The following is a 228,209-nucleotide window of genomic DNA, read 5'->3' as shown; positions in this document are numbered from 1 at the left end:
ATCAAAAACCCAAATATAAAAGGAACCTCCACGTCGGTAGGTGCACAGTCTTCCACTCCTGCCAGGAATCCACTGTATATCCAGTGAGACATATCCCGAGACTGGACTCTCCTTCACCCAGTCGAGGAAATTGTATCAATTTGGTGGAAGTTTGCACTCTCTGAGTGCCTCTAGTTTATACTAGTATAAAAGAGACAGATTAAAGAGCCACAGGCCTGTTGCCAAAGATGATAAAATCACAGAAAATTAGAAATAAACTAAGCTTGAAGTCAAATGAAACGCCATACAACATCGTTTTAACTTTCCTAATTTTCTTTCTTTCTTTCTTTGGAATTATTAAAAATGCTCACTCACTTTAATGGCAGTAAAAGGTTTAGGTTTGGAAATCAGTCACTTCCAGGTTTTAAATGATACTACTCCACTTTATGAGAAAATGTCTTCTCATGAGTATCTCCCATTTGTCTTGCAGCCTATTCTGTTGTTATATAAAGATGATTTATATTATAGAACAAATTGTATGCAACTATTAAACGGAGCGCAAGAGGTTTAATTTATTTGCTCAGAAGAATAAAGTGAACAGTTTGATTACAAAAAATAAATGTATACATTTAAACTGAATAAAATAAACAAGGAGAGCAGAACTCATTGTCAGCTGGAATAAAGTGCAGTCAACCAGAAAATAATGTCATTAGGGTTGAAAACACCACACAGAAATATCATATAATATAGAAAACATCCTCATTGATCAGCCTTTAGGATGCAGTACAATGTTACAGACAACACAATGATGTTGAATCTAATAAAAATTTATTAAAGTAATTTTTCAAATGTTGTTTTAAGCTGTCTAGAGAAATTACATGCTCACAAACCACTAGATGGCAGACTATCAGAAAATCCACCTTGAGAAGTTTTAGGTCACACCAGAGGGCAGCATGTCAGTATAAAAGCCCTTCTTGTGTTACAAGTGTACTTCTGTTAGGGTACTTATGAGCTCTGAGTGTCTTTGAGACATTTTCAGAGCGTGTATTTTAAAGGAATAGATGCATCAGTTTGATTTTTTCTTTTAAACTACCTGAATTTTAGAGTGAAATGAAACACAGAAGCAAGGCAGAAATGCTGAGAATGTGCAAGCAGAGGACGTGGGTCCCACATCTGTTAAAGGGTGCAGAAGGCCTTAAAGGTCTTATCACCGGAGGACAACCTTAAGTGTGCCACTTTACTCTTAAACGCTTCTTCAGATGCGTTTCAGGTGATTGCATGATCAGATCTGACTTCACACAGTCTACTGAGGCATCAAAAAAAAAGTTTTCACTTTTTATTTTATTTTGTTTTTTATTTCTGAAGTAACAACCAAAACTACTTAGTTTTAAAATATCTTGAGGTTTGACACGTCTATCAAGAAAAGTCAAACATACATGCAAGTGAAATAAAACTTGCTGATGAAAACAAGCACATTTCAATAATAATATGAAGCTTCAGGTCAAAGAAAACATCAAGGCAGGTCAGAGACATTACCTCTACAGCAAACATGTTACAATTTAAGACACTTTTTCCTCATTCAGTCAAGTGAAAATAAACCTGGTGATGAGGAATTTTTCTTTTTCAAAATGATAATAAATCTGGCTGCAAAAAAAAAAAAGAAAAACGATTATATTAATGACAAGAAAACTGCATGGATTTTTATTCAAATAAAAAAAAAAACATTTGATTCAGTTCTCCTGATTGAAAACGTTTCTTTCCCAATTCACACTGTCTTAAAAGCCAGATAAGTTACTAAAAAGTACAAATTGTGCTGTTTTTTCTATGTTGATAAGTGGCTTTAATCCCGAATTTTTCTCCTTGTTATTGAAAGCTTCAAATTGGAACATTTTTAAAGAACCTTTTGGAAGTCTGCCTTGTGAAGCAAGAATGTGCAGCTGTTGAATGCTCTAATTTTCTGTCACATTTTCAACATGTTTCAAACTAAAACAGCTTTGTGAAGCACTTCCCCAAGTGCTGATGTCATCTTTTTTTGTTGTTTTTTTTTCTTTTCTTTTGGCCTTCCGTTGTGTAGGAGCATCAAACATAGACACAAAAACAAAAGCTGTAAAATTTCAGTTCTCCAGCAAGAACAAGGGAGGGACCTGAAAGAAAATACAGCTTCCAAAAGCAGCTCCTACGCAGAAATAAACTGTGACAGAGAAGCCGAACAGCTTTTCTGCTCGTTAGGAGCAACCCCAGACTTGTGCCAGCACCCCTCACTGTGACACTGGTTGTGGTATGCAGGGCTCTGGGTAAAATTAACCCTCACAAGACTGCTGGCTCAGATGTACTCCGTCTGATTGCTTCACCAACATTTCCAACTTGCCACACACAGAGACCTGCCCCACTCTGATTTAAAACAACTACCTGCATCCAACTCTGGTAGCCCATGGTGTGACTACAGATGAGATCATGTTGCTGCAGGAGACTTCCCAACACAATGATGCTGAAACTTATCAAAAACAAGAAGAAGGAAGCAGAGCATCTGAGGAGAGGGAGCCAACAGCACCACCAGTGCGATGCTTTGAGCTGCTGGTTGTGCATTGAGGGCATCAAAGCTGAAAGTCTAGAGATAGCTGCCATTCCCACCAGTAACGCATGCAAACTAACTGTTGACGCCTGCAGGTAGGCGGTGTTATCACAGTCTCTGCAGGACGTCTACGGTCAAGGGGCTTTTTTTTGGGGGGGGGGTTCACACATCTCCAGCACCGACTCCTCACACTCCTCCTGTTTGGAAAAAGCTTCATTCTGTAAGTGTGAAAAGCAGCAGCACACGGTTTCATCAAACATTTTCTGCCTCCAAGCCCATTAACACGTTCCACCTCAGCAGCATCAAGAATGTAATGAAGCCAAATTACACATAAAAAGCTTTTAGCACATTTTTTGGAACACAGTCTGCCTCTCTTTGTGTAATTAAGTACGAGCTTCTTTTTATGTAGTATTTGTGTCAAAAGGTTTTTGTATACTGTTTATGAGAATGAAGGAGGTAAATACAATAATAACGGGTTTTACATCTAAATTTGAGAAAATTAGGAATATATTTTTATTTGTAAAAATGTCACGAGAGGCTTCATGAGCTATAACAAGTTGTTTTTTTAACAAATAGTCACTTTTAGGTTGTGCATTGCAAAAAAATACTTTATAAAAACTTTTACACCTTTACAGAAACACCTAACTCTCATTTGAATGGATGTTATGATTTCACAATTTAAAACTAAAAGCCTAACCATCCTTAAAGGAATGCCTATTGCCCGCTGACTTTCATGTCAGAGTTTTAATGTAGGATTAATTTAAGGTGTTCTGGTCAAACCTTGAAAATAACCCTATGCACAGACTCATGTGATCTCTTTCTTTCGGCTGTTCCCTTTTCCAGGGTTGCCACAGCGAGTCATCCTCCTCCATCATTAGTGACTCTCAGCTGTGTCAGAATTTAGCTCATTATCTTTAAAACTGACTAACTTAAAGCCTTTTTTGTGTTGATGCTTCATCACAACTGATTCAACTGTTTCAACCATTTTGTTCTTTCCAATGTAAATTTGTGAAATCGCAATTTCTTTAATGAAATGCTTTTTTGTTCAACAATAAATGATTTGTTGAGGAGTTAAGCGAATTCAGCTGGTCTTCGTTGAGGCATTTTTTCCTGCAGCCGATCCTGTGATCAGTGCCAGTGGGCAAACAGACAGACGATGAGTAGCTCCTGTGGGGAATTAGAGATTAAAATGTTTGTCTGAGCAGCTACAACAACACACACTTCATCCCACATGACCATTTCAAATTCTCTTTTCTTATGTGGGCAGAAACGCTTGCTCACAGCACTTCCCCTCAGTCAAGAGTGCAGACAAGATGCTCTTTTTACGCTGTTTCATAATCCACTTCAAGGATTGGTTACTTGGCACAGATCTATAATTTCGCTGACACACCACCCTCGGCTCACTTCTGGTCCTTTTTGCCCCAGGGGAGGGATAACTCAGAAAATGTACCCATTAAGGATGATGCTACAGAAGAACTAGAATTTAACCCTTTACTCTAAGGCAGAGAATTAGTACATGGCCAGCGCTGGGACTTCTGTCTACAACATCTTATGGTTGAAACCAGAAGCCCCGAACAAAGGAAGTGTTGACTCATATAGATCCCAGGCTCTGCCCATCCCAGAGGGCAGAACACAGCCTCATGTGACGTCAGTAATTTTCTATGTGTAGCCACAATTGGCTTTAATTCATTCAAACAAGTGATTCTGTGGTTGTAATGCAGCCTTGATGTGTAAGCATGTGGTAACTAATAGAAGAGCTTTTAATATGGCAAAAAATTTTAAGACATTCAAAAAAAGCTGTCAAGTAACCAATTTACCTCTCTTTAACACCCAATTTACTTTAGGACATATCTAACAATATTTTAGTTGTGTACAAAAAATGTGCCGTTTCCATTCCTGCTCATCTTTAAGACCTCTTACTTGTGATTTATTTAAAACTATGAGACTCCTCAGATGCAGATTTTGCTGTAACTTTAATGTTTACAGTAAACTGGTAAACAGGCTAAGAAGGATGATAAACTCAATGGCTTTGTATAATCTAATACCAAAGGGCGGAATATAAAGCTGCTGACAAGAGTCGGTTAGCGGACCCGAAATTTCAGCCCAAACACAGGAGTTGACAGTTAACTTGTCTTTATTGAACAGCGAGGAGAATGCCAAGCGTAGCAGGAGGGCCTCTGATCGCCGCACTGAGAAGAGACAAGATGGTTTTGTTATTCTCGCGTAAACCAGGAAGTAACCACAGACTGAGAAGGTTACACTGACCTGGATGATGGTGTGGGGAGAACCGAGACACGATCCTCGCAGGGTAGCGGCAGAACGAAGCCCAGGAACGGATGTGAGAACTAGCGTCACCGAAAGGTAGGCCGCGGGAGCAGAACGCAACTCTTGGTCAGACGGGCGGGGGGGTCGAAGCCGGGAGATCCAGAGTCAAGCAACGGTACCAGTGGGGCAGGCGAGAAATCCAAATCCAGGTCACAGGCAGGGGTCGATGTCCAGAAATCCAAAAACCAGCAAGTATCCGACAGGGGCAAGGCGAGGGGAAAAAATCCAAAAGGCAAGAGCAGGGTCAAGGCACAAGAAGTCAGTCCATGAATGCTGGAGAATTACTTGCTGTTGGGCTTTCATTATCTGGCACTGGAGGAGAGCAGAGAAGGAGAATATATAGGGCCCAGCCCAGGTGTAGGGGAGGTAATTAGCTGAGGACACAGGTGACGAGAATAATGGTAATTGGCAAGAGACATGGCATGGCAAAACACAGGCAAGGTTATCACAGCTGCAGCACAAATGCTGGGGCTTTCTGCAGCGGGAGAACACATTCACGGAAAAAAAAGGGAGGAGACATTACATTAACAGCATGTGCCCTAAATGTGCCCTAAATGAACCAAATAGATGACATGTTCAAAAAAAAATCTACAATAAGGTGGACACTAAGCCTTAATCCAGTTGAACACTCCCTCATGCTCAGAGCTAATTAAGTTTGGATCCTGTTGGTGATGTTTAGTTAGCAAACACTGTTCACTGTTCAGCTGACTAATCTGCAGGAAGTAACGCTTTCCGCTTCAGTCAGCTGAGGCCAAAAACCATATGAGAGATTTTTCTGTCCTGTTGGGGTCACACAAAATGATTACATTTCAAGTAAACCTCCTACTCACCTAAAAACTGTTGTTATTCAACTAAGATCCAGCAAACAATTTGCTTGAAGTGGAGGAAACACTATATTCCCACCAGGAAGAAGCAAATGATATTAGAATGTCTAACCTGGCAAAATACAGTGAGATATCCTCTCTTATGATTTTGTTTATCTGTGTTAAAGGTTCTTGCTGAAATACATCTGATAAATGCATTTGACTTGCTCCAAAGCTTTTCTTTAAATTGACTTTGGTCTGGTGTGCAAGCTTTGGCTTATTTAAATAGGTAATACATAAATAGACACCGATGTTTTTGTTTGAGCTGCAGAAAAAAAGCTAAATAACTGCCAGACAGAGTGGTGAAAAGAAAAAAAAACATTACCTCCAAAATTCTGCTTCAGAAAATGAGTTTGCTTTAAAAATTTAAAAAAGCTTTGCATGTTGACTTATGCATCTGTGAGCAACTTCCTTTTTTATCAACTGTCATGTTGTGGGCTCAGATTGTGCTGTTAAAACCTGTGTTGCCTTAACTTTCAATGGGGAAAAAAAAGCAATCTTCTTAAAACAAGTCCAAAACAAATTATTATTTTTTTCTTCATAAAACAAAGCCAAAAACTACTTATAGTTCACAGGATTTGAAATAGTTTGAATAACTCTTGAATCAAATTTTATTTAGTCTGAAAATGATCTTGTTTTAAGGTTTATTTGACTTCAAATTTCATTATCTGCATGGAACATTTCTGTGCAGATAAATAAAGCTTGCGTGAGTGCTGATCCCCCAAATTCAACTTGTAGAAGTTTGAGTTTCACATGGAAGCACCTTGTTCACCCAGGGTTAATGTTTTGGCAATTTGTTCAGCTCGATACTTTTGAGTCTTCACTCACACAAGCCTCCATCACACAAATCTTACTTTATCTATTAGACAATTAAATGTCCTCATTCCAGTGTCAAATGGTCTGCAGAGGTCCTGCATGTGCACAGAAGGAAAGTAATGTAATTAGGAAGGAAGGGTCTGATAGACCCAAGGAGCAGATTTCGTTAATCTCCATAGCAACAGACTGAATGATTTGTTGGGGAGCATTCAAGACAAACCAACAGGCGGCCTTTTAAGAAATTACATATTGACGCATACTGAGGGTTGGCGTGGCTTTATGTCTGTACGGCACGCAGACAACAAATAAAAAGGATTACTTTGGTGCTTGCTCCAAGTGATCATGATGCAAAAACTAAAGAGCTTCTGTAGCAGTGTGCAACAATTAGAGCTATATAATAGTAGAAACACAGCGTAGAGTTTATAACTGTGGTGTTTGCTTTGTTATAATAGAATTAAAAAAAGATAAACTAAGCATTATCTCAAGTGAGCCAAAAATGTTTTTTTTTATTTAAATGTGTTTTTCCCCCTTGCATTTTTAAAAGTAGTTTTTCTTCTACACTTTCCCTTATCCGATTCTGCAGTTTTCACCTCCACATTAAAACAATTATCCAGTTTGAATAGCCTATGCTTAAAGCAGTGCATTAGTTGCTGTATTTGTTTCTTTTTGCTCTTCAACACTAAATATTTGTTCTTTTTATTCATCTCATAGATTTGAAAAATACGTTTTTTTATTTTTTATTTAAAAGATAGAGGCTTCAAAAATTTTTATATGTTGAGATTATTCTGCACAGGCCTAATTTTGCTGTTATTTTGCAAACCGTGTCATAATCAAGACATTTTCAGAAAAAAAGCCCTCCTCTGTCAGGTTTGATACTCGTTGCCATGCCAACCAAAGATCAGTCTAATATCTTCATCCTTCAGCGTGAAGGCAGAGGGATCACATGCTTTGTGTCAATTTCATGGAGAAATCGCCTGCATCCTGTCTGAGTTCACCTCATTTCACTGCAGTTTTTCCTTTGTTTTGTTATTTATTTTTTATTTATTTTTTTATATATTTATTTTTTGTTGTAACAAGCTCCGGTGCTCAGCACCCACAGGCCACCTGCTGCAACAGTGCATGCTGGGATCTATCAGCCAGCCAGCCAGACTGACAGATGATTAGCTCCGACTGTGTGCTTATGTGTGCATGCTGACAAGTGGGCTTAAAATGTGGCTGCAAACAAGAAGTCAGAATTTTGGTTGTCCAAGAGAAATCCTGAGCTGTCGTACATTCTGTTCCTGCATCGACAGCACTCTCCTGTGCAGCGTGTGAGCAGCGCAAAGCAGAGAGTGAAAAAAAAATGTAGTTCCTCTTTGCGTTCCCCTCACTCTGCTGTGACCCTGGCTCTAGCAGGATGTGGCTAATGAGAACTATAAATATCTTGGAGCAGACCTGGCTGGTGCTTATAGGACCACTACTCCTGAACAGACACACACACATGAGTGTGTCCTGTTAGTCCTCCATCTCCGCCTACAGAAGAAGAGAGGAGGGGAGGGAGAAATCATTAAATTATGAACAAAGCTCGTCAGCAGTCAGATGCAGACCCCCTGCTTGTACTCCCACACACACACACACACACACACACACACACACACACACACACACACACACACACATGCACTCAGACACCTTTCAGCCCACTTGCCATTATTCTCCAAGCTGCCCTTCAGCTCCAACAGCCCAAGTCGCAGTGTTGTGTGTGGGAGTCCTTTCTGTCAATAACAGTGATTGCATTATCCCCAATGGTTATTCAGAGAGAAGGAGAACAGCTTTGTAGGTGGAGAGGCGAGGAAAAGAAGAAAAAAGGGCTGATGTATTAATCGTTCAGGAGAACAGGACACAGGCTGTTCAGTTACTGTGTATTAAATACACATGCATACTTACAGAAAGGGTCCCTTTAACCTACATTTTGCTCTCCTCATGTGTCTGCAAAGCAGCTGATAAGCTGCCTGCATGATCTCGGAAGCCTATTACTTTAAACAGAATAAATTATCACAGCAAAACCCACATTTTCCAGGATTCCTGAGTTATTTTTTGGGGAGATAAACTGAAGAATTGTGTCTTTCTGGCTTTTCATTCTTCCACATTTTTTCCAATGCTTCACCAAAGTAACCAGCTTGTGGCTGTGTCAGGTTTGCAAACATCTTCCATGTCTATAAACAGGGATGTATGTAAAAACATGCCCAATCTTAAAAAAACCCTTTGGTTTGTGTTGGTGCCTGTTGAGTGTGTTTCTATCAATCACCACTGAAGTGACATGAGGAGAGAATTTTAAAACTATCTGATGGTGATCATGAGGATTATGAGTTTTTTCTTCCAACTTAATGTAAGTCAAACATCTAAGAACAAAAATAAATTCTGCATGGAAAGGGACACTTGAGGAGCAAATTTATATCATATTCTCAGGAGGAGCTGCTCAAACTTAAACAAGGTCATATTTCGAAGAAACTAAGAAGATTTATGCTCTAAAGTTTCACTGCATCCAGCAACTCACAGCGCTGCTGTACAACACATATAGCTCCAGAGTATTCAAGTCTACTCATCATGAATCACTTTTTGCTCACTTTTAAAAAGCGAGTTGCTTTTCTTACTTCGAAACAATCACACAACACTGGCTTAAACACCACCATCAGAACCAAACAGGTTGGCAGAGGGTAAAATGAACGACTCTATGTTGATTGTGTTTTCCTATTACTGACATCTGTGCTTCGATGGATGTGAACAATGATAAGTGTTTGGTCCCGCATAGACACTGTAACAATAAAGAGAAGTCAACAGAGCAATGACTCATGACTCGGACCATGGAAAAAGAAATATAAATAGATGAACATGTATGCAACTTGTGTGAACGACATAATGAGAAGCTCTTCTCATTTAATAGTCAGAATGTTGCAGGGTCTGTAAGCACAATTTCTGAATAAAAGCTAATTGTTTTGCAATCTCAGGCATTAATCACCACTTCTACGCAAAAACACCTCATAATTCTCTAGGAGCAGGTTGGAATAGGCAAAAATAAAATCGTCACAAAATGGGAACTTCAATTCAAAATGACATTCATAATTCAGGACACATCGCCCTGTTATTTGTTATCTGACAACGTTTGAAATAAAGCTGAGAATGATGTCCATCTGTCTTACCTGTAACTTCTTGTTCCCAGTGGGCGGGGCTAAGGCAAAGACATCTAGTAGTGTTGAGGGCCAGACAGTGATCAAACGTGCATTTTGGTGCAGATTATGTGTGAGTTATAGGAATTTTGTGTTTCATGGCGAGAAGCAAATGTTTGAGGTCCAGCCACACTCACATGCTGTGACAAAAACTCAAGCATTTACTAACTTAACCCTCCATGCCTGCCTTAAAAGTAGATTTATCAAGTTTGACAAACATCTTTAGGAGGAGTTTGTTCAAATCCAACGTGGCGTATCTGATCCAAAATGGACAACTTTCAGTTGGGTTTAGGCTATAGGTTCAGGAGACTTTTTTGTGTGCCTTTTTTGAGCCCTACTTGTGCACCAAATTTCAGATCACTCAGTGAAAATACGGGGAACTGTTGATCTATTTTGCCACACCTATTTTAAGAGCTTTGTGAGCTAAACATTTTTTTCTTATTTTTAAAGGTGTTTTTTGGTATGTTAAAGCCCCCCAAACGACAGCTCATCTGGCAAGAGAATAATGACAAAAACCACTGATTTTAACAGGCCTCCACACCACCTTTGATGCTCAGGCCTAATACTACAATCATGAGCTTGATTTTCTACATCTATTTTTGAGTCAGCATGTTTTATCTTTTGCCAAAAAGAAGGGGCTTTTTCACAGTCATTTTGCTGTACATTTTCCCATGCAGAGAATAAAGAAACAGATGTTCTTTATCTCTACATTTAAACATGCAGAAAGTTTTACTCAGTTGATCACATTTTTGTGTGTTTTAATGACTTCAGATGATTCAGTCCGACGTAACAGCTCTGATGCTGAAAAATCTGTGGGCTGGATGGGTTGATTGGACAGAACAATGTGCCAAGTCAGCCCACTTAAACTCCAACCAGCTGAGATTCTGAAGTACACTACAGACTTGAGGTCAAACAGCTTCCTACTAGCTGAATCAGCATTAGCTCACCAGCAGAAAGAGGCACTCACAGCTAAATCAGTGCATCTGCAGCTGTTTTTAATCTCTAGGAAAAAAGTTAAGCTTCCTTGACTGTATCATTCAGTGGTGGGGATCTTCGGCCACCGTAGGGTCAAACTGTTTTAGCTTTATTTAGCTTTATTTAATGCACATCAAGAATAAAAAAGTGTATCCAAATATCAGCATGCCTTGTCAGTCCATTGTTAAAATCTAATGGAAATCTGTTCGAAATTTTTCAGAACCACAGCATCCGTGAGCTCTCCATACTAATATATAATTTCTTTGTTTCACTGGATATAAATAGCACATATAGATGTAACTTTATCTGGTTTAAACGTGGATAGAACAGCAGTGCACCTGTGGGTTTACTCCAGGTTCTCTGGTTTCCTCCCCAGATCAAAAAAACATGCATGTTAAGTTAATTGGTAACTGTAAAATTATCCCTAGGTGTGAGTGAGAGTTCGAATGGTTGTTTGTCTCGTTTGTCTCTATGTGTCCCTGTGATGGACTGGAGACCTGTCCAGGGTGGCACCGGCTCCCTGTGACCTGGAAAGGAGAAGCAGGTAAAGAAAATGGATGGATGGTTGAAATGTGAACTTTGCTCTTCTTTGGTGATAAATCCTAGGTTCAGTTAAATGTCACGCACAATATGGAAACATTTCTGACACATTACTTCAGCCAAGTCACACTTTTAGAGTAACTTGGCTGAAATAATGTGACACAGTAACGTGACACTTTTAGTGTGACTGATGAATGAGCTCAGCCAAATCACAGGAGGATTGTTCTGTATTCAATGTAAGTTTATAATTCATCACAGCAAATCTTTTTTTCCACTCACCACATACAGAAGCAGGTTTTTACATATTTGATTTAGATCTGCACTGTTGTTATAGAATGATTTGAATATATAAACCACAAAATGTGAATGTATAAACAAAGATTATTGTGGTTGTGGGTAAGAAACACTCTTCATGCTCTCCCCAGCTAACCTATCAGCTTGCTACTGTGACACATCAATGATTGGTCATGAGACAGCACAGAGATAAAGAATTTACTGTGAATTAACGTTTTCTTTAAAAACAAAGTGGTTTCTGAGAATGAAATTCTATTAAATTTTAAACATATACTAAAGCTTGGAGTAATTTCCTGCTACTATAAAACTGCCTTAATTATAATCTTTTTCAAGTCATTTAATTTAATGCACATCACATAAAATTAAGTTTTTCAGCAAACACTCATTATCACTTCTTGAGTCAACAGCAATCAACATGGCGGAAAGTTGAGGACTTTTCCAAAGGATAAAGTGACATATGTGAACATTCTCCTGCTGTTATTTCACTACGGCTCTGTCTCAAGCCTCTCTATTGGTGTTTGAGCCTGAATTTGAATCATGATCTGAACGTTTTCTGAGAACAAATCTCCTAAAGCAACGTGGCTTTGTTTGAACCCTGGAAATTTACCAGGCGGACCATGGTTTGACCTTGAAAGATCGCTGCGCTTTGAGCAGATAAGCATGTGAGGAAATCAGTGACAAACTTTGGATTACTGACTGATCCATATATTTAACTCATTATTCAGAACTGTTACTTTTACACATACAATCCGGAGTAGCACTGCTGCACAAAAAGCACACTATCCCTACACTATAACACACTATAACTACTTGTCTCAACAACAACACTTCCCAGTACCAGCACTATCATCTGCACTGCAAAAAAGGATCAGGAACTACTTCAGAAGAGATAAAAAAAACCCTAGTCTTTTAACTTGTGTAAAAAAAAAAGGTACCATTGTCCAACCTAAGTACTGACAGAAACACGTGATTACCTTGTAAACAAGGGAGATAAAGGTGCATATTTCTGACATGAAGCCACACAGATAGTGGCTGATGACTCAGCTGAAAAGTTTCTCTTCCTCACATGACATCATGGTTGAAACAAGTCTGAATTGATTGAAATGCTCATTTTTAGGGGCCAACAACTGTACTTGCATTTGGATGATAGGTGCAAACACATAAGAACAAACAAATATCGGTTTGTGTGTACAGGGCCAACAAAGGCCCCATTAGATTTAAGAAACAACATCCTAGTTTCAATTATCACGTGAAACTGACGGACACATTGCCAAGGTTTTTCCAGCATGTGAACATTCCAACACGGGGAAATAACACACTCGACCATGTTTACACCAACGTGAGAGACGCATACAGAGCATTGAGTACAGATTATTGAGTAAAGATTGCAGATAAGTGAGTGGATGTGTATGCCAGGGGCTGCCTTTTGTCCTCAGTCTCCCAAATGCTTCAATATCATTACTGTTGTATTAGTTTCTCATTGGGAAGAGCCATCTCATAACTCTATGAAATGAACCAATCTTATCTGTCTTACGTCTGTCTGCTGCTAGCACAAAACAAGAATGCTTGCTCACGTATACATCAGATGTGTTGGAATTTTATTGGTCAAAGAAAAGACTGACTGGCTCAGAGGAGATTTCCCTGCTGCCTGGACTCCCTTCTTCTGGGACACTGAGGACAAAGTGTCCACACATCTTCAGCTTCAGAGTTACAAAAAGGAGATGTAGGCAAACTTGCTACATCCAGGAGATATTCTGAATATGTTGAATGTTTTCGTCTTATCTAACATCTAAGACTTGACAGAACTGTTTATCCAAAACCAAAGAAAATGGCATTTCTAAGAACTGATAGTAGGTTTAAACAAATCTGTTTTAGGTCAAGCCTTGATAGGTTCCTACCCAGGCCCAGGTATGTAATGCTGGGTAAATTTATTAGGAGAGGCTCATTTGTTAATGACACACATACACACACAGAGATGCTTTTAGACTCTGCATGTCATACAAAATACACGTCTTGTGACCTCAAAATCCATTTATCTGTCCAATAACAGACATTGTCACCAGCAAATGAGAAATCTGCAATCAACCTACAAAAGAAAAAAAAGAAAGCCATTTTCTGTAATTTTATAAAAAGTGCTCCATTCTGTTAACAGGAACGAGAACAGAATCATCCATATATCCTGGTTCATTTTAGAACTTCTTTTTAAAGCTTGACGCTAACACGTTTGCTCTGTATGGACAAGCATCTGTGTCATGAATTCAAATGTTTTTTTTTTGTTGTTGTTTTTTGGCTTTGTGTCTTGGTGCTTTGTTTTCAGGGGTTATGTTTTCTTTTATGTTTCTGTTTGGGTTTATTGTTTCTTTTATTTTATTATTTAGTCAACTGGATTTTGGTTTAGTTCTTGTTGTCTTTGTTTCTTGTCATTCTCCACTTGTCCCCAGTCAGCACCTGTTTACCTGCCACACCCATCTCCACCTGCCCGCAATTGTTATCACTCACCTGTGCCCACTTCCAATAATTATCCTCTGTTCTTAAAACCTGGTCATGTCCTCCACTTACTCGCTGATTCATTGTTGCTATTTGTCTCTTGTCCTGCAGCTGTTGTTGTCTCGTTCGTTGTCCTGCCTCGCCTCGTCTTGCTTCGCCACGCCTCGCCTTGTCTTGCTTCGCTTCGCTTCGCCACGCCTCGCCTCACCTCGTCTTGCCCTTTTGTATTACTTTGAATTTTGTTACGTTTAATTTTGCTGCCCCGTCAGCTTTTTGTTTTCGTTCTTTTGTTTAAAAAATAAATTTTTCTTTTTTTTTAATCACGAGTCTGTGCTCTGGGTTCATCTCTTTCTCCACTGCCTGTCATGACAATCTGAGGCAATTTCACACATCTTAAAGTTTTTTGTGTTAACTCAGACCCACAAGACTTTCTTGCCAGTAACTCTAACAGGATGTATATATTTTAAATCTAATCAAATCTAAACCCCATGAGACTATGCCTTTCAAGAAGTCCCATTTCAGCTTTGCGATATGCCTCCTTGTTGCTTTGATTTTATAAACTTTTTAAGAAGGTAGTTAAAGACCTTTTTGCTCTAACAAACATTTAGTTAAAAATAACTTTTACATTATTAAGTTATTCTGCTTTTTTATGTTTGTGTTTATATTTTGTTTCAACTAGAATATTCCATAGTGAACTACTTCAACAGGTCAATTTGACAGAAGTGAGAGAAAACCAGGAAGAATTTATACTGAGGAGGGTGATTAGTGAGTGAAAACAGGTGTGCTGATTACTTAGGGGAGACAGATGATTTTGTAACCATGATGTTATGATGATCTTATGAAAGATACCGGTAACTAAAACAGATCTGAAAGCCAGGGTCTGTCCACCTGCACAGAGTCTGTTTTGTTTCCTGACTGATTGACAATTTACCAAAATACCTTTCACTGTTTGGCAACTTCATAAAGTTATTCCCCAGAGAAGTTCCAAAAGACTTGTTTGAGAAAACTCTACCAATTTGTCTTTTCTTGGGTTGCAATCTGTTAGATCAGTGAATTTCCAAAGTGGCTCAAGTTGTACTGCGCCTGTAAATCTTACCTCCTTCTGCTCCATTTCCATGTGCCACATGGGCAGTATCCAAATTACCCTCCGTCAGTTGGACAGCGTCCCAGAACCCCCACCCCCAACCCCCCCTCACTGCCTTGGCAATGTAGTACATTATGGATTGGATGTAGGGGGGGAAATGGCATGCCATCAGGGAAAAAGCTTGAACATAAAAAGAGAAAAATGATAGCTTTTATCTTTTTTCTGTTTAAACTTCTATTTTTGTGACCAGACGTTTCCTTTCTCACACACACACTCCCACTCCCACACACACAAAACTCTCTGCTTGCCATGTAAATGCCCTATTTAGACAGAGATCAGAGATAAGCTATACTGAGGTCAGTCTCTTTTTTCTGTTCTATTCCAGCACCTGTTAACTAATATATTTGCTTAATTATCTGCTGCTTTTTGTATGCTTAATCCAATTTCAGCCACTGCAGACAGCTCTTAAAATGGCTGAATAGTACTTCGGATATTCCAAATTGTTATTGAGGATATGCACACAGATGATTGATAAAATAAATTATATTAATGGAACCTTTAAATATTTTTACCATTCTTAATTTGCATAAGTTTGCATTTTGTGAACTACTTACCTCTTATGTCTCTCTCTCTCTCTCTCTCTCTCTCTCTCTCTCTCTCTCTCTCTCATTGTTCCTGCATAATATCTAGATTGAGGGGGATGTAGGTATTGAAGGTGTTACAAGTGACATATTTATATCTTGGGTCTGTATTATTTGATGTTTGTTTTTTTGTTGTGTACATGTGATCTTTCTGCTGTCCTACCCTTCTGTTGTTGCTGCCTCTTGGCCAGGTTGTTATTGAAAATGAAAATTTGTTCTCAACTGACTAAACTGGTTAAATAAAGGTCAGTCAATCACACCAGTCTTAAGAGTGCAGCCCTTTGTCCTACCTGCCCGTGGGGCCCTGCTGTTGGATGCAATGAGAGCTGATATCAAGCTTCGGTTGGGAAACATTTGCATTTGTAAAATCTCAAAAACCTTTCTTTGGCTTTCTGTTCCCTAACTCTTCTTACTTTAAGCATTTATAAAGAGGGCTCATGCAAAGGCTCTGCACATGTGCAGAGCAGGATATTGACAGAAAAGAATAAATATTAAAGAAGGAGCATAAAAAATGCAAAGATATGTAATTTAAAACTTCTCCCTACTTTACATTTTATGACATGCAAATTTCAGAGGCAAATTAACACATTTCTATTCTGAGGCAATATTTGAAGAAAACATGTTATTTTTGTCTCTTTCCACTTAGTACAAAAACTTAAAATAACTGTAAATAACATGTCACGTGTTATGTCAAAAGCAGTGATGACCTGTCAGAGTCCTCTCTAAAAATTGCTACTAAAGTCAAAACTTCAGTTAAAGAAAAACTGTTGAATTAACTGTATTAAGTACTTAAATGTTTTGGTTTTTTTTGCCTATTTGAGACTATTTTAGTTGAAGCTAAAGCTTTCTTTCAGAGAGAATGACAATAAGTCTGTTAAGACTGAAATAAAAAGTTATATTTTCTTTTTTTTACCTGACATCTGTTGGCATTCATGGTTTTTATCACATTCAAATATCTCAGCTGTCTTGAGTGACACCCTAAATGGGTCTCACTTTTTAAAAAGTAACTAATGGAGCTAAAGATGTGAAGCTATCTGATGGAGTGAAGAGCATCAGATCTGACAGAAGAACTTTAGCCTGTAATAGCCACTGTTCAGTCTTTCATTATTGCTTTAGGGAGGTGATCTGACAATCCAAAATAATGTTTACAGTTCGTGTTTGCTCACAGTGGGGCGTGAGTCCCTGCATGACTCTGAATGGCTACAAATGAATTTTTTTATTCTTTGGTTCTTGATATCTTTTCAGGCCAGGAAGGCAATTTAGGGCCTCGGTCAAAAATTTTGGTACATGTGAAGCTGAAAGGGTCAGGCCTGAGTCACAGCGACAGAAAAAAAAGCATGGTATGCTATTTTGGCACAATTACGGAAAAAAAAGAACTCATCTGATCTGCATGTGTTTCCTGTTTGGCATTCACAGTTTAGCAGGACACATAAATAACATTTTGTACAACTCTGAATGTAAAACAGTTTTTCAAATGGACTCCAGCTCATCTTGTTCGTGTACCTGACTGTTTCCATTCTTTTTTCCTTATTAGCTGCTCACAGATAAATTTAGGTGTTACATACAGTTGACTCAATTCATTTTAAAAAGAAATGATTATTTTACATGCTCAAGCTGGATTGTTCACATTAAATGCCTTGAATAAGAACAGGAGGTGAAATGAATCAGAGTTGCCTTTATTTGTTTCCCCTTTATCATTTTACAGCAATTTTCGTTAGTCATGGCAAGTAAAGACCATTTGCAGGTTTAAAATCTAATAAATCTTTAAAAATGGAGGAGAGTCGAGGCTTTCAGACAGGTGATAAAACTTTAGTGTAATTTTAAATAACTAGGTTTTACAGACATCACAGATTGTAGCTGAATTATTCAAAGTATGGAATAAAAAACAAAACAAAACAAAACACAATACTGCAGCTATGTTGCTGCCATACCTCTTTAAACTTTTACCAGGTTCAAAGTAGTGGACTGAAAGGAATAATTTGTCATTATGAGAATAAAATGTGCATACTTTTAGCCTAAAAGTAAAGCTGCAGCTGCAAAAACACTGAAAACAGCTAGGTTACAGCTAAGCTGTCAATGTGGTTAGCAAAAATCCATGTCTTCATGAAAACAACCAATCAGGACAGGTTCCATTTACTACTCATTTTTAGGGAGGGATCCTTTGCATGGAGGCGTTTTGGATGGCAACCTAATCAAAGCAAATGTAGCCATGATTACTGTGTATTTTATTAAACTATTATCCGTCAGGGATCCAACCTGATGTGATGAATGGATTGTGGCAAATAGATTTAGCAGCCGTGATGTACCTGTATCTTGAATTTTGCTCTTTAGAAATGATGGGAAGTTAAATAAAGTAGCTCGCCCAGCCTGTTTCAAGGAAATTTGCCAAAAAATCTGATGTTTAAAACAAGGTGGAAAAAGCTGCACAAGCATAAAAAAAAGAAAACACAAATGTATTTTTGTTATAATAAATATTTTTGGTCACAACCAAAATAATGTGTAGTTTAGTGGATTCCAATCTATTCCATCTTGTATTGTGGCTGATCTTTTACAAACATTTAAAAAAACAGAGTTGGACGCCTAAATCTTTTGCATTCTACGTAGATCTGGAGCAAACATGGTGTCTGTTTATGTGAAATAAATTATTGACTACTGATGGGAGTGTTTAAAAGCCTAAAACATCTGCCTTGTCAATGTTAATTATTTTACATTTTGTCTTTGACTGTATGCCGATGACATGCTGTTCTTATTGAAACTGGTGAAGACACTGTGTTGTTGTGTTCTTTTAAACTGCATCAATAAAGAATGAGAAAACAAAAACCAGGGATCCTAATCACAATCCTAAATAAATATTACATAAGAAATCACACAGATTATGAGCGTAAACCACGTTTGCAGCAACAGTACCTGCAGTTTATTTGGATTTGAGCTCCTTGATGTAGACTTTTACAATTTTGAACAAAAATCTAAAACTATTACAGTAAGTCGTTTCACCAACAGATCAATATTTACAAATTCACTTCAGCTCCCACAAGACATTTCAGCTTCGCAAGATGTTCTGTTCACTTGCTCTGGGCACTGACAGTATGTTCTGAACGGATTAAAAACCAAAGCGAAACACAAAAAGCACATCTGCATTTAAACATTTTCATGCTTACAAACAGTTTAAATAGTCACAGATCATTCATTCACAATACTGGTCAGTCGAGAAAAGAAAGTGCAAATAAAAACATTGTAATGAAATGACATCAGGGTGACTTTCATGAGCTCCATTCAGCTCAATAAAAGACATATTTTTATACAAATTTGTTTATGCATGTCAGTTTTATTATCCGTGAGGTTTAAGAAGATACTCCCAACTCAAAATGAAGATAAAATAAAAGAACACAGTTTGCTTGAGGTTGTCTTAGACATTTAGGAAACAGCACATTTTGAATACGTGTGCAAAACAACAGTTTTGGAAACTTTTTTTTTTTTTTTTTGCATGATTGATCACAACAATGAGCTGCTGTTTCTGGTTTTAGAAAAACCCCCCAAATCCGAGCAGTAAAATGGGATGCAAGTTAGTAAATGATAGGCTGTGAACTAAATCTAACAAGACTGTATGAGAAGTAGACGGTCTGAATGCGATGCTGTGTATGAAACAGAAAAAACAGACAGTGAGTGAACTCTTGATCCAGACTATGAAGAAGGCTTGTATCTTGTGACTGAAATATCATTAAATTAGTTTTCACCCCAAAAGTCAAACTGTACCTATTAAGAGTTTTCTGCACATTTACTGTTTTTATAATTTACTTTTTTTTTCCAGACTTCATATTTTCAGCCTTTGCAGGCACAGGCCTGGCATAGTTTCTACAGCGTTTTAGATCATTTTCATGTGGATGAAGACAATTCTAGAAACCGCCACGTTTACGAGAGAAGAGAAGAACAACAAATGAAAAGATTGTTTTGGAAAAACACAGGTCCCACATAGACAAGGCCTCAGTCTCAAACATGTAGAGAACAAACTCTGTATACTCAGGACAACGTCAGAATAGAAATACACAGAGCAGATAGCAGTGCGTTTGTTCCAAGCAGCTAAGATTTGTATACAAAGCTGCTGGTGACAAAAGCATTAAATCACATCCACCACATTGTTGGGAAGCAGACAAAACTCTCCTTCAACTTATGCAAAAACAAAGGCACTGGACCTTATTCAGCTTTACAAAACAGAGTGGATAAGAACATAAAGCACTAACCTAGTCTGAGGATCGGGGTGCATTTCGTGCACCATCAACAGTACGGCACAATAACATTTCTCTCACTTAAGCAACAGTTTTAAGAACATAAATCCTTCCCATAAATCACTACAACACTTGTAAGTACGAAAGAAAACCCCATCAGTGTTGCGTTGGCTTTTACATGAGGGAGATTTTTTTCCCATGTGCAAATAATGAAGCAAACAAAAACATCACTATTTACCCAATAAGGTGTTCTACATTTAATGAAAAAAAAAAAAATCCCAGCACTGAGTGAAATGCCACTTTGTGACACGGAGTCCCCTTTGTCTGTTACTTCCTCGTCTTTATATTACTCTGTCCTCATTTCAGAGCAAAAGAAGCACAAGCACTGTGCAGGACCGTATCAAAGACTCCACTGTTCCCTTGGTTTGGCACTTGACAAGTATAGTACAGTTACTAAAAGACGACTTCCAGCAGGCTCTCTGAAGACGTTGCTGTGATATTAACTAGAGTGCCTGCTGGTGTCTGAGTCAGTTAGAAATGAGAAAAAAAAATCTGAGATATGTGTGACTTTTTTTTGTCTTTTCTTTTGGAGTATTTACATGTATATACCAATAACGTTTCGTCCCTTGATGAACAACAACAAAACAGAATTCACAATAAACCTGAAACATCACATTTGGCAATAAAAAAAACAACTTATACAACATCAGAGTGTAGTTTTCCCTTTTCAATAAAGGGTTAGAATGCAACTTGGCTACACATTCTAGGGGATAAAGTTGTTAAGATTCAGTTTCTAATAGCTCCTGCTACGAACTAAAGCTCTATTTGGCACCACAGAGCATGACAATCAATCACAAATGAAAAAAAAAAAAAAGAAAAGAAAAATCACACCCCTGCCAGTTTTTTTCCTCCCTTCATTTAATTCCATTTAACTCCTATTCAAGCCACTACGCACCAGGACACTATAATCTCTCCCTTCTCCTCACAGTTCAGCAGTCTTTCAGTTTGTTTTAATGTTCCTCCTTGGGTCCTTCACTCCTTCTGTCTCTTTTGAACAAAATCCAAGATGGGGGTTGGGTCCCGCTGCCACGTACTGTATGTCAGTCGTACAAAAAAAAAATATCCCCCACACTTTTCACAGCTGATGCTTCCAATAAAAAAAAGCACATACATGCACACACACTATTTCATGAACAAGTGCAGACGCATGGCAAAGTTTTGGGAATGTATGCATACTTTCCATGTGTGTGTCACTGTGTGTTCTGAGGACGACATTCTTATGAAAATCAGAAAATAGTTTAGAGAACAGCAGGATATTGAATCAACAGAGGTACAGAGCAGGGAATCCTCAGATAAAACGCATGCTGCTCTCATTTATCTCAAACAAGCAACTGCTGATGGCTCGCAATCTAATTTTCTTCATCTGCCATCTTGTAACAAAAGACATCATTGAACCTTTATCACATCAATCCTCGGGGCACTCTAACTTCCTCCGCTCTGGGCGGGACAGCGCCCCACCCTCATGCGGAGAGTGCCGCTTTTGTGCAGCTGCCAGAGCTGGACAAACTCCTCAGGCATGGCGTGGAACCATTTATAGGGCAGGATGTTGTCGTAGTAATGATGACTGATGGGCTGCTGGTCCAGGCCAACGGAGAATGGCCAGAAGCCGTAGGTGGTCACTTCGTCGCACAGCCCCAGGGCTAGGCTGACCAGAAACAGCCCCGTGGAGAGGCGCTTCGCGTGAATGCCGTGGGCTTTCCAGAACTTGCCCACCGTGCGCAGGAATTCAGGGTTCGCGAAGAGCATGGTGAGGTTGGACGAGGAGTCCGACAACGCGTAATAGGCTCGCAGTGACGGATCAGTACCAGGCTTCATGGAAAACGCCGGCATGTAGATGTAGCTGGAGCCGTAGACCTTCATACTGTCCACAAAACCTTTTCTGGACCACAGAAGGTTCTGGTATCTGCAAAGAAAAAACACATACAGATAGAAAAAAAGGTGAGTGTTACTTTAAAACAATGTGATGCACAATCAATTTTAGTCAAATGTCCTAAAACTGGTCTTTTAGCCTCATCTGTGGAGCTGTTTGCTTTCACTTTCACTTCCATTGTCTCTCAGTTTGACAAATAGACTTCCTGTCATTTGACTGCTTACTGTAAAGGACAACAGTCACAGTAGCTGTCATTTCCTGTAATGTGACTGCTTACTGGGGAGAGCAACAGTTACATTATCTGCCCACAGAAAAGAGGGTTTCAGAGTAAAGTTTAACCTCAAAACTAAAGACTGAACTTTACATGTTTACACTGGTACAACAAATGCTAACCAAGGCCTGCTATTGCAATGTGTTTTCATAGCTTCAGTCTTAAATACTTTTTTCTGCCTTATGGATTCCTTGTGGTTGTTTTATTCTGGTCTAATGCATCTTTCCCGATCCATTTCTAAACCTCTGGAAACTGTGAGCACTGATTCCACTTACACTGTCTGCACACTGTCAGTGTTTCTGTTCAAGTGCTAGATGAGAATGTTGGTTTTTTTCAGTGCGTATGCTAATCAGATTTAAAGGTCATTACCTCTTTTCTATGATGCTGGGGTTGGCAGTGACCAGATGTGTTTTCGTTCCCACGTCGTCCACGTATTCCTTTGTGAGCGGTGGAAGGTTACATCTAAGACAAGAAAAATGCACGATGTTCACAAACTGATTTATATGAAGCTAATGAAACAATAATGAAAGAAACATTACAAGGGAGATTTGATTATACATGGAACTTTATGTAAAAAAAGTCAGTGATTATTAACTGGTGGCCCCTGGGCCATCAGGGCTCGTAAACTCATCCCATTGGGTCCTTAAGGTATGAAAATATTCATAAATTTTGCACAATATGATGCAGGGGTCAGACATTTGGTTGTTGTTTGGTTGAGAAAACAGCAGCAAATTAAACAATGTCATGCAAAAGCAGAGGTTTAATATTAGGTAATGCACTGTTCTTCACAGCTGTAGTACAAAAGGTGCCTCGGATTGGCTAGCGATTATCCATTTGCATAATCTGGAGGAAGACTTCTGCCCTTTCCTTTTTACTGTGTGCTCTATGACTCTTGTCATGACTCTTGTCATCACTTGTCATCACTAGTGATAATTATTTGACATCACTTCGAAAATGACCAAACTAGCCCTTTAATGGCGGCAGTGCCTTAACCAATAAAGGTGCCTGTTCACAGCACCTGATCAGGCTTATTGGGTGAAAGATGGAACTTACTGTAAATGTCAACAAGAGACCTAAACATCAACAAGCAACCATTCAGAGGAAATCAATCAAGTTCTTCAGGTCGTTTAGGTTTTCTTATATTCAGAGCACTAACATTTCTCCATCAGTGCAGTTGAAGACGTAGGGTTCAGTATGAGCACTCAAGGGTAGATTTTTTTGGGAATGCTTCATCCAAAACAGGACACTTAGATGTGCTATAAAAAACAAAATTATAGAGTGAGCAAAAATCAGTCTCACAAGTGAGTCAGTGGTAGCAATCGTGGTCAACCACACCACCTCTTCCCGCCACCTCAGTGCAATACAGTGTGGAGCATTAAGTATAGAGGGCACAGAGATGATACAGGAAGTCTGGAAAGCTTTACTTGAAAGAGTTTTTCCATTATTGCTGTATTTGAGAGTGAAGCACGCAGAATGTACCTGAGGGCAGACAGTATCTTATTTTTTTCTTTTGTTGCAATCACTTGTGGAGCTTTATGCAACAACACAACCAGTATAAAACAAGAAACTCTTTAAGTCAGACCAAAGGCTTCTTAAGCAAATAAGGGATACTACTAAAGGAAAAAGGTAGTGCATTTAATATGTATACAAACTGGTATACAATGGCAAACAGAAGGCTCAGAGCAGCAGCTTCTCTGAAATGTAACTGCTTTAAAGCTGGGAGCTTTAGGCAGAACTGCATTTGATGCATTTCTTCCTTTTGAAAAAAAAAAAAAAAAAACAGTTCATAATGTACAAGCAACTTTTACAGGTCAGCTTAAAAATGTGTTTTAACAAATGTGAACAATACAACAATTGCACATAACTATAAGATAATGTGAGCAACACTTTATGTTTTTACTAAAGTTGTTGCTCTAAAATTATTCTGAGAGCTGTGCGGGTGTGTGTATAAAAAAACTGACCACATGCAAAGTAAACAGAGAGCATGTTAGCAAAATAATAGACGTGAGTGGTAAGGTATTGTTGTAAGAGTGTATTTCTGCGGCACAAGAGTGCAAGACAAGCCGAAAAGCATGTTCATAAGCTGAAATTAACCATTCCTGTTGAGAGAACTTGTGCATATATAAAAAAAAACAGGAAGTTTGTTACGTGCATCTGCAAACAGTTTTAGTCATCACTGCTGGGAAGGAGAGAATGAAGGAATTTATTAGAATAACCAGCTTCAAAGCAACGTGCATAGTGTTGAACGAAGTCTGGGAAAATGTTGGTGTATTTTGTTTCCTGTTTAATTTAATGGCCTCGGCAAGTTTGACCTGTCAGTCAGGTTTATTTAATAGGTTACAAGGTTTTTTTTTTATTTTTACATGGAAACTAACTGCATCTTCAAATTAGATTTTACCTTTTTTTGTAAACAGTTATCCAGTCTTCTTAAATTAAAGAATTTTGGACCATATGGTTTTGTGCATCATAACCACTCATCCTTTCTTCCTCCCTCTGTTCATATTTTGCTGTTCACTCTTGACATTTTGTTCTCTGGCAACCTCACTTCAGCCCATTTTTCTGTGCCTTCGCCCCTTGGCTACAGTTAACACCAGCTCTCATTATTGAAGATGGAATTTGGCTGCACTCTTGGGGCACGGCCCATTCACTGTTGGAGCGACACGATTCACAGACCCCAGGGGCCTTCGTCTCTCACCGCATGATAAAGTCGGCCTGGTCAATGTCCCGTCCACACTTGCTGTGCCTCAGGATGCCACCGTTGCCCACAACGGCACACTTCTTCAGGGGCAGTTGCAGAGGGTTGCTCTGGGTGAAGAAAAAAAAACACCAAAAAAACCCCCCCCAGCTTTGTTAGAATGCAAACAGATCCAAGCATCTGGTTGCATAGATGCACAAAATACAAGCACACAGTTCCACTTGAGTTATATTCCAACACTGATGCTATCAACACCCTGTATCACCTAGTATGGCGTTAGTTCCCTATCATGAACTATGCTGCTGAACAACAAACCGCTGAAGAGATATGAATCAAATAAGTTTCTGAAAACAAGCTGGAATTGTGCAGCTTATGAACCTGATTGAACTTTTATTGGGGAAAAAAGTCTTAATTATCTATGATGTACTTATCTAAGAAATAAATGCTGACAGGATGTGCTGCTGATAGTAAATTTATTTTCACCATTACAATCATTCACACTAAATTATTACAATCTTCACACTAAATGTGCCATCATTACTCTTCAGAGAAAACAAAAATGGACATTTTTACCAACATAAAATGAATTTTTTCCACTCATCTTTCAATATAATCAAATCAGTGACTGGGCTAATAAAATTTTGTCCTTGTGATACCCATTGAGCATGACAGTAAACCCACTTAGGACAAGTAGATAATAGCATGGCAGTGCATCTAAAATCAGTGCTAAATTTGTTTAGACCACATTTAAAAAAATACATTAACATATTTTAAAGGGATACACACTGTTTAATTCAAGATTACTGCACAACTCCACAATCACAGTGTCCCACAAACCTTAGTTTAGCACATTTTTCAAGTGTTTGCCATCAGTGAGCTGTACGGACACATTTTGAATAGCCAGTGTTTGAAAATCATGACCTGTTAGTTTAACAAAAATGTCAAACTACTTAAGATGCCTTCGGTCTTCAATTTATGTTGTGGCCCAACAAGCTGGGTTGTAAGACCATCAATAGGAGGACACTCCTGTGGTGGCATTGCTTTTTACAATGAGGTCTTTCAAGTCACAAATGATTAGACATGTATGAATTTTATATGGCTGACAATAGGACATGTAAAAGTACAAATATAACTACTGACCTTGTAGTTTGATCACATTTTTTAACCAATTTGTTGACACCATCCAAAATGATCTGATGTTATCCGACTTGACTTTGAAATTCCTGCAATTTGCATTACCTTTTATTCATTGCTTTCAGTCACAACAAGCATTTTGAAAATGTAATTACCACTTATGTTTAAGGGGTTTTGACTTTGAACCATTACAACCAGTTATCCAAGCTGGTACATCCAAACCCCACAAGTGTAACAAATCTGACTGCATAATGTAGGCTGTTGTTCAGTATTTTTCTTCATAGCCCATAACGCTGCCTGACAAACTAGCAGCAGCCTTGTGACCATCTATACTAAAGCTCATTCATAACATTATTAAGGGCTGCTGTGGAAGGACAACACGTCTCATGAGGCAAAGGCCAAAAATGTCCTTTCTCTTTGCCTCGGCATCAATTGAGCCCCAGGCATGGATTAAGGGAGGCGGTGGAAACAGTTGTACTCATTATTCCCCTTGGAGTGAGCACGCATGAGAATACCCCCCCCCACCCCCACATACACACACACACACACATACATATATACACACACACACATCACTTTTGCTTAGGTTTTCCTTTGGACTATTCTTTTAGAGGAGGCTGAGTCAGAGGAGAATACCCTGAGAACAATCATCAGGGAGAGAAGTAGTACAAATTGAAAAAAAACAACAAAACAAATTCTCAGATCTTAACTTGTTATGCTGTGTATTTATTGCAGCTAGTGGCCAAATGCAAATAATATTGTAGTTACCATAGTTAATAAAAAGTAAAAAAAAAAGTAATAATCAGTTCAGTCCACAAAGCCACATGAATACAATCTCTGTTTGCGCCATCCCAGTAACCAGTTATTAACTCTCAAAGCCCTAATTGGCACATTCCCTGGCAGATGCTCGGGTTCTGTAGCTGGTGCCAGCTTGGTGTAGCGTGGCTGGTTGTCTGTGCTCAGACCAGCAATCACAGCAGCAGCGGCTCAGGAGGAGGCAGAGAACTGAACACTGTCTGTCCCACGCAACAACCAGTTACCTTGATCCTGAAAAAACACTTCTATTAGACACCTACGAAGGAAGTGCAGACCCACAACTTAAAATGGAACAAAGAGACACACACCCACAAGTGATAGTAAAAGTACAAAAAAAAGAAAAGAAGCAAGTACATCCTTCTTGAATTTGTAGGTTTTATGTTTCAGGAAACTAATGAGCAAAAAACTTGGATGACATTTGAGCCGCTCTACAGGCATTACTTAGCGTGCTTAATATTAAAATTAAGGGCAGAAGATAAAAAAAACACTTAACTTAATAGGATTTGTTTCAACAGGTCACCAAGAGGACGATTAGGGGTTAGGGTCATCTTATTTTAAGACTTGGTAAAAAGAAGATTTCTTTTGTCACGTGTCTAGTTGTGTAAAATTTAATTATTGAAAGATGACTTGTATATACAAGTGGCACGCAGTGATGTCACTGATATGTAATCAGAAATATCAGGAGCGCTGTGCCAACACTGCAAGAACTATGACAAATAAATCTTGTAAATGGTTTACCATGTAAAAGGTCACTTGTATGAATGACAGCTCAAAGTTAGACAGTTCTAACAAATTGGAGTGTGCCTGCTACTTTTTCTAGCCAGCAGTAGTGCAAAATCAATCGCCAGCGATACACGTTCATTACTAGCATGAATCTATGAAAATGTCAAGCTCTAACTGAAGTACTACCACCGATTCTTTCTTTAAGGCAAAGATTAGTTATGCCACACAGTGATTAAATCGTCTCCAAGTTTTCCCTCATCATTGATCTGAAAACGAAGGACTGTTATTATTGTTGATATATTACACAACATGAAGAGGAGAAGCAAAAAAAGCCCACTGCACTTTAATGCACTTTTACCCACAATGTACATTAATCCCACCAATTATTCCACACAAATGACATTTTGAAATATGGATCTGACAATGTTTGTCTGATCAAAAACTGAACATTTTTTTCTAGATAAGACAAGTTGAATAAATTACCAAAGCTAAATGTGACACCGTAACTGTACAACAAGCAGACAAATTTCACAAATAATTCTAAGAAATTTACACAAATGTCCATGAATATTAAATGATATGAAGGAATCTTTGGAGTCATTGATGAAACAAATGGTTTAACACCAAATCAAGGTGTTAATTCTACAAATAAACAACTAGTTTGAGTTTAAACCCAATGTTGCATTTTCAAACGCTCACACACAAACGTGACGGCGCCGCTTTGCCACTTTCTCCTCACATTCACATTTCTTTTATTTATTCGCCCACACCTCCCCCATCCTGCATGAATGAACATGCACAGCTTTCCCCTTCAAATTAGGGTCAGATATTCGTCGCAGTCACCAACCAGGATGTTAGACTGCAGATTTGCAGCCTCAGAGGCTGAACTCCATCTCAATTATCACGGACTTCTGCTTCTATTGGTTGCACACACACACACATAGACACACACAAAATCACAGCAATGTCTCTCACCCATCAGTTTCTGATTTGGTCTTGTTTCTTGGCACAAAAGCTCTCATCCAGATGCGTCAGCACACACAAACACACACCCACACAGGCAGGCAGTTTATCCAAGTAAATAAAAACCAACAGCTCATATCCGGTATCTGGGTACATATGAGGCATAAATGCAAACACTAAGTTCATTAATAAACTCCTGCTTAGGGTCATTCTAAATATGGTTCAGAAAAGAGGAAATGCATCTTCCTTTGGTGTATATGTATGAAGAATAAACATGGGTCACTCATGTTTGGTTTCAAACTAGTAAATATACAAACTTTTCACAAACACTGGAAATGGGTCCTTATCTGATCCTCAACTGCAACAACCTCAAAGCTTGTGACATCAGGAATAATGCTTTTTTTTGTACATGAGTTACCTTTCTGCAAAAGTGAAAGAAGGCCAAAAAAAAACCCCTAACAAACTGATTTTTGTTGCTTTTAGCAGCATCTTTATGATGTTTCTCGCTCTAATCCGTTCCTCTCCTCAGTATCGACTCCACTTTTAACCTGAGACAATGAAGCAGTAATCTACTCCCCCCTTAGAGGATGACTGTCGGCTCCACTGACCACCCCTGCCTCCATTGTGGATCACCAAAGGAGTCCTGTAAAAGCCCACTCTCCCCACATAAGTCTAGCATTACGCCGAGTGAGACAGAGATGGTTTTACGTCATCTGCTTTCAGCTACTTAGGTGTCAGTCTTGTGGTTCTTTGCAAAGAGTGGGGCTCAAACCATGAACACCAAGAGCAAAGAATAAAACCTTTGGCTTCTTTATATGTAAACATTAAACAAAGCTTAAAAACTATAATGCAAATCTTTTCCATTCCAGTTTTTGTTTTTACCACCAAATAATTGCTTTTATGTCAATGTACCTGTACAAAAAGTGAATGTGTCTCGTTGTTGACGGTGTGCCAGTGGTAAAACTCCCCGTCGTACCACAGGACCTTCCCCATCGGCGAGTTCTCCTTCGTAACTGCAAACATTCGCTTGGGGTCGCAGCATCCTGTCAGCAACTTCCTGTGCAGAGAGAGTGGCACGTGAGATTTGGAGACAGCTGGGTTTAAATACTACTCAACAGAGCAGCAAGATTCACTTGTCTTCATTCATATTTATTAGGCTTCTTTAAATATTTAGAAAATTGCACCATTAACTGTCGTGAGCGCAGGTTATTTACACTGTGATTAAATCACATCAAACCAGAAATGCAAACATTTAAATGTTCACTATTAAGAAACTGACAGACTGAACAGCCATCTTTTTCAGTTTCTTCGGTTATTAATTCCAAAAAGTCAATTTCGCAACCCATGATGACTGCGCACAAAAAGCTCTAAGTGAGAATCCTCCTGCAGGTCTGGCTGCTCCGCAGGTGTAACTTTCTGTGATTATCCTACTCAGCTGGGACAATAATCACCACGGAATGAAGTTTAAACTGGCTCTACAGTGGAACTAAGACGATGACTGAAACAAGTACTGACAGGCGTCGACCAATATAAGTGTTTCTATGAACGGTGCCAATTTGCTAGAACTCAGCGCAACCAATGGGCAATATATAACACCAATGTTCCTGATATGAATCATCCATTTGTGTCTGTTTGCCTACAGAAACAGCCGAGGAGAGTAAAAATAGGTCAACAAAGGTGCTGCCTATGGAAGAGCTGTTTGAGATGGAGAAGTCAGACAATTTGAACGTACCGGTACACTCAGACTTGTTGAGTAAAGCGTGCAGATCATAAGCTTCCACATGGTTTTCGGGAAACACATTCTTTACATTGAGCGCATACCTGCATTTCAGAGCTGCGTACTAGCAGGAACCCACTGGAGCAGACTCATTGAAACTGCACCACTTAATATAGCTCTGGATCACCTGTTTAGGTTTGCAATGAGTTGCTTCAAACTACTTGTGGAGATCCTTTTAACCCTTTCAAAATTTTCCCTTTAAAATTGTAGCTGCTATATGTGATTCCTGTGATTTGAAATTGCATTCTCCTAAAAACAATCTCCTCCATTACCTCCAACGTTTGAATTTATTCTTTTCTTCTAAGATGTTATTTTTTTTGGAGGGTAGCTTCAAATTGACAGACATTTTTAACCTCTAACAGACAGAAATATGAGGCTGCAGTCGAACCTGTACAGATCGATGCTCGTCTGGTTTTTGTGCCACAGTCCCCCCTGCCTCAGCACCTCCTGCACTATTTGCTTGTCGCTCGGGAGTCTGTAGGGGGGAAAAGCGTAAAACCAGCAGAGCACCAGCACGCACAGGGCGGCCCACACCGACAGCTTGACCCGGTAGCATCGCGCCAGCATCTTCCCCTCCGTCCCGTGCGTCCGAACCCTGCGAGGACACGAGGCTGCGGGCTCGGCTCCGGAGCTGCACAGTGGTTGAGTGATCGCGGGGCGGTCGGTTATCCGGTGGTTCGGTTCGCGCATCTGCCTGGAAATCTGGTTTTGGATTCGGCGCGGCGGGTCGGGCTCTGCGGGGATCCGCCGCTCTGCTCCCGGTGCATCACCACCATCATCGCTGCCTGCTTTCTCATGACGGACCGGGCGGGTTCCCTCCAAAACCTGCGCCCCCCTGCATCCCAGTACCACAGAGCTGTCCTTGTAGCTCCGATCCACAGCAACCGGACACCCACCCCCCGCCGTATCTGGAGGGGACTCTCCCCTCGGGCCTCTGCTGTCCTGCAGAAAGATATATGCGGAGCAACCGAACCCGACCGGTCCAATTCGGTGTCCCGACACCTCCCCCTCTTTCTCAGGTCTACACCCCTTCCGCCCAGACAAAGTGCTTCTTGTGGGGGGATGATGCGCGAAGGCAGCCAAAAAAAAAAAAAAAAAAAAAGGAGGTGCAGGACAAAACGGAAAATGGCTTTCAAATTAAAAGCACGCACCCAACACGTTTTCGTTCTTCTCCTGTTTTCGTGCTCCTGTGAGCTGGTGTCGTTGGTAAACCGGTCCAGGGCGTTGCTCCTGCTGGGCACAAGGCTGAACAGGTCAGGGCAACCTGCAATGTCGAAAGAAACAGATGATAAAATCCTAGAAAGCTTGTCTACACACTAAAAACAACCTAATTTGTAACCGAGCGCTGACTGAGCCAATCCTGGGTAGTTTTAACTCAGCACGGTTGGTTTATCTGCAGCACACTGAGTCAAGTTGGGTTTAAAGGAGTAATTTGCTGAAACAGAGCTATTAGAAAGTTGTTTTTTACCATCTTACTTGTATTAATGACATCCTGGATCAAACATCTATCTATCTATCTATCTATCTATCTATCTATCTATCTATCTATCTATCTATCTATCTATCTATCTATCTATCTATCTATCTATCTATCTATCTATCTATCTATCTATCTATCTATCTATCTATCTATCTATCTATCTATCTATCTATCTATCTATCTATCGCAAAACAAGTAAACCAAAAGTTAACCCACCAACAAGTTGAATTCCAAAGAGCTACAAGCTGAAAACCTCCAGTAGACGATAAACTGAAGGATGAAGCATTTCCCAAGTCCTGTGTCAGGTCTTTATTGTTTCTTTCGCTCCCCTTTTCTCAAAGACATGACTTTCGGATAGTGTTCATCCACTATATTTTTTTACTTCTTTGGTCGTCCTTTACTTGCCCCCTTTCTCTTTTCTGTAATCAAACATACTATACTATACTATAACATACTACAAGAACTGGAAAGAACAAGAGCAACAAAGCAGGTAAAATCCAAAGAAAGCTTGGAGAAATGTTGACCAGGATCACTTTCAAAAAAAAAAAAAAATCCAAAAAAAGGCTTTCCACTGGCTGCTGCAGGGTACAAGCATCTGCTTCCTGCTTGGGCCCCATAATGTGAGATGTTGCCTCCCTCTGCTGGACCTTATCTACAACAGTGAAAAACAAGAAGATGTTGGAAACATCACACAATTCACTTTAACTCCCTGCTTTTATCATCTCCCTGTACTTCATGTTTTCTCACAGATGCCTTTGTCTGGTTAACAATTGCTTTGATGCAATAAGAAGTTCTCCAACAGTCACACTACTCCACAACCCCAGTTAATAAATACATAGATATTTATTTATCTGATGAGTTTTGTTGTAAACATGAAAGCCTTCTGTTTAAAGCAAGTTTGTATTGACCTTCTGCAGATAAAGCCAGAGTCCACTTTTTAATTAGCTGCTTTATTCATATAAGAAAAATCTGTGTGAGTGTGTTCTTAGTAATCTGAATCTTTCAATGCCAGCTGTGCTTTCTCCCTGAATGTATCTGACATGGAGAGAATTTGATGCCTTCAGTGTTGTCTTTCACTTGCTTCTAAGGGCACTCGAGGCAAATCAAACCACATATGAATATAACAATATAAAGTGAGAAAAGTTATTATGAGCGAGGGACAAAAAAAAGCTATGCTGTATTAAATTTGGTTAAATATGTCTCAAAGTGAGGGCAACTGCTGAACCCTGCTGGGATTATCGAAGGGCAGAGTCAAGGTTGGTAACAGGGACACCACAGCAGGCTGCTTGGCTGAAGTCATGTGTCAGCTGTTCTTTGTGCCCACTATGCAAACAAAGGTGTCTCTATGTAGGTCTATATGAGATCCAAACTGTGTGAGGAGAGAGGCAGGCAGCAGAGAAGAGGTGAGATAGTAACAAAGTACCTGCAGTGCAGCAAACTTTACCACTAATTGAAGATATAACACCTGTAAACAAAGTTTCCAGATATGGTAATTAAGTAGTAGTGTTTAGTGTTTTGTTTAAAAGGTGCTCTAAATCCGGTTTATTCTGCAAAAAGAATACATGTGAAATCCTAATCTGGACAGTGATTTATAAAGGAGCACAAAGTGCATTGTAAAACCACACAGAAGAATTGGCTTTGGAGGAAGAACAAAACATTCTTGAGACATCAGGAAAAAAAAAAAAAGTTTAAAATGCCCTGAAGTGCAGTGGTTATTTTTTCTCCATCCAAAAGAAAAGCACTATAATCTGAAACAAATCCTTGCTAATAATGTAGGATACAAGGAAGATGAGAACAGAGACCCAACAAATTGCATTCTTTGTGAAAATGTAGTTTTAATGCTGAGTGTTAAAGGACTTGGCTGAAATTTCTCGAAGGAACTGAAGTTGAGTTGTTAAATCTATAAGAAGCAGAACACTAGCTAAAAGTCTCAAAAGACTAGCTAGAAGTATAATTTGAGAAAGAACAACATTTTTGAAGGAACTGAGGAGATCTCAGTGACTTTCTATGGGGAAAATATTTGTAAATTATTTTAATATTTTTTAAAAATATAAAAGATAAAAAGAAAAACATGAGACATAGCAGCCATCTCCTGAATGAGCTGGATGTTTTGAGATATATATGATTATATATGAATGACTAAAATAGCACAAAGACTGCAAAAATACAAAAAAAAAACCCCACTAACAATAAGAAAACAATAGTGTGAAAGCTGAATCAGCATTAACTCTACTAGATTAAGGAAAACTACTGCATTGAACCGAAAGTCCTGCTAAAAAATAGTTTCTAAACCCATAACTAGAACAAAACACTGAACTAAATATGAACCAAATGTTAATATCATAACTGGGACAAGTGGGGGCGTTACCGAGTCAATACAAAGCAGGTGTGTTGATGAGCCAATCAGCAACAACAACAACAACCACAAAAAAGACTCAAATCAAGACACAGAATGATTAAAAGTAACATGAAAACAATTCAAGTTTTGACCAGTTTTGTTTTCCAAAGTAATATTAGTTTTCAACTTCACTGTCACTTGGTTACGTTTAGGTTTAAAAAGTACATGCGTTCTTTTATTCTCATCTCCAAATGTCATTTAAAGCAGCAGTTGATAAAGATGCACTACAAGCAGACCAACAATAATAAAACCTCCCTATCTTTTTTTTCTTTAGGTCTCTGTCTGTGTAGCAACAGAAAGGGAGTTGGGTTGCATCAAGAATAGCACTCCCACCTGTTTAGGATCTTTAAAAAGACAGAACATTTGTTGTTTTCTGCATCTAGCCTTTATTTGTTTTTATTTCTCTTTGCAGTAATATGTTTGTCGCTCCCATCCATTTCCTTCTAAAAGAAGTGGAGTTGATTAAAAGTTTCCGGCCATGGCTAAAGGACATAATGCAAAAAAAAAAATAAATAAATAAAAAATGGGGAAATTTAACTAAATCATAACATCTTAGCTGTCTGTAAAACTGAATAAAAATAACAAGTAGAAGAAGGGATGTTAAAACCTCGTTATGGTTTTTCAAAACACAAAGACAAGTTGTTGTTGTTTTTTTTACCCAAACTGATCACAAGAAAGCCTGACATGACCTGTCACTTCAGCATTTATGTTTTTCTAATCTCAGAAAAGCCTTTGCAACTCCGGAGAGCAGAGGTTCCCAGTTAAGACAGTCCTGGAGCTAATGCTTGGTTTATCAAAAACATCTTAGCACTTGCTTCAGCTTTCTTCTAGCGTAAGCCGCTGGAAAGATTAGAAATTTGATGCATGGTGGGTGAAGCAATTTGCAAGAAGTGTCAGAGCTCAGGTCAAGATTAACACTAATGCTCTGAAGTCTTTATAACATCATGACAAGGAACTGTTGAAAGCACACGAAAATAGAAAAAGGGCTCAAAGACCAAAGAGACTACAGCATCAAAACCTCCGAGTGTACTTCATTGGGCCCTGAATCACACTGCAGCTCTAATTCCACTTCAGAGTTATTACCTCCTAAATCATTTTAGGAGACTTCGCTCCTGACAACATAACATAAATAATGAACCCACCCATTCATAATCAGTAAAAGTCTCAGTGTCATGTTTAATGTTAGCTGCGAATAATAGATGTGTTTGTAAAAGCAGTTAGAGAAGTCTGGATAAATCCATATTTGAACTTTAGGACATTCATCCTCAAGTCTGAGGTTTAAGTTTTGTAACTTTTGCTTTACAAACTGGAGTTAAAGTTAATTAGGCAACAAAACTTGGTTAGAGTACTTTCTGCAGATGTAATGCTCTAGTGGGTTGGTTGTATACTTTTACTTACCTGAACAACATACTCACATCAAATACCTGAGTTTTAAATATATTTTTATAACACTGTCAGTACTTTGGCACAAATGGCACAATTGTTTTATCTTGAACTCTTCATTTTTAACTGTCAAAATAAGCCAGCTTTGCTGCATTAAAGGAATAATATGAGATTTTCAGGTAACTAAATACTTAATACTCCATCACTTTGCTTTTACTGAATAAAGACTGTCCCAAAGTGCTTTCCGTACCTGCACCAGCGCATTCCCTTTGAGGCCGGAGGGCATCATTTTTAACAAACTTTGAGCTATTTTCCTCTGTGTACCTGAAGGAGACTCACCAATCTTTTGAATCCACTGCCATCCATTAACTATTTGAAGAAAGCCAAAGCGTCAGATAATTATTACTTTCAGCATTTAAACAACCAAGCTTACTGAAACCAGATGGCATAATAAGTTTATGGAAATTAAACGTTTAATTTCTTAGGGTATAACCAGCATTTTTCCAAGACATAAATGTGATTTATGATGGGATTTTGACCAAATTCCCTGTAATTCAGTGTTTGTAATGACAGTCAGTTACAGATGCACACTTTGCTTTTGATTAGGCGTCGTCATACTTGACTAATTTAACAAAAATCATAAAAAATACACATGTAAGTGAAATGAATGATTTATGTCAGTCTCAAGTGAGCTGCTGACATTGCTATCAGTTGAAAGCCAGTTATAATAGGAAAAGGGGGGCCTTAACTATTCTTAGAACATGATTGGGAGCTGTTGCCATTCATGAAGTCTTTAGTTGTGCATTGTGCTCATCTACTGTGTATTTATGACATAGACAACTGTCCCTCTTTAGCTTCAGTATATGAATGTAAATGAATAATTCTGCTTGCTGCAGAAGACTCTTTTCTTCTTCCAGTTGAAGCTAAACTAAGCTAAGTTGATTTGGTCTAGTTATGTTAACTAATAGCTTTTTTCCGCTAATAGAAACATAGTATTAATATTCCTGATAGTTATTTTAGCATATATGTTTATATACTTTGAGAGGGAATCTATTTTTTATTTTTTTTGCACCAACGGACAAAATCTACACAATACCATTAACGTAATGCCCATGCAGAATAATTATACGCCACCCTGGTGCTGTCACAGTTTCAAGGAGGTGGGATTCCATATCTGGTCTCCCGCCAGCACATTCTTGAGACCAGACGTGATATATCTGCTGTCCACTCACCACTCCCCTCAAATAAAAAGCCATCCATTGTCTGCGGCAGCTGCTGTTCACTCTTTATGCCTCTGCAGACATCCATTCTCAGGTAAAATTGCCTTGCGGTACTTTTAAAAGTAGTTTTTTCACGCTTAGACTTCCAGCGTTCAGTGCAGTGTTTAAATTTTAAAAGGAGTCTCTTTGTGTCCTGGTTTTGGTAGATGGTGAACTACTCCTACAGATTTTTGTATCTCACAATGTTTTAGATCAAATTATCAAAAAGAACTTCTATTATTATCTGTATTTATTGTTTAACATATACATTTCAGTGTGTTTATTACTTCTTATCAACCTTCTGAGAGGATCTGATCACCTAAATCTGTTTGTATATTGTTTCATCTGTCTGTTTCGAATGATTTTGATGACTTCAGCTGCATCAAAGACTTTGGCAAAGCTCAATATACTAGAGACAATTATTCTTGTCTTGTCCTTGCTTGTCCTGTCAAACAATGTTTGTGCTCAATGGGTCAGATGACAATGTGGATCATTGAAATGTTATTCTAAAATATCATTATTATGCATTCCTGCTTCCCTCAGGTGTTTGATTTTGTCATTTCTGGTTGAGTAAGGTAATACAATTTATTTTATTCATACATTTTCATATTTTCTATAAGTGTTTTCCCATAGTGGTCTCAAATGTCCCCGTTTGCTATTTCAGGAGCTCCACAGACACAGAGCCATGAATCCCAAGGGGGATAAGGTGAGCCCGCCATGTTTCACTGTGTTAATCTCTCATGCAGGGACAGAGGACACATTGTCCTTACAGACATCGCAATAATGTGGCTGTGGTATCTTTCAGAACTGCTATCAGCATTGTTGAGAGCTTTCCACTTGACTTCATCCTATTAATAAAGCAATATCTTTTTATATGTGGCTGCTGGTAGTCGCGACAAGCTGGCCACTTCGTTTATTTTATACATTTTTACTCAACGAAAAGCAACTTTTGGGGTCATGCTTTAACTGACCAAGGAGATATAGGAGTGATTTTTATTTTAAAAACATCAAAATAGTTTTGAAGTCAATATTGTTTGGTTCAAATGAAAACAGTACTTTTGTTTGTTCACGTGGGGTTTTAATGTTTTTTTTTTAATACTTCAACGTCAAAATAATCTGAATAACTTTTCAATTTCTAATTTTTGAAATATAATTAGCACGAAAAGAAAGAAAATATGTCTGGTTGATTATTTCTTTGTGCCATTTACATGGCAGTAAATCTTATACCATGGAGAGCCTGTTCATTTCCCCTTAAATGTCATCACATTTCTTAGGAAAATGCATTTGTGGGTAGAGCAGCAGAACTGAAGTTGGGTTAAGGATCGTGTGGGACCAAGCTGGTGAGCAGCATGAGGAGGAAGTGCCTGGCTGTTGTGGCTGTATATGGTTCTTTCAGATGCTACAGAGGCCCCTGTTAAATTAATAAATTGTTAAATTGACAATATGTTCTGTTTTTTCAGACTTCAATCATCCAATCTAATAAACAACACCAAACAGGAGTAAATAGCAGAATAATCTATATGGCATTGACAGAGATATAGGAAGTTTTTTATGAGCACAACCCACGGACTCAGCTCTGTTGCTCAACCCACAAATGTATTTTACCTCACAAATGTGGCACCATTTAAGAGGAAAGAAACAGGGTTTCCAATGGTATAAGATTTATTGGCCAGAGGCATTGTTACAACAAAGAAATAACCAATCTAAATTAATATTATTCTGTCATGTTCTGCAATTACATTGACAATAACTGTTTTCCACAGCCGAAGTCCAAAATTTCGGCTTCCCGCAAGCTCTCCCTAAAAGTAAGTTACTATATTTTATTATTCTCTTCAGCTGGGGACCTTAAAATGATCCAAACTAACTATATCTGACTGAAAACTGTTGCTTCTAATCAGATGTTGCTCCTCCAACGAGCTTGTGAGGATCTGGACAAGGAGAGGCAGGAGCGGGAGGAGGAGAAAAGGCGCTATCTGGGGGAAAAGCTGCCCCCACTGCAGCTGTCTGGTTTGTCACTGGATGAGCTACAAGTAAGGGTTCTTTTGGATGTTTATTTTTTAAACAACAGAAATGACATTCACAGGATTAACGGTTTAAAATGTGTCTCTTTAGAAACTGTGCAAACAACTTCATGAGAAAATTGACATAGTGGATGAGGAGAGGTATGACTGTGAGCATAAGGTGATCAAGCACAACAAAGATGTAAGTCTCATTTAAGCACATCCTACATGTTTGAAATAATCCTTCTGAAATCTAAAAAAATAAACATTTTATTGAGTTGGATTAAAGTTTCGATCAATTAGAACCACCACACCTAAAAACAGGAAACCACAGTTTCAGAAAAACCTTTATTAGTTTGAAAATGTAATACAATGGCAGAACTTTGACTTATTTTGAATTGGGTTGCTTTAGATTCATGAGCTGAAGTTGAAAGTACAAGACCTTGGAGGGAAGTTCAAAAAGCCTGCGCTGAGGAAGGTGAGGGTATCTGCAGATGAGATGATGAGAGCTCTTCTGGGCTCCAAACACAAGGGCTCGATGGATCTGAGGGCCAATCTTAAATCTGTGAAGAAGGAGGATGTCAAACAGGACAAGGTACCAGATCCAGGAACTCATATGTGTATCATCTGTCAGTCTGGTCATTTAGATCTGTGCAAAAATCCACATTTTTTTTCCATCTTTCAGGTTCTCACCTCTGAAGTGGGCGACTGGCGTAAGAATGTGGAGGCCATGTCGGGCATGGAGGGCCGCAAGAAGATGTTCGATACAGGCGGTGGAGCACAGTGAGACGCTGCTGTTGTAGAAGATGATCATCGAAGAGCTGGAAAATATTCTTTATTTCTAACAATTCAAAAATACAGAACATTTATTTGGAGGATGTTTGACATTTAGCTAACAGGTTATTTTCAGTGCAAAGCACTTAAAGCTTTGGATTAGTGAAGACCCGTGTTTATTTTTTTAATATTTGATTTTGTTATGAGACCTTCAGACACGCAACAAAAGATGAATAAACTGATATTGTTTCCATTTTTGATGTTCCATGTCTGTAACTAACTATCATGTTTCACAACCAAGGATGGCGAGGAGCTTAGCTGGTGATGAATTAAAAAAAAGGAAAACTGAAAAGGCAGGGAGGCTGAGGGAACAACAACAGGTGCTCCACATGAACTGCATCCCATAATGTTTAAATTAATCCATGGGACATGTCTATGAAATCTCCAGTGAAAGACTATAAAGTAAAATAAATTACAAGCAACAACAACAAAAAACAACCCAAAAAACCAATGCAAATAAAAAAGACAAATGAAAAAAATTGGTGTGTGAGAACTGTTGATTAAATAATGAAACTTTGTGCTTTGTGCACAAATAGCTGAAATTGCTACCCTAAATATTCTTATGCTTCATTTATGTGTCACTGCATTCTCTGGCTGCTAACACGGAGCTCTGTCATTTGAAGTGTGACACTAACAATAGCTCAATGTTCTCAGAAAAGTGAACTTCAGAAGGCTTATTGCATGCTTTTATGGGCTGCTCATGGGGGAAAATAAAAATCTGTCTGTGTTGAAGCAGCTGACACAGATTTCTCTAGCACGTCTATTAGCAGATGTGATCACACAATATGTGAGATGGATGAGGAAAAGCCACCTGTTTTTTTTCACAATCCCCTAGAACACATGTTTCAGATGTGATGCAAAGTATTCTGACGCTTGGGATGGAGACTGTGCAGCAAAAAAGGTCATTTAAACCTTCTTGAAATGACAACCTCAATTTTGCTGTGGCTCAAAACTCCCTCATTAGTCACTAATAGGATGCCACAGACCAACCTAGATGTAGTTCAGCATTAGTACCACATGGTGGCAGCAAACAGCTGCAATAAAACAGTCAAGAGTAATCTTGTTCTGGATTTTGTTTTTAATATATACTGTCAAAGGACTACTTTCACCTTGTTCATATAAAGGAATCTAATAAAAAGCATAGAACAGAACTGTGAAACAGTCTTATTTGACAACTGATGTAAAACTAACGACAGCAACATGAGATAAGGTTGGATTTGAACGATCAACGTTTGTATTGTAAATTCCCTCTGCTTCTAAAATTCTATTTTTTTATTTTAAACCACTAGATAGAAAGAAGTAGAAAGTCTCTTTGAAGAACCTTGTGTGTTGGGGGGGTGCTGACAATTATATAACAGATCAGCTCCAGCTCCCAGTCATTCGGAGGTCTGTATAATCACTAGACCACCTACTGAAACACAACACCTCTGCTAATAAATACATCCCTCATTCTGTTTGTCGAAGATTAATAACATCAATCACACTCTCTCATCAGGTCTCACACATACACCCCGCAAACAAAGTAATCTGCTCCAATATTTTTTCGTTGCAGACTAACTCTCATTTTTCTTCTCCTTTCAGGTTATTCAGTGAGGAAAACGAACTGGGATTTCTGGGAGCCGCAGCTGCATTAGTATTTGTCAGGTTCTGCTGCTTAAATCAGTAACCTGTTGCAAAACTGTTTCAAGAGGAAAAGGAGGCTCTTTTGATTTTACTTATGGCAAATTTCTAAAGTTGCACTGTGAATATAAGAAGCAGCCTGAAAATGATTATTAAAATGGTGGTTCTGATATGTTATTATAAACAAAGATTTGAATTTTGAATTTTAAAAATAAAGTGTCATTAGAAAAGTGCACTGAAAGAACTCACTGCAGAGAAATGACTTGTAGGACTGTAAATTATTAGGTACTTACTATTAACATAAAATAAATATTATATTGTTTACATTCCTCAAAGAAAGGCTCAACATTTAAGCATCGCACTGTTGAAAAGCAGAGGCAGAGCGATAATGTTTTTGCTCATATCAGTGACCTGCTGCGCTCCCTTGAAATGATGAGTTCACAGCCTGCAGCCGCATTGTGATAAATAAATAGCTGGAGTCAAATCCTGCTTTGTTTCCGATAGTGATAGTCTATATTTGGGGGTAATGACATAGAAAAAGGAGGTTTGGAATAATATTAGACTCTTAGATTTGAAGGTTTAAGCAGACAGGAAAAAAACAGTCACCCACACACTGTAGAAAATGATCCTCTAACTGTTAATTGGATTTTACCAATGGGGGGATATTTTCATCAAACCAAGGCAGCAAATATAAAAGAGTAAAAGCCTGAAAAAATGTATTTTTTGGTTGGTTGCTGATTAATTTGAACCGGCTGAAAGATTGTAAGTTATATTAGTTGTTTTTTAGGTTAAAATTATGTTTCCCACTGAGCCAGACTCAATTTAGTTTCTTTCTAACTAAATGCAGTAAGTCATTAAAATAATGAATACTAAAAATATTTAGAGAAAAGTAAAAAGGAATTTGGCACACATATTCAAAAGGAAAAGTTTGCTCTTGGCTGATAATTGAGGTTTTTATTACTTGGTTTTACTTTTGAGCTGTGTTTCTGGCCAAATGATAAATGCTAATTAAAATTTCTCTCTTTTTATGGCTTTGCTTGTGTCCTATAAAGTTTGTTTTGTCCATCAAACTCCTCAGGTAATTATCTTAGGTTGTACATAAAAAGTGAACAAAGCTGGCATGATGTTGCCTATTAATTGTCACTAAATCTGCATGTTTAAATGCACTGAAAAAGGACAGCCACCAAATGATACCATAACTTACATCATGAGAGAGCTGTTCAGGTAATAGAATATGAAGTAGCATGATGATGAATTTGTTTAGAGCTGCTCTAATGTGGTGTGTAATGGGGTGAATGCAGCAGCAGGGATTGACTGCATTCCTCGTTGTGTGAATGAGACACCAAAACAGCACGAACCAAATCCCATTTTAAACCTAATTTTTAGCAGTGTTGATTTGGACAAAATTTAAAATCTTCACCTTTGAGCATTCAAGCCCGAAAGAGTGAGAAATTCTTTTAAAGCGTTATTTTATTTATTTTTTGTGTGTTTGAGTTGCCTTTTAAGCTGTTTCATTTCTGTTTCAGAAGGTTCCGAAGTGTTTCACAGCAGGTAGGGCTTCATGCTGCCCCCCTGTGATGTGCTTTGGTCTATCTTTGGTGCTGTTGTAGTCACACACAATAATAAATACAGAAAGGAGCAGCAGAATCTTACCTACCTGGCACATATAGTACTCTTAAATCATTTAACAGACTGCTCAAGCTCCTCTGCATTGCTTCTTCAAGGCTTGTTCACAAAGATACTGATAAAAAGCCCATTTGTTATCAATAACTATTTATTAATGTTTCTACGGTATGCTATAGTTAAGATTTTCATGTTTCACATTTTATCTCCTTGAAAAAAGATTAAGCAGCCTTCGTGTCTACAGCGCTGCCTCATCCACACCTTTTATCTTGGATTGTCTATAATAGCTGCACATAATCTACAATAGTTGCTCATTGCCTTTTATCTCATCTCATTATTGATCTCCCTGGAGCCAGTAGGGAGAGAGAAGAGGCTGATGGGTATTGGCTTTGGACACTAAAGCTCGCCAGAGGTCAACAAGATGCAACCATTAAAGATCCTCGTTGCTTTAATCAGGCGGAGGCTTTTAAAAAGGGCAATGAAAAGAGAGGAGGATGTTTGCTTCTCTGTTCAGCTTTAAGCTTTTTAGTTTTATTTAATAAATGGGTTTTGCTCGGTGTACAGTTTTAGGTTTTTGTTTTTGAAGAAAGTTGGTAAGGTGCGCTAGTGGAATCAAACCCCTCCTCACAGCATGTAGAGAAAGCTGTTCAGCTGATGCTGCGTAACGTCGGGTCTCCCTGGAGCGACAGCATGAACAGCCGAATTAATCTCAGCACCGTCTGAACGGAGAACGTTTGAAAAGTGCAGCCTTGATGGAGCAAGTTGGCCCAAAGTTGCAGCTCTTAGCTTGTTGGCAGCAGCACCAAAGGTCCTGTGAGCTACTGTTCCCCTCTTAAAGTGTTCTTAGTGATTTTCTTTAAAGCTGCTCAGTGTTTCACAAACTTCAGAATATAATGGTACTGAATAAAACTGCTGACCAAACATAATGAACAAAATATGGACTTTCTAGTACCTTCATCTCCCCCGTTACCTGTCTGCTTGTCTTTTGTCTTCATCTTCTCGGCTGTGACGCACTAGAGAGGAATCAATAAAGAATAATTGATTTTACCTAGGCTGAAGTCGGCTGCTCACTTTATGGGAAGAGTCTGCAGTATTTTTCTGTTCTGTTTGCGACTGAACAGAGTAGTCCAAGGACAGAAGAGCTGGCTGCTTGAAACGAAAGTTTGGCCCAAAACAAAAGTGGATAAATTGCCATGAAATGTTTGTGCAGCCGTGCAAATTCTAATCTCAAAGAATGCTATTGTCACAACTTCTGCTGCACTTCCCTGCACTGTTTGCAAGAAAGTCACAAAATAAGAAGCAAAATTCAGTGTTTAAAAAGAAACATTCCACAAGGGTTCTTCTATAACCTTACATCACATGTTACACTATAAACTTAAAACATTTAACCTAACCAAACACTCATGACAGAACGGTTTTCTAAGATGACATCTTCTTTCAAACATTTTATTTCAAACAAAACTTGTGTCCAAACAAACCATCTTTATCGCCCTCTACTAAAAGTCGAAGATGGGCAATGATGTTTTCTTTGTGTATGCACGTGTGTCTTTCTGTTAGCACAATATATCATGAACAAATGGAGGAATAAACTTGCAGAAAGTAATCATTGGATATGCATCTACAACTAATTAACTTCTGGAATCAATTCATTTTTTTTTTAAACTTTATTATATTCTTGAAACTGGACATCAAACCATTGCATACTGTTTAAATATACAGGCTTCAAAATGAGCTTCTTAAGTAAAATGGGCCAAACTATGGTATAACTTGGAAACTATACCTTATAAACATGATTAAATAAACATTTTTTTTCTCATTTGGAATTAAAATATTGTGAACACTGACCACTATTGTTACAACTTGGCTAAATCATCTTAAGTGCTGCTCTTGGATAATGATCATAGTATCAATAAGTTGCTGATTGAACGCATTTAAAGCAAGACTCCTTGAAACAACTATAGATGTTCTAGTTTGTTTCACATTTATAAGAGAAAAGTTTTTGTTTTTCATCTCAGCACTGCACTGCATGTGACTGTAATGCTTCTGAATGAGAATAATAAAAAAACAGGACTCTGGGGAATATGCTCATACTGATAGAACAGGTTTGAAATGAAGTTGTTGAGGAGAATCCAAAGAAGAGGCAAACTTTAGGAAAGCAACTTTTCCAGAACAGAGAAAACTGACGCTGGAGCATGAGCTCCAACTGAAGTTTAACACTTTTAAGGAGGACATTGAACATTTTGTCCTCTGCAGGAGTCACTTGATCATTCATCTCACACAATGAGCCTTCGCCACGTCATTTCAGATCAAAAAAAAAAAAGTGCAACCATCTCAGGTCCCACGTTCACCTGTGAGATAATTGGTGTTAAAGGTGAGCTGCACAGGGTCCAGAATGAATACCTGCTGATGTCAGTGTATAACCCCTAAAGGCCCCGCCTGCACCCGTTTCATTTTTTACACTCCTGCTGCAAAACCCTTTTTTTGGCTCTGTCCAGCCATGTGTTGACAGTCGGGCGCGCAAGTCATTTTTTATTTTATGCAGCTTGTAAAGCAGCCATATGGAGAGAGGGACCTGGCAGCTCTCAAACTGGCTCACTGCTGTAGTTTTAATGTTTCACTGCATTAAGGATGTAGGGCAATAAGAATATCTCTGAGCTGTTTTTTTTTTAATGAAACTTTAAATAATTTTAAGCCAGAAAACATAAAAACCCTTCAGTTACTTTTAAAAGTCACAAAACTGCAGTCCTGTTTGAAAAAAACTATCAGTAGTCTGGTACCAATTACTGGTAATTTAATGAGTGATGGTGTCTTTAAGATCTCAAGAAGAGCAATTATGAACAGACAATTCAGATTCTGAATAGCAAATGTCCCTGTGAACACTTTTGTAGCAAGATCAATGAGGCCTGTTACACGCAAATACAACCAGAGTGCTAATTTCTTCACATTTTGAATGCTAAACTAAACAGTAGCCAAGGACTCCTGCAGGGTAATCACGTCAAATCATCAGTAGGAATAAGGTCTGCAGCCAGAAATGCTTTTTTTGTGCTTTCTGCCCATGCATGCCTTCTGGCCTTCTTGTTTTTTCTCCCCTGTCAGAGAAACCAAGGCAAATTTTTAAAAAGAACCATTTTCTGCTTGATCAAATTAGCTAAAATTCACACTGTTCTCTCCACTGAGGACAGAGAGAGCATCTTAGAACAGAAGTTTTTTTTTTCTTTTTGAATAGAAACTTCTAAAAAAAAACCAAAATAAAACTAAAAAACTAACCAAAAACCAATAACAAAAAAATCAGATTCCTCATTTGCTTTTTTAAACCATTCAGACACATTCAAATGAGCTGCAGGACAGATCTAATGCACAAAATTTGCCAAGCATCAAAAACACCAACCATAAGCAAGCCTTATTACATTTGCAAGGCAAATTTTCAAGGAATCTCCAAACTTTAGCTCATGTACTACTGGATGTTCATGCTGAAAAAATCTTCCCAAGATGTGACAAATTTTTACTGATATTTTTATATAGTGAAAAAGAAAAAAAAGGAATACAATGCCTATGAAGGACACAAAGATAAACCATGAATAGAAAAAAAAATAATATGTTGTTTTACACAATGGCTTTTTTAAAGCTTGGAACCCCTGGATTTCAACAACACTTCTTCCCTTTATTACACCCACCGACTTATCGGTTACTTTGGCTGTCTTCAGTTGATGTTTGCAGGTCTTTTTGCAAATCCCATCTTCAGCAGTTGAGTTAAGATCACCTGAGCTTGAGTTTGACTCACCCTTTGCAGAATATTTCCCATCTTTATCCTCAAAATATGAATCATATTTCTTTATTGTCAAACTCTTCATGTTGTTTGTGCTGCATTTAGCTGCCTAATCTTACATCATTTTTTTTTTTACCCGCTTCTCCATTTTGGGTCATGTGAGCTGGTGCCTATCCCCAGGACACCCTGGACAGGTCGCAAGTCCATCGCAGGGCCACATATAGACAAGCGAGACAAACAACCATTCACACTCTCACTCACACCAAGGGACAATTTTAAAGTCATCAATTAACCTAACCTAGCATGTTTTTGGTCTGTGGGAGGAAACCGGAGTACCCAGAGTAAACCCACGTGTGCACAGGGAGAACGGAAACAATGCAAACCTCTTTAAAGTAATGTTGTCTTTGTTGTGCTTAAGTTCATTAAAAAATCATTCCAATTTCTATTTCGTTTAAATGGATCTCTATTGGATTAAACTGGACAGTCTTACACAACAACAACAACAAACAACAAAAGCTTTAGTCTCTTGTTGTCTGCTGACACCAAACATCAAATCTGATGAGTTGCTCTGACTAGACTGATCACTTCCACCTCTACATGAGAACAAACCAGTCTGCAGCATGCAATATCCTTTGGCATCTATCAATTTGACTAAAACTATTACTACTATGAATAACCAAAATGATGTTTTTATGTTTACAGGTTGTTTGTATGTGTAAAAGGTTGTTAAGTTTATTAAATGCCTAAAAAACAGACACATAATTTAATTACACAGCATCTGTTTTTATCAGCAGCCAAAGGCTTGGTAAAAGTCCAGTAAATAATCAGCACCATGGAGTTTTGTTAGTGGCCCGCTGCCAGCTAAATGTCCACTGTCTGAGAATAAAAGGCACAATGTCCTAAATGCAAAGTGTATCTGACATGTTGCTTCCTTGTTTTTTTAATCATCTGACATCTTCCACGTCTTCACCTGTTCAAATGTTAACTCTCACCTGTCTGTTACATAGGTAATCCAGGTACATCCCACTGGGAGGAGAACCCAAAGTTCCTGGAGAGGTTATGTATACTCTCTGGGCTGGGAACGCCTTGTGATCCCCTCAGGAGGAGCTGGAGAGGGTCGCGGAGGAGGGGGATGTCTGAGTTTCCTTCCTGGACATGCTGCCTCCACAACTCAACCATAAATCAGTAACATACAATTGATGGATTTAAGAATTTTAGGTATGAATATTGTAGCAATTATTCAGTGTAGTGCAAAAGAAAAAAAAAAACTGTAAACAAAGCTGCAGCTTAAAGACAATCAACGTCAGGAGCAAAATGGTTTGATCCAAGATCCACTGCTGCTTGTGTTTGTTTAAAGCCACTTGTATTTTCTGCAAATAATCCACTTCAAGCGGCGGACACTCCTAAATGCGAGCGAAAAAAGATTTTTCCAAATCTGCGAAGTGCCTACCAGGCTTTGTGCATGTGGTCATCTTTGAGGATCTTGACAGGAACTCTCATTTCCCCGAGAAACACATCCTGAGCCAGATTTTCGTTGTTCCACAGATCCACTCTGCAGCAGAAAGAGAAACAGATGACTTGAGCCGATCAGGTATATATGACCGTTTCATGTTCAGCTAGTTCACATTACGTCTGACATATACAGCTGTGGTCACCTTGTGGGCTCCACGCAAACATAAACCGCCCGATTGTAGTTTAAGCAAGAGGGATTTAAAAAACAAAACAAAACAAAACACGTCACTAAGTGGTGCTTACCTGCTTCGTGCAGAAAAAAACAACACAATTCCAGTGCAATATCAACACCTCAAGTCCAAACTTCAAAACCATGCACACGAGTTTACCTTTTAATCTGCCTACTCTTACCAGTGAGTCCACTGTGATGGAAGCCCCAAATATCCTTAACCAGAAAACAAGGCTCTCTATCAGCAGTCAGAACACACCAGATCTAAATTCACTTTGTCCTCCTCCAACGCAGGAGAAACTGATTTCTCTTCCGTCGACTTTAGAGGGAAAGCAGGACTGCGTGCTGCGCAGATAAAATGCAACTCACTTGATCTCGAGCTTTTCAATGTCCTCCTCCTCCACTTTGAAATCTTTTTTAGAGTAGCTGCTTGACCGTGTGACCTGAGGACGAACATGTCAGCGCTCAGTAACGGGGTTGTGCATTTATAGCGTGGTCAATCAACACTGTGGTCTTTTTACGCCTTTGATAAAGAGGACTGTACCTCAAAAAAGAAGGTCTCTTCAAACTGAGGATTGCTGGTTTTCTTCTTTACTTTTGTTTTCTTTTGGTCCGACCTGTAAACATGCAATCCAGAGAACAACAATTAGAACAACTTCGCCAACAATATTCAGGTCTGCAGCTCATGTAAAGCTGCTAACGTTTGACTTAAGAAACTACAAACATTTTAAACCACCGCATATTTCTTGTAACCTTTTCAAGTGGTCTTGAGCAGTGGATTCAGGTTTCTGAACATCTATTTCTAGTTTTTTTTTTTTAAACTCTGGCTGCTTTTCCCACTCATCCTCGGTCCACTCTAATAACGCTTTGGGAATCACCTTGCCGGTGCTAAAATACTATTGTGTGGGATTGTTTTTGGTATTTTTCTACAGATTCAACTTCAGTGAAAACAAATTCTCTCTTTGGGAGGGGCTGCTGGTAACAAAGAGATAAAAATCTAATGTAAAATTAATTCCTTGAGAAACTGTTTTGTGTCGACACAACCCTGGTTCACCCCTTGAGTTTGGGAGCTTATTTATTTTTGAATGGCTCAGAGGTGAAAGTGTTTTAAAAAACAAACAAACCAAAAAACATTTCTTTGAAAATTGTCAGATACTGAACTGAAAATTAGCAAAAAAGCAGCCGAGAATAAGCAAAATAAGGTGACCAAGTCAGGTGATGTTATTACCATTTAACTATCTCGAAAAAAAAATATTTTTATGCATCTTAGTTTAGTTGAGAAGATTTGTTTAGTACTCAGAGAGCAGACGACTACGTCACAGTGGAAAAATAATCGGTTTGTTGCCAGTCAAAAAAACAAATAAGTTAAAAAAAAAAATGCAAATCCTAAGAGCATGCTGTGAGGAGTGCCTTCCTCTCTTTGTGTCCGAGTGTGGCGTTAACCGAGCTACCTGGCAGGTCCAACGAGAGACACGGTGGCGTAGGGGTCACAGTTCTGGCCGCTGATCAAAGGCAGGTCCTTGCACTCGATTATTCTACAGGAGCAAAAATAAAACACGGATACAGTAAAACACCTTCAACACAGCGTTAAATCACTTATTGACTGAAGCGTGAGACAAAGTGTTATTTTTTTATAAATTCAGCTATATGTTTTGACGTGCTTTACAGCGACGCAGACTTTGAGGGAGAAGACCTTCATCGCTGTGTCACGAGAGCATAAAAAGATAAACAGTTTCTTGTTGGCTCAACAGATNACCACCACCACCACAATCTATATTTCTTCAAAGTTCCTGTTTTAGGGACATTGCCCATTTCAGAGAGGTTCATTCCCTCTTTTCTTCCCCTTCAAGCCTGTTTGTTTTGGAGGCTTGGCTGAGGCAGCTGTTTTGCAGGTGCCAGGAGAGAGGAGAAGAGCTTACAAGGTAAACAGAAATCTTAAAACAAGTAAAACTCCTCGAGGCGCACATTTGAAGGCTGATCGTACTTGGTGGAACAACTTTTTCCACGTACAAATGCAGACAGAGATGCCGCCCCTTCCAGTATCTGAGACAGGAAGATGTGAGCAGCTGTTTATGAATCATCTCAAATCATCTTCAGGTGATTGTGCACACACTTCTCTGTTGCAATTACTCCCATTATAGAACCCCCCCCCCCCCCCCCCCCCCAAAAAAAAAAAAAATAGAGCAAATAAAACAACTAGCAAAGAATGTTTTTGAAGAATCATCTCAGTTTCCAAAGCAAAAGGTCAAACACTCTCTGTTTTCAATATATTTCTTGCAATCAGGTGAATTCCGCTATTTTCTTTTCTTTTTCTTGCCCGTAAAAAAGAAGCAAACTTTAACAATATTGACACGGTTTCAATAAAGGCCCAGCATTCCTAGAGAGAATGCCTGTCACCTGCTCCCTTTCATACCAGAGTTTTAGACTAAGATCATCCTTTGCTGAGAAACGAGAGAGTTATAGCTGTTTTGATCAAACCTTGAAAATAACATATTGTGCAATATCAGGAGATGTCATGATTAATGTACATGTTGTGAATCACTCTTAGCTACCACCACACAGAATTTCAGCACAATATCTGTAAAACCGTCTGAATTATAGCAATTTGTGTGTTTTCTAAGTTCAGATGGCTGTGGCAGCCATCTTGTATTGGAGTATATCCAAAAGCTAATCAATGGTAGAAGTCCATCCTATGATTATTTCCTGAAAGTTTTATTCAAATTACACCAATGGTTAATGAGATATTTTGCTAACAGACAAACAGGGTTGACTGGTAGTTAATGCCAAGGTTTTAAGCCAAGATCTTGTGCAATTTGTTCAGGCTCATAACACGTGTTGAGGATCGGTTTTTAGCTACTACCACACCCAATTCAAGCTCACTGTCTGTAAAATTGAGTTTTAGCTATTTTTGTGTTTTTGAAGTTCAGTTGGCTCTGGCGGCCATCTTGAACCAGTTCAAACAAGTTTAGTCAGCATTAGATGTCAGGAGTTAGTAACCCTTTTTAACTTGTAGTATTTCTACAGTGTTAATAAAAAAGCGTATTTTACCACAGTATACAATAGTAACATTTGTTTGTGCTATTTTAATAAAAGTTTCAGTTTAGGTTTGAACAAAAACAGTCCACATTTTAAAGATAGCGTGTTTGTGGAATGTCTGTGATGCTGGATGTTCTTTGCCTCTATCAAGGTCACACACCACACGCACGCACACACACACACACACACACACACACACACACACACACACACGCTGCACTGAGCCCCATCTGCTCCACTTGGCTGCTTTTGCATTGTTTTGGTTAATCCAGACTGATTTATTGTGCTATTAAGTTATAGGTTCTACAAAGTAAGGGTCAGACATAGTTTACATTGGCATGCATATAGGGGAAACAAAAAAGCCAAACTGCAGCTTTTAAAACGATTCTCTTGACGACACAACCTCTCAAAGCGGCGAATCGGACAAAATAAATGTCAGAGGGAGTGTTCGCTAGGTAGGTTCATTTGCTGAACATGCAAGCTGACAGCTCCGCAGAGTGATGAACAACGACACACAGAGATGAAGAGTTTCTCAGGAGAGCATCCACTTCCTTATCCCTAATGTAAATGCAGTGATACATGAAATGCAGGAGACACGAAAAAGCATTTTATTTTCCACTTAGAGAATTGATCCCGGGCTGACAGGATAGTAAGTCACTGCAGGGGAGAAATGGTGCATTTCTGCTCACGAGAGGGTGGAGATGAGGGGTGTGGGCGGGAGCTTCTCCATGACAACAGAATAACTTCTAGGCTTACAGTTACCGCTTCGTTTAAATCTGGAGGTCATAGAAATGCTGAAGTTCTTCCTTTGTGAATGACTTTTTGCGTGATCTCAAGTGAAACTGTGAGATCTTGCGAGATGGGTTGGTGCTCAGAGTATGTGTGATGCACGACTCTCAGCTACTACCACACCAAGTTTGAGCTCAATATCTGTAAATTGAGCTGAGTTATATGGGGCGGTTGCTAGGCTGTGGTGGCCATCTTGAGTTGGGCTGACTCCAAAAGTTAATCATTTGTAGATACTGGTTCAGTGATTACCTTCTGAGACAGTTTGTCAGTGTGGCAGGTGATAATAAATTTTGAGCCTTTATATAAAACATATGTAAAGTAGGGCTTTGGCACAAAAAATTGCAAAGAAAGTATGCAAAAAAGAGGGAAATAAAACAAATTAATCATATAATCTGTGCATGTTTGGATTTATCCGATTTTCATCCTAACCACTGTCTTTCCATCCAATCTCTGTGTTTCTATGTGATTAAAAAGAGAAGAAAATCCATTTCCGAAGCTCTAAATGAGAAATAAAATGCTTCCTAAAAACAAATGAAGGAAGCCTCCAGCTTCCAACGATTGATGGAGCTGAAATGGTGTTAGCGTTTCTGAGCTAAAACTCAGAAAATGGAAAGTGTGAAGTGTTGCAGCTGTGTTATTCTGTCCAAGTAGGATTCTCCAGGGTTCTGTTTAATCTAAAAGAAGCCTTCAGCGGTGCTGTCTGGTCTCCAGTTCATTACTTTATAATTCCCAGGCTTATTTTCTTCATTTTTGACCTCTAGTTCGTCGCCCATAAGTTACTCTTTGCCAACATACCTCATTATTATGGCTCTTATCAAAATATCTCACAAACCACTGGACCAGTTTTAATGAAACTTGCAGAAAGTCAATCACTGGATATACATTAAGAAATAATTAACTTTTGGAGACAACTAGATTTAAGATGGCTGCCACAGACAACTGACCTTATTGACCAGTTTGACAGATATTGAGCTAATATCTGATATGGTAGTAGCTGAGAGTCATTCAAAACACATACTCTAAGCGTGGCTCTAATATTGCATGAGATTGCGCATAGTGTTATTTTTAAGAACAAAATGGCTGCAACTTGTCATTTGTCGATATACGATGATCTTAGTCTAAAACTGTGGGATGAAAGGTGGTGGATGCTGTGAATTCCTCACTTTATTTTCATCCATTATCATCGTTGTTTCTCCTTCAGTTTCTCTCATCCTGTTATCAGTTTTTGCTCCGTAAGCAACCTCTGCTGTCTGAGTCAGGATTTGCAACCATCTTCTTACCATCTTGCTCACCACCTCCTTAGCACATTGGACTGTTTTGGAGTCGGTTCTGTGTCTGGCCTTGGAGCTGCCAAGTGCTAAAATCTGCGTGTGAAAGCTACGCCATGTGTTTGAGAAGAATGTAGAAGAGGTGGAGGCACGAGAGCGGCTGACAGGCAGCAATCTTGTTGCCTGAGGTAGAAATCCCTGCATTCTCATGCAGCTCCGGGTGCCTCTGTTGCTCCTATACCTCCCACACGCTCGCTCACAGATTTGTTAAGCTCTTACACGCTAAACATTCAAAAATACAAGCAAACTTTGACACGGCGCACGCCACCTGTCAGCCGGGTGTATTTTTTCCACCATGCCCTTGTTTTTTCTTCCTGCTGGCCTTGCACCACACTGAAAGCAGAATGTGTGCCATCCCTTCTGATGTTTTCTACATGCAGCTGTTTCCTCCAAACGGACGGTGCAGAGCAGCCATGCAGAAAGCCTACTGAAAGGGGCAACGTCTACAGAAACGCTCTCCGATCAATGAGCCTGGAGCCTTATTAAGACAGCTTCCAGCAGCTAAGCTAACCTTAATCCCCAGCTGCAGAATGCGTACTCAAAAGCAAAACTATAAAGCATATCAACATCTTTGTACAAATAGGCCTTCAAATGACTTATCCGAATTATTTTGATGTTTTGTTGCAGCATCATGTAAATGGAACACTGCTTTTGCATGCTCGCCGTGACTCATTACCTGCTCATTTCCACATATTTGCATTTGCATTAAAATAAATTTGGTAAATCCCAAAGTCTTAAGAACTAAATTTGCCCTAATTACTCTTTGATGACAGATATATAACCGTTTAGTCAAACCTGGAAAATGACGTTAGGCTCATAGTCAGGATCAGAGTATGTAGTATGAATGACTCCCAGCTAATTGCACACAAAACTTTAGCTAAATAAATGCAAAATTCACTGAGGTATAGCCATTTTTGTGTTGGCTAATGTTGATTAACTGTGAAAGCCGTTTTGAATTGGATTTATTGCAAAAGTTAATCAGTCATAGATGTACATCCAATGAAGACTTTCTGAAAGTTTCATTTAAATCCATCAAGTTGTTCATGAGATGTCCTAACTGACAAACAAGGTTGATTCTGAGAATTAATGCTAAAGTTTAAAGCAAAGCATTTGTTCAATGAACAGCACTTGTAGTATGTGTTGTGAAAGACTTTCAATGACTACTGCACTAAATTTTAGCTCAATTTCTGCTAAATTGGCTGAATTATAGCCATTTTTGTATGTTAAAAGGTGGATTTCCAGTGGCAGCTATCTTGAATTGGGTTAGCTCCAAAATGTTAATCCAATGAAGAGTTCCATCCAGTAATTGTTTCCTGAATGCTTCTTTTTAATCTTTCCAATGATTCATGAGATATTTTGCTAACCGACAGACACAAACTCACACAAGCAGATGTGCAAAAGGAATGCTGGAGGCGGCTGTTTGTTTAAATTTAGGCAACATATTAGTGTGGTTAAGGTTTGAAAATTGATTATTAATTATTGATTGTACCCCTTGAAAAGCATAAATTGTGACTTAATTGACTGACAGATACTTGCTAGGGACATGGTTTTAGTAAAACAGTCACCGTCTGTGTTTGGCAGAGGGGGACCTGAACGCAGGACGAGCAGGCAGGAGGCAGACAGGTGAAGAACAAAAGTGAACTTTTATTAACAAAGCACTGCAGGACAGGGTGATAAATATTCATGGCAGATGGCAAATCCCAAAATAAGTGAGCACGCTGAGCGGAGCAGGAACGAGCTGACTCCACGACATAAAGTAATGTGGTGAAGCACAAAAGAACACAGACAGAATATATACTGAGAAGAGAGATAACGAGTGAAAAAAAAAACAAAAAAACAAAAAAAAAACAGGGCAATCAGCAAAGGCCTGGTGTGTGACTAGCAGAAATAAAACCAACTGAAGGGAATAAAGTAACAGGATCAGCTTAATAAAACAAGAAGTAACTAGAATAACAAATAAGGCTGTTAATACCTGGTTATTACAGGGAGTATACAGTCAGTTGCAAATACAGAAAGCTTTGACCACTTAATAGTAATAGAGAACATGTAGAACACATAAAAGTAAAATGACCCATCTCAACAAAACATTAGCTAAAATCACTAAACTATCGGATAAAGCTAAAATTGCAAAATTTCTCATGCTGATTTTTACAAATGGCAAAATCAGCTAATCACATATTAAAATCAAAAGAACATAAAATCAGCAACAAAGTAGCTAAGTTTGCATAGCAGATGATAAAGTCAGAAAGGTGTATGCTAAATTTAGCAAAAAAAAGGTTTAAAAAGAGCAAAACAGATGCTAAAATTAACGAAACAGTAGATAAGCTAAAAGTAGCAAAAGGCTAACTAAAAGCTAAAAGTAGCAGAATGGTAGCTAAAAATGAAAGTTGCAATAAGAAAACAAACTAGAGCAACTACGTTAAAGCAGATTTCAAAGAGAACAAAGTTTTGGGAGGAGATGTTTTGAAGAGATGTCAGTATAGTTTTATGGGGATTTTTTTTTTTAAATAAAGCTAAAAGTTTTCATAAGTATGACATTTACAAAAAACAGAAAAGTCACAGAACAATATTTCTAACCAAGCTGAACATTTTGATATACGACTGATATAAATAGAACAAAGTATGCGGTAGTAGTTTGCAAAAAAACATATGGAAGAAGCTATAAACAGGACAACAGTGTGGATACTGACTCAGCAGGTTTTTTTTTATACCTTTGCCTCTACTTATTCAGCCATGGAAACAGAAGTTTCAGGGACAAAAAAGTAAACTGATGTTTATAGTTTTATGCGATTCTGGAGCAAAAATAAATGTCACATCAGTCGTTTTGTATGAAGGAAATGTTGCCCTGCGGTTCTCCAAAGACAACAGAGGCAGGGATTCAGAACTACATGGGTGGATGATGGATTCAGGAGTTTAAATGGACTCCCAGAGGTGGACTCTTCTGTCCTGCAAGCCCTTGCTGTGTACTCTGTGTTCCCTCCCCTCGGTCCGAACAGGAACGGTGTGTGCTCAGTTACGACCAGATGGCTGCTGCTGGAACCTAAATCATAAATATCCCATTTAATGCTTTTAAATGGCTTCATTTCTCTCAGGACGTGGTCGCTGGGTGATTCCTGACTCCCCGCTAGAGCATGAGCTGCTTTCATGCACATGTTGAGCGGAGAGAAATACAGTCCCAGGTGTCTGTTATACAGCTGTGTGTGTTCATGTGTGTTTATGTGTTTGGTATTGTGTTTATCTCTGTGTCAGGCTTCTAAAAGAGCATAAAACCCCCCTGTCATTGGGATATATGTGGGGGAATTGGGGGGATTTTGGCTCATTGGACTCCTGTTTGTTAGAGGTGTTGGTTGGACCTAATTTAGTTGGGTCTAGTCTTCCTGTAGTGCAAAACACACAACTCTGGCATGAAAGTCTAGTCTGCACTGCTTCATATTCTTACTAGTTGTGTAAATTGTTATTAAACAGAATGAGTTCTTAGAGGAGTATAAACCCCCAAACCTTCAGTTCTGTGCGTGTAGTATTGACTTACATCTCAAAGATTACTCAACTTTTCTGATTTTCTTGGTGGTTCCATTTCAAGCTGATCTATTTCTGATCCTATCGAAATCTGTGGAAACTCAGTCTCCTTTAAAGCTTAAAACAGACTATTGTTCATTTTTGCTCCTCTTTTGCACATTTCAGGTACCTTGCCTTTAAAGGGAGTACGGTAGTATTGTTGCAATAGAGTGCACAAACACATAAAAAAGGAAGACAGAATGAGAGACAAGCTGAATAATTCGACAGATGAAGGAAAAAAAAAAAACCCCGTCACTGACAGAATAACTGCAGAGCGAAGCCCCGTGAGACCGAAGGGCCCAAATGTTGCCCTACTTTCCCCGTGGCTAAACTGCAAACAGCTTCTCTCCAGCATCTTCTGCCTCTATAATTGTCAGTCAATCAAAATGATAAATGGTGTTTTTTCTCAAAAGATGGCTCCAAACTGTCACCTGGGGAACAAACCTGCATGTCATCCTGATTCTCGACAAATGACTCACATGACACTTTTCTTTTTTTTTTTTTTTTTTTTTAATTGCAAACACTTCACCCCGGGTGTTCATCTCTCCACAGAATATTTATGTTTTTGTTGATAGTCTTGTTACACGAGCTGCGCAGCGAGTTGCTCTTTCCCTTCATGGCTGGAGGTACATTATTTTACTCCTTTTCTCATTTCAGTTCTCCTCTGTGCAAATGAGCATCAGACCTAACGAGCAATCAGAGGAGTGTGTCATTCACATGTAATGGGAATATTTCAGGCTTGTGATTGCAAATGGAAATGCCATCGCTGCTTTCATTTGGTGCCACTGATCACGTATTGTAATGCATATTGTAAACAGATGATGTCAGCAGCAGCAACCATCATTGTAGCTCACTGTGATAATACCTATAATGGCACAGTACAGTTTGATTGCCCGCCGCTGAGAGGCGAATGTGGACAATTATGTTTTTGTATGTGTCTTTGTGTGTTTGTTACCAAAAGACCTCTTTAACCACTGGATGAATTTTAATGAAACTTTCAGAAAGCAATCATTGGATGCACCGTACCTCGACAACTTGCCAAAACGCCTACAACTTTGTCATTCCTCATCATTAATTGAGCTTCGTCCAAAACTCTGACATGAAAGACCAGAGTTTTCAGTGTAAAACATGTTGCCGGTTGGAAGCAGATGCTGTTACTGTAAAAGCACTGGGTTTATAAGCTAACACAGAAAAATTGCCTTTAAAGTTAAACTCTGTTCAAAATTGTGTTTCTCCATCGTTCGGCTTGCGGGCAGCGTGTGCCGCTGCATCTCTGTTAGCAGTCGCGGAGCTCCGGAGGTAATGGTTATTGTATGAAGGGAACAGTGTATAGTTATAGGAAAACAGCCACACAGCTGTCGCTGGGATTTCACCTCCTGAGAGCTTAGAGCTGAAAATCCCTCAGCAGACAGTTGTCATTGTTTTGCACTAAGTGTGAGTGCATGTGCGTGTGTGTGTGTGTGTGTCCAAACAGGGTTAAGTTCTTTGGATATGCTGTGAATTAATGCTAAAGCTGATCAGTTTAAACAAAATCTTCAATCATAGCAGGTTTTTTTTTTTGATTAATAATTTTATTTCTCTCAGGAAATTCAACCATTGAAGTCTTGCATTGTAGGAAATAAAGGCAGGGGGACGTAAAGAGGAAGCTATGACAACACAAAGCAGTAGCTGTTGGCTTTTAGCTGCAACTACAATATCCAAGACAATCTGACAGCAAAGCTCTTAAGAGTTTGCATGCGTCCTTATCAGTTTGAATGTTTAAAAAAATGCTTATTAAAGTCCAACAAAAGCTGACACAGAGCTCAGCAGTTGTCAGTGGATATTGACAGACAGACAGCTGATATAAAGAGAGAAGTCTAAATCTTCCAGTCAACTTTTCAAGCAGATCACATTTTAAGCTTTTCATCTGAGCAGCTCGGAGATCACCGAGGCTGAGGCTGTAAATCAGTCTGTTTTGTCAGTCTGCTCCAACTGCAAAAAAAGCACAGATTTGATGGTGTGAATTAGACACATCATAATGATGTCAAAACACTTTGCAGTTTACACTGTGAAAGATGACTCAGCAGCTGGTAGTGGTAGTGTGAGCCAGATTGGCTGAAACTAATGAAAAAATGCTAAATCATTGCAATCTTAGCATTAATTCTGGGTATTACACAAATCTAGCTAATAATGGTTAAAAAATATGAGCCAGGCAGTTTTACTCAGAAAGTCTATGCTTTATTTTTATCAAAATAAAACAGCTACAGCTCAGTCATTTCTCAAGATAAGATGATCTTAGTCTAACACTCAACACACATTCCTTCAAGGCATCCTCGGCCTTTGATTGTTCATGTGTCGAACACTGGTCTTCATCCAGCTCTGGTCTTAAAGCCACTTTGGCATCAAAGAGTCACCCGAACCCAGATCAGCTGTATGCAGAGGCACACTCTTACCTAAGGAGACGTCAGGTATGGTTACCTTCAAGGCTCTGAGTAATGTTCAAAGTCCTCCACCTGAGGCTGCAGGGCTCTGCAGAGCTGATCGGAGCAGGCACTGCATGTCCAATCAGCAGATCACACACACACACACACACACACAATCTCACCAAGGCCAAGTTACACTCACATGTTTACATTCGATTTACATTAGGCCATTTATGGTATAACATTAACACTTTTGTGAACTGTCCTGATAATAACACTAAAGATGAAACACGCTTTCAATCTTCAAAATATGGTAATCATGGAACTGAAGCTTTTTCAAAACATGTCTTTTTTAAACATGTACAATGAGTAAAGAGCCACTCAAAAATGTGAACGAGTCGATTTGTGAATTGTTTGCTCAAATTAAAATAATCTCAAGAACTGTTATGAGCTGTAAGCATATGGATACCATTTGTTTAAACATTGTGTGGGTAAGTCCAGCAGGATGTAGGCGAGCTAGAAGAATTTAAGGGAATAAAATACAGAAGACTGGCCCTTAATAGGGATTTTAATGTAATTGAGGAAAATATATTTGACGATAATCTTGACTAAATCAGCCAGTTTTCAGTTTTGTAATCTGCAATTAGAGGTATCATAAATTGTTTCCAGTTTGGAATCTTTCCAAAATTCCCCACCTTAACTTTGCATTGAAGGTTTCTTGATATTTACCAGGAATTTTTTGCCCTTTTGCGATCTTACTCACCACTGCTGTTTCTATGCTGTGAGCATATCGAAAACAACACAAATACGTTTATGGAAGCAAACATAATAATGTATTTTAATGACTCAGTGTGTTCATCGCTGATTCCTTTCAGTTTTGTAAAATAACTGACCCAGGCTTGGAAGAAATCATTTTATTGCTTTCTACATTGAGCCAAGTCGAGTTGGAGGCAGATCCGCCGACACAGTCAAGTTGAAAGAGGGCCGCATTGACAAACACATTAGACACAAAAAGTTAAAGCAGAATCCGATGAAAGCACTGTGTGCAAATTACGCTCTCCCTCTCACAGACTGCGTGTGTGGAAGAGCTTATAAAAGCTTATAGATTTTTATAGGTGGTATTAGTGAGTTTAGGCCATGAGGGGAACTGAGTCGGTGATGCGGAAGATCAGAAAGCAGGTCATGCGAGTTTAGTTTAATCCTCCATACCGGCATCGATCAAACCATGTACACCGTTCGAGTTTGGTCCGTGTCTACATGTGTGAAACTCAAGGAGAGGATTTGTTCTTCTGCAGATCTTTTAATTCAGATTCATGGAGAAGAAGTGCTGTAGAGGATAATCCAAAACACAGGAATAAGTCAATTGTCTTGATTTGCAGCTTTTTATGTGATACTTACTTCAGGATAGCCTGTGAGCAGCTGCAGCACATCTGTTCCATTAAAGGCCAAAGATCCAAAATGGCTGTGAACAGGTTGCAAATGGTTTCTGGAGAAGAAAGAAGGAGGTGATAGTAATACTGAGCGAAGGGGTGTCAAATGTAACAGAGAGAAAAACGTGAGAAGCAAAAGATCAAAGCAAGACAAGAAAACTGAGATGAATAAATGGGCTTTTAAAAGATAAAAAGAGTTCCCTCTCTTTCTAACTCGCATTACTTCCCTGTGAGGCAGTTTTTCCTAAAATGGGTGAAATCAGATCCTCAGATTTCCTCAAGGTTGGCCAAAGTGAGGATGATTGTGGGATATGATCGCATATGTGCATCACCCACTGTATGTGTGTGTGTGTGTGTGTGTGTGTGTGTGTCATCCTCACAGGCTTCTCACTCCACCGTAAAAAGTACCCACTAATTAAATGCTGCGGCTGATTAAACAGGTTTAAAGATTATATGAATGTGTCAGCAGGCAACATGAAGAGCCAGGAGCTTTAAAGCTACACTGAAATAAACATTACTAAAAGAATATTGCAGCACCAATACTGTGATCATTGCATTCAATTTGTGATTTTTATTAGAACAACTAAAAAATGTTTATTCTGCAAATTGTATGTTTGAATGCAGGCAAGTTGATCTTCTCTCTCTTTGGACTGTATATTTAGCTAACTTGCCTGTGACTGAATCATAAAAATATTATTAAATATATTGTTTAAGTTATTAATTTACACCAGTCCACACTGATTTGTAGATGAGACTCAGCTACTACCACACCAAATCTGAGCCCAGTCTCTATAAAACTGAAGAAGTTATAGCCTAATGAGAAATTTTGCTAACAGAGTGGATTCCAAAAGGTAATGGCCAAGTTTTAAACTTATTTGTTTTGCAATCAGGTAGTGCTCGCAGTACAAGTTCTGGATCAGTTTCAGCTATTGCCACATCAAATTCTAAACTTCACTGAGTTATAGCCATAAAAAAGAAACAAATCTGAAAATATTGATAAATATTTGCACACAAGGGACAGGGGAAAAATTTGTAGCCAAAATAAGGCAGCACTGTGTTTAAAAGAGATATTTTTTTTTAATTATTCATGACTGATAATAAAAAAAATACAAGAATAGTCAATGTTCCAGGTTCATAGATAGGTCATTGCAAAAGTAAAGCTCCTAATCAAAACAGACAGGAAGATTTCATGCTCAGTGAATAGAAACACAAAAACTGAAAGGTTGGAGGAAGTGCTAAAACCAGACCTCGTGTTAATTTGCTGAAAATGCTAAAACTGAGTTATTAAAGAGCAAATAAGCAGAACAGAGGCGAAACTGAGCAAAAACCCAGGCTGAAATGAACAGAACACACTAGAATAGTAGCTAAAAGGAGCAAAATGTTAGCTAAAAGCTAAAATTAGGATAAGAAAACAACAATAGACCGAGTAAGCAGATGTCAGAGAGAACAATGTTTTGAAGGAAATGAAGAGCTGCCATTGAATTTCATTTTAAATAAAGTTAAATATTTTGAAAAGTACAAATGTTACAAAATCCAAAAGTCACAGCACAGTATTCCCTATTGAGTGGAACCTTTTGATACTTGCACAAAGTATGCTAAAGTAGTTTGATTGCAAAGAACATGCAGAAAAAATATCAACGGGGGCACAGCAGTGAGAATGCTGCCTCATCTTTCACACAGTGATAGCTGTCTTTGCCGTTATGCTTCAGCCAAAATGAATCAGTTGCTCCAGTTGCATAAAGTATCTTCAGTTTTCATTGTGGATCATGTAAAATGAAGACTAACTATTTTTACAGATGCCACAGAGCCAACAACGTGTAAGTGATGATCATATATTTAAATGTTTTGTCTGTAAATCTTCTGCAAACAGCAGCATTAATAGAACCCGGCTGATCGGAGTGTTTTCTCACCAATGAGCAGAATGTACGACCTTTATCTGTGTGAACAAGTGTCTCCGCTGCTCCAACACTCTTGCTAATCTGCGTCCCCCCGGAGACCGCCTGTGTTCTGGACCTATTAAAACTGGCCGCAGCTGTGTCACGGCTGTTCAAGCGAATACAATTAGAGGAGCCATTAACAATGAAAATTAATTTGCCGTCATACCCTCCCTGTTCTACCTGCTATTGTTGCTCAAAAACACTCAGCCGCCCCCCTCTCACAGGATCTCCTTCACTTCTTCTGCAAAAGAGAGAAAGAAGGGGGCATTGCTTTAATGAGTGAGTGTGGGTTCGTTTGTCTGTAGCTTTAGCAAAATATTTCATGAAGCACTGGACAAGTTTTTAATGAAACTCTCAGAAAGTAATCTACAACTTATTATTTCTGGAGTCAAAGCCATTTAAGAAGGCCAAAACAGCTAAGCAACCTTATCAAACACAAAAATGGCTATAGCTCAGTCAATTTCACATATAGTGAGATGAAATTTAGTAGTGGTAGCTAGGGGGAGTCTCATAGAGTGATGGAGAATCGGCGTAAGAGGAAGTGAAAGAAAGGAGGACAGTGGGGGTTTGAGTCATACTGGATGTTTGAAATGCAAGAGTGTCCAGTCTGAAATAAACTGTGGATAAAAGGGAAAAGCTTTCTGGCATGCACATTAAAATTTTATATCCATGCTTTTTCCATTTCAGCATCACCTTCCTCCCTTGTGAGCGTAGACCTGACCAGTTCAATAACAGAATCTCTTAAAGATGCTTTGATGCACCAGTGGTGCAGATACAGATACTGTCTTCTCACACCCAATTTATAGATTTCACAAATCAGCTGCAGCACCCACAGATACTTGTTAAGCATTCCACTGAAATGATTAATGTGACAAAGGAAAGAAAGAAATGGCAGAGCCAAAAGCAAAACTTTGTGTCTCTGTTCATGGTGCTGAAACACTCCCGCTCACTCTCAGTGTGGGTGTCTTTTCAAGGAGCTAAAATATGCGTTTTTTAATGATTTTTTGAATTTAAAATAAAATACCTAAACTCTTTGTCTTTTGTTTATTGCCAAGGTCAGTTGCATTTCTCAAATAAATTTCCCAAACACACCAAAAACCAAACATTACCCTTTAAAAGGTGTCTGTTAGCTTCATATCTGTTTTTTATTACAATAGAAGCAAGTATAGATATATATAAGTATATATTTTACCTGCACCCTATAATTTTCCAATCTGATTATTTATGTGTATGTAAAATCAATCCTAATAATCCTAATGAATATGGTGCTAAAAGTTGAACCCTCCTGTCATTCTGCACACAGCAACCCAACAGTGCTCCATCAGTTCTGCTGCCCGGCCCCGGAAGCCCCCGAGGGGGAGACCTCCACGGCCTGTGTCCCCAGGTAAGACAACTCGCTCCTAGTAACATCTTCACAATTTATTTATTTATTGAAAACTTTCTTTTCTGTGAATCTCAATTGCAGCCTCTTTTCATGCATCCTGTTAGTAGCAGCGCTTCTGTAGCAAAGCCTAGCAACAACCCCAGAGGTGGAGTCTAAGTTGAAGTGGTTGTAAACGCTTCAAGGTTTTTAAGGGAAGAAAAATGTTGCCCTCCTGTTGATAAAGAGCAAATGTAGGGGAGATAAATTCCACATAGTTTGATTTGAAACAGTAAAGCCTTTCAGGTCAGAATAAAAGCTCTAAAGTTAATTTGATTTGCACCCAGTGTCCTGAGCAATTTGAAAAATAGAACAACTGAGCTTGCATGACTATTAGCTCACTATAGGTGGTTTTTAAAGAACGTAATAGTGAATATATAGCACTAAAAAGACTGACTACAAGTGAGAACAAAAAGAAGTAATAAATGGCCTTGCCAGCGTATTGTCTTGCCCCTTTTAAGCGCACTCGACCACCAGAGTAGTGCTGAAAATTGCAGCACTCATCCAGCCAAGGCACATCAATGGCAATTAGGCCGTCCACCAGAAAATGGTTTGTTTGTTGTGGGCCACGTGTTTCACAGAATTGCTCCGCTGCATTGTGTTGAGCATGGCAGACAATTGTAGATAAGCAAATTACGCACTGATAGCAAATCATAGGCCCCGCAGAGATGGACACAATAAGTGGCGGAAGACCAACAGCTGCACTTTAAACAACTTGGAGGTCAGCCATGTGAAGGACCGTTTAACCCACATTCAGAAAAAGTTTGGACTATGTGTTAAATAAAAACAGAATGCAATGGTTTGCAAACTTCATAAACCTGTACTTAATTCACAGAGGAATACAGTAAACATATCAAATGTTTACTAATAGGAAATTGTAGCAAGGAAAAATGTAAGTTAATTTTGAATTTGATGAGGAAAGTGGCAATAAAAAGCTGTAAAAGTAAGTGGTACGAATAAAAAACAGTAAGAGGAGCATTTTGCAACTAATGAAGTTAATTGGCAACAGGCCAGTAAAAGTACTGTGTATAAAAAGAGCATTTTAGAGGGGCCAAATCTCTTAAAAGTAGAGATTGGGCAGAGGTTCACCAGTCTGCACAAATCTGAGTCTAAAAATCAGTGGAACAATTTCAGAATAATATTTCTCAGTGAAAAATTGGAAAGACCTTGATTATTCCACCATCCACAGTTCATAATATCATCAAAAGATTTAAAAAATCTGGAGACATGTCTGAGCTCAAAGAACAAGTATGAACTTCAGTATTAGATGCTCGAGATCTTTGGACCTTCAGGGGCTACTGCAATAAAACCAGGTTTGGTTCTGTTTTGGACATCACTGAATGGACTTAGGAACACTTCTACAAATCACTGTCTGTGTAAACACAGTTCACTGCAAATGCTGGTTAAATCTCTATCATGCAAATAAAAAGCCATATAAGAACATTATCCAGAAAATCCACCATTTTCTCCAAGCCAAAGCTTATTTAAAATGGACAAAGGCAAAATGGAAAACTGTTCTGTGGTCAGATGAATTTAAATGTTTAATTCTTTTTGGAAACCACAGACCACTGTAATAAAGAGGAGAGGAACCATCTGGCTAATTATCTGCGCTCAATGCAAAAGCCTTCCTCTCTGACTCTCTGATAGTATATGGGGGCATCAGTTACTGTGACATGGGCAGCTTACACACTTGGAAAAGAACCATCAATGCAGAAAAGTGTATAGTGTATAATGTAAGTGCAAGACAATGTTAAACCTCATACTGCATCCATCACAACAACATGACTTCTTAGGAGAAGAGTCTAGTTGCTGAACTGACCTGCTTGCAGTCCAGACTTCTCACCAACTGAAAACATTTGATGCATCATGAACCAAAAGGTTCTGCAAATAAGAACCAGGACTGTTGAACAGGTAGAATCTTACATCCGACAAGAATGGGACAACATTCCCTCCAAAACATCCATCAGCTGCTCTCCTCAGTTTCTAGATGTTTACAGACTGTTCTTAAAAGAAAAGAGGATGCTTCACAGAGGGAAATATGACCCTGTCACATCTTTTTTTTAGATGTGTTGCTGCCATCAAATTCAAAACTACCTTTTTTTTTTTTTACTAAAAATGGTAAAAATTTGTTTCTTTAAAAGTGATATGTTTACTGTGTTCCATTGTGAATAAATTATGGGTCTCTAAGATATATAAATCAATGCATTCTGTTTTTGTTTATATTTTTTCACAAAGTTTCCATCTCTTTGGAACTGGGTTTGTAGTAAAACATGAAAAATGTCCACGTAAAGCCTGGAACCAGATCACAACCAAACCCCATGTCTTCTCCACTATGCACTGACAAAAAACCTTTTTACGACTTGGTTAAATATAACTTGAAGTGCTACAGGCAGCGCTCACACAAGTGTAACTCTCATAAGAGGAAAAAGGTGAGGTGGACACAGAAGAACAAAAAGAGAAGAATCAATCAGAGTTCAGCAGGGTGGAATTTGCTTGATAGAAGGTGTCTGAGCTTGTTGTGTTTTCAGATTGCTTTGTGCTTAGGGGCCATTAACAAAGGGCACAAACAAAGAGCACAGCATAAAGTCTTTGCTAACTTGTCAAAGCATCGAACTTCTCAAAGTGCCTCCCTAGCCAAACTTCTGAAGCAAACCACTTCAAAGTCAGACCCCCTGGGGTCGAGACAGAAAGCAGCTTGTGTTTTATTTTTTTATTTATATTTTTGGTTCTTTTTTTTTTTCCTGTTGCGTCTTATCTCTTTTAGAAAGCTGTATTCTGTTGAGATTGATTTCTGTATTTCCGCATTGTTGTCAGTGATTTGTTGGTCATCTTTTCATCCTCACGTCCACTCCACACAGCACCTGCACCTCATTGCATCCATCATCGCTCATGCTCACCTCATCCGGGCTTGTCTTCCACAATGTGGTCACACTGATTTCAAATTGTGCAAATATGTGAGTAACGTTGACTTATTTGTGTAAAAAAAACAAACAAACAAAAAAAAACTTCCCATAATGCATCAGTGTATGTAGAGTAGGGTCTTCCCCATGTTGGAAACTGGTGAACCTTCTTGTTGACACATGTAATGCATCTGTGTTCATGTGAAAAAAAAAAAAAAATCTTATGTTGCATGCTTTGGCTTGGCAGTGATCAGACATCCTGTAGCTCCCTGTCTATATGTGTGTTTGTGTGTGTGTCACTGCAGTACACGCGGCATCTTGCAATAAAATTCACACACTGCAGGAAAACACTCAACACTGTGCAGCAGATCTGCAGGGAAATCCTGAATTACAGACTGCTTCACATCCTGTTTTACTCAATCTTGAGATCTTTTGTTTGGGTTTTACTTAATTTGAGGTATTTAGTCTCATTGATTTCACAAAATGTTGTTTTCACATATGTAGCAGCAGATAAAAGGAGAGCTCCTGTCCTCCATCAAAAAATACTAATATTGAAGTCAGAAGTTATGAGCCATAAATGTGAAAGTGTGTCTTTAGCGTTGGCTGAGTTATGACTCAAACACGATGGAATGCAAATATATTTAAAATAGGAGTTTTACTACAAGACCTTAAGATATTTAAATTGAAAGCCTTGCTTTCCTTCAAAAAATACATTTTGTTTGCCAGCTTTTATCCCAGATTGTTAAACTAAAATTATCGTATGATGGGAAAGGATATACTTAAAGCTGATTTGTTCAAACATTGTAAATAATGTTATACACAATGATATTATGATATTTTTTCATCCTCAGAGTATATGTTAGGACTGATTCTCAGCTGATTCTCAGCTACTACCGCAACAAACTGTAGCTCAATATTAAACCCAAAAGTTAATCAGTTGTAGATGAATGTTGAAAGATTAATTACTGAGAATTTATTTACCACACGTTTTAGCTAAATATCTGTAAAACTGACTAAGTTATAGCCATTTCTGTGTTTGCTAAAGTCAATTAACTGTAGCGGCCAGCTCAGTTCAGATTGACTTTAAAAGTTAATCACTTGGAGATGTGCACCCAAAGATTATTTTCTGAGGCTTTCATTAAAATCTGCCAAGTGGTTCATGAGATATTTTGCTAACAGACAGACACGGAAACACATGCATGCACACACACAGACACTGGCAAAAAAAATGACTGCCTTTATCAGTGGTAAGTAATAAAAAAAATAGTTCAACACCCACGGTTTGAGCCTGAAATGACACATTCTGTCTCTTGGTGAACCTATCAAATAAAGTGCAATTATTGATATTTCATTTGAGCTGAGAGTAATTCAGGCCTCTGAGTCAGAGAGGTCTGCGCAGAAAAGGGCACCGACGAGAGCTCTAACAAGAACTCAATGCTCCGATTTGAAGCTGTGGTTTCTCCCGGCCTGCATCGGTCAACACCTGACGGGTTTCGCTGGATTAGTTAGGAGGCAGAAAACAAGCTAACCCGGTGGCGGATGTGCAGTCATTAAAATGTGGGAAAAGTTTGAGCCGGAAACAGAGTTTTTTTTTACTGTCACATATAATGAGGACCCTGAGGAGGCTGGAAACTCATCATGGTCATCCTTGCCAGGTCTTAAAGTGGCACCAGAGGATTTTGAGACTGTGGCGGATTTGTATTCTGAGACACAAAATCACATCTATAATCACAGACTGAGCAGGCTGATTGTGTGAGATGGCTGCAGCCTTTCAATTAGTCATGGGGGCCATCTTCTGCAGCAGTCTACTATGGCTGCGCTGGGGAATTCTGTTGTTACCTTTATAAACCTGGAGGGGACTTTAGCTTTAACTTTTTGCTTGGCTGCAAAACTGAGAAGTGCTTTAGTCAACACACAGGGTCCCAGAATCCCACTATAAGGAAGGGGCGAAGTTATTGGTAGAATATTCAAGTGCAGAAAAGGGACAAGCAGATTACTCAGAGGGATTTCTGGTGGACAATTAAAACTGTTGCTGTTAAATTGCAAACAAACTCCACCTGTAAGAATGATCAATATAATGGGTTAACTTTGCGGTGCATCCGAGCAGCTTGATCTGAACTCAGACCACAACCATAGCAGGAGTAGGCTTCTGCTTACACTTTATAGCTCTTATAGTTCACAGATTGATGTTCACACTTAACAGCACAGGTTGAAGCTCACTTAAGTGGTTAGGATCACATCTGAGTCCTTATTTTTACTGTGTGTTGTTAGTGATCTGTGGTTTGGATACAAAAACTCAAAATGTACAATCAAAACAAAACAAAACCAAAATCATGACCGAACAAAATTATGTTTGCTTGAGAAGCTGACATCGACACTTTGGGAAATCAAGATAAGATATAGACTGGGAGTGGTGACGAGAACGATGGCAGGAGTGATGCTGAACAGGTGAAGCAAGTTCAGCAAAGGAAGCTGAGGGAAAAACTGGTTGAGAAACAAGGAGGCACTAAATTACAAAACATAGAACACTGATATACAGTTTCAAAAGTTAGGCTATTGAAGGGAATGAGCAACAAAGATGCAACGTAACACTAATGATGTTTTATGAACAGGAAATCTGCAGCCTGTCGCTGGTTAGTTTAATCGGATGCTGTATATAAAAATGTTTCTGACTCCATCAGGAAAAAACTACTGTTACTTTACAAACAGTAAAGATCGAACAACTCAAAGCTTCTAATCAAATGCTGGATGATTCTGTTTTAGGCAAGTATCAACATGTATTAAACTCTAGCACTGTCTGGAAAACTGTGCCAGATTTTACAAATTCAAATCTTTTGGGCTGTTCTGTTCTGCTGAACACAAAGTCAAAAAAGTGTCTCGCCATAAAGTAAAAATAGACAAATTGTATTTTCTGTGAAAATGCAGTCTGACTGCTGAGAGCTGAAGAGGTTGATAACAACGACTAAATGCTAAAAGGAGCAAAGCACTAACTAAAAGCTAAAAAATAAATGAAAAATAAAAAAATAAAAGCAGATGTCAAAGAGGACAATGTTTTTGAAGGATTTAAATAGACCTCGGTGTAATTCTATGGGAATATTATTTGAAAATAAAGTTAAATATTTTGAAAAGTATAAAAAATACTAAAACGAAAAGCTATAGCAGCCATCTCCTGAATAAGTAGAACATTTTGATATGCGAACAACTAAAACAACACAATGTATGAAGAAGTCGTTGGAGTGCAAAATCGTACGGAAAACTACAAAACAGGAAAACAACAATTTTGTAAAATGATCCTCATCATTTTGCACCAATGACAAAGGAAATATAGTTGAAGTTAACCTTCCCTTTTGTCAGACACAGAGTTAAATATAAACTGACCAGTCAGCCTTTGGCAGGTGACGGCTCACACTTTTGGCATGTTGCTCCATTCTGTCTGAGGTTCAGCTGCCAAACTGCTCACTTTTCTCCCCCACCAGCCCACAAAAAGACTGACACATTGCTCATCATCTAAAACCCCTTTAAATTAGTCCTCCTGCGGCGCTTCTGACAAATGACTCGCACAACCAGCACTTTAATTAGCTATCTTATGCTAATTAGCCCACACAATCTGACATTTAGCTTGTCAGAGAGGAAATTAGCTAGCAACTTTATGAAGTTTCCGTTTGATGAACACATGACAGTTTTTTTTTTTTTATAGTGTCATAAAAAAATTGGTGATTGATCGCTGCCATAAGCATCCATCCAAAATTTAAAAACATCATTTGCAGGTGAATTTAAAAGTGTATCGTCAGAAAGAAGCAGTTATGTGCTGCATTAAACACTGTATTGTTACGATTTACAACTTTTACCTTTTATGGTAAGCTGTAAAACGGTGCTAAAGTAGAAGGACTGTATGCAGCACTTATTGAAGCATATGACTTCAGAGAAATACAAAGAAAAGGACAACACATTTGGGTCACTGCCAGATCAGGTTTAAGAGGTTCGGGTCGTAACATCTTGGACCATAAATCCAAGTGAAACGTGTTCCAGAAGGCACTTTGATAGAGCTCAGAGGGGAGAATTATGGTGTTTCTGCAGGAAATAATTTCACCTCTAATCAAACATAAACACACAGCTGTGTCACATCTTATTCTCTAATTAACGACTGGACTGAATAAAAATGGCAACAATTAAAAGCCTTACATTCCTTGAAGGAATGCACGTCACTCGCCCCCTTTCGGTCCAGTATTTTAGACTAAATCTAATGATGAGGTGTGGATGTTTTGGTCAAGTGTTAAAAATGAGAAAAAATAATATTATCTCATGCAATATTGTGAGATGTCATGCTCAGAATGTGTTTTGAATGACTCTCAGCTACTAGCACATCAAATTTTAGCTCAATATCTGTAAAATTGGCTGAGTTGTAATCATTTTTTGTGTTTTTCAAGGTCAGTTGGCTGTGGCAGCCATCTTGGATTGGGTTGACTCCAAATGATAATCAGTTGTAGATACCCATCCAGTGATTATATTCTGAGTTTTATTAAAATTTGACCAGTGGTTCACGATATATGTTGGTAACAGATAGACATACACACGGAAAAAAACATAATTGAGGGCGATAATTATCAAAGTCATGCTGTTTGTTGAACAGAAAGGTGAAGTGGGCTGCATTAGAGCATTAGATTAAAAAGATTGATTCATTTTGTTGGAGGACATCCAGGGCGTACGTTAGTGCAGCACCCACACTCACTTGTTAACTTGTTAAAGTACAAAATCACCTTTCCTTTTTGTTTTTGTTTGCTTGTTTGTTTTTCACCCTGTGCAGGTGGAAATTAAATTTCACACGTGGCCTCCTCAGTTGCAGCCTCCTTGAACCCTCTGCGCCACAGTTTAACATTTTGTCTCTCTCTGCGCCGCATGTTGTGGCGCGGTCATCGTGCTGCCTCAGCTGCAGAATGACCTTGGCTGCTCGCTTGTTCTGTCACCATGGGAACAGAGGGCACGGCTCAAACAAAACATCCTGGTCCAGCTCGAGCCAGGAGTGTCGGCGAGTTGGCATGTTCATTTTTTTTTTTTTTTAATTTATTCATTATGTATTCATCTTTCTTATTGTAATAGGTGAAGCTGTGTGTTTCATTTCCGTCCTCCTATTGGCTCAAAGGGTCAGCGACTCGGCCAATCAGAGGAGCCCAGTCAGTGTTATTATCCTCCAGGGTGCCACCATTGAGCTGTTGGTTTTTTGTTCCAGCTTATCCCCATTCTAAACACATCCTTTGGGACATGAGTAGCCTGAAATCTCTTGAAAATTGAAATACAGCGCTGGGACGGAATAAAAGGAGCTTTAAAGAGTGCGAGCGCTTGGAGTAATTTCTAATTAAAATGATGCTCGGACTAATTCGCTTCCACCCGGAGGCCCGCTTCATGCAACCCAGCCAACGCAGAGATCTGCACATGCTCTGCTGCATAATCGCAGACATCATTCACTCGTTTATTTCCTTTAATCCACGAGGCAAGACAGAGTGTGGTGCATCTACACACAAAGAGGGCTCTGCTGCATTCCTGCATGTCAGCTGCTGCTGCAGTTTCCTCGTATTCTGCGGCTTATCTCAGCATTGTGCAGCAAGCAGACGGTGTTATTGCAGAGGAGTTTTTTTTATTTTATTTTTTAAAGGGCAGATTTTGATTAAGCTGCTGCAGCATCTCTCATGTGTAGGGTATTTGTTGTCCGTGCATCCTTTCAGATGTCTGAGTAAATCAGTCTACAATCAGTGGTCCTAAGTTTCATACATCAGAGTGTGACCCCTTTGCTCTTCTTTGACAGATATGGTAATGAATGTAGAAGGAAGAAGTATTTTCAAACAGGACTGTGAAGTCTGTATACATAAAAGATGGTTTATTAGTCACGAGGAGTGTGACTCAGCCAGTTAAAGTTATTATTGTACAAGGTTTTCTGTGGCTGTGAAGAACCTTGAATAAGTAAAAAAAAAACCTACACAATGATGTCATTTTGATGAGTTATTATGGCTTTGGATTAACAGTTTTATTTGTCACCCTGCAGAGTGGAACAAAACAGCTAAATATACAGCTTTAAATCAAACATTTAGCAGTAATTTCAATCTTCTGTAGAAATTATTGGTAAAATAAAATGTCTGTGGGGTTATTAGCTTTATTCTTTTTCATGTTAAATAATGATTGTCTGTGTTTCTATGAATTGGCTCAGTTGCCCTTGCAGGCAAAGCACAAGCAGAATATTTTCTGAAAGATGAAACAATGTGGCCTATTATCCAGTAATAACATTTGCTGCTGACAGAGTCGGCACAACAACTAAACAATATTTCTACATTTTATTTTTCCTCGAGGCTCTCCACTTCTCAGAGATAAATGACGGCATTATGATACTTCTTGTTTCAAGCTTGAATACAAATATCTTAGCACCTCAGAGCCAATCTTAAGTTTTCAGATAATAAAAAGATTTGGAATACAGTGGCAGAATTTGAAAACTCACATACATGGACACACATGCAGTGGGATTGCACTTCTCTTTTCCTCATTTTGTTCTGTTTTCTTCACATTTTTAAAAGCCCACCATAAGGGTCCCTAAATGTCAAACTGCCGTCTAGATATGGACCTTAATGAAGGCTTGTCTGGACCCAGATTGGTTGTTAAATTTCAGTAACATAAAAAGATTTTGTTTTGTTTTTAAATTTTTTTTTTTACTTGCACATTTATTCCTGTATTTATGGCTATATATTTTTGGGCAGTGCTGCTTTTTCCACAATTATGGTCATTTATTTTACACAGAACAACTATTCTAGTATTTACAGGAATTTGTTTAAGGTGGTTCAGCTTTACAACCATTTAGGCAGCACAGCTTTTCTAGCATGTATGGTAATCTCTACGCGAAGCCTGCAGTTTCTGCCTGCTGCTGCCAGCCTACAGAGAGGTACAGGTCTGAGAAGACACTATGGTAGGTGAAAAAAACAAGCATGGCTGTCAATAAAAGAGAAGTAAAATATTGATATTTGTGACCTTTGCAAAAGAAAATTTTATTTAGGCAGGCCTTGCTAAATTTATTTGAAGACCACTGACGTACCCTCCCATTAGTCTCCATCATCTTATAGGGGCCCCTGAGTACCTATAGTTGTCTTCTGCAGAATGCTCAATAGCTCACCTTATGCCTGAATGTGCTGCGATAAAATGTCCCCTGTGTGTCGGTGAATCTTTGTGCATGAAACGGAATATGCCAAGAGAAGCGACTGAGCATAATGTTCAGGGATGGGTTTCCAAGCTCCATCTAAAACGCCTACAGATCCACGTGCATGAAATCTGTCCTCTGTGGACAGCAGGAGGTGCTAATGAGAACCAAAAGCTCTAACAGTTAGAGACATCTGTCTGTCCACATGGCTGCACATGTTGTCCTGACCTTTTTGCTTTTGGCCATCTGCCCGTGTTTTCATCCTCTGTCTTCCATCCACTTAGTCATCTGTAATCTCGCACTTAAGCTGTAACGATGTAAATGATGGAAGTTTTACAATCTGAGTTCTGTACAACATGCAGCCCACATCATCACCTGGCATACCGAGCAACAACAACAACAAAAAAAAGGTAACAAAGGGGGCAGAGCGAGGACATTAAAGCACATGTCAGTTCAGAGACAGAGAGCAAAGTTAACAATCTGCTTCATACAAAAGTGGACTTTAAGTATCAGCTGATCTGATCCAGGAGGTTGAGTCTAATCTGGCTTTGTAAATTAATTGCTGCTGTTGTTGATTTTTTTTGTCTTATATTTTGCAAATGAACACAGACACAGTCAAAAACATAATTGTCCTTTTGCCTTTTGCAGGAGGCAATAAAAGATATAGAAAAGTAAAAATGGGTTGTTTTATATAACCGATCCAAGGGGGTACAGTGTATTCCCAACAGTGTATTCACACTGTTCCCTGTGAAGAGACTTCAGGTGTCCCATGTGTGGGTGATGCTGTCAGGTTCAGCACGGATCGCTGCTTAGAGTCCTTGTCCTTTTGCAACTCGCTGACAACCTCGTGACGGTACATCAACAAGGAAATGGGTGGGGAGGAGGAGCCGGTGGGGGAGGGGGTGGGTGTTCATGCAAAACTGCTGACAAGGCTATCTGCTCTGCTGTCGCCTGGCTCGGTGTAATGAGAGACGAGTGTGACTGGGATGAAAGTAAGTTGGATTGAAAGAGGAAAAGGTGAAGGAGGGTTAGCTACAGAGTAGAAAAAGAAGAAGAGGAGAGATAGAGGGAAAAGTGAGATTTATTGATATATTAAAGAGATGCTTTAATGTCGAACTTTCTAATGCAAGAAAAAAAAAATCTTTTGTCCTATCTCTTTAGAATATAATGAATGTTCGACCTTCACATTACTGAAAGCTGATGAAAGGAAATAAAAGAGGATGAGGGAGGAAAGCATCCTTCTAGCCTCTGTTGTGCCTTTGAGCACTGCACAGCAATGATCATGACTTATACACTATCATGCCAAAAGTATTTGCTCCCCTCCCTTCACAAGCATATGAACTTGAATGACATCACATTCTTAATCTATAGGGTTTAATATGATCTTGGCCCACCCTTTGAAGCTGTAACAGCTTTGACTCTTCTGGGAAAGCTTTCCATAAGGTTTAGGAGTGGGTTTATGGGAATTTTTGCCCGTTCTTCCAGAAGCACGTATGTGAGGTCAGACACTAATGTTGGACAGAAGACCTGGTTCGTAGTCTCTAAATAATCCCAAAGGTGTTCTATCAGGCTGAGGTCTGGACTCTATTCAGGCCAGTCACGTTCTTCCACACCGAACTCACTCATGCATGTCTTTATGGACCTTGCTTTGTGCACTGGTGCACAGTCATGTTGGAACAGGAAGAGTCTGAGAATGTTTAGAGGTCTGCAGTTATTGACTCTTCAGAACGTCGACAACCTCTGTTCACCGTGCCCCTCAGCATCTGATGAGTCCGCTCTGTGATTTTATGTGGCCTAATCCTTAGTGGGATTATAAAAAAGTGGAAGCGATTGGGAATGACAGCAATTTGGCCACGAACAGTTAACTGTGGAATATTTAGTAGCGAGTAAGTTTCACAACTGGACTTGTTACACAGGTAGCATCCTATCACGGCACCACACTGGAATTCACTTAGCTCCTGAGAGTGACCCATTCTTTCACAAATGTTTGTAGAAGCAGTCTGCATGCTTGGGTGCTTGACTTTATACACCTGTGGCCATGAAAGTGATTGGAACACCTGAATTCAGTGGTTTGAATGGGTACTTTTGGCAATATAATATACAGTATATCTATCTTTTGGTTTGAAAAAAGGTAGGTTGAGTCAAATAATTTCTTGTTGGTTCTAGTTTTCTTTTCAAGAGATGATGGGTGCTCTTTTTTGGTGTTAAAAAGAAACATGCAGACAATCAAGGTTGTTCTAGCATCTTTTCTTTTTTCCACTTTTATGTGAAAATCCAAGACGAGGAGCCTTTAAGAAACCTCAAGTAAATAGAAAGTAAACAAAGCTTGGAATAGCTTCAGTGACTCATGCACATAGTTATTCCTTGCAGACTGCAAACTTAACCCTTTAATGTAAAGGATATTTTGATTACAACAAGTCTGACGTGATTACAATCCATTTTCTTTGATTATATAAAAATTTCAGCTTGTTTGCTTCTGAAGGAGCCATTTGGACATTAGCTTCACTGACAAATGTGATCACTTTCTAACATCACTGTCAAGAAGAACCATTGACGATAAACATAACCAGACAGATGGATCGAAAGAAAAATGCTCACATTTTATTGAAATATAATTGCATTTCCTTCAGGTCTTATTAGTATGGTGATATGATAGCAGCTCAACACATTCTGTAGCGTTAATGAAAACACAACACCAGCCATGACTGGACTTTAATATTTTGCCATAAAAAGAATTGTTTGAAACTTTTCTTTGTACCATTCCCTTGAAAGCAATTTCACCGATGAGGGGAGACTGATTTGGAGTATATGAGTGTGTCTGTTTGTCTGAAAACGAGCGGGAGATAATAGAGAACGTGCTACAGAAAGAAAAATGCGCCTGGCGCCGGGCCATGCCTGTCCTGCCTCGGCACCATTGTTACAATAAACATCCTCCTCGCTCCATTTTTCCTTTTGTACCGAGGGATGATGACAAACAAACCGCATAGGAAGGGAAATAAATAACCTGACTGCGAAGGTCTGTGCACATAATCTGGGAACTGTCTTCTTCAGAAAAATAGGCAGTGTTAGGTGTTTGCTGAAACAACCACTGAGGCCCAAGTGGTATAGAAGGATAACATTTATAGAAGGATATAGAAGGATAACAGTTTTGAAAATCCTCTTATTTCCTCTTATTTTCCTAAACTCCAAGAGTTTGATGAAACTGGTACCACACTCACGTCAAAGACTTGATCATGTCAGTAGTTGCTTTGCGTATCTTGGTACAAACATTGAATTGTTGCAGTTTGATCTGTTGAATGTTTGAACTCTCTCATTTTGCTTATCTTTGGTTGATTTGTGAGTTGAATAAGTGGTAGGTCATTTTCTGGGCAAGAGTGTCCAAAATTCCTCCTTGACCTGATTGTTACCTCCAATACTGTGGACCATGAGGTCCTGTACACCCCTTTTATGGTTTGTGTCCTACTTAACCGGTTGGAGTTCACAGTTCAGTTAGGTCAGTGGTGTCCTCAGTGTTCTGATCCTCGAGAGACACAGTCCTGCACGTTTTAGTTGTTTCCCTGCTCCAACACACTGTTCTGTGCTTGAATTACCTCATCAGCAGGTCCTCAAGTTCTTCAGAAGCCTGTTTATCACCTATTCATTCAGATTTGATGTGTTGAAGCAGAGAAACATCTAAAACATGCAGGATTGTGACCCTCAAGGACCAGGATTGGACACCACTGATTTAGGAGAGTTCACCTCTAGTGCCCCCTCCCCTCTCAGATTATTGTCTGACAAGCTCAAAGTTCTTCTTGTCTTTACTTCCATAAAATTTCTGACTTTGTTCAGTGAAATATCTGTGCAAGTGTGTGCTTGAAATGAGTACTGTGCCCATTTATCAGATTGGTTTTATTGAAACAGAAATGTGTCCTGAGTCTCCAAAGGGCCACTGTCTGTACTTTATCAAAGATTTTAGATCTTAAAGTTTGGCTCCTACATTGTAACATTTTGACATTTTGGCTTCAATTATGAATAACGGGAGAAGGAAAAAACACTTTGTCAATCTTTATTAATGCCGATGGGCAGATCACAAAAAAAAAGCTAGAAAGATGTTAACTTATTCCTGGATCTAAAATTTGTCTGAAGTGACTGCTTGTGATGAATTAATTTCCTGTTAAATCCAAAAAAATATTTGCATCGTTTCCATTTGAAAGGTCCAAATGCATTGTTTTAAAACACATCAGTAGGCAGCAAAGTGCTTACGAGTTTCTAAAAGCAGAAAACAACCCACTAGAGATGACATTTGTCTTTTGATAGAGTTTGAGTAATCTGAGATGATCAACAAGCTCTCAGTTTATGTTTCCATAAGCTTAGAAATGAATACTCATGAATACAATACAATCAGAGTAGGATGTCCTAAACATCTACATTAAGACTGCTAAAAGAACCTTTGATTGTTTCCTAAAATCTTTCATGAATCTTCAGTTCTTGGCTGTTTTCCCTTCTACACTTTGAGCCATTTTCCTGGCATTAAATTATGAAAAATGCATACTAAGCAAAGATATTAACCAAGCAACTTATACAAATTATACATTATACATTATTCTGTTGATATTCTGTTGCAATATCAACAAACTACAACAATCTCTAAAAGGTTTTAGGCAGCACACATTTTTAAGTATTATGTGCTCTACCTACATTAGGGGGGCATTTGGAGATATTTTCTTGAACTTTAAGTCCACCCAGTGGAGACATTTGCCCCTTCAGAAACTGTCTGCAGCTCTCATGTGAAAACGTTTTGAATAAGTAACAGAAAACAGTTTTTGTTTACATCTGTAGATACTGCACTGGTTAGAAGAAAAGGGATGTGCAGTGTTAATGTAATATTCTTCTGACTGCCCCCGTAAGAACTAGCCTCTTAACGCCTGTCAAAAATAGGATGACAAACATTTCCTCTCTGACAATTTTCACACTGAAAGTGGTGCATCGAACAAGACAAAACAGATGAATCTGTTCTATAATTTACACTCCAGTTAGTGTGATATGTTTATGTTCATTCTAGGTCTCTTAACATAAAAAAGCTCCAGAGGATTTAAGATCAAGCTGGATGCATGCATGGCTCATCTTCTTACATACGATGCCAGAAATCTCCATGATGCAGATAATGAAATCTTAATTTAGGCTGAACCCTCTTAAGGAAGCAGACTGGCTACTGAAACCATAGTTCATTCCTCATTTCATCTTCTTCCATATCCGCCTGTAATCTGATCTGCTCATACACAACAACAAATGCCTGGAGTCTACATCCGTCTTTAAAATGTTACGCTGTCTTGGCACCGATCCAAAATGTGCTCCTAACTGTTCATGAGGGAGCTGAAATTCCCTTTGTCATCTTGCAGCTGTGGCTTCTGCAGCTCTTTTGTTTAACTTTCCCATCAGCATGCAGACAGCATGAAGCTGGGACTGTCAAAACTGGGGCTGGCAATCTGCACTTTGATCATAACCGCTGTGGAAGGAATGACAAAGATGTGCACCGTGTTATAGCTGAACTATGTGACACTTATAATATCATATTACTGCTTTTGCTTTGTGGAAATTGCCACATGGATCAGCGCCTTATGCTGCAGTTTCTATCAGCTCTGCATTTTTAAAATTACCCATGATTGGACTTTGATAATCTTTCTGATATACATGTCAAATAGGGTGCGATTAGGGGAGAAAATAAAAAGGTTTTCAATTTTTCCATTAAAACTCATGTAGACAAAGCAGTGTACGATCATGTGAATTTATATCATTTCAATAATCTTTAAATCAGATCAAAAGGATTTTCTTTGTTTCTCTCATGTGTTTAGAAATCATTTCTGCAGCAAGCTGCTGCTAAGTTACTATCCATGATAAGTTGAATACTTTGCAGAGGACACACCAATAACTACTGGGTTATTTTGATAACTCTGTAGCTAAGGAAAGGCGTTGACTCATAGGTTGGGTTAATTTGATCAAATATTGGGTCAAAAAGTATGACCCAGTCTTCCGGTCAGAAATGAGCCATGTCATTCTTCAGTCTGCCATTTTAAGCCAGAAGTTAATAAATTGAACCTGACTGGATCTCTGTTTTAATATATAATAAGGAAAGATAAAACAGTAAAAACAAAATGTGTAAGAACAAATTTAACCTGGTTGGCTTTATTAACAACTTTAGTTTACACTAGACAGTATGTCTGGGTTCTTAAGGTAACATTAGTTGGTGCTAGCTAAGTGTCACAAATAGAGGTTAGCAATAGCTAGATAGCCCAAGTTGTACTTAACTAATAACCCAGATTTTGGGGTGTTTTTTAAGTCAACTTTGTAGTAGCTTTAATTCAACAAATTAGTCATTTTAAAAAAATTTCTAGGTACAAAACTTAAACTGGTATGCTGGGTCAAATAACCAACCATGTTGAGTTAAAACTACCCAGGGTTGTCTCAGTCCAGATTTAAACCAAAGCTGGGTTCCAAATTGTGTTGTTTTTAACCCAGTAGTTTTTTTTAGTGTGCAGGTAAACTCTCTTTGATATTTTTCAGCAATCATCAGACTTTCTTCAGACATTGCCATTATTTCAAAGCTCCAGTACCGCAGCATCATGGATCTGCTTTCATGTGATCCTTGAAGTATTGAACTCAAAGTGTTCTGCGTTGCTTTAAAGAACCAAATTCAGACACAAATCAGGAAACCACCTTGGGATATTTTCAAATATGGAAAATAGGAACAAAGTCAAATAAGGAGAAGAAAAAAAATGTTACTTCCCCCTGATGGGGCTCCATAATAGGCAATTAGTTTTCAAAATCATCAGGGTGGGGGAAAGGCTCAATTGTTTGTTCCTCTCACAGCAGCAGCTGAATCTTTTCTCCAGGCATTGTTGTTCTTGAACGCACTCTCTTTTTTTCTGCTTCTCAGCCAGGCATACATAAAAAGCTGACTTTGCCACGATGTAGAAAAACAGATTTGTGATTCTTATGCATCACAAGATGTGAATAAGAAGCAGGGAGAGAAACTTCAGGAAGGACAGGAATAGTTTAAACAAACTTTGGAAATTATTTATATGGCTTACATGGTTCTTGAGTCTTTGTGGTCAGAAAGTCTTGGACTTTAGATTTTGGACTTGAGTTACACAGCTGATCATCTACAACGAACACTTTTCTGCACTGCAGCTGAACTCCACGGAAAGATGATCCCATTTTAACATTTAACAGCTTTCTCTGCATGATGTCTAGAATTATACTCCTTTTTCAAATGAGAGCACTGTTTCAGCTCTTAAGTGGATCGCAGCCCCGCTGCTTAAATAAAAAGTTACAATCTCTGCAAACCACTGATGCATTTTATCAGCTATAATCCCGATATCACTAACCTTTACTGTTTTTTCAAAAGTCAACTTTAAGAGGTTTGAAGTGTGTTGGAAAAGGTTAGTTAAAGCCCGAAGTAAAACCTTTCCCAAGCCTCCGAGTTACAGATGAAGTGGCAGTATAATGAGTTGGAAGTGAGGCATGCTCTTTAAGTTGAGATTTTCAGAGTTTTGAAAAGTTGAGATCATACATATGCATGATTTGAAAAAGGGTAAACTACTTTACTCTTCTTCTGAAGCCTGAGCCATAACATGTATGAAATCTATTCTAAAATCAAAATCTATTCCTATTTTCTAGGTTTGTTTTGTGTTTGTTGTCTAACTAACATGCTAAAATAAAGTGTTATCATCCAGCTTTGAGCAAAACTGTCTTACAGTTTGAACTTTTAGATTCCTAACTGACACTTAGGCCATTTTTAAGTGATGTTTTGTCAAAAGAAGCTTTATGAAATTTTTCATGGTTATAAAACAACTCTTTATCTGAAATGTCATATTGGTGTTAAAGAACACTACATTAGCTAACATTAAACTTAAAGAGTTTCTCTTGACATTTTTTTGCTTATCCCTGTTTTCTTAATCAAACAACATTTATATTGATACGTGAATGCATGTATGCTGAGCATAGACAGTGTTGTTGTTGCTGGGTTGTTGTCTAGTCAGTCAAAAGTTTACTCAACGTAAAACAGCAACAAACTAAACAAACAATGTCATGCAGAAGTGTAGAGGTTTAATATGAGCTAATTTGGCTTTTTACACTGGTATGACATTTTTCAGAAAAGCTGTTTTATTAACCTGAAAAACTATATAAAATGGACACTGGTTTGGCTAATTATCAGCCTAGCCTTAAGGAAGACTTCTGCCCTTTTCTTTATACTGCATCTATGACTATGCCACTGCTCATAAGGTTCTATTTGACTATTTGGCAGAACATCACTTCAAAAATAACCAGACTATTCCTCTAATATTGGTTGGCTAAAACTGGTAGCACTATATATAAAAAAGGCATATTTTCAGAGAATGAGCTGACATGCAACACCAAATTTATAGGTATCTTGTCACTTTGGATGGTGCTACTGTCATTGCTGGTCCTTGAAGTTCTGTCTGTGAGGCCTGCCTGCGTGTTACACCTATCTGTCTGCTGTACTGCAGTGTGCCGACATCTATAGTGCAGTTCCAGCTGCTGCTCTCCCGCTTCCCAATTTACCCACAACCCGGGGCAACGGCTTTTGAAGGGAGTCTATTTGAATCCCTGTGCTGAATATTTTACCAGGCCAACCTGTTTTTATGCCCTGTGCTTCGCTGCTGCTCGAGAGATGCTTTGCTGACACTACGTGGGAATGCCTCTGGTTACACTAGTCTGTGTACATCGTACATATTTTATGGGCAAGCACCTCTCTCCTAAATCAGTTTTGAGATGTTTATGGTCATTCAGTGCACATGTTTACAGCATCTGGCAACAAGTTGAGTAACCTGCAACTGGACCTCTGCAAAAAAAAAATCAAGCATCCATATGGATTTTTAACAAGAAACCAAACCTGATTCTCTGCATTACATCAATCTTAGTCTTTTTTAACATACTCTTGTTCCTCAGAATGTATAAATTACATATGAAAACACAGAAATAGAAATGTTTTCTTTATAGCTCATCCATTTCTAATATTTTTGCCTCTTTCCTGTTAAAACAGAGGTCTTTATGAGCTATGTCCTCCCCTTATAGAGCACAGCATTGATCAGCCTCTCTAATCAATCCATCACTGGAAGATTGAGCACATGAGAGCAGCAGAAAGAACAAGGAGGATGACAGTGGCCGTGCATCACAGCATGCCTACTCAAGGTCAATGTCACAGTATAGATCTGGTGTGCTTGGTTTTTTAGATTTTGGTTTTATCTGCCAGGTTTTGGGGGCAGAAAAAGCTTTGCTACATTTTAGATCATAAACTCTAAGTGAACTTTGCTTTCAAGTAGTCTTTCGTCTTATGCTTTAAGTCTTAGAAAATGCTGAGGCTTTGGGGTTTTCGTCTGTAGAGAAGAAAAAACAGCTAGGCTTGTGATTCACTTCCTGTCTTATGATTTAAACATGTAATAGCTCCATGTGTTAACCCGTTACACTAAAGTGCCGATCGACATGACCATCTTCATCAGTGATCAGACAACAGATGGATCCTCAGACCCTCTGGATACAGTTTGCTTAGAAACAATGAACGGTTTCTGCATCATTTTGATGCAGATGTGTGAGTGTGTGTGTGTGTGTGTGTGTGTGTAGCATAGTTTATATGTTAGTTTGATCTTAGTAATTGAAAACAGATAGCAAACAATGACAGCTTCTTTGTGGGTAAATAAAAAACGTGTTTGACTCATAGTGCCTAGTGTTAAATTTATTTATTTTTACTCTTAGTTTCATTAAAGTATACTCTTTGTTGCTCTTTAGTCCCTGTGAATAATATTCTGGTGTTACCATATTACTTGACTTCAGCTTTTGAAACAGTTTCAAATGTTTCACAAAAAAAAAAAAAAAACTAAAACCAAACATTAAAACTGTCTCATTTATATTACTGAACTTGCATCTTAAAGAATGATGGATTGCCATAAAAGTCTGCATTTATTGATTCTCCATTAGAATAACTTTGGTGGTCTATATCTATATCGATCTTGGACAGTGATAGAGGTCAATGGGAGTGTTTTACTAACAATGCACGAAATACCCATTTTATTATTGGAATAATTTCCTGTTTCTGATTTTTCATGCCTCCTACTTTTTTAAATTTTCATATTATAGGGATTATTTTATAACTTTTTTCACAATCTGACAATAAAAAACAAGAGAATGAAACAATATATAATGATTTTTATACTGACACTATGCTCAAAAGCTTGGTTGATTTAGCAAAAATTAAAAGTAACTAGTTTTCATAATTATATTAATTTTTAATTAAATATACTATATGGTTTTATTTCCATTACCAAAAAAATGTCTATTGGGGAAATACATTTCTAATTAGACAAGACAGACAAGATTAATATTAAAAAATCTAAATTTACATGAAAATGGCAATGAAAGCAGTCATATGATCCCAGGATGGTTAGAAAGATTAGATCTTTGTCTCTTTAAAACCTAAATCACCTGCTGATTCTGGGTATTCCTCATCAGAAATTTCAGTTATGTCATGTTACGGGTCACAGGAAGGTCTGTTTAAAATAGAATAAAAAGTAAATTAAAAAGGGCTGAGAAGTAAGAGAAAAAAGAGACAGGGAGAAAGCTTCAGGGGTTTAGATCAGTGTAAAAGAGAGAAAAGGAGGTTATGTAATCTCTCAGTGAAGAAGAATGACTAGGCTTGACCCACCGATTAGAAACAAACCGGATCTTTTTGCACTAATTTATTCAATTTACAAAGCTGACATCATTTGTTATAATAGCAAGTATTTCTTTATTATGGGGAGGGCTTTACTAAGTGAAGCAGGATGAAAATAATTTGCAGTCTGCAGAGGAATAGCGACGGTGTAAAAATCAAAGGTGACAGTTTCAGAACATTTAGTCATCTTTGTTGGTTACATGTGGTTTTCATTGATGACTGCAGAAGACTGTTTGCATCTGAACAAGAAATCCAACATCTTCCTCTGAGGATTCAGTGAATCTTAGTTTTTTTTCTTGTTGTTGCAAGCTATTGTAATGAATTCACACTTGGGCGATGCATTCAGCAAATGTAGCCCATATATTACCCTCTGCATGCATCAGCAGGAAAAAAAAAAATCGTATATATAAAGAGGCTCTGCTCTCAGTTTGCCCTTGTGTTCTGCCTGATGAACTGATTAATTCTCCCTGAGCAGCGTGAGAAACACTTTGGGGAGGCAGGGAGCAGGGAAGAATTTAGTTTAAGTGACAACTGATTCCTAACATTACAATGACTGCATTTTGTTAGACAAGGAAGAGAAAAACTAAATTTTAAATATTTCATTTAAATAAAAGCAAAAAAAACCAACGTTCATCCACTTTTGTAGGACATTAAATTCTTGTCTTAAACTGAACAAGTTCTGCCTTACCTGGAGATCACAGAGTGAGCAGATTCTTCTGGGATCTCATTTGCTGTGACTTCTGCTGATATGGTTGTTCCTCACGTCGTGCCCTTTTCAGCAGCTTCTTGGCTTTAGTCCACCAGAGGATAGACCTTTTGAACCTCCTCGGTCAAGTGTCCGAGCTCCCATCTCTGCTGCTGCGCATCGCCATGATGATGATGATGATAATGCAGCAAAAAATGATCAAGGTTAATGAAAGTCAGAGTAGCATGCAGTGACTTTGCTCACATTGGATATATAATCAGGATATCTCTGGTAAAAAGACAAGTGCTCTGGTTTACAGGTATCGTCTGCATTCACAGTGCTTTGTTGAAATGAAACTGCAAGCTTAAAGATATTTTGAACAAAATAACAATAACGACATCTGTCTTTTAGTTTTATGCTCTGCAACAGTTGTTTTAATGAAAACTGGAGCTTTTTATGGAAGCTAACTCAAAAATTGTGCTGAGGAGGAAGAACTTCACAGAAGTTCACAATGAGTGGTTTGGCTATCAAACACCAACAATAACCACGAGTGATAAACTAGAGTAGCAGTCCTTAAATGATGCTCCATGGTTTGAATCCGCACCCAAAGGAAGCCTTGTCTGGACTCAGATCAGTTGCTAAATTTCAGTGGAATGAAATCATTATTTTAAAATACAGTATACATTGTTTTTCCCTCTCCATGTTTTCCTGTATTTACAATCACTTATTTTATGCTTTTCTCACATTTATGGTAATTTCCACGTCTGGCCCATAGTTTCCCTTTGCAAAAAAAAAAAAAAGCTGTCAGCCTACAGAAAGGTATAGGCCTGAAATGTATATGCTGTCTGAAGAAAACTGGCATCCCTGTCACTAAAAAAACAATTGAAATGTATAATTTTTTGGACTTTTGTATCAGGTTTGAGGGAAATCAACCCAGAGCGCAGACTCATATTCACAAATTAAAACCTAGTTTATTAAACAAAACAAAAAGGTTAGCATGGCAGTTAAATAAACAACAAAACACTTACACAAAGGGTCGTGAGAAGACAAAGTGCTGACCTGATTGGTGCATAAAACCAACAGTAACCTAACAAACAGGAACCAGAAAACAGAAAGCAATGAACCAGCGAGTAATGGAAGCTGAGAAGCAGATTATAAGGACTGAGGCTAATGAGGAAGTGGACACACAGGTGACTGATTACTAACTATGAACAGGTGCAGATGGGTGAGGCAGGCTGACATGGAAACTACTGAGCTGAGGGCAGGTAGAAAGTGACACAAGGAACACAAGGAAAAAGACAATTCAATAACATCTATAAAGAAACAAAAAACAAACTAAACACAAAGATCACAAAAAAAAATCACCCAAATCCTGACACTTTGCTGGAAAATTATTTCTTGAGGTGGATGTCACTAAATTTTAATTGAAGACTGCTGAAGTAGGGTAACAGCAGCAGATTTTTGTTGTGATTTCTTATGTCTTTGATGCAAAAAAAAGCTATATGATTTTGTGGTAAAATCCCAGGTTGTTGCAGATGGAAATCTTTGTCTGTAATGTTTCCCTAATCAACAGTCTCAGCCATTAGCTTGTTAGAGTTGCTGCTGGTTTCAAAGCGCCTCAGTCAGAATTTTCCTAAACAACTAATTATCTCTTCAAGCTGAATTATATCCTGTCTTCAGCTGAAAGTCTTACATTTGAAAGCAGATAATTTGATCATTTAGTTTGTATACTTTTATTTCAAAAGGAACTGGATTTTATAGTTGTTACACTTTTATGCCAATTTTTTTTTCTTTCGCTGCCATCAGTAGTATTGTAGCCCCCCACCCTCACTTTTTCAGCAAACGATGTATTGTGTTTAAAAGAAAAAGAAGGATTTTTGTTCTTTAACATGTTCCCACAAAGTAAATAATAGATATCAGCGATTTAAATGCTACATCCTCCAAATGCCTCTCTCTAATGTTCCTTAATGCTGTCAGGGCTCAGAAATGTGAACCACTCTGTAGGCTTTTAGAGAAAAGTTACAAAGTCAAAAAGAATATATAAATGGTAAAAAAAAATAGTTAAAAGACTAAAAAACAAGTGCTTTACAATCTTTAACTAACAAGCACAACTACAACAAAAAAATTAGAGTAAAAACATAAACACATACCTCTATGTTTATCTATATTATCAAGTTAAGTTACTGCAAACAAAAGTCCTATCTATATCAAGTATGCATTTCAAAATGTGGGAAAGGAAGTTGTTTTAAAAGACCTCTATTTGTGTATAAAGAATTTACCCTGATATTTTTTGAACATGGTGAGAAAAACCTTTCCATTTTCTCTGTTTCTGTGTGGATGAAAACATTTGTAAAAATGGATCATCATCATGGATATGAGGATATATTTAGAAACCACAAATAAAAAAGTTTTTTTTTTAGAGAAAAAAAAAGTTTTTGTGTGGATAAGGTCGAAGATGAGAGTAACCATGTGATTCAGAGGTGCAGTTGTTATAATAATTTCATTGAATAATGCCTTAAAGCTAACAGATAGTTCAACCTGGAGAGACTCATGACAAAGAGAAGCTGCAATTAAATGGTTTTATTTGACATGAATGACATAAGATATTTGGCGCACGGACCTCAGCGGAAGACGCGAGTGCCGACAATAGCAGTGCGCTTCGACGAGAAGCTCAGGTTGAGCATTAGAGCCGTCTTCCCCGGGCCGGACACTGGTGGTGGAGGTTGAAGAGGGGAAGGAAGCTTGAGGGAGCTGGGAAACTGGGGGTGGAGGTGGGCTGAAGTTCGGCCGATGAACGGATGGGGCCATGATGGAAGTCCTTTTAAACGAAGGCTTGCTCGCTGATTGGATAAGCTGGAGGCACGGTTGGACGCTGATGGGCTGAGATGGAGGCTCGGTCTGATGCTGATAGGCTGGAGTGGAGGTGCTCGACGCAGCGATTAGATGTTCTTTTGGAAACAAAAATCCAGTTTAATCTATTGCTAACTTTTAATTATTAAATCCATAATTCAAATTGAAAAGCACTGTCCTCTTCTCTCTTTGTCCCATTACTGGTTATATATGCTGATACTAGCTCCAATAGCTGCTATGGCATTGTTAGATTGTTAGTTGTTCCACTTATAAACACACACAACAGTGAGGAAATAAAGCAAACTCATGTTTCTGATATATTTCCTGCCTATTGGCAACCATAACAAAGCAGGGGACACCAGAAGACAGTGTAGTTGTATTCGGAATTGAAACTGTAGAAACCACTTTGCTCATCCATCTTAGTACTGACATATGGAAAAATGAATGGAGAAAGCTGCACCATCCAGGGCTTGTCTCCGCTTCGTCAGTCACATTGACACCTGGAACTACTCAATCTCCTTACCTGGTAGAGGACAGAGCATCGGGAAGACTCTATGTGTGTGTGTGTATGTGTGTGTGTATGATTAGAAAGAGAGGAGGAAGCTTGACAAAATGGATGAGAAGGATGAGTATGAGTGACAGATTTGGAGGCTGGAGGAAAGTGATGGAACCCTGAAAGCTGTTTAAGATAACATGAAAGGATGCACACATGATGTGTGTATAAATACACATACATATACAGCACATCGCTATCAGTGACACCAAAATAATCCTCTATAAATACCTTATTTTTGGCAGTATATGTATTTTGTTTGTGCGATTATTAGAATCTAACTTTAAACCAGCTGCATAAAGCCTGTTGGCTGTCATATTATGACCCACAAGAGCATGTGCTCCTGAAAAATGCAAATGGTAAAAAAGGCTCCATCTAAATCTATGACAAAGAAAGCAAACACTGATGGCTACAAAGCACTCTCTTTCCAAAAGAAGCCTTCTGTTTTATCCAGGCAGGTCTATTTTTTGCACAAGAGAAAGCTCACCTGCAATTGAGAGGAAATGCAGCACACTTTATTTTTTGGTTCATTATTCATTACTCCAAGAAACTCTGTTTTTGAAGCAGCAGACACAGCTATATGCTTCCTAAGTATACCATCTCCTCGTGTCTATGTGCTGCCAAGCATGATGAAATAAAGAGAGAGAGAGAGAGAGAGAGAGAGATAGTGAGCAAAATGCATGATCACAGGTAAAAAATAAAATTAAAGACCTAGAATTCTTTGAATGAAGCCATATCACCTGCTGCCTTTCATGCCACAGTTTTAGTTTTACACTAAGACCAACATATGCTGAAGATTTGTTGTTTTGATCTAACCTTAAAAATACCATTATGTGAATGTGACAGAGTATGTGTTGCGGATGACTGTCAGCTACTACCAGAGCAAATTTTAGCTCAAAATCTCTTAAATTGATTGAGTTATTGCCATTTTTGCGTTGGCTGTTGTTGATTAATTGCGGAGGCCATCTTCAATTGAATTGACTCCCAGATGCCCTTAGATGACCTTCTGAAAGTTTAATCAAAATTCATCTAATGGTTCATGGGACATTTTGTTAACAGACAAACAGGGTTGACGCCAACCTCACACAATTAGTAGCCCTCAGGGTATGTGACTGACTTTCAATAACTAGCACTGTGATTTTTGTCATTTCTTAAGTCAATTGCCTGTAGTGGCCATCTGCAGTTGGTTGGACTCCTGAAGTTAATCAGTTGTAGACATACATCTAATAATTACTTTCTGTAGGTTATACAAAGTTTGTCTAGTGGTCCATGAGGTATTTTGGTAACAGACTAGCATACACAGACACAAGCAAAATTATTATCATCCTCCTTCCCCTTTTAGCAATGGGCGATAAAGATTACTGATTAAGACAGAGTATAACATAAAACCTAAGCTTTAACATGGAAAAGACTTACAAATATTTAATTTAGATAAACAGATATGAGGGGTTTAGTGAATGACCTGAGAGACTTTAACATATTTACTAAAGCAGTGACCTAAACCACCGGCCATTTTCAATCTGATTTACCAGGAAGTCTTCTATAGTTTTGCATTTGTTTGCACATAAAAAGAAGATTAAGAGAAGCTAAATTTTAAGAAAGTGAACATCCTGATTTTAAACTATTCAGGGTGTGCTGTCATTTTGGAAAATTTGCAGAACTTTACGACCTTCCCACTCTGAGTGTGTAAAAAGGGTTTTAGAAGATTTTTGACCTTTTGAGCGAAACATGTGATTAAGCATCCCGGCATCTTAAGTGCAGCCTTGCAGATGTGCTGACATAACTTCTGCCTCGTCGTGTTATTCCAGTCATCAGCTGACAAGTGAGAATTAAAACCTCTTTAAAAGCTGCTGCCAGTTAAATCACAAACTGATCAGGTCACCTCAGAAACTGCTGAAAATGTGTCTTTCTTAAAGAGAGAAAAGTTTTCTAAAAGAGAAAAGGCACGTCGAGCTGGTTTCCAGGAACCGATTATACAGATTCCCACCTTGTCTTTCTTGTTACTTCACAGAAAAAAGCTGCCATCTCCCACACAGACACACATAAACAAGCGCAGAACGTCTAAAAAGCATAAAGACATTTGTATAAGCTGCATGACTGTCCCCCGTGTCTCCGTGTGTGTGTGTGGGTGTGTGTCACTATTGGCTGTCAACTACCTTGTTTTTTTTTCACATTTTTCTCCTCTGAAGATTTTGTTGCAATAAATAATCACTTGATGTTTATTTCAGTATTGCACTTTGTGGTTGTAGTAGCTGTTTTGTGCTGTGTATTTTCCTGGTTCTCACTGTCTGCCAGTGTCTAGACAGATGAGAGAAGCTTTCATGAACAGAGCAGCTAGACAGGTGAAATGGTCAAACACACACAAAAATGGGTCAACTTCTTACCACTAACCCAGGCAACCTGGAGAAGAGGTCAGAAGTCACCACGGATGCAGCAGCAACCTCACTCTGCGTTTTCTCCTCCTTTCTGCAGCGATGAACTTTCTCCAGACTCATCTATGGGGAAGGAAGGGATGGGAGGTGAGGGGGAGCTGCAGGGTGAGACCCAGTCACAGCCACAGCCAGAACCAGAACCTGAACCAGAACCACAACTGCAGGCCCACCAGCAGCAGCAGGAAGAGATTCAGCCACAAACTCTGCCGCCACAGCCTCAATCTGAGCCTGAGCCACAGATTCAGCTTCAGCAGGAGCCTGAAGTCAAAGCCTGGTCAGAACCTGAACCTCAGCTGGAGCCCGAGCCTCAGCTGGAGCCCGAGCCTCAGCTGGAGCCCGAGCCTCAGCCTCAGCCTCAGCCCCAAGGGGAGTTCGTGAGCAAGGCAGCAGCGCCGCCGCCGCAGGACGCCCCTGAAGCTCCTTCACCTTGCAGAGAGGAGCAGACGGAAGGGGAGCAAGAGACTCAAAAGTCAGAGGAAGTCGTCGAGACGAAGGCAAAGCAAGAGGGGGATGAGTTGCAAGGTGAGAGCAGCAAGGCCAAGGTGGTGCAGGAGGAAGAGGACGAGGAAGAGGGAGGAGCCAAAGGAGGCGGTACGGGGAGGAGAGCCAGCCTACATCACACGGCCTCGCCCCTGAGGGTGCAGCGCAACGGGGCCGGCTCGCACTCCTCCTCCTCTGACTATGAGCTCTCGCTTGACCTCAAAAACAAGCAGGTAGGGTGATCTCTGGGAATGGGGGGAGGGAGGGGGAGTGTGCTGTCTGTGCGAGGGGAGGGGGACAGCCGAGGATGCAGAAAGTTGTCTGTATTGTACCTTTTTGTCTGTGGTGTGGTTCAGTTTCTGCCTGAGGAAGAGGGGATCTGATCTGTTGGGCACCTGATGGGATTCTGTTAATTGGCTTATTTACCCCTAATGACTCTTGTGGACGATCAAAACTGTATTTATTCCTTGTTTTCATTGTCATAAACCAACATTATCATAACCATGTCATCAACATCCTCACTTCATTTTCCAAATTTAAACTTAAGATTGCTGTAAAAAAGTAATATAAGTAAGATATGATAATATTTTGATATGGGATGCATGCATGCACATACACTGTAGGGTTTGCTTGAATTAAAAGCCCTCTAGTTTGTTTTGTTTCTTGTATTTTTTTATGCTATTCATTGGATGATTCAAAACCTGTGGTTCTATGCAGAACTAAAGCATGCAGCTGGTAAATGTACTTATCTTATTAAAGCAGGTGGGATTTGTTCAAAGCTGGTTATATGTCTGTGAGACGCAAATGTTTTTGTACATGACTTTTCACGTTCACACATCTGTCACTTAAATTGTGCTTTCCATCACTCAGAAATCATCCTCATAACATCTTAATTTCCAGAACCATCAAACATTAACCATCTGTTTCCATCACAATCCATCTAAACGTCATTTTTCAGTCCATGGACCATCACGAAGGTAAGGCAGCACGGTTTGGGCCTAGCTTTCATGGTCCGACAGGTCTAATAAGTTTGATTTTACAGTTGCAGAACGGTGTCTAAATACAGCTTCAGAGAGCTTTCCAAAAGTTTGTGGATCTTCAAATAATTTTTCTTACCAATTCCTCAGCTTTATAAAGCTGCAAAACCAGATTTCTTGACTGCATCTTTTAAAAAGTGTGAATCTGTATCTTTTCTCTTTTCTTCACAAAGTAAAGTGATTATTGTTCAGAAAAGCTTTTTTTGCTGGAAAAATATTAAAATATGAACTTCTAAATTAAAACAGTTTGCTGATGTTTCACACATTTAAACAAGAACTGCATATTGCCCACTGACTTTCACAACAGAGATTTTGACTTAGATGATCTTATGTTGAGAAATGAGCCATTTTGGTCAAACCTTGAAAATAACACGATACAAAAGCTTTTGCAATACTGAAATATCTCATGTGATTTGTTGGATATGTGTTTTGAGTGTCTGTCAGCTACTACCACACCAAACTTTAGCTCCAATGTCTGTAAAATTCACTGAGTTATAGCCAATTTTGTGTTGGCTAAGGTCAGTTAGCTGTGGCAGCCATCTTGAAATTAGGTTGACTCCAGGTCAAGCAGTTGTAGATGTACAGCTAATAATTAATTACCTTCCCCAGTTTTCATTAATATTTCTCCAGTGGTTCAAGAAATATTTATATAAAAGACAGAGACAAGAACGTACACACACACAGAGGTAAAAACGTTATTGCACCTTTTGCCTTAGTGTTCGTAAAAGACTAACACTAATTTAACACAATGCATTTTTTTTTCTTTTTTTGAGTTCTCAGTATTCACAAGGTTCAAAAGTTGCTGATCTCAGTCTCTTAAGTCGTAACTTTCATTACTGTCTCTGTAAGTGTGCTGCGCCACACTTGGCTGCACCTAATCAATACCTCAGAGCAATCAGTAAACATTAGCTTTTGGTCTTTAGGGTTTCTTAGTCTCAAGGTCCAAAACAAAGGAAGATTTTCCGTAGGAGAATAGTTTGTGTCATGTAGATTATGTCCCTTTTTATATATATTCATAAATTCAAGGAATTACAAGAAAAATAAGCTAACAATTATCAACTGACAACTATAAAAATGAGCTAACAGCTAGTTTAATTGACTAGGACTAGGTTTGTTTTATCAACCCTTTATCAGCTCCATTTTTCTTCAGTTTTGACTTATTTCATCACTCCCCTAATCGAGGCTCAGAGTTCTTTTAACCTGTGTCTCGTTCTCTCACCTCCCCTCTCCCACTTTTAATCTCACATCTAAGAGCCCCTATTTTCCACTATCTCCCTGTCAACGAGGCTTGAGATACGCAATCAGCTGGATTGATCTTCTGTCTGTACAGGTGGGGGTTGTAGGGGGTTGATGCATCTCCAGATCAATGTCGGAGTAATTGGATCTGCAGAGAGAGATACTTTATTGCTGAGGAAGGAGCTCACGATGGATTATTTAACTCACTTAAATGTGAGTTTTTAACCTTGAGGAGCACATGCCACCTTTGTAAACTGAATATGCATATTTAAAAAACATTTATTGTTTTTTCCTCAAAGTACAACCTTCTTTGGAGGAAAACAAAATATAGGTTGTAAATTTGCTCAGTTTGCTGTGTTTTATTAAACAATGCCTTCATTAGGATTCAGACCTAAGAACTAAGGTTTCAGATCATCTTATGTTGTAGCACTTTGGGTCAAACCTTGGAAATAACGTTATGCATGATCTCATGCGATATTGCAAGATGTCACTTTCAAAGTATGTGTTGTAAATTACTTTCAGCTACTACTACACCAAATCTTAGCACAATACCTGTGCAATTGACTGAATTATAACCATTTTTGTGTTTTCTAAGGTTAGTTGGCTGTGGCAGCCAACTTGAATTAGGTTTCCTCCAAAAGTGATTGTTGTAGAGGTGAATCCTATGACTGTTTCCTGAAACTTTCAATAAAATCTGCTCAGTGGTTCATGAGATATTTTGCTAACAGACAAACAGGATTGAGTTCAACAGTAAAGTTTTAAACAAACATCTTGCACAATGAGTAGTACTTTGAGTATGTGTTGTGAATGACTCTCAGCCACAACCACACCTAATTTTTGCACAATGTCTGTAAAACAGACAGAATTGTAGCCATTTTTGTGTTTTGTAAGGTTGGTTGGCTGTGGAGGCCATCTTGAACTGACTCCAAATGTTAATAACCTGTAAAGGAAAATCTAATGATAATTTCCTGAAAGTTTCATTAAAATTCCTCGAGTGGTTCATGAGATATTTCAATAAAAGACAGACACACACAAACACAGACAAAAAACATTTTGTCCATCTTTGCCATTTGAAGGCGGATGATAATAAATTGTAGCTTATTCTATGGAAGTACTTCTTCAACCTAGATTTAAATTAAGTTTCCATAAATTCATCAGCAAAACAGCCCTTCAGCCCCGATACCATCTGACCTTTTCCATTGTCATCCTCATTTTGTAACCCAGTCAGCATTAGCAAGATCCCACTTTTGCCGTTATATAATCATCTCATTAATCATGTAAATGTTTCTGGGCTGTAAGACAGCTTGCATGAGCATGGAAGCTGATAATCCTGGCTTTGCATTTTGCGTCTTATTTCTACAGCGTGTGAGTACTAATGATCTGCTGTTTTTATTTACATACATTAGTCTTCTTTCATATATTTAAGGGTGATGTTCTTTAAATCTGATGCCAACTAACTTCAATGCCAACTCACTGCACACAGACTCACTGCACTGTGTTGACAACTCACTATATCTAGCATATGATGTCTCACTACAGTATTTACTATTTACTAGGTTATTGAGAGGGAAAACTTGGTCTTAGACATTTCTCTGTCCCGGTGTTTTGCTGGGAGGATCTTATAAATTTAGCAGTTAATAGATTCCAAACTGCTCATGAACTCATCATGGCTAGTTGATTTCAGATTCACTTACTGATATTAGCTAGCCATTGCAAAGTATGAAAACAAACATAAAAACAGTTATCCAGAACTATATCAAATGATGCAGTTTAAAACAGTTTACTGAAATGCTGAAATGTGGGTCCACACTCCATGAGAGTAAAACACTTTTAATGTATAAAAAGGTTCACTTTTCATAATGTACATCTATGTAATTAGAGATAAAATCGTATGTGAAGCTTCTAATATAAGAGACACAAGCCAAGTTCAAAGTAGACAAAGATTTTAAAACCACCATTTGAATCTGTTACAGAAAAACAAAAATAAAAAACATAGTTTTATGGTGTCCTGATAACCCTTTTGTAATAAAACACAATACTAGTTTAAGCATAAGAATTTTTTGACAAAACGTTTTGTTTCCATCATCCTTGGGTATTACAGAACACTTATCTGAACCACTAAATCTGTTTATGCTTCAAAATATAGGAACTTAGCCTGAGTTCATCTTTAATATACTCAAATTACAGCTTCTGTCTGTGATAGCTTTCCATTTTACTTTAAAAGGCTTAGAGATGATGCCCTTAACTTTCCCTAATTACATTTCCCTTTATGTCATTATGTAAATTTAGGGATCACGACCTGCATTTTCTGATTGCGTTCACATTCAAACCCTAACTTTGGTTAAAATGTTTTATTTCACACTGGAATGTTTGATGTGTTGCACTGCTTTGTGCAACGCCTTTCTTTTCTCCCTCATTCAGAGTGAAACATGAGGTCAGCACGGTGCTGATCTGCCTGTCAAAATCGATTTAGAGATAGTGGAGCAGAGCGCTGTTCTTTCAAACCTCTGAATGATCTTAGAGCTTGGTGAAGTAATCAGAACTACAACTGACAGGGGCTAATGAGGGGAACTTTAAACGTGTCATTCTTGGTGTGGTCATCTGTCTCGCCTTTTTTTATGTCACCTCCTCTTTCACACCCTTGTTTTTGTCTGTCTTCTGCCTGCTTTTCATCCAGTTTTTTGTTTCTTTGACCTTTACTTCTCTACATGCTACAGTGGACATGTGGTCTGTGATGGCATTTTTATACTACGATCATTGTGACCATGCATATCACATGCATCAATACATTACTGATTATAGTTTCCTTGGATATTAGTTCTGCTATTAGTAATTCTAAGACACATTGTGATTTCAAATGCAAGAAACAGACTTTCAGCAGTAGTTTAATCTTTATAGAACTCTACTTTACCAACTTATCTGTTTAAAGGCACAGAATAATGATGTTTTAGTGCCAAGAAGTGTAACATTTAGAAAGTGACAGGACAGATAAAAAACAGTAAAAAGAGAATGAACAGTGCTATTCTTAATGATTTATTTTATTGAATTAATATGATTATGTAACAGTTTTTAATTATTGATGAAAATAACTAGATCTATGCTTCAAATTTTGTTGACTTACACATGTTCATTTTTGCAATTATAGTTTTATTACTTAGTCAGAACAATGTCCTCTGTTTTAGCATGGATTGGACCTAATTGGATTTGTTTACAACTTATAATGTAGCCAGTCTATACTATTGCCAGTTTACTATATTTACTGTACAGTCAGTTATAGAAGACATAAATGATGGGCATCTTTGCATTTATACTGAATAAGACAATAATGGTATTTATTGTCTCGGTACAATATCACCATATTAGGACAGTGAATTACCAGTGCAAAGTAAATGTCCCCATAAAGACCATTTTAAACCTTTATACAGCATCAAACAACAATTTAAAACTATATCAAAGCTAATTATTTTCACTATTTTTTGGTAAAGAATATGAATACATCAAGCTTTCAGTTGTTCTGCTTTAGTCTAAGCTCCAAATAAAAATCTATCACTGTATCACATGCGCAGACACTGGGATATTATGCATCAGGAGCCTTAAATTATCTGTATTGTGCTTCAGGACGTTAACTAAAAGTAGCTTAGCAAGTCAGTGGCAAATTAACCAAGGCAGCTATGCTTCTGTTTTGAACTTCTAGGTTCCTGAATGAAACTAGCGATGACTAAAGATATGTTACACTGACTGGTAATGAGGCTTCAGAGCAGTTTAGCATTATTGCTAAATCTACAAATCACATCCATGTAGTTTAAATTGTATAGCAGCACAATCCTCGTTATTTCCTCAACGCTTCCTTCCTCCATCCATAATGTCTTTGCTCATCCTGCAGGCTCTAATTTTGTCTGAATAGCAAAGTGTCTCAGATACACACTCGAATAAAGAAAGCATCATGACCCAAATACTTTATTCATTTCCCCCCCAACCCGGCTTACAAAGAAGGCAAAGCACAAACAAGCTCAACTGCAACATTTAATCAAACGGCGCCATGCTGATGATCTGCTCTCACAGTCAAGGGCACCTATGTTGTTGACTTTTAGCAGAATGTGTTTAGTTGAGGGGCACCTCTCTGAATGACGTCAATCATATTAAAGCTCTGCATGTATTAAAAAGACTACACAATATCTTTAGAGCACACTCGTGGAGATAAGGTGCGCAGAGCAGGTCAGATTAAAAAAAAAGTGATGAATATTCAGGCTGAATTGGACCAGCCGGACTGCCGCCATCAGCAGATACAGTAGAGCTGGAAACCGGAGTGCTATTCAGAAGCTTCCTTAATATTCTCAGTCCGTTTCACTTTGCTCACAGAGGCACTGCACAGAAATGTAAATGGAGTAGATAAGATGGATTTTCAGTGTCATTTCGCTTTTCTAAAGAGCTTTGTGCATGATTTTGTTCTTCCAATGACAGCGACAGAGGCTGCATCTTGTTGAGCCAGCCACTTATCAGAAATTGCAAACCCTTGAGCCATTATAGCCTATCAGTGTTTACTTTAATAGAAGCTTACGTGAGCTTGTGCGGTGACTTTGTCCAGGACTGAAGTATAAAGAGATTAAAGTCACAATTTGATCTCTTTTTGGTCACTTGGTTGCATTTGAATTGGCAGGAGGATATTTATGCGGACCAAACTAATCCTCATCATCCTGATACAGCCGGCAAACTTGATATCTTAAGAGTAGTGAGAACACAGGACAACAAGGATATCTTGTTCCTAGAATGAAATCCTTTTTAAAATGCACATTTCAATGCAGAACAATTATAATGTTGTGAACTGGCCCTTTCATTCTTTCAAAGCTGAAATCTTCCCTGCACTCTCGTCCTTGATAGACTCAGAAGACAAACAGAATTAAATCCATTGATTTAAGTCTGAATGAAAAGAAATCTCTGAGTGACTTGAAAAGATAAGCGCTCATTCTGGCCCAATTGTTCGGGGAAATTTAAAGAGGTTTCATCGAGTGATGGAGCTGCTGCAAGATGAAAACGGCTATATTACGCCTCTGTTTCCCACAGCTTTTCAGCAAAATTTCACAGGCAGGATTAATAGCTTGTTCAGCTTTATAAAAGTTAGCACTGCATGTCGTGCTTCTCTGTGGAAATGACACAAATTAGGATCTGTTTTGAAATGTTTGTTCAAAGATCACAAGTCAGCCGACACAGAGATCTCACCTGTATGGCCTCACATATAGCTTATAATAAATTACAGCGCAAGATTAATGACCCATCTGAGAGTAATATTAGTAGAATTTGCAGTACTGCAATATCTAAATTTGGCCTGTTTCTTCCCCAGAAATTAAATTTGACAACTTTCAGTGTCTTCTTTTTTTGCTTTTATTGACCTGCTGACTCATTTTACACCCACATGCATTTGTTTATCTTGCTCGGTTGTTTCAGCTCTAATGTGAGAATTATCTTTCATAAAGAATGTACTGAATAATTCTATATGATAAACAGTATTGGTGCCCAGGACAGAAAATCATTATAATGTTGGCAAAATGTGTGTCTTTGTACTGAAATTCATCAATATAATAGCTAGCAGTTATTGTGATGACTAATTGAAAACAGATATTACAACTCCAATTCTAAAAAAATAAATTGTAATGTGTAAATAAAAACACAATTCACTGATTTGCAAATTTCACGAACCAGTATTTTATTTACAATAGAACATAGGAAAAAAAAATCAAATTATTAAACAGAATTAGTGCTAATACATGACAGAAAAAAGTCATTTTGAATTTGATTGCAGCAGCATCTCATAAAAGTAGGGACATCACCATGTTTCCTTCTGTGAAGCATCTCTTGGTAAACAGTTGGTAAACGTCTAGGATCGAAGGAGACCAGCTGTCCCCTCTTTTTTGACATGTGTTGCTGCCAAAAAATTCAAAACTACTTTTTGATTTGTTTACTGCTCCATTAAAAATAAAATATGGGTTTATGAAATTTGCAAATCATTGCATTCTGTCTGAATTGGGGTTCATTTTAACCATATTAGCAGATTGTCTGTGTAGACAGGATTTTTTTTCTTACAATTTTATGAGCATGAAATTAAACTTCAATATTTCCTGTCTGTATCTCTTTTCTTTTTTCTTAGATCGAAATGTTAGAGCACAAATATGGCGGTCACCTCATCTCTCGCCGTGCTGCCTGCAAGATCCAGACCGCCTTCCGCCAGTACCAGCTCAGCAAAAACTTTGAGAAGATCCGCAATTCACTTCTGGAGAGTCGTCTGCCCCGACGCATCTCCCTGCGCAAGGTCCGTGTGCAAAACACTGAGGGTTTCTCTGCTGAACGAGCTCTGGCAGAAGGCTGCAACCTGACAGGCATTCCACTGGTGCGCTCGCCGTCTCTGCCTGCCACAGTTGGTAGCACCCTGACTGACCTGGAAGACTCGTTCTCCGAACAGGTCCAGTCGCTTGCAAAGTCCATAGATGATGCGCTCAGCAACTGGAGCCTCAAGACCATGTGCTCTCTACAAGAAGGCGGCACGTATCAGTTCAGTGCTGATTCTTTCAATGCAGCAGCAGCGGCGGCGGCAGCAGCAGCAGCTGCCGCAGGAGGAGGAGGTGGTGAAGGAGGTGGTGTGGGACAGTCAACAATTCAACAAGGCCCAGTGGACCCAAGTGACCTGTCGAGAAGCGCAAGTAAGCTGATGATGGCCTTTCGGGATGTGACGGTGCAGATTGACAGTCAGAACTTTAGAGTTTCATCCTCAGTCATGGAGTCATCTTCTTCAGTCACACTTGGAAGCTGCATCCAACAAGAAGGAGCCTCCACGACTGCAACAACAAACCCCTCACCGCTGTCTGTCCCACATGGCTCCTCACAAGAACCACCTCCTCTACCTCCAGAGGCCCCAAGTGAACCCATAAATACTCCACCTCCACCACAAGAGCCCCCCCCACCCCCTGAAATTGAGCTACAAGGAGGTGAGGATGAGGAATTCCCCGCCCCACCTCCAAGTGAAGAGGAGCTACTGGAGGAGATTCAGCCTCCTCTGATCTCTCTGGATAAAATGGCTGCCTCTCAAATTCTAGAGGAAGCTTCTCCACCTCCTCCACCTCCACCAACAGAACCTGTCTATGTCCCCCCACCCCAAGAAGCTGTGCAGTTGGGGAGCTCTCCTGTGGTGGAGCCTCTCGATGTCAAGAGATGCGGCTCTGAGACAGCAGACAACAGCTCGGAGCAGATGAGCAGCAGCAGCACATCAACGGAGGCACGCTCGACCTCTGAAGCCTCGTCCAAGGAGGCACTTCAGGCCATGATCCTCAGCCTTCCACGGTACCACTGTGAGAACCCAGCCAGCTGCAAGTCACCCACGCTGTCTACGGACGTCATGAGAAAACGCCTTTACAGGATTGGCCTCAACCTCTTCAACCTGTGAGTGGCTTCACAATTTCTGTATTACATGTTTAGATGACTATACAGAAAAGGAGAAACAGCTAAAGAAAATGGTTGTTTAAATAACTTTCCTTGAAATTCAAATTAGTAATGTTTTTGTGGTTGCATTTATACCGCTCCCTTTTATGCAAGAATTTGAGACTATGATCATCTCATGTTGAGAAACAATGGAATTATATATTTTTTTGCAAATAACCTTGAAAATAACATTATTTGCAATCTCACAAGGTATTGTGATATCTTGCATGATCTGTAAGTGCTGGAGTATGTGTTGGCAATGACTCTCAGCTACTGCCACACCAAATTTCAGCTCAATATCTGTAAAATTATCTGAGTTACAGCCATTTTGGGTTTTCTAAAATAACTTGTCTTGACTCCAAAAGGTAATCAGTTGTAGATGTCAACCCAATGGTTACTTACTGAAAGTTTCATTAAAATACCATTCTGTGATTCATGAAATATTAAATTGAAATATGTAAATCATCACTTGTAAATACATTTTACTAGATCAATATACATAAAACAATTTTTAATTTCCCACTGTTGCAAAGTGAAACAGCAGAACAGATTCATGTCATGTGGATCATGTCATTTGGATGCTTTTTGCCCTTTGGAAATACAGTCATTTTGTAGATGCTGACCTCTTGTTTTTCCTGTAACATCTTACATATGTGCCAACTAATGGTTTTTAAACAATTATTTAGAAATTTAAAAGAGGCTTAAAATAAAGATACCAGCATAAAAAATAAAATGCTGCATGATCAGTGAAGGTGTTCTTGAACTTTGGCCTGGAAAAAAAAGATAAGCATTTTTTTTTTCTCACTGATTACTAATGTTGTGAAAGAACTGACATAAAGAAGTGTCAAACTTTGAAGTGTCTGTATTCCCTGAGCGACGCAAAAGCACAAAGATTAAAAAAGAGAGTTGGTGAATTATTGAGACAGAGAAGTGTGGGAAGATCTGTTTGCCAGGCTGATGTGAGACAGAACTGGAATAATCCAACTTGGGTTTCTACAGATACCCAAACATGAGAGAAGCTGGGAATGAGAGCCACCTAAGTTTAATGTCTCACTCACTGTGAAATTTTATTTCTTGCTCACCACATACAGTATCAACTGCACTAACAGGGACAAAAAAATGCATCTTGAATTCAGACAAAAAACCTTTTAAGACATTAGACAAATTGTTGTATTGTTAAGGTAATGAAGTAAAGGTTTGCATTTTTTCAAACCTGGATGATTTCTTCATCCTCCTATCTTCTTTCAAATCTGATAACTAAAGAAAAAAAAACACTTAAGTGCTGTTTGGAACCCAGTGCACTGAGAGCAGAAAGGCTGTAGGTATTCACCAAATTGCATCCTACTGGCACTTAGCTCCGTCTTCTTCAGGATCACAACATCACTTACATCTCTGAAAGCATGCTTTTAGACTGCCTCCCTGACTCTGCCTCTGGTTAAATATAGAATATAGGCTCCTATTGTTCATTCAACATATGGTTGTAGGAGCAAAACATGACAGAAGGTTTTAGAGAAGGGCTGCAGGGGTTCTTTTGTCATTTGTGTCAAGTACATTGAACAAATTAAAGATTCCAGATGTTTGAGGTAAAACTAATGAACATTAATGCTTTTTTTTCCTTGCTCTTCTTTACTCGTGCTGAATTTGTCTGAGTCCTCAAACAGCAGAAAGAGAGAGAGAGAGAGAGAGAGAAAGCTCTGTATGGAGAGGCTTGTTTAGGTTTGTTGCTTTTTGTGCATTCTGAACCAGGCGTCCTCACTGTCTAGTCGAGAGTGAAGAAGTCAGAACCAGATAAGAACTTCCAAAGTCATGCTCCAGACAGGTGCAAGGTGGTTACATGGCAGCAGCTGCAAGAGATAGGAAGAAAAAATGTTGCCATGGTGACAACCGAACATGAGGCCAGCAATGACTATTCATTGAGAAAAACAAAGGAAGACCACTGAATTCTACAGATGTTTGTCCTCCTATGTTGTACATATCTTCATTTTTAGTCATTTCTTATTTACCACCATCAGGCTGTGACTTTTGTATAAAGCACATTAAATCAATTTTTTCATAGATGTCCAGTTTGATCACTTCAGTTTGCACTGCAGCTAATGTAACAGACAAAACAAATGGGCAATAATCTAGTTTTGAGATTCAAATTTTTTACATATAATTAGAGGTACTTGCTTCATACATTTGTGCATCGATTTCAATGTAATTTAGTTGGATCATGAAGCACTTTGACGCTTTAGAAACATTTATTTTTATATCTTTTTTTTCAAGAATTTATTTGCCGTTTAGTCTATTTGCAAACCTTATTGTCATTCCACTGATCATATACCTTGAAAGATAAGCTGACTGGTAAGAAACTGGCTACGACATAAGAGAGAGATAGAGAAGGAAGTAAGCGAAAAAGAAAAAAGAAAAAGTAAAGCAAGAGAAAGCAATCGGGCTTAAGGCTTATTAGTTCCACCAGTTCATATCCTCCTCCTCATACCTGCGCTGTGATATCCTTTGCATCTTAAACAGGGCTGTTTGCTTTGGGCTAAAAACGCAGGTAATGCTTGATCATGCAGGCAAAAACGCTAACACATGCAGAAAGTCGGGTAATATAAACTACAAATATGTGTGCTTATGACAGCAGGTGTTTTGTGCAGTATCTATGCAGGATGGAGTAAGCAGGATTAGGAAAGTCGGGTGTTTTGGGGTAAATGTCCGGTGAAGGTGTCTACAAGCTTCAAAATTGAACAGGTGAACCATGGATATGAAGTACAGAAGCAAGGAAGAGAAACTGAAGGGAAAAGGCTGAGAGAAAAATCACCTGATAAAGTTTTCACTCTGAGTGTGGCCAGAATGTCGATAACGCCATTATGTGAGGATGGTGAATGTGTCAAGGACACAAACAGAAGCTGCTGTGCCAAAGAATGGACCAACAAAGAAGGGATTATGTGTGACAATAATAGCAGATTCCTGACTAGATTTATCTCTTTGTATGCTTGATTTTTCCATCTAATACAGATCTGTTTGACATGTCCTTAATTCCCTTTTTTGCTTGTGTAGTAAACGCACTGATTAGTCATTAGAGCAGAGTGTGGCAGATCTACATCTATTCCCCATACTGCATGGAAATAGAGCACCATCAGAGCTCCTCTCTGAATTAAAGAAATGTCAGTGTGAAGAGTGAGCGTGTGAAAAGAGATATCTAAATACATATGTCAAGCAGGGCTAATTAACACAGCAAGGCATGCCAAACTTCTCTGGAGAGATCTCGCCCATTAGGAGGGAAGAGCGTCACAAAAAAAGGCTCACTGTATGTGTGTATGTATTCCTAAGTAGTGGGTGTTTGTTTAGGGATACACAATCCTTAGCTGTATTAGTATTCTGCTCTCAGTGCTGAACGACCCAGCACATAATTACAAACTCCAAAATCCAGATGGCAAACAGAGGGAGTATTTCTGATATGTTTTACCCCAGGAAAGCAGCACCATTTTTGTGCTCTTTCACTCTGAATTAAAAAACAGAAAAAAGGTGAATTTCTTTATTTTTATATAGTAAACTTTATGAATTTATATATATGACAAAGACCAGCAAAATGTAAATACACATAGCACAATTTTTTTTTATTTAGGTGATTATCTCTTTGTTGTAACAATAAATTTTGGCAAGAAAAAAAAATTTTACTATTGAAAAGCCTGTTCATTCCCCCTTAAATGGTGCCATGTTTGTTAGGACAAGGCATTTGTGGGCTGAGCAGCAGAGTTGAGCCAGGTTGTGCCCATGAAAATTGGCAATTTTTTTCTGCCAATTCCAAACAACTTATTCTGGCATTTGCTCTTGTTTGTGTTGTCTGTTGGATTAATTGACTGAAATCTGAAGTAATGGGACATATTGGCAATTTAACATTTTATTCATTTAATAAAAGGGGCATCAATTGCATGTGGAAGAACGATATACAGCCACAACGGGATGGCACCTCTTCCTCATGCTGCTCACCGGCTTGGTCACACTTCTGTGGGATAGCATCTAAATTCTTCAACCAACCATTTTTATATTGGCTAATGTTGACTAGTTGTGATGTGCATCTTGAATTGGATTGACTCCAAAAGTTAATCAGTTATGTACTTTGGTTATACAGGGACAGAACCTCAAAAGTGATCCCAGCACCCCATGCTCCCATATACCTCCCCCCACAGAATGCCTTGGGCTACACAGTCATAAGTCTTCTCCACATCCACAAAACGCATGTAAACTGGAATCAAACTCCCATGATCCCCTGAGCAACTCAGCAAGGGTGAAGATCTGGTCCACTGTTCCATAACAAGGACAAAAGACACACTGCTGCTCCTGAACCAGAGAATCAACAATCGGTTGGAGCCTCCCTTCCAACATCTTGATGTAAACTTTCCCAGGGAGGCTGAAAAGTGTGATTCCTCGATAGTTGGAACCCACTCTCCAGTGTCCCTTTTTAAAAATGTAAAGTTAAATTTGCATATGAACTATAATAATGAAAAACAAAGTCTCTTGCAGAGCTCTGTTGTATAAGGTAGACTAAATGTGGCATACAAGCTGAAAATAATTACTTGTTCTTCCCATGTAAACAAGAGATTCAAGAGATTCATTTTATGCAAACTGTCATACCTTTCTGAATCTTTCCATCTCGGATCTCCTTCCAGTTTTCTGATCTTCACCCATTTATTCATCCCTGATTACAAATAATAATCACCATCCATCTGTTGTTGGGCAAACATCACATGAGTGATATCCGCCAAATTTGTTTGGCCAGATATCACCTTCAGCTGAGAGCGTGAGCGAACAGCTGAGAGAGTGCCGGTGCTTTCATGGCGGATGCTTTTAGGCAGCGCCTTCGTTGTCCCTGACTGTGTCATTACTGCACATCTGATTTCCAGCCTCTTCCTTCTATCCTGCCCTTTACCCTTCCTGCATCTTGCTAAACCTCTGTGGTACACACACATGCAGTTTTTTTTATGGAAAAGCTGTGGTTTAAAAACTGCATGAAGGCTAGAGTGGAAAAAAAAAATTGTGTAATGCAGTAGTCTCCCTGGAGCAAATATTATCTACATTTAATATGGCTACAAATAGACAAAAACATATCTTCCAAAATGATCACAAACAGAGGAATATATTTTTAAAACACCAATTTCTGGAAGTCAGTGAGATGTTAAGGCCATTTTCAGAAGGGATGAACACAGAAGGAAACTGAAATGTAAATGAGATGGAGGCTAAGTAAATACTGCTGTTTTCAAAATAACTCAGCAGATGTACTTTTTATTATTTAACGATTTTGTTTGGAAATTGTGAATATTTTTCAGTTAGCTGTTCTTCCCAGATGCTTCTTATACAAGTGGTGCTATGGAACCTGCCACGACCCAACCAGGTTCATGTCTGCTTCATATTAGTCAATTATGGCCCATTTAGTTTTCAAGGACAATGTCTGTACAATCAAATCAGAACATTTTCTTTTATTACCTGCTGCTTGAAAATGTGGGTTTAAACTACATTCTTTCTAAAAGAATTACCTGACTGGGGCTAGAGTGGAGCTTTCATACAGATTAGACTGTGTCTTGTGTGTTTGAACTCTTTTTAGTCTCCACTCTGTGCAGTGGTGCATATCAAGCAGTCAGCATAAAGAATTTCAAATTTTGTCATTTTTATGTTTGTTTTTTTATGCACTGTAATGCACAATATTATGAAATCATCTAGTTGTGATCTTATTGTTGAATATTGCAATAAACCCACATTTTCCTCACTCCTCTCGTTTCCTACAGTCATCATGATGTTTACAACACCCTTTAGTGTTGCTTTAGCATTTAGCTTGACTGATAAACTTCCCTTTTCAATCATTAATTTTTCGTCCTCTTGCTGTTTTGTCCCAGGAACCCTGATAAGGGCCTCCAGTTCCTGATCTCCCGGGGCTTCATTCCAGACACGCCCATTGGTGTAGCCCACTTCCTGCTACAGAGGAAAGGCCTCAGCCGACAGATGATTGGAGAATTTCTCGGAAACAGCAAGAAGCCCTTCAACAGAGATGTCCTAGAGTGAGCAGCGCACATTATTTCCTGATTTTACATAAAAATCTTTGATGACAATCTGTCTTATTTCAAACTGATCAGCTGTAAGCATGATAATGCAACAGGAAAAATCCTCAATTAGTTACAAACAAAGCATACCTTTTACTCTTTTTTTTTTCTTTGCTTAACGATAAATGGATTTTAAAGATTGTCCACAAACCTAAATTCTATCATTTAGTGACCATTTAACATCTTTTTTACTTTTTTTTCTTTTTAGTGAAAACACTGGTGATAAGCTGATTCAGAAGTGCCACCTTTTAATAAACTTAATCAGATTTTCTTTTCTCTTTGGTCAATGCTTCAAAACATTTACATCAGGATGATGCACATTCACAGTGTCTTTGCGGAATCTGTCCCTTGATTTAGTGTTTTAAAAACAACAACAAAAAAGAAAACTGGGCATAAAAAAATGAAATAACATTCTTTGACTCTGCCAGCTATGCATAGAACAAAATAATCAATAGCGATAAAGGAGGGAACTGCGTTTGGTTAATAATTGGAGCATTGGAGGTTTGATAACAAGCAGTGCCGTGAGTTCAAATGTCCTTTGGAAAGACCACAAACTCCCCTGCTGCTCCTGACATGCTCATTGGTGTGTGAATAAAAAATAAAACTGCAAAAATTAAAATTAAAAGGAATACAGTGCATACATAATATGAAATGGAAAACATTGCTTGAGGGTGTTTGTGTGTGAAAGAGAAAGCTACTGTAAAGAACTTTGTAAAATTAGACAAGGTCAAACAGCTTAGTATTCTCTGCTTTAAAAATCAATACCTTACGTTGATAAAGCTAATTGAATCTAGTGTAAAGCAGGAACGTCGGAGTAGACATTACTCTGAGTTAAAGAGCATCTTGCTGCACAACACCAAGAGCTGCAAACGTTGATTAGCCACAACCCTATAGCTTTCCAATTTGTTATAAAGTTGGGCATATACATTTTCTGCACCTTAACTAGTCCAGTAAAGAAAGATTCGACAGCAAAAGGGCGCTGCTAACTTTAGTTTACAGGCCTAATTAGCTGCTTAAGAGCTGTAGCACATTAAACAGCATGTGTGTGAAGATGTCACTTTGGTTCAGTTAGATTCTGCTGTGGTCTTTCCTTTTCAAATTCACTGCAAACGCTGTCTTCCCACGGGATGAAGTGAGACGGAAGGACGTGGACTACAGCATAAGTATGTTTACTTTGTCTTTTGTCCCCACAGTGCATCAGCGCTCTGACAAACGGCCGGCTGCTGTCAGTCAAACACAAACAGCACAGCCCATGAAGATTACATTTATTTAGTTCACATTTATTTTTCAAGGATCTTTTATTATTTTATTATTTATATATATATATAGTAAATCTGGCTTTTAAAGTTTTTTGTTTTTCTTTTATCTTGTGCTTCACTGACAAGTTCAAAATTGTGCCCTAAGAGCTTCTAAATTATCCTGAAAAATACTGAAGTGTCATTAATTTCTAAATATACCGAACATGTCATGCAGAAGACAATCAGGGAAAAAAATGAAATGTTTATATTTATGTAAAAAAAAACATTTTATCAGCTTTTACCTAAAATCTACACATATTAGACCATTTGTTATTTCCTTAAATTGCATTAATAAATTAAATGCCTAGCATTACTGAAAGGCATGCACATAACCCGCCTCCTTTCATGCTGTAGCCATTATTGTAAAACCAGGAAAATAACGTGAGGTGCAATTCCATTCTTTGTAGCAAGATGTCACACTCAGAGTATGTGTTGTGAATGACTCTCAGCTACTACCACATCAATTTTTAGGTCAATAGCTGTAGAACTGAGTTATAGCCTTTTTGTATTGGATAATTTTATTAGCTGTGTTGACTATCTTGAATTGGGTTGATTCCAAAAAGGTAATCATTTGGAGAGGTACATTCAATGATTACTTTTTGAGAGTTTTGTTAAAATCTGGCCAGTGGTTTATGAGATATTTTGGTAAAAGACACACAAACACCTGCAAAAACATCCACTTTGGCCTTTTGGGCTTTTTTTAATTGGTTTTATAGTTTATGGAGTTTGTAGTGGACGAGGACAGATGTCTCTCTGTAGTATTAGTCATCAAATAAATGTGAAGACACTGTAACACATGACTCATATTAGTCTGTGTGTGTGCCGGTGTGTATGTGTGTGTAATTCCAGGTCATTAACCTGATTGGTTCTGTAACTGCCCCCCACCCCCACCTTCCAACCGCCCACTCGTCATTTATCTCTCCACAGTTTTGTCCCTTTTAGTCAACAACATTATCCTTTTAACTAATAACTTTAAATCTGCATATCAGTTGTCTACTAGTGTTTTTGTCGACTTTAATATTCCAATTTTGTTACCAAACTGGGACCAGTGTTCTAGTATTTGTGAGAAAAGACAAACACGACAAAGCACTTTGTCAGCTCAACCTCATCTAACATCCATATTTTCTTAAAGAGATACGGTCAGGGTTCTGAACACGTTTTAATAACAAGATTATGCTTTCAAGTCTTCATTCATCTATTCACAGTGCAGATATTTTCATATCACAGGTGATGTGAGGGCTTTTTTTTACCCCCCCCTAATTTTCGTATAGTCATTCAACAGTGGGGGGGAGAAGTGATGTTGAAGAGGAGCATGATCGGAGAGTGCAAAGTGTTCCTGAGAGCACTTCCTATAAAGTGTAGTCACAGTGAAGCAGGTGACGGATTGCAGTCTAATGTGAAGATCACTCATGGTGATTTACTGAGCAGGAATACGTGTGTGTGTGTGCAGCCCCATAACCGCGTGAATGTGTCAGTTTCGTTCCTTCAAGAATAAACAACGATAGTTAAAACGCCTCAAGACAATTATGTGGAAGTGTAGTTTCAGATTTGGGCGTCATGAAACGTTCCTCAAGGACGATTTAAAAACATTTTGTTTTCGATTTGCATAAAACAACGAAAGCTGCTCGTGTTTGCCATCTCCTTATGGATTCATATAGGCTTCTGTTTCTATTTTTATTGTCATGTACATGTGACTGCTTCCCATTTTCACTTCACACTCTGCAGAAAGATTTTGTCAATTACCCTGCCAGTTACTGCATACAAATCAGTCACCTATGTGACGGTAACAGAGTGTGAGCTCCGAGGGTGTGTGTGCTTGTCCATGTTACTACAACAGAGCAAGCCTTAGGACCGGGAAGGGAAGCAAAAGGCCTGATGTACTCGGGCTAGAGAGCATGTTGTCTGACGTTACATAAACAAGGAGTGACAGGCAGGAGAGAAGGCGGAGAGGAAGTGAGTCGTGAAGAGGCCGATCGGAGTCAAGAGAGGTGATTGATTCCAGCTCAATGTGTACTACTCCTTAACCTTTAAAAATGTCCACATGGTCTTTTTAAATCCAAACACTCATAGACAATTACTCTGATTATCTGAACTTGTAACAGAATGATTTTTAGTTGTAAAAAGTGCAATAAAATGGTTTGTGTGATCTCTTGACTTTAAGGAGGTGAAGAAAAATAAGTTATTCGCTGTCCAAAAAACTGAAAACTTTATACAAGTGAGAGACACACTGAGGGAAAGAAGACAAAAATCACAATGTTTTAATGTATAATTTGTATATGTACTACAAAAAGTTGTAGGAGTAACAAGGGTTTGTTTGCAAAAGTTTTGAAATTTTAAGGCATTTCTAAAGTTAGCGTCACACCCTCAACCCCAACAATGATACAAGCATAAAAAATATGAAAATGCCAGTTCAGACATCTAAAGTCTAACTTTGTGGGACTTGTTTAAACTTTGAATGACATTTCTATTGTAAAGTACACCTCAGTTATAGAGCTCTACGTTGTACAAAAAGTTACAGCACACTACTCCCAATCAAGTAAATAATTTCAAGTTTTTATAGTAATTAATATAGGGCCACACAAAGAAACTGCAGTGTTAACAAATACTACTCTACAGCAAAAATCGGCTCTGCCATTGAGCACAGTTTTTTTGTTGTATCCTTGAATTTAAGACCCAGAAATACTGCTGCTTTCTGAAGTTATATCAGATGGACAGAGATAAATTGGAAAACTGCCAAATGTTATTTTCACATCCTTGTGATCAATGTGCTGTTTAACAGCCAGCATCTGTGATGGTATGGGGGTGCATTAGTGCACATGACATAGTTACTTGTACGTCTGAGAAGGCGCCATTAATTCTGAACAATATTGATGTAGGCTTTGAGGCAACATATGCTGTTGTCATCCAGACAGTGTTGCTTACAGCACAGACTCTGCTTATTCCATCAACGGAACGCCAATCATTCTGTTGTTCTGTGTGTGCATGGATCCTGACTTGTAAAATATGTTAGGTTTTTTTTCTGAGTTCATTGACTTGTTAGCATTTTGGATCATTTGGAGAAAACAATAAATACAGCCAGGAAAGTTCCAGACAGATGATCAACTCTCGAGTACAAATGAAAAGATGTCATGCAACCAGGAATTTCTCTGTTCAGTTTGAAAACATGTGCGGAATGCTGTTAAAAGAGTCTGTGCTATGCAGTGTTAATAAGGCCTCAGTTATAATTTTCCCTTGTATCCAAACTAAACTTATATGTCTCAACAAAATATAAGTGTTCAGTTTCAACTGTTTAAAGCACCGTCTTTAATTAAATAAACTTTGCACAGTTTATAAATCTTCAGCTGGATGATGATGCCTTTTCCTTGTTTTTGCTATATACTTTTTTCTTTTTTTTATTCAAACCAAATCCATTTAAAATATTAATTTGATCTGGGCTTTCTTTTTGGCTAGACTCTTCACTGCTCTAGTTTCATCCACTCTTTGAAGGGGTGAGTTAAGTTATTGGATACAAATACTTTGGAAATCACCTTGTTAATGCAAAAATACTGTTTCATGCTTGTTCAGCTGTCATCATCTATAGATTTAACAAAAAAAATGTGCATCTTTGTAACAGGCTGCTAATGAAAAGTGTTTTAGGATTAGATTATCTGTTCATTACAGTTATTGGTAACCTAGGTCAAGTATTGGGAGATAAAATAATGAGACAGCTGGAGCCATATATATTTTAGAAACTTCCAACCCATCTCAGTGGTTTATTGATGTTATTCAATGATTGCACTACTGGGAATTTTATTTATTTACTTTTTTAGTCAGTTTCAGTAAGCTTGCAAAAATCCAAATTTTATTTCAGCTCTTTTTTTGGTTGATAAAGTACATACAAATCTTCAGAGAACATCTCATTCAACTCTCCACTCTTTGTTCTGATCTGAAAAGAAAGGAAAAAAAAAGAATATTCATTCCAACAAATTTCCATGAATTTGCCAGGATGTTTAGTTATAAATGCAACAACTTTTTGTTTGTTCTGTAAGACTTTTTATTTTTGCTGTTTCAGTTTCTCCAAAATGAAACTGTAAAAAAAAAACCTTCCAAAAGTGGTGATTCTATATGTATATTCTATATGTCCAGCAGTACTGTAACATCAGCTATCTTAGTGTTTTCTGCTGGAGCAGCATGTGTCACACTCAAGTACTCGGCTCATAAACCCTTTGTTCACAGTCATCCATCTTAATGCAGTGTGCACGTGTTTGTGCACATATTGCATATTTTTGCAGTACAACAAACAGCAAGGATCAGAGGCAAAGGCCAGAGTCTTACCACAACTACGTAATATGACTGTGTGACAACGACATCATCTTGTTTGAGCATTGGCAGAGGCAAAGAATCATTTTTATTGAACAGGTTTGAAGTAAACCATATGAAAGCCAAAACAAAAGTTTAATTTCACAGTTTATCATCCCACTTTGTACTCTGACAGAACACGTCGCATCAAACCACAAAAAAACGTCATAATCTCCTGTTCTGTTTCCAAATCCACCTTTAGCTTCAAACCTCTAAACTGTCCATGTTGTGTTTGTTCCATCTGAAGTCTTTCAAATACATATTTAGTTTTTTAACTAAGTTATTACGGTGTTGTAGTGTAATGGGAGGATTTTCTGCTTAAAAGGAATTTTCAGTGAGCAGAAAAGAAAGCTGGGTCTGGTCTTATCCATGGCGTTTGTGTGTGGCTAATACCTGCAGTAAGCAAACTTGCCCTGCGACCTGGAAGTAGATGGGTGAAAACTTGCAGAAGTCCTTGATTTTTAATGAGCAAATCAGTCAAGAGGCAACCACTGTTCTTCTATTTTTGTCCCAGTGCTTGATGTTTGCCTCTTTATGCTTTGCAGTTGTGTGGTGGATGAAATGGACTTCTCAGGGATGGAGCTGGATGAAGCACTGAGGAAGTTTCAGGCCCACATCCGTGTCCAGGGAGAAGCCCAGAAGGTGGAACGTCTTATAGAGGCCTTCAGGTACTGATTATAAAAAAAGGTTAATGTGGCATTTTCACCTTGTGAGTTGCAATTTGCTATGCTAGGATTTCTGTAGTTCAAGTTTTGTGCATCATTGTGGCAAGACAAGTCTCTTATGCCACAAGCTGCAATGAGTATCAAAAAGTAAATCAGCCACAAAGATATGGCAGCAGAATTTACAATGAATTTAATCAAAAATAAAAGGTCACTTTTATTGTGTTAAATCATGTGGCCATGAAAAGGTTTCATCTTGGCTGATTTGATGGTTTGAGTTAAGTTTCTTGACATTTCGTAGTGTAGTAGTTGTGAGGACCCATGATGCAGTCAGGCAGAAAGATAAACTAAGTAAAAACAGAAACTTTAATTAATATTAAAGCTAACAGGGCAACAAAACTAACAATTCAAAAAAAGTATTAAAACAAAAGCCTAAAAAGAATTAGAGGCTTAAACAAAGATGGGCAAGTAAACGGGGAGCAAACAGTAGGATCTGACAATGACTGAGGAAAAAAACAGGAATGCTGGGGGGGCGATTAGTGAATGGAAGACAGGTGAGTTGATTAGTAGATGGAATTCAGCTGTGAGGTGTTGAGAAAATCAGGGGTAGCTGAGGGAAATTAGAAATAGGGGCTGGACTTGAAAAGAAAAGTACAACTAGATACTAAATAATTAAATAAACATCACAAAAAATACTCTGAACACAAATAGTGTTTTCTTTAGTGTGTAGACACTAAAAACATGCTTGCTGGGTCACAGGTTTGGTTGGTTTGACCCAATATTAAATCAAAAAGTTTGACCCAGTGGTTGGGTCATAGATGAGCCGTGTTAGTCTGTCATTTAAAACCAGAAGTTAACCAAATCAGACCTGACTGGACCTCTGGTTTAGTATGTAATAAGTTCATTAAGACAGTAAAAACAACTTGTAAGAAGATGTTTACCTGATTGAGTTTGGCAACAACTTTAGTTTGCATCAGACCAGCAGTGGGCAATCCTGGTCCTGGAGAGCCACTGTCCTGCATGTTTTAGAGATTTGTCTGTTGCAACACACCTGATTTGAATCAGTGGATGATTAACATGATTCTGCAGAACATGAAGAGGCCATCATTAAAGCTGAAAAGTCAGACCTTGTTGCTCACAACACTCTAACAGACTTTCATTCAGTGAAGGTCAGTAAAGTTTGTACATTTTCTGAAGGGCAATATGATCTTGGTATTGATCACTTCAACTAAGTAATTTCTGACTCCAAAAAGGCCAATATGAAAAAATCTGTGATATTATGGAGGTTTTGCTCATTCAGTTACAGAGTTCATGATTAGTCAGTCACCTCTAGTTCAAGATAAAAAAAAGCTAGTCGTGCCTTTAATTGCTGTTCGATTAGAAAATTTAATCTGTTATTCTTTTTAACTCTGGCTGCAATTGTCATTGACCTGTTGGCTCTGTATTCAAACAACTGTGCTTTACTTCAAAGTCTAAATGGTTTTAGTCAGGACACACAGCGATTATGGTAATGAAAATCAATGTGATTAGTTTTCAAATCCTAAAAACCTGTCTTAAAGGGTTCTTGTTTAAATATATTACCAAATTTTGAACCTAATGCTAGCTCAGCTAGCTTTACATGGATACAAAATATTATCTTGGTGATTATGCAAAAAGAATTATGTATTTCTTTTTTGACCTAACTGAATATTTTAATATTTTCATGGCTGTGGGGGAAAAGCAAATGGGTCAAGATGCCTTTTTTTTAAAAAAAAACAAAGAAGCATGCAATTTTTGGTCACAGTTTGCAAAAAGGGACAATCTGCAGTGCAGCTGTGGCGCTGAGAGTTAATGCTGTTTTGTCAAAACCCTTTTGTAATAACAGCCACCTGTCACAGTTGTCAAGGTGCCCAATGAGGAGAAAAACGACTGCATTGTCGTTGTAGGAAGAACGGCTAGCACCGGTAATGTTTGGACATCAGGCTGACTCTGCGTGTTATCAGGAGCAAGGAGAGGGGGAGGGAGGAAAGAGACACAAACTGGGAGAGGAAGGAAAGAAGGGGAGGAAAAAAAAAAGAGAGGGAGGATGGTTTATAAATAACCAGCGTTGCATAACCGTTACTGCCTCTCTGTGCCTGCCTCCCCTGCTCCTGGGCTTTGAAATGCCTCCACACTCACACACACACTGAGAAATGGAGAAACCTCCGAAGTTAGTGAAGGGGATTTGAAGCAGCAAGGGAAAAAAAAAAAAAGAAAAAAAAAAAAAAAAAAAAGGCAGCTAGTAGCCTCAGTATCTGCTGCATCAGTGTACTAATGAATGAGCAAATATGAACCTGCTTCCAATGCTGCAGATATATTCAGTTTCTATTTTTCTTTCTACAGTAGCGTATAATCCAGATAACCTGCAATCACACTCAGAAATGATCATAGATAAAGATCATGCAGCATGAATAATTTTGTCCTTAAATCCACTCAAAGAGCATGTAATGACTTGGGTATTTTTACCAATCTGAAAGAAAAGGAAAAAAAAAAAAAATCGGAGCTAGACACTAATTTGGGGACTAGCAGATCTATTCCATGAAAAGAATTGTCATTTTGTCATCTCTTTTTTCTTTCATGTCAGTCATTGCTAATGTCTTTACAAAAAACTTAAAGAGTAGCACATCGAAAGCAGGAAAAAAGGTTTTCCAATATATGAGTGAAAGAGAAAAAAAGTATAATTGTTGCAGTTAGGTAACAATTTAATTTTAGATCTAAACAAGCAACTGTATGCCATATGATTATCATGTTAAAGCAAAGAATATAGGATATTATTTACATTTAATTTAAGTGTGACTACAAGCTTGTATTTCCTTTGGTTTTATTTTTCAAGTTTGTTAGGTGTTTCAAAGCACATTGATAAGCATGTGGAAAGTTACGAAGTGATGTATGTGTTCAAATGTGTTTATCTTAATTTTAAAAGGTACAATGAAATCATGTGGTTCAGAGTATTCAAAAATAATGACCAATTAAATCCATAATTATATTCCAAATCAGAATAATGCTTTCTTTGGATTCATCTTCTACTTTTTTGCATGGCTTCTATGATTATTCATACACATTAGGTGCTGTAATTTATTCTTTAACCAAGAAATTTCAATGTATGAGATGTTACCAAACAGGTCTACTGAAACAAGGGCCCTAAGAAAAAAGAGGCCCCAATTATGAGTCAAGAAATGTATTATTTCTCCTATAAAGAGACTCAAAATGAGGTGGAAGTATTAAAATTGTTAATGACATGACTACAAAGTACTGCAGTGGTATTAAAATGAGACACAGAATAACTACAAAGACAAACATTTTACAATGATGCATGAAGTCCCCCCCCCAAAAAAAGAGAATCAATAATCACAAAAGATAGAAGAAAATTATAAGGAATGTTAAATAATGATATATATAAACAGAAAAAAAGATCCATTATTGAACAAACAATACAAACAAATTACCTCAAAAATACATAAAGAGATGGAAAATCTGTAAAGCCAACCCAAGTGTTAATAAACAAAAAAGATAAAACTTTTGTGTTTTATTTGAAGATAAATGGCTTTACTTTCAAAAGATCAAGTCCCCTTGTTTTCCAACCCGCACAGTTTCCTGTGTGATGGATGGTCCATATAAGTATTGGATCCAGTGGGAATAAAAGTGTTCACACAGAGAGATGGTGTTACAGCAGAGCATCCCCCAACCTCACCTACTGTGAAATTCATTGCTGCTGAGGGGCAGCTGACAGCTTCAGATGAAGCCAGGGGCCAAATTAAAGACATAACTCTGCTTTCAGTGTGACACACTAATGCTCAGCCTGTGTAATGACTTCCAGGAGCATGTAGTGACTAGACAGAGCTATTTAGATTCTGATAATATATTCTTCTATCTTTCCATCATTCTCCTCCTCCTCCTCTTATCCTTCACGTTTATTTATTCATCTGTGTACTTTATCCTATGCTCTGTAATCATCATCATCTGGTTTACCATTTCTCTTTCTCCCTCTCTACCATCTTTGTAAGTCACATTTCCATTTTACAAACCTACGTTTATTCTCTTCCGTCTTAGATAAAGTGTTGCATTTCTTCTTTTATATCTTTGTTTTCTGTGTCTGGTATTTAAACCCACAGCCAACGCTACTGCATGTGTAACCCAGACGTGGTGCAGCAGTTTCACAATCCAGACACCATCTTCATCCTGGCCTTCGCCATCATTCTACTCAACACTGACATGTACAGCCCCAACATCAAGCCAGACCGCAAGATGCTGTTGGAGGATTTCATACGCAATCTACGAGGTAAGAGACTCAGCATTATGCATAAGCTGCTCGTAAAGAAGCACACCAAGGGAGTTCAATGACAGTAATTAGTTTACATAATCGCCTCAAGCAGGTACGGTAGGTGAATGTTGGTGTGTATGCGTGCCACTTAAAGAGGGTCAATATGCATATGAGCTGGTGATTTTGTTTTCATGGTCTGGGTGAGTTTTGAAGCATCTCGGTGCCAGTAAGTTACTGAAAAATTGACAGCAACCGTATTACACTGTATGCTTTGCTGTTTGACGCATAACCGGTGCTGATAACACTATGCCGCTTTATTTATAACCTCTAGCACCAGTTTGTGGAAGTTTGTCTGATAATAAAAGTTACCTGTACAACAAAATTTCAATGGCTTGCCTCAATTTGCTCCGCAACTGAATCACAGCAGAGATCACTGTGGTGTGGCTGTTAAAAAGCAGAAGTCGCCTTTTAAAGTTGAACCACGATGCTTATGCGCAAACAAAAAAGCATACTCTGAGAGGGAAGATGACCACATTTTAGCACTTTCAGTTTGTCATAAAAGGTCATGGTGAAGGTCAGTTAAATTTATGCAATATTTTCAAATGTTTGCTCAAGTAGACCAAATTTTTGAGTGTATACAAGTGCACTTAAAAGAATAGCTGTGTTTATGGCAAATATTCTAAAATCCTCCACACAGTTTGTCCTCCCTGTTAATTGATTGACTGATACACTGACTCTCTGGGATCAGAACAGAGTTTTGTTAACTTCAGGTTTTTGTTGAACACTTTCCCATTGATGCACTCCGTTTCTCCAACTATGGCTCATTCAGTGGTTTGGTTTAAATTGGCCAAGCATCATTAATCACCATCTACACTTCATATAGTTTATGGCTTCCAATTTTATTTTTTCCGGTTGCTCAAAATGCCAAGAGCTCCTTTTTTATGACTGACTCAAAAGAATTTAAGTCATTAAACCATATTTCTAAGTATACAAACTAACAGATGGATGTTATTGGGGAAAAACAGACAAAAAACTAAAAAAAAAAAATGAACAGACCAGATTATAACTGATTGCCTATCAACACACAGTTGGGAACATTGAGAACAACTACAATGATGGAAGTTGGATAAACAGGATGAAACATATAAGGAAGTAACCTTCAAAGTAAAACAGAAAACCCCAAGAAAGAGTGAAATCCACAAATGTATAAGTTTTAATTGACAATTAGTTTAAAAATATCTGTTGACAAGGCATCATAAATAGTGTTAACTCTTCCCTAAATTTATTTCCTTTCCTTTACTCTTGTTGTGAACTCTTGCTTTGATAGAAAGCAGCAAATCCCCAGATAAATCAAGCACTGTCGATGTCCAACAGTTTTTTTTTCCTTTGTAGCGAATTTAGTTGAACCCATAGGCATAAATTTAATGGCTAAAGATAAGGTAATATTTTTCCGCCCTACACAGCTTGCTTTCTAAATTCCTTCACAGCGACTCAAACCGAAAACACCTGTAAATCTCTCTAGTATGCAGACAAACGCTTGTACACCGAGTGTTGAGGAAAAGACACGGGATTGTAGTTTTGCTCTCCATCTGTGTAATCAATCAGGGACTGCTGAGGTCGATGCAGAACAACTTTAGTACGCTCATCCAATCTGTTCCTCACAATTAAATTAGGTTGGAAAATCAATTTCAGCATCTTATGCAAATTAAAATATGCCACTCTCTTTCTACCTCTCTATTTGTCTTCTCATTTTTTTCCCTTTACATCTAATCATTCTTTTATTGGGTATTTTTAATGTCATGTTGTCTGTTTCTACATGTGTTTTTTTCTTTGTCTGTATTTTCTGTATTTTCACCACACTTGCCTGTATCACACACAGAAAAGAACAGTACACTCAACTAACTGGCAGAGGTGAAACACAATTAAGCACCTGAAATCAACAGTAATGCTGAGCAAAGGCACACAAAGTAACTCAACTAAAACAGACTGATTATGTCAAAACCCTTCATGATATAAAACAGTATATGCAATTAGTTTATCCAGCTCACTCTGCCAACTGTTTTGTTTTATTAAATTCTTTATTTGCTTTTCAGAGAAGATAGTCTCAAAGCAGTTGTAGGGCAACTTTTCATTTAAAGTTCCTATTGACAAACCTGATTTGAGGAGATGAGGGTTTATGTACTGTATTCCCAGATGGTCATATATTCATAAAAGACAAAAATAGGAAGGTAGAAAATTTTGTATAGTGTGCTTATCACCTTTAAAACAATAATTTCAGTCAGAGCAGGTCATCATCTTTTAAGATTTTTAATTACACCAAAACTTTACTATATTAAGACTTTAAAGACCTGCTGTACTTGACAGTAATTTTCTGGTATAAATGGTGTAAGAGCTGATGGCTGTGCCAATTAACTAAAAAGCAGAGCTGAATTACCCTCATATGTGTTTTGGTGCTTTTGTATCTGAAATTGTCCTTATTATTGTTAGATGTGTGGTGAAATACTTGATTATTTTAACAAAAAAAAATTATTACTTGCAACAATAATTACTGGTAACTGATTTTGTATGGTTGAATTTTTTATTTTTTTTTACCAAAAAAAGCACACAGCTTTCTGTGTATGATTTGCTGCCTCCGATCAAACACAGAAATCCATGCACTGATGCACAGTTTGTTGCAATGTTAGTAAACATCTGAGACAAAAAAAGCCTGCCAGTTGATAAAATTAGCATGTCACCATTTATCAGGTTTAACTAATTGCATTAATGGAGTAAAGCTTGTTAATAAATTAAACTGTTGCAAAAGTTGGTAGAATATAAAGTTGGTAGTATGACTTCCATAAAGGAAATTGCCAGTCTTTGCTGACTTTAACCTTTTCTGACACTTGTCACAGCTATAAGCAACGCATAGCTCCAGTCATAGCATGCTGACTGATCGAAAACAACTGTGCCTCCATGCAGCTTGAAAGCAAGCAAGCTGAATTTTGATGTGATTAAAGTCTCATAAATCTTGTAAGAGTCTTTCAAAGTACAGTAAGGCACAGGAACAAGATCCTGAGAGCTTTCTGATGAAGAAAAAGCTAATCCTGAAGATATAAGTATTTTCTGGGGGGGAAAAAAAGAGTATTCCAAATTAAAAACAATAAACAGAAGAAAAAACTCCCAATGATTTCTCAATTTAGGCTTTTATCAAAAGAGATAATTTATCTGGCAGTTATGGAAAATAAGGATTAGTAGGGTTTACTCTCCCTGGACCATGAATGTTTGTGGTAAATTACATTTCAGTAATCTGACTGAACTGTTGGATCATTGACATTGCTATACAAGGAGCACAGCTGCTGTGCCTAAGATGCCTATGAGGAAAAACTGACAGAAAAGGTGAAAATAAGCCTCCATTCAGCAACGGAAATGCTTCTTATTAAACTGACTCATGGCACACGTTTCCCTGTGGTCATCCCCTCTCCTCCCTCGGACTCCATAATGTGCAGTGATGTCTTAGCGGGGTCCCAGGGTGCCTCACTGACATCATCATCACTAGTGGCAGCTTCATTTTCTACACACTCATCCTGCCCCATTGAAAAGCCAATGTACCACACAGTGCAGTACAGCTGTGTTGATATAATGAGGAGCAATCTGAGGGCAACCTTTCAGCCTAATGACATGCAGCTTTACCTGCATCAAACTGTCCAGGCTTTAAGCTGCACTGTATTCTATAGACAGAAAATCTTCCAGGAGCAAGGTGGGATCTTAATCCCTTTGCTTGCCAATTAACCTCCTTTCACTCATCACCCTCAGTTAGTGCTTAATGAAGACAGTGAAAGACAGAAAATCAAAAAAGAGCAGATGCAAGGACGGAAAGGAGGAGCTCTAGTTGTACAGCCTCAATTCCGTCAAAACTGGGACAGTTCAGCACTGTCGTGGAAGAAAATCAATTTCCAGGCACTGTTAGATGAAATCACTTGAGCAGGTTTATTTATGTATGGTGCACAACATAAAGAGAGGTTTTAAGACAATTAACATCAGAGTCCCAGGTACAATTGGGTGGCTCCAAATCAAAGCTCTGCCCTCCAAAATTGTCCTTTGAGCTATATACTACATTCCATTGTATGGAAAATATGGATTTATGAGATTTGCAAATAATTGTATTCAGTTTTTATTGATTTTTTACTCAATGTCTCAACATACTTTTTCAATTTTTTTTCAAAGATGTAAAATTTTTTTGTATATAACTTCTCCTGTGACACTATCAGTTCTGCATTTAGGTCAGTTCAGACAAAGCTGAGCTCCTTTACAGTTCTTAGGACAGCTGTCACTCAAGGCTGTCTGGTAAAATCTTAAGCACTCATCCTGCAATGCTGTCAATACTACCTGTCTGTGTCTCAGGTGTGGATGATGGAGCAGACATACCCAGGGACATGGTGGTGGGCATCTACGAACGAATACAACTGAGAGAGTTGCGCTCCAATGAAGACCATGTCACCTACGTCTCCAAGGTTGAGCAGTCCATCGTAGGCATGAAAACAGTAAGAACACACGTTAAACATTTCTCAAGAAGACATGAGTCTTCAATTTATATTTTTAAAAAAAATTTTAATTTCAAAAATACTTTTAAGTTTGCAAAAATATTTCATTCCACAGAAACTTGTACTTTTGTTAACTTCATGACACGTAACTCGGTCGTTATTCAATTCCTTATCATAATCACTTTGCATATTTATTAGTCATTAAATGTCTCATTGACAGCTCAATCATTACATCAGATCATTACTCCCACAAGATACATCATTAACTACAGCTATCATTAGACTCCTCATCAGTTTAGATGAACTCTATGTAACTTTTACTGAAAAGTTGCAGCAGGGTTGTCTTTGGTTTACAGTTGCATCAAACGTTGTTGGGATTTCTAATTGTATCTGAAGTAGGATTAGAAATTTTAAAACTTAAAAGAAGACTAAGAGAACTTTAAAAACAAGGTAAAAGAGGTACAGAGTGTGGAGTGGAAGTCAGGACTTAAGAAAAGGAGGTGACATATTACTATTGATAAATCCAAGCCTTCCCTCACTTTGTAGTGGTGTTTGGCATGTCATCACAATTTTTTTTTTTTTTTTTTGAAAATCTAGCATCTTTTGATTGTTATTGCCAAGAGGAAAGGTGAAGTGATGTTTATGCCCATGTCTGTGTGTGTTTGAAATCCACCTCATTCAAGATGGCTAACACAATTAGGCCAGCTGTCACATTGGGTGGAAAAGGAGGCGAACCCAGTGCGCAGACTCATCTTTCAAAAAAGAAACTAATTCATGAAAATAAAAGATAATCAAAAACAAAGGCTGACGTGGCAGCAAAACCAAACATAACAAAATCCAAAACGGAGACGCAAGCCGAGAGGGACAACCAAACAGCGCATGGAGCAACAACGGACCAGCGAGTAAGTGGGGGAGATGACCGGGTTTTAAAAACAGGAGGTAATTAGAGGAAGTGGGCACAGGTGAGATGATTACAAAACTTAGGGCAGGTGTAGATGGGCGTGGCAGGCAGGCAAGAGAGTCTGAGGAGAAGTGAATGATGATAGAGGCACAGAGAACAAGACAAAATGTGAAGACAACAATAAATCCAAACCAAAAGAAACCAGACTCAAACACTAAATACAAAAAGAAACACACAGTAAAACCGAATCCTGACACCAATTTCACAAATACACAAATAGCTACAAACAATCGATATCTAATGAACCACTGGATGAATTTTAATTTGATGTAATGTAATGATTTTAATCTAACTGTCAGAAAGTAATCACTGGATGTAAATTGGCAACTGATCAACCTTTGGAGTTACCCAATTTCAACATGGCCACCACAGCAAATCAACCTTAGCCAACACAAAAATGTTCAACTCAGGTTTACAGATATTGAGCTAAAATTTAGAGTGGTAGTAGCTGAGATCATTAACAACACATGCTCTGAACACTAACACATCTTGCAAGATCTTTTAATATTGCCTTAGACTGTGCTTAGTATTATTTAAGAGGTTTGACCAAAATGACTATAACTTTGTCCCTTCTCTTCATATCATGATCTTAGTTTAAAAGTCTGGCATGAAAGGTCACAGGCAATATTCATTTCTTCAAAGAAGGCTAGGTCTTTAATTGTGTTTAGATTATTCCTTTCAGTCTGCGTTTCACATCTGGGGTTTGTTACTGGTCACCCGTTCAGCTGTCATCAACTCCTCCACATATCTTCTACCTGATTTCCATTAATCTGTGTCAGATTATTGCATTACTCCTGTTGTTTAGTTTGCACACAACAGAAAATCTTAACTACATGCCCTGCAGCACTTTTAATTTTGTTTCATTAAGTTGGCAGTAAGACTTTTGATTTATATACCCTGTTGCCTGCAGTCTTACATTTGGGTCCTTGGCCACACTTTTTCACATGCAGAATATAAAGCAACAAGTTTGCTTTTGTAAGCATCACTGAAAGTCTATCTACTTATAGCTATTTTGCTGGTATTTGTGCAAAGTTCCATGCATTTCTGACCAGAAATTTTCAAGGACGGGCATATTTATGAAAGCATTCAGCTTCTTACTTTACAGATTGATGTGGTAACATTCTGTCTGTGCCTACTTACAATACTGAACGACTTTTAAAAGCTTTAACAGGGATGTGAATTTTTTTTTAATCTCATTTATCTGTGGGCATTTTAAAACCTTTTGAATTACACTGTGATAAAAGTTGCAGAGATTTTTTGTTTCACATAACTTTGGTCATTTTAATCTTATAAAGCATTTTATATCCTAATTCATAAACTAATATAATATGTCCAGTTTGACATTTATACTCAAGTTGTTTGAACCTGTGGTTCAGATTTATCTTTAGCTGCTGCCCATAAAAAAAAAAAAATGATAGAGTAAATAAATTGTGGAAATATTGACATGCCACCAACTTCAGCTGCACTTTGTGTCAAGTTTTCCCTCCTTCTTTATCCATTATAGATAGACGAATGTAGCTATGAATTCACATCTTAATTACCTTCAAAAGAATTTATCTCAGTTACATCCTAACTTTCCAAACGACATTGAAACGCTGACATTAAAGGATTGCTCTTGTCTTTTCCTGTTTTTTCTTCCCCTCTCTCTGGCTTGTGCCTTTCAGTGTCGCTCGGTGATAGATGAGTAGCTGTGGGATTACAGAGGGAGTGCTGTCACAGCCAAACAATGATGGATTATTGTGATAGGAAGTGACTATTTTCTGCCAATGGGAACTGTCTTCTATAAAAAGGAAGAGACTTTGATAATCTTTCTTCCCTCTTCAGTAGGTTTACCAGTTCCTATTATCTTCCATAGTAAAAAGAGATTTTAAAGTTGAAATTAATTTTCCTTTTTGGTAAAGATATCACAATATAGAACCATTACTTCAATCTGATGATGAGACATCACATCCATGTGTGATACATTTTAAACAAAGTGTAACATAATTAAATTACTTTGCCTGTATAGTTGTATAATTTGCTTTATTGATGAATACATTGGCAAACAGTAGAAACACTTTATCTCAGTGATCCTTTCAGGACTAATTTTCTCACAGATTAATAGCAAGAGGCGTTTCAGGCTAACGATGTCTTCACATGATTCTTACATTAGTTTAATGAAAAGCTCCCTGAAAGAGGCTGGAGCTAGGGTTTGTGTATCCTGTGGTGATAAGATATGGGAGGAGCAGAAGAAAAACAACAGTGTGAAGAGGGCGAGAACATGATTTGATTGCTCTTTGAAGACATGCAGTAATCTGTTTAAACTTGGAGAGCCACTTAGGGCCCAAGAGGAGAAACAAACCCTGGAAGGACAATCGCAAGGTTTTTTGGGGGGGAAAAAAGTCTCTATGTCAAATCTGCAATCACAATATCTTACTGCATCCACCTTTACTTGTCTTTGTCTTGTGTAGGAGTCCTGATGTGACAACATTTTTTGTTTCACTGACTAATTAAGGGACACTAATTAAGAAAGGCATTACATAACTTAATAAAAATAAAGTACAACCAGATCGCTGTTCAAAACCATTTAAAAATAAAGAGCTAGCATTCCTTGAAGGAATGGATAACACCTGCCACCTTTCATGCTGGTCAGAGATTGTAAAAAAAAACATAATTTGTGATCTTGTGAGATCTTGCAAATTTGTGTTGAGGATGACGAACAGCTACTACCACATCACAATTTAGCTTAGTATATGTAAGTTATCTGAGTTCTTGTCTTTAGGTTTGCCAAGGTCAGTTGATTATGACAGCCATCTTAAATTGGGTTGTCTCCAAAGTTGTATCAGTTGTATATGTGCACCTGATTATTATTTTCTGAAAGTTTCACTTCATTTCTTCCAAGCGTGCATGAGATATTTTAACAGACACATTATGAACTCTGACAGTTAGTTTCAATGTTTTAAAAACAGATCTAGCACGATCAGTTGGTGCTCGGAGTGAAAGTTTGATCTTCATGCTCTTCATGCTTCATCAGGATCACAAAGGACCCACAAATACACCACCCCTGCTTTTACAAGGATAAACAAAAATGTCACATCTGCCTATTTTGGGGTTGATATTACAAGCTCAAATTCTTCCCTCACTTTTCTTCCTTTAGGAAATCCAATTTATTTCATCCACACGCCAGCATAAAATGAGTTATGTTCAATTTTCCACAGATACAGCGACAGCTCACATTGCAAAGGTGTAATGAAATACACAAAATATAATTTTATAATTTCATTAAGCTGCTTATAGTTAGTTATAATCACAAAGTCTCAGTGTAGGTTTTCCACCAGGCTAACAGGCTGCAAGTTGCTTTGTATTCAGGCCGAAGTAGAGCTGGAAGCAGTCAGCGCACAGGTGCAGCTCCTGGACGAGCCTAAACTGTCCAAGTTCCTGTCCTGCCTTGAGGAGATTATGAACTTACACCCGTTTGGCTGTGGCTTGTCTCCACATCATTATTATCAGTAAGAGTATTGCCAGGGCTTACCTATGACAGCTTGACAGATACATCTGGCATCCAAAGGCTGCAGCTGGGCAAACCAGCTCCTTCCTGGATAATTTTGTGGGTGCCGAGCTTGGACAGGACTATTTTGTGCTCTACCCTCGCAGCAAGAACAGAACTCATCAAATTTTATTCCTCACTTTTAAATGTTCCTCTTAATTAGTGTTCACTCCAGATCAGTAGTTATGTCACTGATTGTTGCCAGCTGCCAAAAGGCAACAGCAGATGATAATGTTTTCTTACCTACGTATGTGTTTATGTCTGTTTGTTAGCAAAATACTTCATGTACCACTGGATGTATTTTAATGAAACGTTCAGGAAGTAATGCCTGGATGTAAATTTAAAACTGATTAACTTTGGGCGTCAAGCAGATTCAAAATGGCTGCCACAGCTGATCAACATTGGCTAACACAAAAATGGCTATAACTCAGTCAAACTGACAGATATTGAGCTAAAATTTGGTTTGGTTTTAGCTGAGTCACTAACAATACAGTCTCTTGCAATATCACATAAGAATGTGCATAACATTATATTAAAGTTTTGACCAAAACAGGTACGGCTTTTCTCAATATTTTAGTCTAAAACTCTGGAATAAATTGTGCTGTGGGATACGCAATCCTTCAAATAATGCTAGGCCTTTGATTAATTTTGCAAATACTGTGTTTCTTATTCAAATGCCAGTCCCATATGTTCTGCAGAAGCTTTATCCTGAACATGGAGCATAACAAGATTATTATGGTCTTCAGTTTGGATTTCTTTTTTTTTTTCTTTTTTGGCAGACAACCTGCATCTTCAGTCATTTACTTCTGTCTGCTTTATGTCTCCATGCAGGTTCTCTCTGTCCCTCACAGAAGACTAGTGTGCTGCAGTCGACTTTTCGAGGTGACGGATGTCAACAAGGCCCAAAAACAGGCAGCCCATCAGAGAGAAGTCTTCCTGTTCAATGATCTCCTTGTGGTAAGATTATTTTTTGAATAAAGGTTTGAGCAGAGTTTCGGGTACCTTTGGAAATGATTAAAGGGCAGATATTCAATAATGTTATTTCTTCAACACAAAAGCTGAGGAGGACATTGTTTCTGCTACTTGTGCTGTCATTTAAAATGTTATCTTTCTTACTGAATCTGAACAGACTTAGGTTCCAAAAATACATTTCAACACAACAGCAAGTTCTTTTTTTTCATTCTAAATATGATAAGACATTATATTTTGTATATCAGAAAACCTACCTGGGACTCTCTACCTGTCAGTTTATGTATAATCAATTTTAAGTCCCTTTCAAACAGGATAAACTTGTTGTGATGTAAAAATCATCCAGAATACAGATGGTTTTTGCAGATTCTTGGTGAGGTCTTCAGGCAATGGGCTCCCCATTACACATGATAAAGCGTTCCTCCTGTAGCACAGCACTGGTGGTTTATCAATGCGGCGGTGGCCAGTCAGGGTCCTGGAGGGCAGGTGGACACAGGCGTGGCTTGGTTGTTGAGAAGAAAACTATCTGGCTCAAGGTGGTGTCTCACTGAGAAAATTACACAAAATTTTCATTGCATTAAAACCGAATTCTGAGTGTTTGCAACCAGCAAGCTTTTTGAAAATTACAGCTTATTTTCAGGTGCAAAGCTTGCAAAACTGTATTTTTAGGGTATTATTTTGTTGTTCACCTCTGCCTGCTTTGTACCCACCTCAGCAGCTGCCCTCATATTTAGGATTTGATCCACTGGAGGACACTTCAGAAAGAAAGACAGGCATTTTTTTGACTGGTTTCAAAAATACAGCTTTTGAGATTGGCTGGAGATGCCCGCTACAAAACTGAGACTTGTTTAAAACACCCACAATATGTGTTTGTAACTATTTAAAGAGAAAATTTGTTGTATGTATCTCTGCAGCTCAAGTGAGGAAACTGAGAACCTCGGGAAACGAATGTAGGACATTCTGGAGTGTCTTGTGGAAATGCTGCTCGCCAACAGTTGCAGCCCAGTGAGACACTACCTTGAGAGCATAGCTGAGTCATGATTGCCTTCACACTTCAGGAGGTTTTCCAAATGTGCCTCAATCCAGCCTTGTTCTATTAGGTCATGGAGAGCGTAGTTGGGTCATCATCCAGCATGAAGGGGGTCCTATAAGTTTAGTTTTCATCGTAATTCTAGTTAGGTGCGCTTTAATGTGTTTAGACTTCTAATTTGGGTCGTTAGGTACAATTGTGCTTTTTTATTAAGCTTTATTCTTTATGCATTAAAAATAATGCCACATTAATGCATGCAGAGTTTCACTATGTTTTACTGTCAGTACCTGAAACTATTTCAGCATGTTCATTTGGCTGAAACAAAAGCATTAGTGGAGTGCAGCAGAGTTAATAATAATAATAATAATAATAAAGAACAGCAGACACTCATTGACCCTTCCGATGATTCTTTCTGCTTGGTGTAAATGAGCCTTTTGTTTCATCAGATCAGAAGGTTTTGCTTCTTATAATTTGAAAGTCATTCAGCTGCCTGTTTGAAAATTCACTCAAGTCTCTTGTGTTTTCAGTCAGGAATGCTTCCATCTTTGCCACTCTGCTATAAAGGCCTGGATGTGTGATACTGATGGTGCTCTTTTGTTCAGCTATTATTGGATTAGTTTGACACACACAAACTTTCAGGGTGACTAATCTCTACCACCACCTGCTTTACATTTTGTAAATAACACAGCACCTTTTCTACTTTATATTTGAATATTTAAGTCTTCTTTCATGCACACATGCATAAGATCAACATTTAAAATAATTTTCACGAATAAAAGAATGGAAATGGGAGATTTTAAAGTACCAGTTCTTGTTGTTTTCAAGTTTCTCTCTGTGAAAATCTTTAAAGCTGCTTATTTTGTTGTGACAGCTGCAATGCACCATCTCCTCCTTCCACTGTGAGCCATTTCTGAAAGCTCCTCGTCTTTTATGTTGTTTTATAACTCAGGGCTTTCCAGTGCTTCCTTCTAATAATAGATGGTAGTAAATGCAGTGCAGCGGCAGAGTACCTTTAGGCAAAGGTCTCTCCCCTGCAGAGAAGTCGTAAAGGCTGATGGTAATGAAGCATTTCACTCGATTCAGAGTTTTGTGGAGGGTTGAAATATCAAAAGTTTAAGGCTGGACATATTTAAAGTGCTCATTAAGAGACACAGAGGGGTCATCTATTCAAAATATTTAACTATTCCCATAACTACAGTTGCTGGTGTAGTCCAGCTACACGCATCAAAGCCATTTTGTTTCTGTTCTCCATATAGCATTAAAAGTAGCTTAAAGGCCAATTTGAAATGAAGGAGAAACCAGTTATCTTCTAACATTAAAGGTGATCTTCATTGATTTAGAACCCAGAGTTTCCAGTGTCATATTTTCTTGTGACATTTTAGAAAGATGGGAAAAAATTGCCATAAAAAAATCTGAGAAGTTCCTTTTAATTTGGCCCCTGTTCCAGCAGCTTGAACATGCCAAGAGCTGTTTAAAAGTGCCGCTGTAATCTATTTGTCTGGTACTTCTTGCCTGGAAAATTACACCAAACAGTATCATCACAGAGCAGATCTGCCTCATTTTTCTCCATCTAGAAGGTCATTGGATGAAAAAGCTCTGTAACGTCTCCAAAACATCCTGATATGAGCCCGCCACACTTTCATTTTTCATACAAATGAAAGCACTGGCGCACAATCTGAAACACTTCGAAGGCTACGGTGCACATTAATATCGAGTGTCTGCTCTTTGAATAAATTTTGAATAAATAAATAGTTTGTCTTTCTGAGCCGAGTTTCACTCCCGCAGATCTTGAAGCTTTGTCCAAAGAAGAAGAGTTCTGCTGCCTACACTTTCTGCAAAGCCATGGGCCTGCTCGGCATGCAGTTTCATCTTTTTGAAAACGAATGTAAGTCACCATGACTTTTCTGCTAAGTGAAGTGGGTGCACAAAAATTGTGGACCCTGTGCTGTATTTTTACCATCGCGTTGTCATCCCAAGCTATAAAACGATGGTGTTTTGTACAGACTCCTTGACATCAGTGACAGATCCTAAAGATGTCTTTTTGAGATTGGTGCCATGACACGCTGCCCTAATAATTTTAAACCATTACAGCAGAAACTCAGACATCAGTGAAAATGTTTTTCAAGACGACGCTGGAAAAGGAGCAACAGAAAGTCAGAGGATTTAGAAATAGGAGAGCTAAAACCTCTTATTGTTTTCTTCTTTAATTTGTAGGTTCAATTTCACTTTTTGATGCTTGGTTAGGTTTATTTATTAAACTTGTTTAGATTTAGGAACCTTCTGCTCATCAAGGATGCGACGAGTCAGAATAAAATGCAATTATTGAGAAAATTTTGAGATTAGTATATCTAATAACTGATATATGTCCCTATTTGCATGCCCGAGTCAGTGACATGAATAAAGAGAAATGCAAAGTTTTTATTCAGCAAAATGTTTTTGCAAACATAATGCAGGGGATTCTAGTTCAGTCTGCTTTTTGGAAGCCTAGTTATGGTATTCACAGCTTAAAACAACACCTGTTGCCAGTTTATTTCCTGTGTTTGTTTGTTTTTTCACTTTTTAGACTGCTCAAATCTCCTTTTTTTAAAAAAACTCCTCAGACTATCCTCATGGAATCACAATCCTCTCGCCATATGGCTCAGACAAGAAGCAGGTACTCCACTTCTGTGCCCAAAGTGCAGAGGAGCTGCTCAAGTTTGTAGAGGACCTGAAGGAATCCATCGCAGAGGTGTCAGAGATGGAGCAGATACGCATCGAGTGTGAGTATGGTCATGAGGTGGGGATGTTTTTAATGCAAAACCAAAACAGAATAAGTAGATTAAATACAACCCAGAAGACATTCTTTGCCTTGTATTTAAACTCTAACCTGCTTTGCAGCGTCAACAGTCTGCAGGCAGCTCAGGCTTATGTGCTGCTGAAACTCTCTAGACAATAACACAGTTCACCTCACATGTACAGTACTTTCACATGTGTGAAAAAACTCTGAGCTTTCAAAGCTGAGGTCCTGGCAGTGGGCATTGAGGATAGCATCCCTCCTGAGATTTGAAGCAACTCCTTTAGTTTTCACAGAAAAGGGAAGGCCTGCAGCTTTGGGAGGAAACAAGACGTGAAGAACAAGCAGGTGTTGATAGGAAGGAGAACATTTCTCCCTGAAGACACGTGCAAAGGATAGATTGTGTTGCTTTGCAGCAAATCAGGATAATATGTTGGGACTTATTTAGACGATTTGCTAACACATTTTCATTTCCTCTCATTGAATTATATACATTTTACTAAATAACAAAATACAGCTACAGCCTAATGGGAACTGACATGCAGCTGTCATCATGTGAAGTTTAATCAAAGCAATTATGAGTTGTATTTTGAATTTAAAGATGAAATTGGGAGAAAGGAAGCACAGACAACTCAAATGTTGTTCAGTTTGTATGTATTTATTCTGGTTAAAGTATATGTCTATATTTTTCTAGTCTGTGTCATGGTGATTATGAGGATGATTGTTTGTTTCGTTTATTTATTTGTTTGTTTTCTTTTCTGCAGGGGAGTTGGAAAAGCAGCAGGGAGCCAAGACACACTCAGTTAAGAGCAATGGCACACAGCTAGAGCTGCGCAGCAAACAGGGATCCCTGTCAGGTGTGTGAGAGCAAACTGCTCTTTGTGAAAACACACATGAAGTCAGTGTTTTTTACAAACTAATCAGCCAAAACACAGATAAGGCTGATGTTTAAGGAAATAATACCTGCAGCATTTTATTCTCCGGATTGTCTAAGATTTTTATAGCAGACTACTGATAATGCCTGCTACTCCTGAATATTAGTAATTGTTGTGAAGCAAAGCCTTTTTAATCCTGCAGGGTCTGCATGCATTTTCCTGTGCTAATCATGACAAATCTGTTTATTGAAATGCACTGATATTTACTAAGTAAAATATTCCTGAAGGCCTCTTGTTTCTACCTGCTGTTTATGAATTTTCCAGCATTTTTTAGTTGGCTGATTGATTTTTGACTGGGTACCATGAATAATGGAGCTTCAATACAGAATGCAACTGATTGCTACCAATCTTTACAAATTAGAATATTTAAAATTAAATTAACTCTAAGAACTGCCTACTTTATTGGTCATGCACATTCTTCTAGCGATTCCCTGAAGCAGCTGGATACTTTCTGTGATAACAAGCCTTGATTCACAGCTATCCACATCACTATGAGTCATAACGCTGTTCTCAGAGGTTGGCTGATGTCTGGCATCTAGAGGCTTTCCATTTACATATATAAGGGTTATCAGGGCTGTGGCAAAACAGTGTGTAGCAGAGCAAGGTGAGCAGGTGGATGAAGTATTTGACCTGAAGCATCAAAGAGGCAGAATAAACCACAAAAGTCAGAAAAGACAGGGAGTCATAATAAACATGTGCAAGTTGCTTTAGCTCTACGGGTCTGAAGACAGACCTCACAATGAATAAGCAGAGATCTGGTGATTAAGCATTTTGCTTCATTCTGGATTTTAAACATCAGATAATATCAGTAAACATATTTATCAAGGAGCAGAGTTAGGATCTGTGTATTTTTACAGTTTGTCTTTTCTAAAAGCAGATAAGCAGAGCTACATGGAGAATTTGCCTTTGTGTGCTGAAGGATAACTTCTCTTAGTGCGTGCTGGTAAACAAATAAAAGATCGTATCAGTAGCTAAAATGACACAACAGAGACTTAAAACAGAATAGGGCCACAAATATTTCTAATGGAAAAGATAATAATAGATCAATAACAGTAGGAGATGTTTTATATAAAGACAAGTAGATATACATTGGAGCAAATGAATGCGTGCAAAATAAAGGTAATATGCTTCATCCGCTTCAAAACCTTAATATTTCACGTCTACATATTGCTGCCACCTTTTATTCTCTCTTTTTATGTTTCCCACCTCCAGGAAACCAGGAGATCGATGACAGAAGTGGACAGAACGCAGTAGAGGTAAGTGCTTCCAGATAGGTCCATGTCCCCAACAACAGGTAAGTCAGTAAGTAGGATGAGATAGGGCCAAAACTCCAGGACTAGTCATATCTCCAGGACTAGAGGCGTCAAGCAGGTGTGGGTGAGGAGTGCGTGAGCGAACGAATGTTGCTGGGTAAAGTGCTGCGGGCATGTGTTTAACCCAATAAAACTATTAGATAAAGCAATCTTGTCAAAAAAGAGTGGTTTGGGTATGTTAATACAATCATATCTATCTCATAATGATAATGCAGACCCAAAGGCCTAAATAATATCTGTAAGCTCCAAACAGAGCAAGTTGTAATTAGTTTCACAAGCACAGACAGAAACTGTGACTCCTTTTGGTGGTTTTAAAAAAAAAACAGAAGTTTCAAAAGGTGTTTGTGGTATGCATATCCCGTGTGTGTGTGTGTCCACACTGAGCAGTGAGACCTTAATTAACACAGTAACAACAGTCAGATAAATCTGACACTTATTTGACCCAGAGTTGCCACCATTCACCCCATACCGAAAGCTCCAGGGGGAAAATCTCGTGCGAACAATTTGTGGAAGCAAAAGAGCCAGCCAACTACAGCACTGATGTTGAGGGCTCGCAATTACCATCCTAGAGGCTCCAGATGACCTTTCTGAGTCCTTCATGGGGCTGTGGAGTGTAGGACTGGAGTGAAAAACCAAGTATACAGACTATTTTGATATTCAGTGGCTGTTTACCTCCTCAGAGGTCTTTGGTAATTTGTCAGGCTGTAAATCTTTACTTTAGTGTTACTTTAGAGTCAGCTTTAAATTATTTCCAGCCCAAGAATTCAGAAAATTTTCTCATATATATATATATATATATATATATATATATATATATATATATATATATATATATTTTTTTTTTATTTATTTATTTTTTTTACCTATGTTTGCACCTTAGGACAGTCTTCATGGTTGTCTGAGCTACCTTTGCGAGCCATCTTCACTTCTGCCACGCAGCCAAGAGTAAATGTCAGGGGCTTGTGGGGAGCCGCTAGCTGTCAAGACGCATTTATCTTGGAAAGCAGGACGTTTCACTCACAAAAATCCTTCATACACTGCAGGCTTACATCTAAAGATACTGCATTTTGTGGCAACCTTTCAATTTTAAAAGAATTGATAAGTAAACTGTAGAGATTATGATGCCACCATCTGCCTCGGAGGCAGTGATATTAAGCCAGTATGTGCTAAAATTTCAGAACCACTGCATTAAAAAACACTGCTTACAAAAAAATGCAATGCTTAACAATCAAGGTTGTTTCACAGCTCCAATTCTGGAAATGTTGGACATTGTGTAAAATATGAATACAAACAAAATGCGATGATTTACACATTTCATAAACACATATTTTATTAACAATGGAGTAACCATAATAAATGTTTAAACTAAGAAATTATACTAGTTTTTGGAGGAGAATGTTGTCTCATTCATGATCGAGGATTCTAGCTGTTCAATAATCCTGGGTCTTATTTGCTGGATTTTTTTGTTTCATTATGCAATAAGAAGATTTTAGTTGGTATGAGGTCTGGACTGCAGGCAGGTCAGTTCAGCACCTGGACTCTTCTACTATGAAGTCATGCTGTTGTGACAGATGCAGTATGAGGTTCAACATTGTCTTGTTGAAATATGCAAGGTCTTTCCTGAAAAAATGCATTGTCTGAATGAGAGCATATGTTAAAAAACATATGTCTAAAACCTGTATTTCTGCAATGATGGTGCCTTTCTAGATGTGTAAGTTCCCCATGCTATAGACACTACTGCACCCCTATATCATCAGAGAGGCTGGCTTTTGAACTGTGAGCTGATAACTCCCCTTTTTCATATGAAGAACATGGCATTTGTGGTTTCCAAAAATAATTTGAAGTTTTGATTTTTCTGCCTACAGAACAATTTTCCACTTTGCCACAGTCCGTATAACATGAGCTTCGGTCCAGAGAAGACAGCAGTGTGTCTGTATGGTGTTTACACATGACGTCTTATTTGCCTGATAGAGTTTTAACCAGCATCTGTAGATGGCTCAGTGATCTGTGTTTACAGACAGTGGTTTATGGAAGTGTTCCTGAGTCCATGCAGTGACGTCCTGAACAGAATCAGATCTGGTTTTAATGCAGTGGCCCTGAAGGTTGGAAGATTACAGGCATCTAATATTGACTTTCAGTCTTGTTGTTTGAGCTCCAAGATTATTTCAGATTCATGAAGTCTTTTGATGATATTATGAACTGTAGATGATGGACTATTCAAAGTCTTTTCAATTTTTTGTTTAGGAACATTGTTCTAAAATTGTTCTGCTATTTTTCAGCACAATATTTCAGACTGGTGATCCTCTGCCCATCTTTACTTCTGAGAGATTCAGCCTCTCTAAAATGCTCTTTTTATTCTCACTCCTCTTACTGGCCTGTTGACAGTTGTTGTAAAATGCTCCTCCAGCTGTTTTCGTATCCATACCTTTTTAGATGTGTTTTGCCATATAATTCAAATTTTATCTTATTTTTCCTAAAAAATGGAACAAATTCCTAATTTAAACATTTGATATGTTTTCTATGTTCGATTACAAATAAAATATGGGTTTATGAGATGTGCAGATCATTGCAGTTTGTTTTTATTTAAATTTTAAACAACTTCCCACTTTTTTGGAACTGGGGTTGTGCATGATGCACAGTGCATCAGCTGCTGTATGGATGTGGAAGAACAAATTATAACCCATGTCTGACATAAGATATTAACCACAGTACCCAGCATTATGCAATGTGTAGCACATGAAAAGTTGACTTCAAACCAAAATATTCAGTAGTCTGAGGAACAACTGTTTTTTTTTTTCTGTTTGAGTCAGCAAGTTGGTGACTTCACTGATAATTTCTAGTGTTCAGACTTGAAGATTTGATAGGCACTGTGAAAGGAATTCAAGGAGAGGAACAGCAAAGGAGCAGAAATACTAGAGAGAAATGTGACATTTTAAATGTATGTTGCCTGTGGACATTTGTGGTTGTCAGTCTGCTCACCTCCTTTCCTCTGCCTCCACCTCCCCCTCTTCTTCGTTTGACCCTCCCGTCTCTATGTTCTGGGTGCCTTGACCTTGAAGTCTCCTTGTGTCCACTGTTACCATAGTGCCACACAGTGGTTTGGAAGGGAGACACAGGGGCCCTCAGTGTCCCCTTTGGAACCACGGGGCCCCTTTTCTGTAGCACTGTTTTTTCCCCTCACTGCTATTCCACCTGACCCCAGTCACACACTGTTCCCAGCACCTGTGGGGGGTGGAGGGAGGGGAGTCTGCAGTAGTCACAATGATTCTACACCTCCACTGATCCTTAACACCTAAGCCCCCACGCATGCCCTGTATGGTTGTGTGTGTGTGTGTGTGTGTGCGCACGTTTGTGTGCTGCGTGTTACCACCCCCACAAAAAAAAAAAGGAGGGCTTGACGGATTGTAGAGGAGGAACCAGTTTTATAACATTTGATGCTGTTCTCTTGGCTGTTTTCTAAACTAGGTGTCAATTCACAACAGGCTTCAGACGTACCAGCTCAGCAACAGCAGCACGGCTCGGAGCGCCGAGAGCGTGGGCCTTCTTAACAACCGGGGCGAGCTGCTTTTCCAGCAGGGGCCCCAGGGGTTAACACAAGGGCTGGCACCTCCACCTCAGCACTTGCAGCTGCAGTCGGCTGCGAGCACCCCCTCCCACCATTTCCCCATCCTGCAGCAGCAGCAGCAGCAGCCCCAAACCGCCTCCAGCATGGCCGATCTGCGGCCCGAGGCGCTCATCCAGTGTCAGCAGATCGTCAAAGTCATCATGCTTGACAACAGCAGCCATGGACGCGTGGAGGCCTTCCTCAGCCAGACGCCCACCCACCACCATTACCAGCACCACCACCATCACCACAGCCTCCATCAGCTCAGTCAGTCCGCCATGTCCACCCCTGTCCGCTCTCCAGACGGCTTCCACGACGGCCACCAGCCCCCGCTGCCTCCCCCACCACCACCGTACAACCACCCACACCAGTACATACCTCCAGACCCCCGCCTCACTTTACACCGGACTGCAAGTGGCTCTCGGAGCATGGTGTAAATAAATCTCGCTCCCTCAGATGCAGATCAGACTTCCACATAAACTCCCCTTCTGAATATTTTACGTCATGTAAATATGATATACACAAATGAAAGAGCTATAATAAAAAAATTACTTATATGCATATATTTAAGTAAAAGATAAACTAAAACAAAGGTTTTAAAACAGGTTAGAAGAAACAAAGTGCATATATAATGTTTTACTTGACTCCTCATGTATTTTGAAATATTATGTAGTTTTAACAAATTTCTATAACTTTTTGTCAGTTTCATCTCTTGCTAAAGAGAAAAGAAAAACTACAAGTACAGTGTTCGCTTTGTGGACGGATTTCTTGTAGTTCCAACACTCGACCACAAAGAAACTCCTTAGACTTTTTGAAATTTTCCAGCGATGGATAAACACCTTCTGCTTCTGTTTGCTTTTATTGTCCCAGACCTCATGCCTCTTGTGCTCTATGTGCACCTGCGTGTATAGCTGACAGAAAACATGTGCCAAAAATACATATGCCTCCACTCAACAATGACTTCTTTGCACTTGACTGAATGCTAGGGCTGAAAGAAGAGGAAAAAAAATAACCATTTGCTTTGAGTAGTAGTCTGTTCAAACCTCTTCCTCAAGGGGTTCAAAAAATAAATAGCAAAACAAGCTATCTACCATTTGCACAGTTGCTAATTTATTTATGTGATGGAGGGCCTTTTCTTCCCCTCTGCTCCTCTAAGACTAAAATAAGCAAAATGCCATCCTGCGCAAAAGCTGTGTTTTTAGTCATTTTTCTTTTGTGTTGTCGCTCTGTATCATCTGAGAACAATCGCGCTCCGTTGTCACCACAGATTAATCTACAGGGAACGATAACACAAGTCAAACTAACTCTTCATGTTCGATAACTTATCTGTGGATTGAGAGGAAGCTGTTTTCATATTTTGAAGTTGTTTGAGCGTCTACAACTTGACTGGTTTGGCATTCATGTGTAATATATGTACAACACCCTGTGCTGTCATCTGCACTTTGTCAAGCGCTTTTTTCAGGAAATACCACATGAATTCATGTGATAATGCTTCAGCAACAGCTGTTAAATGTTAAAATCTGTGTTTATTTTAATTTGTCTTTGTGTCACCATTGTGTGTGGTCCCTATACTGTGTGTCCCTACAACTCCCAGGTTTTTGTCTTGGATCCTCGTGACTGTTTTTTTCCTTCGTCATAACCTTTCAGACTGACATTTTCAAAAAGGCAAAAAAATACACGCAGCTTTTATTGCAAATGCTGGCATTCATGGTATTCTTTGTGCTGTTGGCCACCCTGCTATCTTAAGAATGGAACAAAAAAATGAATGCACTATCTGATCTCTTTCTGTTTCACCTCAGCTTAGATTGTAAATACCACATTGAGCGGTGTCAGAAAGGACAAGCAAGCTACCTTCAGCCTTTTCAAATTGTTATCGCCCAGTCACACGTCGTTCACGCTGAAGTAGGTCAGCGGCTGCCCCAACCCGAACGCGTCCATCTTTTAAACACACTACCCACCAGGTACTGTGGAATGGATGTTGGGTTAAATCTGCTCCCATCTGACCTCCATCTGTCTGATTTGTTGGTTTATAATCAAGCAGCCAATGAGGGAAGGTCTCTATCTCTTCTTTCCTGTCCTTTCCACCACTTTGGATTTCACCTTGTGAAAGAAGAAAAACTGAGTTGGCAGTCTCGTGTTCTGGTAGGCAGAGGTGATGAGTACGACCTGTTCGTCCAAATTCCCCACTAAATAAATCATCTCCACTGCGTTCATCTCAATGATTGCTTTTGTCGTTGCATAACGCAATTAGAATTAGTGCTTTCATAATGAATGAACAGCTCTGATGAATAGTTTTTATACATTTTACCAGCTCGAAACAAACTTTTGAAGGTCATGGAATGAGTTTCAGCAGATTAAAACTGATATTATGAATTATACATTCATTGATGATGATTGTATGGTTGCTCATTTGTTTGTTTAAATCAACTTTAGGATATAATGTGATGGATTTGTTTTCATGCATGACATTTGTTTGAAAATGTATTGGAGCCTGATTCCAAAAAGGCTTGAAATTACTGGGCATGAATGATATGTCAGAGGAAAAATTAAGATTTTTTTTTTTTTTTTTTTGGACAAAATTGGGTTTGTGATGGATCTTTTGGCAAGTGTGTTTCAGTGCCTCACGACAAAGCACTCTCCTGTTAAATTAGTTTTTGCCTCTGTATTTTACAACCCTTTTGTTTTTAGTAGCACAGTTTGAACAATAAGCATTTTGGGGAACAGATGGGATATGTGTGTGCAATAAACATGAGCCACACTGAATGTTGGATTTGAGAGAGAACCAATGTAGCATTTTGGAAGTGTAGCAAATGTTAAGGAACCTTTCATGAAGATATTTCCAAAAGGGCTCTGCCGTACCAGCGTCATAATCTTGTTGGGTTTTCCAACACTGTGTTTGCTCATACTCATACAGAAAGATCTAAAAGAATATATACAAGTTGGTCATATTTAAGGATAAACCAGTGGAAACTGAGTCTAACCATCTTTTCCCTCAGTTGGCTTCGAATCCCTCTCTATTTCTCTTTATAGTATATCAACATGCAATTAAAGATGATTTAAGTCAATTCACTTCAATGTTCTGCCTCAGTTATTGGATTCAACATTTTAAAGTTATTCAGAAACTTAACTGGATTTTACACAAAGTTTAGTCGAAATCAAAATCGTGGAATTTGGAAGTCAATTTTGGACTTCATAATTGTTTTTGTCTCCAAAAGACTGTCAAAAATTAATTTCTACTGATCATTGATTTGATGGTTCTTCAAAAATATCCTCTATTTAACAAATGTTATCCTTAAAAAGTCTTTCAGGTAGCATTTTCTAGCTTCATCTTATTGTCCAACTAAATTAATTTTGGGTACCAAAAAGATTGACATTGTGTCAAACCAGATGGTTAAAATTGGTACCTTAAACACCAATAAATAACATGACAGCTTTGGCTATTATGTATTTAATATTAATTAGGTTATTTTTGTTTTTGTTTTTTTTTTAAAAAGGTTTATTAGTAGGTGAAGGAAATGGCTTCACTTCTCTGTTAGTCTCAATCTTAGTTTTGCATCTTGTTTAACAGACCATGATGTTTATTTTGTGAATAATAGTCCCATCAGGAGAAAAAAAAAAAGGGTACACTTTTCAGTATTGCTTGATAGGGCTTCTTTTTTATGCAGTGTTGCTTCCTGAGCTTGAATAAATGCTGAAGAGAAGGATTCAAATGGAGGATGAATGAATCATCATACTGTTTACATCTGGTACAATGCAACTTTTCAGAAAATTATTGAACAATTTTAATTAAGTGAGTAAATTCCTTGTCACAATGCAACTTATTGACAACAGAGCATGGCGTCACGTTGCATAATTTATTTATTTTTATTTACCAACATGAAAACTGAGGTTTCTCTTAGTGCCTATGTACATCTCATAATATAAAACTATGCATCTCCAAGATTTTAAATCCAGCAGAAAAGGTAACCATTGTAAAGTGCCGTAGACTTTACAGCCCGCAAACATGATTAGGTCCGTGACTGCTGTGTAAATAAATTGATGGAGGATTTGTGATTTTGGTCCATTCACAGAAAGTTTTTGCCCAAACTGATGAGGAGAAATGGCTTGCATACTTTATGTGATTGGTGTATTTGTTTAAAGTACAGTATGATTATGCTGATTTGAGCTGCAAAACACACTTTTCAGGTTGAAAAAAGACACAAAACCAACAGTTAAATACTTAGGGACTCAAAAGCAGGTAATTACACATAAAACAAAAAAGCATGGATTAAACACACACAGAAGAACTGTGTGGGGTGTGTGTGTTCTCCATTGAAAATGTCCTTATAATGGTATACCTATATCTTTGCAGACCTATAATTACTTCATGTTACATATATGTTTACAATTCTACATTTAAATCCATTTACTGTGCCATATAACTGGATAACATTTTACATGTTAAGCCAAACAAAATCTTTAAAATGATCTAAATATCACTGCTGAACTTGTTATGAAGTGCTTTAGAGGTGCATAGTTTTGTTTTTATTTTCCAAAATTTACATTTTAGCAATTTTAATACATTAATTTGTACAGTTTTCTAATGTCATAAACATGTTGCCATGAAAATTATTTCATATACATAATTCAGAGCTAAAAGCATGAATCTAAAAAAACACGAATATTATACTAATTTTAACATAAAAGCATTTGGAAATGAAGGCTTAAATCATTTTGATTAATTCTAGTTTCATGCTTCAAATTCACCACATTATTTCACCTGTACAACAATCTTTAGGACATTAATGGGAAGCTCATAAACAAACGCGGTGACTGTGTTCAATTGTCAAGATTTACATGAGTAGTGAAGATTTACAGTTACATTCAGTCTGTGGTCTTTACTGTCAAAGGAAATGTCTCCTACATTTATCAAAAGTTTCTCACCACAATGTGGGCTGGAGTCAAACAAGTGAAGTACTTTTTTCTTTGCAGACTTCAGTTGCTCATTTGTCAGATTTTTCCCCACAGACCACATTAAGTCCTGGCAGTCAGATCATTTTAACCTGAGCAATCTTGGCTAGACAGGCGCTTCCCCCATGCTTCCTGTGTGTGTGAATTCTTCAGACTCCGATGGTTTCTCATCCTCCTGGGAGGTGGTCATCCTTCGCCAGCGCTGGTGATGGCAAAGAGAGAGTGTCAGCCTCTGAACTAAAACTCTAAACAGGTCATTTTGAAGGTCAGTTCAGATTGGATGAACATAAATAGAAAATACTATTACTTGTTTAAACAATGAAGGAAAACCAGAGGGGGAAAAAAATGATAAATTTATTCTTTCAGCCTCAGTTTTTCATAAAAGTTGCATATATTCTACAAAATCTATCAGCAGAATTTTACCTGCAACAATAAGATTTGCAGGAGGATGTACCTGTTTGATGCTGCCCTTGGTAGTGCAGAACATGTAGATGACATAGCCTGGGATAAGTACCATTGAAGCCAAAGCCATAAACCATCCCACGACTTGGCCCCAAAGTGGGTACACGTACTTTCCAAGGGTCAGAGGGGTCATCTCGATGGCACTAAAGGTGAACACCCCCTACAAATAAACATGAGAATTTTTAGAATGCATCGTGGTTGATGAACAATGTAAAAAAACAACCTCTCTGACAATTAACAGCCTTAACCCTCCTGTAGCCTTCGGGTCAAATTGACCCAAAGTGACAAAGGCTTCTAACCGTCCCTCTAGCTTTCTCTCTTTTGAGGGCTTTAGGAGGGTTAAAAGATGGTAGTAGTAGGCCTGTTTGTCCAAAGGTTTCAAATAAAAAACTCTGCTGCATATAAACAGTGAAGCCTGCATAACAGGGAAAGGTGTTGTTTAAGAAATCAATGAGACAATAAAACAAATGCAGGATAATTGAGCTGGAATTTCTAATTGATGACATTATGAAGTATTATGAACCAGTCATACTCTTGTCTTGCATATTTTAGTGATGACTGGATCTTTTGGGGCAGATATGGGTGGTCTTCAAATGATCTATGTGAGGAGAACCTACAGTGTGACTGAATAATCCCTTTTCAGCCAAGTTTGACTGAATTTTATCTTCAAACTCATTCATTTAAATGCATGCAGATCAAGAGAGTATTACTTTCCTTGTGTTCAGACACTTATTTTAATCTTTTGCTATTGATATTCTCTAATAAACTTAAAGATGAGATAGGATAAATCATCTCATGTCGCAAAAGCAACAAATTCAGTTCTTACATCAATCATGTAACGCTTTGCGCCTTCATTTTGATAGAGGTATTGATCTTCTCAAGGGAGAAGGAAACTTTATCAAGAATAACTAAATGTATTCCTGAGATGAATTTGTTACAGAGGTTAAAACAACAATCATTTTCCTCGCACCAGGCAGATCAGAGGTGTGAAGAACAGCCAACAAAGCTTCCACCAGACACATGGCCGATAGCCAATCATGTCCTCAATGTTCTTGTAAAATCTTTCAGCTCCTGTGGACAAACATGAAGATAAGAAAAGTAAAATAAAGACCAAAACCCAAATGGACAAATTCTGGCAATGTCTGAGATGTAATTTCCTGTTGGACAGCTACAACATTCAGGGAAATCTGGTTGCTTAACTTGTTTACTTTCATTTTACAATTTTTGATTTCAATGGGGAAAAATACATCAAAAATAGCTTTCCTACCATAAAACCAGGATATGGAAATTGTTTCAAAGAAGACGAGGAAGAGAAGACACATCCCACTGGCAGAGTAGTAATCAAACAGCTTGAAGACATACAGACCACCCTGAGAGATTTCAACAAACACACAAACCGAGGCTGAATCTTAACACATCGCTTTATTTAAAATGTTTTACAGCATGATTTTACACTGCAGTTGGTAGAGAGGTTGTTTTATCACACACAAAAGAAGGTTCTCGTTTATTGTTGTTAGGTACATGCTCACAAAAACAATAAAAACAGAATATAGACCACCTGAGTGATATTGGAGAATCCAATGATGAAGGAGATGAAGCAAACAATGAGGATGAAGACCTTCTTCCTCTTCCTCAGCACCAGGGGATATTCATCCACGAGGGCTGTGATGAAACCTTCCACTGTGCAAAACTAACAAAAAAAGAGAGTTACAAAGAAAAACGTATCACAATGTAGTATTGTTCTGATTTTGAGAAAACTGCAATTTTCTTCTTCATAATAATATTCACATCAATAAAATAAAGTTAAAAAAAAGGTTTTAAGCAACAAAAAGAAAGTGTAGCAGAAGGATTTTGTCAAATCAAGACTTTGCCGTGATCGGATGACACAGAAAAGAACCCAGAGCGCAGACTCATGGCAAGAGAAATAAACTAATTTATTAAATAAGGAAAAACAAAACAAAAGCTGACGTGGCAGCAAAACAAATAAAGAACAAACTAAAAACTAACATGGACAGGACCGGGAAACAAGCAGGACAGAAACAAACAACCAGTAACTAATGACAACGAGAGACATCAAACAAACCTTAGACAATGGACCAGCGAGGTATGGAGAGAAATGACCGGGTTTTAAAGACTGGGGATAACGAGGTGAGTGGGAACAGGTGGACTGATTGCTGAGTCGGGACAGGTGAAGATGGGCGTGTCTGACAGAGAAGTGAATGACTGGGGGAGAGTGAAAATGAACATGAACATGAACATGAGACAAAAACGAAAAGTACAACCAAACAAAACAAAAACCAAAGAACTAAAATCAAAATAAAACAAAAACAAAACCTAGAAAAAAGCCAAATCACCACAGACTTAATTTGAAAGTTTCTCCTGCTCACGGTTTTAAGTAGCGAGATTTTATCCTCTCAGTATGGTGTTGAAGAGCAGGCTCCACAATCCTGAGTTGTTTCTCATAAGAGCTCCTTTCAAATTTAAACAGCAGCTGACAAGTTTATATTGCTGTAGTCTGTTTTCCCCATTATGCTGAGGTTGTTAGCCTAAGGTAGCACACCTGCCTCATTGTTGTAATCTTTAAATCTAGGGCAACACTATTTTTATGCAGCCTACTGTTATCACATGTAGGACTTAGACTCCAAATCTTTTTGTTTTGAGATATGATCTTCTATATATTAGAGGCAATACTTCAAACTAATAAGAGATGCTGTGCAAATGTTGATACATAATTTTGTTTAATTATGCCATATTCGATTTCATTTTAACCTTGAGGAAGAAGATGAAAAAGTAATGACTGTAACATTGTGGTTGCTATACCTTCCGTTTATGACTGCAATGATTTCAATTCAAGGTTTGTGCATCGGCATGCACAGACAGGCACAGCCCTGTTGTGTTACTGCACGCACGGGTTAGTATTGAAATGGGGAGAGCTTTTGTGCTGGCAAAGCAAGGAAAAGCATCTTAAAGAAGCAGAAGAAGAGATTATCTGTGTGTACTTGCAGACTTATGTTTCAATAATAAATGATAACTGTCGTGGTAATGGTGAACATCTCCCTATACTCTTCTTAAAATGAGACTATGTGCATGGTCATTGAACTGCAGTTACATCTAACAACTTATTGTATCTTCCTGGCTAATGTGCAGTCAGTGTGCCAGGAATACTGTAGTACAGTTGCAGTACTATTAGACACAAGTTTTCATCTGCGTGCAGCTCTCCTTGGATGATCCTAATAGGCCACTGAGTTATTGTTATTTAAGTTTTTTATGTTTAGTTTTAATGCATGTGAAAGCTGTGAATTGGTTGCAGGGTTGTTAAAATCAAATGACAGAAAATCTTGGGAAAAAAGGAGAAAACCTTTTTTCTCCAAGTTTTTCCACCTGTTAACGGTACTACTCAAGACTTACAAACTGACTTTGGTGTATCCATCTTTTGTCAAAGCCACGTAATTGCAAGTATTGCATTCTGATTGTTGGTACCTGACTGTCCAAGCCGAGCATCATGAGCATCGAGAAAAACAGGATGGCCCACAGAGAAGACATGGGGAGCTGGGTGACCGCCTGAGGATAGGCTAAAAAGGCCAAACCTGGACCTATGCACAAAAATTATATCAGAAATGCCTTATCTCGTGACATTGTATGGTAGCAACCTAAACTGTATATGCATAAATAATTTAAAAAAACAAATTAATAATAAAAAAAACTAAAGCTTAATATACCTGAAGCTGCCAGTTCCTGCACAGGTTTCTTTGTGATGTAAGACATGAAGCCTACAATAGAGAAGATGACCAATCCAGCAAACATGCTGGTGCAGGAGTTGATGCAGCACACAATAACAGAGTCCCTGAGGAGATGGCATCAAAAGAGGAAGTTAGAAAAAGGGGGGAAAAAAGGTGTGTTATTAAAGAGGATATCTGTTCCTACTTGTAGACATCATTGTTGTAAGTGTTGTAGCTTCCCAGTGCAATGAGCGAGCCCAGGCCCAACCCGTAAGAGAAGAAGATCTGAGTTGCTGCGTCCAGCCACACCTTTGAAATAGAACATCGCTTTGGTACAGCACGTCCCAGTGTTTGTGGCGAGATGTGGGGAGAGACCGTACCTCAGATCGGACGAGCTTATTGAAGTCTGGAGTGATGTAGAAGAGGATCCCGTCTATGGCTCCGGGAAGCGTGACCCCTCGGCAAAACAGGATGAACAGCATGAAGTACGGATAAGTGGCAGAGAAATAAACTACCTGAAGGAAGAGAGAAAAAAGTGTTTTTGTGCTTAGCAAATATGAAAAATAATTCAAATCACACTCATAACTATAAGCGAGTCATCCTTAATGAAGAACTAAACTCAAAAAGATTCAGTTTTTAAAACAAATCCATGACTTTTTTTTATTTTCCTGAGAAGCTGCTGGATGTAGCTCGGGGTTCTGGAGCATAATGATTATGCCTAATTGGTAATGTCCATCAACACCAGAGCCAAGGGGGGGATCCATTTTTTCCTCACTTCTCTCAGATGCCTCACATTAAAATCCAATTATCCCAAGCAGTAAATGTGTAAATGTGTTTCTGCTCATATACTTTGCTTCAACATGCTGTAATGTGAAATTCCAGGCTGCAGGCAGGGTGATGTGATTCTTCTCTTTATTTTAACTGTTTTATACATGCATTTAAATCACCAAGCTATTTTGAATAAAATGAACAATTAGGGCTGCACGGTATTAGGAAAGCATGCAATTCCAATATTACTGCTGAATATTGCAATAACAATATTGTGATAAACCCACATTTTCTTTTTCTTCTGTCATCATGATGCTCACAACCCTCTTCATGTGCTTCAGCGGTTCAGCCACTATCTAGGGCAATGTTGGTCCATCTGGTTGTCATAAATGTACCATTGTCAGTTTGTCTCTGCAGCCTATTGCAATCCTTTGCAATACTGCTATTGTGCACTCTGATATTGCACTGACAACACATTTCTGACATATTGTGAAGACCTAAAAATAAATTTAGTCATATTTTCACCTGAGCGTATTGTTGAAGGGGAGATTTAATTTTACATATCATATTGGATTAATAAAATCCCCCCTAGTCAAAGAATCTTAAAGGGGTTTGATCTATTTATACAGAGAGACAGTCAAAATTAAACCTGGCATTCTTGATGGTGTTCCCAGCTGAAGGCTGATAAATGATTAATATGAATCCAGTTTTTATAAACCACCCTTTTTCATCTCTTGCTACAGACAAATACAGCAGACCCGAAAGCAAACCTGTCTGAATCAAAAGAAACAATAAAAATACAGAGGAAGAAACCTTTTACAGAGAATCTGACCTTTCCCGTCCACTCCACTCCTTTCCAGATGGAGAAGTAGACAAGGATCCATGACAGAGCCAGGGTGCCCACTAACGGCCAGCGTAGCTCTCCTGGCTCCTCCAGACCACTGGTCAGCTGGTGCATGTTACGTCTGTAGAAACACACCTACACGCTGAATACAAGCAATCTAACCCAGCAGTCATGTTTATTTTAATTATTATTATTTTAAAGCAAACAAAAAATAGGCCTACATTAGTTCTGTAATGTTTTAATTTAACAATCTATGTGAGGGTTAAACTAAGTCTTCCTGAGATTTTATCAGTTTGACAGCTTATTTATAACAAATGGTGCACAATCTGATGCAGGACGTCAATTTTCTCACTCTAAAGGCTGTTTATGTTCATGTGATTCTTCTTTGAATGTAATTAAGTGAAGATAAACTGTTGATTTGTATTTTAATAACACGTTAGAATTATGTTGCTATACATTGTTTTCTAAAGTGTAGAAAAAACAGTTTTCTTCAATTTATCTTTAGTTTCAAGAAAAAGCCTCACTTGTACTGATTGCCAGCAAATGTTGTGTATAAACCCTAATGCTAAAATACATGTTTGATTGATGGGGAGAATTGCATTTTTCCTTAAATATTAACCTCTTAGCTTCAGGTTTGACAGCTGTTATGCTTCACACTATTTTGTGTATTTCTTGCATTAAAGACCAGCTTCCACGTGGTCTGCTCAGAAAAATTCTGGCCCCTGAGCAAACTTTGTCGGTGACCCCTGCTTTAGACAAACAAATGCACCAATAGTTTTACATGTTACAGCACAGGGTGGGCTTGGGTCTTACTGACTTACTCCCAGAACTCAGTGACAGCACTGGTCATGTTGGTGGTGTCTGTCAGGCTGTAGTTGGAGAAACAGTCCTCTGTGTTCCAGTAGTTATCACAGCTCTGCCAAGGAAGCTCCTGCACACAGACCATGATGAAACAGAGTTATTTCTTAAAATAAAAGACAAAACTTACATAAATTTGCTGCTTTTATTTGATTTTTTTTTTCAGTTTACCATGTATGCCCCTGACTTTTCACTCACCAGTTTTATTTGACACAACAGCTGCAAACATTACAGAGACTATTCAGAACGCAGGAGACAGACAAGGGAAGGCAAACCATTCAGCAGAAGAAATGATATTTAAAGGACTACCTGCTTTCGACCTTCAGTTGAAGACGTCAAACAGCAGTGAAACATTTTTCATTCCTGCGATACATATTTAAGATTCATGGCAGTAAACTTTTATGTTCCTGCCGTCTGGCTTTTTTTTGATGCATGTAGTCACTTAAAGATGAATGCAAAGCAAAGACAGAACAGAGCAATAAAACCAGTATCTGCTGAGATAAAACAAACATACCGAACTGAAGGAGTTGAACAAGTAGTAGAGAGCCCAAGCGATGATGATGATGTAGTAGATGTTTAACCAAAAGGAGAGGACGACTGCGGCCAGACCAACACCTGGAGTGAAGGACGAGATGTAGACTGATACATCTGATGTAGGATGATACATTTTGCATGTATATAAAGTGTAAAGTCACGGAGAGAGAATCCAGTGTCAAGTGGGATGATGTCCATGAGAAATCTCATCTTGTTTTTAATTAATTCTGCACAGACTTAAACACTTTATTATTACCTTTCATCATGGGGATGAGTTTCCACACCCCCAGTCCACCCACTGAGGTAAACTGTCCCAGAGCTGTCTCCAGGAAAAAGAGCGGTATCCCAGCAAACACCAGGGTCATGAAGTATGGGATCAGGAAAGCACCTGACATGTGAAAAATTAATATATTCATAGTTATAAGTCCTACAATAATGTAGATAAATTAATGCAGTGGGCTATTGGTCCATTTTTTAATATTTTATACGCCTGAAAATATTTTGGGCTGAAACAAACTCCTTTAGTTTGTTAAACTTCGGCTCCTGGCTAAAGAGTTCTTGGTATTTTCTGATTAAAGCTGGTGGAAGAGTCTTATTCAGTTATTGGATGATTCAAATTCAGCAGACACATCTTCTACTTGTTGATAGGAAGCTTTTACTACTGATGGAAAAAGGCCTCCATTTAAAAAGTAAATGCATTCATACTCACCTTATTTCTATAAAATCCATTCTTAAAGGGTGATTGATCAAATTATCTTTTACACAAGAAAAAAAATAAAATAAAAAAATAAAAACTAAATTATTTTTGGCCTAAAGGGAAAATGTGCATTATTGTAGTGAAATCCATCCTAACTGGTTATCACAATAAATACAAACAACATAATTAGCCAAATACATATTTCTTGTCTCTGTCAGTCTGATTTTACTTACCTCCACCATTCTTGCCACATAGATAAGGAAACCTCCAGACGTTTCCTAACCCGATGGCGTATCCCACACATGACAGCAGGAAATCAAACTTCCCCTTCCAGCTTCCCCTGTCAGGTAGAGCCTCCTTTTTCTTTGTTTCATCCGCAGGGGGTGCCGCAGGATCCAGTTCCTCAGAGGGGACGGCTTGTTTGACCTCTGATGGGGAGTTCAAGTCCACTGTACTCTGCCCAGTCTTCCCCATCGCGGGACCACTTTGGTGGTCCGAAAGCCTGTTTGTCCTCACAACCTGGGATGTCTGTGTTGATGCCTGGCTGAGCGTCCTGCACTGGGCCCCAGATCTTTGACAGAGTCAAAGTAATGTGCTGGCAGTCGATGTAAAAAGAGGGCTGCAAATACAGCCAGATATGAGTAAGTTTTGTACTTTTTGTTCATTTTTTGATTGTTTGTTTACATTTTACAGTTTAATTATTTTTAATGTTTTTTAAAATCTTATTCTTTAAGCTAACATTAAAAGTTACCTTTGAAATCAATGAAATCATCGTAAAATCAGTTTCTGCACAGGAAATATGAATTAGAGAGAAGAAAATGAGATAAAGTCTGACCTATAATATATATATTTTTTCAAAAGATAATATATCTTTTTATCTGAAAGGTCAAACTGACTTCAAGATGAAATGTTGTCCACTCTAAGATTGCACAATAATTTACTGATATAAAACAAGCTAACAGAAAGCTAAAGAGGATTGTGGCTGTGTATGGTTCATCTACACGCTGCTGAGGTCCCTGTTTGTTAAATGAATGTATTGTTAAATTTCCAATATGTCTTGATTCTTTGGACTTCCATTATCCAATCCAATAAACAAAATCAAACAAAAGTCAACAGCGGAATAAGTTGTCCGGCATTGGCAGAGAAGATTCAGCAAATTTTTCACGAGCACAACCCATGTACTCAACTGTACTCAAATTGACATACAGTTAAAAAATAAATCGGGCAAGCACATGCAGGAACATGCAAGAACTTTCTTTCCTTTTTTCTACAGTGCTTTGTGTTGGCGTGGTGTCACAAGCTACAGGATCCCTGATGTCCTGTCGCTCTGATGTGAGCAGGCAGATGGCCGAATCAGAGGCATTCTTGAAACCATCTATATCACCACTAAAACATCTTCTGCTTTACTTTTACATCTGGTCTATGCAGTCAAGTTCATAGAAAGTTCATGCTAAAAGAGATAAAACATATGGAAGAAACATAGTATATCTATTATGTGCTTTTAAATAAATCAGAACCTATAATGTTATCATCACCTGTCTGTCCTGCTTACACATTATAGTCAATGAGTATCTGCTTTTAACCAATAAGGAGTTTAGTTCTGCTATAGGAAATCAGTGCATTTACATTTCCTGTGATATAACAACAGCTCTTACATTACAGCAGTCTGAGCACTGATTTTTTTTTATGTTTGCAAATATTGACTGACCTAAAATTTGTCAGCTTGCTTTTTTAAATCGAGGTTAATTACAGATCGCTTGCTGATTTGTACATCTGCTGGAAGCTATTCTCTGCTGAACCATGATTTAGCTAATGCCATCCCTTATTATTATCCACATTAGACTGGTGTGTTGAATTTATAAACTTCTAAACAACATTATAACTATGTTCAGCTGCAACATGTCGCTCTGAAGAGCCTTTACAACTGCCAAAATTATGCTCACAAGCAACAAAGTATAGGCAAAGTTTGCTGTAAACTTTATGCAATAATTTTTTTAAATGATCAAATTAACTTGTAGGGAAAGTCTTCAACACTGTAAAAAGCTGCAGTTGGGCAGAATACCATGAAATGATCTGAAAAATTGTTCTCTATTGGGGGAAAACAGGTGTTTGCCTCAAAAACAAACACATTGAGGATTCCCTTTGAGCAAAACATCCAATGTGATTCAAAATCAAATTTGCAGCTTTTGACAGAAGAGAGTTTTCAAGCTTTCATTGGCAACAAAAGAAAAGTTCTCTCCAACATTTAAATCAACTTTAAAAAGAGAGAACACCCTCCCCTGACACAGTGTTAACTTGTCATTGCTGTAGCTCAATGACAGACATGATCAAATTAATTATGCAGAAGGTGAAACTCCATTGATCCTACCTGAAAGATTTCCAGGCCCTCTTGTCAAGTCATCAGCCTCCCGTCTTCACACCAGCAGCATGGAACGTTTCAAATGCTCAGTTTAACATCGAAATAAAAACCAGTAAAGCTTCGTGTCAGTCCTTAAGGCCCAGCTGAAGTCACAGTATATCTGATGCCCTGTTAGGGTATTAAAACTCTCTCTCATGTGTGCTGCCTTTCGCAGCTGGCTGATCCTGCAGCTCTTATCGAGTGTTTGATAATAAAGTTCGACTTGTCCACTTTGATTACAGCTCAGATCTGACTGCCGAAGCCCTGCGGCCCTCGGGGGATGCAGAACATCAATTGCCCAGCTCTGGTGGGGGAACTCTTGCAGCAGTAGCTGCGAGTGTGTGTGAATCTGTGCACTGGTGTTTGTTGCGATGGCTGCACTCAGCTCCTGCCAGCCGTGTTACCATGGTATTTCTTTACACAGAAGGGCCCGATCAGTGAAAGAGCTCGTGGAGCTTTTGGAAAATGAAAGCAGCGATGGCTGCTGGCAGAGGCTTTGGAAATGTAGGAGCTCAAATGAGGTCAGGCCTGTATCTGACCATGACAAAATCAACGCATGAAGTGACCCGATGCTCACCTTTTATTAACACTCAGATCAACGCATGGCAAAACAAGATAGATGATAATTTAAGATATCATACTCAAATTGATCAAGCTTCCAAAAAAACTTATTTATGTAACAACCAAATGATTTTTACTGTAGGTAGAATAAAGCAACACGTTTTTTGATGGAGTAGTCAGTTCATGTTTACAACATCTGCAGTCAGAAATGTGTAATGCCAGTAAAGGATAATATTATGCTGTTAGATGATTATTGTCATTCAAACCTTAATGTAAAAGCAAATATTTAAAATATACCAATATAGTGGATGTAGAGATGCTGAGTACTTTAGCTTTTAGTTATTTTAGTCTTTCAAAAAAATTGTCTTGCTAATTTTACCAGAATTAGATACAATACTCTAATTTCTTCAGGTAGGTAACCTTCTAGGCTTCTTTAGCATCATATATTCTATCAAAATCAAATATTCTACCTAAAGCCAATTTTAAAAGTTAATAAATATTACCACATTCCCCATTGTTTTCCTGACGGAAGAGAACCGTTGGTGGGGTTTCAAAAGTGAAAGATTAAATTGATATTATGGACATAATTACACTCGTGGCTATAAATGCTCCTGTCAGAGGAAGATTCATAGTAATCTTTGACAAGGTTTGTTCTCCGTGTGGACCCGAGTGATGATAACTGGGCAGGATTGGAGTTGTCAAAGCTGGTTTTCATCAACTTGTTTACAGCATCCCACAATCTATGCAGCCTAATTATGCTTCCAGAGCGTCCACCGCCAAGAATAATAGGGAGCAATTATGTGGGCGACAGAGGCTAGATGGTGGACAGAATGTCATGAAAACAAGTTTGGTTTGCGCTCGGAGTTACAAAAACTATAAATTTGGTTATATTTTCTCTTAATTCTTTTAATGATTTTTTTTTTAATGACCGAGTTTAACTGGGATTAAAAACAACTGCCTTTAGCAAAGATTAGAGCCCTGCACAGAAGCGCTATTTTCCAGCATTTCAATGCTCGGTCGAGTCTTTTCAAAATAAAATTGCAGTCTAATCTGAAACCAAATAAAAAGAAACGTCCTTCCATAGCACAAACACATCAAGTGAAAAACCTTCTTGTGGCTCTGGTGTAATGAAACACTTTTAGATAACTTATAAGTCATTTAGAAAAATAAAAAAAAATAATATTAATAATATTAACACTGCTGTCTTCGAGGCCTTTTTCCAAGCAGTCTTTAATTCACAGCACACCTTGTGGTCTGTGAATCGATGCGGGGGCTATTATATAGCAAGGAACACCCAGAGGCGATTGGCATGCACAGAGAGGCGGCTAATATTACTAATATTTTCATTCCATATTGCAGTAGGATGGTGCTTACCGCATACATTTCCACAGGTTAAGGACAAACGAGGGGCAAAGTGCACACCAGAGCAGGAATGATTGTGTTAATGAGAGGGAGAGATTGTAAAAAGATGAGCAATCTCTGCAGAAAGCGAGGAGGAAAGATATAGATATTGGTTCGTAGGCAGAATGAAAAGATAGCGAGTTAAAAATGGGAAAAGTCGATGTGCTTCTTGTGAAGATAAGCGGAAAAATGGATAGAAAAAGATATAAAGAAATGGGAAAATGGCTGCAAGACACCAAGAGGAGCAGTTCCAATAAACAAAAAGTAGAAGACAAAGAACATCAGATAAAAGAAATGACAGTGGACATTGAAATGTCTGCATTTACAGTTTCTTTGATGTGTGAATTTAAAGTTTCTCCTTAGCTAAAAAAGTCAAACCCTGGAGATTTACCAGCACCCTGCTTCTGAAGCACAATGTGATCTCCTTCCTTTACCTCTGAGTCACATTTCATTATTGCAAACGCCTCAAATGTTTCAGCTTTACATGAAGTCTTTTTCTTCTGTGTGACCAGAAATGAATGACATCAAGGCACTTTAACAAAACCTGAGTAAAAAAAACGTGAAGCAGCTTTTACCTTTGTGATCAAATGACTGCATTTAAACGTCCTTCACAGATACTGGATGTATTCAGGAGGACATGTTCTGGAAAAAGAAATACCTTATAATAATTCATATTGAACTATATAAAATTTCTGTTTCATAGGCAGTTGTCTCCATGTTGACCTTCTGAAGGTGCTTCATTTGCCAGGGCTGGAACTTCTCATTAATTTGTGATAATCTCATAAAGCTGATTTAAAATGTCTGACTCAGGATGTTTTTTGGCGAGGAGACAAGAAAATGGCTTCAACAAATGTCCTGCATTAACAATATCTACAACAAACTATATGATATTCTGGCTGCTTTAGAGATTATACAAAGTATGATGTTTTCCTGTAACTTATGTCACTTTTTAACTTTTGTTAGAAGTAACCATACTAATAGGAAACTCATTTCACCACAATTCAAGATGGCTGCCACAACCACCTTACCTTAAAAACATAAATAGCCATCAGTCATTCCATTTTATAGTTACTGACCTAAATGTTGGTGTGGAGGTAAATGAAACTAATATTGAACACGTATCCTGAGCTTAAACAGATTGCACAAGATCTTCATTTAAAATTTTGCCAATAACTATTTGGAGTCAACATTGTTTGTCTGTAGGCCAAAATCTCATGAAACACTGGACAGACGAATGAAACTTCTAGGAAATAATCAGTGAACTGCCCTCTACAACTGCCTAACATTTGGAAAAACACAATTCAAAATGGTTGCCACAGCCAACTGACTTTAGAAAGCACAAAACAGCTATAATTTAGTGGGTTTTACAGATATAAAGCTAAAACTTGATGTGTTTGTAGCTGAGAGACAGTCACAACACATACTCCAAGTGCTACTCATTGTGCAAGATGTTTGCCTAAAACTTTAGCATTGACTGTCAGCCTCAACGCTGTTTTTCTGTTAGCAAAATGTCTCATGAACCACAGAACAAGTTTTAAGGAAACTTCCAGGAAGTAATCATCAGATGCACATCTACAACTGATTAGCTTTAACAGCCAATACAGGACAGGATGGCCACCACAGGTAATCCATATTATCAAACATAAAAATGGTTATAACTCAGTCAGTTTTACAGATATTGAGCTAACAGTGGTAGTAGCTGAGACTCATTCACAACACATACTCTGAGTGTAATGTCTCACAATGTGCATAAAATCATAACATCATCACATCATTTACAAGATTTGACTGTCATTTTGTCTACAACTCAATCTCAACACCAGATATTCTTAGTCTAAAACTCTGACAGGAAAGGCAGTAGGAATGATGTCTTAGCTCAATATCTCATACTATCATACTGATTTTAAACTGATGCTCTTTATTTTTTATTTTAGCAGGAAATCTGTGACTTCTTTGGGGTGAAACAAGAAACTACAGCCTGTTTGCTGACTTCAGTTATTGTCCTACTAGCCTTCATTTTCACCGATTGTTGTGTTCTATATTTAGATGACATTTTGACCTTGTTAGTTGTTGGTACCCCTGCCAAGTTTTTGGGATTTCCATTGCAGTGATCATCACTCTCTGCTGCAGCCGACGATGGCTGGTTATGTAAAGGCTCATTAGTAGATATGCTCATTATAAATACCCGACTCGGTAAGCTCTAGTTGAACATGCAGCCCCCCCAACAACCTCAAATCTGAGCATAAATTCATCAATACACAGTGAGGGCATGACCCTATATAATTTCATGTTGTTGGTTTATATTTTGCCATTAATTTAAAATGAACTTTCACATCTCAGCCATTGGCGATTGAGTTCACAAGACTGAAAATCCTTTTGTAAGGTGGTGGGGTCAAAGGTGAAGTGAGGTGGGAGACGAGTGAGCGGAATTGTCTGTTAATTGAACGCTGGTTTAGATCACACAGATGACTGAGCTTACACTGAAACAGACTCTTTTTTTTTCCAATTGTGGAATTTCCTGCTGTGTTTAAAACATNGGGGTGGGGGGGACGTTGTATGTGAGTGTGAAATGGCAGAAACATGTAACAGCACTGGATTCCCTTAACTGAAGAGCAGATCAACCAGTGCTGAATATTTACCCTGTCTAGTCAGAAAAATCAATAAGAACAGAATCAGAGACACGCTGCACCAGGATATTTACCATATTGATTCTTTTTACTGCAACCTATAAAAGCTAATTACTTTTGTCTACATAAAGTACAAACACATAAACACAAATAGTGACATGACAACTTTGTACAAATAAAAAAAAGTTAAACGTTATGACATAAAGTGTGGGTTTTGTATTGCACACATTTGTAACAAATTACTTAATTCTGCAAAGAACAGAATTTACTGACTTTAAAGTAAATTTCACTTTAAATGACATTGCCATTACCAAACAAAGCAGCTTTTGCCTGCATTAACTGTGGCATAAAAGGTGTCATCTCAGGCAGAGAATTGTGGAAGGATGACAAGGACTGGATGGAGGTCCTGACATTCTCAGCCTGAATCTAAGTCAGTTTTGACAACTAAAAAGAATCTTTTATATGACTGGGTCAGTTAATGCATGTGACAAAAAAAAACTCCTACACAAAATATGTAAACATTTGCAAAATGTGGATTTTTTTTTGTGTGTAAAATGAAAACGAAACATCAAATCATGTTTCGTTCTTCCACCATCGCATTCTCATCTGTTTTGTCCATTCTCCTCGTCGGTCGGCCCTGTGATGTCCTGATGACAAGGTTACACAGTGTGAGCACTGGATTGTGGGGGGAAATCTGTCGCAGGTCTTTGGACGGTCTTGTCATGTTGCTGCGATTCTTGTTGTTTGCAGAAAAAAAAAAAAGAAATCAGTTAAAAAACGTTACATACTGACACATCCTTTTAGGATTGCTGTTATCCAACTTAATTGTTTTGAAATCATTATTAATCAACAAGATTCTGAGGGGAAAGAAACAAGTCTACTTACTCTACACAATGAGATGAAAATAAATGCTGGGATGCATAAAAGTGGTGTGGCAATAAGTGAAACAGCCATTATGACGACTCCAGTTCCAGCTACATGATTTTGCAGAATGATAGGTGTTCCTTTTGTCAGGGTATAAATCACTGTAAGCTAAGGGAAGAGAAATAGCCAAATTAGAAAGTTAAACAATAACAAATGTGTGCATATATAGAAATCAATATGCACTTAGAGAAGGTTTCTGGTCAGAGATACTGTATAACTGTTTTAATTTGCATTTTACTAATGTTTTTGGGTTTTTTTTGCATTTGGGGTTGTATATTTTTTATGAAAATATGCAACTATTTTTGGGAATCCATATTTGGACAAAACCTCCAAAACATGAGCAAACATGGGAAGTCCAGAGAGCTGCAGAACAGAAGCAGCCTTGAGGTTGAAAAGGAGTTCTAATATGAATCCAGAAATATTAGTCAGGGGCAAGATTAATAAAAGTCGGAGCGAGGACAAAAAGGAGAGATGAATGGGATGGTGTCGAAGAGTGAAGACTCACCACACAGATGAGCGGAGTGACAAACAGCCAGCAGTACTTCAGCATGGGCAATGGTCTGTACCCAATCATGTCCTCAATGTTGTCATAGAAACGGTCCGCGCCTAAAACGAGGAAAGTCCAAGATGGAAGGTGTTTCAGTTTATATATAATCCCTGGTTTATAGCTGCTGCTTCTCAGATCCAGGTAATTTAACAAAGCAGAAGCTTTCTGTTTTGCACCCACCCTGCCTTTAAGTCTTTTAGTTGCACAACTCTGAAATGTTGGATGTTCCTAACTTTTCTTAATGCTGAACTTTTAGCTTCTAAATAACCAAAGAGTGCAGCAAGGTATTTTATGTGCTTAAACACAATAATTCGAAAATGTAAATGCAATTATATAATATGTCAAAGTCTGCAAACCATTACATATTAGTGTAACTGTTTGATTAGTTGCCTTCCCTGAACAGACAGTGAGAAAGTAACACTTTTGGCACGGTTAGGGAAAATTTTGAACTCAATGTTCAATCATTGAGTGACATCACTTTTTTTATAGTGATGTGTAAATTTCATCTGGAGCAAAAAGAAAATGGATCACCTCTGTCAATAAACAAATATTGGACAACGAGCTATTAATAGCTGCACATCTGAACTAAAGTAAAAATATCGTTTTCATTTAGCCCCATTGCCTTTAACTTAGTAACTTGTTATTTTTAATTTAATTTAGTAACTGCACAAACTGGAATGTCCTTTTTTGGATTGAATATGTGGAAAACTTAACAAAGCATATCCATATGCAGAATATATAAAAGAAAATGTAGCTCTAAATGAAGGGGAGATGAAGAAATGTGTGCAAATGAGGAGAGGAGGTTGAGATAAATTGGAGTATGAGATGAGATGAAAAGCTCACCTTTAGGTGCCACAGAGAGAAAAGACATAAAAACAAGAGGAAACGGATATTATAGACTCGCTGAATGGAACAACGGCCACAAATTGATTTCTGCAAATGCATAATAGCAAATGGAATTGCCATTCAATAGATGAGGCCATAATCAACGCTCAAACTTCTGCACACTTTTAGGAAGGAGGGAAGTAACTGCCTTCCTTTGGTAGTAGTGGGGCTTTTTGAAAGCACATTCCAAATAAAAGTAAAATATATCTGCAAGTGATTCATATGCAGCTTTTTATTACAGAACAGGCTGAACTAAATACAACGCTGCTGCATGAACTGAGAGATGAGAAAAGCACAGCAGAACAACTCTCCACCCACAATATTTCATTAAACCAACAAAGCTGCTGATATCAGAGGAGTAGAAGCGATGAGCGCTCGCAGCCTCGTTCACACCAACACTGGAGGAAAGCTGCAAAATATTTCAAATGCTTCATATTAAGATGATTGCTTTGCTAGTCTGAGAAAATGAAATGTAGCAAAGATTGAAATATTTACTTTTTTTGTTTGTTTTAGTCTAAAAGGCCTCAACTTCACAGCAGAAGATGCTGATTCTAGTTTTGGACCAGTAGGTGGAGCAGCTGTCTCCAATCAGAAATCCTCTCTGCAACGATTCTTCTCAGGTGGCAAAACACCTGACAGATGGTCATTCTCCAAGTCACAAAGGGAATCTACACGGGGCAACTGTGTTTGTTAATCAGGATAAGAACATAAAGGATTCTTAGGATTTTGATAACTAAACAGAAACAGCTCTCATACCTGAAGTTGTAGCCGTTTTGGACAAACCTTAAAAATAACATTATGCTCAATTTTGCAATATCACAAGATGTCATGCTCAGAGTATGAGTTGTGATGAACTCTCAGTAAAACTCACACCAGATTTTAGCTCAATACCTATCAAACTTACTGCCTTATAGCAATTATTCTGTTAGCTAATGTCATATGCCTGTGGCAGACATCTTGAAATAGATTTCCTCCAAAAGCTAATCAGCTGTAGATGCACAGGCAATGAGAATTGCCTGAAAGTTTCATTAAAATCTATCCAGTGGTTCCGGAGTTATTTTGCTAACAAACAAACATTGTTGATTCTAACAGTTGTCACTAAAGTTTTAAGATAAGCTCTTGCACAATGAGTATGTATGTTTTTAGTGTGTATGTTTTAGTAATATGTTTTGTGAAAGACCCTCAGTTACAACCACACCTAATTTCATCACACTATCTGTAAAACTGACTGAATTTTAGCCATTTTAGTGTTTTCTAAGGTCAGCTGAAAATGGTGGCCATCTTGAACGGGGTTGTCTCCAGTAGTTAATGAATCGACCATCCAACGACTGCTTTGTAAAAGCTTCATTAAAATTCATCCACTGGTTCGTGTGATATTTTGCTAACACTACAGAAAACTGAACACATGCACAAAAACACAGAGACATGTTCTGCGGTCAGAATAATCCAAAAACCTTCGGCGGTGAAAATGATAAATAATTATATTGTGATACCTGCACAATACCTGAGTATATCAGACAAAAAAACAAAAAACAAAACAAGAAACACCACAACTGACAGATACAGAGACTAACATCAATCATGTTGTTATAATGGCATCTGTCAAGGGATGGGATTTATTAGCTAGCAAATAGATGCTGCAGCTGAAAGCAGAAAACAATAAGGTTTTTATGTGATGTCTAACTTTGTTTAAGAACTTCTTTGTGTTAACTTTCAAATAAAACAATAAAACAGCTGCACATCGCAAAGTGTCTTGTCAGATCGACAGAGGAGTTTGTAAAAGGCACAGCTGAGTACACTAATGAAACAAAAGCTGCACTTTGAGTTGATAAAAAAACAAACAAAACCTACCTAGTGAGTTATGTAAAGCAATCAGCCAGTGATTTACCATATATCCAGGATACGACGATAGTCTCTGCACAGGCAATCAGAAGAAGGCTGATTCCACTCGGACCAAAGTAATCAACCAGCTGGAAGAAGTAGATACCTCCCTGAAAGATGAAACACCGGCAAGATGGAAAACATAGCTACAGAAGCACACATCATATTACCAGATCTGAGCTCCTATCTTCTTTTTAACTGAACAAACTAATCTAACAGTTAGTGTTAGCACCCAGCTTACCTCAGTGACAAAAGTCAAGCCCAGCAGGAAGCAAACAACAGCAATGAGCAGGACCAGTTTCTCCCTGGCACCCGGTCTCCTCAGACGATTTGGAAACAGGTCTGTGAGGGCTGTGGCCAGGCTCTCCACACACACAAACTGTAAGGACCGGGGGGGTGGGGTGGTAATATATTTAGAACATAAATACTGAAAGTCAATGTCGTGTGGCACGTGTTCCATGTAATACCTGACTGTCGAGGCCCAGGAGGAGGATCATGAAGAAGAAGAGCACAGCCCAGAAAGATGACCCGGGAAGCAACGACAAGGCTCTGGGGTAGGCTATGAAGGCCAGACCGGGACCTGAAGGGGGACATGTGAGCACAGTTTATCAGTGGTGCATCACATTTTAGCACCATGTATTTAAAAAGTAGCAAATCTTTTAAAAACTAAAACGTGAGAAATGCTACAATCACTCAGTAAATAGAACACACTTGATCAAAAACTAAAGTATGAAAATACTTTAAAAAAGAGAGCTAAATGAGAAAAAAAGGCATATTTTTTAATGTCTTCAGTTTAGGTTAGGACTGCATATAAACACAAGATGCCATCTAGTGGACGGTGTTGGTTATTGTCAGCACTTGGGTTTAATGAAGACAAGACTATTTGCTTTTTTTTTTTTTTTTCAATAAAACTAGATGTGGAGGAGGTGGGATTAACTCACCACTGACAGTGACTTCATTCACAGGAACGCCGAGGTTGTGAGCCATGAACCCGAGCACTGAGAAAACGACGAAGCCAGCAAAGATACTGGTGACGCTGTTCAGACAGCACAGGGCCAAACAATCCCTGCAACAGACCAAGAAGCTTAGCCGACATTGTTGGAGGGCAAACCTGATCATCTTTGAGGCGTGAGGACACAAACCTGTAGCAGTTATTGTTGTATTTGTTGTAGCTCCCCAGAGCCGTAAGGACTCCTTGACACACAGCGTAGGAAAAGAACACCTGAGTCCCTGCATCGCGCCAAACCTGGAGAGGACGAGAAAACAACAGATGTAAAACATATTATAGACTTGTTGTGCTGAAGCATATAGCTATTTCTGTGTGTTATCGTGCAAATTATAAAAAGGGAGTCTATTATTTGCTTTTTTTATGTCATTACTCACAACATGGGTGTGCATGTTCAATTTCTTGTCTTGTAGGGGGTCTTGTCTGTAGGCCATGAGAGCGGCTGTTTAACATAAGAGGTACCAAAGCTCCATTTTGCACATTAGCTACACACTTGGCTGGCTTCCAGAGCAATACACAGACCCTTTCTCTGGCCCCATGATGGGCCTGATATTTCCTTCCCTCAGGTCAAAAAACCAAAGTCTAAATCTGTGTCAAAATGTCTTTACATCTTCTGCTGGACAAAGCATAAACTGTTGTGCTCTCAGATGCAGGCCTCTTTTGACACGCTATCTGCTGCCTTGTACACAAGCTCACACAGGCGCTGTGACAGGAGATGCTTTCATACAATAAATAGACACCAGATGTGAGCCAGAACTCAATTGCAATTTCCTGCGCCAATCGAGCAGAAGCAGATGCTCACACGCTAAAACACAACTTGGGAAGAAAATGTGGGTTGGAGAGCCTGTGGGATGGTGTAAAAGTTCCCCGTTTCCACATAACTTTTGCCTGTTTTCTTAATGCACTCAAAGCTAAAGCTAAAAAATAGCAAAAGCCTACCTAAAAGTGTCAGGATGGTTGCTTAAAATGATGTTTTTTGAGAAATCTAAATGTATTTTTATGGGAAAATATGTGTAAATAAATGTAAATAGTTTGAAAAGTATAAAAATTACACAAAAAAATAGCATAGCACCCATTTCCTAAATGAGCTGAGCATTATGATGTTGGCTAAAATACCAAAAAGTATGCAGAAGTAGTTCGTAAAAAAAAAAATGCTTGAAAAAAAACAACAAAATGGAAAACATTTATTAATTTTTCCAGCCTGATTTAGACTTTGATAGGGTACTTCACTGTTTACTGATGCCATCTGTTTTGTCAGGCTGAGATTCAGTCTGTGAAGACAGATGGTAGTCTGAAGGACGTGTACATTTAACCTCAAAATGTCTAAGTATTTCCTCACAGAGAGCAGTGTTTTCTCTTCAGCTGCTGTACACTATAGAAGACATGTTCCTGCAAACTTTTGAATGGTTTGCTTTTCTTGGAAAGACCATGTTTTGGGACCAGAAGTAAAAGTCAACAAGAAGATAAATAAAATAAAGGGAGATAGAAGAATATAAAATGCCAAACTGCTCTGAGGATCTTAACAAAGAGATGTGTGTTTGGAAAAGAATGCTTCTCTGCAGAGCGTGGGCTCAAATTATCTCCCGCAGCAAAATGGCTGCATTTTGTGCCTCGCAAAAAACCCAAACACGGTTACCAAAGCAGTTAGTTTTAATGAGCCCCTCTTACATCTGGATCAGCGAGTCTGCTGAAGTCAGGGCTGAGATAAAACTTCAGGCCTTCTGCAGCTCCAGGCAGCGTCACTCCACGGAAGAAGAGGATGATCAGCATTACGTACGGAAACGTGGCGGTAAAGTACACCACCTACAAACAAACAAACAAGTAAATATATTCATACAGACTGGTTTTTAGGTACATCAGTAAAGTAGTGGGTAATGCATTTTTTGTTTGTTTTCCACATGCACACACCAAGTAGGCATGCATGTCTTTACACATTCATGTAGAACAGGGGTCTGCAATGTAGGTCTAATGTAGGTTAATCCCATAACTCAAGCTTCCGTGTGGCTCTCAGCGAAATCAGCCAAGTGATTTGTTTACACTGAGTGCAAGATCCCAATCTTGATGTTTTGTGATCCCCACCTCGTGAGAAAAAACTGCTGTTTAAAAGAGGGAATGCTCTGAAGTGACAGAAGAAGAAAAAAAAAAGGAGCAAAGAGTGAAAATCATTGAGGCTGCAGGGTGGGAACAGGTTTTTGGAACGGCCACCTGCCTTTCCAGTCGTTTTGATTCCCTTCCAGATGCAGAAGTAACATATCACCCAGGCAAACAGGAGGCACAGAGCCAAGTCCCAGTGCACTTTACCCAGGTGCATATCACTCGACATCCTTAACACTCGATGACTGCGTGGAAAAAAAGAAATGCAATCACTCATTAAACCCCTTCGGAGAATAAAACACTTCTGCAAATGTCTTCACCCTAGTTTTGATTCATGAGAAAAGCACATCAAAAGTCACTTGTCTGTCTGAAGTTTCCAATTATTTATTCTTGACGCCGAGAACAGACTTCTCAACCTAAATGTAGTGGTTCAAACTGTTTGTTTTGGAAGATTTCAGCTTGTGCTGTATAAACTTGCAGGGGGAAGGGAACATGTTTTTTTCATCATTGTTGCAGGATTTCCCAATATCTGTTCCAACCTCGAATCCGGAGAACATCATGTGAAAAGCAGCGGGAACTACTAACATTCAAAACGAAAACAAATGGGAAGAAAAACACGTAGTCTAAGTTACATCTTGAATAAATTACGGTGATCAACATTTTAACATTTTGTGGTTTCTGAGGAATGCATCTCCCTCGATTTCCTTGTTATTTTTGGATGGCTTTCCTTCATCTTTTATTAGCTGACCACGTTAATGCAGCACTCTGGGAAGCTTTAAGAGCCGTTTCTAAGGAATGCTCAACCCCAGACCTGTTCAAAACGGGGAGCATGGCAAACTGTCAGAGTGAATCAGCTGAGGTAGGTCGGAACAAGACAACATAACAACAAACCTAAGAAAACTGTGAGGGTCTGCAGATCCCAAAAAGAAAACTACTTGTGACTTTTGAGGAAAACCATGAGACTAATTTAGCGATAGAATGAAACAAGTTACATTTATTGAAGTAACATAATTAAGTACACAGCAAAAAGACTCCTTTGGTACCTTTACTGTACCATTATTTGTTTAAAGTACTAATCTCTTTACTACATTTGCTTTCATCAGTTTTATTTTATTTATTCTATTTTATTTTTAGCCTGTAAAATCACATGCAAGAATTTGCTCTAACTCCAATTTAAACAAAGTTGGGGCGTTTGGTAAAATGTGAATTAAAACAGAATGCAATGGACTGCAAATCTCATCAACCCATACTTCATTCCAAACAGAACAAAGTAAACATATGAAATGTTGAAACTAAAAATCGTGTACATTTCTTTTAAATAAATAAATAAAAGGTCAATTTCAAATTAATGACAGTAACACATTTCAAAAAGTTGGCATGGCTTCACAGTAGAAGAGTCCAGGTGCTGAACTGACCCGCCTGCAGTCTAGACCTCTCAACAACTGAAAACATTTTGCGGATCATGAAACAAAAATCCGGTAAATAGACCCAGGAATGTTAAGCAGCTCGAATCCTACATCAGACAGGAATGAGACAACATTCCCCTCCAAAATCTCCAGCAGCTGCTCTCTTCAGTTCCTAGATGTTTACAGACTGTAAAAGAAGAGAGGATGCTTGGCAGAGAGAAACATGGCCTTGTCCCAACTGCTTTGAGCTGCGCTGTTGCCATCAAATTCAAACTACCTTATTTTTTCCTGAAATGGTACAATTTCTTAGTTTAATCATTTGATATGTTTACTACGTTCCATTGTTTATAAAATTTTAAAACAATTGCATTCTGTTTTCATTTCCATTTTACACCATGTTCCAACTTTTTCAAAAATGGGGTTTTAGTTCAGGACAAATCCCCTACATCTTGTCCACAATCACTTCTTTTTCCTTTGTTGTGTGTACAGTTGTGAATGATTAGGCTTAGGAATCAAAATACATGGTTAGGGTTAAATATATATACTGTTAACACTACAGCTGTCTGTTACTGGTAAAAACAAATCTGAAAGATTTGAAAAATGATTCAAAACAAAGAAACAGAAAATCTACTGATTAAAAGATGTGCAACGTGTGTATTTCAAGTTTTTATGCATTTTACGTCCATCTGAACCATTTTAAAAACTGAATTGCATTGGAAAGACTGCTTGCAGCAATTACTGTCAGTTTGCCTGAGCAATAAGCATAAACAAGTAATCGATTATAAGAAACACATGCAGGTGGAATCAAAACATCTGGTGTGAGTGTGTGTCTTACTTCCAAAACTCCTCTTCAGCTGAGTCGGACATCAGTATTGTCCCATTGCTGGATGAACAAACGATATGAACATGAAAAGGATTTTATTATTGAAGTAAAAATAAACTTTTTTTGTTCAAGCTGATGCTACAAAGCAGTTGTATTCACAATAGTAAGTTTTTCATTTGATGCTTTTCCACAACTCCCAAACCAAGACCCGACAAGCCCTGTAGATTTATTGTAAATACTTTGAAGACCCCATACTTACAGGGTCACACGACAGTTAGTTTCATAAAAGAAACAGATGTGGGCATGTCCTACGCAGAACACATAAAAGGACTGACGTGGTCCCAAGTTACAGACAAAAGAACAAAAGACGAATCCCATATGTCTTATAATCCTGTTCATATTTCACGTCAACAAAATGAAGCGTTATGTACCTGACATCATATAATTAATTGCAAAAGTTCTCCAAGATTCATCTTACATCCCATTGTAGTATGGCAAGCTGTTACTTGAGGTGATGTTCAGTAAGGACAAGTTGGCATCAGGTAGAGACAGCTCGGGGCTGGCAAAGCTGTCCGTGTGACTATAACAAAATTCTGTTGAGGTTGGACAAATAGTTACACCCTTCAAAAAAGGTTCCCAAGAAAGTGTTCTGTCTGAATAACAAACTACAGATGTGCCTAAAGGCATAGCATTTAATATTCACAAAGGAAGGCTTACCGGTGTTCCACCAGTTGTCACATGTAGACCAGGGCAGAGGGCTCTTGAAGGAGTTTATTAGGTAGAAGATAGCCCATGCCAAAACTATTATGTAATAAATGTTCAAGTAGATCACAATCACTTGAGATGCAATCCCCACTCCTGTGGGAAAGAGATGTTTTCAGAGTTAGTGGATTTTTTCTGGCTATCGTCTTGGATAATACTTAGGTCTGATAGGTGTTTGGTTTCCACAAGATGCAGCTGTTTTCTAGCATTTTAAGTTAGTTGAACATCTACATTTGAAAATTGTGGAGAAAATTCCCATGTCATCATCTTTTTTTTTTCTGCATGCTTTTATGTGAATAATACGGAAAACAAGGTTGGTGATGGGTGCACAAAGCAGCTATTATTGGGCACTGATCGTTTCTATGTCTGAGGCTTGTTTTTTTGTTACCCTCGAACATGGGGCAAATCTTCCTCCAGGCAGTCACCCCGCCTTCACTGGTGTACTGGCCCAACGCAGTCTCCAGGAAAAACAAAGGGATACCACAGAAGAAGAGGAACACACAGTAGGGGATGAGGAAGACACCTAACAACAGAGACACTCATGAAGAAATTTCATCAATTTCCAGGGATTACTTTTTGCTTTTCCAATACAAACATACATTAAGGCTTCAATTCCTACTGGCTATATGCTTATTTTAAAAATGAAAACTACTTTTTTCTTAAGATGGGATGAAAAATGTTCTAAATTCTACAGCCATCAAGTCACAAAATGCAAAAAAAGTCATTTTTCACAACTTTTCACAAGGTCAAAGTAGCCTGCAATACATTCCCCTGTTAAGTCATATGCCAAGTCTCTCAATAATTTTTGTTGATCAGACATGCAAATACGTATATAGAGTGTATGTGAGTGTCAAATGCAGCACCTTACCTCCTCCATTTTTGTAGCACAGATAGGGGAAACGCCAGACATTTCCGAGGCCAATTATTTCTCCTGCCATAGAGAGAATAAACTCCATGTTGTTGGCCCATTTTTCCCTTGTCGGATGCTCCTCTTCTGGATCCACTTTGGTTTCTTCAGTCATGATCAATCTACTGAGGACAAATGAAATGTACCAACCGGTGCGTTCTATCCAGCTGCATTTCTCATGTAAATATATGAAAAGGCTTTACCTTTCAAATGAGGATTTCCGTGCTTATCATACCAAGAAGATGTTCATAATTAAGAAATGCTAAATTTGTCACCCTGTTTCACCTTTAACTTCAGATAGCTCTAGCAGCATTTAACTTATTTTGCAAAGAATTCGTGGAAATTAGTCTGCAAAGGCAAGCCTCCCCCTAAGAATAATACTTACCCGCGTGCTTTACGGTGCCGCCGTCAGCGTGTTTAATTTCTTGATTGTCTGAGAAAAGTCAGAAGAGCAGTCTTTATTCTAAGTAGGGGCGGTTCCTTACCGCAGGACACACTCGGGCTGTCCCATGCAAGACAAACAGTGTTATTTGCAAAATCTAATGCAAAAGTTTTGCAGCACAGTAAAAATATCAAAAGACTAAAAAGCTATAATAAGATAATGTGAAGTTTTAAAATGTCATGTTTTCGAATTATAATGACGTATTGCATGGGTTTTCTAAAATATTTTCTGAGGAGTTGTGTGCCTGACAGGACAAACTCGGGGCGGCAGTGCTCCAACTTTACCAAGACTGACGTTCTCGCTCAGAGCGACGCGATGACGTCAGTTATGTGACGAATCCGGAATTAAAAGTAAACAACGCACTAGAAGAGGAAAGAAAATGCTATTTAGTCACCTGAATACACACAGTTTGAGTGGGTTTTCTTGTGTTTTATTAACAATGTGTAAAAAGTTTATATTCCGTCAAGGAAGACCCAGTTAGAGGCGGGCTAAAAGCCGGTAAGACAGCCGCAGAGCAGGCAGGAAGCGGGGTGCAGCAGCTGCAGTTAATGAGAGCTAGCTCGATATGGCATTGTCTATGTTTGAATTTGTTTACAAAAAGAGATGCCCTTATGAATATACATCTCACAAACGTTATGTTTTTTTCTGACCATTAGAATTAACTGTTAGGCCTCTCGTCGTCCTCTGTTGTGTTTGGGTAATAGTTTACCTTTAACTGTGACTGTGTGTGTTCTCTTGTGTTTACATCAGTTTTAGCAATGTTAGCCATCAGATCGTCAGAGGAGGAGTCCACAGAGAATGAGGAGATGGACACCTCAGAACCAAACTGGTGCTGGTTCTACTTGGCTGAGTGTGGCGTGTGGCACATGTTTGAGGTAGTTCGCATCAAACCACAACTTTTAAAAACCCTTTCATGCAGTACTGCAAGCTTTTCAGTTGATCAGAAAACTTGCAAAATCTGTCACCCAGACTGCAGTGCACTCTAAATCCTAATCTGTGCAGTATTACAGACCTGTATCCCTTTTTGGTTGAGGTCCACGTAGCAGTACTTATATTTTGCCTACAAAATGATCAGTTTCTGTGTAGTAAGTGATAAAGGCACTTGAAATATAAAACTGGAAAAACCTAAAATATTGATTATTTTAAGTAACAATTATTTAATTTATCCATTGCATAATTGATAGTTTGGTGTTTGTACCCCAAAATAAATTAGCTTTTTTTTCCCATTATAGTTTAATCTCATATCTGAGAACCTTTCATGAAGTTTTATGTAAAATTATTTTCTATGTTAATCCTTGAAGTTACGAGTGTATTTGCTGATATGTTTTCTCTCAGTGGATTTTCTGAAGGGTTCAGGTCTGGTCTTCTCTTATGTCTCTGTCAGATCGACCCCAGTGCGGCCTGCTCAGTGACCAGCGCTCAGATTGAGCAGTGCTACAACAGGAACCAGCGTGGGGTCATGGAGTTCTACACAGCCAAGTATACCTACAGACTGGACTTCTCAGGTATATCGGGGCATTAAAAATATAAAGATAATGATTCAGGTGAAAGACAAAATTTATGTGTTTTAAAAAAACTCAATCGCATAATTCTGGTAGAAGTATTTCTTAAAGTCAACTCTGATTTATGTTCTGGAGCTCCTGCAGCTCTAATGTCTATTAACTTTCTCTCCAGCTATGCGACAGATAAATGTAACAACAGGAAAACAACGGCCAATTAAACGCTCCCTGCACTCAGCAACTGGCTTCAGGTATGATTTACTAATTAAAGTATTACATGCTATCAAAGAAGAGGTGCTAGAGAGAAAGTTAGATAAAGTTTTAGGTAAAGCTCCTTGCTGGCCCTGAATTTTTACCTTTCCAAAAAGCAAGGACTGAGAGATGAGGGAATTTCTCAAACAGAATTTGACATTTTTTATTTCCGCAAGCCTTTTTTTTTAACCTACTAAACCCTCTCTATCCTTCACCAGGTTTATTTGTGATAATCTGGCCTTACCTGTTCCCTGTCACTGGGAGAGAATCAACACAGATGAGCCCTATCAGGTAAGAAATACAGGCAGGTCAAAAGGTTGGAGAAGATAGAACACAGATATGATGCTAAGCCAGGGTTGGGCAATCCTGGTCCTTGAGGGCCACTATCCTGTATGTTTTACTTGTCTCCCTGCTCCAACACGCCTGATTTGAATCAATGGGTGATTATCAGGCTTCTGCGGAACAGGAAGAGGTCATTTAACCTTTAAATCAGATATGTCGGAGTAAGGAAAGAAGTAAAGCATGCAGCAAAGTGGCCCTCAAGGACCAGGATTGCCCACCCCTGTGCTAAGCCATTTGGCAAAAATAAACTGGTGCAACAGAAAATAACAGAATATCAGGACTTCCTCCACATGTTTATTCATTTTATTTTTATTAACCATTTTTTTAACCAGGTGAGATAACAAGATCTTTTTTCAAGGGAGCCTTGGCCCTGAAGGCAGCAGCACCAACTTCAAGATCAAATACAGATTGAAGTTCAGGATAAAAAGAAAAAAAGGCAGAAGAAACACACATCATAAAAGCATACAGTTACTGTCCAGTTACATAAGCAAAGTTCAAACAGACCATAGGAAGCAAGTTTTGATTAAGATAGGAAACTAATTAAGTCTGCCTCCCAACCCTTCATCGTTTTGTTTTTTTTTAAGTCCCAACTGAGATCAGTTCTTGACGTTCTAGATGCAGGTGGTTCCAGGCTGCAGGGGCAGAGAACATAAAAGCCTGTTTTCTGAGTTTAATGCAGACCTTAAGGACAGTCAATAAGAGGGAGCCATTTGAGTGCAGACAATACAGTAGTTGCTGGTTTCAAATGGTATGTATTGACAAAAAGTGAGGGGAAGCAGACCAAGAATGGATTTCTAAATAAAAATAAACCATCGAGTGAGTCTGCGCAGGGCCAGGGAAGACCCTTGAGCTCTGGCATACAGGGTGCGATGACGTGTCAGAGCTCTGCAGCCTGTAACAAACCTCAAAGCGCTGTGGTAAATGATGTCCAATCGGTGCAAGCACCGAGCAGGGGCATGCATGTGCAGCAGGTCACCATAGTCCTGTAGAGGAAGGAATACCTTTTTTTTTTTTGTCAGACAGCAATAGGAAAAAAAAACAATATTTGTATTGAAAATAACATTTTTGCTTCAGTTTAAGATTCTTTACAAAGTTTTCAATAAGATATCTAAAAGTTAAACATTTACCAATTAAAATACTATTTCAGTTTGATTATTACTGTGACCTATGAATGGAGTCAAGATGTCAGAATGTACTCTGCATGGCTGTGGTGACCCAGACAAAATCGACAAATAGATGTCCTCATGCCAAAGCAGTGTCTGTTCATTCAGGCTACAAAAGCCTAGTTGGATTTTTTTTTGATTGTCCAGACCTGATGCCTAAATACAATCCCAGAAGAGCTGTCATCTCTCACCCCATGTTCTTGAATTACTCATCAAAGTCAGCCTCATTTTCTTAATTTCTTCCGTGTTTTAAATAAGAGAAGTGTAGGTGTAATCTGTTTTATCGTTTGCTGTTTAACTCACATGATTGTGTTTTTGCAGCTCATCCAGCTCAGCAGAGACACATATGAGTTTAAAGAAGTTGCCAGGCTGTACGAAAGGACAATGGATCATCCGATAAAGACCATCCAGAGGATTCAGAACTTGGACTTATGGGAGTTTTTCTGCAGGTAAGCAGTTGTGTGGGGTATAAATGGGAATCAACTCTGCAGTGTGAGCAGAGGATTCTGCAGTGACTGTAATTTGATTGTAGTGATTTTGTTTTGTTTCATGTAGCGGTTGAATTATTTAAACTTGCCAGTCAGACACTGTGTGGGGAAAAATAAAAACAGTTCTGTATCTTCCAAGCCTTAGTCTAGGTAGATCCTTTCTTCTGTTAGAGTTGCAGCATTTGAACCCACAGTGAGTTTACCTTGGCTGATAAAAATCAGTCATTCTGTAGCTTTTAATATTTGTAAAAAAAACAACAACAAAAAAAAACCGGGATGATACTCTGTGTTGTGTTCTCCCCTAAGGAAGAAAACACAGTTGCGAAAAGTCAAGCGAACACTGGATATTGAGGAGCGAATGCTGTTTCATGGTACAGGACACAGCAACATACAAGCTATATGTACATTTAACTTTGACTGGCGGCTGACAGGAAGTCATGGCGATGTTTATGGCAAAGGTACATCCCTTTGTGTTGTGGTGTAACAGGAAGAAATAATTCACTTCACCTCATCTGTTGAATGTTTAACATCTTGTTGTTTTCCCTACAGGGAGCTATTTTGCCCGGGACGCCAAATACTCAAGTAAATTCTGCCACACAACAGGGAAACACAACACCACCCTACAGAGACATGGACTCGCACCGCCGATATTCGCCAACGAGCCGCCCTATAAGACCATGTTCCTGGCCAGAGTGCTTGTTGGAGAGTACACCATCGGTCATCCTATGTACTGCAGACCCCCTTCAAAGGACGCCAGCTTCACCAACTTTTACGATAGCTGCGTGGACGATATGGCCAATCCAAAGATATACGTCATCTTTGACAGCAATCAGATTTACCCCGAGTATCTGATTGAGTTCTACTGATTCTTTCTGCTTCTTTTTATGAAGTCTCTAACGTGGAAGAGGCAATATTCAGAATCAAATGTGGGATAGTGGCAAAAGAAACATTTTGAAAAATATTTCTTTTCCTATTTTGGTCAGATTCAGTGGCTAACTAAAGCATAATTTGTCCACAGTGCCTTTGGAGACATTTGGAAGGCTTGAGTACAATGGAGACATCATGTACAGCTCGTATACTGCACAGATGCTCGAAGGCGAGACTCTCTGGTTCAAATTAAAATTCAAATACTGACGGTTTTGTTTTGAATTTCACGTCAGTACTTGCTCGTTCCATACGTTTGAACAGTTGATTTAAAATAAAACGTGACACCTGCACCGTGTAGATTTTAGGTTTCTTGTATCCGCAGTGCCATGCAAATGCCTTTTTTATAAAACCAAAAACATGTCCTGGTAACTTCTTTTGTACCATGTGCTGTCAGCGTATGACTTCAGAATCTCTGTAGCTTAAAAAAAAAAAAAAAAAAAAAAAGATGTAAGAAACCTGAAGGCTCATAGTCAGCTGAAACTGTTTTACTGCACCAGTATTTTTTTATACTTTTTACAAGTGGACCCAAGTCATGCATGCAAAAACAGCAGCCACCAGAGCCCTTCTTACTGTCAGGGAAAAGGGTTCAGGTTTTCCTCGGTCACCCATTTTTATGAGCTTATATTTTGTTGTTATTTGTCATAAAATGCTTCTACCTCTGTTTTGGACCACATATCAGTGCACTTTTTGCCCTTTCTGTGAAAGGTTTTAAAACTGTCATGTTGACATAAAAGTGTAACGTCATGTTCAGTGCAAGTATTATTTCCTCACTTCCGTCTGTGAAAGGACTTTTGTCTTCTGAGTTTTTGTTTTTTCTGTCCGTACGTTTCGATGCTTCATCACTTCAGCTGAAAACGGCATCGCATTCGGAACACAATCTTCTCAGTGTGATGTCAACACCACCCCGATGACTGCTTTGAGGAAAAAGCGAGTTGTCTTTGCACCTGGTGTAAAATTACCCCAATAATAAAAGTGTCGCCAGCACATGTATAGTACTGTAAAAAGATAACACAATGTAAAATAGCTTTTCTGTGTGCATTTGTTGAATCAATGTACGACTCTTTTTTTTTTTTTTTTTTTTTGAGATCTTGGAATAAAGATTATTGTGATCAGCGAGTAAAAGGTTATCAGTGTGTGCACTCATGGGAACAATTTATGTATCAGGACAGAAACATTGTTCTAAAATTTATTCAAATCTAACTTCAAGTATACTAAAAAAACAGCAGGTTCCAGCATGTAAACCAAAGCCAAGAGGGACAAGTGTGTGCAAAACTAAGTACACCACGTGCTTTAATAGCTTGTAGAATCAAATGACCTTATCAGTCGCACATCACCGTGGAGGAGTTTTGGCCTGTTTTTCTTTACAACGTTGCTTCAGTTCATTAAGGTTTGAGGGTATTTGTTTCTGCACGGCAGCATTTCAATCAGGTTAAGGTCTGGAATTTGGACCATTAGAGCACCGTAACTGTTCTCTTATTTAGCCATTCTGTTGTAGATTTGCTGCTGTGTTTGGGATCGTTGTCCTGTCGCCACATGACGCAGTTTCATCCGAGCTTTAGCTGGTTCCTCTGGTTTATGGAAGAGTTTCTGGTTGGCCTGGGTCGGGGACTTGTGGCGGCAGAGCAAGCCCAAATTATCAGCACTCCACCACCGTGCTCGACAGTCGTGACGGGGTGTTTGTTCTGACATGCTGTGTTTGGTTGTCAAGGCTAACTTATGGAAATCAGTTTCGTGTCTGAGTCATCGGTATCAGCCAGCCCACACCGGAGGGTGTGTTTATTATCCAGAAAACACACGGCATTTGATTAAAAAGCTACCAGAGCCGAGCAGAAAGGAACTTGGTCATTCTTTAGTAATTTCTTTTTGTGGTGTTATATATTTTTTTGTTTTCCAGGATCATGTGGGCCATTGGAGAAGTAGAATATATGGACACAGATGCCTCGTGGTACTGGTATTACCTGGCAGACTGTGGGACTTGGCACAAGTTTGAGGTAAATCATTTTTGGTTTTGGATCTCAATCAAATCGTGTCATTTATCAGCTGTGAGGCATAGTGTTGTTTATATTTTGTGACATTATTCCTATTCCACAGGATGACCCTGACAGCCCTCTAAGGAGCGAGGACATAGAGCATTATTACCTGAAAAACTCAAAATCGTCATTTGAAATATCCCCAACAAACAAGATTGATTTCTCTGGTATCTTACAATTCAGTTATCTTTTTTTTAATCCTCAAAATGAACTCAGCTGGAATTATTGACAGTTTGTGCTTCTGTGTAGTGATGCTGCATACTGACCTCACCACAGGGAGGCAAAGAAGAATCCAACGCTGCTACGACATTGAAAAAAGGTAAAAATCATTATCACCACATCAAACTCAGTAACTGAGGCCATTCATATCAGTAAAGTCTGTTAAGTAGCGTTTGTCATAAAATGAAAGTGAAACTGTCAGCAGAATAAAGGCTTTACTACTCTCCTCCCACAGCTGTTCTTGTTTCAGTGCACCGCCTGTCTTCTGGGAACATTTTAATCCTACAGTTCCATACCAGGTGATGATGAAGAAAACCTTGTAAACACAAATTCTTTTAGAAAGGAAGTTCCAATTAGAGGTTAAATTGGTGGATTCCACTCGAAGGGAGCTTCACTTCCTGATATTCAACTTTTTCCCTGCTGGAGCGCATCTCTGTTTGCAGCAAAACCAAATAGAGTTGTTTTCTGCTCTCTGTCGTGGTTTTTAGCTTCAGCAAACTGTAATAACAGTACAGTTACACCTGTAGTCCGTGTATTTTTGCACAGCACATTTATTAGATGTTTGCATTTTCTGACAAGAGTTTGTGATCTAATGTAGGTTTATTGATCTAAATGCTCTAATAGCTGCTGCAGAGATTAACAAATGATGAAGTAAATTGTGTTTTTAGTAGATTATTAGTTTTCTGTCTTATATGTTCAATGCAACTACTGCAATTATGACACATTTTAAAGAAATCCTGACTATTCTGGAAAGGAGAATCAACAAAATTTGGAAAATACTCATACTCAGTGTGTTTGACATGTTTTAAAGGTAATCCCACTGAGTAAACTTAGCCCGGAGTATAAGACTGTAGAAGATTACGTGATGCACGAGGGACTCCTGAACAGATCCATTTTATCAATAAGAAGGATACAGAACTTTGATCTGTGGGAATTATATTGCAGGTAAGAAAGGGCTTTTAATTTATCTTTGTGCGCTTTATTGTTTCCCTTTAAATTCATTGTATCCATTATTTGTATCTGTAAGAAAAAAGAAACAACTGATGAGGATTCGAGGCACGAAAGATATTCCAGAGAGGCGACTCTTCCATGGGACTGACCGAATAAATCTGGACTGTATTTGCAAATATAACTTTGATTTACGATTAGCTGGACAACACAGCCACCTCTATGGCAAAGGTAAGTTAACTGATACAATTCATTAAGCATAATTACAAATTAAAATACTTGTTTCATCAGCTGATCTGATTTTTCTTTTTGTTTTCTTTGTGTAGGAATATATTTTGCCCTTCATGCATCATATGCAGGAAAATACAGCAACATTGGCCCCACTCATTCACTGTATTCTGGTTGGAGAGGACAACAGACTAAAATAATTGTTTTAGCTCGAGTAATAACTGGAAAAATAATAGCTGGACAACCTGAGTTTATAAAACCAGATGATAAAAACATTGACAACACTCATGACAGTTGTGTAAATGATATCAATTATCCCACAATATTTGTTATATTTGATCCAAATCAGATATATCCTGAATATTTAATTGAGTTTATTTGAACGCAGCATGTGAGGGGCATTTAGGCCTTCTGGGTTATGACTTTTAAAGTCCAAAGTTGGGATGATATGCACTGTACAAATGTGTTTTTTTCTCATTTTAAAAGGATTAGTCGTTTACAAAAGACTCTCTTGTGGATTATTTTCATTTTAGTTTACAATAACTTACGAACAATTTGTGCAATTTCAGATTTGCGGAAATTCTTCAAAGAACACTGATGGACCCAAATGCAATTCTGCTTATGTTTTTTGATGAGGATGTAGACAGATATTGGAGCCATTAGCTGCACATGCATTTGCCAAAAAAAAGAAAACTAGATGAGTTGCATTTCCTGTGAAAATGTAGCGCGAATGAACAACTGCTGAAGTGTGTTGAAGAAGCTGAAACTGAGTTATTAAAACAACAATATCTAAAAGCTAAAATGACTAAAACCAAAGCTAAAAGTGAAAGTTAGCAAAACTGTAGCTTATTGTAGCAAAACAGAGACTAAAATGAGCAGAATGGTAGCTAACAGCTAAACGCAGCGTAAGAAAACAAAAAATCAGAGCAAGTACGCTGACGCAGATTTCAAAAAGTACAATGTTTTTGAAGGAGTTGAAAAGATTTCCACATATTTCTGCGGAGAAAATATTTACAAATAAAGTTTAATATTCTGGAAAATATAAAAGGTACAAAACTTAAATGTCATAGCACCAATCTCTTGAATGTTTTGATATGTGAAGGTTTAAAATAGAACAACGAATGCAAAAGTAGATTGTAAAAATGTAGGGAAAAAAAGGAAACAGTGATAGGATTGACATAATAGGATCAGATGTGTTGCGTGAACACATCTCAGCCCAGGTCTGCTTGTTCAAACTGATCGTCTCAGCATGTTTTGTGTCTTTATTTTGATAAATATACTAAGTACTGACTGTTTTCTCAAATTTATCAATATCTCAATTTTATTCTTCATGCTTTCTCACCATTAAACACAGGTGGTGAGAGGGTCTCATCTCAGGAGGTTTGTTTATTAAGGGCAAAACTCCTGACGCCAAAGTTGAGGACAAAGCTGCGGTGATGTCCTGATAATTGAACACTTTTGTGTGTTAGCCTCTACTCTTCTACTGCAGACTGACTGGAAGGAAAGCAAAGGTGGAATCAATGATGGCTAAGTTGGAAGTCATGACAGTAAAGCAGCATAAACACCAAAAGCAGGTTAATTGATGACTCTAAAATTGTCCCTAGGTGTAAGTGAGAGTGTGAATGGTTGTTTGTCTTGTTTGTCTATATGTGGCCCTGGGATGGACTTGTGACCTGTCCAAGGTGTCCCCCGTCTCTCACACAGTGACTGCTGGGAATAGGCACCAGCTCCCCCCGACCCGGAATGGAGAAGCGGGTAAAGAAAATGGATGGATGGATGGATGGAAACACCAAAAGCTTCAACCCCACTCTGGACTGTAGCGATCCCTTTTTCATACAGCCTTACACAAGACAAAAGATATACTATGAAAAGAATGTTTTCTATAAGTTATTACTAATAAAGAGTGTCTGTATGCAGAGTTTTTGATCTCTTAGGTTGTTTAGTTTCATATATCTGTTCGATGAACTCACAGGCTGTGGTAGTTCAGTAATATAAACATTAATAAATATATTTTAAGACCTGGCTTTCTTTGGAAGTTTTGTTTATGTCCTGCACCAGGGGTGGGCAACCCTGGTCCTTGAGTGCCACTATCCTGCATGTTTTATTTGTTTCCTTGCTCCAACATGCCTGATTCAGTGGTTAAATTACCTCTTCAGGTTCTGCAGAACCTGTTAATCACCCATTTATTCAAATCAGGTGTGTTGGAGCAGAGAAACAAGTAAAACCTGCAGGACAGTGGCGCTCGAGGACCAGGGTTGCCTACCCCTGTCCTCCGCTAAGAGATAAGGTGTAAACATGACTGAGTTGAACTTTATTCAAACTGTCAGCAGAGGTCGCTGTTGTCACATGCTTGAGTTTAAGATCAACTCATAACTGTGAATAATGCCTACAAACATCTAACATCTCTGAGTAAAGCATTTCAGATGGATTTCGCTCTTCTCACCGGCACAACAGATGGATGTTTCAAAGTGAGCTTCTCTCTGTGCAGGATAAACTCATGTTTCATTCTGTTTGTTTTGATTACATAATTTCCACACAGATTTAACTTGGAGCAGATTTTAAAAAAAAAAAGAGAGAAATGTTTGAATCTGGGTCTGTGCATGTCAATAAGTGAGAGCCAAGTTTGATATCCTCTCAAATATTTACAGCTTGGTTTGCTCCAAGTCTGGTGTTTTATCACAAATCCTTTAATGTCTGCTTGATTGGATGATATGAACATGTTGAGATTCTGAGAACATCAACTACAATTAGTTCATCTGTGTGTGCGTGTGTGTATGTGTGTGTGTGAGACAGAGAAAATAAACTCAGACTGTCACTATACTCCTCTGTTTCTAATCAAATCAAAACTAGGCAAGGACACTGGAAAGAATTTCATCCCTTTTTGTCTGCATTTTTAAACATTTCAACATCCAGTTTAAATTTCTTGTTATTCATGAACACCTCCGATGTTTGACTTACCTAAAGCTTATTTAACATTGTACAGAGTAACATAAATACTTTGAGCATATTTCATTGTTTGTGTGACTTATTGGCAAACAAATCAGGTATGTAACTTTATATCCTATAGATATACGATACACTCCACTGTATGTTTGTTCATGTTGCATATTAAACAAAACATGTCAAGATGTTTAATGTTATATTGGTGCTTTATGGCCTTTTTATGTGTGTGTGAAAGAGTCCAAATGAGGAAACTAGAACAGTTCTGATTTCCTGCTGCAGTTTTTTTGCTTTTTGTATTTACCTATTTCTAACACCAAGAAATGATACCTGCCTAACTCTGTGTTTGCAACTTAACAACGAAAAGACTTAAATCCACTTTGCATGTTTTGTTCCTACCTTTTTGCATGTGCATGTGCTGTTTTGTTGCTTACTTTTGTCTTCTACCTATAGTATGTGTGTCTCTGAGGTTGGTTTTGTGGCGTTTTCATGGCTTTTTGTGTTCATGGTTGTCATGAGAGTTGTGGTTTTGATTTTGGTGTTCACGTTCTCCAAGTTTTGCGGCGTCTCGTCTTGATCTCCTGATACCCGTTTTCCTGTTTTGTTGGCTCTTTTCATGTTTTATTTTGAAAAAAAAAACTTTGGTTTGTAGTCTGACATCCTGTTCACGAGGTCTGATTTTCCTCACAGCTGTTCCTCATTTGTCATTTTACTCTCCCGTTAGATATAAACCCTGCTTTTCAGTGATTGCTTTGACAGCTCCTTGTTGTTGTTTTTTTGTCTGTCTTTGTGTAGTTTCAGTTGATCGCTTGCTCTCATTCAGTATGTTTCGATTGAACTGGTGTTTTATTATTATTTCCAGTTGCCTCCTGTGTGCCTGCGTTTAGGTCCTTCAACCACCGCTCCTCCCTGCCCAACAACTTGCTTCTAAATGAAACTTTGCTCATTTTTTGTTTTGTTTTTCTCGATAATTTGCTCTGACTGTATACAACCTTAGAGACTGAGTGCACTTAAATGTCATTAAAATGCTTACCATATGCAGTTATGCTGTTGATTTATATCAATTGTGTAATATTCCCATGTGTTTGCAATATGTGTTTTTTTGTACAACTAAAAACAACTATGATCAGAGCACAAAGATTTCTATAATATGGAAGGCTCTCTCTCTGCATTGTATTTTTTCAAATATTTAGTTTTTGTCACTGGACTACAGCAAGTATTAAGAAGGCACTGAAGAAAGAGACGCAATCAGCTGGAGTGCTTTATGATGGTTTTGAAGGGGAGTGCCCAGGATTTTGCACAACTTGATGTATGGCTGCAAGGACAGGATGCTGGCAAAACACTGAGGTCATGTATTCACATATATTTCAAACTCCTTATATTGCATAAACCCATCCAGGTGTCGCTGCAGAAGGGTTCAGCTGCTTCCCAGAAACGAATGAGTCAGCAGAAAAATCTTTTTTTTATTATGAAAAAAGGGTTCACTGTTCTTGAACAAATCACCGTTTCAGATACACATTTTCTATACTTCAACCAAACATCACAATTGTCAGAAAACGCCTAGAAGTCTCTCTCTCTGTGGCACAGATCTTCCATTCTGAGACAGGAATCACAACCTGACGTCCCTGAGCCGAGAGGATTAAAAAAAAAAAAAAAGAAAAGACACTCAGGTAAAAAACTGTTTTAAGATAATCGTCATGTTGCCTACTGAAGCCTGTTTAAAGGAAAGAGAAAGGATGACCGCCGTGGCACAGTGTTGGCGTTTTATGTAAAATAGCACATCAATAAATTAAATGTGATCATTTGATCACAACATAATATCATCTGACACAACAGACACAACACAAAAGTGATAACAGTTCTTAGTTGGCACGAGAGGTGTGAGGACTCGGTCCGAACTTTGGCACCACCGAGGGGCTCTCTCGTGAGCTGTTTTCATGTCGTTAATATTCAAAATGCACCAAGTAGAAACAAATGCCAATGACTCAAGAGGATACGGCTGGCTCTGTATTCTTCCTGGAACAGTGTACTTTAAAAAACACTTTTATAGGGTAGCAAAAGATGGCTACGCAATGAAATCCTTGTCCAAACATGGCGTCTATAAGCCATCATGCAATTTAACCAATGATATATTGGCTGGTTTTTATTCTTGTAGCAACAAATAGAGCCTGAAATTGTGAACTTGAAGCAGAAGCACGTTAAATTTGGGCTCAGTTTACTTCTTTGTGACAACACAGTTGCAAAAAATAAATTGCTCCCTTTGGAACAACAAAATGCTTTTGCAGAGTTTTCTTTTTTAATATGTGATTGTTCCCCAAAACTTGCGCTGTTGTACAAAATCATAGCTGTGCTCTTCCTGTTTAAGTCAAACCAGCTGGTGTTACAAAACACTCTGTGATAATTACAAACTCTGTGTTCTCCCCGAAGAACCAGTCTCCTTATAATTGTTTCAAAATGCTCCTAAATCAAATCACTGTGTGTTCTCAACATGCCCCAAAATCAGCGTGTAGTCAAATAACAATCTGTTTATGTGAGTCAAAATGTTTTTGAAGTTCTTTGTTTCCTTTAACAAAAGAACTCTATAAAATAGTCTCCAAAAGATGGATTTGATTTAGTTTGAGTAGTTTGAGCCACTGAATGACACCGGTGGTCACAGGACTTCAAAGTTCCATTTTAAAAAGCATCCCCAGACTGGTAAAAACTGTCACTGACGGGAGTCTTGTTCCTGTCGTGGTCTTTTTTACGTTGTTGCTTTTCATCAGCGAGAAGCTCCACAGCGGCTCGTTGAGTTCAAGGGTCGCCTCTCTGCTTAGTCCTGAGTCCCTGCCTCTCCATGATGTTCCACAGCTTGCGCAGGTTGGACTGGGTGATGACGTCGTCAGGTTTGAGCTGCAGAGCACGCAGGTAGTTGGCCTCCGCCTCGGGAAGTTTCCCATTCAGGTGGAGGATGGCGCCGAGGTTCATCAGAGCAGCCGGGTACTGAGGAGGGAAACGGGAGAGGAGATGAAGACGTCGCAGAAGACGGAAAAGATGAAACAATGAGGGAGAAGTCAGATGATGGGTTACAGGATTACTGTACTTCAGACCTTATTTGGGAAAAGTATTTCAAACCTCCTCTATGTTTGACATGAAGATTTATATACACAAGATATGCGTTTTAGGAATGTTGCCAGATGTTTTGTGGAAGACCAACTTATCCATTATGACCTGATGCAGAACATGTGTTTTTATCGTTTAATCACGAGTCAACAAGTCATATAAACAATTATAAAAAAGCCACACATGTGAGAATTTAAAAAGAAATATCAACAAACACAAATGGTTTACCTTCTCAAATGTCTTTTAACTCATGTTTCTAGCATTTTTTTTAATTACAATTAGGGTCAAACAAGCAAACTACATTGGTGAAATTTACTTAATATTAAGAAAATGAATGGTATTTTAAGTGAATAAATTAGCCACAATGCAGTATCACTGTGTACATGGCTAAAGTGTGTCTGTCCCACCAAATAACAAGACAGCAACACATTTTGAACAGGCCAGTGTTTTAGGTTTGTGTGAATACACAACCCCGTTTTAAGGAGTGTTTTAGAGGTCCCATTCGTCAAAGAACCACATATTTGAAGCTGCAAAGTGAAAGCATCTGGTGGAGGAGTTGTGGGAATCTACAAATCCAAGTAACCAACAAACGCAACAAACAAACACACCCTTCCTAGTCGTCACACCTCACCCACCCCCACACACCTTGGACTTGTTCCCGGCCTCGTGCATTCCCAGCATGACGTATGGCAGCCATAGTTCACAGACTTCTTCAAACACATCTTTGGGACTCTTCTCAAAGACAGTATGTAATTGTTTTACATTCCACTTTTTGCAGTGACTGATTGTAAGAGCTTGTTGGTTCCCACCTAATATAAGCAATAAGTGCTTACAGAGTTGGGGTCAACTGGGAACCTTTGGATTTTCCCAACTTTTGCAAAAAATAAATTGACTGTGAAAGGCCTTTGCTCTGTTTAACCGGTCCATGCACGAACCTTGTACACTGGTGAGACATACTAAATCAAAAGATGATGAACCCCTTTTATTCAAACTAACTTTAAGAATGGAACTCTGTAAAATGGAAGTGTTTGCAGTCAGGAGCTGCACCTAATTCATTACATTCTGCTGCCAAAGAGCCAGACTATCTTTTCAATGTTTAAGTGTTTTTTGAGTGATAGTCACCCAGGATTCCTGAAAGTATTTTGTAGTCTTTCGTTGGATTGTGGCTCTTTTTTTAACACATTTGTATTCCAACCCTAGTTTCCAATTTGCTGCCAAATTTAAGTCATTGTTGATCTTATGTGATGCATGTTTGGTTGCGTTCCGTTGCCGTTAAACTTTGTTGACGAAATACCGAACATCCACTTGTAACTGTTAATCGTGGACGTATGCCGTCTTCATCAACCCAGAATGCATTGCAAACCAAAGTGGCAGTCAGTTTGGTTTAAGAAATGAGGTAAATATCAAGAGTTCAAAAATAAAAAGAGCTCATCTTATCCTTTTTGATTTGCAGGGGAGAAGGTGACAAACTGTAATATCCTGCAGACAGTCAGTAAACATGACCTGTTCTGCACAGGATAGCATCACTTCTGATATGAATCTATGAGAGGGTAAATAGAGCATCGCACTATGAAAAAAAAAGAACTCTCTCACATATTCAGTGGCTTTTCTCAGCATGGAGAGAGACAGTTGAATCTTTCATGACCAAAACCATTTGGATTAAGCTTCTGTTTGAGATTGCCACTCTTTGAGCAGGCGTGTGCAGAGAAAATGTCAAAGACAAGAAGCATTTTCACCATGATAACTGACAAGAGAAGCCTTCAGCAAGTCTGAGCGTGAATGTCAGGAGTTTCAGGCTGCATTATAAAATCCTTAAAGGAACTTTTTCCCCAACACAATATATAATATTAAAATAAATAACCAAAAGTCCTCTTTTTGCTTGAAGTCTGCATAAACAGAGAGGAAGACCTTATCTGAAATAAATCATAGGTTATTTGTTTTTTGTTTTTCAATCAAAAGAGGATCATCTAACCCAAACGTTTGTTTAAATTCTTATATTTTATTGGTATGCTTGAGAAAAAGTAGCCAATAAATGGTCCAAACAGTTAAACATACTGGTAAAAACACAAACGAGTAATTCTGAAATGCAGATAAAATGGTGCAAATATGGCCGGAGTTCTAAATAATGAATTTTATATTAAGTTTAAATGAACACATCTGAGGAAAAACATGCATGCTGCAGATGAAGGGGCGCTTGAACTAATCCGACAGACGAGAAACATTTGAAGACTCTGCTTCAAAGAGCGCTGCAGAATTACACTGGTTAATGCAGTGGAGACATGAAGGTCAAAGCCCTTTTTCATCGTGACGGTGCATAAGTCACAGAGCCGACTATCTCAAAGCAGACCACCATAACAAATCACTGCAGGAAGCCCACCCTCCAGCTCTTTTTTCCTGCCATTTTAAATGAATTCTCCAACGGCGCGCACGTCCACGCAGCCTCAGCCTTTGAAGTGACTGATGCACACAAGGCAGAAACAGGATCTAATAGCTTCAAACTTCCTTAGCCGTGTGTGCTGACATTAAGAGACATGATATCCCCCCAAGGCTCCATCTGTTTGACTCCACTGAGATGATCGAGTGTTTACTCTGGAGCTGAACGTGTGACTTTTAGGATCAGGCAGCAATAACCACGAAACTCATTCCTCTTCATGTGTTTGCTAACACGCATCCAGATCCAATCTCACAGAAACAACCCGAGCCCAGTGTCTATTTTATACTCTGTAACGTTGGAACAATAATGCCACACTGAAGTGCCAGGATGATGGGTAATGCACGGCTTATTGTAAATGGAATTTACACAGCGGCCACGTGAGTGTGCAGTTCTATAATAAGTGCAAACAGGCCCAGGTACTTACATCTGGTCTGAGGCTGGCTGCACGCTCGTACTGCCTCTCTGCTGCCTCATTTAGATTGGCTTGTCTATGAAGAAAGAAGAACAACATTAAAAAATTACCACTACTTACAAAATTACATCAGATATAAAGATGTACTAACATCATTTATCCTTTTGATTGCATTGATTTGTAGTTAAACTGATCACAAACTGCATAATTTGCTGTCATTGTTGTATTTTATTGATTACAAGTAAGACTTTACACTGGTATCACTTGAAAGAGATTGGTAAATAGATTGGTAGATTGAAATTTTTAATAAACCCAAGATCTTCTAACATCTAAAACATCTTGAGAGAACTGTTTCTGGGACAAGTTAGAAAGTAGGTCAAAATGCTGATTCACTAGGTTAAGAATTGTTACTATGTTGTTTCATCTGAAAAAGATAAAGATGCTGTTGATGACAAATCCTTTAAACATATCCGAGCCCTCCCTCACGTGTTACAGATGCATACATAAAGCAGCAACATTTCGTCTGCTCAATACATGAAATATTATTCAAAAAGTACATGAATTGAACTTATCTGTGCCAAAGCTAATAAGGCGTAAGAGTCTTTCCTGACATGTTAATTCATATTTGTAAGGCTGTGACTTAAGTAAATATGGCTTCATGATAGAAGGTTCACTTGGGTTCAGGTTCTAATAGGGGAGTTTACTTCCTTTGTTTTGTTTGGGACAGTTTAGAAAGTTGCTAAACGGCAGATAAAGATCCAGGAAGTCTGGTTTGAAAGGGAGCATCACTATTCTTTTTTAAAAGGAAAAATCCCGGACGAGCAACATTTAAGCAGATCAGGTTATTTTACTTAACATAAAAAAAATCATCTTACTTGAACGATTTAGATGGCATGCAGATGAATTTGGAAGCATGTTGTCATGCTGGGTTCCCTGCGTCTACAGCAGCGCAGAAATCAAACCAGGCTTCATTATCATCGGAACACTTTTAGCTTTAAAATGTGTTTATAACATCTTCAAACCTCAATCTGCTCGGACCGACGGCACTTCAGCCAGAACGCTGCAGAGTAATCTGTCAATTAGATTTACTTTTACATTTTCAAAGCAAACCTCAACCAAGCCCTGAGACATTTAAAGGTTTTACAAATCCTCTGTGGTGGCGCTTTCAGGGGGATGCTTGCTGTAATGACTTTAGCAGATTTGTGAGCACAAAAAAAAAGGTTGTCATTCCAGTGTTCCATTCAGAGGACATTTGCAGTCCCTTTTGACACTTTTTAAAGATTTATAAGCCATCTGTGCATGTGCCTGCCAAACTTTAAAGGAAAATTCTTAAGTGGCTTCTTTACAAGACCTGAACTGAAACCTCATTATGATGGGCCGAAACTTTATTCATGTTTCTGCTGTATAATAACTTTTACTTTTTTAAAAAGATGCCCATTTAAATGCAGTAGTAGAAGAAAGCAAAAAAATGTTGAAGCAGGATGGCATCAAACTATGTAAATACAAGATTTTGACTCATTTTGTCATTCCAAGCCCCACTTGAAAGCCGTTCTCCCGAATTTGAGTGTTTTAGCCAACCTCAACATGTGAGCAGCATTGAAGACCACGTCAAACTCCGAGCTGTCCAGCTCCGCAGCTCGCTCTGCCATCTCCGCCGCCTCACCAAGACGAGACTGCTCCAACAGGAACTGACCTGCACGGGCAGGAAGAGCAAATTTGTTTTAGAAAGGAGTTTAGCTACAAGCTTTCAGGCCACAACTTGGATGCAATGAAATATACTTACAACAAAAGACAATGGACTCTATCTACATTTTTATTGTAACTGTTGAAAAATAAAACAGTAGTAGTATCTGACTGGGCTGCAACTGTTGGTGACTAGTTGGTGAATGGCATTCATGAGGGAGTCTCCAAGATGTCTTGAAATGATTGTGGGGTGGGGGTTCAGTTTTGCTAGTTTCCAAAGGTAAAAGCTGTAGTTTGATTGTCAGGGTTCTTCCTTTCAAAGGGTGTTTTACAAATTGCTTTGGCTACTTTTAACCAACTAACAAGAAGGTAATGTAGCTGAGAAAGTAGCATTGAGTTCTCCTCATTTCTGAGGAAGGGAGCAGTACAGACAGTCCTTCTGTGTAGGTTTTATTTTGTGTTTGTTTGTTTGTTTCCTTGCAGCAGAATTACTCCTTACTGTCAGACCAAACTCAAACTGATGAAAGTTTCATAAGAGTACAGGCAGGCAGGCAAAGCCTGAAGAAGGAAACTAAAATAAGTTGGAGAGGAGTGAGAAATAACCATTGTGTTCGCCATCGACTGAGGGCAAAGACATACGTCCGTTTGCTGTCTTGCTTTTAGGTGGATTTGCATGAGTTCAGCACATGTCGGGTCATGTGAGGGACTGTTTACAACCGAGATGTGTTGCTGAGGACAATGGCCGGAAAGAGAATCTTGTCTAAGCTTTCACCCGCTGTGTCCTCAACACATGCGTGCCTTCGTGTGTTTATAACGTGGACAGATATCATCACTCCTTGCACGCTCAAAGCTCATCCAGTGAACCCAGGATTGCTAAGGCGGACAGATCTGAGATAAGGAAAAGCAACAGCCCAAACAAACATCACCTATAGCGAGAGGATACAAGATAAGATAGGATTTTAAATTAAAGGAGTGTGAGGGCTTCAGAGGAGGAAACAGCTTGGTCCAAAGACAGCAACAGATCTCTTGGTACTGATCAGCCTAAACTAAAAGATATTCAACCAGAGAAAGCACCAAAAGGAACTGAGAGAGATAAGAAATGGAGAATGGAACACTACACAATAGTGCTTTTAGCAGAGTGGGACAGATTTCATTTCCTGTCAATATCCTGGAGAAATTACCACGAAGCAGCAAACTGATATGAGACGCTGCACTAACAGAAGCACATCGGCAGAGGAAACATGGTGTCATGTTTTACTGTCTGTTATGAATAGTAAACATTGTCTATGATATGTCTAAACAGCTCAGCTTCTGGGCGTATTTGAACCATCGGAAGTTCAAACAGCTCCAGCACCTCCAGGATCAAAACTAATGATAACGTAAAAGCCATGATAAAAAGCAAAACAAGGGATTAGATGTATGACTTATTACCTTGCTTTGATTCTTTTTGAAATTCCTATCAGGTTGCATGAGCAGCAAGCCTGGGCATAACTTAGTTTGTAACATAAACCCTGATGGGAAATTGTATTTTTGATTACAACTAAAATTAAATCAATAACATCTCTGCAACTGTTAAAGCCGGCCTGAACAACCGATTTATGGGAAGGGTTGGGAAGGTTTGAAAAACAAAACAAACAAAAAAACAGGCCAAGGGTGTGTGCCATTTAAAAAACGTTTGCTTCGACCTCATTCAAAATCCAAATTTATTAACTTAAACTTTATTTTATTTGAACTCAGTTTTTAAAAATACATTTACATGTGAAAAAACAAGTCGAGAGCAACAGTTTAAACACATGCTGGGAAATAAAGAGAGGAAGTTTACTCTATAGCCTAAAAATATATATAATATAAGTGAGCGATGATACGGGCATTATACTATTAGATTTTGCAAATTTACACACAGATTTACAATGAGTTTGAGTGGTGTTTGATTACTGCAGCCAGATGTCATTACATGCAATCTTTAAATCAGTCTTACTACATTTTTACAATTATTCCTCAAATGCGGTTTCAAATTCTCCTACAGTGTTTTGGTGTTGTTACATGCAGCTCTAATAACTTGAACTCCAACAAGCTTTAGCTAAAAAACTTAAAACCTCTGGTTGACCCTTTTCAGGGCTTTTTAAAAAGCTTTTAAACTCGTTGCAAATAATAATAATAATAATAATAAAGTAACTATCTGCATCACTAGGTGGTCTCTGTATTGTGTTCCAGCTTTTTCAAAAACAACAGCTACGACTTGCCCTCACTACAGACCTTCAGTGTGAGGGAGTTTAGCTCCTTCCTATTCATTAATGTGAACACAACACACTCTGTCTTGATCATTACAGTCAAGAGTTAAAATAACATACTAGAAAGAAAGTGTGGCACTTTTACTGTCAAACTTTATGATATTAAACTGTTATAACACAGCAAGAGCCATCAGAGAACAACAATAACATAACAGTTATGTACTCACTGTGTCTTACACATATTCAGGAAACAAAGTAGCCTACAACCAATAGGTCAAAAACATACCCATAATGCACTGTAGCTCCAGTAAAGACAAACTGTGGTGCTTGAACTAGAAAATTTACAGTATTTAACTATAAATTTACGGAACAGGATAACAGTGTGAGCAGCCTTGCATGTTTCAGTTGAAGAGCTTTTCTAATGAGATTTTCCTTGCTTTTTCAACCATAAACAATTATAAAGATGAAAACAATCTTGGATTTAAAAAAAACATCAAGCATCAAGTGTCTATAGGTAAGTGCTTTCATATATTTTCTCACCATAGTGCATGTAGCAGTTTCCTTTTGTCGGATCCAGTTGAATTGCTCTCAGATAGTATTTTTCTGCTTCAATCTTCTGCCCCTAAAATAAAAAAAAATTAATTAATCAGTAAAAAAAAAAATACAAAGAATCGGTCTGTTTTATATAATCAGAAGTGTAAAAACATCACTAAAAAGGATCTAGTAGTTTGTATACATCAGCTAGGACAGTCATGTTTTTCAACTATATGAATTGTCAACATCTTAAACAATTTTAGGTGAGAAATTAAATTTTGTTTCTCAGATATTTTATATTATCTGATATTTTAAAAATGTGTAAACACTCTGACTGGAAATCTTGCATTCCAAATGTACAATATTGGCTCTGTAAATTATCAACGAGAAATTTATGCTAATGAAGAAGAAGCTCGTCATGCTTAACCTTTCAAGACAAATGTTCAGTATGTTTGTGTGTGTGTGTGTGTGTGTGTGTGTGTGTGTGGAGCAGAAGCCAAACCTCCTGCTTCTGTGAGCACGTGGCTCTGTGTCTCCTATTTCATGCTGCAGCACTGATTGCTTCCACATTGCCAACGGACTTGCCATTCAATAAGAAATGAGCAGGCCGAGCATATTAGCGTTGCCTCATTAGCTCCTTTCCATGTCTGCATTTGGTCTAAATGAATAGAGGAATTTTAGGGCCTGGATAATATATTTCAAAATCACTTCAGCTCTTTCTCCTTGGCATTCAATTAGACCTTGGATTCAACTATTTCTCAAACCTGGGTCGTCATTCGGCATATTTGTGAAAGGTTTCAGTTCTAATGTTAAAGCAACGTTGGTGATTTATTTGTCAGGATAAAGGTTATTACATCCACTTACATGTACTTCTGCATTTGAATCACTGCAAAGCTTTTGATGGCGACAGACAAACCTTATAGACTGTATAGACCTCCGACAGGAACCCTAATAGCTGAAGTATTAGTTTTTCTAACACATTTAGCGGTAATTAGTTCTGTTCATGGTTGTGATTGAATTGTCCACTCAGTTACTATATTGTGAGTCAGCCATTTTTGTATTGGTGTTTGAAATTTTAACTTTAATTGTCCATTTACAATGTAGTGCCTTGGAAACACTACATTGTTTCCAAGTAACAGTAGAGTAACAGTAGAGTAACAGTAGAGTAACAGTAGAGTAACAGTAGAGTAAAGGAGTTGTACACTACATTGGCGGAATTAGACCATAATGCATTGTGGCCTGAGCTGACAGAGCAGGGTAATCGAGGCTAATGCTAACATCTGCAGCTCATTAATGTGATTTTCAGACTTGTTGAAAATGCTTGTCATTATTGAGATGTCTTTAATGTAAAGGGGCCTGTCTCCTCCTCTGTCTGAGCTGTGAGACTCGAGAAATTTGTCAGAAAAATGCAAAGTGATCCTTTATTTAAGACATTTAACTACAGTTGTTCTGTTCCGAAATATTTTGTTGGTGGTAATAATTCATTGTTTTATTATATTGAAGGTTGTGATATACCTACATTTGCCGTGCATGCTTGTGTAAGTAGATTCATCACAACAACAAAAAGATTAACAGACACAAGTAAATACATTTTATGTCAGAATTATGGAAACAAATTATATGAATTGCATTTCTCAGCCATTACCTTAAATTTGGTTGTGTATTTCCTTGCTGGAATTTATTTACGCAACATCGGGCTCCCCTTATCCCCTATATAGTCTATATTGCAGTGACCATGATGTAGTGAGTGAGGGAACATTTTGAACCCAGCCCCACAGACCCCAGCTCACAGACTCTGGTTCCAAAAATGCAACATGGCAGCGCCCAAAAACTGGGTTCTTCTGGCTTCATATCCCAGCAACAAGGGATGGAGACATTTTGCTTATAATGTATACAGTCTATGGGTTGTGATCATTTACAAGTCTAACTTTATGATTCTGGGGAAGAAATGAGGAGGTCAGTTTAAAAGTATATTTGTACTCAAGGCAATGTAATCCAGATCTCACAGCATGGCAGCACATGTAGGGGTGAACCAAAGTACAAGAATTCAGTTTGACCTTTTCTTCCCTTGTCTGTGTTGTTGATTGACTGAGGCGAGACAGTAAAAAAAATGAAGTGATTCAATAAGGAAGCAGAGTAATTGCATTAGAAGCCTGTCCACTGGCCTATTGTCCAGGGCCCGTCCAATCTATGGTCTCTTAAAGCCTGCTGTAGCAGAGGTGGCTGTGTGTCGGAGTATTGTAATAATCTGAAGCCCTGAGCCTGAGGGAGAAGAGAAGTGTATATAGGTGTATGTATGTGTGTGTGTGTGTGTGTGTGTGTGTGTGTGTGTGTGTGTGTGTGTGTGTGCATGTGTGTGTACTATTTGTTTAATATCCTCAAATCTCTCAAGTAAGAGGGGAGCTGTGGTTTCAGGTCCTGAAAGATTACAGCTGCAGTTTGTGCACAGTCATACAGGCTGGTTGTGTCTTCCATAAGCACCCGAGGCAGAGGAAGGAAAGGGGTCAAACATCTTCAGGAGGGTTGCAAAGGGCCCATGGTTCTACTCCCCAATCTAGACTTGACTCAGCTGTGAATACATCTGTCATCCTGTGTATTTTTGTTGTGGAACGGGGGAGATATTGGAATCAGAGGAAGTAGGAGCCCTTTTTGTGAAGGAATAGCACATTTAGAATGCAAGCAGTTATTTAGGGGAGGTTTCAATTTGTGTGGTCTTGGGTATCTTTTACTCACATGTTATGAGAAATATGGCTCATTACCACTTTAAATGTTTTAAAGAAAGCCTAGCTCCTTGGAAGAAAAATATGTAGCATGAACCTTCCTCACTCAAGGGCTTGCAGAAAATAACAACTTAATTAAACTTCCAAATTAACAACAATAATCATTACTGTAATAGGGTCTAGTTTGTTTTTTTTATGTCTTTTGGCATGAGTTTGTCTAATGATACATACATTGATGGACAGGAGTTTGCCATAGGTGAGGTGGGCCGGAATATGGTCAGGTTTGGCTTTAAGGGACTCCCTGTACCAATGTTCAGCTTCCCCCAGCCTGTTCAGCCGCATGTAGGCCTCTCCTGAAACAAATCACACAGCAGGAATCAAGATTAGGCTCATATTGCTTAAACAATAACAAACATAAACTGCTTAAAAGAGAGATTATAAGAAAAGCAAAACAAATTACATAATATAACATAGAATAGACTAATTAGGCAATTAGGACCTACTTTTGTCAAAGAGTGTGACAAATGAAAGTTGGAGTCTCACTATGTTTACATAATGATATAGTTTCTCTCACAAGTTTTTTTTTAATATACATCCACTCCTCAAGTGTACAAGGGTACTGTTGCATTATACACTATGCATTGTTTTAGGTCACATTAAAACTCAATAACAGGTGAGAATCTTGATAAAGAGAAGAGAAATATAAAAGATTCTGTATAATGATGACACTCGGTTACTCCGGTATGTATCTTGAATCAGTTTGCATGCCCTTCATAGCAGATCATATTGTTTGTTTTTATTTTTATACTCTACGAGTTGAAATAGATTTACACAGAGCTTGCATAGATGAATTATTTATTTTTATTTTTAATGGACGTGCATTATACCTCATTGTTCATGTATGCATTGAAGTGAACTATTATTCTGAAAGGCTGCGATATGCTGCAGCAAGTAGTCGTATCTTCCAGACTCGCAAAATACTTAAAGACTTTTCCTATTTTAACCCCTTTCCAAACCCTCCTGTGAGAGGAACCGACCACTGCTTTCCTGCTCCTCATTAGGTGGAAGGTTCAAGCCTTTTTTTTCCTGCACTTCTGAGCTCTGAAGATCATTTATGTGGCTAATAGTCTTCACTGTTTATAGCTGGAGCAGATCTTGTCAATACATTTTAGCTATTTTTAATGGATAAGCATGGACTCAAATTTCAGATAAGCTACCAAAGTGAAGTCCAGTGTAGATTGAACTGAAAACAGTTTTTCAGACTTAACTTCTATTGGATTAGATGGCATGGCCTTGGCCCCCAGGAGTAACAGGATAGTCAGATGACATCAGTTTCAAAAGTATCCTTTAACCATCATCACACTAATGCAAACACTGCATTCCTTAACCCTACCCAGCCACCTGACAAAACACACTCCTTATTATCATTCAGGAATTCATGCTGACATCCCCCTGCTATGTCATCAGGATGAGCTTCCAGTAATGTAATTGGTCTTAGAATAACAAAATGTGAGAAGTGATGTATGACGTGGATTAACTTTAATTCTCTTCTAACAGACACAAAGTCTCTGCACATAATTAACTTCCACAGTGGTGAAATCCGACAGGTGGCTCAAGTCCTGCCTTTGGCTAAAAAGTTAGAGTCCATTTGTTTCACTCAATTTAAAGCTCATAAAAACTGAAAGGCCAAAGCTTGAAATGGTAACAAAGATGTGAAATTCATCACCTGGGCCAAACGAGTCCCATGACTGCTCTGTTTTTACACACATCATCATTGCTTTTGAACAGTTATTGCTAAGCGAATAACAATAAATCCATCTAATGGTTATGTTGCATCAACAAAACCACTAATTAATGTTTAAAAGCAGCTGTCACCAACGTGGTGAAATTCTAATCCTACCCTTTCATCTGCTGCACTTTAAGCAAAGTTTAAAACATTAACTCACCCATCATGTTGAAAAGGCTGTGTGGTGCAAACTGTCTCGGCATTTTCTGCAACGCTTCTTTATAAACAGACAAGGCCTCCTGTAGCAGCAGAAGAACGTTATTTAAGCAGTTTTAATCAAAGTTTATAGTAAATTATATTGAACTATATATATTTTTAATACAAAACGACCGGAGTGCAAGTCTTTAATCATCACTAAGCATTAGATTACGAACGGTAATAAAAAAAGAGAAACTTTATTCTGGCATTCTGGTCTTCTCATTGGAAAAAGTGGGTCACAAAGCAAATAATTTAACAAACACTTTTAAAAAAGTATTTTTTTTCATAAATTGGACACACTAACCTCCTGCTGGCCCTGTTCATGGAGCAGTTTCCCAAGGTTATACAGGCAGCTGGTCACAGAACTCTTATGGGCGTGTGGATCCTTTAGATTTTCATCGGGAATCTCGGCACATGTAAGGAAGGTGCGTTTGGCCTCTTCCAGGTTGCCCTGGTTCATTAGGACTATTCCTGTGTTCAAGTAGGCCGCTGTGTGTCACAGTTAACAGAACAAAAGGCACAGATTAACAGAACCAACAATCCAAAAGTAAAAAGAATCAAACACATGTTAGAGACCTTAGTTAAATGTTTAGACTGTTTGACTTTTCAACAGACTGGATCATCTGTGTTTCCCTGTGTGCTTTTTAATTAGACATTAAGATAAACATCAAACTCTAATTTATAAAAACATAAAACAAAAAATAAAAAATATTGAGGGAAATAAAGGATATGGAGAAATAATCAAAAGGAGGCTATAAATTAAGAAGTCAAAAGACAGAAAAATAACTGAAAAAAGGAGGAATGGAAATAAATTCAGCCTAAAAAAATGCTAAAGCTCAAAGATTTAGAGGTGTTTTATCACAGGAAAAGCAGTAGAGGCTTTGTCCTCTTCCACAAAGTCATCCTTGATAGTAAAACATGGAGTCTTATCTCACACGGGAGCACTCAAGTGTGAGATTATATGTTATCATTTTTCTGAATAATTGCTCCTCCAGCTAACCATGCAGTCAAAGAACATTCTTTAATATTAAAAGTGAGCATGGTGGCAATGCAAGAATAGACTGTCAGTTTGCATCTAATTAACCCAAACAAAGGCTCAGCCAAAACAGAGGAATAAGTGAGATAACACTTTATGCTGTTACTGCTTCCCATAAATCTTTTTAAAATACCTTACACTGTATTATTAGCAAAATAGAACTCTACTTACATGCCAGTGTAGGCCGACTCCCAATGGCTAGCTTGTAATAATGCAGCGCTTCAGAAAAATGTTCATTCTCCTGCAGCAGCAAACCTCTGATGGAAAGGAGAAAACTGTTACGTCACCGCAAACTGTTTCTATAAGACTATGGATACAAGGTAAATGACAAGGTAAACCAAAATGAGAATGGATGAAATCTAAGAAGTAAAAACACTGCAAATGCCACGGCAGCATTTGTGTTCCTTACTCCATTTAGTAAGGCTTAACCCCAAAGTATCTAACCATCCATCATACTCAAATAGCTCCTCTGTCTTTGAGAATGACAAGCTCCAATTGGTTTTCCGTTCTTTTTGATGCTTTGCCAGTTTCCCTATGGCTACAATCTTGGAGGAGAAGCAAAGAGGAGTAAGAAAATGGATCTGTTAGTGGGTTTTGGCACCTTTGACACCTGCTGTTGCAGGATTAGAAATAGACCATGCTAACATGACTAATCAAATCAGTCGCACAAGGTACAAAGAGCCTCAAGGAATGCTGAAAGTTATTTTCTTTCCGTCACACTTGTGCTCCATGTCTCACCCACTTCAAAACCTGCTGCATTAGATCTATTTTTGTTTGTATTCTGTAACTTATTCCAGTCCGCTGCTTTGTGCTCTTTCTCTGTTCCGTCTTTTTCTGTCAACCTTTTCTTGGTCTGCTGCTGCTGCTATTTTCTATGATGGATGAGAGGAATCAGAACCCGTTTGTGTCAAGACTGCACAAACAAGAGAGGTGGAATAAGCGCCTCAAACACTCACAGGTTATAAAGCATGTCAGCCATGTTCCCTCGGTAGTGCAGAGCATTCCGGTAAGCCTTCTCCGCCTCTGCCATCTTGCCATGGTTCTTCAAGACATTCCCTAGGTTTCCCCAGGCTACAGGAGACATTTGTCAGTCAAAAGTTACAAAATGGAGACAAAAAAACATAATGCTGGTAGAAACAAAATATGCAAAAGTGCTTTACTGTTGGCCAAAACACTTCATAATTATAGAGGCTTAATATTAGGTCCTGATGTTACCTAATGTCCTTCTCACCTTTGGCAGGGTTCACATTGATCCCAGACTTGTAGAGGTTTTCCTCATTGCTCCAGTCTTTGTTTCTTTGAACAGTTCGGAGGCCATTGAGCAGCACCAGTCCACTGCAAAGACTCAATATTAGGACCTTGCCGCCTCTCGTCCTCAGTCTGACGTACAAGGTTCTTGCACCGGCTGCAACCAGTATACAAAAGCCTATGCTGGGAATGTAAAGTACCCTCTCTGCAATTACAAAACCCACATAAAAGAATAGGTTGGTGGCTGGAAGGAAAGGCAATGCCAAGAGGCCTAATGAAAACACTACTAGGTTTTCTGTAGGGGGCAGGGATGTCCGTGGGGAACAGTGGTGGGGAAAGGCAGACCCATTCAGGGCGGTTTTTGGCAACCCCAGGTCTGTGTTTTGGTTTGGGTCAGGGGCATGATAACCATTCCCATTGGTAATAGATTTCCCATTTGTTACATGGGCTTTCCCATTGGTCTCTTTTGCTGTGAAAGTAGGACCTCGAAGGCCAAACAAAGTCAGAAAAACTAATCCACCATAAAATGCAATGGTGTGAAGGTTCCTCCAGTCGGTTAAAGACCTGACCAAGGGCACAGCATCCATGGACCAATCAAAACTGAGTTTCTCTGGGCAGAGCAAGAGCCAGGCATTGGCAGCGGGCAAGTAGAAGAATGTTAGTGTTCGAGTAAGGAAATGTGGTGAATCCGCTGTGGGGTTGTCAGAGTTGGAGAAGTTAGGAGGCTTATTTCCCATCCAGTAGACACGAGCTGACAGCAGAATCACTCCCCAGGAAGCCAGCGTGCAGAGACTCAGCAAAACACTGATGTTCTTTTTCTAGAGAAAAAAAAAAAAAAANAGGATTGTGAATTTAGCTACAAGATTATCACAATCACAATGTGTTTGCATATCATAAATTTTAATATCATGAAATCTTTTTAAAAAAGAAAACAGATAAATCAACACTAAGATCAGGATTTTGTCTGTGGTACTAAAATATTTCTACCCAGACACATATTTCTGATTCATTTTAAATTCTCCAAAGATTAGGTCTTAATACCAGCAATCACACCACTCAAACTGCTAAAAGCCACTCTTGGATACTTGTGGACTGTAATAATGGTTGCTTTTGGTGAGCAGCATTATCAGTCATTATATAATGGCATAATCATTTCAAACTGAGTTTGTGTGTATTCAGTGCAGCAAAAGCTTATTACTGAGGTTCATATTGGGTTTGCCAATAAATTCTTCAGTGTCAGGGAGGTTTTCTGAAGGATAACAAGGACAAATCCCAAATTCCCAACACAAAGAGGAGAACGAAATCAAAACACTCCAATAACTTTCCACATATTAGAAATTTACACTACCCTTAGTTGTGAACTGCTTGTGGTCACAACTGAGGGGAGTGTAAATTTGAAGCATGAGCAGCGTTTCTGCAAAGTCTTTCCTGTAAGCTTGTCAGAACGCCAGTAAATGTGACTGCTAATCAGCTTAGAAACTTGGTGTATTGGTAGGTAGATGCTGTTCATATCTCAAAGAGCATTAAATTTTTTTCATGATCGCAATATAGTCCTGTGTCACGCAACCCCTTTCAGTGTTACACTCAAACATCAGAACTTGGAAAGACGTCCAAGTTTTAAATGGCCAAGGCTGTGTCAACAGTAGTATTATTACATCACTTGGTGGGTGATTCAAGATCTGGTAAAAGACCTGAATGAGTGGCAGTCAGGAGAATGAAAATATCAAACACACCAGTTGAGTTTGGTTTTTTGTGTGTTTAGTCTAATATGAAAATCTGTTGCCATACTGGCTTTAATATAACTGGCAAAAAATGGTTTACCCTATGGATAATCCTCTCTAAAGGGCAATTCAGTTGTCTCTTACAGTGCACATGCTTAGGTAAGCTTATGGCAGAAAACATAGGATTAGGGTAAGAGGTTTACTATTGACTCAGTCGATCTACTGGTGCATGTTTAATTGCTCCTTATCAACAGATCTGAGATAGAAAAGCGTGTTCTTTAAAAAGGTTGGCTTTATAGGCAGGATATGAATGCACACTTGTCCCAGAAAATCACTTGTCCATAAGATGGTCCAGGAGTTTTAAGTTTTAAAGACAGTGACAAGCTGACCATGGAAAACAATGGAAATTGACTTTGATGTTCAAATAAAGCCCACAAATGATAAAAGAGAGTCGCACATACACACACACACAGAAAGGAGCAGACGTTTATTGATGGATGAGCCTATATTGCCAGTCAAGAGAGGAAACTGTTTGAGAAATCCAATTCTGCTTGGTACTGGAAGATAAGCAAATTCCAGCCAGAGAGTCATTTGTGGTATTTAGGTAAATGAGCTTCATTCTGCTCCTCGCTCTCTTGTCAATTTCTAAATCGTTCCTTAATTGACTTTGGAATCAATGACATCCAACTCGAGCTGCAGCGCAGGTCTGTTTTTTTAGTGATTTATGGTTAGAAATGTTCAAACTTAGCAATAACAAACTGCACTTCTACAGTCAACTTTAAGCAAAACTTCTGATGTGATTGATTTAGAAAGCAACAAGTTGGTTAAGTATGAAAATTATTAAACAGTATTGCTGAATTGCGGTGCAATTTCAGAAGAATGTTAAAAACCTTTTGGCTGCTGAATCATTTCCTACACAACAGTTTCTTTCACCCTTTTAATTAGCAGCCAAACCAATAAATATATGTTTTTCTGCCAAAAAGAAAATTTTTTATCAAACAATGTACAATTTACAGTTCCTCCTGGTTGTTGTTTACTGATCATTCTGCCACAACTACACTTCTGTCAAACAAATTACTTCTACTTTGAATTCAACTTTTTCGACAAGTATTTTGTCTTCCTGTCTGTGTTTCACACCTGGGTTCAGTTTCTGACTGCCTCACACCCATTTTGTGTCATCTGACTTTGGATCCTCTTCGCACCTGCAGAAAAATGAACCTCAAGTGGACCGACATCCATTTATTTCCCTTGTTAACAGTGAAAAAATCTTTTTTAGGAAACAATAAAAACATATTGGTCAAAGGTATTTAAATATCAAAAAGGAATTCTGTTTTTATTACTTTCAGTCTTACTGAAATTCTGGAGAGCTGGCTTCATATTGTATCTATTGAAACCTTTGATCCTATAAAGCTGCTCCAAGTCTTAAAATCCCCTTCACATTAAATGTCTCATAGAAGTACTGTATAAGTTTTGGTGGCTTGCTCTTAAAAACATTCCAGATCTGTCCTGGGTTAACCATTCTCTTGTCTCCATTTCTCTTACTCTTTGTAGATAAATATGCAGCACTGGGCTCATAAACCTCAGTTCTTCTGATGGCGCTTGTCATTACTACCTCTTAGTTTATTATACCCAGAAGTGTGTGGTCTGTCTGACTCTGTAGCGTGGAGGACATTTAAAACATGTCAGAGGAAACAGCAGCCCACAGCTGACTTCAAACCGTTTAAAACAGCTGTTGACTGAAGCAACACAGCAGGGAAGCAATCTTCTGAACGTTTCTTGTGAAAGGCACGCCCAATTTCAACTGCTCATAATGCTTTCCAACAACAGAAAACAATAACAAATTAGGAAGTTCAACGTTTAGGATATTCATCGTTTGAGAGGTTTCATTCAAAATCTTGTCATTCAGAGCGGGATTTCGAAAATTTTCGGTTAAATTTTGTTACAGAGCTGCACATGCAAAAACCCTTTATTGGTTTGATGGAAATGGGTTTCTACAGTGCACATCCAACAGTGCTCTCATTTGTGGCAGCTCCAGTAACACGCGTAATTGTGACAAAAGACAAAGAAGTGAGGCGTACGTCCAGTTCTTTTTTTTTTCCAGTGCACTAATGTGGTTTGGACTGTGCTGACTTGGCACAAGTCTTCCAAGTCATCAGACAGCAGCATGGCTGGCAGTTAAAAAGGATGGAGCTGATAGAGTAACCCAATTACGCCGTAGTTCTCTTCATTAAAGCCGTGTTGCTGCTGGCAATGAGATGGGTCATAGGCTGAACTTTTTTCACGCCATTCACTGCAAATAGCTGATCAAAATAAGAATCCATCTGTGTTAGCTGGAGTTTCCTTTTTGAATGATGCCAGAATAAACCACCAGGTACTACATGGGCTGTAACATGAGTTGTATAAGTTTGTGCAGTTAAAAGCATTAACTGAATTACACTTAAAATACTTTCATATGAACATGTCATCATCTGCAAGACCACCAGCTCAATAAAGAGCATGCGGCAGAACTTGCGACAGTGAGCATCATTTCACAGCCGAATGCTTCTGCTGCAGGATAATTGGCCCAACATTCATCAAGCCGTCAGTTGGTTAAACTGAACTTAATCTTTGTGTCTGCAGAGCTGATTGAGACAAATGAATTGGGAGGATACTTAAACTCCAAGCTGTCAAGAACAACATCAAAGTCCTCTACTGTCAATGTGCCTCAGCTGAACATTATCATCATTATTTGTTTGGTGTGGATGGTGAAGAATAAGTGAGAGTAAGAAAATGTCTTATTTTTCTTTGAGAGCCCATCAATCATTTCTCACCTTGGATGAAGAGCTTTCTAACAAGATTTCACCTGAAAAGTTTCTAACTGACACAAGTGTTTTTCAGTAATTGCGTTTCAATAGGATTTCCAAATCAAATAAAAGAAGCATGTTTAACAGATCAGGCTTGGCAAAGATATCATGGCTTTTCTAATACTTGCAAAACCTAAATTGATTTCCTGGTTGCTGTCTAACGCCTAAGCCTCATTCATCAACACGTTCTTTTTTTTTTTTTTGCTACTGATGGTCCAAAAGTGTTGATGAACAAGGACATTATGGGTTTATTATCTTGGCAAATGAGACTCATTTTGTTTTCTCAACACACTGTCGTGCAAACGCCACACCTTCCTCCATCTCCATCCATCACTTTCTAATGTCCTTTCCATTTTGTCTTGTCTTATTTGAAATCTCACCTCAATCTGATTAGGGAGTTAATAGAATGAAAAATTGAGGTGGTGGGAGCACATCTGTCCCCTTGCCTGCACACCAAAACATTTGCATTTTGCGTGGTGGTAAAGTGATGTCATGTCTGGGATTGTTTATTTTAGGAAGAACTGTTAAAACGCAAATTGATTTGAATGTTTTTGTGCAGAATTGATCATAGATCTTTACTGTTTCCTCATCTATAAACCAATTCCATCAAACTGATTGTGTCTCAGTAGTAGGATACAAAACGTGTGTGTACAAGCCTTCCATTCCCAACGCGCTCTAACGGACTCAAGGGTGAGACAGACTTAGAATAGATAGAGGAAAGGAAGTGAGAGCATAGTTTCCCTCTCCTGTGTTCAGTCTCTGTTTCAATAGCCCGCTCCCTTTTGTTTTCCCATGGATCCAGAGACATCTGGCTTAAAATCAAGGAAACCACTGCCCCCATGGCTGGCCCCAGCATGTACATGCTCCCTGCCAGGATAACCAGGACTGGGACTGGGACTGGTAGAGGAGGGCACTGCCAAATTGATAAATTAGCCAGATGTGCCTACAGTGGCGGGATGAACTGGACACAGTTGGCATCAAGGCCTGATGGGTTGGCAAAAACACTTACCAGTGTTTCTGCGTCTGGCAAACAAAGGTGAAGGATACTGACATTTCTAATCCCACTTAGTGATAAATATGCACAAAACCTTTATTAATAGTTTCTGAGAAGCAATAAGGTGAATGAAACAAAATATCAGATCTCGATGAGTAGTTCCCAACATAGAACTGGTTCTGGCTTTCAGTGGTTCAACCTTCTTTGTCTTTATACCTATATCTAACTTCTGGGGTGGCAGTAGCTCAGGAGGTAAGGGTTTGTCCTGTAACTGGAGGGTTGCCGGTTCAAGCCCCAGCTCTGTTAGGGCAGCTGTGGTTACAATGTAGTTTACCACCATCGATGGGTGAATGATTGTAGTGTGAAGCGCTTTGAGGTCCTTGGACTAGATAAAGCGCTAAACAAGTACAAGCCATTTACCATTTCAAATTTTGTCCAAAATATTTCTCTACATGCGTTCTCTTTCCAAATCTGATCACTAGATGTCACTAGAGCCTATGCACAGTCCCTTTAAGAGTAAATAAAATTTAAAAATGGGGTTTCTCTAAAAGGTTTATAACATTTTTATTGTTTTTCCTTTGCTGCGTTGCTACTCATAAGTAGTTTGGCAGCAACTGTTAAAGTTTGACTCAGTGCGATTTGAAAGACAGGTGTTATATCTGCTACTGTAACACCTGCCAAAAACAGACTCAAACTCCATCTGTCTTTGATTTCTGATCTCTCTGGACCATTGAATGCAAACACTTTAGTGGTGGGTTATCCTTCTGCCAAACAAATAGTGGAGTGGCTGCCTCACAGGTACAGTAAAGTCTCATGCAGAAGCTTTTCAGGATGTTTGTGATGGACTGCAAAAGGTTACACAGCAAGTAGGGGTATTTATAGATGTTTCCACAAAAAGGAAACACTGTAAAAAACTACTCTTGCACACTCAGAGCCAGACTGTCCTTGCTCAGTAAACCCAAGGGGACTTTTTATCACACTATTTATGCACTTTATGAGGGCCATAGTGTTGGCTGTGGAGACGTTGCTCTGATCAAATGAGGCTTTCCAGTCAAACACAAACCCCTGTAATCACATGAGTCACTGTGACAAGGTTATCCTCATCAGCTCTACAGGGTTTGGAAGGGGAACTGCAACCCTGTAGAGTTTTCCTGCAGTGGAGGCACATGGTAGGTGTGTGTGTGAATGTCCATGTTTGTGTATTTTTAGACAGATTACCTGACAAATGAGCCAAATAATTAAGCTCAGAAACATGTGTGTGTTTGTCTGTGCATACCTTTTGTCACCTTAAAATAAGAAAGCAACTTGAGCCAAGAATAGTCTTTCCTGCTTAAATTGTTTCCATGAATGCACACACACACACCCATTGAAGCTTAGATCCTAATTTAGATTTCCTCGCCTGAATTTGCATCTGTTTACTGCAGCAAATGGAAGTTGGTGGCAGCACCACAAGGAAGTGGAGACTTCCCTTTTACATGCATTTGCTTCCTGTTTAGCTGACTTGAATAAGAAATGCTTATTTTTTCATTCATGCAGCAAATATCTTTCCTAATTACTTCTCCCAATAAAAGCAAACAAGTAGAGTATTCATTTACCTTTCCTAAGAGGAACAGTGCCTGGTAAAACTGAAGTCTCTGAAACACAAAGAGGTCATACACAGCTGACACAGCCAGCACGGTCACCCCCTGCTCCTTCCACAACATGCTGGCAGCTGCACACCACAGGCTGCCCAGCATCCAGCCCCAGCATCTGGTAGCTGAGCTGCCGCCACATCGCCTGCTCCAAACGGCTCCATGCGGGTCATTTCGAAGGTGGCAGTGTCTCATGTAGCAGAGGAGCGAGAGCAAGAAAAACAAAGCAGCACCGACGTCCGCCCTCCCGACCACACCAGCTACCGCCTCAGTGTGCACCGGGTGGGAGGCGAAAAGCAGGCCGGCTAAAAGGCTCCATGTCCCCCCGCCGAGCAACGAGCGACTGAGGGCCGTGACGAGGGCCGTAACCAGGCCGTGCAGCATGACATTTAGCAGGTGGTAGCCCCAGGGTTGCAGGGCGTGCAGGGTGTAGTTGAGACGGAAGGAGAGGGTGCAGAGTGGGCGGAAGGATTTGTGGCTGCCGCTGTGGGTGAGCAGGGTGCCCCAGAAGTCGTCGTACAGGATGTTGGTCCATGGAGTGTCTGGGAGAAGATCCTGATTTGTCTTGATGGCTCGACTGGGAAAAAAGCAAAAGAAAAAAACAGGTTAAACAAGGAAATACAAAATGCTTTTACAATTTTAAACAATTAATTACTTTGTTGTCCTGAATGGTTGTTTGCACATTTTGGATATTACCATAACAAAATCTACTTTCCACCCAGTAGACAATTATTAGACAGTTATTCCCATAGATAATGTGCATGTATGAGGCAGCCTTACCATCTAGCTTGCTGATAGTTTACTTATAAGTTTAACAGCCTCATAATATATATTAATTATAAACCAGCTGCAGCATTTATAATTAGCCACAAAGACATGAGTGCACAGTTCCAGCATGTATACATGTCCACGATACCTGCACCCACACATGCACAGGTGGTTTCACACCCCAGGGCCGCGGGGACATTCACATAATTAACGGATCATTAGCGAACATTTGTGTACACTCAAAGGCTCGAATAAAATGACGCTCACCAGGGGGGATTAAGCATGATGAATGGGATGCCCATGAGCCCATTGGGAGAATTCTCCACACAAGACAGGTTTTTAAATTTGATTTGGGAAGCAATATTTTAAGACAGAACAAAGAAAGTTGGCTTTGATAAATGTTGATAAAGATAACATATCTGCAATTTGAAGTTTTTCTGATTGTATGTAGTCTGCAAGATTTGTTTCAAGCCAAAGGAGGAGGATGTTTTATTAAAAGGACTTACATTAGTGCTAACAAATGGGAACAATGAAAATGTCTTTAGAGATCATATTATGTTCATTAGACGGCAATCTGCCTTGTACTGCCTACACCTACGTGCATTTAGAAAAACGTTAGTACTCAGTTATTCATGTAGACATTATTCTTTGTCAAAAGCTAAAGTGAGACCATTGCATCACAACTAGAGATTGAGTTCTGAGATTAAAGTCTGGTTCTTTGTCACCAGGACGTTGTTCCTCACACCAAACCTCCAAGAGCGGCTCTTCCTCAAACCTCGTCCAGCAGGACACCAGGCCCTCACTCTTTAGGACGGAGGCAGTCAGGGACATCTGGTGCCAAGCCCAGATTAGAGTCTGATTCAGGCAACCCACATCAAAAATGGATGTGAGCCCCAAGGAGAGCCACAGATGGGAGAATGGACAGCCGGCTATCCTAAATCTGTCCTGGATGAGCAGATTATCCTTGTTGATGATGCTCACCAGTGTTTTTGGATCTTGTCCACACCTGCTGGTACCTGTTGTTGGCACGCAGACTCTCATTCCTCGCCTGCCTTCACTGAGTCATTACTCGGTCATTACTCGGCCATTACTCGTTTGGAATAAACCTCTGAAACCTAAGATCCCTGAATCAAACACTGTTGTTGTTTTATTTTAAGAAAAAAACCTTTGGATTTTATGTTAGTGACAAAAACCTGGCACATTGTTGGCAAATCAAGCTCTTTTTTATAACTCTTATCCATAAACAGTACTTATTTTAACAAAGAGAGGACTGCTGGATGTGGCGGAAGAGTAGCGCCTGTTTTTAAGAAGTATAATAGGCTTTTGTTGAGCAACAATTTCCTTGATTTTAGAGAGAAATTACTTGCTTTCAACAGGAACAACACAAGGCGATAAACTAACAAAGTACATTTTGCCAACTGAGGTCTCAGGTAAACATAGGCTACACGATTCGCTGATGTAAGCCCTATCGTCTCAGATTTGCAGGAGTTCATTCTCAACCTGGTTGTTTCACCCTCTGCTGGAGGTCTCTGCCTGATTGGGAACTTCAGGCGAGTCTCCTTCACCCATGGGGCCCTGCTGCTGCAGAGTCGTTTAACTATACCTCAGCAACTTCAGCCTAAGTGAAAGGCACGTTCCCCCCGAACTCCCAAACCGCCGATTTTCTGCTTCTAGTGAGCGTAAAACAAAAGGAAATATAATGTATACCTGATACAATGCAGAAAGAGAAAACCCTGGGAAAACTACTGATGTGTGTGCTGACAAATACATAAAAGCAGCTGAGGGGAAGACAAAGAGAAGCACGCCTCCAAGAACATCACAATGGATGCTGTTTTTTTTAATCAAACTCTACCTTTTATATGCATGGAACTTGTGTCATGCTATCACAAAATGCATCACCATTACGCTTCCAGGATTGAATCCTCACTGAACGATCAGCCTCTCTTAGGGTTTGATTATGGTTTGCAGTGTTTCTTTGTTCACTCACGCCACATCGGGGATGGAAAAGCACAGAAAAAAAAGGGGGCCAGTTTGGGACTTCCTTTGTCTGAGAACTGTAAATCAGAGCCGAGTGCAAAAAGAACAAAGACAAAGCAAGACTGAGCTACCACCCTACGAAAGGAGATAAACTGAAAGGCCTAAGTAAAAAAAAAATAGATAAATGGGCGAAGTAAAGCTGCACATCATTCTGTGTCATAGCCATAACTGCTCATTTTAATCACTGAGATGTTTATTCCCTACAAGCCTGCAGCTCTGTCATCACCTACTTCCCAGGATTGTTCTGCTGGGGAAAAGCAAATCCGTGTTTCTCAGGCTGCGGAAAGCAGAGCCGTTCTTTTGCTGATACGTTTAAGCACCCACAGCATTACATCATTCAGTTTACAAACTCTCTTCCTCCTTTTACTGTACTTCCACCGTGAGCCATTATTTATGTACAGTGCGGAAAACGATGCGAGAGAGGAAGGCCTCGGGAGACGAGAGCAATAATCAGCAGTGAAAGTTTTATTTGTTCTGCTTGGAATTTAATGCCCCGAAAGCGTAAAAACTGGGGATATTTACAGCCAAATCTGCACCTGTCATGTTTTACACCGTCTTGTCCCTTAAGGTGTTAATTTAGCACATGTTTAAAGCCAAACGCAGCTCGATCCACCCTCATCCAGCTCCCCATGTCCCTGTGCGTGCGTTGGGTCTGACAATAAATAATTAAAATATTCAAATCAGACCACTCATTTCCCTCCCTGCCACTGCCCGGCACTGGAGGATGAAAAGAACTCATTAGCCGAGAGGACTGTGGAACAGGGGGGGGAATCTGTGCATGTGCCTGTAAAGACTAAAGGAATAAATGGTTACATGCGATGCATCAGTCTTTGTTTTCTGCGAGTGTGTGCACATGTGTGGCAACGCAGCGCTGTGCTGATGGCTCCATTGTGGTTGGTCGCTGCAGCGGCGCAGATAGAGAGGCCTCCTGTAGTGATTGCTCTTACAGAAGGGGTCTTTTGTATTCAATCACCGTATGTGGGGCAGGCAGGCTGCAGGGTGCTCATTCACAATCCGTTAAGTACAGGACGTTTTTGGTCCTTTGGGGTCTTTTCAGTCCCCCTCCCCTTTTCTTCCCCCTTCTCTCCTGGGTGTGGGAGCCAAAATCTGTGGGATTTTTATCATGTTTCAGAAAATGAACAGGAGATTTTTTTTTTCACTTATTTATTCTTTTTTTTGATGGAGTGAGGTCTTTATTCACCTGTCTGCTGCTGTAAGTGGAAAGTAAATTATCTGCCTTTCAGTGTTTGGGTTTGAGTCTTTTCAGTATGCAAATGAGGCACTCCACTGCCTCCCAGGCTGTGAGCTCACAACCACTGATCTGCTTCTCTGTGTCCAGTGGCTGCCCACAAACACACAATAGGCCTTTTTAACATTTTGTTTTTTTTTTTATTCTTAGAGAGTAAAACAAAGACAACTGCCCTCAAGTCTGACTACTTTTAATTGATTACCCTTTCTTTAAAAGTTAGAATGAAACAAATTCTAACTACTTTTTTGTTGCAAAACCCCAAAAGAATTATTTTACTGTAAAATCTAAAAATCTGCACCTTTTCAGATGTTTAAACCAGAGCTATCCAACTAAAGTAGGCCATTTTCGGGCTTTACATTTTGAATTAAAGAAAACACAGCTCAATTGCATCTCCTAGTTTTTAATGCCTGCCTCCGAAGGCAAAAGGGCAATAATGTTTTTGCCCATGTCTGTGTGTGTGCATGCATGGGTTCGTTTGTCATTAAAGGTGGCGGGTGATATGCATTTCTTCAAGGAATGCTTGGCCCTTTAATTTAGGTCTAGGTCTATTTTTTTATTCCTATGACCAACACAACAGAATTAACTGTGTTATAATAAATCTTCAAAGCTGTCTGAACTCTCAGATAATTACTGGTAGCCAATAAGTAAAGAAAACATGTGTACTGTGGGATTTTGAATCAGTGCTTACAGAAATTCCCATCAGTTGATGAAGCTCTTTACACAAAGCGACACATGCATAAGGCAGCATGTCAGTTATTGATATTTTATTATAGTTTAAATCAGGCTTTGCATATGTTCCACATACGTTTAAGAGACACGTCCTAACTCAGCTTTGACTAAAAGATTCAATTACCAAAGACACAAATACCCTATTAACAGGTACACAACTTGGGATTTTATATATGCTTAATTTGAGTTTAATCTGAACATTTGGGTTCTGGTCCTGTTCTGTCCGCAGCATGTGCACTGACCACCCTGCTCTGCATCATAAACATCTCCAGTTCAAATGGCCGTCACTTAACAGAATTAAAACGGGCAGAATGGGAGTCTTTTATAACACAGTGCATCCTCCCACTCCCTGATGGCCATAATGAGATGGATCAGCTAATCATCCTAAAACTGAACTGTTAATGGATATTGGCCTGGCCATTATTTTATGAATATCATCACCTCTTGGTTCATTTTTTCATCCCTTTCTCACCCATTAGCCTCCATTATGTCTTCCATTCACCCACTTCCCCATCCCCATTAATCTTTTAGCTGCGTTTCGGCTTTTTATGAAATTGGATGATCATCCTTCAGCTCTTTTTCCTCTTTTAGTTTTATCATCATCATCAACATCATCATGAACCATATTTGAACCAGTGCTCTGCTTCATACCAAGCCTTTTACAGTACCTCCTGTCTGGACAAGAACTATTAAACTTCCATTTCCTTAATGAGCAAGCTGAGTTCTAATTAAACACAGTGCCATAAAACGGCAGCACAAAGCTCGAGTCACACAATGCAAACCTTATGCTGGTGCACCGCTGATAGTTCAGGTTTGTGCAGAACGATTTAGACTAAGGGCTGCTGGACAAAATGAACCAGTTTCACAACAGAAGGTGGAGCCTATTCAAAAACAAACAAAGAAGTAAAAAAAAAAGTAGTCTAAATGAATGGTGGTATGTTACTGCACCCATAGCAATATAAGATATACCATTTGATTGTTCTCATATGATTTATGTGATTTAGAGTCCAATCACTTTAAATATCAAGGCCCCGACCATACAGGAACGGCGTACTGTGTGCAAAACGCCTTTATTGTTACAGCCTTGTGTCCACACAAAATGGCGTTTTAGGAGCCCCTAAATTGTATTTTTGTGAGAAAATCCTGAAATGCCACTTTTGCGTTCTCTGCCTAAGCACAACCTTTTACGATGTCATAAACCCACCTCCTGCCTAACCTATGACCCTGAAAGTGACAAACGTAACAACAATAATGACAGAATGCTGGCATTTGTGTTGCAGATGCCCGTTTCTCAACTACAACAAAACGTGTGAAAAGAGAGCGAGCCAGTCTGTTTTTTCATTTTCCAAATGCATGAGAAAAAGTCTGCTACTGGTGACTGATTTTATCTTTACTTTGAGTCAGTGTCGCATGCTGGGAGACAATGATCATTGTGTCAATGATCATACCAGTAAGAGTTTTTCAGATATGCACCAAGATCACAGCTTGACATGTATTTCAAATGGCAGAAAGACTTTATTCTCAGCTAAAGCCACCGCTGGGTCAAGATGAAGATCGTACACATCAGTGACCACTCCTGAATCACATGAAGAAAGCAATCCACTGTTTTGTTTTTGTTGTTTTTTTTTCTCCCAAGTATCACTCATCCATCACAGTCCAGCACTGAACAATCATCCATTAAACCATTACGGCTGCTGACTGAGCCCAAATGATTCATTCACTGGCTGATTATCCGCGGCTATGATCCTGTCCGTGTGTAACCACAGTGTGATGACAGCCAATGAGGAGATGGTGATGAAGATGAAGGAGCGAGATGTTCAGAGAAAAAGACAGACGCCAGAACTCCAAGTTCCCCATTTTTCTAATAACCACTTATTTCCTTTTTAAATCATATTCCTTCGCCTCACTAAGCAATTGTGCTGCAGACACAATGAAGTCATTCATAAAATATTTTTCTTTAAAAATCAGTGTTTTGTATCTGTTTAGTTTGTATATCTGTGGGCCGAAGGCTCAGGAAGTGATCATTAAGGGTGTGTTCAAACATGGCTTGTTATCTCACTCACCACTGGCAGAACAATAACCCCCCTAAACCAGAAGTGGCACTTTCCCACACTTCATCCCACGCCACAGAGGCATGAATGTGGAAGGAGAAAAAAAATGAATAAAAATATTTAGATATCACTCATAAAAACTCTGTCCTGCTGCCAGCTGCCTGATTGTGAAAGATTTACGCTCAGCTCTGTAGAGGTTCCTCTTTTTTAGCGGCATGTAAGATGAATTTTGGCATTAGCTTGGCAGGTTTTCTTCCCTGCTCTGACGCAGTAACTTGTTTCTTTTCCATCGTTTGAAACGTGTGAACGCTGATAAACTGCTGCTGGACGGCGTTCCGTGCAGCCGGGCACTGATGGTATGACAATGGGGGAAATAACTGGCAAGATTTTCATCAGATTTTATGAATTGTTTGGTATTTTATATTACCATGAGACAGGGTGGACCTTCTGATGTATTTAGTGTACTAAACTATGTTGGGCGTACATCTAAAACTGATTAACCTTTGGAGTTGACCATGTTCAAGATGGTCGCAACAGCCAATCAGCTTTAAAAAATACAAAAAATGGCTATAACTCAGCCAATTTTACAGATACGGAGCTAAAATTTGGAGTGAGAGTAGCTGAGAGCCATCTTCAATACATTCTCAACACATCTCACAAGCTCACATGAGATCACGCATTTCGCCATTTATAAGGTTTGACCAAAACGGCTGTGACTCCATCCCTTCTCTACATAAGATGATTTTAGCTTAAATCTTTGGTATGAAAGGTGGTGTGTGATATGCATTCAGTTTAAAGAATGTAAGGCCCCTTAATAAAAGGGAAAAAATGAACATACAGCATGTGCAAACATCATTTTCAGAATGTGGTTTGATTCCAAAACTAGCATTTGTGTTCCTGCCTTTATTTATTTCTTTTACACTATGCTGGGTCTGGGAAAATGACTAAACCGTTTATTATTTTTCTTGACATTTACTGAGTAACCAACCAACATAATATTTGACCCTCATATCTAAGATAGTTGAACATTTAAGCCAAATTAATATGAGAACCTCAGAGCTACAAAAACATTAAAATGACTTTAATTTTCATCAGACTTTTAATACTGAGTGCAGAGCCAATATCAATAATAAACTTTGACATTACTTAATGTAAAAATAAATGCTAATGCTGCAAAGAGACATTTCTTGATCGATTCGATGAAAAATTGAGGACAATTACAAACAATTTTCTCAGCCCCATGAGTGTTTATGGATTTAATTGCCGCAATCAAAAGAAGAAACTTTTGGATCGTTCCACTTCATCAGCGCAGACCAGCTGCTTTAGCTTCATCACCATCAGGCCCAGCAGGCCAACTCACAGCCAAATGAGATAAAGTCTCTTCGACATCCCCAGTTTGTCCGAGCCAGACGGTCAGGGCGTTCTGATTTCTTCCGGCGTCTCACGGCTTCAAAGGAGGAGAAGCAGACGGAGCTAAGCTCAGGAAGTTGGCTGCTTCACTTTTGTTAGGCAACTGGTTTGCTTTTATGTCCCGTATAAAGTTGTTTCCTGATTAACAGAAGAAATAACTGTAGAACAGCAGGTGACGACTAACTGCTGTTAATGTAAGTGTGCTATGCAACAAATAAGACCCCGTACATAAATCAGACTGTATAAAGATAAAATCTTTTTTTTTTTGCATTTCATGATACAAAACATCAAGCTTTCATCTGGGCCTGCTCGAGAAAGAACCACATTTAAATTATGTAAAACGATGAAGCAAAAAAAAAAACTAAAATGTGCAGCGGTGCAAACAGTACCAAAGTATACATCAAAAAAAGGCAAAAGCAAAAACTTGACTAAATAAAGAAAATCTCAACTGAACTTCAAGCCTGGAGCTGGACCAACCCTTATGAGAAACAGGCACCGAAGTGAACAAGCAGATGCAAAAACACTAGTTATATAAAAGAATAATGAAAGTTAAAGAACAAATTCATTGCGTCTACATTTAATAAGAAAAAAAATGATTAATTAGCTTTCTGATCCCAAAACAGCTGGTCAGAGGTAATTAAATGGAGTGTTTGAATGAGTATAATCACTCTAAGTAAAGGCCCTGCTTGCATAATGAGAAAAAAGCCATCATTATTGGAGTTCTGATACAATGGTTCACCATGGCAACGAGCTAAAAAAAATGGAAAGGAGCCTTTGATTTAATCCATTAGAGCTAAAAGCATTAATGTGAGAAAGCGCAGACCTTTTTCCATTAAAAGCAGCGGCGACAGCAGTTTCTTAGTTAAAATTTTCCTTAAAGAATTATGTTTTTGACAGAAAACTAAATCTATAATGATGATTTTAATATTCTGGATTTGAAAAACATCGCTGATTTGAAGCGATACTAAATTTTAGGCCATTTGACATTTTAAATCACCCTCAATTATATTAAATTACTCCTAACAAGACAAACCTGTACATTAGTCAGTCCTTGGTGTGTACAGCATCGTACATTTATCATGAGCAGGTTACTGTGGGTTACCATGGTAACAAGTAACTATAGGCTCACTGGTTCACAAAAGGATTTATATTGAAGGCACTGCCAGTTACTAGCTTTCTATAGCAGGCCAACACATTTTTTCCATTGACATTTACTGAATTAACATAAATTTAAGTTTATATTTACTTCAAACCCTTACCAACAAAAGCAACTGTTAAGAACTTTAATATTTCTCACTTTTTTCCTCTATAATACTGCATTTCAATTGGTTATGAAATTGTAAGCCAGATCCCTGAGAGTTTGACTCCGGCATCTAAATTTTCACAGACTGTTTGCATAGCCTTTACGTCCGTCTAACTGAGTAACTGATTGCTTTCCTTTAACTGGTCACAAAATTCAAGGTGATCTGACAACGGTCCCGACACTGCCACCTCAGCTAAAAAAGCTGTCCAGCCCATTGCAGAAATTCCTGACTGATTTTGTCAATAAAAGACGTTGATGAATCCTTGGCCTGGTAAATCAATTACTACTAAAGCAAATGGTCCCTGCTTGCCCCCCGAGCTATGGAATGGAGGGATTTGTATTTTAACAGAGTGAAACTTCATGACATCTTTAATGTGCAACTGCAGCAGCACATATTATTGTATTTATGGTGCACTGAAAACGTACAACTGGTGCAATAAAGGTGAAATGAGTGGGGGCAAAAAAGCAATACACTAAAGGCTGTACCTTACTGTGCTGACAACTAGTGAGAAACAAAATTTTAAGAAAGAAAGAGCTTGTCCCACTAATTCTGTTGTTTGGGAACATTATGGTTTCTAGATCAACTACAGTGACGGCACAGGAAAAAAAGGGCATCAAACTTTACATCAGCAACGTTCAACAGTGATAAGGCATGTAGCTGGCTCCATGTGGAACCTAATTACTCACCTGAAATGGCATCATCTGAATGTAAACGCAATTGGCATGAGGGAAAAGCAATTTAAAGTGCAAACCCTGCTGTCTGTGGCATTCAAACAGCCTCTTGATAATAGTTCAGTTCAGCCAAATTCATAACAAACGCCATAGGAATTTTCAGAGCAGCAGATATGCAACCATATGCCGTCGTCAAAAACACCAGTTACTGAAAGTAACAGAACCATAGACTGTTTAAATTTACATATACGGTCTCTGAATAAAATCGTGTTATAAAGGTCCCTTTTGTCAGCATTTTAGCCGGCAAATTATACACTTTTATAGAACCAAGTACAAGCCACAGTTGTCCACAACAACCAAAGTTTCTGCTAAATATACCTATGGGTATTTAAATGTATCTGCTATATGCCTATATGCACCTAAATGTATGCTATAAACATGTGGGGATTTTTGTCAGGTTTTTTTTTTTTTTTTCTGTATTGTAACTGTACCAGTCACAGTTTAGTTGCCAAATCTTTCCAAGTCTTTCCAAATCTCACATTTTTTGCACTTTCTGACTTGTGGGAACTAAATTGAGAAGGGCTCAAGATGGCTCTCAGACACCCGCGGCCACTCTATTTTGAGAGAGAATCAGTTTTCCAAATATTTTGAACACGGTGAAAAATCTTGCAACCCAAGAGTAAAACCCTGAAAACTGAGAACCATCACAAGCGTTTCAAGACATTTTGTAAACTCCCTGGCAAAGGTCGCAGCCCAGTGAGATATTGGCTTTAGGACTGAGGAGTGCAATATTTATCCTGAACAACCTGCAGCTTCAGTTTTTAATAGACATCTATGCCACATAATCTAAAACTGGACAAAGCTCCAGTAAAAATGGATTTAAATGAGCTAACAGTGAACAGAGTTGAATGCTGAGACTTTGGAGTTTTCTTTAGCTAAAAGTCTCTCATCTGTGAACTCTGGTTGACTGAACACCCCTCATCCACCCTCCCTCGTCCTACCTGTGGGAGCCAGCCAGAACATCCTTGAGTGTGTTACAAAAAAAAAAAAAATTAAATAAAAAATACAAATGAGAAGCCAATCAGTTCTCAATTTTCCATCTAGTATTGGCTTGACAGTTAATTACAATGTCTGACGGGTAATTACGGTGGCCTCCGCGAGTCGCCTGCAGGCACAGTGATAAATGGGAGGCTTGATTAAAAATGGACAGAGAAACAATAAATAAATCATGGCTGTGTATGTGCCGGGGAATTTATTTAAAATACCAGACACTTGCTGATAAAACATAAATTTAAAAAAAAACAACTTGTGGCTTTTGATGGCATTTATGCAGAACGTGCCATTTTACTGTGTCCTAATTTGCAGCATTTTATTTGCATTTTAATTTGCATCTCCTATCTTTTCATGCAAAAATATGCCAGATTATTTAAATGACAGCTACATATTCGAAATCCCATGTCTTACTGAAATGACTGCCGTATTATCCATCAAGGAAAAATCCCCAGCCTTTTAGCTTTTGTAATTATAACATCAGACCTTGAAAGATAAAATATGAGAAAGCAATTTGGATTTCAATTTTATTAATAAAAAGGTATCACTCTTGATGCAAAACATACTTGATGAGCATAGATCTTAATGGCTATGAAGTAAAATTTCAAAGCAGGCAAGAAACATCCGATCCTGACTTAAAAAAGCAAGTGTCATACTGACCAAGATTTTAAATATCTTAGCTCCAATGGCAGTGTTAGTTCATCGCAATCCCACATTTGATATTTTTTTCTAGAACATGTTCCTCCCTCCTTACCTTTTTAATTCATTTTACCTTCTGCTTCTATATTCAATTACACTGGCCTAGTTCCACAAAGCAGCGGGTGCTGGCATAGTGACCTAAAAAAAAAACATGTTCTTCCAGCCACCTAAACTTATCATTTTGAACCCCCACCCCCCACCCTTCTCCCACATGAGAATTAAAGCTGGGACCTCCAACACCACCGACAAGAACAGTGTCTGGCAGGAGTTTTAATCTAGAGGGAGTGTGCGTTGGTACAGCATCGAGCTCAGAAAGGAGCGACAATCTTCTCAGCTCGTTTTTCACCTCGGTGCAGCTGAGACTACTTTCTTTTGCCAATAATAAAAGTTTCTCTTTGTTGGAAATGTTAAGAACTGAAATGTGGTTCTCCCTTAAAATTCATTGCTTGTGTTGGAGGAAAGAACAGGAATAATAAATTGTTTTGTTTGCATTTGACAAAGGCTAGATATACAGTAGGATTTCTCCATTTCTGCTTTTTTTTTTGGTATGCTAAAAAGAGAACCTATAATCAGATGTCTATAAAGTTGCTCTTTTTTAACGTGCTGCAAAAAATAACACAGGAAGAAGTACAATTGCTGATGACAAATCCTAAAGGTGGTGGATTGTCTGAATCCTGAAATGTTGCCAAGGGAGCATCTGAGCAAACAAAGTGGCATCCTGCCTCTGCTCAAAAGCTCTTTGTCTTTGATTAAAACACAATGTAATGTTGACCAGAACTGGTTTGTATTCTGAAAGCAAATTTGAAAAATATGCAGCTATTTTGAGAATGTGAAGAATCTGAGTCCATACATTATATGTATAAACTGCCTGCAGTGTCACAGTCTGGGAGGGGAGGCTTCTTTTCTGTTTTGACAGCTTTCAGTGGTCCGATTCATATGCAGCATTTGTAATGGCTAAGTAAGCCACACTAACAGACCGTAAGGAACTGTATCCAATCTGGAATAGGCACTCCTTTCTTCTGCCGTGACCAGTTGTCACATTCCAGCATTAAGCAGAGAGACACAGCAGCTAAAGTAGGGTACCGGGGGGGATCAACTCGTCCTAAATCAGTCTTCTTTTCAGAGAACCTGCACTAATTATCTAGGATCCTTTCAAATTTTGATTTCTGTTGTGTTAAACATGGCTGAAACAATGAAACCATTTGCCTTAACGGAACTTTAACACTGGAACGAAACAAGTCTTCCCAGACCTGATCTGTTTGACCCTTAACTTTGGATAAAGTGAAAGTAGACCAAAGGAGTTTGAAAATACTTTTTTTTCCCAGTTCTGAAACACTTTAACAATAAAACTTTTATCATTTATGTGAGCTCAGTTCATTAAAAAAAAAAAAATCAAACATCAAACCAAGCACTGGGATTCTCAAATACAGAGCTTTCTTCATGTGGAACAGGAAAATCCACTATAAAGCTATAAAATGCAATGTTTACAATCATTAAAATACCATATGCCCCTTTAAGATGGACTGGAGGAACAAGCGGATAGGATTTCATGAAACAATAAAACGACATTTGTATGCAGGACTGGGTTACAGGTGACTTTAACCAAAGTGGTCATTTTTTTCCAGTGCATATATAAAAGAGAATGGGGCACTCAAGAATGAAATTGAAATGCTAAAAGAGACTGGTATGAGATGTAGTTTAAAGTAAAATTTATTGATTTAGCTTACCATACAGACTGAAAACACATGGAGACAGACGTGCTTTGTCTGAGGGGAACAGATTTTGCCTGAAAAAAAAGCCAGGCAAACACTGAAATGTAGTAAGTAACAAACTATTTTGTGGCATAAAAATGTCAGAATTTCATACTACCAACTGGTCCCTGTTAGCAGATGCTGTGCAAAGTCAAGTTAGCTCGTGAAACAAAGCGCCTTCATATTTCTTGGAAAACCATTGTAGGAATGGCACTTCTAATCTCTGGCTTGGCAAGAAAGCAAATAGGTGAATTTCTCAAGCTGTCAACGTTTATCTTTCCATTTCACCGTTTCATTATAGGGCTAGACAGGTAATCAGCGAGTCCAAATCTCTGCCGAGGCCAGTCGTCTCTCTTCAGATGACATGTCAAGGCCTTGGGACCTCCAATGGACTGTTTTTGACAGATCAAAGCATTGCTGAGATGTGATAATTTTCTGACTGATGGTGACTGTGCTTATGTTGATGGGTGTGATGGACTTGTCATAAGCAGACATTAAAGCTATACTGACTTTAAAGCTTAGTCTCAAAATTGCATGAGCTAAATTTGGTAAACACTAGAAAAACAATCAGAATATCTTTCAAAACTTAACAAAGGATTCTGAGGGTGCTTTTAATTAACATCAGCAAACTTCCTGTTTGACATGTTGGAGGACAAACAATAGACTCGCTACACATTGCTCATGCAATGCTTCTTTGATGATCAGCACAAAATACCAACTTCCTGTGCTATAAAAAGCTGTAGAAATTGGGAACAAAGACATGAGAAGAGCTCTTACTGTATAGCAGCAATTATCATTAGAGAGGCAGAGAATTATCAAGACAAAGGTGATCCTCAGGGTTATCGAGAATTGTATGGGAGGTTTACAAGATTCAACCCTACACTATGACTCTGTATGCCCTGATCACTTTATATCAGGTTAGTCTGTTGCTGTTATATTTCCTAAAAGTGGCAACCATTTTTAAGGTAAAAGGTTGTGGATAGTTATAAACACATCACCAGACTGGTGTTTGGGCTAAACCTGGTGATTTTAATTAATGTATGGTTTTATTAAAAATATGTTTGGCACCCTAGGTTTGGTGTTTAATGTAGGCAGTGTCAATTTAAAACTAAAATACTTCAGTAAATCTAATAAAACAGTGTCCTTACGCTGATGAAATAATCTATGTCACTACTGCAAGCTGGTCACAGGACATGTCTGGGACACATGTACTGAGATTTTCCTTGATTTGAGCCAATTCCAAAACATATGCATTCAATAAACAGCCCAAATTAGAACTGAATTTGCACTTTGGCATCTGGTATGGCTCTATCCCATTAAAATATTTCAGCTTTTCATGATAAAACCCTTGATCTTTGTATGATAACTGCAGTTTACATCCAAATTCATTTGTGCTTTTACCATTTCTACAATGTTGTATGTCCTCCGCCATGGTGACATTAGTTCTTCAGGTGATGTCAAATAAAGCACCCTATCAGAGTGTTATAGGGCTGTTTTTACATTATTTTTAAGTTGTTGGATTTTTTTTTTCATTATTTCATGTCTTATAACTGCTGTTATGTTCTATTTATTGTACTGTACAGCACTTTAGTCCTGTGGTTGTTTATGGTGCTTTATAAATAAAATTGTATGGTATGGTATGGTATGGTATGGTATGAGCAACTTTGACATTTAAGTCAATTTATTGGTTTTAGCTACATTTTTTCCCTTTCTTTCCTCAAACTTGATGTTTGAAATCAACAAATACATGCTAATGAAAACAAAATAGAGGCATAATTGCTTTTTGTTGCCTTGAAGAGAATCTAAAAGGTGTCATTTGACTTTAGACAAGTCTTTTCTCTCTGCAACAAAGATGTGACATTGTGTTTCCTGTGCTGATAATGTTAAATTACTAGCCGCCTCAGTAATGGATTGACTGGATGCAGTATCACAGTGACAAGTGAACCTGTTTGTGTGTGTGTGTGTGTGTGTAGGGGGTGGGTATCTGTAAATCACTATCTTTTGATGAAATGCACACAGTGTTGTGGATCAGCTGACACAGTCAAATCCTGAAGCGACCTCTAAATTGACTGCTTTAAACAGCAGAAATGGGGTTCTACAGCAGCAAAGCTCCTCTATATTACTTCTTAGCTCACAGGAGAAAAGAATGACTGAAAGCTTTTAACGATGGACGTTTTGTAGACAGGGCACAATCATTCATAGTAATGAAACAATTCAGGCTCAGACGGATAGTGAACGAACGCAGCGAAGAGCTCACCCCAACTAGTCATGGTCTCATCAAAATTAAAACTAAAAAAAAAAAGAAAGAAAGTTTCCAGGACTCAAAATTAAAAACAACTACAAAGAAGATAAATTGTGTTGTGGATTTTGTGTAAAATCTAGCATAAAACAAGATACAGTCAAAGCTCATTATGAAACCACTTTTCTGCTGGCCACTGATCCACGAATAGCAAAGGGACTCTCTGAAGCAAGACACATGGATTAAAGAGACAGGTTCATCTCAATAAGAGCTATTTTTAAAAGGCAGATTGAGTTTGCAGTCAGAACTGCCACATTTACTCAAAAAGCAATTTCATTATATATTTAGCAAGCTCAATGTACCTGCACTGAGAGCTGAGTTTCCTTTTGTTCAATGAGTGAGCAGATTATTGAACAGTGCTTAAAGGAGCGACCCTCACAATAGGAAAAGAAATTGGCTCATGTTTCCGGGGAAACTGAGGATTTTTAACTTGAGGAAAGCACAATTTAAACACAGAATAGCATCTTTCCAGTTGATCCAAAACTAAGTGACTTGGCATTTCAATAGATAGGAGGCAAAGAACTGCAAAATTTAAACCTTTGTCTACACTTGTCTAAGCACAAATATCAACATGTTTAACCACAAAGTGCCTTCAGTTTCAAACAGCTTACAGTTATCACAACACTTTTTGTCACCACCAGCTCTCTGTTGTACCATAGTGAGAGATCAGCTAAACAATTCAGCTGACCTCCGACCTTCACACTTCCTCTATCTGAATTATCTAGACTGGTTTCCAGTTTTGGTCACATATCAGTGAGAAACAGGAAACAGAGAACGACTATCTATCCCTGCAGAGCTCAACAAGTGGATGGGTCATTCCCAGAAGATGTGAACAGAACATGGACAGGTGGCAAAGCCACTCTGGAAGATCAGTAAACATTGTTAGACAAAAAAAGAAGTGCACTTGAGCCTCAAGACTAATCACTGGCACTTCATCTCAGGAATAAACACTACAACTGTACCTTTTAATGAAGGTAGCAGAGCTGTCATGTGATCTCCCCAGGGCCTTAAATCCCCCAAGCCTCACACCAGCTCTCACATTCTTCCCCTCTCAGGTTTTTATGAGGTGAAAATCACAAAATGATTTTCCCTACACCGCACACACCAGGTACTGTGCCGTTAGCCCTGTTCTGACCCAGTATTCTTTATGCATATTAGAGAGTTTTACTAGCAGAGGTAGCCAAGCATAAAGATTGAAAGAGTTTCTGTGGCGCTTAGCTAGGGTTCAGTGCCAAAGTTGCCAAGCTAATGAATCTCTGTAGGTTTTGTGAGGCGTTTGGCACTAGAAATTATAATCCCACACCGAGATGAATGGGAGTTTCTGCACAGCTTGAACGGCAAAAAAAAGATTTTTACCTCCTTACATAATGGGCAGGCCTGAAAACATTTATTTCTCCCTGTTTTCTGGAGCAGTTTTTCACAGCTCAGCCTAATACATGAGGCAGTTGGTGGAAAAGTTACCTCTCCAGCCTAAAATATTTGTCTCAAACTTCGTCTGGCCTTGATTTGTTTCAAAAAGCAGAGGATCCAAAAAGTTTTACTGTGACTCTTATTTGTCAAATCTCTTAACATGGCACAAATGTAAGCCTTATTTAGAAGAGTGTGACGCAGCGGTTAGCAGTCAGAAAGTCTGATTTGAATCTTGCTTGAAGGCTTTCGGCAGGAATTTGCATGTTCTGTTTGGAATTTGCATGTTCCTTCAATCCTTTGTCCGTGTGAGTTTTCTCTGGCTGCTCTGGAATACTCCTGTAGTCTAAATACTAATATGTTTGGTTAGTTATTCTAAACATCTCCTACTTTAAATCAAATGGCCGACAGGTCACACAGATCTGTCATCACTGCATCCCGCCCATAAGTTGTGATGCCAGCTTTCCCCTACACATAGTGACTGTTTCAACCCTGTGACTGCCTTCATCGGTGGTTCACTGTGGCTCAGTGATTAGAGAAGTTGTCCTCCAATGAGATAGTTGGAGGTTTGATTACACCAATATGTTACATGTTGAAGTGTCCCTGGGCAAGACATTGAACCGCTAACTGCCACTGAACCCCAAATTGCCCCTAAGTGCCCCATCGGTGTATGAAAGAGATCTAAAGTTCTGATTAGACTCTATAGAATGACTTATTCAAAGTAGCTTTGCAGAGATGTAGTAGAGTGTTGTATGAATGTGTGTGTGGGGGTAAATGAGGCCACAGATTGTGTTGTAAACTGCTTTGAGTGGTCTGGTTGGCTAGAAAGGCGCTGTATAAGTACAGTCCATTCATCATTTGATGGTGTAAGAGTTGACTTCAACCCTCTTTATTTCACTTTTATTCTTGCATAAATTACACAAACAAGAAGGAATTCCGCACCCAATTTAAAAGTATTTTGTTAAAAAGACTGCATCGTGTTTTTTTGCTATAACTCTTTAATTTTTTCTGCATAGAGCCATCTTCTGTTTACATAAACTGCAAAATTGATGTTGTGGTAGTCCTCGATGTCGTTGAGATTCTTCTCCAGTGAAACCACAGAATGCCGAGATGCTCTCATAATGCCTTGTGTCCAGTTCTCAGATTGACTCATTGGGTTGCGTTGGATCCACTCTCATCTGTTGCAGTCCAAGGGATGGTGTTGTACACATCCGAGAGACTCATTTAAAACTCCTCAAGTCTCTGCAAACATTTGACTCTTGCTTTTACTTCATTCTAACCAAGAAAACACAACACAACTCATGTCAGATGTTCTCCTTCTGCACCTACTAAAAACTTCCACCAAAACCAAAAAAACAAACTGAGAAATCTCCACACAGAGCTCACATATCATACCAACCACAAACCCGAAGATTGAGACAACTCCATCAACCTGATCGTTCAAACTCTTAACCGCTGACACCTTCTCCCTCTTTAGGGAAAGGCTGTCAGTGGTCAGTGCACATGAAAAACACTTCCACCTCTAGAAACCAATCCCTTTCGCATTCCAAGGAACTGGCTGCTCAGTGTCAGAACTCACTTTTCAAAGTCACAACTGATGCCGCGTCGTGAAACATGAGTGCTTTGTCAAGTGTGACATGTTTGAGTTTCTGTTCTGACAGCTGTTCTCAGCTAAAGAGGGGGAAAAAAAAACCCTCTGCAGTCACTGAAAGATGATACCCAATGGTTATTGATTACAAAAAATAAAAAGGCCAACTCTCAAGATTAGTGTAATCCTCAGCTTGAGTTTGGTTTTGTATTACGCCACAACTGCTATAAGCTGCTTTAGAGACCCCCTCCTTGTTTAAAGACAAAAAGTAAGTGTCAGCTTTTAAGTGTAATATAACACCACAGAACACATTTTGCTTTCAATGTCACTTTTAGTGCAATGTGGTAGAAAGTCTACCCAATGCTCCTAAACACAATTAAAAGTCTCAGTTAAAAAAAAAACACCACAAACAAGCGTACAGCTGTCCAGAATAGAAACTGTGAGATTCTGTTTAATGTATTTACCGCAGTTTGGAGCGTTTTATTCTTCTAAATCTACATTGCAAATATTTGCTTTTGGAATGTGTAAAATAAAGATCACTGGAAAACTTGTAAGTGTTGTCTGGGGATATGACTGTTTAGGGATACACATACGGTGTGTAAACAGGGAGGGTCATGGGACTGAGGTTTGGTGGCTGTGTTTTGGCAGCAAGACGCAGTGACTGCGGCCCGCAGAGCGCAAAGGCCAGCCAAGGGTTAGCAGTAGCTACAACTAGTTCCATGTGACACTGAGATCCAATGGGATAAAGGACAAACTAAAAATAAATTAACCAGGTGTTTGTTTGTTTTTAAGACTAGAAGCAAGGATGGCACACACAACTTCAAGTTCAAAAAGGATAGATTCACCAAATCTGTTCTGTAATGAACTGTTCAGTCGCGCAAAATTATATGGTTGTGCTCTGTCATATCAACGTTGGTGTTAACATTGACACTTAAACACTTCATGGGTCAAAAATGGTTCAACACAAGACTCGGCCATTTAGTTATAACATAAACTTAATAAAAAAAGAAGCTGCCATCCAAAATGAGTTTGATGACTTACCTACTCCAACAGATACTGAGCTAGACTCTATCACAATGTTGTTGTTTTGGGGGTCATAAAGTAACATAATTAGCTGGGAGTAAAAGTAAAGGGTAAGAAAAGTCTAACTGGCAATTTTTTAAAATGCTTGTGCCAGTCATTTGATCCAACAATACAGGCGAGCAACTTCTTTGACCATAAGGATGACTTGTTGAAGGCAAGGAATTTGTTTCTAATGATACAATGCAACTCTGTTACCATTTTAGGAGATTTTTTTTTGAGGTTTTGAAAGACGTCAAACTCAGCACACTGACTGAAGCATGTTCAAGACCCGTATTAAAGTAGGCAGACCATTTAGAGGAACGAGAAACCCTTTGAAAAACATTTCTAATAAAAAAGTCCTTCTTGCCCCTCATTGCAGCTTTGTTATTAGGAACAAGCTAGGCTTCTTTTTGCCAGGGGACTGTTTATTCTGCCACTAGAGGATAAACTCCCTTCAGACAGATAAATCTATGTTTTAATATTTTCTCTTTTAATCAGCAGAATTTCTAATTCCCCAATTCTATGTATGTAGTTGCTGAATATCTTTTAGGACTTAGAAGCACCATGAAAAGCACAAAAAACAGTGTTGTTATTGAGTTGAGCACATAGTTCTTAGATTGGCCGAATCTGCTACTAATCAAGACAAGACTATTTATTTGTGTTTTTCTATTGTTTCACTGATAGTTTAAGCCAACCGCCCCAAATCTAAGGAAGCTTGAATGGCAAAAACAAGACATCAATAGCAGCACTTCTTAAACCAAGGGAGTGAAAACATATGTTAATGCTTAAATACAGTGGGATAGAGGATATGAAGGATGACACATCACCAGGGAAGCTTTTTTCACCACCAAACCACACTTTTCATGAAGTCTGCGCCTTTCCCCTCGAAGACACACAGTCTTTTATTTACACTAATCTGGTTAAAAGCTCCTTGGTTCAAAACTGTCTCAAATTACGATTCATCGACAGCTTTCTCATTGGTTATCTTAACCACACACCTCACTTAAAAACTGTCTTCGGGCAAACTAAAATGCTGAGAGTGCTTAGAGTCCTCCTAACTTGCTGATTCACCTTGGTTTTTATTCTGAACACAATTCCACCCCTTCATTACTTTTTTTTCCTAGGAATTTTCATTAACCTACTTTTTCCCCCTCAATATTTATCTGCTCCGTTCATACAGTGTAACTCAAACAGCCCCAGCACAACTGAGGCACATGTTTTAGATAATTGTTCCACTAGAGGCGGTGGGAGTCCTGGCACCATTAACTACAGTTGGATGAAACTGATCAGTGAGATCCAGGAGTGCCAACTCATAAAGATTATGACACAAGCTGTTATCAGAAAATCGGAGTCAGAGGTGACATCTATCCTTTTGTTAGAATATTACCTATTTTAGCAGTATATGATGTCATTGCATAACTGTATTTCCTGTTTGATACTGTCTCTAACTTATGAAGAACACTGAAGAAATGTATTCTTTAAAATATAGTCTCATTTGTCTCTATGTGGCTTTGTGATGAACTGAGGATCAGTCCAGGCTGTACTCTGTCTCTCCTCAAGACCATCTCAAATTCCACAGAAAATAGGCACCAGCATGGTAAAGGAAATGGATAGATGGATGGAAAGAAATCTTAAATATGTGTTTTAAAGATGAGCTCAGGTAAATGTTCTAATTTTACATTCTGTAATTGTGCTACTTTAAATTCCTCAATACTTGGATGTTCTAGTGAGTCATTTCTCTTTTCTCACCAAGGGTGAATCTCATTATGCTTCTCGTCCCTATCACTCAACCAACTAAAGGCTGTGTGTGACTGGTTGATTTTTCTGACTTAAAACACAGAAATTCCAACTTCCAAGTACAAACAGAACACAGCATTAGTCCAACCCTATGGTTTCCACATTCACATCAAGGACTAGAGGTGCATTCGTTCTTTTTGTGATGTAGAAAAAAATGGTAAAACTGTCTGGACCTAAAACTGAGAATTTTCAGAGTCACACATCATACAGGGCATTAGAAAATATTTTAAAGTTGCAATAATTGCAATGCCTGGTTGACATTGGCTTATAAAAAGGATGATCCATTTTGTGAGAGGATATTTTAAACATTTATCCCTTGTGAATGCAAATTCTGAGCAAAGTGAACACCCAAAATGATGATAATGGTGACACCAGAAAATGTGATTAGCCTTAAACAGCTTAACTAGGTCTTAACAGCTGTTATAAAAACTAAAACAAGGAAAGGAAAGGAAAGGAAAGGAAAGGAAAGGAAAGGAAAGGAAAGGAAAGGAAAGGAAAGGAAAGGAAAGGAAAGGAAAGGAAAGGAAAGGAAAAGAAAGGAAAGGAATTCTTTATTGACAAAACAAGCTTGATATTCAAAAGTTGTAACATGTGAGTCTAATTGGAGTTGCAAATGAGAGCAAGCAGATTAATGGTCAATAGCAAAGAAGCAGAAACTTCATGCTTCAAACCAATGGATTTTATTACTTTTCTTATCTTTGCAGATGTTGGCTGTGGGCACTTCTGAAAAAGCACATACTAACTAAGCATACAGTATTCATAAAGCTGCCACATACAGGTTTATTTGTGGGTCTACTGAAGGCTGCAAAGGAGGCAAGCGAAGCAAGCTTTTTTATGGATTTCGCTCTGTGTTTTTCTTGTAGAGTCAACAGCAATGATCTTTACATTTGTTTATCTTCCAGGGTGCTAGGCAATGTGTGCACAATTAACAGGCTTCAAGACAATGCCTTAAAACTGCAAGTCAGAGCTGCGGTTTGAACTTCGATGAAAGGGCACTTCTCGGAGACGGTTACATCTTTGATGCATTTATTGGTCAACCTCAAACATTAAGCTAGAAAGGGAACAGATACATCAACCAGCCGACAGTGTGATCCCTTGTCATGATTTTGCCATTTCTCTCACTACTCTGACATTTGTCCGGGTGTGTGTGTGTGTGTGTGTGTGTGTGTG

General features: G+C 38.6%; 9 protein-coding genes and 1 long non-coding RNA gene across 21 annotated transcripts in view; 4 read left to right on the top strand and 6 right to left on the bottom strand.

Annotated features, from left to right (window-relative positions):
* Positions 1–18,664: 18,664 nt before the first annotated feature.
* Positions 18,665–31,401, bottom strand: st8sia1 (ST8 alpha-N-acetyl-neuraminide alpha-2,8-sialyltransferase 1). Its single transcript, XM_017414904.2, has 5 exons — positions 30,703–31,401; positions 29,450–29,594; positions 24,902–25,011; positions 22,576–22,668; positions 18,665–21,968 (listed from the first exon to the last, which is right to left on the bottom strand). Exons 1-5 carry the CDS (start codon positions 31,002–31,004, stop codon positions 21,488–21,490), a joined length of 1,131 nt encoding a protein of 376 aa, XP_017270393.1. The 5' UTR covers positions 31,005–31,401; the 3' UTR covers positions 18,665–21,487.
* Positions 31,402–36,803: 5,402 nt separating this feature from the next.
* On the top strand, positions 36,804–39,864 carry LOC108235026 (troponin I, slow skeletal muscle-like). The gene is made up of 8 exons (XM_017414729.3): positions 36,804–36,889; positions 37,378–37,409; positions 37,499–37,540; positions 38,598–38,639; positions 38,733–38,864; positions 38,947–39,036; positions 39,247–39,429; positions 39,520–39,864. The coding sequence occupies exons 3-8, from the start codon at positions 37,520–37,522 to the stop codon at positions 39,619–39,621; spliced, it is 570 nt and encodes a 189-aa protein (XP_017270218.1). The 5' UTR covers positions 36,804–36,889; positions 37,378–37,409; positions 37,499–37,519; the 3' UTR covers positions 39,622–39,864.
* An 8,240-nt stretch (positions 39,865–48,104) lies between these two features.
* Positions 48,105–52,124, bottom strand: LOC108235055 (ras GTPase-activating protein 2-like). The gene is made up of 5 exons (XM_037981374.1): positions 52,084–52,124; positions 49,810–49,932; positions 48,903–48,975; positions 48,728–48,801; positions 48,105–48,229 (listed from the first exon to the last, which is right to left on the bottom strand). The coding sequence occupies exons 1-5, from the start codon at positions 52,122–52,124 to the stop codon at positions 48,124–48,126; spliced, it is 417 nt and encodes a 138-aa protein (XP_037837302.1). The 3' UTR covers positions 48,105–48,123.
* An 8,288-nt stretch (positions 52,125–60,412) lies between these two features.
* Positions 60,413–87,006, bottom strand: LOC112450464. The gene is made up of 4 exons (XR_003039102.2): positions 86,751–87,006; positions 85,726–85,895; positions 60,867–60,954; positions 60,413–60,795 (listed from the first exon to the last, which is right to left on the bottom strand). It is a non-coding gene; the product is annotated as an uncharacterized LOC112450464 (long non-coding RNA).
* On the top strand, positions 64,145–141,134 carry iqsec3a (IQ motif and Sec7 domain ArfGEF 3a). Of its 3 annotated transcripts, none has more exons than XM_037981335.1 (13): positions 64,145–64,219; positions 91,598–92,270; positions 100,453–101,738; positions 107,654–107,815; positions 114,039–114,161; positions 118,286–118,452; positions 122,815–122,954; positions 128,273–128,398; positions 131,226–131,325; positions 132,041–132,199; positions 132,978–133,070; positions 134,361–134,404; positions 137,927–141,134. In XM_037981335.1, exons 2-13 carry the CDS (start codon positions 91,623–91,625, stop codon positions 138,500–138,502), a joined length of 3,624 nt encoding a protein of 1,207 aa, XP_037837263.1. In that variant the 5' UTR covers positions 64,145–64,219; positions 91,598–91,622; the 3' UTR covers positions 138,503–141,134. The 3 variants fall into 3 exon arrangements, with proteins under 3 accessions (XP_037837263.1, XP_017270305.1, XP_017270306.1); XM_017414816.2 differs by having other exon boundaries at positions 137,944–138,128; XM_017414817.2 differs by lacking the exon at positions 91,598–92,270.
* A 578-nt stretch (positions 141,135–141,712) lies between these two features.
* On the bottom strand, positions 141,713–156,587 carry slc6a1l (solute carrier family 6 member 1, like). 3 transcript variants are annotated; one of them, XM_017414823.3, is made up of 15 exons: positions 153,266–156,587; positions 151,131–151,516; positions 150,457–150,588; positions 150,181–150,281; positions 149,630–149,739; positions 148,797–148,929; positions 147,577–147,711; positions 147,402–147,505; positions 147,197–147,321; positions 146,958–147,070; positions 145,036–145,167; positions 144,745–144,847; positions 144,448–144,548; positions 143,470–143,637; positions 141,713–143,217 (listed from the first exon to the last, which is right to left on the bottom strand). In XM_017414823.3, the coding sequence occupies exons 2-15, from the start codon at positions 151,369–151,371 to the stop codon at positions 143,122–143,124; spliced, it is 1,794 nt and encodes a 597-aa protein (XP_017270312.1). In that variant the 5' UTR covers positions 151,372–151,516; positions 153,266–156,587; the 3' UTR covers positions 141,713–143,121. The 3 variants fall into 3 exon arrangements, with proteins under 3 accessions (XP_017270312.1, XP_037837264.1, XP_037837265.1); XM_037981336.1 differs by having other exon boundaries at positions 151,131–156,587; XM_037981337.1 differs by lacking the exons at positions 151,131–151,516; positions 153,266–156,587 and adding an exon at positions 149,976–150,029 and having other exon boundaries at positions 141,715–143,217; positions 150,457–151,111.
* Positions 156,588–157,949: 1,362 nt separating this feature from the next.
* On the bottom strand, positions 157,950–169,652 carry LOC108235072 (sodium- and chloride-dependent GABA transporter 2). 4 transcript variants are annotated; one of them, XM_017414819.3, is made up of 17 exons: positions 169,505–169,594; positions 169,323–169,344; positions 169,081–169,241; positions 168,601–168,735; positions 168,168–168,308; positions 167,929–168,043; positions 167,463–167,510; positions 165,337–165,466; positions 164,796–164,930; positions 163,264–163,367; positions 163,063–163,187; positions 162,589–162,701; positions 162,363–162,500; positions 162,129–162,231; positions 159,314–159,414; positions 158,770–158,916; positions 157,950–158,620 (listed from the first exon to the last, which is right to left on the bottom strand). In XM_017414819.3, the coding sequence occupies exons 3-17, from the start codon at positions 169,232–169,234 to the stop codon at positions 158,453–158,455; spliced, it is 1,857 nt and encodes a 618-aa protein (XP_017270308.1). In that variant the 5' UTR covers positions 169,235–169,241; positions 169,323–169,344; positions 169,505–169,594; the 3' UTR covers positions 157,950–158,452. The 4 variants fall into 4 exon arrangements, with proteins under 4 accessions (XP_017270308.1, XP_017270309.1, XP_017270307.1 ...); XM_017414820.3 differs by lacking the exon at positions 169,323–169,344 and having other exon boundaries at positions 169,081–169,244; positions 169,505–169,652; XM_017414818.3 differs by lacking the exon at positions 169,323–169,344 and having other exon boundaries at positions 169,505–169,649.
* Positions 169,653–169,839: 187 nt separating this feature from the next.
* On the top strand, positions 169,840–174,694 carry LOC108235041 (protein mono-ADP-ribosyltransferase PARP11). Of its 4 annotated transcripts, none has more exons than XM_017414755.3 (8): positions 169,840–169,974; positions 170,312–170,439; positions 170,946–171,066; positions 171,236–171,311; positions 171,531–171,603; positions 173,139–173,266; positions 173,612–173,763; positions 173,855–174,694. In XM_017414755.3, exons 1-8 carry the CDS (start codon positions 169,941–169,943, stop codon positions 174,169–174,171), a joined length of 1,029 nt encoding a protein of 342 aa, XP_017270244.1. In that variant the 5' UTR covers positions 169,840–169,940; the 3' UTR covers positions 174,172–174,694. The 4 variants fall into 4 exon arrangements, with proteins under 4 accessions (XP_017270244.1, XP_017270245.1, XP_017270247.1 ...); XM_017414756.3 differs by having other exon boundaries at positions 169,841–169,974; positions 170,312–170,436; XM_017414758.3 differs by having other exon boundaries at positions 169,878–170,059.
* A 1,356-nt stretch (positions 174,695–176,050) lies between these two features.
* Positions 176,051–178,161, top strand: LOC108235062 (protein mono-ADP-ribosyltransferase PARP11). Its single transcript, XM_017414786.3, has 7 exons — positions 176,051–176,223; positions 176,324–176,429; positions 176,512–176,581; positions 176,717–176,780; positions 177,293–177,426; positions 177,509–177,660; positions 177,756–178,161. Exons 1-7 carry the CDS (start codon positions 176,131–176,133, stop codon positions 178,037–178,039), a joined length of 903 nt encoding a protein of 300 aa, XP_017270275.1. The 5' UTR covers positions 176,051–176,130; the 3' UTR covers positions 178,040–178,161.
* A 3,879-nt stretch (positions 178,162–182,040) lies between these two features.
* tmtc2a (transmembrane O-mannosyltransferase targeting cadherins 2a) overlaps positions 182,041–228,209 on the bottom strand; it is a 49,454-nt gene continuing 3,285 nt past the window's right edge. The window contains exons 2-14 of one of the 2 annotated variants that reach the window (XR_005234433.1): positions 205,132–205,744; positions 197,962–198,796; positions 197,687–197,801; positions 196,902–196,987; positions 195,999–196,183; positions 195,657–195,735; positions 193,942–194,063; positions 190,997–191,078; positions 188,121–188,235; positions 187,565–187,614; positions 187,418–187,481; positions 186,555–186,618; positions 183,499–183,576 (exon numbers count right to left, since the gene is read on the bottom strand). Coding sequence is in view for 1 of the 2 variants with exons in the window: in XM_017414918.3 (XP_017270407.1) it covers positions 183,388–183,576; positions 186,555–186,618; positions 188,121–188,235; positions 190,997–191,078; positions 193,942–194,063; positions 195,657–195,735; positions 195,999–196,183; positions 196,902–196,987; positions 197,687–197,801; positions 197,962–198,796; positions 205,132–205,744 (2,485 nt within the window). In the remaining variant the exon portion in view is untranslated. Of the gene's footprint in view, positions 183,577–186,554; positions 186,619–187,417; positions 187,482–187,564; positions 187,615–188,120; positions 188,236–190,996; positions 191,079–193,941; positions 194,064–195,656; positions 195,736–195,998; positions 196,184–196,901; positions 196,988–197,686; positions 197,802–197,961; positions 198,797–205,131; positions 205,745–228,209 lie in introns of both variants that reach the window. The other variant, XM_017414918.3, reaches the window with a different exon arrangement.

The sequence above is a fragment of the Kryptolebias marmoratus genome, linkage group LG18, assembly GCF_001649575.2.
Source record: "Kryptolebias marmoratus isolate JLee-2015 linkage group LG18, ASM164957v2, whole genome shotgun sequence".
Taxonomy (NCBI): Eukaryota; Metazoa; Chordata; class Actinopteri; order Cyprinodontiformes; family Rivulidae; genus Kryptolebias; species Kryptolebias marmoratus.
Note: the sequence above shows the minus strand (reverse complement) of the source record. Positions and strands in the feature narration are given on the sequence as shown.

What these genes read in the sequence shown, in the direction of transcription:
- st8sia1 (XM_017414904.2), bottom strand. Translation starts at nt 31,004, where the DNA reads ATGCGCGAACCGAACCACCGGATAACCGACCGCCCCGCGATCACTCAA. An exon ending in CACATTCACTTTTTGTACAG is followed by an intron (nt 25,012 to 29,449) that starts GTACATTGACAT and finishes TTCTTCACCCAG; the next exon opens with AGCAACCCTCTGCAACTGCC. An exon ending in CCCAGCATCATAGAAAAGAG is followed by an intron (nt 21,969 to 22,575) that starts GTAATGACCTTT and finishes TTTTCTTTGCAG; the next exon opens with ATACCAGAACCTTCTGTGGT.
- LOC108235026 (XM_017414729.3), top strand. Translation starts at nt 37,520, where the DNA reads ATGAATCCCAAGGGGGATAAG. An exon ending in TGTCACTGGATGAGCTACAA is followed by an intron (nt 38,865 to 38,946) that starts GTAAGGGTTCTT and finishes GTGTCTCTTTAG; the next exon opens with AAACTGTGCAAACAACTTCA. An exon ending in TGATCAAGCACAACAAAGAT is followed by an intron (nt 39,037 to 39,246) that starts GTAAGTCTCATT and finishes GGGTTGCTTTAG; the next exon opens with ATTCATGAGCTGAAGTTGAA.
- LOC108235055 (XM_037981374.1), bottom strand. Translation starts at nt 52,124, where the DNA reads ATGGAGAAGCTCCCGCCCACACCCCTCATCTCCACCCTCTC. An exon ending in CCCCTCATCTCCACCCTCTC is followed by an intron (nt 49,933 to 52,083) that starts GTGAGCAGAAAT and finishes GCTGTGTTGAAG; the next exon opens with GTGTTTTACTGTATCCGTGT. An exon ending in ATTGAAAAGCTCGAGATCAA is followed by an intron (nt 48,230 to 48,727) that starts GTGAGTTGCATT and finishes TTTCTGCTGCAG; the next exon opens with AGTGGATCTGTGGAACAACG.
- iqsec3a (XM_037981335.1), top strand. Translation starts at nt 91,623, where the DNA reads ATGGGGAAGGAAGGGATGGGAGGTGAGGGGGAGCTGCAGGGTGAGACC. An exon ending in TTGACCTCAAAAACAAGCAG is followed by an intron (nt 92,271 to 100,452) that starts GTAGGGTGATCT and finishes CTTTTTTCTTAG; the next exon opens with ATCGAAATGTTAGAGCACAA. An exon ending in CCATCGTAGGCATGAAAACA is followed by an intron (nt 122,955 to 128,272) that starts GTAAGAACACAC and finishes GTCTCCATGCAG; the next exon opens with GTTCTCTCTGTCCCTCACAG.
- slc6a1l (XM_037981336.1), bottom strand. Translation starts at nt 151,371, where the DNA reads ATGGGGAAGACTGGGCAGAGTACAGTGGACTTGAACTCCCCATCAGAG. An exon ending in GCTGTCACTGAGTTCTGGGA is followed by an intron (nt 148,930 to 149,629) that starts GTAAGTCAGTAA and finishes GTGTTTCTACAG; the next exon opens with ACGTAACATGCACCAGCTGA. An exon ending in TCACACCTCTGATCTGCCTG is followed by an intron (nt 143,638 to 144,447) that starts GTGCGAGGAAAA and finishes GTTTATTTGTAG; the next exon opens with GGGGTGTTCACCTTTAGTGC.
- LOC108235072 (XM_017414820.3), bottom strand. Translation starts at nt 169,234, where the DNA reads ATGACTGAAGAAACCAAAGTGGATCCAGAAGAGGAGCATCCGACAAGG. An exon ending in GTGCTACAAAAATGGAGGAG is followed by an intron (nt 168,736 to 169,080) that starts GTAAGGTGCTGC and finishes CTCTGTTGTTAG; the next exon opens with GTGTCTTCCTCATCCCCTAC. An exon ending in GATTTGCCCCATGTTCGAGG is followed by an intron (nt 168,309 to 168,600) that starts GTAACAAAAAAA and finishes TCTTTCCCACAG; the next exon opens with GAGTGGGGATTGCATCTCAA.
- LOC108235041 (XM_017414755.3), top strand. Translation starts at nt 169,941, where the DNA reads ATGCTATTTAGTCACCTGAATACACACAGTTTGA. An exon ending in CTACAGACTGGACTTCTCAG is followed by an intron (nt 171,067 to 171,235) that starts GTATATCGGGGC and finishes CTTTCTCTCCAG; the next exon opens with CTATGCGACAGATAAATGTA. An exon ending in CACTCAGCAACTGGCTTCAG is followed by an intron (nt 171,312 to 171,530) that starts GTATGATTTACT and finishes ATCCTTCACCAG; the next exon opens with GTTTATTTGTGATAATCTGG.
- LOC108235062 (XM_017414786.3), top strand. Translation starts at nt 176,131, where the DNA reads ATGTGGGCCATTGGAGAAGTAGAATATATGGACACAGATGCCTCGTGG. An exon ending in CTGTGGGAATTATATTGCAG is followed by an intron (nt 177,427 to 177,508) that starts GTAAGAAAGGGC and finishes TGTATCTGTAAG; the next exon opens with AAAAAAGAAACAACTGATGA. An exon ending in CAGCCACCTCTATGGCAAAG is followed by an intron (nt 177,661 to 177,755) that starts GTAAGTTAACTG and finishes TTCTTTGTGTAG; the next exon opens with GAATATATTTTGCCCTTCAT.